This window comes from Protomyctophum bolini (assembly GCF_963924005.1).
Source record: "Protomyctophum bolini genome assembly, chromosome: 16".
Taxonomy (NCBI): domain Eukaryota; kingdom Metazoa; phylum Chordata; class Actinopteri; order Myctophiformes; family Myctophidae; genus Protomyctophum; species Protomyctophum bolini.
Window position 1 is genome coordinate 23,257,748 of NC_137877.1, and position 233,703 is coordinate 23,491,450.

At 43.1% G+C, this 233,703-nt stretch overlaps 6 protein-coding genes across 11 annotated transcripts; 5 read left to right on the plus strand and 1 right to left on the minus strand.

Annotated features, from left to right (window-relative positions):
• The first annotated feature begins 213 nt into the window (after positions 1 to 213).
• On the plus strand, positions 214 to 76,805 carry acvr2aa (activin A receptor type 2Aa). Of its 2 annotated transcripts, none has more exons than XM_080785781.1 (11): positions 214 to 1,701; positions 22,879 to 23,104; positions 37,223 to 37,335; positions 42,055 to 42,209; positions 52,095 to 52,238; positions 53,009 to 53,152; positions 54,691 to 54,836; positions 55,060 to 55,174; positions 67,549 to 67,717; positions 69,364 to 69,494; positions 71,056 to 76,805. In XM_080785781.1, the coding sequence occupies exons 1-11, from the start codon at positions 1,647 to 1,649 to the stop codon at positions 71,248 to 71,250; spliced, it is 1,593 nt and encodes a 530-aa protein (XP_080641907.1). In that variant the 5' UTR covers positions 214 to 1,646; the 3' UTR covers positions 71,251 to 76,805. The 2 variants fall into 2 exon arrangements, with proteins under 2 accessions (XP_080641907.1, XP_080641908.1); XM_080785782.1 differs by having other exon boundaries at positions 67,579 to 67,717.
• Positions 76,806 to 79,870: 3,065 nt separating this feature from the next.
• Positions 79,871 to 101,354, plus strand: LOC308330771 (methyl-CpG-binding domain protein 5-like). 3 transcript variants are annotated; one of them, XM_080785777.1, is made up of 12 exons: positions 79,878 to 79,955; positions 80,373 to 80,687; positions 85,336 to 85,732; positions 86,249 to 86,736; positions 90,045 to 90,147; positions 90,779 to 90,938; positions 91,859 to 94,006; positions 96,710 to 96,906; positions 97,287 to 98,288; positions 99,358 to 99,434; positions 99,605 to 99,680; positions 100,690 to 101,354. In XM_080785777.1, exons 4-12 carry the CDS (start codon positions 86,624 to 86,626, stop codon positions 100,741 to 100,743), a joined length of 3,930 nt encoding a protein of 1,309 aa, XP_080641903.1. In that variant the 5' UTR covers positions 79,878 to 79,955; positions 80,373 to 80,687; positions 85,336 to 85,732; positions 86,249 to 86,623; the 3' UTR covers positions 100,744 to 101,354. The 3 variants fall into 3 exon arrangements, with proteins under 3 accessions (XP_080641904.1, XP_080641903.1, XP_080641905.1); XM_080785779.1 differs by lacking the exon at positions 80,373 to 80,687 and adding an exon at positions 85,125 to 85,235 and having other exon boundaries at positions 79,889 to 79,955; XM_080785778.1 differs by lacking the exon at positions 80,373 to 80,687 and having other exon boundaries at positions 79,871 to 79,955.
• Positions 101,355 to 105,606: 4,252 nt separating this feature from the next.
• epc2 (enhancer of polycomb homolog 2) lies at positions 105,607 to 128,273 on the plus strand. Its single transcript, XM_080785780.1, has 14 exons — positions 105,607 to 105,999; positions 109,583 to 109,742; positions 113,159 to 113,304; positions 115,449 to 115,655; positions 115,893 to 116,041; positions 117,499 to 117,628; positions 118,189 to 118,398; positions 121,891 to 121,974; positions 122,668 to 122,816; positions 123,474 to 123,811; positions 125,048 to 125,187; positions 125,606 to 125,759; positions 125,915 to 126,248; positions 126,639 to 128,273. Exons 1-14 carry the CDS (start codon positions 105,847 to 105,849, stop codon positions 126,703 to 126,705), a joined length of 2,421 nt encoding a protein of 806 aa, XP_080641906.1. The 5' UTR covers positions 105,607 to 105,846; the 3' UTR covers positions 126,706 to 128,273.
• A 2,065-nt stretch (positions 128,274 to 130,338) lies between these two features.
• Positions 130,339 to 171,806, plus strand: kif5c (kinesin family member 5C; the record flags this gene model as incomplete). Its single annotated transcript, XM_080785691.1, has 26 exons — positions 130,339 to 130,464; positions 140,873 to 140,960; positions 141,563 to 141,636; positions 143,127 to 143,231; positions 144,265 to 144,313; positions 144,434 to 144,489; positions 144,986 to 145,073; positions 145,493 to 145,617; positions 146,792 to 146,896; positions 147,149 to 147,297; positions 148,444 to 148,592; positions 153,933 to 154,108; positions 155,766 to 155,834; positions 158,278 to 158,484; positions 159,209 to 159,355; positions 161,753 to 161,941; positions 162,807 to 162,924; positions 163,196 to 163,272; positions 163,506 to 163,615; positions 163,762 to 163,863; positions 164,746 to 164,806; positions 165,044 to 165,115; positions 165,908 to 166,012; positions 166,292 to 166,499; positions 166,635 to 166,851; positions 171,711 to 171,806. The coding sequence occupies 26 exons, from the start codon at positions 130,339 to 130,341 to the stop codon at positions 171,712 to 171,714; spliced, it is 2,976 nt and encodes a 991-aa protein (XP_080641817.1). The 3' UTR covers positions 171,715 to 171,806.
• Positions 171,807 to 176,450: 4,644 nt separating this feature from the next.
• On the plus strand, positions 176,451 to 213,685 carry lypd6b (LY6/PLAUR domain containing 6B). Of its 3 annotated transcripts, XR_013965486.1 has the most exons (7): positions 176,451 to 176,544; positions 199,000 to 199,061; positions 209,905 to 210,034; positions 210,699 to 210,797; positions 211,459 to 211,589; positions 212,722 to 213,278; positions 213,310 to 213,685. XR_013965486.1 is itself a non-coding variant. In XM_080785393.1 (6 exons), exons 3-6 carry the CDS (start codon positions 209,935 to 209,937, stop codon positions 212,905 to 212,907), a joined length of 516 nt encoding a protein of 171 aa, XP_080641519.1. In that variant the 5' UTR covers positions 176,451 to 176,544; positions 199,000 to 199,061; positions 209,905 to 209,934; the 3' UTR covers positions 212,908 to 213,685. The 3 variants fall into 3 exon arrangements, 2 of the variants coding, with proteins under 2 accessions (XP_080641519.1, XP_080641520.1); XM_080785393.1 differs by having other exon boundaries at positions 212,722 to 213,685; XM_080785394.1 differs by lacking the exons at positions 176,451 to 176,544; positions 199,000 to 199,061 and adding an exon at positions 206,094 to 206,213 and having other exon boundaries at positions 212,722 to 213,685.
• A 5,013-nt stretch (positions 213,686 to 218,698) lies between these two features.
• LOC308330869 (signal recognition particle 19 kDa protein-like) lies at positions 218,699 to 219,112 on the minus strand (the record flags this gene model as incomplete). Its single annotated transcript, XM_080785943.1, has 1 exon — positions 218,699 to 219,112. The coding sequence occupies one exon, from the start codon at positions 219,110 to 219,112 to the stop codon at positions 218,699 to 218,701; it is 414 nt and encodes a 137-aa protein (XP_080642069.1).
• Positions 219,113 to 233,703: the final 14,591 nt, after the last annotated feature.

The window sequence follows — 233,703 nt, forward strand, 5'->3', positions numbered from 1 at the left end:
TTTCAAATAGCCAATGTAGGTTAAAAGTGCTCATGTGGTCTATTAATAGATTAATAGTCACTTCTTTAGGGCTTGTTTTATAGCTCATTGCTTATTTCTCTCGGAATACTGGCAACACTGGTGTGGTGGTGGTGGTGGTGGTGGTGGTGGGGGCGGCGATGAGAAAAAAAACAAAAACAATCTCACTGTGCTAGTAGCAGCCATCTTGCGTCCACTCCACTCGCACAGGGGAGGAGAGAGATAGAGGGGAATGTGCATACCGACGTGAAACGGAGAAGGGAAGGAAGCCTTCCAACAACGTTATATTAAAAAGGATAATAAATCGACGGGGGACCGGTAATTTGGCCTTTCGACTCACCTTTATACGGCCGCGCCGACCAACCGCACATCCCGTTTTTTACCCGAGGAGGGGAGAAGAATCGGCTCGAACCGAACCAGGCGTTCGGGAGAGGAGGACGGGCTAGCGTCGGAGTTAGCCGGGGATAGCTAAGCTAAAAGCTAAAGCTAGGTCCCCGTTCGTTCGATCCGTCCGAGGTGGTTGAGGAGGTTCTGCCTGGAAAGAAGACACCAGCAAACGGCTTGTTGGACACTTTCTTCAAAGAAAGGTGGACTATTGCGAATTTGGCATGAGGCCGGGCGCAGTGGTGGACTCTGATTTGTTACATTAACAATTACATGCGTTTTAATCGCACCGCCAGCCAGCAAATAGTAGACTGATTTTTCCCTCTCCCTCCCCTCAGCTATCCCTCTCTCTCCATGTAGAGAAAACGCTGTGATTAACTGACAGTATATACTATGGCGACGAGGGCCTCCTCTTAGGTTTTAGGTTGTGCTTCGGTGTCAACTGTTCCATTCGCTCGGACCCGAAGCCGTGGCGTGGTGCGTGATTGTCGGGGAGAGAGAGAGAGGGGGAAAAGTGAAATGTTTTCCACACGGGAAGGGGGGGTTGTTGGAGCCATTACGGCAGTAGTAGGCAAGGTTTGACCGCTATCATCGAGAGGCGTAGTAGTAATTGTGAATGTTCCTCTTTTCTTCTAAAGCCCTTTTGGACATACGAATCTATGCACATTAAAATGACATCTTTGATGCTGTTGATGATGTCCCCTCGGACAAGAAGACTGTTTTGAAACGGAAAAGAAAGGGGGCTGTCGTCACATTATTTTTCACCCCACAACAATCTGACCGACCTCGATTGTCATATGCAATTAATTGCATAACTGGACAATGTCATTGTGTACTTTATTGCCGTGGTGTTTGATCTTGAGCGGCCTGAAACAACCGAAATGCACATAATGTCACACTGTTGTCGTGTTATCATCAGTCCTCCCAGCAAGTACACGTGTATATTCCCCCTCCTGATCTGAGCCCTGGATGTCATTTTTTTTTAAACAAACTGTTTCAAATGCTGATTAATTGAACTTATTTCTCTGAACAAACTGTTGTTCATGCCAAGAAGAACTCTTCGACTGGATGTTTGTTATTTACAACAACAACGCAGCCCGTCGCAGCTCCAGTCACTTATAAAAACACATACGTTGTGATTGATTTGGTTGGAGGGGGGCAGGACGCAAATCCTTGGAGGGAGTCAATAGTCATCATCAATTCGGGATTTAATCGAAAATAAAGGATTTGTCATTTGATCGAAGATGGGATCAGCGACCAAACTGGCGTTCGGCGTATTTCTCATCTCCTGTTCCTCAGGTGGGTTGTGTGTGTTTTGTGTGGTTGGAAGAAAAACAAAAAAACTGTCTGTACACGCTACTGCTGCAACTCACAATTCACAATAAATAATGAAATCGAATATTCCAAGTGGGAACCACATGCATTTGATACAGTTACAGATACAACTTGACTGAATCAAATGCATGAATATGAGATCGACACAGTATCCCCAGTGTTGCCATCGCCTTGCCTCGGGTCCTCTGACACTGTCACGCTGGGGAGAAAGAAATCCAATGCAGAGCTGGAAATCAAGCAGCTCTTTCCCTCTAGCCCTCGGCGATCCTAAACATTAGGCCTACATTTGGACAGAGAGAGAGGGATATCTCTCTACCATTGCTATCGAACGCCAGCAGAGCATGTCCGACCAAACCTAAAGCAGGGCCGTTCAAGTGTAATGCATTCCTGGGCCTCTATCATGCGCAAAACGGAAACGGGTAACGTGTGTGCATGTGGGTTTAGAGCGGGCAGTTGTATAATGCATACAGTGCAACTGCAATGATTAATGCATTGTGCGCTTGCTTTGCATGCCACCATGTCAAAATTCCTGCATCTTTAATCAAGCCGCTTCCGCATGCAAATCCTCCGGATTATGTGCTGATGTATGAATAAATATCAAGGATAAAACAAGTCCACGGTTCTAAAGGGGTCAAAGAGCAAAAGCGCCACAATCGGGTCCTAGTGGGACCATGCTTGTAAGGTCTCCCAATGCCAAACAAGCAAGCCATTTAACAGTATATCACGTTGTCAGTGATAAGCTAATATAACCCATCTATGTGAGCTTGTAGATCGGCTATTTGGCCATTTCTGAATAAAATATGCCAACAACAAGGACACCAAGTTGAAAGTTATTAACAACCAAAACTCCTATTGCTTGTGTGAGGCAAAGTGACTGAGTAAATTCGGTTGCAATCCACCAAGCAGATTCGATCAATCCGCACTTTACCTGGTGTGGACTCTGACCTGGATCGGAAGATTGTCACATTCCTCAGTCCTGTGTTACTTGCACTCAAATGACCATGGCATGGCGCACACAGCAGGCATTTTGAGGCAGATTTCCCCCTAAAATAATACCCAAGCAAAGCATAGATTTGTATGATATTGTGCAATATCTTAATTATTTTTATTGTCATGTATGTTTGCACATACAGGGACTTTGTGCGGGTGACTGCCTTGCTGGTGCATTACACTGAAGCAACATACAGTCAATGTGACATTTTCAACTATTTACTCAAGATACCATTCAGCCTGGTAAAACAGCATAGGTAGATGCACATGTTGACTGGTGTTACGTACACAATATAATAAGCCAGTGGCCATTGTCTTTGCTCATTCCTTTCTTGGCGATGGCAGTAAAGTTGGAGGACCAAGGACAGGATGTAGGCTTGTCACAATCGTTGATTCGTTATATAATGGCATAGTCGCATTATTTGAGATAATAGCAATTATTTTGCATAATCATCATAATAGTTTCCATGTTGAGAAAAGTGTTTTGAAACTTTCATCTAGTGGATTTAAGCTAAAAACACAATGTGACGTATTGTGAGCTTGTAGATTGGCTATTGCCACTACTTTGTTACAAATTGAGTAAAATTATAATCTCTCTCCATCTATCTATCTATCTATCTATCTATCTATCTATCTATCTATCTATCTATAGGCCTATATAAAATTGTCAGTCGTTTCTTTGTGTATTTGAGGCCTAAAAGCCACACAATAAAATTGTTAATCGCAACTATTTGTACGACAATAAATCGTCAATTAAATTTCATAATCGGGAGAGCCCTACAAAGATGCACCATATTTTTCATCTGTTTCTGTCAGAGAAGCAAACAACACTCCCTTTCCTGTGTGAATGTCAGTGGTTTGAAGGCAGGTCATGCCACGCTGTGTGTGTGTGTGTGTGTGTGTGTGTGTGTGTGTGTGTGTGTGTGTGTGTTGATGGATCACGTGTGTGCATTCTTTCTTACCAAAGGGATGATGGAAACTAAGGCTAGCCAACACCTGCTCAATTCATTGTGCCAAAAGCAGATAAGGAAAACAAAGTACCTTGTGTAAAACCGTTTAAGCATATCAGTTTTTGTTGATGTATTCACTGATTGGCGATACCCTGGGCCACTTTGTTTGTTCGCTCACGGAAGCTCCTCTAAAGAATTAAGAATTGCCCTCTAACCCCACATGTCCATTTTACGATGATGCAGGGTAAGGTGCAGCGTCTATCATTCCAACATCCCTGTGTCCTGGATAGGATATGAGAACTATAACATGGAATTTTCATCTCAGCCGTAACAACTCCCCCAGGGGTCTATGCTAGGCCTGTCCTTTTTTGCCTCTACCAAATCTCTGTTTGACGAAAATACGTGATATGCTCTTTTTGCTGAATGTCTGCTCTAGAATAGGAACGTGTGTATAGTTAATGGACTCCAGGTGGACTCCTGTGCAGGGACCTGTGCTGTATGTTGTCTCTCGCAAGAGATGGATGAAGAATAAATAATCTTGTAAAAATGCTTCTAGGCATAGTTCTAAGATATGTCCACTACAGTCAGTGCACCCAAAATACAGCAAGACGGCATAGCATGGCTGCCTGGCCTAATATTACAGAAAGTCACAGCTGGACCAGGAGGTGTCTCAGGTGTTCTATCATCACTTCTACAGCCCAGCAGGAGGTCATTAGACAATAACACCACTTGTGTCACAATCTCCCCCCTAAAACAAAGATTTCTCTCCCCCCCCTTTTAAGATTGTTTTTGGGCTTTTCAGCCTTTATTGATAGGACATAGTGGAGATAGACAGGGAGAGCGAGAGACTGGGAATGACATGCAGCAAAGGTGGTCGGGGATTGAGATTCGAACCCGCAACAGGATGTCAGGCATGCACCTATATGTGGTACGCGTCTGGACTGCTAGGCACCCCAGATTTGTCTTTTTTGTGTTTGTGATGCGTTTGTTGAAAATTGAAATACAGTAGAAGAGCAGTGACGTTGAACCATTTTCAGTTTAGTGAGTACCAAGACCTACAGTTATCTTTCAACTGGGTTCTGTGGTAACGGTGTTAGTTTAACTCATATTTGATGATCTTATATGCTTATTAAAATGCTATATTCATGTGGGTGAACTGAAATAATAGGTCACTCTTAGACCTTTGTCCACCTGTCACTTAAACTCTAACAGTTTATACTTTATAGTTGTCCATCTGTCAAAAGTCTGTTAAACTCTGCAATTGTTTACAGTTGTCCACCTGTCAAAAGTCAGTTAAACGCTGCAATAGTTCATAGTTAACCACCTCTCCAAATTGCTGATGCTTTGATGATTTTCTTTGACATTGTTTTATATGGTTAATTTACACTGACTGTACTAAGTCAGTGTCGTTTGAATCGTGCAAAACGCGCTTCTGTTTTTCAGTCATGTTATGTACGTAGAATACGTTTTTGTTAAAGATGGAGTGGGGATGCACAGTTGCACACACAGATCCGACGCACCAAAGGTCCGACATGCGCTGTTCCGTGCTTGTGGTTGTGGTTAGGTTAGGGGTTTGGGTTAGGTTGAACTAAAGCCTGTACCTGATGGAGTGCCGTGACTTTAAATTTTTTTCCAGTTTCTCACATGTTTATGAGATGACAGTTAATCAGAAGATAATCAACTGTTGCATCCTTATTTTGAGATCTTGTAAGATCTTGTAAGATTCAGTTGTAATGGAATTCTTTTATAAGCCTGGCCTTGCGTATTTGTTCTCGTGTGGCACATACGTACATTTAAATTCTTACTTTACACCTATCACTATCAGTCTTTCCAGCAGTGGGGGTGGCCCAATACTTTCAAGTTAATGCAAAGGGAGCACCGGGAGGCAGACCCTATCAACCAAGAGATGAGCCAAAATAGTTCAAACCAGGCCATGGAAAATGGGACAGGTTGTTTTATACTGAAAGGCCATGACCACCTGGGTTTCTTTAACCCAAAATCCAATTTCACTTGCTGGCCCCCTTGCTGCTTCTCACATGTTAATTTCCCTCCCAAACTGTGCAACAAATGACCACAATCCCGCCCTTGTCGGTACCCTCTCAGGGCTCGAAATTAACTTTTTTACTTGGTAGCACTGGTGCTCCCAAATTCAGAATGAAGGAGCACCAGAAAAAAATTAGGAGCACCCACCAAAATTTTACGAGCACCAATATGTAATCGATTTTTTACATTCATTATTATTACACTTGTAGCCTACAGCAGTGGTTCCCAACATTTTTCATGTCAAGCACCCTCAAATTGACACTCATTAGCCCACGGACCCCCATTTGAAAATATATGCCAGGGACCCCCATATGAGAAGATTTTTACGGCTCTAGCAGTGATTTTCAGTTATTTACATTTCAAGGACCCCCAGTTTGACCTGAATTAGGCTACCGTTCCCCATTTCTATCTCTGGGACCCATAAAATCAAAGTTAATTTAACTGAGTGTACAAATGTACAGTGAAATTGGTTTACCCATAGTATGTAGTACACTCTCAGAGTTTCAGACCCATAAGGGTCCATTTGGTTCCTAACTATCATTTAACCGAGGACCCCTAGGGATCCCCGGACCCCACTTTGGGAACCACTGGCCTACAAGCCAGTTGGTATGAGATGCTATTTTTGTGGCAATAAACCAGTTGAAAATATAATTAAATTCTAAATACTGTCTCTGCTATAATTTCTGAATTTGTAAATGGCTACAAAACCCTTTGTTTTATGTAGGCCTGCTTTTTGATTGAAGTAAAAAAAAATATATATATATATATATATATATATATATATAGGCCTACTGTATATATTTATGAGAAGTTATTTTCATAACGTCATAAATGTGTGTGTGTGTGACTCCACACATTCCATTCAATTGAGCCCTTTTGTTGTCTCTCACAGCTGAGGACCTCAGGTCCAGCTGATGTTGATCACCCAATCAGTCCACGGACTGACGGGAGGTTAGAGGAAGTAGAAGAAGCCAAGGAGATATTTCTTTAAACAATCATAACTCTGGACAGGAATGGACTAGGAACTTACTTTTTTTTTTACATGCTCAGATCTTTATGCTCTACAAGTTTAAATCATCTCGCGGGAGGGAACCGGCCCGCGACACTTTCGGTCGCGATCGTTTTGGTCGCACTACAGTAATTATATGCAGTAGCACTGGTGCGCCCAGTTATATTTTGAGATCGCACAGATTAAAATTCAGGCGCATTTGCGACCAAAATGGTCGCTATTTCGAGCCCTGCCTCTGCATTTTAAGCAGGCTCTATACAAACAATTATCACATTACCTCTAGTGGCTCTCACAAGAGGAACCCTCAGAAGAGCACAATTAGAATGTGTATTCCTCATTACCACGGGTGCCGTGTTCAAATTAGGTGATAAATAGCATCCTTCGTGATGGTGTACCCCTGACTTGCAAAAGAAACCTCTTTAATATCAAACCTGTTAAAAGGAAAATCACCCAGAGGCCCCCTTAACGATGAATCTTTTTGCTATATTAGGCACGATCTCCCCTCTCCCTCATTCACCTTTACTCAACCTACCCCTTGCCAGGTGTATGTGGACCACTGCGCATCACATTGTTTACATAGAGTTCCTGCTCCAAGCATGCTGCCAAATATAATCCTACCTGCCTGGACATGATTCATTAATGGCCCTGTGATGGACATTTGACTGCCTCTCAGTATCGCATACCACCAAACACGCAGCCCTCATCTCTCGGTCACAGAGTTTCCTGAGAGTTGTTTTTGTGCAGCAGTGGTCCCCTACCCCTATCTGTCAGGTTACGGGTTATGTTGTTCAAATGTGCCGCTTGACCGGCAGCGGACCTGGGCCTTCCTGTCAACAGTACCGCAATCCCAGTTACTTCCCAGCATGCTCAAGAGTTGCCACAACAAATATGCCAGAGCCTCGCAGTAGTTCAGAAGAAGTTGTTGTCTGGTTGGTTTTTTGTGTGATCGTTATCACGTTTCTAGAATATGTGCTTTGAAAGTGGCTTGCTCAGTATTAACCGCTTCAAAGAGATTTGTTTATGTTTTTAGTTTACTTATGAGTTTACCATTCCTTCCTAACTATTCGAATACATTGACTTTAAGTCAAAGAATCACATATCCCCCCCCCTATTGTTTTGGCATCTTCCCCCCCTTTCTGTTTTGCAGTGCAGAGGTGGATTTCAGCCACCAAGATAGTGTTGCAGGGCCATAGCACCATGATTGCATGAATAATTTATGTCAAACGGTTGGAGCTGACATTGCTCACTGTTTTAAAGGCATCGCATTTAAAAATCACATATGCACCGTTGTTTATTTCCATCTTGTTCCCCGGTTTGCCTTGCACTCACCCCCACCCACCTGAGAACATTGTGTTCATCTGTGTAGTAGAGTGCTGAGTAGTTAAGGCACTACGGTCTTGGTCAAGACTACAGTTGGATGCCCATGGAAGTGCAATATGTATTGAGTTTCCCTGTTCAATTCACAAGGGAGTCGAGAGGTGAACTGTTAAGGCCTATTCATAGTCTGGATTTTCGGTGGTGAGGTGACCACCACTCCGGTGGTGAGTGGACTACCGGAGCTGAAATAACGTTGAGCGGTGTTGAGTAAAAACAGAGAGAAGGGCTGGAGCGGTGGCGGTGGTTTGCTCTTCACCGCGGCTCGTGACGTCATGTTGTAGTTCGGTGGTCACCTAACCACCGAAAATCCAGACTATGTATGAGCCTTTAAGAAAGGGGACGGAGGACATTTAACTGAATGACCATACTGGACTATGTGAACTTCTCTAGCATTGGAGGGGCAACCCACAAGGGCTTGTAACTGGTCCACCCCCACTAGTCAAAAATTAGGGAAATATTTACAATATCCTGATAGTTGAAGTGAAGATGGACAGGAAAGAGAGGGGGAGACACGCAGCAAAGGTCGTCATGGACATGAACGGAACTCGAGCACGTGACGCACTGTCATGCCAGAGCTTATATGTGCATGCGCCTGGACCGCTAGGTTAGCGGGCGCCCCCATTTGGAATAGTTTTGAGAAGCCTGAGTGAGTTCTCTAATTTGCAATAAAGCCAAATAAATTTATATTAGTAAATTGAAACAATGTTCTTGTGCAATCAAATGTTTAATGTGTGTTTCAGAGAGATTGTCCTCATGTCACACGCACACACGCGCGCGCACACACAGTACACACACACACACACACACACACACACACACACACACACACTATCCTCAATGTATCATCTCAGAGTTGGATTCATTGATACAACCTTGTTGGGCTTAAACTGTCTCACTTTCACTTGCTAACAACGGTACCCATTCTTGACCTTGTGTTTTTAATGCTCGCTGTGCGGACACAAAGACTGCAGGCCTATTCATTCTGTAAAGAGATGAAGTCAGAACTCCTAATCCTGGCTGGAATGTCCAGCAGGGTCTCGCTCTGCTCCAGTTATGCAGCTTTATCGCTCCGGCCCTCCTCCCTGCCCCAACAATGATGTGGAGGAATAACGCCAAGGCTCTCTTTACCCAGAAAGAGCTCTTTTATGTAACATTTTATGTAGACTACAAGCTGGACTGGGTTTTCCACAGTCATCGTCCCCAGAGGTACAATTCAAAGCTCCCAATCACAGCAAACCAACGCCACATGCAAATGTCTGATAACGGGAACGAGCCTGTATTTGCAGTTGCACTACTAGATAACCTAACTAGGCAGTCCTTTTTGCATGCATGCTAATGTGGCTGCTACACTACAGGGGCAAGCATTGCTTTCGGACTGAGGCCAACTCTAAATACTGAACTAAGTTTTCTGAACATTTTCCAATATTAATTCAAAAATAGCCTGGCCCAGCCAGAGTGCTTTCTGGTCTATAGGGGTGGGCATGCTTGGAGCAAGCACTGGAGAAATATTGGTTCACAAATCAGAGCCGTAGCTAACGGAAATAAAAGCCTGGGTACAGAGGCTAATTTAAAAATGACAAATGTTATGCTGCTAATATACTACATGGCAACAAGAACCCCATAAGGGGTTCCCGTCCTGAAGGAGTAAAACACCAAAAGTGGTTCCCGTCCTGAATGGCATAAGTTGAGCCATATTATTGAACAGGTTATTGAACCCTGATTGCTGGAACCTGAAATTAAGACAAACATTTAATTTATACCCATTCACTTTTTTATAGCTAGTTTGTTGTGCTTGTGCTGAAATCTGCTTTGGCTAGTTAGATTTAGGACAAAAAGAAGGTTATTTGTGGCCTGCCTCTCTTCATTTCTCTTGTTATGTCAGCATAGGGTTGCGTTGTGCTTGCAACTCTTGCTTTAGTCTCCACTGGCCCTGGCCTGGCCTGGCCTGTAGTATGGGTTTTCATTCTCACTGTACCAAACACACCTCTGCAGGGTATTAAGAGGTCACCCGATGTTACCCAAGGCCATTAGATGCTTCACATGCAGGAATTTGATATGTGGCTGAAGTTATACACCAGGGGCCTTCAGTAAACAAATGTGGGATATATTTAAGTGTTCTCTTCTCATGTCCTTTGGGGAGTGCCCATTCCACCCCTGCAGGGGTAGTATACAGGAGAAAGTGTCATGCTCCCTTTTTGGCATTTTCACAAAGTCTCCCCCCCCCCCCCTCCCCCTCACACACACACTTAATCCCCTTGCTGCACTATCACACGGGATACTCAGAGGAGTCTACACTCAACAGGCTTGATGAGCTGGCAAAACCTGCAAGTATGTACAGGTTTTTTAAACGGCTGCAAATATGTATCGGCGATTGACTCCTTACCCCTTTCCAGTAGACGTCGTACGGTTGGGTACCGGATCTCGGTGCCAGGATGTTACCAGTTCCTATAGGTCCAGACCAATCACAACACAGATTTCAGCACTGTCAGTTAGTTCCAAGTCGGATGTTTCTGGTAACGGAAGCTTCACAATGATGCAGCCACTAGTAATCAACAGTTCCCTTGCTCTAACAGCAGCATGTAGGTAGGCTACCGTGTAGGCTGGTTAGATTAAACGTGGTTAAAATGATATCATCATCATACTGCTAATGGTCTAAACTCTGTGGCTGCATTTCATTTGAAGGACTTCCAGCACAGAGGAAGTCTTTCAAGTAGAACACGTCAAATTTAACAAAGCATCTGTACAAAGTCAAACCATGGCCATTTCACATATTTCCCTCAATTACGATTAATTAAAGATTATGTTTCCATAATGAAAATAGCAGATCTACAGGCTCACAACGTGTCGTGCTGGTTTAGTGATTATTCAGATAATTATTAAAATATTATTAGAATTGATATAAGAAAAAAATATATATTAGAAAAAAGTTGTATTTGATTATAAGTCAGTTATTGGTTCTAAATATCGGTTTCTATTTATTTTTGATTGCCTAGGCCTACTGGCTGGCAATACTCTGTATGATCGTCAGATGGTGTCGCTTGCAAAGAGTAGCAAATCTATGTGACAACGAGTCACAATGTGTGAATGTTGGAGACAGTAAAGAGGTGCAAATCCAGTACAGTGTTACTTTATGGAGTTTCCCCAGTAGTCCAACATTGTGCATCATGCCAAAGATTCTTTGTCGTCCTGCCTATACTACTATTTTATTTGTCAGTGTAAAGTTACTTGAAAATCTTGCATTTATTCCGTCGTTTTGTTAGTACACACTGATGACACAACAGAGTCCACCCTTTTCAATTGATAACATTTACAGACTTACAAATACACACTTCTATGCAACAACAACAGGAAATCATGTAAGGAGGTAAAAAGGGAAAAGAAACATAAGGGCGAAGGGGGTGGGGGGGATTCCGAAATTACAGGGGCCAGTTTCGAATTGCAGCCGTCCGTAGGTGCCCTTTGAGAGTGGTTTTGAAGGAGTCAAGGTATTCACATGTCTTCATGGCCTTCCACATTTTGGTGGCATAGGAGCAAAATTAATTTAGTTTAGTTTTGTTTGTGGGTGTAAACCTCGTTGACATTAAGGACATATTTAGACGGGTACATGGGTATCTTGGTGGTGTAGCGAAATATTGTGGACCATTGTAAGATGCTGAACACTGTCGTCAACCCTAAGCCTGTCAAAATGGGCAGGGGTAAGGTGGGTTTGGGGAGTAAGGCCAAGTAGTAGCCTGACCAGTTTGGTAGGTAGGCAATACCTTTCTGTTTTTTGGTACAAACCCTAGTGATTCTTGCCGACAACTGTTATAGGATTGATTGATTTTGGGAATCACAGAGTTAGATGATTGCAGTTAATGGATTGGTTGATCGTGGGGGCCACAGAGGGGGACCAGAGTTGCAGGATTAGTCGGCCCAGATTAGCCAATCACAGAAAACCCATCCCTCTAGGCTATGCAATGTTAATTGTCAGGCTATGGGATGAGAGAGATGATGGATTGGTTGAGTGGTTGGCACCTAGCAATGGACTAGCCAGTCACAGAGCACTTGTCCCTCCAGGCTAACGTTGCATTGAACTTTGTGCAAACATTACTAGGCTTCAGTCATCACACGCACTCCTGGGGGGGTCAAGTGGCACAGTAAAAATAAAAGTAAATTACCCAGTATGACCTGATCTTTCGACCTAAACTGAATCCTAAACCTGAAAATACAAATAGCAGATATACACATACATAGCGATACATGTGGTGAGCTTGTAGATCTGCTATTTTCGATGCAATACACATTGTCATATGAGTATACATTAACTATACCATTCTTTCATAACCGGTATGTCTGAGTCATAGTGTCGGGGGGGGCTTTGTCAGAGTACCCGTTGTACATTGTACTTGTCTTTCGGTGTCACTTTTGTGCCCATATATGGTGATCTCTGTATCTGAACTCTAGATGTGAGGTAGCGTCGCGTAGCCATACTAATCTCACTGCGTGGATATTAGTCTGGGCCCCTCAGTGTTTTGATTTGATCCAAGGGGCGGTTACAAAAAGATTCAAACAGACTCTATTGGTACATTAGACCTACAACCACGTCACACACATGGGCCCTGGTTGGTTATAGCCTGGTAAGCCTATATTTGCATACTGGGCCCTGGTTGGTCCTTCACTACTGCTGGTCTGCGAAATATGCCCACAATTTAGCGACACCGGACTCAATCTGCCTGGCACAATATGCATTTCAAAGGCTGGCTATGCGAGGCTAGATGTGAAGGCCGCTAGCCCAAACCCTGAGTTGCCTACTGACTGTTGTTGTGCACGTGTTAACACCGGTAATGTATTTTTGTTTTGCATTTGTATTTTTAGACCTATTATTTGATTAGGCTTCACCCAACTCATAGCTGCCCAAGTGATCAGACTTGAGCATAGGGTCGGAGCAGCTATTAGGTTTTGCTCAGGGACACCTCGACGCAGATAACTGCCAGAAGGCAGAAGGGTAATATAACAGTGGTTTGCAACCCTTTTCATATCAAGCCAAATTAAATTGAGACCAAATGGAGTGGACCTGCACTGGCCTTATTTCACTATATTATATTATATATATTCATTATTATTATTATTTCATATTTTTAACTGGTGGTAGTTTGGCCTACTATTGTTGAATGAATGAACACAAGGGAAATGCCACCTCAGCACTTTTCACCTCCAAGTCAACTGTCACCCCACTGACCCCAGCCCAGGTCAGTACTCAGTACAGTGATTAAAGCTGGGTGGGGTCATGATCTGTGTGATGCACCCGGGACGGGTCAATTTGTCCAACTTAATTCACTGCCCCAGATCTATGTAATCATACAGTAGCTCAGAGACCTGGCTTGATGCGCATCTTCTTCTGGTTTCTCCTCCTCCTCCTCATCTCCTATGCGTGGATGTGACAGTAATTCCGGCAGATTCTGTGTAATCCTGATAATGGCGACTTGTGTCTCTGGAACTAATCCCCCGGATTTATCCGCACCGAGGGGCAATTAGTAAATTAATTCCTCCCTAAAATAATTTTCTTCATCCAAAGCTTCCGTGCAGTGGAGCAGTTACTTTTCTTTTTAGAATAGACAATTGAATGGACTCCACAGCGTATGCCGTTCCAGTGCTATTTCAGTGCATGTTAGACACTACTAGTACTATAGCTTTTTGTGCTGCCTAAAAAAGGAATAATAATAATCTTTATTGTCCCAGAAGGATATTCATCTTCACAGGTCTGTTCAACACCAACAACAAAAACAACACATAGTACAGAAAAACACAACACCAAGACAAACGAAAACATGAGTGTACAGAACCATCCTATTGGCGGGGCAGTTTGTTTAATGCCGTGATGGCTGAGGGGACAAAACTCTGAAAACACTGAAACAAACCGTTTTCCAGGGTAAGGTTCTGTATCTTTGTCCTGATGGCATGAGGTTGAAGAAGCGATACAGGGGATGATCAGTGTCACGTGATATTGAGAGTGCTAGCCGTGTGATGGCATTATTGTTCATATCAGAAAGTGTTGGTGTGGGAAGTCCGATAATCTTGGAAGCAATACAGGTAATACTGAAAAGTTTGTTTCTGTTGGGCATGGGCAGTATGTTGTAAAAACATGCGGAACAGTACAACAGAACAGGTTGAATAATGCTTTTGTACAATAATAATAGAAGATGAGGAGCAACAGATAATGATCTTAGCTTGCGGATTACATGAAGTCTTTGCTGAAAACATGACTGGATAGATATAATATGTTGATCAAACCTAAGTCTATTGTCCAGTGTGAGTCCAAGATATGTGAAACTGGCAACCTGTTCTACTGTCTCACCATTAATGAGGAGTGGGTTAAGTCCAGTGTGGGTTGTTTCAATGACCAGTCCTTTTGTTTTGTCCACATTCAACTCTAAATAGTTTTCAGTGCACCACTGTGTAAAATGAGAGATGGTGTTCTGATAGACCGTAATAAAGTTATTGTCATGGAGCAGTCCGAGAATAGCAGTATCATCAGAGTATTTAAAGTATGTGATGTTGTTGGGTGAGGTGCTAATACAGTCATTTCTGTATAGTGTGTAGAGGAAAGGACTGAGGACACAGCCTTGGGGGGGGCCCTGTGTTGGTGATAACAGTTGATGAGAATGATGTACCTACTTTAACTGCTTGTGGTCTGTTACTCAGGAAGTTGTGAGTCCAGTGTATGAGGAGTGGAGGGATGTTGAGGAGGTGCAGTTTCTTGATCATGTGATGGCGTTGAATAGTGTTGAAAGCAGAACTGAAATCAATAAAAAGAATAGTGGCAAAATTGTCCGAAGATGAGTCCAGATGTTGGAGAAGGGAATGAAGGAGGCATGCCACAGCATCCTCTGTCCCCCTCTTTGCCCTATAGGCAAACTGGAAAGGGTCCAGTCAGACGTTTCATGTCCAAATTACTTACAAGGAAATGTTTAAATATATCCATGTAATTATTATTTGGTCACAAGGTCTTTATGGTAGTGTTAATACTTTAGTTGTTTAAATATTTATGAAACCTACTACATACTTAACCACTGTCGTCACTGTTTTGGGCATGTCAATCATTATAGGCAAAACTTTAGATTTTCTTTTCTTTTTAAATGCGCTAAGCTGACCATCATTCACACCAAGCACTAACTGTACTATAAAGATATTAGGGACTTTAAGCAAAGACTGTTTCAGGACGGCAACGCTATGCGGAAGTACGGCTGCTCTGACGCCGTCGCAGTCAAAATCGCCTTCGGCGACATTGGTTCCCATGGTGACGCGTCTATGCAGCATGTGTCAAACTTCATTTTTTTTTTAAAACACCACGTCGCGCGTCAGCTAACTTGCCGATATTGCTTAATTCTTACATGCGCTGGACATGATCAGCAGTGGAAAGAGGAAGGTGCTGGAGCAATCTGTTATTCTAAAACCGTTTTAATAAACATGGTTAATATGACATAATAATAATATGGTAGTGTTATTTCTTCATTCAGAGCATGCCAACACATTACACAGCATAAGAGAGGTGATGGAGCAATCGGTGTAAATGTATGACAGCTATCATTTCAATAAACATGGTTTATGTATCGAGCACTGATCCATTTACGGTTGCTGTATCCGACAGCCGTAGCCATCGTTGCTTAAAGTCGATATTGTCTTAAGTCTTAAGGTACTGAGGGCGGACAAGCAGTTGTCATTCATGGTAGTTACAATCTCGGCATGGTTGTAATTGTATTATTATCAAATCTTTAAATAAATCGTACATTCACAAGTAGTTGCAACATATTGTGCTAACTTGTGGATCGGATATTTCCATTGCTTTTGCACAACATGAATTTTAATTTCGACAAAGGGCATTGCATTTATGAGCATACAAAAATGAAATATGGTTTCTGCCCGACAGCGACAAAGTGGTTATTTTAGACCAGAGAGACTTGCTGGGCCGCTGTAGAAAAATGAATGTAGGAGAGAGATTTAAATGAGCTCCAAACAAGCGGTTTAGCCATGGGCACAACTGCTATTCTTTTACCTGTGGTGTACATTGCTATGCCTTTTAGGTGGTTTTATAGTGGGGCTTTCGTTAGCCTCTAAGATAAAAAACAAACAAAACAAAGATGGTTTACTGGTGTGATTCCTGTACGTACCGTAATCTTATTCCGGGTATTTTCTGTCACTGCATTAATCTAATTAACTGTACAGTATCTCCTCAGTAGTGCACTACTGGGAATCTCCTAGGACCAGCTCAACTTATTAATAGCACAAGTTCAAAGGCACCATGTGGTGATGTGAAACTTCATTGAAGCTGACAAAAGGGGAACAGGGAGAGAAAAGGAACTTCTGTGACCTGAGTCACAGAAGTTGGAAAGGCCCATGCTACTGAAAAGCCCCCTACTGCCCCATCTTTTTCACCCCCCATGGGTCAAATCAGACTGTGGCAACATGGCATAGATGGATAGAATGTGAGCATCTCCTGAAGCACTGGCATTCTTGGTTGGCACGTGAACAAGCATTGTTAGTATGTTGCAGCAGCTGCCCCCCCCTCCCCATCTTGGCGCCAGCTCCTCACTCGACCTGCGTGACCAGTTTCCACATCTCTGGCCCCGAGGCTCACAGCGTTCCATGTTTGGCTGGCACTTTTGACTCATTCATAATTGATTGTCAGCACAAATGTCACTGTACGTCCCCTGTACAACCCTGGCCCCTTGTTAGACATGGGAGGAATGAAAACCTGGTGTTTCTTCTTCTAATCTGGCTGTCTGCCTATTTGCCTGCTGCTAACCTAAGGCAGGTGGTTCTATTTTCTCCCTCCTGTGTGTGCTCTCAAAATATCTCCTTGTACTATTCCAAACAATGACTTGAAGTAGCCTCGGATGAAGAATATAAGGTTTATTTCAAAAAGTGCTTAGTTTGGACATCAGGCACAGTTAATGGCTGTTTTCTCTGAAATGCAAGTTCAAGGCTCCAAACTAAATGTTTCGCTTTAGCTCCAGTTAGAAGTCTATTCTTCCACCTATTTAAACCAAATAGAGATGGTGATTGTTCTGTTTTGTAGTGTTGTCTGGTCCGGTCTGTATACCCTACAGCAGCGGTCAGGAACCTCTACTATACTATAGACCAGGCTGTGCAGGTAGATCACAACATGCCCCTAAAGAATATTTAAATATAATAATAAAAACTATTTTTGGCATATGCCACTTGAATTAAGGTGACTTGATTGACATCAATAAGGGCCTGTCTAGCTCAAACCCACAATGCAATATTTAGTCGGTAGCATCGGTAGCATTACAAATTAAATACAAAAAAACCCCTATACATTCCATTTCTCCCCCTCTATTTCCCATTTCGAGTGCATTTGTCTTATTTATGTAATGCCAGTGCCGCTATTCCAAAGCCCTCTCAATATTCTTTTCGGTGGGTAGATCTTGTTGAGCTGGTCATTTTGAATTCAGCTCTCAAGTAAAAAAGTGTGTGCACGCCTGTTATAGACTATAGATGGCTTCATTTCATAGACTATCTTGTGTAAATTTTCACTCTGTACTTGGTCTGCTCTTTTTTTCCCCCTCTACCCCAAACTTTACAGAAAATAATCTACAGGCTTGCACCTTGCATGCGTAGTGTGTGTGTGTGTGTGTGTGTGTGTGTGTGTGTGTGAGAGACACAGTTGGTACATCGACTCACGGCTTCTTTGCAGAAGCGTTATTGTCAAACCACACCCGCCACATCCTTTGACTGAATGAGTCTGTTTTTGTCGGTCAGAGGAACCACTTGAGGTTTTGTTGGGGCTAACCACAAAAAACAGCTTATATTGTTGTTTCTTCAAAACCCATACGGTGCCTGCAGGCGAGGGTTTCGTACTTTATATTCAAGATCCCTCTCCTTGGTGTTTATATAAGCCTAGGATTAGCCCGTTTAAAAAAAGAGAGAAATGATTTTGTTTGTTCTGTTGTTTTTTTCCGTGTTTGAGAGTTGAGGACTTTGCTCCAGTGTGAAGTTTCCTATGTTGCTGTAGTCACGTGATGTGTGGTTTAGATGACTGGGCTGAAGATGAGGCGATCTGAGTCATGACACCTGCTCATTGAGCCTCCCCAGCTTTAGATGATGTCGGCCTCTAGCCTTTATACCCAGTGGAACCATACAATCCCATTTAACAATGCCGTTTGCTGTGGAGAAGTGGCCAAACTACATGCACAACAGGAGAAGGAAAAGCATCACACACTTTGACTTATTACTGCTGTCTTCTTGCATGTCACAGTATCGCTACAATTCAGCACAACTTCACCCAGTAACTCGAGTGCAGCAGTGAGCCCAACATGTCGTCATAGCATTGACGTCTCATCCATTTTAGGACGAATTTGGCTCAAAGGGCTGTGCTGCAGTATAGTGTAGCTAACTTCACAGTAAAGGACCCTACAGAACCCCAACCCCCCCCCGCCTTCCCATGCTGTGATTATGCTGAGTAGGAGATTCAGCGGGCTGAATGGGACCGCTATCCCATTACCCTCTTATCAGACACAAGAGCCAATAAATCACAGTGCCGACCGATGCAGTGGGTTCCTCTGCAGCCCTGCAATGTATGTGAAAGAATATATCAACATCTTCAGAACCTATATTATGATTAACTATATATTATATATATATATATTTTTTTTGGGGGGGGGGTATAACTACAGCATTGTATCCACAGCATTCTATCCACAATGCAGGTTCAATATCATCATTATGATTATTAGGGGCATCCGGGTGGGCCTCCGGCATGGCTGGCTGCTCCAACGATCACAGTTGGCTGGGTTTGAGGGTGGGAAGCTAGCAGGGGAGGTTGTTCTCGGTCAGTCAGTATTTTTGTCTATCTGAATAAGATAGTTAGTGGTAAATGATACATTTATATAGCGCGCTTTTATCCAAAGCCCTTTACATAGTGTGTATTGCATTCATCACCCAGACGCACGCACGTGTCTCTCACACACACACACACACACACACACACACACACACACACACACACACACACAATGGTGGAGGAAACCAAGCAAGGCACCAACCTGCACATCTGTAACAATTAGGGGTTCAGAGTCTTGCTCTAGGACACTTCGACACTAACTCTAGGGGAGCCTGGGAAGGAGCCCGTGATCGAACTGGGAACCTCGCGGTTCCCATCCGGCCACCGACCACTCTACCCCCACTGCCGCCCTAGTGCTGCCCATGAATAAGATAGTTAGTGCTTCCCGTGTCTATCTGAATTGGATTGTTAGTGCTTCATGTCTATCTGAACAAGATAATACTGCCCCATGTCTATCTGAATAAAATAGTTGGTGCTGCCCATGTCTATCTGAATAAGAAAGTACCTGAATGCAATTTCCAACAGTGCTGGGCTGCTGACATTTCCTGTTTTTAATGAGCTGAACATTCACCATAAAGGGACATCAAAAGCACTAATGCTGCGTTTACATGGGCAGATGCAAAAGCAGCTACTGTACAAGCGTCAGATGCATCTTTGTATCTTCATGTTGCTGGCTTCCATTGGAAATTAATTAATTAAGTATCTTTGCATCTTCCCGTATGAACGCAGCTGTAGTTAACAATAAGGATATTTTCAGGGTGGACCAACAGTTGTCATTTAGTCACAATCTCAGTATGGTTGTATTATATATTATTATACTTGTAAATAATTTGTAATATTATCATTATAGTTATATTGACTACTAGTCTGTCTATTATTCTGCTGCTCACAGCACAAGTCACAACGGAGTCATTTGACTTACTATGTAATGACAGTAGAGGTAGAAAGAAGGCTCTTAATGTTTACTTGACAACAGCTTTTTTGTACGAGCAGGAGTATGTTTGCTTTATTTACTTAACAACCAGCTGCAGTAGATGAGATTACACGATTTACTCTCAACCAACTTGCTGTTTATTTCCTGTTTCTTACATCATGGCTGCTTAGGGTAATAGGGCTGTGATTGGCTATATTTTTGTCTACTTGTATAACCCAATGGTAGTGTTGGAGTGTTGAGTAGGACACCTACTTGTTCACAACGTTGGTTAAGTTAATATGGCTTTATTCATTGATCTGGAAAATCTTCACACCACCGCAACCCTAAATCTCAACCACTCCTAATAGTTCAAAAAAGCAATATTTTTCTAAGTAAAATAACTGTTTTGATTTGTATTTCCATGGGCCCATAGTACATTTAATTAAAAGGGGAGTGTAGTAGTGTACTACCACATAAGTATTTTTTTGGTAGATAACGTACCATGCTGTGGAATGTCATACGATTACGTCCCTACTCTCCGCCCCCTCTAAGACCCAACAAGTAGGGCTTGGCAGTGAAGCAGACTTTTATAGGCCATATGGGGGGAATTGGCAATGACTTAAATGGGGAGAGAATGAAAGAAAAACATTATCAAATAGAGTTTTATTGATACCAGTATCGGAAAAGCTGCCAATACTGCCTAGGATGCTGGTAATAGCAAGTATGCCATATGTGCCAATCCGATACCATGTCATTTATTTATGACACAATGTTTTCATTTACAGTAATAGTTTTGAATGGTTCAGTTTCACCGTTGCATGACTATTTTATACTGTTACTTTACTTTTCACATTATTATTTTACTAACGTATAGCTTCACTTTAACAATTAGTTATGGCATTTTTTGTTTATTCCTAGATCAGTGGTTTGCAAACCTTTTTTAAATTAGAGGAGCTGAGAGTCCCTCGTCCTCACTTTGAAAACCACTGTCCTAGATGTGTTTAAATTACACACTGGAATCGGATCAATACCCAAGTTGTGGGTATCAGAATCGGGGTTGGGAAGAACAAAAATGGTATCGGTACGTCTCTCTATCATCAACAGTAAATATACAAACACTGAGTGCTGGGGGGAAACAGATGGTCTTAGAAGATTACCAAAAAAAAGTTGTCATCCTTCATCTCTTCCAGGCAGCAGTAGGCCACGCCACGTGAATTGACTTTCTCTCTCTTGAGGCGTTCATCAGCGCTGGTTAATTACAGAGCCACAGTTGGCGGGCCCTGCACTGGAGCCTGGTGGTGACAGATGTCCCCCTTAGCAGCATGTGTAACGGTTCCCTGCGACGGTGTGGCTAACGCTTCGCGCTACAGACTGCAGGCAAGCGTTCGAGAGGGCCGGCAGGAGGGCCCCGCATCTTGGCAATGGTCACATTGTACACTGCTGCCATGACGGCACGACTAATGGGGTTGGTCGTAAAAATAGTAAACTACAAAACCGTCGTACACACGCTTCTGTTCTGCATGGTATACTTGCCTGTTGAACTTCTCACGCATTGCAATCACATCGGTTCCGCCCGATCGTCGGCTAGCGCGCAGTGTCTTAAGTGAAGCGAGTGGTGATCTCTCTGAAGTTAATTGATGTCATACTGCCTTGGGAGCCTTTACAAGTATGGCAGTGCAAGTGTAGATCAATCGTGAGTCGTGACACTTTCTTGGAAGACTGCTTTCTGACATTCTGTGGCAGGTCAACAAGGATGGATCGTGGTGCCTAATACCTAATAGGCATGCAAGGGTTCAGTTAACCCACGGTTCGTACGTTGGTTTTTTGGTCATGGTTTCAGTTCGGTTTCAGTACAGTTTCATGTTTTTAAAGGTTTTTCCATTTAGACATATTTCCAGTATGACAAAATTTGCATTTAGTTATTATTTCAAGGGAGAAAACAAAACCTTGTCACTGACATCACCATGCAGGAGGGAAAGAACAATATCAGTTTAGAGAAATAAAATTAGTTTTGTGCTTTTTTAAAATCTCTGTAAGGATAAATGACAGAACATGTGCTTTTACAAGTGTTGTCCCACTCTGCTGTCATGGAGTACTTTGTTTGATCTGTTGTGTTGGAGAAACACAACTTTGACCGAGGCAACAAGCTCACGCTATTGCGAGTGCAGCGGCAAGACGTCATGTCAAAGCAATAGGCTAATTTATATACACATGGTGTTTGCCGGGGAATAGATGATCTACAAGCTCACAACGTGTCATTATGCTTGTAGATCAGCTTTTTCTGTTTCTGTTGGATTCACTTGCAGCAGTGAGACATGTGTAAAGTAGTAAAGTGGAATGTAATTGCAAAACCTAAGATCTGCAATTCACAGGGGTGTATTGAACCATGGATGTGAAGTTGTGAACTTCAGCATTTAACAGAGAACCGTTGCATCCCTAATATCTAGTGGGTCTTCATATGCCAAGAGTGTTCACATTAACGTTTGCCTGACCCATGGCAAGTACGGTAAATAAATGTTTGGGCAAGTGGAATTTACTTTCAGGCAACTGCATTCGGTCTTCATTAAATATAAGCTATTCATGAATGACAATGCTGGCTTTCTACAACTAACGGCACAACAGAGTGTAGTGGGGATTTCAGTTATTTGGATTCTGTAGGATTAGCACGTCTTCTATGGAAGCATGGCGTGCATAGGAAATAGCTGATCTACAAGTTCACAACATGTCACAATGCGACGTGTTGTGAGCTTGTAGATCAGCTATTTTCAGTTATTTTGAGGTGGTCAAACAAGCGGTAGAATACACTTTCAGAAGCATCTTCCACAAGCATGAATGGTCTCAGTCAGAACATTCGAGGTTAAAGCCTCAATCTGTGATTTCTTCCTTCTGGTTGGCTATATGTAGAATTTATAGTAAACATATATTTACAATGGTAATAATAATAACTAAACACAGTAATTACATTTTCAGTCGTGTGATAAAGCCTGTGCTTCATTCCATGCGCTTATCTCCACCTTAGGTGCCATCCTGGGTCGCTCGGAGACGCAGGAGTGTGTCCACTACAACTACAACCCGTCGGGGGTGTCGGACAGCCGGGCCAACCGCAGCGGCATCGAGACGTGCAACTCCCAAGGTCAAGAGAAGGACAAGAGGCGGCACTGCTTCGCTACGTGGAGGAACGTGTCGGGCGCCGTGGAGGTGGTCAAACAGGGCTGCTGGCTGGACGATGTCAACTGTTACGACAGGTAGCGTCTTTTATTTACTTGTTGAACATATGCTTTATTGGACAGTACATTTAAGACAAAAGACATTTGCAAGTTCAAGATCACTGGTCCCAACATTGTAGCTACTGGCCCAGGAACATTCTTTCCTGGGCCAGTAGCTATCTTTAAGATCACTGGTCCCAACATTGTAGCTACTGGCCCAGGAACATTCTTTCCTGGGCCAGTAGCTATCTTTTCAAATCCCGATACCAGTGTTTTTGTGTTAGCCGATACCGAATACCGATACCAGTGTTGTGGTTAACCCCTTCAACCCCTTACCCCTGTGTGAGATCGGTGGTTAGACTGGCATATTCGCAGATACCGATATGACCCGATATGACAAATAAGGGCCGATACTTTTCAGATAGCGATACAGTATCGGAACATTTCTACTAGTAACTAAAGCTCTCAAATAATTGGAGTGTTTATCTGAGATGTAGTGGAGTAAACGTATAAAAAATTGGAAATACTTCAGTAAAGTAAAAGTACCTCAAAATTGTACTAATGTACAGTACTTGAGTAAACATACTTAATTACGTTCCACCCTTGGCCAGCCCCACAGCAGGTATCGTTATTGCACGTGTTGTTTGCACACACACACACACACACACACACACACACACACACACACACACACACGTGCATGTCATGTTTGTGTTCTGCGCTCAAGTAACAACTCACAGACAAACGCGTATAAGCCACAAAATCTTCTGCATATACTGTATACAAAACTATAATTAAAGAAATACGTTTAATACAAATTCGGTTTAACAAACTAATTATGAATAAAGTAATAAATTCAGTGTAAACAACATACTGGATATGACATTTCACGTTCACAAATTGTGTGTGCAATGTTAAATGAGTTTTCAGTTAGTTTGGAGAAAGCTGTGTGCACAATGTTGGCACGAGCCAAAGTACTTTTGGCTGCTGACCTATAACTTCATCCACATTATTCTATACTAAGGAAACAAACTAGGGGATTGCATAACGGAAAGGAAAATACATTATAGGGCAAAAAATGAAAATAAATTCCATCAGAGTCCCGTTTAAACGGGTTTGTTGAGCTGGCACATTTTCATGACGGATCCACTCATTTACAAGGGAAGATAACTATTATTAGCCCACTGACTAATGTCAGTAGCACATAGGCCTAAAGTACAAAGTGACACCCCAGAGTCAAGTGCTCATTGTAATGTGTAAGCGGTGCAGCTTGAATATGCTGCCTGTCTGTACGCTCTACATTGGCCTGCCACATGCTTCAGGCTCTCCAGGCTATGCAGATTGCATTTGCTGATTGAATAAGATTAGAGAGGATACACAGCATGCGTAAAAAACCCATTCCGGGCATTCCATAGCGTCAGCACGGCACATAGTTCAACACATTGCGCACACATAGCTCAATATATCTTTGATTGAAATAACCTTTTTTCCCCTCCATTCCAATTGTATGCAGCTGTTGTTGCCCGTTTGTCTTACTAAAGATTCTAATGATAGAATTAACCAGAGGCTTTAGCCCTCACAATGTTTTCCTTTTGTCTTCTCTCACTGTCCTGCATCCCAGCAAATTAGGGATTCAGAATATAAACTTAGGCTGCGGTCCAGTACATTTGGTTCACACCCTTCGTTGCTCAAAACCGGTTCGTAGTATTAATGTTCACTGTTGCACTGGCAAATGTTGCCTGCCAATGTGCAGACAGCTAGGCTAGGATTTTTTTTGCCTTTTTAACGACGACATACGTACGTATTATTTCAATATTTACACTTGGAGCAACAGCATACCATAAAAGGAATGCTTAGACATTACCACAACACGGCATATCATCCAGAACACGCTAGCGCAGTGGTTCTCAAAGTTGGGGGTTCCTCCAGGGGACCCCAGCTAAAATATGTAATATAATTTGAACCCATTTATCCATATTTTATACGTTGGCTATTAAAAAATAGCAGATATACAAGCTCACTGCTACACCTTGCGCGGTGGCCGAGTGGATTGCGGAGCGGTCTAGATACCGGAAGGTCGCCAGTTCGAATCAGCGATCCGACACGTTAAAATTACCACCGTTGAAGTGCCCTTGGACAAGGCATTGAACCTCTACCATGAAATGCTCCATGTGGGCCTGGCTGTAAACAAGTATCTGATGCTTAGTCCAGTTACCCTTGGTAAACTTGATTTACCAGAACGCATTTCTTCTTCTCCACTGAGAGCTTGTACATCTGCTTTAAAAAAAAACTTCTCTTCTGGCGGTCCCTGGCACAACACATATTCAGATGGGGGGGGGGGGGGGGGGGGGGGTCCTCGGCAAAATACATATCAATTTGGGGTACCTTGATCAGAATATGTTTAAGAACCTTAACGGCTTCAAGGCTTCTGATGCACCTAAACAGGGTTCTGATTGGTGTGCAGATACTGTCGTGAACAGGTGATGTCAGCCTCAAATAAGGAGGACATTGAATTCAGAAATTCAGTCCGTTGGAATGATTGACTTTGTGTCCATATATTAAAGCGGCGCCATGTCACTTTTATTTTTAATTAATACAAATCATACCTGTGTGAAGTTGTGAACTGAACGGTGCAACTATACTTTACTTATAGTTACTGTACTGTGCTCTGTATACTGTATAGTAGTGTACTTTGCTCTCAACTGTACTTTGATTATTTTTGGAAAAAAATCTTTGAGAAATTACAGTTACCCTGTGGGGGTCCCCGGAAAAACATAGTGCACACACAGCTGCTCTGTGCCACTTTACTCTGTACTGTACTGGCCACTTTAGATGTGGTAGCTGTCCGTGCTTGGACACGGAGACAGACACACACACACACGCACACGCACACACACACACACACACACACACACACACACACACACACACACACACACACACATACATGCATACCTAGGGACACGCATAGCTGCGTATTGGAGCGGAGGCACCGCTCAAAATGTAATTTGTCCAATCTGTATGGTGGAGTATGTATATAACCCATTTTGGGCAGGAACCCCTTTTGGTGTTTTAAACATGTTATAATTTAGCTATTGAAAAATAGCAGATCTACAAGCTCGTAGCGTTGCCACCGAGTGGCGCGCTACGAGCTTGTAGATCTGCTATTTTTGAAAAATCGTGAAAATATTTATTTAGATTTAGAAGATTCTTCTTTTTTTTTCGACGTCAGGCCTAAATGGGATAATATACAGGTAACGTATACAATTGGAGCGTTTGAAATTTGTCTATCTGCTCTTCTATCGAGACATTTACAGTAGGTCAAAGGTCATGTCTCACCGAGACACAGGCTTTTACACACCTGAACCCATGCCTGAGCTCAATGGTAGTATTAAAGTAATGGCAGCACTTGCTCAGGAAAAAACGTGTTCAGGATAGATGGCCTATCTACTATAATAGCAGATCCACAAGCTCACAACGTGTCGCATTGTGATGCATTGTGAGCTTGTAGATCTTTTTATTATTATTATTATTATTTTTTTAGCATTTTTTTGTCTTCGCCGATTATTAAACATGCCCAAAATAGGGACAGCAGGTTGACAGTGGTTAATGTATGTACGCCGATCCACAGTGCGGGGCAGGGGAACAGCCCTAATTTTAGCTGCTTCCTTCCACAGCAGCTGCTTATCGGCTGGACCCCCCTCCCCCCCAAAGATGTGGAAAATGTTGCATCACTGGGTTCATTTTCGAACACCAACATATTCATCCATAAACAGCACAGTGGTCATTGTTTAGTCTATCTATGATACAAGTGATCTCTATGTATTGTGGAGGTTACGCTTATTATCCTGCCATGACCCATGATACAATTTACAATTTACAATTCAGGCATTTAGCAGACGCTCTTAATCCAGAGCGACTTGTAACATTAAGCGAGAACAAAAAAGCATGGGAATACATCACATAAAAACATTTTTCATGAAACATGCGTAAGCTAAGAAAGTAACAGTGGATTATCTATATAATGAAACTATACATATAAACTATACATCTATACTACTATGCTATACATATGTACTATGACGTGCTATGACTACATACTATGACACTTATGCTGTCTACATAACATGCTATAAGTCTGTATCAAGTCTGCTATCTAAGTCTACAGAAATGCTATCTAAGGGGGTGGGGTAAGTGCTATGGGCCATGATGGAGTCTGAAAAGGTGGGTTTTCAGACTACGGCGGAAGATTGGGAGTGATGCTGCAGTTCTGACTGCAATGGGAAGTGCATTCCACAGTTTTGGAGCCAGAAGGGAGAAGAGTTTGGGACGTGTGGAGCGTTGTCCCGGCGTTTTTAGTGAGGGTACTTCCAGCTTCCCTGCGTTGGCTGATCTGAGTGAGCGGGAGGGTTTGTAGGGTTCGATCATACTTGCAAGATATGGGGGAGCCATACCTTTGGTTGCTTTGAATGCCAGCATCAGAGTTTTGTATTCTGTGCGGGCAGTGACCGGATGATGAGGACTATTGGGGTATTGGCAAGGAACGTTACTTTATATTTTCTTTAAAAATATATATGTATATAGCACATTTCTGTCGGGCATAGACAGTAGGGTGTTTGGGATTTATTTAGGGTTCCTTAACGCAACGGTTCCATCTAACAATTTATATGTATTCATATATCCTATTGTTCTGAATATAATAATAATATAAGTTTTTTTCCAATGGAAATATCCTGAAAATGTGGTTATATTATAATCGGGCACTAGACTATTTGACATTCAATGTTTTTTCCCACAAATTAGTCTTTGGAAAAATGGGGGTCGTCTTATAATAATAATCTTTATTTATATAGCACCTTTCATACATAAAATGCAACCCAAAGTGCTTCACATAAAACAGAGTTATAATCTGAGATATTCGGCCCAATACGGGTATATATTATATATACTACACTGGTCCTTAAAGTGAGGGAACCAAAGAGACCCTCACAGGTCCATTTGGTTACATTTTTACACAAAAAAATGGCAGACGTGAAGTTCACATACCAGCTCTGACAGTTTGAATGTGATAGAACCCATTCCGGTTTGTTGTTTGATCCGGTTCCTCCCGATTCATCTTGTTCCGGATTCCAACCCTAATAGCCGGATTATCAAAGCATGGGCTGGAACAGTGGAGAAAACCAACGTTAATAAACCTATGCCCACTGCGTTGAATAAACAATACGGATACCATCCCAATATGAAAGAGCACCTTGTATTGGTACAGCAATGTTGTTTTAACACCCAGTTCTAGCCCCCGCATTGAATTGAGATGATATAAACGAATGGTCACCAGAGGATCTCTGATCGTCTCTGGCTATGCAACACTAAGCACATCTCAACAACAAGGCAATTTGAAAGTGCTTTACACGAAACATTAAACATTAAGACACAGAGCATTAAAGAAACGCATTATAAAAAGGACATTTGAATACAATTAAGAATAACAAGCAGTTAAAATAAAACCGAAAGATGAGACAATGAAATTACAGTGCATAATAATGGTGAGTGGTGATTGTTTATTTGACAAGTGCAATGTGTTACCTATTTAAAAAACTCGCATTAGGCGATGGGAAGTTGGAAATGACAAACGTTGCTGATGGTGGAGGTTCATACCAAGTATTATTTGTTGATGGGGAGTGTGAACAGGATAGCTTTACAAATCATCTAGATTTATTCTCATTAGATATACAGCTCCATCTCACTGAATTAGAATATTTTGTAAAAGTTCATTTTCTTCTGTAATATAATTCAAAAAGTGAAACTTTCATATATTCTCAATTCATTGTGCATAAAGTGAAGTATTTAAATTTTGTTTTAATCTTATTATGGCGTACAGCTCATGAAAATCAAAAAATCCTATCTCAATGAATTAGAATATTTTACAAGTTTTTTTTAAACGAGAAATGTCGACCATCTGAAAAGTATATTAATGTATGCAGCATTGCAGTTAATACTTGGTCTGGGCTACTTTTGAATTATTTAATTATTTCATCAATGGGCATGGCATGGAGGTGATCAGCCTGTGGCACTGTTGAGGTGTTATGGAAGCCCAGGTTTGCTTTGATAACAGCCATAAATGAATTTGTATTCTTCAGTCTTATGTCTCACACCTTCCTCTTGACAATACAACCTAGATTCTCTGTGGGATTCAGGTCAGGCCAGTTGGCTGGTCAGTTAAGCACAGTAATACCATGGTCAGTACACCAGTTACTAGTAGTTTTGGCACTGTGGGCAGGTGCCAAACCGAGCTGGAAAGTAAAATGCTTTTTTGCTTCTCCATGAAGCTTGTCAACATACTGATTACTGAAGCACAATGTACTCTAAAAAGATGGCTGTGTTGAAACCATTGTTAAATTTTCAGTCATGAGTCAGTCAGTGGATCAACACCAGCAGGTAACATAGCCTAAATCATCACTGTGTTTTGTCATGTCCAGAGTCTCAACACAACCATCTATTACGATATTTTACAGCACTGTGTGCTTCAGTATGTTGACAATGACAAGCTTCATACAGATGCTAATTTTCCTTTCCAGCTCGGTTTGGCACCTGCCCACAGTGCCAAAACTACTAGTAACTGGTGTACTGTTCATGGTATTACTGTGCTTAACTGACCAGCCAACTGGCCTGACCTGAACCCCACAGAGAATCTAGGTTGTATTGTCAAGAGGAAGGTGTGAGACATGAGACTGAACAATACAAATTAATTTACGGCTGTTACCAAAGCAAACCTGGGCTTCCATAACACCTAAACAGTACCACATGTTGATCACCTCCATGCCACGCCCCATTGATGAAATCATTTCTTCAAAAGTAGCCCAGACCAAGTATTAACTGCATAGATTAATATACTTTTCAGATGGTCGATATCTCTCGTTTAATTCTTTTTTTAGTGGTCTCGTAAAATATTCCAATTCATTGAGATAGGATTTTTTTATTTTCATGAGCTGTACGCCATAATCATCTAGATTCTAGATTAAAATAAAAAAAGGTTTTAAATACTTTATGCACAATGAATTGAGAATATATGAAAGTTTCACTTTTTGAATTATATTACAGAAATTTAACTTTTACAGGATACGTCCCAGGTGCATCCATGCGATGTATTTTTGTTTTAGTTATTCTATTTATAGTGACTCATAGGAATAGACAACCAGGAATAGTCTGGTGACCACCGGAGAGACGGCTGGCAGCCGGAATGTAGACGGCACCCGGGAGCAGTATGGGTTGGCGCTCCAGCCTGTGTCTTCCGTGAGGAAGAAGCCCAACAAACCCACGGTGAGGCCTTTAGGAGGGCCATTCAAGCCTCAAGCGGAGCCTGCGGCACCACCAAAGGCAAGGTGGAGCCTGCGGAACCATTGCGGCTTGAGAATCCACCATTCTTGAATAAAGTGCCTGGTGCTGGGAGTCTGGTGCAACGCACAGGGGCTGGACCTGGTGAGAGCAGGAGTGGACCTGGTGAGACGTAGGAGGGGCCCGGACAGGAGTCAACCCACAGAGCCTAGTCCTTCCACGCTCCAGAATGGTACCTCCCAGTCCCGGCAGAGTAGTTCAGGAGGAATGGATTGTGTGGCCCTGGTTTTTCCCTAATGGGACTGATCGAGGGTAGCTACTGGGACGTAAGTCGGGACTTGATCACCCCGGCTGGGTCACCTGAGTGAGGGGTATGATGTTGGGAGACCCGAAAGCCCGATGACCTTGGGATACATCACTGAGGATACGTCCCAGGTGCATCCATGCAATGTATTTTTGTTTTTTTTATATACTTGGTCGACATTTCTCGTTTTCAAAAATTCAATTTCAATTCATTGAGATAGGATGTTTTGATTTCCATGAGCTGTAAGCCATAAGCATCAAGATTAAAACAAAAGGTTTTAAATACTTCACTTTATGCACAATGAATGGAAAATATATGAAAGTTTCACTTTTTGAATTATATTACAGAAGAAAATGAACTTTTACAAAATACTCTAATTCAGTGAGAAGGAGCTGTGTATATAGTGTGTGTGTGTGTGTGTGTGTGTGTGTGTGTATATATATATACACATATATATATATATATATATATATAAATAGGGGTAGGGGCTCCTGAAAGATGGCATTCGTGTGGATGATTCGTCTGGAGCTAGCGTGTGTCACTGCCTATCCGTGTGTGTCTCCAAGTAGCTTATTTCACCTAATTGCACACATAAAAAAGGCATGAGAGCAGAAGAAAGGATAAGCCTATTTATTGGGGACACTTTACTTGGATTGATATCAGCTTTCCGAGTCATGTGAAAGGTGTTGAGTGCAGGGAAGCGTGGAGCTTGGTAGAAAAGGCATTGTGTGGATGGATGCTTGCCAGCAGCAGACAGAGTGGAACAGCGGCCTCAACTTGTTCAAACAGCCTCAGAACTGATATAAAACAAGTCACGTTTTGCACTCAAGTGATTTTTGTTAAGGGTTTTAAATAAACTAGGTCAGTGTGGAACTCCTCCATTCTTCCATTTCCTATTAGCCGCTGTCCAGTGTCCACAACCTTAACCGAAGCTTTCAGAGTCAGACTAGACATCACCTGACTCTTTTAAGTGTTACACTTGACTCCTCTCCTGTTGTGTAAACATGTTTTGCTTTTTGAGCCTCATCCATTCACCCCCTTCCTCCCATTCTCCCAAATAAGATGTTATCTCGGCCCCCACCGCTCCGTCTCTGTCCAACTCGCCTGCCAGCAAACATTTCACTCTCCTAGCGTGACAGCGAGGAAAAGACAGACAACCAGAGGAGAGCGAGAGCACGAGGACCTGAAAAGGCTTGAGTTACCTGGCGGCTCTTGTCTTAGCATGCTGCTGAACCCGTTTACCTCCCACTTGTAGTAACCAGATAAATCTTTTTTTTCCCCAGGCATGGCCTGCTTCCATGTTATTACCCAACAAATACAGCAGATAGTTTGAGTTTATACCGACATGTAAACAGCCAGCGAAATAGACCACCACCCTCCACCCCCCACTAGGCCTATTATATAATTGCAATTATTTTAGATAATTGCAATTATTTTGCATAATCATACTCATTGATATGTTGAAAATAGTTCATATATTTTCAAACACTTACAAAAATGGTGGAAATGGCATATCTACAAGCTCAAAACGTTTTTACCTTTTGAAGATTGTTTATCTTTGAACTATTCATGTCTTAGTATATTTTAGTTTTAGTACGTTATTATATATATATATATATATATTATCATATTTGCTCCACCTAAAAAGCTTTTTTTTTTTTTGCTCCAGCCTAAAAGCCAAACGAAAATGTATATCTAAATGATCTATTCATAATGTTCCAATGTTCAACAACAGACACAAATAAAATAAAACAAGACTAATTTGGTCATGAAGTGTGACTACCTTTTTTGTTTTAAGCAGAGGTGTAAATGAGCTCATTGTTTATCTCTGCCTGTCCAGTGAGCGAATCTTTGATCTGCGTCAACCGCCGTGGAAGCAAACCATGTTAATTAACTACAGCGCGCCACACGCACAATCCTCCCCCTTTCTTCCCACTTTTAACTTTTTTTTGTCTGCCCGCCAAAGGTCCCGTGAATGAAAATGCAGCCTTGGAGTTTGGAGTTTTTTTGGTTTACACCACGACGGGTCCAAAACAAAGGATCTGTCTCAGTAGTAGGGTTGGGATCCTTTACGATCGTAACGATTTCTGTTCCTCAACGATTCCCTCTTAACGGTTCCCTTTTATATATTCCTATATATATTCCTCACTGGTTTTTAAAGTCAGGTAAAGGGACCCTCTGGGTTACATGCAGGGGTTCCAAATGAACCCTTAAATCAACCAAATGGACCCTTACGGGTTCCATTTGCACTCTGTCATGGTGGTCCTTTAATTTACCGTAAAGCGTTTGAGAACCCCCAGGTACTATAATTGTGTATAGCAGACGTGAAGTCCACATAACAGCTCTGACAGTGTTTGTTTTTTTAATCGGTTCTTGAAACTGTTCCAAATGTGATTCTGGTTCCTTGTTGTTTGATCAGATTCCTCTGGTTCCAGAACCCAACCCTACTTGGTACTGGTAATATAGCAGAGTGAGGTGTGGGACCAAAAAGCGCATCAAGTGGACCTTGTGCCTGCATGGGTGTCGCACACCAGGAAAAGCATCACAATGGTTCCCTTTGGCTCGAGGCCCAAGAGGATCTAGTGAAAATCTTTCATAATGAAGGCGCTGTTTGTGGAAAAATTATTAGATTTCTTTGATTTTATTCATCAAATACTTATATAATATATTTGTTTAAAAAAAAAAAAATTTACTCACAGGCCACGGCCCATAAAGATTGGTCCGTGACCCAAAAAATGTCCCGACTCACTGTTTGGGAAACGGTGATCTATAAAATAGATAGCATCACCCAATAGGTTAGGTCATACGTTTAGTATTTGTAGTGCACCCGGGGCGCAGTCCGGAGAAAGAGAGACGAAAGAGAAAAGCATAGGACAAGACAAAGAAGACTAGACTAGGACAACAAGAACTCAGTCACACTGTCAAAGTCAGTCACAACAGGAGAGAGAGTATTAGATTTGCAAGCCTTTGGATCAGCTCTCGTTCCCACTGTATTTATATTTTCTTTACACAACTTGCACACGGTGTGAGTTTTATTGAGTTCCCATGTCTTTTTTGTATGCTGGTACAGAATTCATTATTTTTTAAAGACTGGCTTAATGAAAATAAAACTGCTTAATGTTTCTAAGAGTTTGATGGGGAGGATTGTTTGTTTATTGCTGTTCTGTATTTTGCCACGAACTCCCATCTGACAATATTTCGTTTCCAGAAGCAAAGATTTGAGTTTAAAACGTTCACTGTGAAAGAATATAATATTCAATAGATAGCACTTTGTTTATTATTTACACAGTGACTGAGTGATTAACAGTGAGTGATTAATCAGGATTAATCAAATCGTGGCCTAATTAATTGTGATTCTCTGAATCGATATGTAATCGCAATGCCAGGTACCTAGCGATTTCCGCCCCTATTAAATTACCTAAGCAGATCAGTGCTGGTGAGTGTAGTGGCATCAGTGAAAGAGAGATATGAAAATGGGGAAATGTCATCTAGCACAGCAAATATATTCTAGTAGCATATCGGTTAAATAACCTTAGAGCACACTAATGTTAACCTGGTTTACTAGTCTCACATGGTCAGGCCCATCATTTTACATAGTCAATTTCAGCGACAGGGTTTGAATTGTATATGTTTTGCCCGAGAAAACACTCGGGTAAGCTTCTTATTGTCTAGGCTGTGATGGAAATCCTCTCGGGGGGCCAGTCCTTCACCCCTTTACAATAGTTGTTCCTCATACGTTAGATATCTTATCTAATCATCTGGCTAATACCAGACTACTAGTTCACTAAGGTTTCTGTAGTTGTTATTGACCCATATATAAAAACGCTAATCATTCCTCTACTGTGTGCTGAGGTCGGTGTGTAACGTAATTCCAGATTCCTTTTTGTCTTTGTGGTCCTTTTTAGTAAACAATTGAGCCCTGCTCAGGCAACAAAAATCATATTTCTGCTCATGGGTGTCGGTTTAAACCATCTGCCAGATAAAATGGCGAATGGTTATTTGTGATTGAGTGAAAAAAAAATTGGCTTTCGCCTTTATTATATATATATATATATATATATATATATAATTGAGGGACAGACAGTAGGCTGACAAAGTCCGTCTGGATCGGGAGTCGAACCCACAGCACACTGCTAGACTAGAGTCTAGTCACTAGACTACAAGCCAGGGTGCCTAGACCGCTGAGCCACGGCTCAGGCCTTGAAACCTTTATTTTAACAGGAGAGACACACTTGAGACCTGGGTCTAAGTTACAGAATGACCTTGTAAATACATACAAATGAAATGACACAACAAAATGCATACAATAAATATATTAAGCCCAAACCGCACCAATGCAACTAGTCGCAAATCCTTGCAATAAAACCGTTTTTTTAAGGTCAACCACACCAATGCAACTCTTTGCAACTGCCATTGGGTAATGGTTGCAAGTTGTTGCATTTTGCCAGGAGTTGCATGGCAAATCATTGGTGGGTTTGGGCTTTTGATGTAGACGGCTATTTAACACATTTACATATTAATTTTCCATGAATGTCCAATATGAGTTACTTTATGAGTCTATAGAGGTTGCCAGCATGGAACGCTTGAGTGCCTCCCGAAACTCATTCCAGATCAGAGGACCCCCTAACACCCATGAAAGCTAAGCTGCTTGCCCATCATCGATGATGCAATGACAAATCTAATGTGCTATATCTGTGAGCCCAGCCTTCAATCCTGAGCAGCTGTGTGAAGGCATTCACCGTGAACCCAGCCTGACTGAGGACATTGGGTCCACTGCAGCAGTCCTATAAGGGCATAGTACATTTTGAATTTTAAGGGCTTCGGCTGCTTTGAACGTATCCCCCACTTTAGCCACAGACCCAGCGATGCCTTAAATCAGTAGTTCTCAACCAATTGCCTTAAAGGAGAACTGACACGCCCCTCGGGAGCTAATAACTGCTATCAAACAATGCTATCATGATTCTGACGTCAGGGTGGCGAAAGCTTTCCCCAACGACTTCTATGCGGGCTCGCCGGGCTTGGTGGCCGTGGTAGCATAGCAACTTATGCTACTATTTTGGTGTCACATTTAGCTTGAATACTGGGTGAAAGTCTCATTCAAAAAATTAATTTTTCGCAACATTGTTCAGGTGAACTGTGTGTTTATGCTTGTTCATTGTAATAATCAATATCGCTATGATTATTTTATTTATCGCCGCGTCGCTCCGCATGACAACATACAGTCTAGCCCGTCTCAGATGCAGGCTGCACACACACGGACGGACGGACGTATAGTCTCTGGTCAGGTCTCCGCATTGAACTGGGCATGTGTGTACGCACACACACACACACACGGCTATAGTGCATGACAGCGGGGAAGAGAGCTACAGACGCCCGAGGCAGATTCCGTGCCATTGCGTGTGTGTGTGTGCGTACACACATGCCCAGTTCAATGCGGAGACCTGACCAGAGACTATACGTCCGTCCGTCCGTCCGTGTGTGTGCAGCCTGCATCTGAGACGGGCTAGACTGTATGTTGTCATGCGGAGCGACGCGGCGATAAATAAAATAATCATAGCGATATTGATTATTACAATGAACAAGCATAAACACACAGTTCACCTGAACAATGTTGCGAAAAATTATTTTTTTGAATGAGACTTTCACCCAGTATTCAAGCTAAATGTGACACCAAAATAGTAGCATAAGTTGCTATGCTGTGTGTGTACACACATGCCCAGTCCCCCGTAGAGGCTCATGATCTCGTCCGCAAGACTATGCCTCGGCATAGCGATATTTATTATTACAATGAATACAAACATAAACACACTATAGTTCACTTGAACAATGTTGTGGTAACTAACTACGGTATTACAGAGTGAGAGCGAGGGTGTACATGTCAGCCTGCGGCTGAGAGGGGAAAAGAACAGTAGTCGCGCTGCTCTCACAGCGGCCAGACAACAGCAGACCGTCCGTAGTCGCGACTGTCGCGCTGCGGGGCTGAGAGGTCTCAGAGCGGGCAGACAGGGGTGTTGGCGACCGGGGGAACATGGGACTCCAGTCCAAAATTTGCGCTTGTGCTGCAGTTCCCCTAAAAAACCCCACGCCAACCTCAATTGCATTCAAACTAAGCATTTCTGGCGAAAAAATAATTTTTTTCAATTACATTTATAGCCAATATGACGCTAAATGTACCGTCAAAAACGCTAGCCTGACCTATAGCCACTTGTTGCTAGCGCCGTAGCCCCGTTTCAAACTGTTTCAAACTGTTTTCAGTCAGACCACGTGATGTGCTGTACCACCCATATTAATTTCGGGGCATGTCAGCGGACCTTTAAACAAATTCAAAGGAAGCTCATGATACAACATCATATACCCTCCTTCGGTTTTATGCTGTCACGCTCTATTGTACTGTCCAATTAAGCTGAAAGGCTATAAAAATCATCTTTACACATGTCATGCTTTCTGGCAGCAGCCCTAGCGGGACCGGCCCTCTGTATCGTGCACTGTCGTGACCTCGTCATCCCTTCTCTCCTTCACAGAGGCGAATGCGTGGAGAGGAAGGACGCACCCGACGTGTTCTTCTGCTGCTGCGAGGGCAGCATGTGCAATGAGAAGTTCTACCACAGCCCGGAAACGCAGGCGCAGATTCAGAGTAAGTTCCCCCTGTTTGTTTGTCCATGGTGTTGTTTTTGTGTGTGCACATTGCACAGCTCTATCCCATTGTCAGAAAAGATAAATGGGCTAGTTTTCCAGCATGTCAAGTTGTCCTCCTTTTTTGGGCAGAAAGACAGGCAGCAACATTACTCAAATACCCTTTTTTCAACCCCGTACATAAACGCCATTGGCATTGTAGTTCCACAACTCTAGGAACCTGTGCTGTGGTCCAAACTGCAAGCAGCACTGGCCAATGAGAGCACTAACTTAGTACTAGTATTACTGCTGCTGCTGGTGGTGGCAGTGCCATGTGTGTGCCGTGCTGTACTTATGCCTAAGGGACTGCTGTGCCTTTCAGATTACAGGGACTGATCACACCCCCCCCCAACACCATCCTCTTAACAACCTCAAGAACGCGATGGTATCTGATGGCTATGTGAGGGTCACTGAGTCAGTTCAGAGTTCAGACTATCTGCCCTTCCTGAGCCCCCAAACCTGTCTGTGTGTGTGTGTGTTTTGTTCAATAATAATTTTGTTCCTTTGTAGTTTGTGTCACCTCACATTTTTGTTGTCATTGATGAAAGGGTAGGGCTGTCAAAGCAGGATTGTGAATTTGTCAGTGACTTAAAACAGTTCTTTCTTAAAAGCCAGTAAAGGCTTACACAAAAGAGTGTAGAGTGTTGTGTGTGTGTGTGTGTGTGTGTGTGTGTGTGTGTGTGTGTGTGTGTGTGTGTGTGTGTGTGTGTGTGTGTGTGTGTGTGTGTGTGTGTGTGTGTGTGTGTGTGTGGTGTGTCAGCTCTCTCTCGTGATGCTTATGCAACCAAACATAGCTTTATTTTTGGGCTGCGACTAACTAGATGTGGAATGCCCTGGATATTTGGGAATAAAAAAAGGGCACAGGAAGCCTCATTGCCCCCGCTGACTGTGGTAGCGACCGGAGGGTAGGGGGCAGGGAGGCGCGGGGGCAGCACACACAGCTGCTGCTTTTTTTAACCTAGCAACAGGGCCTATCTGGGGACCAGGTCGGAGAGAGAGAGAGGTTTAGACTTAGAGGATATAGAGGAGAGAGAGAGAGCGTGACCCGCTGACCAGGAGATCTTTGAGTGGCGTGCGGGTGATCTTAATGCCCCGCGGTCGGTCAAGGGGGGGAGGGGCTGCCAGGCGTGCGCAGCACGCAGAGAGAAGCCTGGAGGAGAGGCAGGCAGGGTGGTAGGGGTTTAGCTGCTGCTGCTCAGTGTTGCCATGTCAGCTTATTATAAGCGACTCTGGGCTTGTTATGTATTTTGTAAATTTTGGTTGCTTTTTAGGGGGTCTTGTTTATAATGTATAGTTGCTTATTTGGGCTTGCTTTGAAAACACTTTATAGGCATAAAAGGGACACAGACAGACAGACTGTTACAACGGGTACACTATATATATATATATATATATATATATATATATATATATATTCACTATACTATACTGCAATATGTGGAACGGGTGTTGCTTCGTTCCTATCTTGCATTCCAGAATAGGCCGGTGACCGACTGCGACGGGTACAGGTCTAGTTGTTTAAACTTTACACCAGTAGTTCTAAAACATGTCATGCACCCCCAAATGTATGTATTCCCCCCCCAATCTGAAAATTGTGTTTGAAAATAGCACATCAACAAGCTCACAACATTCTCAGACAGCCGTAGCCCCTCTCGGAACCCTCCATAAAGCTTTTATGAAATTTGGACTTTAAGCTTTAGGTAGGGTTGCTGGACATTACTACATTTTCGAATGTTGGAACGCGGACATAAACAAACTCCGCGTTAAGTCGATCTGCGCACTATGACGACGTTTTTTCTTGTGATGGCTTCTGAATGTACGAACTATAAGTACCTATACATACCTCTGAGAATATCTCCTGTGTCGCGGAAGCCGTTAAGTATTTTTAATCCATGTTTGATTAAAAATGTCGCTTTGATTCTTCTTGTTTATTTACCGTTTATTGTACCGCCTCCCGATGTGCGGTTGGCTTTGCTGGCTACGTCCCTGCCTCTGATCTGCTCCGTCATAGCTATAGCGCCACTAGCTAGCCAGATAGGCGCTACAATGAGGTGTCAATAAACAAGGTAGGAAGAAGCGACATTTTTAATCAAACATAGATTAAAAATACTTAACGGCTTCCGCGACACAGGAGATATTCTCAGAGGTATGTATAGGTACTTATAGTTCGCACATTCAGAAGCCATCACAGGAAAAAACTCTGTTTCCTAGACCATGTTGCTTATTTCTCTCACGGAACCTGGCAATGGTGCTGCTTTGCTGCTGCCGCTGTGTTTTCCAGCTCAAAGAGGCTAATCCAGGCTCTCATCCTCTGCTCACAGCTAAAATTGCGCGCTGTGGGGGGGGGCACGGCGAGGTCGAGTGCTGTTGCGCTGCTGTCAGCATCATGAAACAGTGCCCCACTGTAACCATGTAAAGGCACTACTGAATACCAGTTCAGCTCAGGTCGCCTGCCTACCACCCACCCACCCACGCTCGCTTGCTCTTTGATGACACAATCTGAGAGGCACATGTACTTTGTGTGCCCTGGGCGGGGCGGGGGTGGTGGTGGGGGGGGCTGACATAGTTTGCATGCGAGTGTGTTTTTGATAGCAACATGGCCACTGCTTTGGTTCAGCAGCACACAATCAAATTATTTCCGCTCTCTTGCACTCACCTTTCCCTCAGTAAAGCCCTCGCACACATACTCCACACCACCACACCCAACACCACTTACGACAACATCTATCTTCGCACCTTTGTAAAAAGACTATTAAAATCCCATTTAGAATGTTTGAATGTATTTTCAATAACAAGCATTCCGTTGCATGTCGGGCAGAAGCCTCTTATGTCCGTATTTTAACTTTTTTTGTAAATGAACACTACTTGATCATACAACAGTGTCACTCAAAAGCATCAAACGTAGGTGCGAAGTGAAGCACTTTTGAGCACTTTGAATCCCGAAAAGTAACTGTCCCCGACAGGGACGATTTGTACTCCCTGCTGGAAGCTGGACCTTGAGTTTGCCATTAAAGTATCATTTGAATAATGATAAGCGATGCCCTTCCAAAATAGGATAGAAGATTGGATAAAAAAAGAAAACGCATTATACAAAAATGCAGTCAATTTACCAGTCTGTTTTAGCAATAAGTTGATAGAGGTTTAACCATATCAGGCCTTTCATAAATTATCATTACCAACAAAAACAATGTTGCAATACATTGTGAGCTTGTCAATTAAGCTATTTTTGGAAACGAAAAAAAAAAAAAAAATCTAAATGTTTTGCCTATAATGACATGCCCAAAAATAGGATGCCAGGTAAAAGCTACTTTATGTCTGTCTGTTATGTTGTGTTAATTTAGATAATTCTGTCCCCAATAAACCTTCTGTGTGCATGAGCTAGTGCTTGCAATTGTGTGAGAAAAAGCAGGAGTAGTTTGTCGACGAGCGTGAGATCAACTTGATTTAACCATCGTACTCTGTAGCACTAAGCCCCTGTGGATTTGGCAGCTCTCTATCCAGAGCCAGCGAGGTATTTACTCCAAAGAGGAGAGAAAAAAGGAGAGGTATTCCAGCCCACACTAGCCTCCCTGCAGCGAACGTTGACAGGCACAAAGGGAGCGCTCACATTCTTGGCCCGAGCTGTCGTAGGGTGACGTCATGTTGAAATCCTTCTCTCAGCGCCGCTCGATACGAGGCCGCAACAGTAGTCTTTTGTGTATATGGGTTTTCTTCCTTCAAGGTATTTCCACCTCGTTCAAAAAACCGCAAAGGATCTGGAACGAGAAAGTTCAGAGGCAGGTGACAACATTCGTGAGCCAAATCGGAATCCGTTGCTATTGGCTAGGTGTATGCCTCTCATTGCAGTTTACTATGAAAACCTGCATTTCATGTCAGTCAGTCCGTCAGTCTCCTCTCGTGACTGGCTCCATATGTGGAGCAGATCAACATGGTGTCCGTAAGTTTGGCTCCATATGTGGAGCAGATCAACATGGTGTTCGTAAGGTCAGATGTAGAGCTGCTGGATGTCTCCATAAATGCAGATCTAGCTGATGATCCAGTCTTCTCCATGTACTGTATGGATATCCAGGGTTTGATGAGGTCAGTGTCGTGATCTTCACATTCCATATGTTGATCTGACCACATCAAACCCTGTACACTCAACACACGCTCCATATATGACCAGACCTAATCAAACCCTGTACACTCAACACACGCTCCATATATGACCAGACCTAATCAAACCCTGTACACTCAACACACGCTCCATATATGACCAGACCTAATCAAACCCTGTACACTCAACACACGCTCCATATATGACCAGACCTAATCAAACCCTGTACACTCAACACACGCTCCATATATGACCAGACCTAATCAAACCCTGTACACTCAACACACGCTCCATATATGACCAGACCTAATCAAACCCTGTACACTCAACACACGCTCCATATATGACCAGACCTAATCAAACCCTGTACACTCAACACACGCTCCATATATGGCCAGACCTAATCAAACCCTGTACACTCAACACACGCTCCATATATGGCCAGTACAGAATTCATTCCATATGTTTATCTGACCCCCCCCCCCATGCCAAAGCGCCAGCGCTCGCCCAGCAGTAATATTTAAGTCATATTTAAGTCTCTCTCTCTCTCTCTCACTCTTCCTGTGTTCTCTGTCTCGCTCCTAGCTCCATCCAACCAGGTGCCTCCTAAGCCGTCGGTGTTGACCACGCTGATGTACTCGCTGGTGCCCATCATGGGCATCACGGCCATCATGCTGTTCTCCTTCTGGATGTACCGTCACCACAAGCTGGCCTACCCGCCCGTCCTAGTGCCCACCCAGGTAAGAACCAACACACACACACACACACACACACACACACAAACAGCTGTCAGATGCCACCAGTCGTTTTTCTTTTCTGTTTTTCCTTGTTTTTCTTTCCATCATCCGGCCCAGTAGCTTTGCCATTGCTGCACATATGAACAAATCCATGTCAGACCCCGTCTCCAGGCTTTTCCTTAGTGCTGCCCGTGCAGGGGGAAGTGGCGGTATGTATCGTTGTGCATTGTGTCAGAAAGCCGTTTCGTGGCTTATCTGAGCGCTGTGCTCATGCCAACTCGGCTCCGCCTCTGCAATGACATCTCTGCGGGATGAAACCAGGTGAATTCCTTTGGATTAGCTCCATAACTTTGTGTCGGTCTCGGCTGTCATTCATGAGAGCCAGAGGCACATGCAGGTTCCATACACATGGAACCAACCCAATCTCATGGATTTATTTTTCTTTGACTCAAAAACTGCCTGTTTTTGTCTTTCCTGCTCTCCTCCTGTCATGTTGTTCCCCTGCTTGAAAATGTCCTGAAAGCGTCTTCTTTACTGAGGAAATGTGCCCGTGTCACGCACATGTCAACTCATCCTGCCACCCATCGGCCGATGAGTTGAATGCCTTACCAAACGCAACACTTAAAAATCTCCATGCAACTCTGTGCCAGGGCTAAAGTTAGTGGCCCTGCTTGTGCTCACTTTGGCCCGCTGGAGATGGCACAACTTGGCAGTGACAAGATGGCCAACCTTGGAAGAGCATTTGCAGGCTTCGACTTGTCACCCGCGTCGAGTGTGAGGCTCTGTAACGAAGGGAGGATAGGTTCAAAATTCGAGGGGAGGAAGAGAAAGATCCATTTCAAGAAGGCGACGTGTAGAATGTCTTCAATGTTGTCAGGGTGGCATGTCTCATTTAGACCAAGCCGGGCAGCATAGACATGACAGCCCATTGCTAGGCCTTTCACAATTATTACATTAATGCCTAATCGCAATTATTTGAGATAATGGCAATGTTTTTTCGCATAATCGTTTCCACGTTGAAATGTTTTCCTACATTTAGATTTTTTTTAAATAGTGGAACTAGCAGGTCCACAAAGCCTGTAGATCTATTTCCATACAGATTTTGAGTATAAAATATGAAATATGCTGTATTTTGGCCATAATACCAGGCATTATTGATTTTTCCTACATTATTGATTTTGTTTATTTGTATCTTGGTCTTTGTCAGTCATTTATTTGTGTATTTAAGTTGTTTTGTCATGTCTGGCCTAAAGGCCACACAATTAAATCATTAATCACAATTATTTGTGACAATTAATCGTCATGTGTGTCACAGCCCTATACACGCAAATGCCACTGACTTAAGTGATGAAGCTACAGCATTGGTCGGCTGGCCGGCCTGACGACGAACTAGGCAGTTTGCAGAGCAATCGTCCCTCCGGGCTATGGGATATAATCTTTACTCTGTTTGGTTGGCCTAACAACAACAACAAGCTTAGCCAATCATCCTCCAGGTTTATGGATGTAGTACTAGCAGTGTGGGCTTTGGCTCGTGAAGATGTGAACACGCACAATGATTGTCTGCCTCGGGTACAGCTTTGTTTTAGGTTTGTCACGGTTAGCTCTTGTCTTGGTGCCGATCACAACAGAACTTGGAGATAATTAGCATTGACAAGAAAATTGCCACGAAATATATTGTTGTTCAGATAATGCCAAAGTTTGGCATCGTGTATTTCAAATGATTTATCCACTGAAATTCCTTATAAATTCCTCCTAAAACAATCTAAAAGTTCAGTATGCCAGGGGAGCTCTTAGCTGAGAGGGAAATGAAGCTCGTACACTACTACTGTACATATTGGATTCATGTTGATGTGTCTTTTCAGACATTTAACGGCTTAAACCCTCAATACTTATCACCCAAAGATATGGCGCCCCCCCTGCAGTATCTCTGAGGACCCCCTGTTGAAGACCCCTGGTATATGCATCTCATGAGGGTGCAGGGAGTGCGCCAAAACTGGACTTGTACATGCCCCCTGTGTGTGTGTTCAGTGCTTTCTCCCACTCATCAGCCACTGCACAGTACAGTGAGCGCAGTAAAGTGTTCTGACTGAGTGGGGGAGGGGGTGGATTAATAATGCATGCTCTTTCCCTCTCTCTCGCTCTGTTTTCTCTCTCTCTCTCTCTCTCTCTCTCTCTCTCTCTCTCTCTCTCTCTCTCTCTCTTGCTCTTAGCGAGCTCTCTCTATCTCCCCTCCCCCCTGGGCCTAGTAGTTATAAAAAGGCAGGCTTGCACGCAGTAGGTCAGAGATATGCCAGCCAGGGGTTGATCAATAACAAACAGTTATTCTTTTTGTGTTGTAATTGCTAGCTAGGCTTTATAGTGCACTATGATTTACACACGAGGAGCACATGTATGAAGGGCACACTTTCCTTTACATATATGAAGGGCACACTTTGCACATTTCCCGCTCGACCAATACAAGACAACATAGGCATGTGCGGTATGCATATTGTATTACCGAAGCACATTAGCATAGATATTGCTCCTATTGTCGCTAGTGTGGGTGACACAAGCGGTACAAAAGGGGGGGGGGGGGATATAACTGCCGTACATATACGGGTGCGGCCACTTGCAGTTTCCTTTGCACGTGTGCTTTTTCCTTGGCACACTTTATTGCACACACACACACACACACACACACACACACACACACACAGTACAGAACAGAGAGAGAGGTACATATACAGAGTGGGGAGAAGCTGAGAGCACAGAGCAGAGGCCCCCGCTGGTCAGTGTGTGGAGCCAGGCTGCCGCTGGGCAGGGCCTCACCCTGCCCCTGAACTCCATTCCCGGTGTGCAATGTGATCTGAGAGGGAGGGAAGAGCTTCTTCATTATTCATCAGCTTCCTATGGGCACCCTCTGAGTAAGCATGTCCTCCTCAGCACATGCAGAGCGGGGGTGGGGTGGGCATGGTCTTTTAAGCCTCCTTAAAAATGTACCACTCTCTCTCTCTCTCTGCCTACCTTGACATGTGTAGGGTTGTCACGATTTACATTTTACCTGACGATTGATTTAATTGTCTTTCTGTCGTTGGAACATTATCAATAAAATTAAAAAAAATTGGCTTGATTTGTTGTTGCACAGGGCCAATATGACAAATAACATGAGCATGTAGGTCTACTATTTTAATTTCTTTATTTTGAACATGGAAATGATTATGACGATTATCAAATAACTGTGATTATGTAATAATCATTGGGACAGGCCTGGCCGCCTGTACCCTCACCCCGCCATGTGAGTCTCTCTCTCTCTCTGAGGCCAGAGGCGAGCGGAGTGCGTGTCTCTCTGCGGTGCTTGTGTTCACTGCCACCTTGGTGCCCACGCTCTAAATCCTCGGTCAGCCTTGTGAATAAGAGCCCTGTGTGCTGCTTCTTCTGCTTGAATTTAATTTCCACCGCCTGCCTGAGCAAAACAAGGACACTCACTAGCTCTCGCTCACTTGCCCACTTCTCTCGCTCTCTCTCCAGCAGGCTTTTGCATGCTCTCTGATCTGATGTTCCTTCTCCCATGTGCAAATGAACATGGGCTAAAGCAACATATTTTCCATGCCTCAGCTGCATGAGACAGCAACTTCAGTGTTTTTTTGCGTCTTAAGGGTTTTTGATTGTATCTTGCTCTGCCTCTTGTGCGTGAAACAGGGGGAGGGGTACTAGCGCAGGTGTGTGTTTGAGTGGTGCGTTTCTGTGTGTGTGTGTGTGTGTGTGTGTGTGTGTGTGTGCGCACATGTATTATGGAGAAGTGTGCTGACTCGTAACCAGTGAAGGGACGGGACAGAGAAGCTAACAGCCATTGCGAAATTCTGGGGGCGTTGTTGGCAGCTGCTGAAACGCTTACCGTCAGCTTGTCATTTTTATAGCATCCCCAGGCTGAACAAACTTGTACTATACAACACGGAAGAGGTGTGTGTGTGTGGGTGCGCTGCGGACCACATATTCCTCAGCCAGTCTAAGAAGCCCTTTTAACACACCAAAGACAGTGTGTGCGCAACACACATGTAAGTGAGAGAAAGGAGAGCAAACACACTAGCAAGGAATGACACACTTCAACACTATTGTAGGGAGTTGCTCACCCGGTTTGCTCAGAACGGCAACAGAAATGAATTGGTGCTCACACTTGAGCACCATTGTTTGCAATGAGAGGGTTTGGAGAGCAGCAGCTCTGTGCATTATAGAGCGATGATTGCTTCTCGGCTTTCAGCATTTTCCCATCCAGCGCTAATGGACAGGAGGAGGAGAGTGCTGTCTTGACTTGAAATCTTGGCTGCAGGTGAGCGGAGCTCTCGCAGTCAGGCTCGACTGATCTCCAGATGTTGCCCTGTAAATGTCGACAGGCCTGGTTGGTGGGGTCGCTGCTAGCCCTCTACCAAGCCAAAGGTTCTCATCGGCTTCACTGTGGTGTCAGTCTGTCTCGGCCCGGCCCACAGAACCCGAACCACCAAACAGTCCGCCTTGGTTCTAAAAAGTGATGGCAGAAAGCCCGCCCTTCTTCCGCCATTGGTTCACGGAAATCTTCACTTTTTGGTCATTTTGTTGCTACTCTTTCTACTACTACTGCCTTTTCCGTCCCATGTTTCTCATGCTGGAAACCTGTTTCTTCTATGCCTCCTCTTTCCCTTCGACTAGCACGCCTTTCATATTATGATAGAGGTAAGACAAGTCTGGTCTAGCTATTTGAGTTCACGCTCACCATGAGATTGTTTTTGTTTTTTTCATTTCCACGTTGTTTCTTTTGTCTCTTCCCGACCCCCCCATTTTCATTTCTTTTTTGCATCTTTGCCTTGGTTAGCACCCCCCTCTCTCCAAGCTTGGGCCTGTGCCGCCACCATTTTATTTTCAAAATGCACAAATATTCTCTTTTTGTATTTGTGTCCTGTGCTCTTGTACCTTTCATTTTGCCATGCGCCCCCTACGATGGATTTATGTCATGATGCACGGATGGCGTTTATGTCGTGAGCCTATACTGTCCTGATTGGGGGGAGGTGTGTGTGTGTGTGCGCGCCCTCACCACCACCACCCCCAGAATCAGCTGCTGAATGATGTGCATGGGCTGATGATGATTATGTGGATGAGTCAATTATCTGAAGTCTTATCAGGTTGAGCATGCAGTGAATGAACTGATGCAATGTGTCGATTCAGAGGGTGGGAATGGGGAACTCATCTCACACACACACACACACACACACACAGGGTCATTTTTACTAGTTGCCTAGTTTACTAATCGACTAGTCGACTAGTTGTTTAACTACCTATTATGTATTTATTTATTTTGGAAATACATATTTGTACATTTAAAAACTGTGTACATTGGTGACTATATCTATAATCTACCTGATCATGAGGCCTACAAAATCGGGGACAACTAGTCGACTAGTTGCTTAAAGCTCTAACACACACACACACACACACACACACACACGCACACACTTGTGTTACTATTTCGTGGGGACAAACATTTAGGATGCAAATTTTATGAACAGCATTCTTATATTTATATTATTTCATACATTGCTGCTGTCAGGTAGAAGCCTCTTATCTCCAAATTATAACGTGTTGTTTTTCGTAATTTAACACCCTACTTAATAATACTACAGCGTCACACAAAATCCACAAGCTGGAACCACGCATATTGAGCTTGTAGATCTGCTACTTTTGCTATATATTTTTTTACATTTAAATCCTGAAAAGTAAAAGTGACCCTATGTCCACTTGTCCAGCTTTGAGGCTTTGTGTAAATACAAACATTGAAGACAAAAGTGAGGACACAAATTGTGATTGGCCAGAATGAGATGATGTATGATGATAAGCGTGCCACTCACTTCACGCAGGTGTGATTTTTGAGGGGCCCCTCCTATATACAGCTTTTGTCCCCACACTTCTCAATATTTGTCATTGACAATGAAAGGAGAAATTAGGTCAAATGTCTGCCAAATATGACATAAATTTAACCAACCAATCACGTAAATTCAGTTGTTCATAAGATAAGAGCGCCCCTCACTTCACACGGGTGTGACTATTTTATATATTCTCAACCATAAAGCCTGAGTTACACTGTATTTAGTTGCATACGGGTGTTGTTCACCGAAAATAGCAGATACCCTACAAGGTTGAGAGCTCGTAGATGTATAGATAGTATGTTTTTTGAGCTATGCCATACCGCTCCAATGAGTGACCGAGGCGAGCATGGTTCCTTCCTCGGGTTGAGTACAGAGTGACGTAGAGGGTGCGCTGTGACTGGCCAGTCGCTGTGATTGACAGCCTACACCTAAACCTAACCTTAACCTCAGTAAAACTATACCTAAACCTAACCTCAGTAAACTATACCTTAACCTAACCTCAGTAAAACTAAACGCAGTGGCTGGGGGCGTTTCCAAGAACCCGGAAGAACGACGGAATCGACAGCGACCGAGTGTTTATGTCTGTCTCTAGGACGACCCATTGACCCCTGCAGCTGATTGGGGTCACATTCGGGTCACACTGTTGAGCAGTCTAAAGGGCCATTCACACTGAGGACTATAACTACAGCCAGCCAGCGGTGTTGTTGAGTAGCCTGCACCGCTCAGTTCACACAGGTGCAACTAAGTAGAAATAAGGCAGAACTCCAACCAACCCCAAACCTTTGATGGCAAATCCTAACCCAAGAAGAATATTTTCCTAAATGGCTCTTGGTGCATTATAGTCCCAGGTTTCCAGAAGGTGGTATATAGTATACAGTACCCGTTTCCTGTTCTAGTTCAGTTTCCCATACGTGGCTTCGTTCGATTGGCTCAGCGGCAAATCTAAATTCAAACCACATGCACAAGGTGTCTGTCATGTGTTTTCGGTTCAATCCTGCCACACAGCCAATCGAACGAAGCCATGGGAAATGAACCGGCACAGGAAAACGGTATGTCTCCTTGTGGAAGCCCAATTCAAAACCATGACCTGGAAAATTGTCCCCACAATGTGTTGTGTATTTTTTAAATTCTACTATACTTACAAGTATAGTCACATGCACACACACACACACACACACACACACACACACACACACACACACACACACACACACACACACACACACACACACTCCTGCTCAATCATCTCTTAGTGTCCCTCTCTGTCCTCTCACTCTTTCACCCTAGCTGCGTCTCTTTCTCTCCCTCCGTCTCTCAGTACCAATCTCAGTCCACATATACCGGACATTTCCTCCCCCCTCTGAAGGCAAGGTCAGCTGGTTCTTTTTCCGCCCTATAGTCAGCGGCAGCATAAACCGCTCTCGGTTGCCTGTAAACAATAGTATCGATTTTCCTCTTTTGAGGACAAAGCACGGCTTATAAATTTGATAAAATGCCTGTGGGGGCCTTTTCCAGCCCAACCTGTCCCTCCGGGACGACCGTACCATAAAAAATGAAACAAGATTGTTTTCATTAGTTGTCTTTTTGGTTGTTGCTGTATTATTTTTTTATTCCAATGATTGACACCGATGGGAATGGCAGTATCAACATGACCTTGTACACCCGGGCTGGTGTGAGGTTCTCGGCAGTCAGAGCCCCAGGGGCCCAGGCATGTACTGGTATCCCTTTGCTTTAGCCAGGGCTCTACTAAATAGGACTCTGCCTCCCAGCCTATGTAACCTATATATGTCGCCTCGTCTCATTTGGTATTTTCCCCTCCACCCTTTACCCTCTCTCATGCCGGCACCTAGCTCCTTCCCCACCAACAACAACCACCCCCCCCTTTCATTTGATGATTCATCTCCCTACGGCGGAGGGAGGGAGGCCGTGCACGGAGCCGTGTCCCTGTCCAGGAGGTTCCTCAGGGCTTGTTGTCCGGCCCATAGGAGTCAAAAAGACAAACAAACGCCTCATATGTTACACAGGGGGCCCCGGTGGTGTCCTATTTTTCTTTTTATTTATTTACTTTTTGCGCAGTGCACACTGAAGGCTCAATAACAACCCCCCCCTCCCCGATAAAAAAAGAAGAAGTTGAAGGCTCTTGAAATTCGACCCTTAAACCGAATCACTGGTTCCTCCCGCAATAAGGCTCAGCAGCGAGCGAAGAGGCCCCCTGTGTGTGACTACAGATCCCTTTCCTACCTCTCAAACACACACACACACACACACAGGGCGCGGAGTTTATAGAGGAAGCGTCCCATTTATTTTGCTGACAAAGGGCCCATCTGATGCAGAAGGTCATTGTAGGTGGTGAACAGTCACTGACCAACACGGCTCCGCGCCGCTCTCCTCTGCCTCCTGGACAGGAAGCTACCCCCTCACCACCACCTCCCCACATACAATGGAGCCCCCTCTCTGTCTCTAGCCATATAAAACAGGCAGAAAGGTCACCTTTTAGACTCTGTCTTATCAGTGGGCCCATCACCAGCACTATCATCCTGCCTTTGTAGTTCTCTTCCTTGATTGAACTGAGGCAAAGGTCACTCTTTAGTACCCTATTAGGGATATAAAGCGTCAATGCAGGGACTCTCCACTGCGGTGCCTGTTTGGAGACGGCTACACGTGCTTACCCCTCTAAAGGCCTTGTTCTCAAACATTTTCGTGCCAAGGACCCCCGAATTGTATAATAAATGTATTTTGCCGCGGACCTCAATCTGATAATGTTTTGTGCCAGGGAGTCGGGACCCCAGAAGAGAGAGACATAGAAGAGATATATATATATTATTTTTTTTCCCTCACATTGTTCAATTTCCTTTTAGATGTTCGATATTTTTCAAGAATGTTAGCATATGTACAAGTTCGCAGCATGAAGGTGCAAGCACAATGATTGTGATTCTATTCTACGTTAATGGTGCTGTGGCATTGTAACGACAGCGCATTGTTCCGACAGCACATTGTTTCCGACAGCGCTTTGTTTCCCGACAGCGCATTTTTCCGACAGCGCATTGTTTCCGACAGCGCATTGTTCCGATGTTGCGTTGGTCCGACTCGCCCCATTATTAACACTGTCTCTAACACTAACCACACGCGAAGCAAGAAGCTATATTCAACTGCCAATAACTAAAGAACGGAACATTGTGGTGACACTTCCTGTTTACATTTTTGCCTTACTGATATACAATAACATATTAGAGAATGTACCTCAATATTTAACATTAGCTTTATTCACTTCATTTGTGGATTGTGGATGCTCAGAATGCAGCAATTTATGAAAAAAGTTAATTATCTATATTTAGCAACCTAAAACTCCAGTTAAATGCCAGCGGAAATCGGCAAGAAATATCCACTGCATACAATTAATGTACACCAAATTGGTGGAAGATGGTGTCAATCTCTGGTAATGGCTAGAAGTCAACATTGGACTGCTATAGGGTCCTTTAAGAGCAGAATGTGTTCACGGGACGTTGCAGCTATAGTGTGTCCCAGGCTGCTGTCGAAAAACTAGGTCACCCTGGGCCTCATCCATCCGCCCATCCATCCATGCATGCATGCACGCACCCACCCACTCACCCATCTATCTATCTATCGAGCCCTCCATCCTCCAGTAGTCCAAAGACAGAGGTTTGTGATTAAGTTTAACAAGCTCAGGACATCCCTCGGCCTCTGTAAGCCCCTGCTGTCAAAGCTTCATTGCAGCTGCTGTTGCTGCTGTTGAGTTTCCCTTTCCCCTACATCGGGGGCCCTCATCTCAGAGGCCTCAGGCGCACGCGCACACACACACACACACACACACACACACACGCACACACACACGCACGCACACACACACACACACACACACACACACACACACACACACACACACACACACACACAGAGTGAGTCAGGCTGATGAATGTTAAGCTCTGAGTGATGGATGACTCAACCGGTGTTGTGTGTGTGTGTGTGTGTGTGTTTGTTTTGCGACACTCAACAGGACCCAGGGCCTATGCCCCCCTCTCCCATCCTGGGCCAGAAACCCCTGCAGTTGATTGAGATCAAGGCCAGGGGTCGCTTCGGCTGCGTGTGGAAAGCTCAGCTCCTCAATGAACACGTGGCGGTCAAAATCTTCCCCATCCAGGTAAGTGTGTGTGCGTGCGTGCGTTTTGTTCCCCGTGTCTTTGCCCAGAACCGTTTCTCTTCGTAAAGGAGAGGAGAGCTTCAGCCTTAAAGCTCCCAAGTCCTAATCCGCGGAGCCTGACCGGGTCCCTTAGCTTAGGCCAATCACTGTTCACTAAGCCCTCCGTGGCCTCGATTGACCACAGCACGTACTGATAGGACTGCAGCCACCCCCCCACCTCACAGCGTGCGCCGTGTGAGCGATTGTGAGCTGAACACTTAGCGTCTATATTAATCCCTATTTTAAAGCCTATTTTACCCCTCAATGTGGAGCTATGTATTTATAAAGTTAATGTATATTTCTGGCACATTGCCACCTATGACTCAACAGGGAGAAATGGACACCTTTTTCTTTTCTTGGCTAGAGCAGTGGTTCCCAAACTGGGGACCCCAAATTATTTGCTCACTCAACAGTAAACAAACCAACACACAGTATACGTGTATACAGGCTGTCAGCACATTTCTAACTAGCGTTAGAAATGATCTTTAAGACCTTTTTTAATACGAAATGGTCAAATATTGTGTAAGAAAAACGTTGTGAAAATAGCCTAACTGCAAGCTCACAACGAGGTGACACAATATTAAATGTAATGCCTACAATTCCAAATGATTGTCAGGGTGGGACAGTTCAACTATGATTATTTTCGGCGGTCAAACGGCCCGATATGTTTTGGAACCCCTGGCCTAGAGAATGCAGCTCTAACTCTTGTCTGAACTCTTGTTGGTCCTCAGGACAAGCAGTCGTGGCAGAACGAATATGAGATCTATACCCTGAGCGGGATGCGACACGAGAACCTGCTGCACTTCATCGGCGCCGAGAAGCGGGGCGCCAACATGGACATTGAGCTGTGGCTCATCACGGCCTATCATGAGAAGGTAACGCTCCATCTCAGCATCTACAACCATATTTATTGTATTATATTTTTGTGCCTTCATTTGGAAAGTACAGTTAAGAGTGACAGGAAGAGAGTGACACGCAGCTCAGGAATCGCTCCCGCAACCGTAAACCTAACCCTTAAGCACTAGGCCATCGGCGCCCCTTCAACCCCCAAATGAAACAACACCACAGTCTCTTACTTGCAGGTTAAACTTCTACAGTGTATTTCAATTCAGTGGTCAATACTTTTGTTTTTACTGTTTACTAAATGTTACTAAAATATTTTTATTTTACTTATTTTTGTCTTGGTTTGTATCCGTTCATTTCACTAAGCAGCTGAATTTGAATCAAAAGCTAATTTAATTGGCAAATTAAATACATTTCCCTTCTCATAGTCACAGACATGTGTCTGACTTGAATTCATTGGCAGATCTCTGTGTTGCATGTCCACAAATTCTAAAGTAGCAGATCTACAAGCTTGTGGATCAGCTAACTGTTGATGTTTGTGTGTGACACTGTAGGGTGATCAAGTAGGACATTAATACATCATATAACCACTTATATCAGGATACAAGACATGTAATACCGGTATGTACATTTAAGCTGACACCCCGTCTTCACAGTACAGACTGCACACACGCATTTAACCATAATTTCAAAAGAAGCCTGGGACATGTTCCCAGCAGAACTTATCCCGGCCTTCCTCATGAGAATAGGGTAATGTACAGTAGAAGCAGATTTCTGTGCAGCTTCTGTACTGGCATAGCCTGCCCCCTAGTGGTCAGATGCTGCAACTAGAAAACTGCCTCTTTGTGCTTTGTTGATCCAATACACTATATATATTGTTATTATATATATATATATATATTGTTTATTTCTAGAGCACATTTAAAACAACAGTTGAACCATTGAACCAAAGTGCTGTACACTCGGTAAACAACTATAAACTAAGAGGAAACGAGAGGAAAACACACATAAGAGGATCATTATCTGGATCATTGAAAGCCAAGGAGTGAATTTTCAAGTGTGATTTTAAACTTTGCGTGGTCCCACGCTTTGGAAAATCTAAATTTCTTTGTCCAGCATCTTGTAGAAAGGTGCTGGAGCAAGTATTTTATTGCAGACAGTGGTCCCCTTTTAGCTCGAGACCCAAAAGAGAAATTATTTTGATATCTCCCTGGGACCCAAACAAGTGAAAATAACAGATCTACAAGCTCACAGCACATTGCTCAGCACAGCGGTGTGACCTTTTTGCTCACAAGTTCACTTTCTCTTAAAGGTTCATTTCAAAAGACATTTATGAAATTATTTTTGAAATATGTTAGAATTGTTTTTCATCTATGACTTTTCTTTCTTTCTTTTTTTTCTTTTTCTTTTTTACTTCTTTTAAATTTTAATATTTAAAAAAATGGCATATTTACTTGCGACCGGTCGCAAACACTCGTCTACCCACAAACACTGTTTGGGAAACAGCGTTAACGTTTTATTGGACTACCCTAGCGACTGACCCGGCTGCTTCCTCCCTCCTCCCTGACAGGGCTCTCTGACGGACTACCTGAAGGCCAACGTGTTGTCGTGGAACGAGCTGTGTCACATGGCCCAGACCATGGCCCGTGGCCTGGCCTACCTCCACGAGGACATCCCAGGCCTGAAGGACGGACACAAACCTGCCATCGCTCACAGGTACACACAGACCCATTCCCCAATGCAGATGAACCACAACGAGGCCTGACCAGACCACTGACTACCAATGTATTGTTGAATGTTTTAATTGGATCAAAGATCGGGACATATCGGCTGCGTGCCAATGATGTATCAAAGGCCACTTTTGGAGCTTGCCCCTTATGCTCAGGCTTGCCCTCAATCCATGTTTAAAGTTACTGAGTGAAGGTTTCTGTCCGAACAGGGACATCAAGAGTAAGAACATCCTGCTGAAATCCAACCTGAGCGCCTGCATCGCTGACTTTGGACTGGCTCTGAGGTTCGAGTCCGGGAAGTCTGCTGGAGACACGCACGGACAGGTGAGTTTTTTGCCTTGTGGAGATGGGGTTTAAGTGGCCCGGCAATAATATGTTTATATAGATTAATGTTCTATCTTCCATAGAGGCCTACGGTACAGTCCTCTTCGTCTGTGCCTCAATCTCAAAATGACATTGATGGGTACCTATGGGTATTTATGTTAGACACACCCACAGACACACCCCCAGATTCTCAGCCACACCCACAGGTTTATTTTAATATGTGGAGTGGCTATTCAACCACCAGGTGGCGTCGGCCCATGATGAGCAGAGCTGCATGCACTGAGTCTTAATATGTAGCTTCTAGCAATATGCAGTAAATTTGTACTGTAAACTAAAGTATCAATACTGTAATATTGAAATACATTGAAATACATACTGTTACAAGTCATATTTATTTGAATAAGCGGTTAGGGTCCATTTGGTTCCATTTCTACACTCTAAAGTTAAATTATCATTGATGTTACAATATAAATATTGGGGGTCCCAGAGATATAAATGCCATTAAATGGGGGTCCATACTCCATAGACTAATGCATGTCAAACTGGGGGTCCTTGAAATTAAACGGGTTGAGAGTCACTGCTATAGCTGTAAAAACCTTCTCTTATGGGGGTCCCTGGCATATCTTTTCAAATGGGGGTCCCTGGCATATCTTTTTCAAATGGGGGTCCCTGGCATATCTCTTCAAATGGGGGTCCCTGGCATATCTTTTCAAATGGGGGTCCCTGGCATATCTCTTCAAATGGGGGATTGGGGGTCCCTGGCATATCTCTTCAAATGGGGGTCCCTGGCATATCTCTTCAAATGGGGGGGTCCCTGGCATATATCCCCAAACGGGGGTCCCTGGCACACCCCCCCAAATGGGGGGTCCCCGGCACATCCCCCCCAAATGGGGGTCCCCGGCACACCTCCCCAAATGGGGGTCCCCGTCACATCTCCCTCGCTCTCTTCCCCCCCCCACCCCCCCTCTCTCTCTCTCTAAATTCAATTCAAATTTAAAGTTCAAATTCCTTGGTTACCTTTCAATTTGCAATACTTTTTTCCTTTTACACAAGCCTGCCTGCCTGCCTGCCTGTCTGTCTGTGGCCTGCCATGCCCTGCAGCTCACGCACAGGGCTACTGTAGAACGCAGTGGTATAAATATATATATATATATATATATATATTAAATATATAGTAAAACGTAAAAGTAAATATACCTTTAAAAACACACATGACAGCACTCATCAAATAACTTTAAAGAGAAAGAAAAGGACAGAGACAGAGCCTCATTTAAAAACAAAATGCTCATTATGCAATGTGAAATGCCACCTAATCCTTTTCCTTGTCTTTATTATGGGCCAACTTGTGAACGCTGCATGCTTTTATTGTGAAGGGTCTCAGTTCTCACAGCCTGCTTATTTCCACGTGCTGAAAAAAAATCGACAAGCTCACAACGCGTTGCGTCCGCAACGCGTTGTGAGCTTGTAGATCAGCCATTTTCAGCATGCAAGCATAACACGTGTACGACGAAGAATAAATCACGCATCACTGCGCTTCTGTGAAGGGAGGGAGATATATTTTGTTGGCTGAACGAGGTGATCATGTTTGGACATCTATGGACAGCTATTTTTCGTGGCACATTATGTTTAATCACAACAACGTCACGTTTAGCCTACTTTACCTCCTGGTCGGGACTGTATGTGTCTGCTGTCTACGTGCATATGTGCTCTGCGCGCTCCAGTCTTTCTGGAGGGAGCGAAATGTAGCGTCTTCTGGATGCATCTAAGCATTAACATTTCAATGGCCGAGGGTCGTTAGAGTCTATTGTTCCGTGTTGTAGTTATCGCACGTCTAATGGTTAGACGTGTGACAACAATGACGCAACAATAATAAGCCTGCAGCCCAGTAGCTATAATATTGCTTAAGGGGGAGAGTTAGTGTGCCGCCTGATTTGACAGAAAGTAACACTATAACTTAATTTCAGTCAAATTACGGGGAGCACTTGGACACATCAAGCGGAGCACCAAAGCTCCGCGACACACAGGTTGGGAAACACTGGCATAGATAGTCAGGGTCTGTCTGCCTGCCTGCCAAATTACAATATTTGCCTCTGAGATGTGGAGTAGAAGCAAAAGCACTGGAAATCGGCAATACTTTAGGCTCTTTGGATGCAAGAGAGTATTTTAATTTGTATTTAATTTTACAGTTCATATTACCCCACCCCCCACGGCGCATTCAACACCTTTAGCTGTGTCCCAAACAATGGTGCCTGTTATTCACTTCAAACTGTGCTCTCCTGTGTTTTTTTTCCTGTGTGTTCACTGAGTCTATATCGAGTTAAAGTTTTCCTTAGTTTTGGGTCAGTTACTGTGCTCAAGTATTCTACTAATGTGTATTCCCTGTTTAGAGCTAAATAGCATTCCATTTTGCTCTGGTTTTGAGTAGATCTGTTCCAGTGTGTGAGATAGCTTTCTTTTTGTTTTCTTATGATTTGGTGTAGCAAATTCAGATTTAAGCTCAGTCTTTGAACAATCTGTTCTGAGGACCCCCTGTTTTTTTCATATGCCATCTGAATTAATTAAAAGCAGGCTCTGTACAGCTTTTAGCAGTATTTGACTATCTCTCCCCAGAGTCCCCACAATGTCTAGCCAAACAGGTTATGTTAATTGTATACAGTAGTCAGCCTACTACAGAGGCTACTGAGAGAGAGAGAGAGAGAGAGAGTAATTTTTTTTAGGGTTTTCAGGAAGGAAAAAAACTGATAGGCCTAAATAGGATTAAACCTTATACTTGTTTTATTACTCTTAAACAGATACAGGCTTTGAGAAAGCATATTCAAAGAGCCTAGTGACAATCAGGGGTAAATATAAACTGTTACTGACTTACTCCTGATGACATCACAAAACCATTGAAAAAATCCTATTTTGGCATGCATGGTAAACCTATTAATTTAAGTTTTTATATTTAAATGATATTAAGAAAGTCACTCACCATTCCACAGTGGTGGAAAGTAAGTGCATTTACTTAAGTACTGTACAATTTTGAGGCATTTGTACTTTACTTTAGTATTCATGAATTCCAATACTTCTACTTCTACTCCACTACATCTCAGAGGCAAATACTGTACTTGTACGCCAAAAAAATGCATTAACCACTTCCTCAGTATAGTAGACTATTTGAAAATAGCGGATCTACAAGCTCACAATATGTCGTCATTTGCCACATTATGAGCTTGTAGATCATGCAAAGTAGCCAGTGAGGGATATGGTGTGAAGCTCTTTCCAACACGTGGTGATGATGACAGTAACTCAGGTCGTCTCGTTGAGTGCATTTAAAAATGTTTTATTTTGCTTGCAGGGGTGGATAAGGCATGACATAAACCGGGTACTTAAACTTTAACTTAAACAATACCTCGTGATGCAAAATAAACAAAGGATAACTCAAAACAACTGAAAACAAACAAAACACGCACGTTTTAAAAACGGTGTGGCTTCCCTGTGACGTTTCCCAAAATCCCTCCTGCCGTGCACCTGTGACGCATACAAGTAGGCTGTGCCTGTGATTGACTGAGCCCGCCTCTGCCCAGGTTGTCATAGCAACTTCACAAGAAATTAACCACAAATAAAATCATCAAATTGGCTACAACATAGCCTATAGTGCTGGTTTGCAATAGTAACTAAAGTTTTAAAATCTGTGTTTTGTACTATACAATTGTATGTATAAGTACAGAACAAAGAAGGTTAGTTTTATCTTTGTTGAAGAGGCTGAGAAATTATGTTTTAGTTTATTTTAAGCCAGTGTAAAATTTTTGTTGTCTAAGACTAGATAGTTTAATTGCCTAGGCAGGCCTAAAGTTCAATGGATTGTTGTGAATTTGCTACTAAAAGTAACACTAAGAGGTGCCTGCATGGTGGGGGTGGGGAAATGTTTTCACACCTCACAGACCGGGCATATAGGGGGGGGGGGGGTTGAGAGAGTGACTGTGAGACCCCAAAGCAGTAACACACACACACACACACACACACACACACACACACACACACACACACACACACACACACACATAATGTGTGTTGTGGAAATGTAGATCTGCTGTTGACAATAAAGGATAAAAAAACTTCCTCTGTCTCTCAGAATCAGAAGCTGTTACATCAGTTTTACAAGTAAAAAAAAAGGAAGGAGATTAAGGCAGGAAATAGAGTTTGAGTGCAATGTAAACGTACATTTTCTCATGCTGATAAAGCTCCTTTGAATTTAATTTAATTTAGATTTTCTGTCTCATTTCAAGTTTTCAAATATATAAAAATATTTTGAAAATAGCAGATCCACAAGCTCACACGCTATTTGGCCAAATTGTGTATAGTTGTTAATGTGTATTTTATTTACTTCTACTCCACTACATCTCAGAGGCAAATATTGTATTTGTACGCCACTACATTTATTTGCAAACTTTAGTTAATGTACAGTTAATGTACAGTTAACCCCCAGTCCACAGAACAGGGGGTCCTCAGAACAGGGGGTATGATGTAACTAAATATATAATTATATAAAAAAAGTGGGCAGAAGCGTGTTTACCAAAAGTACAAAAAGTGTTTCATTGCAAACATTTCATCAATAATCATCAACACAATATTCAGATTAAAGAGATATGCCAGGGACCCCCACCCGAAGAGACACGCAGGGACCCCCACCCGAAGAGACACGCCAGGGACCCCCCACCCGAAGAGACACGCCAGGGACCCCCACCCGAAGAGACACGCAGGGATCCCCCACCCGAAGAGACACGCCAGGGACCCCCACCCGAAGAGACACGACAGGGACCCCCACCCGAAGAGACACACCAAGGACCCCCACCCGAAGAGACACGCCAAGGACCCCCCACCCGAAGAGACACGACAGGGACCCCCACCCGAAGAGACACGACAGGGACCCCCACCCGAAGAGACACGCCAAGGACCCCCCACCCGAAGAGACACGACAGGGACCCCCACCCGAAGAGACACGACAGGGACCCCCACCCGAAGAGACACGCCAAGGACCCCCCACCCGAAGAGACACGACAGGGACCCCCACCCGAAGAGACACGCCAGGGACCCCCCCTCCATAGACTAATGGCTATAGCTGTAAAAACCTTCTCTTATGGGGGTCCCTGGCATATCCTCTCAAATGGGGGTCCCTGGCACATCCCCCCAAATGGGGGTCCCCGGCACATCCCCCCAAACGAGGGTCCCTGGCACATCCCTTCAAATTTTCATTAAATTTGCAAGCTGTATAGTTGGGTGGGGGGGGTACCCCCCACCCGAAGAGACACGACAGGGACCCCCACCCGAAGAGACACGCCAGGGACCCCCCCTCCACTAATGCATGTCAAACTGGGGGTCCTTGAAATTAAACGGGTTGAGAGTCACTGCTATAGCTGTAAAAACCTTCTCTTATGGGGTCCCTGGCATATCCTCTCAAATGGGGGGTCCCTGGCACATCCCTTCAAATTTTCATTAAATTTGCAAGCTGAATACTGCACTGGCCTCTGTCCTACTACCCTACTGCCACCTACTGTCTGTTTATTATATTACACAGTAGGTGAAAAGAAAACTCCCCTTAAGACTAAACCACACCCATAAGAGGTGTGACTTCCATAGGTACCCAGGTACTTTTAAATACCTAGAGGTAACTATGGGTACTGGGCTGGCATAAACGAATGGAACCCCACTGTAGCATGTCAACACTGTAGGGCTGGTAAAGTCTACAGTAATAATAGATATCATTGCTGTCGGGCAGAAACTTCATCTGCATATTTTAAACTTAAAAAAAATAATATATATATATATATATATATATATATATATATATTATATATATTTTGTAAATTAATTTGAATCCTGAAAAGTAACAGTTTTGGACATAATATGAGGTTTCCACCCGGTAGACAATATTTTATTTTATTTTAAGATTAAACAGCTTTTGAATTGGTCAAACTAGCAACTAGAATAGTTGTTCTTCCCTAACTGGTTGGTTGTATGCATGTAGAACAGCCAACCAGTTTCATTACTTTTGGTGGATTAATGGTCTTTTCTTTTTTTTTCTTTTTTTTCTCTTTCTTTAAAAGCCCTTGAATTGTCACTTCACTGTCAAATCATGCAGAGACCCCCCTGGGGGTTGCGAGCCGCAGGTTGAGACACACTGGTTTATATCACAAAGGCCCGCATCGACTTAGTAGCTCACGCTGCCTATAGTCCTTATCGAAAGGAAAGCACGGCTCGTATGTCATTCAGTTTATCTCAGTCTGCCCAGTACAGGGACTGTATGGAACATATACCATTTGATCCATGTGAAGGTCAAACCTTTTCGGAACCTTGTTTAGTCGTGTGTGTGCGTGTGTGTGTGTGTGTGTGTGTGTGTGTTGAGCAGATTTACATAAATGAAATGTGTCTGTAACAACATTTTTGACTTAAGATAATGAATGTTATAGGAAAAATAAAATAAAAAAGTAACTCATACATACACCTGCAACCTTGTTCTTTCCTTTAACCACATGAACTCTATTCTGGGCATGTCATAATAGGCAGACATTCAGTGAAAATAGCAGAACTACAAGCCCACGACACATTGTGTTATACACATTGTGTCAGCAAAGCGATTCGGTGTAGAGAGAAAAGAAACCCGGCCCAAGGATAGCGCCTGCCTTGGGGGACCCTGGTCACGTTTATAGGGTAGTTAACCCTGACCTGTGGATATTTCTCTAAATCCCATTACACTATCAGGGGATTTTACAACATAAGTACACTCACTGCAAAGTCGAAAATAAAATTTAAATTAAACTTTTCCAGCTACAATGAGGTGCCTTCTTCCTAACCTCCAACATAACCTGTCTTGCCCGATTCATCCCAAAAGCTTCCATAGATATACACTATGTATTAAAGACTAAATCCGCTGACCAATGGATAGCATGTCTTGGTTTATAAAGCGTCACTCATGTATGAATTATTAAGCACGTTTGCATAGAACCCTTGAACAGTTTGACGTTTGTGAAATGAGTTCTAGCCGGTCTTCGGGGAGTGGGATATTTTCTTGCAACCCATACAAATTGGCCCGCGACCCAAACATGGGTACCAAAACTGTTTAGGGAAAACGGTGCGCTAGGGTTCATGTGGTTACGTACAGTGAATTCTCTACCGGGTGTGCAGAAGTCATCTCTCTATGATTATTATTATTTCAAAACATACATTCTAAAACGGTTAGTCCAAATAGTAAATACTTGATTGTGATTGGCTCATTTCCGCTGAAAATCTCAAAATAATCCACACCATTAATCACTTTATATCATTCCCAGCTGTGTTACATTGATCCCACAACTCTGTAGCTGAACTGGGGAAGGGGAGCGCTTGATTGCCTTACAAACCCAGGCCGTGCGGGTGTCTTAAGCATCGCCCGCGCTCATATGACTGTCAATGTGTGGCTCCGGGCGGCCTCGTAAAGAGGCGCCTCCTATTCCCCCATCACAGAGAATGGCAGAGTAGAAACAAGGAATTGTGTAGCTACTTTTGTGAATTTGATAGTTTTATGAGGTTAATATTGCTATATGTTTGTAACCGTTTTAGAAAAGCAATAAGCCACGCGAGGTCCCAGTTTACTGTATATTTTATAATGGCTGAGTAGGGTTGGAGACACTCCGCTACGCGTCGTGTCTCACCACGCCTCTCAGCCATTATAAAATACACGGTAACCTGAGACCTCTTTGTGAGCTTGGAGATCGGCTATTTTGAAATGGCCAAAATGTGATATAGGCTGAAATGGTTAATAAAGCAATAAGCCACAAGAGGCTTATTGCTTTATTAACCACTTCAGCCTATATAATATTTTGATATATTTCAAAACAGCCGATCTCCAAGCTCACAATGCGTTGCGACTTGCGACGCATTGTGAGCTTGTATTTTTTTTATACATCTATTTATACAAGTGAGAAGTGGTACCCATACTCATTCTTTGTGCTCTATCTCCGACCGAACCACACTTTTACCACACATCTCTATATGCAAAATAAATTCGCCACGCTCCCCGAACTGACATAGGCTATTTTTTTGCCGTTCAAGTGTCTTATTTACTCTGCAAATATTACTTTTATGAAACACGCTGTTATTGCTCAACGTCAACAGCCTACGTCACAATCGTCATGTTGGCGTCTACCAAAATCGTCATGTTGGCGTCTACTACGCCAACTACGTTCACTTAATGGGGCCAGTCTTTCACAGTGACACACATGTTACATGAACCACGCGCCCGGGATGGTTTCTACCCCTCAATGTCGTATTTGCTGCGCCCTTCTAATGCTGCGCCCTTGCCACAACACGCGAGAAACAAGGAATTTAACCACGCCACTTGCATACACTGCAACTCGCTTACAATTCGCAAACCTGGCAACACTGCCCTCTCTTACCAGCCCCGCCCCCACACTAGCTTGACTATGTCATCTCGCGCAGCACAGAATCTGATCTCGCGCAGGACATTGATGAGAGACAGAAGGAACAGGAGAGATTATACGATCGCTATTTCGCTTATTCCATCTAAATCTCTTTATTTACAACATAAATGACTCGACGATTCCCTTAGTTACATCAACATTGTTCTTTGGCATTAATCGGATTGTGCCAAAATATCACCCTTACACCGATCACTTTGCCTATTTTCGCCACACAGCCAATTTACTTCCGCGAGCGGCCGGGCCATTCCGCCCATGCGAATGCATGGAGAAAAAAAAGAGACGAAAATCCAGCTGTATCGGAGCAGTGCCACACACACACACACAGTCAGTCACACACACACACACACACAGAGAGGAGTTGACAAGTGAGAGAACGAGACGGCTGTTGCGTTTCACCATGGCCAGTGCTGTTGTAGACAGCGACGACGATGATACACGGAAATAAGTGTGGAAAAGAAAACGAGTGCCGTATCCCAAAGGCAACACGTCAAATATGGGCCAGCTTCTTAGCAGACATCACAAAGACATCGATCTGTCCAACGACGATGGTACAAAGACAACAACACAGCCAACTATATTCTTATAGAGAAAAGCTCTCAGCTAATTCGCCCCGTGCAAAACAATTAACGCACGGAGTTGCGGTCTGCATAGCTGCAGACATGCGACCACTATCAGTGGTGGAAAACGCTGGCTTTCAATATTTAATGAGAGTTGCAGAACAGCAGAACCACGTTACAAAATGCCATGCAGGTCACACATGTTTTCACTCCTAAAATGTATAAAACTAATAATACATGTGAAACGTTGCCCGTTAAAATCGTTTTGTGTAAAAGATCGTCAAATATATGGCCGTTAGTACTGTTAATTCAACATCCGGTGAGGGGAGGATACGGATTGTGTATGGAAATCAACGCATACAGTGGGTGGGCTTTAGACCGGATGTAAGCCACATCCACTAAATGTACACTAAATAGAAATAGTATAAAATACTGCATAAAATGGTGTAGCCTACTGCAGCTATTTATAAACAGGTAGTGTATAAGTGAAATTGAACACTTACATTAGTATTTAATACTTGATTTACTCTGCAAATATTACTTTTATGAGGTTTTCCTACACGGAACACGGAATCACTGCTGCCCCAACACGGTCACAAACAAGCCCAACAAGCCCACAAACAAGCCCTTTAAACCACGCTACTTACATACACTACAACTCGCTTACAATTCGCAAACCTGGCAACACCCTGCCTCTTACGTCACCAGCTCTGTTCTGTCCGTCGAGCTCACACTCTGTCGCAGCCATCTTGCTTTTCTTTTGGATGGGCGAGTGGACATTTAATGCAAATAAATTAATTATAGGTCCAGCAAGCAAATCATGATGGTCTGTTTGTGCTCTATAGGTCACAATAACATTCCGAAATTAGGTGTTGTGTTTTGTATGACATTTTCCCCAGTAGTAGTTGCATATCTATCTCAGCTTTTGCCTGATAGCACACATGCTAACGTCAGCAGCATTTCATGACAGGTTGCCATAGCAACATACAGTGTGCGCAGACCTAACATGAGTTGCTTACAACAGAAACACACGGCCTTTTAACCACGCTACTTACACACAACAGGTCGGGAGTTATTAAACCGAACGTGGACGCTGTTTCAGTGTTACACTTGCTGCGCATATCGGATTAATTGTAACGCCATGCATGATCAATGTAACAACGCTAAAAAACAACATTAAACATATCGTTTTCAGCTTAAAGCAATTATATTTCATTGAAGCAACTCCTTAGCATTGTTTTCATACCATGGATGTGATACGAAAATGTATCAAACATAAGGGAAATATTAAATAGTATCGGGTGTACCAGTTTGGCCATTTCTTTTTTTTCAATGGGGCAATACATTGATTAAACAAACGTTTGATTGATTGAGTTGTACAATGTTATACAACCCTAAACAAATTTTAGAATACACTACACAATACAATACAATTTTAGAACATATTTTGCACGTTTCATTTTTTTACTCAGAGATCCGTTTAGCTACACATGTAATATTTTCAGGCAACGGACCTACACATGTCAGCTACCATAAACCACTTCAAGTCATTAGGACGAAATAACTGACAGGAGTGACGGTGCTGTGCTGTGAGTAAACTAATAGGGGAGAGCCGCCAAGGATGTAACATTTTGCACGTTTCATTTTTTTACTCAGAGATCCGTTTAGCTACACATGTAATATTTTCAGGCAACGGACCTACACATGTCAGCTACCATAAACCACTTCAAGTTATTTTTTTGATAAAACAGGTCGGGAGTTATTAAACCGAACGTGGACGCTGTTTCAGTGTTACATTTGCTGCGCATATCGGATTAATTGTAACGGCATGCATGATAAATGTAACAACGCTAAAAAACACTATTAAACATATCGTTTTCAGCTTAAAGCAATTATATTTCATTGAAGCAACTCCTTAGCATTGTTTTCATACCATGGATGTGATAAGAAAATGTATCAAACATAAGGGAAATATGAAATAGTATCGGGTGTACCAGTTTGGGCTTTTCTTTTTTTTCAATGGGGCAATACATTGATTAAACAAAAGTTTGATTGATTGAGTTGTACAATGTTATACAACCCTAAACTAATTTTAGAATACACTACACAATACAATACAAATTTAGAACATATAATATAGGCCAATATGTCAAATATGTAAATATTACATACAATGGCATTGAATGGAAGCGGACCATTTGTAACACATGTTACAAATGACCCGCTTTTGCACGTTTTCTTTGCCGTTGCTTACAGACCAGAATGAACGTGAATTCCGTCTAAACACGATGCAAACTAATGAAGAACATAAGCATGAAGACATCCATGTGGATTTTTATTCACCAAAACCAAAGAAAAAAAATGCAGCACACATATACTCCAGGTGTAAAATTATACGCATTTTGAAAAAAGTCAGATTTTCGCCAATAACTCCCCGTAGGACACAGGTAAACACTTCAAACTTCCTGGCCATGTAGAGTACGTTGCTGCACACATACTGACGCGATGGCGTCATGGTGGCGTTGACCAATCAAGAGATAACGTCCATGTTACAACCGTGAAGCGTTACAACCTTGGCGGCTCTCCCCTACATTTGTTACTAACATTAGGTTGTGGCAACGTAGAAACGTGGCGAGCAGATAGTGTGTTTTGGACAAACAGGCTAGGTATTGGTGTTGATTTGAGTCAACTGGACAAACAGCGTGGTGTTGTTTTGTGTCTGTGTTTGTGTTGGAGCGCCTCAGTGTGGCCGTACAGGTCATGTGCAACCTCTTCCACAGAGAGATGGAGACACTAAATCTCAGCTGGACAAACATGTTTGCATGCATGCATCGCTGCCTTGCATGCTGTGTGCTAGGCCTACTGTTGAGTCTGTCACTTACTTTGACTGATTTATGGCATTGTCTTTCTGTTAAAATCCAACTATGTTAATTTAAGAACTCTGGGCATATAGGTCATTGTTTATTCACTGTGCACACGTGTAGCCTATTGTATGTCAGACTGTATGTGTGTCCCACAGTCACAATCCTTTAGTAATTAGGCTGTGGAAATATTCAGGACAAAACAATGGTACATTTCCAATAACCCATCCGTTACTACATGTGGAGTCAACTCCCGCCATTTATTTCTTCCCATAGTGCGTGGCGAAGTAGCTCTGGGATGAGTGCGCGCGTAGCGCGCACGAAATTCTAGTTTCATACATTTAAAAACTTGTGTTAAATTCTGCCTAGCGAATGCTTTTACTTTTGGTACTAAAAAAATTATTCCAGACTTTAACTTGTAACAGAGTATTTCTACATTGCAGTACTGATACTTTAACTTAAGTAAAACATGTGAGTACTTTTTCCGCCACTGGTAGGTTTCTAAAACGTCCCTCCCTCTGCGCCAGGTGGGGACCAGGAGGTACATGGCCCCCGAGGTCCTGGAGGGAGCCATCAACTTCCAGCGGGACGCCTTCCTGAGGATAGACATGTACGCCCTCGGCCTGGTGCTGTGGGAGCTGGCCTCGCGCTGCAAGGCTGCAGATGGTACGTGAAGTGAAAGGAGAAAGGAGTTAGGTGTGGTCTGATGACAAAAGGGGACACACACAGTGCCAGTCAGTCACACCAGCCGGGGGGGAGCAAGGCACAGGAAATTGCCTTCTGGTAATATGCGTAACGTTGGCTTCGTTCCAGCGCGTGTTAACCGGTAGTGCAATAGTACAATCAATGGGCTGACGGTACATTACAGTACATGTACTGTATGCGACAGACCGACAAAGGAAGCCATGAGTGAGCACTGAGCAGTGTACTATAGTTAACAGTGGCTTTATTTATTAATATCGTTGCTGACGGGAAGAAACCTCTTATCTCCATATTTTAACTTTTTGAGATTTTTGGTAAAAGAACGTCCTGCTTGATCATACTACAGTGTCACACAAAAGAACGTCCTGCTTGATCATACTACAGTGTCACACAAAAGAACGTCCTGCTTGATGATACTACAGTGTCACACAAAAGAACGTCCTGCTTGATCATACTACAGTGTCACACAAAAGCAGCAGATCCGCAAGGTCGAAATTCGGCTTGTCGATCTGCTACTTTTTCTACTAGAATTTGAATCCTGAAAAGTAACCTGACAGACGATATAGTAATCACAGAGCTTATTTGTATATTTATATAAAATTAGCCACACAGAGGAGAGGTCATGAAATGAAATATATTGCGTTCATTCCATATCAATAGTGGGTGTCTGTGCATAGTCTGCATACTGTACATGTGATGTGTGCGCTTTGTGTCCTGCATGTTCTAGTCTGGGATGCAAGAAAAAAAAACATGCTTTTTTCCATTATTCTGATCACAGAGCGCAGCACTGCCCTGCATTGATCCAATCTGTCTGGATCTATTCAGCAGTATTGAGCGGACCTGGCTTTGGGACTGCCCCACCAGCTCTTTTGCCTTTAGCACAGAACACGCCTGCCCATACTTAACAGCATAGGGGTGGGTTACATGCCAGCATGGCCCTGCCCGTATCTGCCAGACCAAATCATCTGAATGTAAAATGTACATTCTATACTTTAATTTCTATGCCCCTGCCTGACCTGTGTCAGTACATTGGAGCAGTTCAGTGACAGAACCATCAGTGGTGTGATATCATTTATGTTTCCTAAAACAGCTGTTCCTTATATTGCTACTGTCGGGGGCAGTGGCAATATATATATATATATATATATATATATATATATATATATATATATATATATATATATACTTTATAGCCTTACTTTTCAGGAACTGTAAAAAAAGAACCTGTGTTCCAACGCATGAATTATTTAGTCAGAAGCTCTTGTTAAAGCTGTGCCATGTAACTTTCCTCTTCTACCCCGGATTTGAACCCGGTTTCCTGCGACATTTTAACCATTGAGCTAATTAATAGAGCCTGCCTGCTTTCGTGTCAGATCCTGTGTCTACAGTAGGTGACGTAGGTATGAAAAAAGTGTGGTTCTGATTCTGGTTAAATATTCTTGGCAGTGAATGAGTTTTAATGATATGGCCAAAATATCAATTGATCGTGAACAGATAATTGTATAACATTATCAATGATTGATACTGTAGATAGATGGATAGATGGATAATTGATTTAATCTGTTGGTTTGATTTAACTGTTGGACATGTGTGTTTAACATCTCCTCCAGGCCCATTGGATGAGTACATGCTGCCGTTTGAGGAGGAGGTTGGCCAGCATCCCTCCCTGGAGGACATGCAGGAGGTGGTGGTGCACAAGAAGCTGAGGCCCATACTCAGGGAGTGCTGGCAGAAACACTCGGTGAGTCCCCACCGCCGTGTCAAGCACTGATAGTCAGATTTTATGTCAATGACCTCCAAATGTGTGTATGTGGCCGGGGACCCCCCCCCCATCTAGATAAATAGGTTTGTGCCATGCACCTCCAGAAACAACGATTTGGGTGAGAAATGTTTTAATGTATAAGAAATCTATTATGAATCTATATCTACTATTTTTGAATAGCCAAATGATAAAATCCTGGGGGTCCCCGGACCCCATCCAACAACACGTTGTCCACTACGAAAAAGGAGGTAAAAATAGCGCTTGAGAACCACTGATATATATAGTGGTTTAAAAGAAGAACACGGAAAACACCCTGAAACGTATCATACAGCCACGCTGAACTGTTGGCCTACAATGCGTCGTATCAAATTAGTGTCCCTCTCACTGTCTCTCTCTCACTCGTCTCCCTCTCTGTCTCTCAAATGTGGCATTCCCGTTGCTTCCCTTTACTGTCATGTTGTTTGTGTTCTCCTGACCAGGGGTCTAAAATACTGGTCTGAATCTGTCTTGTCTGTAGAGCATCCTATTCCTAACTGACCAGGGGTCTTAAGTAGTAGTCTGAACCTGTCTGTCTAACTGCAACAAGCCCCCAAGCAGCAGACCGCTATCGATCGTAGACTGATACCGTCTCGTGCGGCCAGTTCCCCCACAGCCCCCACCCAGTCGAAGAAGATAGCAGGCATTTCTGTCTGAAATTGGTGCTGAGTGGCCTTCTTCGCACTGTTTTTGCACTATCAGTGTCTCCATCGTATCTGTTTTCCAGGCCGCATTGAGCCACTTCCTCCCCTGCGGTGTCTGTAACGGCGGATTATCTTTGCTAATGGTGTCTGCTCTCTGGCCCCGTCACTGTGCCCTGTGGAGGAGGCCATGCACCGTCATGTCCTTGTTAAATTAACATTTTATGAAATGATTAGAAAATCTTTTTTCATTTTTTTGTGTGGGTTTTTTCCATTAAAAAAAGTTTATAAAATAACCATGGCCATTTATGCCGTAGTGGACATGGTACTCAAGCCCACAGTACTTGAGTCAAAGTATAGATACTCCTGGTCAAGTATTACTCAACAAAAATTTGTACTGTTTAGAAAGTAGTGGAGTGCTACTTAAAATAAATAAATATATAATAGTATTCAAAAGTACAAATTACATTTTCGGATTGATATCGATGGATTGCTGTATTAAAATGTAGACATCCCCCCCCCCCCCCCCCCCCCCAAAAAAATATGAAAAGGTTTAACAGTAAGGTAAGAAAGAAATCTATAATAGCTCATGACAAGCTACTACTCATACTATGTTGTGCTGTACTGTCTGTGAAAGTTATGATGTTCGCTGCTGTTCGCAGCGCTATGAACTGGTTTAACAGGAGCTATGTATCCAGCCGTACAATGCAAGGCAGTTTGATTTGTACAGGCAGTGGCAAACGGAAAGGTCTTTAGTTGTGTTTTAAAATAAATTAAGAGTGGCAGCAGACCTGCAGTTTTCTGGGACTTTGTTCCAGATACGGTATGTGGTGCATAGAACCTTAATTATTTTACTCCCCCAGGGCCTGGCCATGCTGTGCGAGACCATCGAGGAGTGCTGGGACCATGAGGCGGAGGCACGCCTGTCGGCGGGCTGCGTAGAGGAGCGCGTGGTGCAGATGCAACGCCTGGGCAACGTCACGGCGCCCGAGGAGATAGTCACCGTGGTCACCATGGTCACCAACGTGGACTACCCGCCCAAAGAGTCCAGCCTATGACTAGGCTGAGAACCAAAATCACAACGAGACGGACGGGATGCCTCAACAGACTCACTCGTTATCCCCAACCCCCACCCCACCCCTCCACCCTGAGCCACCTCCTCTCCCACACCCCCACCTCCCCTCGAACCCCGTGAGCGGACAGAGCTGAGACTTCGTCCCGTTCGTTGTGTTTTTAATTTTGGTTTTACGTTGTTGTTGTTTTTTCTACCACGTATACCGCCATCCCATTGTACACAAGGTGTACCTGGTGGCGGATCAGGCTGAATCCCGGGGCCCGGATTGGCTGGAAGCTCCCATTGTTCTGGTCCCCTGTAACTGTATGGCTACACGTGTTGTAACTGATGGCTACACGTGTTGTAGCGTATTGCTAGTGTAGCTTATGGCTACACGTGTTGTAGCTTATGGCTACACGTGTTGTAGCGTAGTGCTACTGTAGCGTATGGCTACACGTGTTGTAGCGTATGGCTACACGTGTTGTAGCGTATTGCTACTGTAGCGTATGGCTACACGTGTTGTAGCGTATTGCTAGTGTAGCTTATGGCTACATGTGTGCCTACAAGACATTCAGGAGCCCAAATCCTTGTTTTCCAATCATGGAGGAGAAAACTCTTTTAACGGCACAGAGAAACGACCTCTTTCAAGGTGGACCACGGCTAAGCTAAGCGCCATGACAATGAACTCTGCCCTTTTTAAGGTTGACCCTTAACCCTAAACTAGTTTGCTCCGTTTTTTGTCGAAAGACTTCCTGGAAAGACTACGTCAGACTGTTGGGTTCTTTTCTAAGAAAAAGGAGCCGTGGAGAGAACATACACACTTTCATTTCATTTCAGTATAAACACAAAAAAGGGCAACTCGGTTTTTAGACACATTTGCTGTTTGTTTTTTTTGTCTTTCTATGAATGACTATGTAATGCCAATAAGAAACAGCTTCTGAATGTCTGTGTATCGCTGCTGTATATATATATATATACATATATATACATATATATCAACCGAGAGAGAGAGAGAGAGAGACTAAGAGTGTAATCAAGTTTATTTATCCAGACCTGCCTCGCAGCATTTCTTTCGAAAACTACCATTTATGGGTAAATTCTGTTTGTTTTTTAAAAATAATAATTTTCATTTCATGTTGTGGTTCTGGGGTTCTTTAGCGCAAAGAGTCGAGAGCTGAGTGAGAATGTAATGCATGGTTTTTATTTTGTGAGTAAAACATTTTGGCATAGCTAATGCTAAATGAGCAGGGCTTTCATAGGCAATCTTGGCATGTTTGTATTTATAGTTTTTTAGAAAGATCCTCCCCACACCGCGGTGTCACTGACTTCAAGGTGATACGAGAACTATGCAACATGTCCGCTATTGCCCTCTGATCCTCATTGTTCATTTATCATTGCTGGCGGCGAGTGGAACCATGCGTTCCAGTTTTGCTCATTGACTCCTCTTAAGGTCCTTAACACATCCAGAGTCAGAAGATATTTCACATCAAACTATTAATGTTGGCCCTGCCTCCTTCATAACAGGTCGATGCTCTTATTTTCGTTCTGAAAACCATTGTCAATTCATCATGGTTTACAGTTGCGCTTGTGTCGGGACTACATCTGGTTCCAATTACGCCAAGCAATTACTTCCAATGTGTAAAGGACCTTAAGACCAAAAAGAACCACCTCGAGCAGCGCATCATGGCAAAAAAAAACAAAACCGGAAACGTGTATCCTTCTAACCTCTCTCAACCAGGTATACCTCAGTGTCACATTCTACCAGTAGAGGACTTCCTCGGTATATAACACTAAAACGACCACTACGGAACATTCAGATGACCTGTTTGGTATTGAAGCTTTTTCAAATCACACGGTGTAGGTAGGGGGCGTTGGATGGGGTGACTTTATGAGTATGCCAACATAAAGAAGAAAAGAGAAAAAAGGCCATTCACAAAACAGTGTTTCTGCCTTCTTAGTACAGTAGTTTTCTGTGTTTCCTCGTTGACCCCCTCCCCCATGCTACTTTTAATGTGATTGTGACTGTTGTCGTCCTGAAATTTAGACCCTTTATAATTAAGACAAATCCCTGAGAATATGAATTTCAGAGAGAGAGCGTGAAAAAGAAATTAATGAAAGCACTTCCCCCTTTTTAGGTTTGCGGTGTCCACTGAATATTTACAATGCATGCCTGTTTTTTTTGTTTTATTTTGGGAGGAATTCTTTCCATTTTTGAGCCTCTATTAATACAGGTGGGTCAGTTGTAGAACCCCACCCCCCCCCCCCTTTTTTTAATTCGTTAGGTCTCCCCCCTCTCTGTATGTTCGTATTTAGTTTATTTTTCTTTTGAGGTGTTTCTACCCACACCAGATTTCAAAGACATCTCAGGAAAACGTTCATCCGCTACGGTCCAACTGACTTTGCGACTCGTGCCATAATTTTTTTGACACCTATTACAGTATGTCAAAAAGGGGTGTACGGACATGAAGTTGCTACAGTCAGCGTTGTTTTTTTTTCTGCTGTTGGGTTCAGGGGTTGGAAACGGGCGGATCATGCGTTTGTTTGCCTCTTCAACCACTCTGGGGGACCCTCTTAACCAATCAACCCAATAGAATTGTTCCCCTCTCTTTGGCGTTGTGTCATTTTTACAACTACTACTTAAAAAAAAAAAAAGTATTCAAAAGTCAAGTCTCAGTATCTTTGATAAAGTAGAAAGGTCAAATGCAAGCCAGCCCTCGCATAACTTGAGGGGCTGTAGCATTGTAAAACAAGAAACAACCTGTCAATGACATCTTTTTGGGCTACAGGTCCATCTTGCAAAACGGTTTCCACAACAGTGGCTTCAAACTTCTGTGTGCTTCTCTACCCAGCAAAACTTTATTTTTGTTCTCCTCCACAAAACAGACATTCAGGGATGGAACGCTATGTTTTCTATACTCCGTTTTTAACAGTATGCAATTAAAAGTTGGAGCAAACACTAGACCTGCCAACTTTTTTTTTTACTTCTCTGTAGCGTTTTGTTGCTGCTGCTGTTCAGCTCTTTTGAAAGAAAAAAAGGTTAAATGAACCAGAGCATCCTCTGGCCTTTGGTGCTAATATACCACATGGCCGGTTTGTCAAGCTCTCTGTGTGTGTGTGTGTGTGTGTGTGTGTGTGTGTATGTGTGTGTGTGTGTGTGTGTGTGTGCGCGCACGCTTTTTTAGCACTGATTCTCAACCTGTTGGCCGGCAGGGATATTGAAAGTGGGCCTCAAACCCTCAAATAATTAGCAAAATACTTAAAGATTTTAATGATAGTATAAAAATTAATTATATGTAAAAAAAAAACGTTTTACAGCCTTGAATGAGTTTTCATTGCAATACCGATTGATCCAAGCCAGAACACAATTGATTGGTCATTAAAATATACATGCTCTGAAAATGCACATGGCCTATCTGACAACTTACAAATGGGGCCCTAATCCAGAAAAGGTTGAGAACCACTGAATTAATTAGCAGCACAAGTTTCCGGTTAGAAAATGGCCACAACACCACAGAGTCCTCTGCTTTCCTTTGTTTAGTGTTTTATATTTTTTAAAGAGCTATAGGTTGCTCAGCACAACAACAAAAAGACAGATAATCCTCAGAGCTCTCCCAGTGGAGGTGTGGTGATGAGCAATCGTGTTCAATCCACTGATGCTGTTGTTGGCTCACGTTGCTGTCTGTCCAGAACATTTGTGGACTTGGACGTGAGGCCAAAGATCGTTGTATCTGAGACGCAGGGAGGAGTTAAAACATTATTGCAAACCCGCTGCCATTTTGATATAACTCAGACTTTGTTATCTGTAGCACTACTAACGCTAAAAGAGGACGGTCAACATTATAGGCATTGCTATCCACCTTTTGCTCAACTTTTTTTTTTATGCTGCTGTTGTGCTCTGCAAAAACGCTGTTTCTTCAACCAATCCTCTCCAGAAAATGAAAATATGTCTCGCCATACGAGCGAAAGTTGTCCGTTTGTCACGTAAAAAAATGTGTTCTTTGAAATGGTTTTATGAAAACGCAGCCCAGATTATGTTCTTTCTTTGTTTTCATTGTTTTTTTGTTGTCCTTTTTAATCAATGCCAAACCCCCCCACCACCGCACCTCTCCTCAAGAACATTAGATAACTGGATGGCAAAATGCACAGTATGTACATATGAATGTTGTTTTAGATTGTGATTTTAGCATGAGGTTGTTTTTTATGGTCTTGAGGCAAAAAAAATATCCTTTATAATGTTAATATTAAAAGAAAAAGATTTATGTTGTTTATTTTATGACAATGGTATTTTAAGAAACAAACAAAAACAAAACAAATTGTTTTATTAATTTATGTCCAATAAGGCTCAAAAATGACACTAATTTCCCCTTGTGGAGGAATCAGTGTGGTGTATATATCTGTTTTCCCCCCACACTGGTGAAGTCTTTATTTGTATTTTTGGATGGGTTCATTAGATACCTCAGACATCCGCCTACTGGTGCTCCACCATTCTAATGACATCATCACCCTGGTGCTCCACCATTCTAATGACATCATCACCCCACGTCAATCAGTGTTGAGAGCAGCAGTGTTTTGAACACAACACACACCACCACATCTGACCTGGAAACTCTCACTTATTTCTTTCTTTCTCACATATGCTGACATTATTTGGCTCTTTTCCAGTACAAGAACTTAAGTGAACCATGCCAGTACTGTGAAACACCCACACTACAACTAGGTTTCCAGATAAGGTTCTCAGAACTTTTAATTTGGTCCCCTGCCTGTCCAACACTTTCAAGATTTTTCAAAAATGTTCAATGTACAAGTGGCACGAAGTGATGTGCTGTGAGCTTGTACATCTGCTATTTTTGAATATCCAACGTATACAATATAGATAAAGGCTTTTAAATGATTGTGACGCTGTATTAACAAATTTAGCTGGGGTCCACGTGGAACACCCTCAAGGACCGCTGTGTGTCCCTGGACCACTATTGAGAACCATGCCTGAGTTCTGTGAAACCCAGAACTTGTTCTAAAATAGCAAAAATAGCCAATCTACAAGCTCATAAGGTCTCAGGATATGTTGCCTTGTGAGCTTGTACATATACACATTTTTTCTATTTATTTTTTAATGATGTACCTACCTCCCCAATTCAGGGGGGGGTTTCTGGTTAGAACGGAAATGTAAACGACAACAAACTAAAAACTCACTGAACTATTACGGTTTGAATGGAAGGTTCTGGGTTGTACTTGTAACCCAGGCTTCATAGTGGAAAAGAGCCTGGGAAAAGTAGTTCAGGATGAGACCATTAATACGCCCTGAGGTGTGTGTGTCTGTGTTCTTTCAAAAAGCTGCCCTAACTTTCCCATCAGCAGACCATCAGGCCATCCCCACCAATAGGATAAAGAATGACATCTTTTCCTTTTTTGTTTTTGTTTTGATTATTATTTTCATTTTTTTCAAGTATTTAACAAACTGTTTCAGGGCTTGGTTGGAAGTGATTGTTGAATATTGTACAGAAGACAAAATGTATGCTATCCTCCCCCTCCCCTAAAATAAAGTATAGTGACTGCTCTGCACCGGCGTGATGTTGTCTCTTGGATCTTGTTGGAAGGCCTTGGTTGAATTGTTTGCTGTTCATTAATTTAGCTGACAAGTTAACTCCTGTATCAACTAAACATCAACAGACGTTCTCCAAGTGGTGTCTGGGGACCCCCTGTGAGATGATTGATATTTAGGAACCAACTATGATTGATTACTATGATTGACAGTTAGGAGCCCTAACCACACCAGAGGGTCGCCATGCAACTCCTTGCATCATGCAACTACTTGCAACCATTATTCCCAATGGGAGTTGCATTGGTGTGGTTTGTTTTGTTGCAAGGAGTTACAGCTGGTGTGGTTTGGGCCTTAGAGTTAATTTAATACTAATGATGCTAGTGTCGATTTGGGATCCCAGAGATCAAAATGGTATCAAATGGAGGGTTTGTGGCCTAATGCATATATAGTAGAGTTGTGGGTCCTTGAAGTTAAAATGATTGAGAATCCCTGCCATGGCTGTAACAAATCTTATCTTATCATCTTTTCAAATGGCTAATTTCAGGCTAATATGTGTCAATTTGGGGGTCCTTGACATGAGAAAATGTAAGAACCACTGAAAGGTTTATGTGGAGATGACTTGAACTGGAAAGAGGGGTGAAGGGGATGAAGGGGTTTTGGGTCAAGGGGACGATGAGATGACGGTGAGGGTTAGAGGATGGGATGGGCAACTTTGAAGATGGAGAGGGCCACTATAGTTCCACACTCACTCCAGAGGGCCACATTGCAAATATCAGATCTACAAGGATGTGTCCTGCACTGGTACTGGACCACGATTCGAAGGCAGGGTGTGGTGGAGCGGAACACAATCTTTGGCTTGGGAATCTAATAGCCGATCTGCAAGCTCGTGCAATGCTTCGTGAGCTTGTAAATCGGCTATTATTATTCAAAAATGTACATTCTGGAGGTGTGGTTTTGCCGTTTTGGATGGCTTTATTGATAGGACAGTAGGCTGCCAGGACATGTGGAGAGAGAGAGTGAGATGGGGAGTGACACACAGCAAAGGTCGTCGGGGATCGGGATTCGAACCTGCGACACGCTGTCAGGCTAGGTGCCCGGGCCATTCCATTAGCTGCCCGGGCCTGGATGCCTGCGTTGGCAGAGGAATGGATGCAGCACCTACGCGGAATGAAAGGACTAGAAATGTTCTCAGCAGCACATCATAGCCTGCCTTGAACTTGGCAAAGAGATGATGGAACCAGTAGCGGGTGCAATATAGCGAGGTGGCAATGTGAGAACTATTTAGTATAAAGCATGTAGGCATACTTTAAAGGCCTATTCATAGTCTGGATTTTAGGTGGTGAGGTGACCACCGCTCCGGTGGTGAGCTACTGAGCTGACCACCGGAGCTGAAATAACGTTGAGCAGTGGTGAGTAAATACAGAGAGAAGGGCTGGAGCGGTGGCGGTGGTTTGCTCTTCACCGCGGCTCGTGACGTCATGTTGTAGTTCGGTGGTCACCCCACCACCATAAATCCAGACTATGTATGAGCCTTAACACACCTTATAGACATTTTTACACGTCACAAGAACCATTTTAGCAATGTTTTTGTGAATATCAGTAAGCTAAGAGCAACGCTATCAGTTTATTAATGTAATTAATTATTTTTATTACCACAGTCACTAGTGTCTACCTCCTTCTCCTGCTTGTGTCCTACTTCAGAAAACGGACACATTCCATGATATCATATGAAAGGTGTGGCCTTTCTATTTTCAGAAATGTTCAGAACAGAAGTATAACTGTGAGGCTTCAGCTGTTCAGCTTCCACTGCAGGCCCATTGGTGTGATAAGGTACTATGCATATGCTGTGCAGCTGTGCTCCCTGCAGCTTCCTGTAGATGGTGCATTTAAGCAAGTGTTCGCAAAATCTCAGAATCAGAATCAGCCAAGTGATGGCTAAGTAAAAGTACTGCAATGTATAGACACACACTGTTAGTAAAAGTCTGGTATATCAAAATGTGGTAGGCCTATTCCAAAATTTACTTAAAGTACAAACGTATTGGCATCAAAATATACTTAAAGTCCCAAAAGTAAACATACTCATTATGCACAATGTCCCATTTCACAAGTTATCATAATTATGTCTAAAATCTATAGCCAAAGTTTAAGGCTGAAGTGGTTAATGCAGGTTTTGTAATAATAATCAAAAATATCAAAAGTATCTATATTATAGGCTACTATACTACTACATGATGATGACTATTATTATTATTATTATTATTATTATTATTATTATTATTATTATTATTATTATTATTATTATTATTATTAGTAGTAGTAGTAGTAGTAGTAGTAGTAGTATAGTAGCCTATAGTAGACAAACTTTATTTCCATTTGGTGAGCTTCCTTATAATTGCCACTAGAGTGCACTGTAAGAATTCTATAGATAAAATGAATAACGACTACTGCTAGTCAGAGCCATATATCTAAGGCTCTGCTACTAGTGTATACCTCTTTTTAATGATTGTGGGCTCGCCACAGCGAGCACACACTAGTTATTGCCAGTTTATATTTATTTATTCTTTATTTATTCCGCCACTCCGGCACCTAACTACTTCCACATATTTTATGCTATAGTTCAAACTTCAAACTGTTCAGCTCTTTGCAGTTATTTATGCTTGTATTTGTATTTTTACATTTTACATTTTTATACTTTTTAACTTTTTAACTTTTTTTTTACATTCTTTATAATGAGAGTCGATGGAAGAAAGGTCCCATTTTTCACAGTTACCTTTTTTGAGCTCTTATTACTCCGTCATACTTTCTTTTTTGTATTATTATATTTTTTTATTAAATCAAAGGCTAAAACTAAAAATATCTGCATGGACACTGGTATGATATCCCACCTATTTTGTCTGGATCATGACATACGCTTTTATTTTGAAGTAGTCGTTGTGGTATTTTATGCCTATGCTCCGTAGCCGATCTCCAAGCTCACAACTCGTGGCGCCAGCGACACGTTGTGAGCTTGTAGATCGGCTATTTTCGGAGCGCGCTTCACCGTCGTACGCCGAAGTATGACTTGGGTTTCCCCCCCCCCCCCTCAGCCACCAAGGCAGGCAGGAGAAGGAGGCTTTGGGAAGAGAGAAGCCACACAACCAACCCTGGTACGGGTTTATCCTTTAATACTGGTTAGTATCCCAAAAAATACATCTTTAACACACATTTATCTTCCTCGTTTGGAAGTTAAATCAAGATCAGAAGCATGATTTTATCTGACAGGGGTTGATTTGTCTTGTTATATCTGCCAGACAGCCACTGCAGCTGAGCTGGGTTGGTTGGTTGGTTGGTGGTGTTAGCTAAGCTTTTAGCCTGGGCTTGCTATAATGTTAGCTGCAACAAAACTAGCTTCGGGTTTGGACTATGCCTAGAGTCGAAATGCTTTACAAATTAAACGAGTTATTGTGTTTTAAGGGCGTTTAACAACATGTATTTGTTTACATTAATCGATTCCAGCGTTGTGTTATCTTGTCAAATAGCTTTCTGCCAAAACGCAAATAAGGCGTTGTTGATGTATTGTATTTTCCTTTCCCTGTTTGCTACTATAGTCCTGTAGAAACTGAGGAGCCAGCCAGGCAGCCAGCCTCCTAGCCTAGGAGAGGGCTATTTGCTGGAGCACCACAGCTCATATTATATGGATTGTGTTGGAATGAAATTGACTGAGCTGTATGTGATGGGGGGACAAAGGCACATTTCTGCACAATATGTCCATAAACGGACAATTGTGTCTGTGGCAAGACATGTCCTTGTCCATGGCAATTTTTAGATTTTGTTTTTACATGACACCATAATGTTCTTATTTTGATCATAAGACACAAATGCTGATAATGTCAGTCTCCAGGTTTTCTTCAGGATATGTACCGGTATGACGAATGACACTATGCACTGGTACAGTGGTTCTCAAACTTGTTATTTTCAAGAACCCCCATAACACTTGAGTGTGTGTACAGGTCTATTTGGTTCCATTTGTACACTCAGACCTGGCAATAATGGACCACCCTCAAGCAACCCTGAAGGTCCCTCAACCCACTTCGAGGACCACAGCACTAGTAGTATACATTTAGTGTACTGTACTGTAGCCCTGTTTCTGCTAATATTTGTATGTCCATGGCAAAGAAAATCCACCACAAGCTGGCATGACGATGAACCCTGTTTCTGCTTTCTGCACCATGTGTTTTGTTGCAGATGTTACCAACTTACCATGGCAAAATTTCCTCCCCTACCTACACAGTACACACAGCCACACAATCTTGTAATAATATTATATTATATGTTGTTCATTATCTATCATGGTGTTTCCCCACAGACTGTTCTTGGGCTCATGGCAGTTTCATTTATGTACAATTTGAACAGAAATTTGAATTATTTATATACAGTATGTGCAAGCTCATGCAATGTATTAATGTTATTAGTGTCAGACTAGGGCAGTTGTTTTCAACCAGTGGTCCTTCCACGTGGTCCCCAGATAAATTATGGAATGTTGATAACCAAATGGACCCTTTAACTCTTGAGGGTCCATTTGGTTTCATTTTACACTCTCAAGAGTAAAATTATTGTTAAACATCTTTATAACTTCTAGTTACACAATTTGTCTACACAATCAGACAATGTAAAATCATTGTTGTTTTGATGCCTATTGTCTCTCCTATCATGGTACCACAATACCCAGTGAAATTGTGGACAAAATCGTATCCAACGACAACAAAATATTCTTTAGTTTTGGGTACGGAAAGTCTCATCAAATGGTGGTACGACCGTGAAAAATGTCAAATACATAAATGGACCTGTCCTTGATATGAAAAGGTTTGAGAACCACTAGTCTAGGGAAACCGATTATGATTTCTCATCTTGATGTTGTGCAGTGGTGATGGGCGTCCCTGTGTGTCACATATAAAGACCTCATCTGAAAGAATGGTCTTTTAGTTTGTCTGGGCTAAGGCGTGTGCTGTGGCTGTGTGGCCGACGTGCAGCCCACCCACCTCCCACCATGGGCATACATAACTTGCGACAGCACATGAAATATAAGCCGAGATTTACGAGTCTGGGAGAGAACAGAATCTGTGCTGCACTGGCTGGCTGCTCCCTCAAATAGAAAAAAAAAAACGTGGTGACTTGTGTGTTGATATTCTGAGTGTTCCCATTCTAGGCAATTATGTTTTCTAATCTAGCTGAAAGGTTTTTTTTCAGTATTACCTCACCTTTTTCTTTTCTTGGCATCAAAAAGGCACAGCTAATACCTATGCTGACTAAGCAACAGACTTTGTATCAATATGTAAAGTTAATTTAGCTTTTATAAGATTGTATGACGGGTGTTTGCCAAGGCGTACCGATACCATTTTCTTTCCTTCCCGATACTGATTCCGATTCCCATAACTTGCTAATTGGTTGATACTGAGTACTGATCCGATACCAGTATGTAATTTCAACAAATCTAGGGACAGTGGTTCTCAAAGAGAAGTGGGGTCTAGGGAACATCTGGGTTCCTTGAGGGTGTACTTGTACATTGTCTTGTACATTTACATTTGGTTCCATTTGTACAGAGTTATGGGGTTCCTTCAAATGAAAATGTTTGAGAACCACTAGTAGGATTACATTTATTTATTTTATAATTGTTCATGTGCAGCTAGAAGTTAGTAAAGTGATAATGTAAATAATTGTGTATAAAACACTGAAGCAATCATCTGTAAATTAAAGAGTGGTATCGGACGACTGTTATACTTGCCGATTGGCATCTTTTCGATACTGCTATCGTGTAGAATTGTCCATGAGCAAGACGCTTAACCCTTAACACCCCTCAGAACTAATCTGTGTAGGGTTGGGATCCGGAACTGGATCCACTCATTGAGGAACCGGAATCGGTTCCATCACACTTTGGAATCAGTTTTATCACACTACTGTCAGAGCTGGTATGTGGACTTCACATCTGCTATGCAATTTCAGTACCAGAGGTTCTCAAACGATTTTCCGTAATTTCAAAGAGTCATAGTCAGTGTAGAAATGTACACTCAGAGTTAACAGACCTGTAAATGTCCATTTGGAACCCCTGGCCACTTGAAAGTATAATTCAAATAAATATATATAAAAAAATAAGTAGTGGGAAAATCACAGCCCTCTCAACCCTTTAACCCATTTTGATATCCCTTTAAAGGGGCATTCCACTCATTTTCAACATTTTACTATGTCATTAATATACCTTAAGAGCTGAAACAGTCACCCATTCTGTGTTTCCTAGAACTGTAATTATGAAAATCAATAACATGGTGAAACACATCTTGATGACATCAATATGTGATTCACCATGTTAATGTGTTAATGTTTTTCAGACCTCTAGTTCTAGGAAACACAGAATTATTTCCACACTACAGCTCTAAGGTATATTAATGACATAGTAAAATGTTGAAAATGAGTGGAATGCCCCTTTTAAGAGGGAATCCTAAAGGATCCTAACACTACATCTGAGCAGCCATCAGCTGGTTGAAGCTGAAACTTTACCGGCCCTCTCACAGGATTAATAAAGGCGTACCTTTTTGTGGCCTGCTTTGTCACTTTGTGGCCGTTATTGTGGCATTTCTGGACATTTTCTGTCTTTGTCCGCATTTATTTTGTCTCATTTCTCGCCTCTGGCATGAAAGTCATTATGTGCTCAGTGTCACACAAACGGAGACGCCCTCATTGTATCTCGAAACCATATTCATTTACAAAATATTTGGTGCTGGCTGTTGAATCTACTACCTATCCTCTCACCCCCTTTGGGACCGCTACCTTGCATCCAAGACAGCCTGTCCTATTTTTCAACTCAGTCAGTTTTGCTCCAGGCATGGTGCACTGGTGAAAGGGCTGGAGAGCTCTCCCTGCTCTTTTGTGGCTGATATATTGTGTTATGGTAGCAGTGTTGCGTCATACAAAATGTGCCTTCCCTTGGCTTAGCCATATAAACTGGAATGACAGGGGAATAATCACTGTTACGTATTGGTAATGGAAAAGGATGTAAAAAATAAACCGATAACCTAATATTATTGTAATGTATTTATTTATATTGCATTTTTGGTGTTACTGTATGCATTCGTCGTTGATTTAATGATTTGTGATCATCTCTTGTCACCTTTTTAGCAATATTCAGCGATGGCCTGTTAATTCCAATGAAGAATTATCCATTTAGCAAACGTCAGTCGATCAAGCACAATGAGCATAGGTCGGTTGAAAGACAATCCCTGGTGTATTTTTATATTGTGTCACATTTAGCTGTGTATGACTCATCCTTTATAATACTAGAGGAAATGCACAGTGTGAGTATGATTCACACTGTAATGCTATAATGCAATAGCAAGAGTGCCACACTGCCTTCTGCAGACCAGTATACTGTAGTAGGTAGACAATAGATCAGTGGTTCTCTCAGACAGACCAGTATAGGTAGCCGATAGATCATTGGTTCTCGACTTTTCTCAAACATTTCAGACCAGGGACCCTCTGTGATGGAATTGGTTCCATCACATTTGGAACCGTTTCTGGTTCCAAGTCTCTGTCAGAGCTGCCATGTTGTGGACCTCTCGAAATAACAATACCGGTGGTTCTCAAAATGACCAAAAGACCACCGTAACTCTTGAGTGTAGAAATGGAACCAGATGGACCCGTAATGGTCCATTTATTTGATTCCATTTGTGCATGTTCAGTTTTGAGCTTGTCGATCTGCTACTTGGTACTTTGTTTTTTATCTGACCCCTGAAAAGTAAGGCCTAAAAGTTAAAGCTTTATATTGTGTTCCAGTAGATTTTTTATTTCAATTTCTGATTTCACCATTTTTTTTGTATTAATTTCTTTATTGTTTTCTTGATTAAGCCTACAGCTTGAAAACAATTGTTTAACCTAGGTCTTAAAGGTCAGGTTTTGGGTGGGAATCTTCACGCAGGTGGTGATCACATACACCTCTCTCTCAGACCTCATCTGTAGCTTACATATTTTTCATTTCTCCTGTGTGCCACTATTTTGTAGTCACGATGGCACCAGCAGCACTCAAAGGAATGGTCGTAGCTTATTGTGAATGAAGACTGCTCTGGGCTTAGTCATACCTTAGTCACCGCCACAGCAAAAAGAAGGCCTGTCTATCATCCCCCATCCCCCATTTTAATCTAGCATTTGGCTTGGCCAGTGCCTTATGATGAGATCACCAGTGGCAACTGGCAACAAGATGATAATATTCTGCTGTGTATTCTTTGTTGCATGTCTGTCAGCCACTACAATTTTAGAGCCGGCATCTTTGGAGCACCTGCTGTATGATAATTTTTTTCCCCCTTCTCTTTTAGCTTCTTTTGCTTTATCAGTCAGGCTCAAATCTACTATTTCATGTCCATTATACTGATGGAAATGTACTAAAAAACATCTATGCTGGTGGTCTGACATAGAGATGGAAAGAGGTGACGATTATTTGAACATTTGAACACGCATTCTCTCCTAGGATTGAAATGTTAAAATTAGAATTAATATTAATTTGTTTCTCCCTGACTTATTTCACAGAAGCAAACTTGAGAACGGGATGCGATGGTTTCCTTCCTTATCATCTAGAAGACCACTGTGGGGGTGATGTCATGCCAAAGCCTGAATCAGAGATGACGTCGCCAAACTGAAGAGCGACGGTTGATGCCTCCTGTCATGTAGTCCCATTTCATTAGTGACGACGAGATCCATCAGCAGATTTCTGACTCGGCATAATATCTGACCAGTGACCACTATAATTGGACTGGTCAGCAGCCTGTCGTGGTCTGCACCTGCCCTGCCCTGCCCTGTCCTAGGCACTGGAAAGACAACGCTGTCTCCAACATGAAAACTTCAAATGTCTGCAGGATGGCCATGATGGTGGAAATCACTACACTGTGAGGCTGTCTCCTCCTGTGGACGGCGGAGCAGATAAGAGGTACATGGATTCACGTTCTCAGTCGCCACAAATGATTTCAGTCATTTGGATTACACAGAGACCAAAATAGCAGATCTACAAGTTCGCTCTGAGACGTGTTGTGATCAGCTATTTTCGGTTATTTTAAAGATTAGGTTATTCGTTATTTAAGATGACATTTGAAGAATTTTAGGTGATCAGTACTATCAAAGAATCCCCCACCCTTCAAACCCACTTTCAAAACCCACCTCTTCAATATGGCTTTCCCCAGCTAACTCCAAACCCCCTGTTTCTCCAAAGATTTTATATATTTCATTCCTTAGTCTTAGAGTTTTATTTTCTTCTAATACAGTTGTTTTAAATTATTTTGTTGTTCCCCCCCATGTAAAGCGTACTTAGAAAAGTTATATGAATTTGAAAACTAGTAATAGAATAAATGATTAGAGAAGCAACATGGGTACAGAATGATAATGACAGAATAACAATCATTGATAAACTTTCAGTCATGAGATTAAAATGTTGCTTTATTCCATGCAGGTGCAGAATGGTCGGGGTCGGAAACATATTCATTTAACACAAGCTGTTACAACAAGCACCTCCCAACCAACCCACCCACGTGACCCTCCCCTGTGTTACCAATGGATTTTAGGATATAAGCCACAGTAAAAACGTAAACGACTATTTCAGGCTGTGCCATGCCTGAAGTTCCCGATGGATTTCAGTACACACACGAGAGCGCACAACAATTTACCTACCCAGTACCACCGCCGTCACCCACGCCGTCTCTTGGTTGGTCATTTGTTGGCTGATCGGGGCCAGGATGACATGCAGGCAGAACGGCTGCTAGTGTGACAGACTTGTGGTGATATCTGGCAAGGCAGTGTGTGTCTGGAGTCTGGATCTGAAGGTACAATGGACAGAAGTATGAAGTATACGGGCCAATGTCCAGAGGACATGATGCCACCGGCAGACGTACCGATAGGCTGGCAACGAAGGATCCACCAGGGTGCGGTGTTCTATATCAGGTAAGAGTCTCTCAGAGAAACAGACTTTTGCTCTGGGGGGGCGGGGGCGCAGTGGCGGCGCAGTGGCTCAGAGGTAGAGTGGCAGGTAGAAGAACAGCCGGATGGGAACTGTGAAGTTCCCTGTTTGATCCCGGGCTCCCCCAGTGTTCAGAGTCCAAGTGACCTTGAGCAAGACTCTGAACCTCTAATTGCTCCGTGTGTGTGTGTGTGTGTGTGTGTGTGTGTGTGTGGGTGTGTGGGTGTGTGGGTGTGACTGTGACTGTGCATCTATGTAAAGCACTTTGGATAAAAGAACACAGAGAGACTTTGATGACAGCAAAACTTGAACACATTCAGTGGGTATAGCAAATTTAATCCAAACGCATGCTGTAGTTAAACTACAAATATTTCAATATCATTGTCTCGTTTATCTGAAACCGTGATTGTTAGTTAAAGGACCACTTCACCACTTTTCAACTTCTCTTCCTATAATTGGTCCCAACTAATGTTCATGATAAAATACCACAATTATTTCCTACTCAGTCTGTCTCATAGGAAGGCTGTGGGCAGTTCAGAAACCCGTCCACCAGTGACATCATCGATGGTGAATCCAAGCTAATAGAAACGGCAGGCTTTCTTTTCCTGAAAAGTTGCAATGCAAAAGTTGAAGCCATCGTTCTCACGATAATAAAAATCTAAATATATTTTAAAACAAATTAATTAAAACAAGAATCTGCCTAATGATGATGTCACTGGTGGACTGGTGTCCGAACTGCTCAAAGCCCTCCTATGAGACACAGAGAGTAGGGAAAAATGGTGGTGTTTTATCATGAACATTAGTGAGGACCAATTATATGAAGAGATGTTGAAAAGTGGTGAAGTGGTCCTTTAAATATCGGACATGATGATGATAGATCCAGTAATATGTTTAGTCCAATGCACATTTATGTTATCTCAGGATGATCCAAATTATCTAACGCATCTGTAAATGTGGTATAGCCATTATGGATGTACAGTAGTGACCCTCATGTACCCAAAACCCCACTGAAGCAGTGCTAAGAATGTACCAAGCATAAATCCCATCATCAGTGTTGATGATCAATCTAGACTGAGATCATCAGTTTGGAAGTCACTGTACAAAGAAAATGGGACTATAATTGACTCTCCTCCCAGTATGTATTACCTTAGACATGCCCTGTCTGGCTCAAAGCCAGCAGCATCTTCACTGTCTTCAGAGCGTGGCCAAACCTCGCTGAGCCAGCTGTGTTTCAAGTCATGGCCTGTCCAGACTCTGACTTAAATTATTACTTGTGCAAGCAGAGCATGCAAGTATTGTGATCGGCTGGACCAGAAGTGGTGTGTATGTATGGTAGGCGTGGTGGTACTATATCATCATCATCATCATCATCATCATACTATAATTCGAACAATGTCTGAATGTCAGAAACAGTGCGTTATCTCATCATTGACTGCACCAATCACTCCCAGTTTTCACACAGGCATTGACCATATGAATATAAAGGTCTTTCGATTTGACACATTAATGATTAATAATGAATTTATTAGTGAATAAAAACAGCCGTTTACAGCAGTTTATCTCCGACCGAGCCACACTATTAGCACACATCTCTCCATGGCAAAGAAAATCTGCACGCTCCCAGAATCCGGCTAGGCTACTTTTTACCGACGCAACTGTCATATTTACTGTCCAAATATTGTTTTTACATCACCACACGATCCCACAGGCAATGCGCCCGGGCGCAGTACCCCCCTCAGGCCAGGAGGCGGTGTGTGTGTGTGTGTGTGTGTGTGTGTGTGTGTGTGTGTGCTCGCGCGTGTGTGAGAGGGACGGTAAACACTCAGCAACACGTTCAATTTCTACTTCTACTAAAGAAAGAGGCAGCGATGGAGCCATAAGTCCATATCCATACATTCGGGGACATAAATTGCGCAAAATACTTTTAAACATGACGGCAGCAGCCTGCTGAATCATCCTAGCTGTTGTGTGCTAAGCTACATTAAACCACAACAGTCAACACGGCAATGACCAGGGTTGCCACATTGACTGAGAGGGAAACAAGCAACCAGGTCTATGAAAATGTTAACAGGCCAGATAAAGTCAGAAAATCCAAAAATAAATCTAGAATAAGCAACAATATTGCTGACTGTCAAACATCATTGTCCAATGTTGTTTTAGAGCAGTGGTTCTCAAACATTTTCATGTCATGGACCTATATATATATATATATATATATATATATATTTACTATATATATATTTGCTGTTCATATATTCAGAACGGGTAAGGACTAGTGTTCTATAACTTATAATTGGCTGTTGATCAACTTGATGTTGACGTAATTAAGAAGATTACATACATGTATACATGCATGCATTACCTTTTACCCACCCGACATTGAAACATATCTTAATTACGTCACCATCAACAGCCAGTTCTAGAATACTGTATAACCACCACGCCCACCAAACATACATACCACTTTCGGTCCAGCCGACCACAGTATACTACTTTCAAGTTACATACATGTATACATACATTACCTTTTACTCACCCAACATTGAAACATATCCGTTTAAACATAGATTGGTTACGTCACCGATATACCTTTATAACAATCCATTCGTAGTGTTCATGAGATTTAAACCAGAAGTAGGCAGTATATACTACATTTCAAAGAATATTTTAAAGTTACTTAAAGCGACGAAGACCTTTAATTATCAACAGTACGGGAACAAGAGGAAGGAGCAGAAAGTAAGTTGATGGTGACGTAATTAAGATATGTTTCAATGTTGGGTAGGTAAAGTATGTAATACATGTATGTAATCTGAAACCTATCTTTATATATATATATATATATATATATATATATATATATTCATTCATATAAGTCGTATGATATTTTATATTAATTAAATGTCATATACTGTATATTATCTCTCTAAAGTTTTTTTTTAAACTGTTGTTTATATTATGTCGGATTTCTTTAAAGGTTTATTTGTTTCAGTATTTCATTTTAATATTTTTATAGACGGGGTGATAGTAAGTCGACCGCTACGAACTTACTATCACTCGACAGTCGACAGAGTGCAGTTCTAGTTTATTTTGTATTTATTTTTTCAGGAAATGAAACAAAGCAATATTGCCTCATCAAAGTTTGTATTGTTCCTTCCTTTATTTAAACAAAGAAAAGCTTACAGCATGTTTTCCATTTCGGTCCTTAAAGTTAGTCAGTGTGTGAAAAAGAACATGATGGTTGTGTGGTGCCCCAGTCATCATTGTGTCCCTGTCCTCTGTTCTCTGCCCACAGCCCCAGTGGTTCGGCGCTAGCCTGTCCTGAACAGGCCAAGAGTTACCTGTTAACCGACGGCACCTGCAAGTGTGGCCTGGAGTGTCCTCTCATTCTTCATAAGGTCAGTGTGTCATCTGTCCCGTGCTGCACAGAGTTGTTCCGATGCCAAGCTGACGATACTGCCTAAACTGCTTGTATTGTCGAGTATGCCATGCATGTAATCTTATCACTTGATAATTATGTCAACTACAGTAATCAATTATTTTGAATGCTTCAGTTGATGTTGATGACTCTTAATGTATTACTTTGATTAAAAATGAAGGCATGGTATTAATTTGCTTTTCATGACCAAAAACTACTACTACTATTTATATTACTATTTTACTAACTTGAAAACTTTTTGGGGGTGAATTTTAATTTATTCCTAGTTCAGTGGTTCTCAAACCTCCGTACTACACTCTTAGAGTTACATCAGACCTGTAAGGGTCCATTTGGAACCCCCTCAAGGAACCCTGGGGGTCCCTGGACCACACCTTGAGAACCACCCCTGTCCTAGATAGATTTTGAATTACACACGGTTATCGGATCGGTACGTATGTTATGGGGAATGCTGTGTCTGGAAGGAAAAAAATGGTCACAATGCAAACTCTCCCCGTATACATGGTCATTAACACGTGCGCAGCGGCACACACAAACACAGTCATAACTCGTATACAGTCCTTCATGTCATCGTTCCTCTTGTTCTCCTCCAGGTGTTTAACTTCGACCCCGGGGCTGTAGTCAGACAGAGGACAGCCGAGGATGTCAGAGCTGACGCTGACGTCACCAAGCTGTGCATTCACAGAAGGAAGATCATCGCCGTGGCTACCTTGCACAAGAGCATGGAGTCCCAGCTTCCAGGCGCTGCCACTGGTATGACATTGTGCTTATTTCCTCTCTCCCTCTCCCTCTCTCTCTCTCTCTCTCTCTCTCTCTCTCTCTCTGCCTTTAGAAAGTCACATTGTTTGCGTTTATGCTAAAGCCTACTCTGTAGCAGTGGTTGAAAGTAGTAAATGAGTAAATTCTTTTTTTACCATTTTAGGGTCTCCATTGCCGTTGTAAGCCTACGATACCTATTTAATATTAGTTTTGATTATATTTCCAGCAAGCTGGACATATTCAGAGCATTTCCAATACTGACTTGCCTAGAAGAGTTTGTACTTCTGCCTTCTGGTAGAAGGTACAGCGAACCAAAGTAGATGTACATCATGTTTAAAACATCAGTTGTACCGGCATCAACATGTTGAACGAGGCTCTGAAAAAGCATTGATTGTGACGGGTTAGATTATAGTACGGTACTATTTGTGCACTTGTGTAATGTTGTGTCCCGTCTCTGTTATGTATTTCTGTTATGTTCTTTTGTGTGGCTGAAGCAGGGGTGAAAGCCCAAGCCAAATTTCCCTTGTGGACAATAAAGTGTACCTTGACCTTGATCATTTTTCTATAAGTATTTGTTGTGATCTCTGTTCTAACTCCATATTTTCCGACCTGCTGTTAGACGTCTACTGTGTCTTGTTGACATCTGTTCCTCCGGATTTATTGATTGATATACAAGCACACAGAGATAGATGGATGAAAAGATTAGTACATTGATTGTTAGATTTAATAAAGAAACATTAAATTAATCTGGCGTAACAGATGCCAACAAGTTACTTCCACATTTGGTGTGTGGAACTCACCAAATGTGGAAGTAATGTGATCTTAGGTTTTATTCTGGTCTGTGTATTGTTCCCTCTGTTTGTTTTAGACTTTGTCTCCTGTTTCTGACTTTGAATGTGGTGTTTGTTTTACAGGTCGTGGCCATGGGGCGTCCCTGAATCATAAAGCAATAAGGAATGAAATGCACAACGGTCTATCCAACTCTGTCACTCCGGACAGTAAGAATTCCTACAAAATAACAATGTCTGGTCAACATCACTACCAGCATGATCTGGGCTCACCTCCTCTGAGGGACCCGTACGCAACAGCAGCTCAGAACCGATCGAGGCTTGGCGCCACTGCCAGAAGATCACCGTTTAGTGGCCGACACGGTGGCTTGCTAAGCCCCCCGTCATCCACCTCGTGTGGCTCGCAACATTACGGCGACGGGACCCCATCTCCAAGGCCCGACTCCCTGAGGAGCCCTGACCCCTCTGTGCTGGCTTTTCACGGGGCCCTAAGTCCAGGCTCTAGTCATATGAACGGCGAGCGCTTTACGCCTCTCTCGCCACCCAGGATCATGATCCATGGCTCTAACCCTAACCCACCCAGCATCATGGTCCATGGCTCTCCTCCGGGCATTCAGCCACCTTGTGCCATGACAGCGAGGACTAGCGTCTCCCTATCGCCTTCGCTTAACACCAAAAGCCCCGGCAGACAAATATCTCCCTGCAACTTCAACACACAAATTGTAGACTATCAGCTGAAAGCTTCGTCTGCCTGCCACGCACAGCAGCATCACCCGGCCCTCTCTCAGCTTCCTTCCTGTGTCATGCAGAAGAAGCAGGTCACCTCTTCGGAGAAAGACCCTCTCGGTATCCTCGACCCCATCCCCAGCAAGAGCCGCATTCAGGACCAAATTGTCTCACCGCCGTCTCATCTCCAATTTAATGCCCAGCCTCAGGTGCCATCTATGAATGTAAACATCCCTCCTGCGATCGTCCCGTTGCCTAGCAACCTCCCCTTGCCGACGGTTAAGCCTGGAACGATCGGGCACGGCCTGAGGCTGCAGCACGTTAACCCGCCTGTTTCACCCTCGCCCATCACGTCTCCGGTACACCTGGCTGGCCCTGCTCTCATTAGGGCAGAGGAAAAGTCCCATCATTCACACGCCTCCGTTTCCTTTGCTCAACACGGGAGTTGTACTCTCGCTGCGGGCCCACAGGTCTCCAAGCTGCATTCTCGGTCTCCGCGGCCCTCCGTGCCACTGCATCACCTAAAGGAGCCTACTGTCCACCTGCGAGGCGGGGTGAACACTGGCGTGAGCAGGAACCTGGACTCCATGTGCCCTCCCCCAGGCCCCGGGTCTGACGTTGTTGGTCAGAACAGCCAAGCACGGGGCGCCGACTCTCACCGACTGCTTAATCAGCAAAACCCCTCTTTCCCAGCCAGCAGTCTACTGTCTGCAGCAGCCAAAGCACAGCTAGTCAATCAAAACAAACTGACCGACTCCATGCCAGGAGCAGAAGGTCAGCCGAGTGGTCTGGGGCCTCCGGGGCTGATGGGTGGCGGGGAACAGATGTACATGGACGGTGGGTATGCTGTTTCTGGTCCCGGACTGACTGCACGTGAAGGCCAGAGTGGAAGAGCGGCGCTCCGAGACAAGCTGATGTCCCAGCAGAGGGAGGCTCTCCGAAAAAGAAAACAGGCCGACGAGGCCGGAGGCGACACACCTTTCAGGGGTTCCAACGCCTCCTCTTGCTACCCGGAGCCCATGAAGAGAATTCTGCAGCAGGGGGGAGGACTGCAGAGCAGCACCCCAATGGCCCACCTACTGCAGTCCATGAGCCACCAGAGTGCCCAGAATGGCCTGAACCACACAGGGCACCACCACGCCGCCAGATCGGGCAAATCCCCTTTCTTTGAAGAAAGCGTTGCTCCAATGTCAACGTTGCAGAGCAGCGCGCCGCGATCATCTCATCCGCTCCACAGCAGAGTGGAAGTCCCCACCGGCTTTCAGGACCTCAGCAATAAACGTAATCTGAATCCGGGCGCTCCTCCGCTCGGCATGGATCAGTTCACAGATGCGATGAATCAGATGTACGATCCTAGTTTCGGTGCGAACGCGGGGACCGTGGGCTACGGTGGACATAAGGCCATGGGATCGATGGATAACCTTAACCCTCAGCGGCAGCAGCTGGGACCCTACTCAAAACCATTCCAAGGCAACCCCCCTTTCAGAGAGAGGACAGTGTTGCCTTCAGTGGTGTCCAATGGTGGTTTCCATACATTCTCTGAATCAGGTAATCCACCACCCTACGGAGGTTACTTTTTCTTTTTTATTCTTTTTTGTCATGTCATTTCAGTCGAGCATTTAACGATGGCAAAACGAAACGGATTGTCGTTTTTTTCCTCCACCATGTGGATGCAAATATACTGTAACTATATTCATCTTGGCCAGATGAATGTCAGTATTTTTATTCTTTTGCCAGGTGAATTACAGAATACCGGTACTTGTTTTCATGCCAATATTTTGCATGTAATTTCCATCCTGTTCATGCTTTTTACATGCTTTTTATCGTTGTTTGCTGTCAGGCAGAAACCTTTAACTTTTAGTGTTTTTTAGTAAATGACGCCCTACTTGATCATACTACAGCATTGCACAAAAGATTCTAAATCTACAAGCTGGAAATGCTGCTACTTTTGCTACATTTGCATTTGAATCCTGAAAAGTAACAGTTTTCACCTGACAGATGTTAAATTCTTGAAAACAAAGATGTCTATGTGCAATTTCTTTCAACTTAATTCTCTCATTTATATAATTTAGCTTTTTATTTGAAACATTTTCCAGTACTTATAATGGCCTGCCCTATTCTATCCAATCTCCCATCTTCATTTATTTTTATTTTTTATTAATGACCATATAGTGTAGACTATCTAAACAAAATAGTGTGCTGCTGCTTGATTCAAATAACAAGTTGAGCTACTAGTAACTTCTGTCTTAGTAACTGTAACTGTAATGTAATTATAGAACAGCAATAATGCAAGGCGTTTTTTTTTATTATTTTTTATTTTTTACTATCAGTAATGGTCTTATTGTTGGCCAGCAGAGATTTTAGTTGTTGCAGAAAGTCTTCTCATGGTCCATGCACATACCTACATTTTATCCAAGCGTGACATTCCGTACACAGGGCCAACATAAAAGCAAATGGCCATGTGTCACTAGTGGAGGTGTCAGGTGGCTAAACTCTTTGGCCGACCTGCCCCAAGTGTCCTTGAGCTATCTTTTATTAACCTCCATTCTCAGAGAGTCAGGAAAGACGGGAGTTGAAAGGGAGGTCACACTCTATAAGAGGCCCAACGGCTTTGGTAAACAAGTTGACATGTTTCATTGATCCAAATGTCGGCGCTGGAGGCTTGACTCTAATGTTCTTTAGCTGGTTGGGAGGTTGACTGGAATATTATGTGCTTCGCCAACAGATGATTACAATCATCACTTGTGACAAATAATTTACAATGTAGCAATAACCAGGGTCAGCAAGGTCTTTTTCTGTATTCATAGCAATGCTTTGTGCTTGTAAATCAGTTGGGACTCGTTGTTAATGTATAGAAGAAATCTGATAATTTATATCTCAGGTGTGTTTTTTGTTATGACTGTTTTTGTTTACAACTGTAATGCTAAATGTCAAGTACTTATTGAGAACAGATTGGCTGGCTATCCCGGACAAGCAAAGATCCCTTAAGTTACATTGCCAAGTTTGATTCACACACACATTCCTCCTCAATGTAGGCTGCATTTCTGTCTCAATACAGGAGCGCCACACAAATGATCACATTCACTTCGCGTCCAAGCTCTGGATTCAGCACATGTCGTCCGAAAACCCCAGTTAGCGGATCATGGTGGCTACTTTGTTTGAGGTTTGTCATCTGCTTTTGTAAACGAATCTTTGATAGCAGCAAGCGATCTTCCCCTCTCTTAACTCACACTGCTTGTTGTTGATTGCTAGTCCTCTGTCCTACAATGGCCTAGATGCTGTATTGAAAGGTAAGCTCTGGATATACCTTGTGGATAAGAGTTCCAATAGGCTTGTTTTGAAGTTGCTCCAATGAGCCACTGCTGGGTTTATAATTCTTTAAGAAAATTACATTTGTATTCAGTCTCATATTACATGAGTTTTTACATTTGATTTCTTTACCCATCTTTTCATTCAACTGCATTTGTTTTAGCCTTTAATTTGTTTCTAACTCTTCTACTCCCAAACAATTCTTATAGCTTGTAAATGTAGAATTTCCTGTTTTCTTCAACAGTTAGGATACAAAAGCTCTTGGCTTCCACGTTGTGCAGGTTTGTATTTTGCCAAAGGTCTAGGTAGTCTTCTACTGTTCCTGCTCCCTGCCTTCTATACCGGTGGTTCTCAAACTTTTTCATGCCAAGTGTCAGGTGGAACCCCCAAATTGATTTGGCCGCGGAACCCCATCTCAAACTGTCACTGTGCAGCAGAAACCAGCTAACTCCATTTGACCATCAAACTGTCTGCTAATGCAGCTAACTCCACCCCCTCTCATGTAAGTATCTGACAATATAGAGTCAAAATATCAACTTTGATGATGCAGTATTGCTTTGTTTTTTAAAGATACAAGGTTTTCTTCATTTCCCGAAAAAGGGAAGTTTGGAGTTAGCTGGTTTTTGAGAAAACAAGTTAACAGAAACGGATTAAAGCACAAATTCCACATTTTCACGATTTAAAAGAAAATAGCGAATTACAAGCTCATAGGTGTCACAAAGTGACACTATGAGCTTGTAAATCTGCTATTTTTAAATGGCCAAAGTGGGATAAAGTTTGTTTACAAAACCACAACATTGGACCGTGATTATCATCTCACACACCATTCTTGGGCTTGTCTCCTCTCTTGCATCTCTCTCGCTCTGTCTTTCGTTTGGTAATTCTACACAGCCCTTACTCCCATGTCTCCCTCTATTTTATTTTCCTCTTCCATATCCATAGGTGATGCTTGTTCTCTGAGCTCCAGTCTAAGGCATGCCCAAGAAGAGAGGGTTCTGTCCCTGGTTAAGGCCAGCCACCGGCGGCAGCAGCAGCAGATGTCTGGTCAGGGCCATGGCGGCCAGCCAGCTTGTGGCCCTCATCCTGATATAGTCTCCTCTTCCAACCACCCCATGGATAGACTCCTGCACAACTTCCAGGTCAGAATGTGTGTTTTTAAGTGGCTATGGCTTCCCCTCCCATACAATTTTTTTATCATTCAGGGATTGATTAACACAGCAGATGCACATTTCAGAATAAAGACGTAGAGTAAGCAAAGAAAAAAACACCACAAATTCCCAAAGACGTCCCCAGACGTCTTGGGCACCACATGGGGTGATTATAAAATCTGGAGACGTCCTGGGCACAAAATGTGTTAATATATTGCAGTACAATAGCCACATTTTCAAACTTGCATTCCCTACCTAATCCCCCCTGTTTTTTAAATCTTTTATAGTTTTGAATTTTTTTTATCTAGTTTTTTACCAATAAAGTTGTTTTTAGTTTTTCCTACTCTTTTAATCCTGCCTGTCCCTTAAAGGTGGGCTTCCCTGAGAGAGTACTGCATCCTCCCGGGACATCCTCCTTTGGTCGACCAGACGAAATGTCCCACCCTGGAGTCCCCCCTGGGTTCCGGGACGGCCAGTGGGAATATTCTGCCGTCCACTGTCTTAGGAACGGCAGAGAAGCAACTGATGCCAGCCAATGGGCAGAGGCAGCGGGCATGAGCAGGGAAACCATGCCCTGTGTTATAACGCCCAACAACAACAGCAGCGACGCGTTTTCAGCGTCCGCTGCAGAAATGCCCAAAAAACTCTCTCACTCCGTCATCCACGGCCCGCTTCGCTCCTACTCCGAAGAGTCGACAGCACGACCCCGACCCAGAGCCGGCCGGCCCCGCAAAAAGCCAGAACGACCGAACAACGGCGTCTCCTCGGGTGCTACGCCGGGAACGCCCGTCCGTTCGCGTTCTCCCAGACGCTGCAACCCGAAGAAACAGTGGATCAAAGACGCAGAGGGTCCAGAACATGATCCGTGGCAACAAGTAGACAGATTCCTGCAGTCTCCTGCAGGACCTCCGGAGCTCAACGGAAACTACGCAGAGATGCTCAGAAGGCGTGGTTTCTTGTCCCACCAGGAGTGCGCCGCCCCCCCTCAGCTCAATGGAATAGACTCAAACAGCTTGTTCGCCCACATGAACGGAGGAAACACACTGTCTGCCGTGCCTTCTTCCGCAGGCCCCGAGGTCAGAGGAGCCGGGTTTGCCGCTGACTACAGTCACTACAACGGGCATTTGAATGGTCAGCTCAACGGGAACTACAATGTGCAATGTAAAGTGAACCTCGGTGCACCCGACATGGCCGACAAGAAGGTGACGGAGGAGAAGCTGCGATCTCCTGAGTTGCTCCAGTACAAGCCTAGATCACAACATGCCAGAGAACTGCTCTGGGCTCAGGCTCTAAGCTTGCACTCTTGGCCTAGCAAGCTGAAGGAGGAGGGACAGATGTACCTCCCTGCTGTGTCCCACAGTGATCAAGGCAAGGTGAGATGATGCTTAATTCTTCTTTCTGACACAGGTCCCATCCTACGTCCCCCCCCCCCCATCCATACAAATACTTTGTAACATTGAAACATGTTGCAGACACGCAACACTAAATGGTCTTGGCTTGTGTGGCTACAAAACATATTTATGATATTATGCAAAGAAATTAAAGAATGATGGAACAAATGGATATTTTCCATTCATATCATCTTTTCATTCAAACACAAGTTCTCTGCAGGAGGATTACTGTGCATGTCAATTCTTGTTGTGTTGCTCTGTCTGAAATGGGTATATTAAAACAAGATGGCATGTTCTGGAGAGGAATTGAGAAGGCACAATAAATGATGACAGACAAAAGCAAATCATTTACAGCATTCTGGTCTATGCAAAAGCTCCCTGTTGTGTCCTTTGGCACGCTGGTTGTTTAAGATGCGAAAGAGTCATAATGGAGTCCCAGAGGTCACTGCAACATACAGTACTGCTTAGAGTTATTATTATTATTGAATTGATTGAATACTTTATTACGGTAGTCAGAAATGTAAACGGCTCGTAATACAGTCATGGGTTTGGTATTTGTAGTGAGCTCCCATCCAGTTATTACACTGACCCGGGGCACAGTCTGAAGAAAGAGAAACGAAAAGACGACTAGACTAGGACAACAAGAACTCAGTTACAACAGGAGGGAGTAAAGGCTGCACAGTGCGCACACACACACACACACACACACACACACACACACACACACACACACACACACACACCAAGTGAACCTAGGAGATTTTGTTGTGTGCATGAGGATTGACTATGTCAATTATCTTATTTTAAGTGTTGCTCTCTCTGAAAAGGGTATATTAAAACAGGACTGCAAGGAATTGAGAAGATTTGTCCACAATGAATGATGACAGACAAACTAATAATTTGCATCATCCTGGTCTGTTCCAAAGCTCCAGTTGTGGAGGGGGGGGCGATGTTGGGGAACCCTTGGCCTAGGTGAATTTCAATGCTTATTGCACTATGCCCCAGGCAATGTAATCATTTTGTATTGAATGGTGTGTTTCCTGATTTGCAGGTAGAGCCCGAGAGATTCCACAAAACAATTAAAGATGACCTGGAGTCACTACACAGAGCAAACAGAATTCACCAAAAGTAAGCGTGGGCTATGCATCTCTTTAATGCCGTTTGTTGAGGTAGGATTTGTTAATCCTATCTTGTTTTTCTTTCTCTTTTGAAGAAGCAATATGCTTCTAGATGTGCTTAATGATGAACCAGGTTGTAGTGATGATGATTTGCTAAGATAATCTTGTTTATCTTGACAGTGGTGGAGAGTTTAATAACTACCTTGAGGCTGCTATAGAGAATGCAATGAGTGAGCTGAACAAATTGACGGGCAACGTAAGTATTAAATGCATATTTTAATTTAAAGAATTGTGTGTAAGCCGGGCATCAGGGTGACTTAAGAGGTGTAAAACATCTGTGGTCAACATTGGTCACTGCGGAAGAGTGTGCACCTCCATGTCAAATTTAGAAAGTAGAAATATTAGGCCTTATTGTCAAATGTTCAATCATGTATACTTTACATTACTTTCCAAATATTTGGACCAAATAGCCAATTTTACATTGAGGTGCCCACTCTTCCCGTTACCAAACGGCACACCACCAAAGATAGCTGGGTTCAATTCCCGGCCCAAGGACTCAATTGGCAGTCTTTAGCGGGTGGTGAGTCCGTGCTGGACCATGTCCTTGTCGCCTCAAAGGCGACCCCTGCTGGTCTGTTGAGCTGTGTAGTTGTCACCCAGCTGAACTGCAGTTGGATGATTAAAACCAGTGAAACCCCATCGCTACCAGGTGAAATGAAGAAGCTGGCGTCTCCATGTTTATTGCTCAGTGATGGAAGAAGTGCTCACATTTTTTATTTGAGTAAAATAACCAATACCACAATATGGAATTACATTTACAAGACTATTTCCTTTTGTAAAGCACATTTCAACAACGGGCAAGTCAATGTGCTTTACACAAAATTAAATTATAAGATTAATGATATTAGGATGCAATTAAAAAAAGAAGAAATCTAATCGGATGCCTCAATACTACATATGATGTTATAATGATATTGACTTTTTCAATATGCATACAGTATGCACCTGCGAAATAGCAAGTATAATATTACCGTGACGTTATGAATTTTAGTTATTCACTAACTATGGTAGATATCTTGTGGCATGCTGTTCCTATCCATTGAAGGACAAATCTTAACAAGCTCTTTTAGGGGAAACATTGGGATGATGCTAGTTAAGAGGTTTTTATGTATGCATGGGTGTGCAATCAATGCAAATGTTATCCCCTAAAATAGGCTACATTTGACTAGGATTTCAACATTCTTCATGACTTTTCTCTGTTACAGAGAGATGGACAAATCGATGGACCGAAGTCCAAACGGAAGAAGATTCCCAGATGACAGTGAATGTTAGGAGGGGGGGGGGGGGGGGGGGTGTTCATAGCCTATTGTAGTTTTCTGGTGCTTCAAAAAGAATCAATGAACACTTCCTCTTCATCACAAGCCCTGCTGAGACCCTGATGAAGATCAAATTTAGCACATATACACAGATTTAAATCAGGTGCCTATCACACACGTATACACTATACGTCAATGAATTGGACAAATATTAAGTCAATTACTTACCAACTCCCCAAACTGTAATATACATGAAATGCAAAAAAAAAAAGATATTGTATATTTCTCTTCTGGATCACTCAAAACTGTATTTACTTGTATTATCATAACTACAGTACATGTTATATTCATATTAGTGTGGTTCTTGTAATAAATATTCTTATTTATATTTACATTACCTTATGTTTTCTATAGATGGGTTACACGGCAATATGTCCTACATCTAATAATAATTTCCATTTTTCAATATTATTTTGGAATGTATATTGTTGGAGTTATGGGATGTAAAATGTTCAATTTAATTATTTGTATTTCAAAATTAATATTTATTTTTCTTTAATTATTTTTGATAAAAACAGATTTCACATCTGCAAAACTGAGTGTTTGAGTTTATTCTGTTGAACCTATATGTGGACAGATACATTTGGCGAGGATGGGTTATTGAACATAAAAGTTAATAATGCTATGGCTATGACACTTTCACACATAGATTAAATTAATTAGAATACTGCAGAAAATCAGCCAGCTCTCCCCCCACACACTCACACATCCTGACAAGCACTTGGATTTGTAGGAGTTGAGGCATTACATTTAGTTTGATTCCACAGATACAAGCTCACAATGGCATTTCGTGCTTTCTATCGTCTATTTTTTTTTTAAAGTTTGCCTCCGTTATATTTCACAATTCAGTCTATATAGTATAGTGTGTTGATTACTTTTGATGCATAATAGACATTTTAATTTCATTTCATTTGAGTGGTGCAACCACTCCTAGACAGCTTTGTGGGTCCCTGGCGGACTGGGTCAGTCTGTCAGAGCACGAAAATAGCGTTGTTTGGTTTTCACCACCAAGTGTCACTGTTGCGCAGCCTAACACACAAAAACTGGGGGGTGCCCCAAAATCATGTGCGAACATGACCCACGTCCACGGGTTGAGAACAGATGCTCCTAAGTGTTTAGTTGAGCCAACGTTGGTTTAGGAGTGAATAGATGAAGCTAATTGCATCAGAATGCCATTGTCCACCTTTCAAATCCAGACATAATAATGTGCACAGTAAAATCCTCATGAGGGGCTATTTGGTTCCATTTCTGCACTCTTGAGTTAAATGAACACTGAGGATTTTACTGTTGGTTTTGGCAAGAATACAATCCAATCTTCTATCGTCTATCCGGTACCTACTGTAAAATGTCAAGGCATAAAATTACCATCTTTAAGATCCTGGGTTGGGATGTTGTGCTTGCTATTAGTCCAAGCAAACTAGCGTTTCACGTGAAATTAATTGTAACATAATTTTTTTCTTCACAGACCATTTCTATGAGGTCTCCAGAACAACATATTAAAAGTCCCAAGAAATCCCACTTACGGAAATATGTTTAATTGCATTAACCAAAATGGCCGGGATTATCAGTCAAATGGCCAATCTTGGAATAAATTCCTGACCATCAGGTAATAGTTTTTTCTGCACAGACCATTTCTATGAAGTCTCCAGAACACCATACTAAGTCCTAAGAAATCCTAGTTGTGGAAATGTTTAATTGGCATCAATCCAAAATATATTATATTAAAGACTGGAGGAGTTACGTTTGTCTCAGACAGGTTTGAGCCGTACTGTGTTGTTTTCTAATGGACATTTATTTAAACGATAAAATCATCCATTTCTCAGGAATGAAGGGATGGGACAGCACTTTCCCCTGAGATTTGGATCCCATGTCCAAATGTATGTTAACAAGGATAGAAATATTTTCCTCAAATACAGGGCATGACAAAGACAATTAAAGGCACAATCAACATTTAAATATTACTTTGACCAATGATTTTTAGCACAATAGTGTGCTTTAATTTTCTCTGAACTGAACCTTCACTTTATTCAACCCTGATACAACAATGTTATAACTGTTAGCTGTCTAAGCTGTTCTATAGGTTTAACATATTTAATTAAATATGGTCATTCTTGTGTAGTCATGCTTGGTTTATCAGTTTTGAGCAGACTCTTTGCACCAGGCTGCTACTGTATAAAAAAGATTTCTAGAATATTACCTCAAAACTGCAAAATTGCTACCATTTGATGGAATTGCGGTGCAAATGTTTACATTTATCTGAAACTATCTGCACTGCACCGGTACTGGGTTATTGTTGTAAACAACTATGAAAGAAGAAGGACATTCCACAGGCTTCGCATTTTTTATCAAATTGTGTATTTTCTGTGTTTTGGGTTGGTAAAGCCACAATTCCAGATAGGCTACCTTAAAGTCTAAGATAGTTGGCAAAACATTAAATATCTCAAAGTCCATAGACAAATATACACTAATAAATGACAGTCTAATGTTTCATCCATTTCCTTGGCAAGAATGGCAATGGTGCATAAAATAAATACATTTAGTTTTTTATTTTAGATGATGGCAGCCTGCTAAGGATTAGGATAATGATTAGCAATAAGAAGAGTTATACATTCTAAAAAGCCTTAGAGAAGAAGAAGAAAAAGATATATATATAATTTTGAGAAAACCAGTGGCCTTAAAGTAATTACCGACTCCGCCGGTCATCACATTATTGACTTAAAATAAATCGCCATGAATTGAATTCAAGGCTTCATGGGGTGTGTATTGATTTTTTTGGGTGAACTAAATAATACTGGTACTACCACCTATAACTTCACCCATTGTGAAGGCTGTTAAGAAGGTGGCTGTCAGTTTGTGAATAAAACCCAAAGTTACATTTTATTGTTTTCTTGTGAAATTGCCAGTGGGGGTAGCAAAGGCAGTCATATTGTACAATTTATTTTGTGGCCAGTTCAGCTTAACCTGGCTCTTGTCCATGTATGTGTTTTTTCTGAGTGTGTACAAAGTAGTCTGGATGTTGCCTCATAACCTGGCTAAGGTCTAATTAAAGCTGTGTATATGGATCCTCTTATCCTATTTAAAATATACAGTAAAAAGTATATTCTAAGTATTACTATGTAAAATAACGTACACAGACCTCAATAAACAACAATAAAAGGAATCAGTAGGCCTGACCAGGATTGGCTGTGATGCTGTTATGCTAATGCTATCTGTCTTTGCAAGGTCACATCAAACTCAGACATGGCATTCTAATGGGATTTGGGGGATAACTTTTTGCCAAAATGTGTATGAAGAAAGTGATGCCGTGTTCTGAATTGAAGACTGAGCCCTATACCATTCAGATAAAGAGTTAAGTAATAAGGATATGCTTAAACAGTTAATTAACAAAGTGAGTACTTGAATAAATCATCATATAATAATGAAATATGGATGCGCATGGAAACACTGAATGACTTCCACTGAATTGTAGTGTCTGCTCTCTTCGCAGTTATGAGTTTAAATGAATATTAAATAAATATTTTTGCTATATGTTCAAATGAATGTTATAAGTTAACTAATGTTGTGTGGCAGGTGGTGCTGTGTAAAAACAATATTTATATTGTAAATAATTTCTTCTACCTAAGTGGCTATAATGTACAACATTTATGAAATGTTCTGTGATTTATTCTTTCTTTCTCATGTCATTTTAATGGAACAGCATCCGTAAATATAAAAATTCTTCACATTTCAAGTATCACCAAATGTTTTAAACATGTGAAAACTGCCTGATCTTACAGGACAAGAACAGTGGCTGTTATGCCTATATTTTGTTAAAGAAAAATGTTCCTGTGGAATCGGTTCCCAAATCTGTTTTATGAATCGACAACAAAAATGTATTCTTTTTTATTTTATAATAAAAAAGTATCACTCATGTAATGCTATTTTGTCTTTATTATTACACTAACATACCCATTCTCACTCGTGAAATCTTTTCAATTTGCCTGTAAATAAACTTGCAGCCAGATATAGACTACAATGTAGTAATGTAGTAATGTACAACATTTATGAAATGTTCTGTGATTTATTCTTTCTTTCTCATGTCATTTTAATGTTCATGTATTTAATGATAAATGTATCATTAAACATAAATAATAAAGACTCCCCGTAGTCTATAACTACTACTACACCCAAGATCTGGCCTACTATTATAACACATTAATACAAATTGAACATAGATTGACCTTATTATTCTTGTCTGAACTGCACTGTTGAGTAGCCTACTATACTAGGCTATTCAATTTATTTCACCACTTGATGTGCACTGAAGTCAGATTAGCTATATCACTATCAGAAGCACAATGTGTAATTTGTAACAATTATAAGGGCCTCTGTAATTGACCTCAAGTAGCTAAATTTATGATTTATCCCAATACCGTTTTGATCTAATGAGCAGTATAATTGCATGACTGCTTCTTTTTATTTCTTACTTTATAAATCAATGTTCTCCAAAGATGAATTAATTAAAAGCAATGTAAATGTATTTTAGACAGGTGCATAAGCAGCAGGGTTTACTGGGTGTGATAAGGCAGTGAGTGAAGCCAGAGTTTGGAATTGCAGCAAAGCAAATACATAAAATGTGTATTATCAGGATGTTCAGTAATAAATAATACACAGACATAACTTTAGTATAACATGAGTGCCATCATCATCATTGTGTTCATACATGTTGTATGAAGCTGCGCACGCAGCTCACAACGGCCCCATGTTTTTCAGACGCGTCGCACTGGCTGACGGGATTGCTCCGCCGCTACAGTGTGGACATGTCCGCCATGTTTTCCATGGCGCAGAGAGCAGACCGGCCGAGGAAAATAGCCAATACGTCGAGCTAAACCTCACCAGAAATGGCTTTTCGCACGCAATTTCGAGGGAGGGGAAACCGATGAGCTCTGATTTCGTGGAAACGGCCGTTTCCGCGGTGGATTTATACTGCTATTTTGATCTCAACTCCGGCTGGGGGGATTCATGTTTCCTCGGTATTCTGTGTGATTAGACGATAGGGCGCAAACAATGAGTAAATTATCGTTCCGAGCGCGAGCGCTAGACGCCGCCAAACCTCTCCCCGTTTACCGCAACAGAGACCTTCCAGATCTCAATGACTGCGTCTCTATCAACCGGGCGGTGCCGCAAATGCCAACGGGGATGGAAAAAGAAGAGGAATTGGTATGTTTAATGCTTTAAAATAAATATAATCTGGGGATGATCCGGGCGCCTGAGTGGGCCAACGGTATGCACGTACCGTTTACGCACTGTTTCCGACGTACGTTGTGTGCTAGCGACGATCGGGCCCTCTGATTTTGCTCTATGTGCGTAGCGTAATAACGTCAACGGTACTCCATTGGCGTAACGCCACGGAGACTTGGGTGCTTCCTTGTGTCTGTGACGTAGATGTTTTTGCGTAGTTCTCTTGGCGACTGGCGACGCAGACAGCTGAACAAGGCGTGCTTCGCACTGGTTGCACCGGCATTGTTTACTTATAAAATTGTGTGGCGAAAGAGGTCGCTGTTATTTTTTTAAATAAAATAAATTAGACTGCCATGGTTTGTTGTGGCACAAAGGTGGGATGATTAGATGATAGTAGCCCCTCTCGGAACCCTCCGTAAAGCTTTTCTGAAATTTGGATGCTCAAAAATGTCAGAAACTTCAGTAGCATTGGGTTCTGCTTGTAGGGCTAGGATGATAGTAGCAGGTCACACAACAATTGTGGGGGTTATTTGCTGTAGTTTAGAGTCTGGTCTGGTGAGGTCACAACCGTCACATATTGTGAGCCTAATAAAGTAATCAATGGGCTGTTATCGAATATTGTGAAAAAGGATTACAGTTCTCGCCCTTGAGCTTCCACACAGTCCTGCCACATTCCACAGGGTACCATTTTCGTTGTAACACCGATATACACCGTTCCTACTGATTATATTAACTGGGCTGCCGTTTAGCTCTGCTAGACGTTAGCCAAATGCTAGTCAGTTATGTCTGTCAACTGTCTGTGGCTGACGGGATCTGTCAGTCAACAAACCGCATTGGCGGGCAAAACACATTATCAATACTTTGCTAGCTGATAAATGAACATATCAGCAGCTCAAATGTAGAAGTTTCATTTCCCATTCATCGCCAGATATAATCTAGCTAGCAAGCTGCATAGTGTCTCATAATGTCAACTTTTTGATGTCACAACACAACTTTGTCAAACCTGAACTTCTTGGCTGTCCCACCACGTTTTCTAAAAGGAGTGATCATTCAGTTTCAACAAAGCAGTGTTGATTGAATATAGCATACAGATTGGAGTCTTGGCAATATATATACGATAACATTTACTAACAGATTTTTTTGAGCAGACGTGTGTTGTTCTCAAAGTGGTGTGTGTGTGTGTGTGTGTGTGTGTGTGTGTGTGTTTGTCTGGGGAGCCCCACTCACACAGTGGGAAAGACCACTCTTGTCTCCCCTTTACATAGTCACGTTGTACCACTTTGGTGCTGCTGATATGCTCTTGAACACAGCAATTTATTCTACAATAAAATGTGTAGTCACATCTGTAATTAAAGTGTTCTATAAGATGAAAGCTTTACATAGGTCACTGACTATGTTTTGAGATGAGGAGCCAGAGCAAAACATCATATTATTTTAATTCAAGCAGACTGTCTGTAATGAATTTCTGCCCTTTAAAAAAACATATGAACAATATTTACAGCAACAGTCCTGTAAACTAATGGTGAATAAAGAAAAACAAGTGGCCATGTTCTAATAGCTATGTATGGTATGCACCGGTACTATTTATGTCTGTTGGGGGGGGTTCCATGTGTCCCCCCAGAAAGAATTGTTCTTGGCATCAAAATTGGTTATATCAGCCATGTGAAAATAGCAGATCTACAAGCTAAGATATATATTTTAAAAAGTCACAAATCTGGTATTGGGGTCGTAAAATATTTTTCAGATGGGCGTCTTGGCTGTGGCCAAATACATATCAATTTGGGGGTCATTGACATGAAAAAGTTTGAAAACCACTGGCCTACAGAGATAAGTAATTAAAAAAGGTAACAGCGATTCTTATATTGGTTTGACTGAGGTTGGGAATAGGCATTGCCTTAGATATAGACAAAGTTACGCAAACTGTGTTCACTTCATGGGGCCAGTCCAATGGCGGCTCTCCTACATACTGTAGACTTCTATTGAGAATGGGGACAACCAACTGGGACAAGTCCTGGACCGGAAGTAGGCAGAAATGCATTGGACTCAGGCAACAGCGCAGCCTTAATTCCTTTTTATTTTAGATTGTTTTGTAGTAATCGTACAACATAAACATTAAAGAGACTTTAGTTGTTACTGTACAATACTTTAAAACGGTGATTAAAATAGCTCTAATTTACACCGCCCTCGTTGAAAACAATGTATTTCCAACTCCATCTTGTCTCAGTTCAGGCTGCATGAACAGCGCTCGGGCACTTGGTTTCTGCCCCCTCAACATCGTAACTGGCTCTGGGAATAGGTAAAGTGTTAGGCATTGTTGAGGTTACGCCGACGGTTTGGTTTTACTGAGGGAAAAAAAAGTTTTACATTTCATTTGACCTATCATCTCAGAGGGCAAGTGCCTCTGAGACCTTAGTGTCAACACCTGCGGTTATAAGGTTACTTTACTTACTAGGCATAATTTTGAAGTTACGTATTGGAATAAGATTAGGTACTTTAGGCATAGTTTTACTGAAGTTACGGTAAAGAATACGTTTAGAGTTGGGCATAGTTTTACTGAGGTTGCGTTTAGGAATAAGGTTAGGTTTAAGAATCATTTTACTAAGCTTATGTTTAGGAATAAGGTTAAGTATTCACAAATCACTGTGCTCAGTATTTAATACTCCAATACCTTTCAACTTCACAACCCTGTACCTGGGCCACATTGAATGTCTTAACCAGTCGAGATACACAAAGCTACTGCAGGTGCTCTTGGCAGCCAGCAAAAAGTCAATAACAAGAAGATGGCTATCCCCAATCACACCCACAATGGACGATTGGCATGGAATAGTCCTAGATATGTTCACAATGGAAAAATTAACATACATGTTAAGAACTAGATTAGACAATTTCTACCAAATTTGGAACAACTGGATAGTGCACATTGCCCCCCTGAGAGCGGACTTCGTGTGATCTCACTGGTTCATTGCCTGCTGTATGATTGTATAAAATGTATAAGACACCTCTCCTCCTCTCGTGGTCGAAGACCAAAGCTATATTGTTTTTGTCCCCCTCAGCATAAATGTATATACTTTCGTTTTTTTTTTCTTTTTCGGTTGTTGTTGTCTTTTTGTTTCCTTTGTCTGTCTTTTTCCGCCCACTCTTTTATTTTTGTCCTCCTGAAATGTACAACCTGAAGTGATATTGCCTTGTCTGTCCCTGTTTGAGTGTGGACTTGATGTCATATGTAGAAAAAGGACTATACAGAGACATTGGAGTTGGTGCCACATGGAGGGGGGATGAGGGAGGGAAGAGGGGTGAAAAAAAAGAAGAAATCTTGGGAACTGCTCTTGTGTCATATGTAAAAATGCTATATGTATTGTATTGCACTTTCCAAATAAAACAAATATTATTAAAAAAAAAAAGGAATAAGGTTAGGTTTAGGCATAGTTTTACAGAGGTTACCGGTAGGAATACCTGGTGGCGACTGTTCCGAAGTCGCCAGATTTGACCGGGTGGTCCGACTAGGTTGTACACACCTTTCTTGTATCACGGCTAACGGTGGGTATTCCGTTGTCTTCCCCAGGAGCACCACCTCCAGAGGGCCATGTCTGCCCAGCAGGTGTACAGGGAGAAGAAGGAGCATATGGTCATCCCGGTGCCAGAGGCCGAGAGCAACATCACCTACTATGACCGCCTGTACAAAGGCGAGCTGAAGGTTCCCAAGCAGCTCATGCACATACAGCGTAAGTTCAGTTTTCTCAGATGTCTTGTCCACTGGTAGTCTTGTGAGCCAACCAAAATAAGTTACACAAGATGTAACAAAGTACAACCTTGAGCCAGTCTGTTGCCTCCCACAATTGTCAAATGCTTCCATGAGTCGGAAGTCTTTACAGTCGCGCAAATCTGGCCTAATGTATAAATCTAAATAATCAAAGCATATATAGGCTCCTGCTTATCGGAAATCCAAATTCCAAAATATGTAAAGATATTTAAAAATATATTTCTGTGAACGGAAATGACGACAGTTTACGTTCTCTGCTTTCGGGAGGTGTAGTTCCAGACTATATAGCATTCGGAGATCGTGGAATAGTTGTCTGGCTACACAAGACTATTCCACTGGTAACGCCATGGCAGTGTGCTTCAGTTTTGTCAGTCAGTGGCCAGGATACTGACACTGGCAGGATTGTAGGTTTGTTCACAGAGAAGATTGTGTGCACATCTCAATGCCTATATTCGGGCCATGTGCTGGATGTCAGGCATCAAGGCAAACATCAAAGAAGAGGAAGAACATCCGCACCAGTTTGTAGAGATTACTTTATTTAACGAATATATATATATATATATATATATATATATATTCGTTGTCATAAAATAAAGTAGGTCTCGGAGCTCTACAAACTGGTGTGTGGATGTTCTTCCTCTTCTTTGAGGATTGTAGGTTTGACCATTGTCAACCTGGTATCCATATTTTTGTGGGCTTGCACATCGTCTACTATTGAATGGCAAAGTATTTAAATAAAGCTTAAGTGGTTAATAAAAAATATATAATGCACAAAACTTACTAGATCATAGACAGTGCATCCGGAAAGTATTCACACTCCTTCACTTTTACCACATGTTTTGTTGTTACAGCCTCATTTCAAAATTAATTAAATTAGTTTTTTTCCTCATCAATCTACACACAATACCCCATAATGATGAAGTTAAAAAAGGTTTTTCAAATATTTTGTTAATTTATTAAAAATAAGAAACTGGAAAAACACATGTACATAAGTATTCACACTCTTTGGCACCTTTGGCAGCAATTACAGCCTTAAGCCTTTTTGGGAATGATCCTACAAGCTTGGCACACTTGAATTTGGGGTATTTTCCCCCTTCTCTGCAGATCCTCTCAAGCTCTGTCAGGTTAGACGGGGAGCGTCGCTGCACAGCTATTTTCAGGTCCTTCCAGAGATGCTCAATGGGGTTCAAGTCTGGGCTCTGGCTGGGCCAATCAATGACTTTCACAGAGTTGTCCTTAAACCAATCCTTTGTTATCTTAGCTGTGTGCTTGGGGTCGTTGTCCTGTTGGTAGGTGAAATGTTGACCAAGTCGGAGGTCCTGAGCACTGTGGAGCAGGTTTTCAACCAGGATGTCTCTATACACTGCTCCATTCATCTTTCCCTCTATCCTGACAAGTCTCCCTGTTCCCTTCCGTTGAAAAACATCCCCACAGCACGATGCTGCCACCACCATGCTTCAACGTAGGGATGGTATTTGCCAGGTGATGAGCGGTGCCTGGTTTCCTCCAGATGTAACGCTTGGCATTCAGGCCAAAAAGCTCTATTTTGGTTTCATCAGACCAGAGAATCTTGTTAATGGTCTGAGAGTCGTTTAGGTGCCTTCTGCGCGCTGTGACGCCCGGCTGTCATGTGCCTTTTATTGAGGAGAGGCTTAGGTCTGGAGGAAACCAGGCACCGCTCATCACCTGGCAAATACCATCCCTACGGTGAAGCATGGTGGTGGCATCATGCTGTGGGGATGATTTTCAACCGCAGGAACTGGGAGACTTGTCAGGATAGAGGGAAAGATGAATGGAGCAGTGTATAGAGACATCCTGGTTGAAAACCTGCTCCACAGTGCTCAGGACCTCCGACTTGGTCAACATTTCACCTTCCAACAGGACAACGACCCCAAGCACACAGCTAAGATAACGAAGGATTGGTTTTAGGACAACTCTGTGAAAGTCCTTGAGTGGTCCAGCCAGTGCCCAGACTTGAACCCCATTGAGCATCTCTGGAAGGACCTGAAAATAGCTGTGCAGCGACGCTCCCCGTCTAACCTGACAGAGCTTGAGAGGATCTGCAGAGAAGAAGGGGGAAAATACCCCAAATTCAAGTGTGCCAAGCTTGTAGCATCATTCCCAAAAAGGCGTAAGGCTGTAATTGCTGCCAAAGGTGCCTCAACTTAGTACCAAGTCAAGAGTGTGAATACTTATGTACATGTGTTTTTCCAGTTTTTTATTTTTAATAAATTAACAAAATATTTGGGGTATGGGGCATTGTGTTTAGATTGATGTGGGAAAAAAAACGAATTTAACCCATTTTGAAATGAGGCTGTAACAAAGCAGAATGTGGTAAAAGTGAAGGAGTGTGAATACTTTCCGGGTGCACTGTATATTGCTAAGATATAATTTTTATACCAAGAATATATGGCAAATACTTAAGTATAATAATAATGTGACACCATTATGACATAAATGACTCATATGAATGTGCTAAATGTGGTGGACCTGTAGGTACACTGTGCCTGTGGGAGTTGATATAACACACTGTAGTACTGTGTTCCGCTGTTCCCACAGTATGCTACAGTGGCCTTGTAATGGATTTGGTGATGATTGCTTGAGGTGGTTGAATGAATTCAATTAATGAATGGTCCATGTTATGGCACGGTGCATCAAATCCACCAAGGTCAAGTTTGTTTTGATTTGTTGTCGCATATTATGTCAGTTGTAATTAAAATCTAAACTAATGCCACGTCGGGCGACTCGGGCTACTTTGTAATTAAAACAAGAGTTTGCACAGAATGTCAGATTTGCCTATTATTTGGGGCTGCCTGTTGCTACTCAAGGTGTGGACTGTGAACATTTGATCTGTAGTTAGTTACCCTGACCTGAAGTGCTCTTTGTTAAGGTACTACTCAACAATGTAGTGGCTATGGGAAAGGGTGGGTTTTAATGGAGGATAGCGCAGGGGTGCCAGGTGGCTGCAGGCAAACCATAGCTAATGCTCCTTGTGACCCAGGCTCGAATCCGACCCCCGTTTTGTCTCATATTAATTTATGTCCTCCAGCTTGGTTTCCTTTCTCTCCAGTAAACGGAAGTAAATTAAATGCACCATACAAAGGCAACAACAAATAAGAATATAGGATTGTGCATACTGTAGTTTTTTTCTCTAAGGAGCTGTGATTCATTGATCTCTGCATTTATTGTGAATGGCCAAGAAACAAGTATTCTTGATGCGAGAAAGCCAACTTTGTCAGTTATCCACTAGATAACAAGTTTCAATACAATTTACACTAGTAAACCAAATGGACCCTTTAGGGTTCTCCTGATGATCAGTAGTTGTCTATATGCTGCTGGTCACTCCTCCTGACTCTTCTTGTGTTGCTCCCCCTAAAGCTCTGGGTCTGGACAATGAGCAGCCGGACTATGACATGGACTCGGAGGACGAGACACTCCTCAACCGGCTCAACCGCAAGATGGAGATCAAACCACTGCAGTTTGAGGTCATGGTGGACAGGTTGGAAAAGGCCAGCACCAACCAGGTATGCCATCTATCCATGTAAACAAACAAGCAGTGCCATGCCAATATATGACTTTATAACATGATGTCACAATATATTTAAATTGATCACATCCCAATGTTGTTTCTATCTTCTCTACCTCTTCTCGTTCAGTTACAAAATTCAGCAATATACCTCCATATTTTTATCTTAATTTACTGGTGAATTGCCAACCTAAGCTAGGAGCAGGAATAAGTCAAAATTACTGGTGAATAACAAATTAAAGGAGGAAGCGTAGAAGGGTTATTGAAATATATACAGTAATGAAAATAATAAGTTGTTGAATTCCCTAGCAAAAGTAGTTAACATTACATCACAATCCGTTTATTTGTTGTGCAGATTTACAATATGTAGCAGATCTGCTACTTTTAAAGCTTTTGTGTGACTAGTATGTTACTAAAGAAACACAAAAACATAGACTATGGAGATAGGAGGTTTCTGCCCGTCAGTACCGATGTGTTCAATCTTTATATTGTGGGGTTGGACGGTCCTTGAGAATTGTTTGAAATGTGCTCGTGGTTCAGAGCCCCAGAGAAGTGGAGGACCACTCTAGTGTGCAGTGGTTCTCAAAGTGGATTCCAGTGAGTCTGTGGGTTCCTTTAGGGCTGCCTAAATTGACATGCAAGTCTGTAACTCTGGACAGTATACAAAGGGAACCAAATTAACCTAATGGGTCAATTCGGTTACATTTGTACACCTTCAGATTTAAGGGGAGACCTTGAAAGGTCAAAGTTTGAGAAACACTACTCTAGTGACTAGGGATGGGTATCGTTAGGATTTTTGTGAATCCGGTTCCGGTTCTGCTTATCGATTCCGGTTCTTAATGGTTCCCTATTTCGGTTCCAAAATGGTATAAAATAACTTAAATAAGAGGTCAAATGATTATTTAACAAAATAACTCAATGTCAATTTAAGACATAATACGTATAATGAATAGTGTAACATCCTCTCCTATAGTGATTATTTTAAATATAATAGCGTAAGATCTATTCTGTATTTACCCAGGGCAGTGTTGCAGGCTACTTCTCTTACTACTAACTACTGACAATAACAAATAAAAGCAAGTCTGAGATTTGAGAGCAACACACACACACACACACACACACCAATTAGCATCGCGTACACCAATTAGCATCTCACGCATCTCCGGCCGATAGGTGAGAACGGATTTGCCGACGTGCGAATGGAGGGATCATTGAAAACAAAGGCGGCTTGCATGCTGTGGTTTGCATGCACATGGGCTGCCAGCCTGCCAGAATAGGCTATAATTTGTTGTTTTTCTTGTTTTTTCGCCACCTCTCTTCGAACTTATGCAACTGATGCAACGTGGTGTAGGCTTGTAGATCAGCTCTGTTCCCTGCGCTTCTATTAAAACTGTAGAAAATAAATAAATAACGTGTGACAGCGTGTGGGAACCAATAGAGAGAACCAAAATGTAATTATTGTAATGGGTACCCGCCCGGTAGCCAAGCACGTTCGGTTCGGTACATACTTGGTCCCGAGGTTCGGGACCCACCCCTACTAGTGACTCCCCCTTCTCCACTCCCTCCATTGGCTCTCGGTCACTGCTCGCACAGAGCACAAAACTCATGCTGACCTTCAAAGCAAACAAAGGTATGGCACCCCCATATCTTGCAAGTCTGATCGGACCCTACAAACCTCCCGCTCGCTCAGATCAGCCAATGCAGGGAAGCTGGAAGTACATTAACTAAAAACGCAGGGACAACACTCCAGTCCACACGTCCTAAACTCTTTTCCCTTCTGGCTTCAAAACTATGGAATGCACTTCCCATTGCAATCAGAACTGCAGACTCACTCCCAAGTCCCAATCTTCCGCCGTAGTCTGAAAACCTACCTCTTCAGACTCCATCTTAGCCTGTAGCACTTGCCCTAGCCTCGATGACCTTACAGGCGTATGCAAAGGCTCAACTTATGTAACTTAGATAGCATTTTATGTAGATATTCCACTGTTGGGTTCTTAGCTTACGTATGATTCTTGATGACTATTTATTTATTTATTTATTTGATGTATTACCATGTTTTGTTGCTTACTGTAAATCGCTCTGGATTAAGAGCGTCTGCAAAATGCCTAAATTGTAACATACTGTCCTGTTCCCATCCTGCAGCTGGTGTCTCTCCCCGAGGCCAAGCTGCTGCTGAACGAGGACGACTACTTGCTCAAGTCGGTGTACGACTACTGGGTGAGGAAGAGGAAAAACTGCCGGGGCCCATCGCTCATTCCCCTCATCAAGCAGGAGAAGAGGGACGGCTCCACCAATAGTGACGCCTATGTGGCCTTCAGGCGCCGCACAGAGAAGATGCAGACCAGGAAGGTGAGTGCCGCCTAGAGATGTGCCGATATGAAGTTTTTCCTTCCCGATTCCGATACCCAGAAGTTGTTTAGCTGTCGAGACAGAGTAGTGATCTGATAGCATTGTGTAATTAAAAAAGATTATAGGACAAAGTGGAGTCCTTGAGGGGCTTACAGACCCTTACAGCTCTGTAACTCTGAGAGTGTAAAATGTAACAAACATTTTAACCACACAATCTAAATTGTCTCTTGTGTCCAGAACCGTAAAAATGACGAAGCATCTTATGAGAAGATGTTGAAGCTGAGGAGGGAGTTCAGCCGGACGGTCACTATACTGGAGATGATCAAGAGGAGAGAGAAGTCCAAGAGGGAGCTGTTGCATCTCACCCTGGAGCTGGTGGAGAAGAGGTACACATTCACAACCACTTGGGGGGGGGGGGGGGGCAAGACTAGCCCACAGTATTGGTCGTCACACTGTAGTGTGGTGGGGGGGCTGCAATTTATGGTTGCCCAGGATCTCTTCTACTTTGGTATTTCGGGCATTTGACTGGCACTGTCCTCACCATCCCGCCTAGTGTAACGGGAGGGAATGAGCGACGTCACTGTTATGCAACAATTTAGCTGTTTGAAATCATGCCGTTATGTTTGCTGCGCACTGTGCGAAGCGATGTTTCATAAAAGGCGAGACATAAAAGACAATGGAACAAAAGGTTGTTTTAATGTTTAAACTACTTATTCACAGGAGGAAAATGGGGACTAGATATTGTCTGGGATTTTGGATAATATGGTAATATTATACTTGTATAGGGCTAAGGATTGTATATCAAGTGATGCAAATTTCCTGCCTTGTTCTAGCTGTTCCATTCTTCAACCGCTTATTTGGCGTTCCTTTGTCTGTCCACGCCTCCATATTCGATCAAACATATTTGTGATATTGGATGTAGATCGCAAGAAAATGCATTCTCGATTAATCAGAAATAGTAATCATTTGATCAATCAATGGATTAATTTCAAGACCCTGTTGAGTGGTGTTCTTCTGCTTGGTGTCCTGTGGTGTTGTGTGTTGTAACGCAGCTGGACGTCCTGGTCCAGTGGAGAAGTGACCAGATGTCACACTGGCAAATTTATTACTGCAGCTCTCACTGAGCCGCTAACAGCTTGTCCTTTAAGCACACTCACTCGCCAGTACATGTTCATTAAAGGGATGCCTTGACATGGTACAATTTCACTCCACTGTCCTATTTTGTCTTTGCCTTACGTTGGCACGTTGTCGTGAAAGGCTAAGCAAATTTACCACTTTTGTGTTTATCCCTGATTCCCTGGGTTATTGGCACAGTCTGCATTTGTAGCTGAAACCAAAGGTTAGAGGTGAAGAAACAAGTGTAAGCTGGAACGGGTAGACAAAAGTGTCGGGTGTGATAAGAAGGGATGGTGTACAAGGCGGTGGTGAGATCAGCTATGTTGTATTTAGAGACAGACGCACTGAGGTCAAAGACAGGAAGCAGAGCTGGAGGTAGCAGAGACTAAAAGGTTGAGGTTCTCTCTGGGAGTAACGGGGATGTATAGGATCAGGAATGAGTAGATCAGAGGGAAAACACATGTTGGATGTTCTGGAGATAAAGCCACAGAGGTCAGACCGAGATGGTTTGGTTTGGTTGAAACTGTCAGGCAGGAGACCTTACAGAGGAAGATCAAAGAGGAGATTTATCAATAATTAAGGAGAACATGAAGTTAGTTGGTGTGAGAGAAGAGGAGGCAGAGAACAGGGTCAGATGGAGGCAGATGATTCACTGTGGCAACCCCTGAAGCCGAAAGGAATGGATTAGTTTGCTAAACTGTTGTGCCCTACCTGTGTGCTCCTGTAGGTATCAGATGGGAGACTATACCGGAGAGGTTCTCAGCGAGGTGACGGTGCCTCTGGCTGAGAAGCCTGTCTACACTGCACCTGTCACGCTCACCAACGGCAACCGGCACAAAGCTGACATCAAAATCAAGGTAAAAATCAATGGGTATTAACCTAACCACTTAAACCCTATATACAGGTGTGTATATACTGTATAGGGCTGTCACAATTATGAAAATGTACTTGATGATTGTCTATCAAATAATTGCGATTAATTGAGTTTGAACATTGGAACATTATGAATTTAAATTACATTTCTGTTAGGCTTCGTAAACAAAAGGTCAGGCCAGATATGACAAATAACTTAACATAATTTAATAACTAATAATAATCGGAAATAGCCGATCTACAAGCTCAAAACATGTCGTCACACAAATGTTTGAATATATGTGAACATTTCTTCAACATGGAAATGATTATGACGATTGTGGTAAAATATTGTGATTATCTAAAATAATTACGATTAGGCGATTATTTAATAATTTTGACAGGCCTGTCTATATACCATGGTTGTATCTCCTGCCTCTTTCTCCTCTACACCGAATATCTTTGTTAGAAAATTGCCGATCTACAGATACTCAGTTATTGAGGTATTGTCAATATTGTAACCACCCTCACTGAAATGCCAATATTCTCTTCCTGCCCTCCCCAGACGCACAAGTCGGGCCTGCCTCACCAGGTGATCGTGAAGGACGAGCTTCCCTTTGACTTTGTCCGGCCAAAGAAGAAGTACACCAAACGGGACAAGCTGTACCCTCCCCGCCGGCCCGGCCGGCCGCCCAGCCAGTACACCGTCAACAAGGCGGACATCAAACAGTACGACTTCCATAGCTCAGGAGAGGACGACTACCCCGCACCACTGGTTAGTGGAAGTCGGACCGCATTTGTCTGGATGGTCGGAATTAGAGCCGATGTGTCATTATTTGATTTCTCTTTTTTTTCTCATTCCATTTTTATTGTTTTTTATTTTTTTTATTTTTTTTACAATAAATCAAATATACATCTCAAGCAGTGCAAAATCAACATAATTGAACTCCAGACAGTATGCCCCGATCTTTCCCCTTTACCTATCTTCCGTCATCCCATCCCATAGAAGCTCCCCCCCCCCCCTTTTAATATTTTGAACGAAAGGCTGATGAGGAGCAGAAATGAAGCGCTAGTATATCCATCAGATCAAAACCACGGAGAGCGCCCTAGATGAGCAGATACGAGGCATTCTTTCTGCCGTGCTAACAGGCTAGTGAACGGTAAGCTAATATGACTGAAGAGCAAAGCGTACGGTGGCCAAGAGTCCGACTGAAAAATTAAAAAAAGGAAAGAATTCAGAATTTTCCTCTCTCGTCTGATAACATTGAGGATGCTCTAGGACGTGTACACACGTCCTATGGATTCCCTATGACGTGTGGACACGTCGTCAGATGGACGGAAACACATCCATTGCATTATTAAGTCAGATGATCTTTCAGCTCTGATATTAGATGTTTCCATAGTGAAATTGTGCCTAAAGGCCTATTCATGATGAGGTGACCACCGCTATCACCGAAAACTACAACATGACGTCACTGAGCGGCGGTGAAGAGGAAACCACTGCTCTCCCCAGCCCTTCTCTCTGTTATTACTCACAGAGACTCGCTCCGGGCAATGTGATTGGGCTAGAAACTGTTGTTGTGCTGGCTATAGTATACTTTATAATAGTTCCAATGAGAGCTCAGCTCCCAAAACACCACGGAGGTAGGTTTGTGTGTGTGTGTGTGTTTGTGTGTGTGTGGGGGGGTGGGTGGAACGGGGAGGTGGGGTTTGCCGGCTCGCAGTATAGTCAGAACCACGTGAGTAGCTCCCCCTGTTCACCCACCTCCCCGTTCATCTGTAGGAATAGAATAGTAGAGGCAGATGGGCAGTAGAGAGAAAGCGGAGGGAAAACAATGGACAAATTTGAGTGTTGGCCATGGAGGGTGGGAGATATGAGCACCTTCATCAAAACCACCGTTCTGACTGGTGGTCACCTCTTCACCGAAAACTCAACTATGAATAGGCCTTAATTCTAGCTGAAGACGGTTCCAGTTCTAGATGAGCAACGTCCAAAATGCTCTGTAGTGTTTTGGACATGTCCTGTGGAGATTTACAGCATTGGACTGTTGTCTTTTTGGCTACTGCAAGTCCTGCCAGCCAAACTTTCCATGACTTTTCAGCAAGGGACAATTCTGACTCAGTCATCATTTAAAGGGTTCGATTGGCAGTCGTACTTCCATTAGGTCTGTTAAAGTCCCTATAGCCTTTCCCCAGGACACATAAATCCCTGGACATTTGCCATACAGCATGGATAGATGAGCCCAAGGTTCCCTGGGTACAGACTGTGCAGTACAGGTCAGGTGACAATCCCATTCGAGGCCTAATTTGGGGTATTACATAATGTATGTATAATGTACATATATTATATGAGCATATTAATAATGCTCTATGACAAAACTTCAAATGAATTGATTGATTTGGATTTTTCAATGCACCAGATGCATTGTCCCAAATGGCATCCCAGTCCAATTCTAGCCCCAAATACGTTGTATCCCTATTACATGCTGTCATTCCTGCCGAGGGCATGTATTTCAAGTATGCCACTATTCATCGAACTGAAAAAAATACTTTTTTGATTACATTGCTGATGCAGCCACTTTCAAAACCGTGCTTGTCAAAATATATTTCAGAATAGCTGATCTCACTTGTATTGTGATCAGCTATTTTCAACATTGTTTGAATAGGGTAAAATATTTAGTTCAATTCATGTGTATTTTATTGTTTGCTTGTTAATCTTAATTAGTTAATTGTGTACCATAATTAAACTTAATGTTCTTTTAATATAATGATTTAATATACTGTATATACTTGATTTAAAAAAAAGTCATTTGTCAAACAGTTATTTGTGTGTAGTTTTATTTACTTGCTTACAAATTAAATGTAATTTATTTTATAAGAAAGTGTTTGTGGTCTAATGACTCCAACATCTGGATTGGTAATGGACCCAAAACCTGGCATGGGTCGGGCTCTAGTTGGAGTGATTGATTAATTTGAATACTTTATTAACAGTTTGCAAATGTACAAAGGTACGGTTATATAATACTAAAAGGATAACACAAAAAGTCCTGAGGGCTTGTTTCCATTGTGGTCCTTTGTATTCAATTCATCCAATGATCCAAGACATAATACAGGAATACGATACAAGAAATCAATACTAGGAGCGGTTAAAGTATATTTACTGAAAAACGGTAGTGGGGCAAGCTTGAAATCTAGAATGAATTCATCCCCATGTTGGTGCCGGATCTGGGACCAATGGGATCCATAGAGCTCCCCCTGGTGGTGTCCCCTGGGCATTTCTCACTATGTGGCTGCATACCTATCAGCAGTGCTTCATGTCACGTTTTCAAATAATAATGACCTTTAAAGTTCAGGTTTGCTGAGTTGGAGGAGCAACAACAACAAATCTTTTTTTATATATATATATCGCGTTCAAACCTGAGGCAAAGGGATAGAGACAAGAGATGGCTAACTATTGGTTTGTAATTGGGATTAAAATGAACTCATTCTGATTAGCTGGGCTCCCTGGTCAGACTTGCCAGTCCAGAAACATCTCTTAACAGTAGGATCATCTATTCACTGACACATTGCACAGTACACACACTGCACTGCTACCGTCACAGCTAGAGTTTCGTTTATACTCTTATCGTTTGCAAAAAGAATAGATCTACAAGAGAGCGTAAGCTGCATCACCATGCCACATGTTGGCTTTAGACTATTAGATCAATTTTTTCGTACTTTCTACTCGCATCCTTTGTGTGTCCACGGCACAAAACCTACATGGACTGGACTGCACATCCGCAAGCTTGTAGATACAATATTGATACAATACATGCTAATATTGTGTTCCACTATAATGGGATGCCCCATATGTGAGAATGTGTTGGGGTTTATAAACCCTTTGCTGTACTGTATGCATGTAGTCTTTAACTGTGGTCTGTCACTTGGATCCACAGTCTGCTGTACTGTATGCATGTAGTCTTTAACTGTGGTCTGTCACTTGGATCCACAGTCTGTTGTACTGTATGCATGTAGTCTTTAACCCATTTTGGGCGGGATCTACAAGCTCGTAGCGCGCCACCGAGTGGCGCGCTACGAGCTTGTAGGTCTGCTATTTTTGAAAAATCGAAGAACGACTGACATAGAAACATAGCTTTTTCAGAAAACTGTCAGGATGTAGAAGACATTTTTAGGTCAAAATGGGTTAACTGTGGTCTGCCTCTTGGACCCACAGTCTGCTGTACTGTATGCATGTAGTCTAACCTTGGTCTGCCTCTTGGACCCACAGTCTCCCCCATCGGAGCCGGATGAGGAGAACGACCCTGACGGAGTGTTTGCCTTCAGGAGGAAAGCCGGGTGTCACTACCTCGCTGTAAGTCCCTTCACCTCAACACGCTTTGTTCATCCAGCTCAATCTGAGCCTTAATTCCGAGATAAAGGGCAATATATGCCGGCAGCTCCCACCTTTGTGTGCGGGCCTCCATCTGGCTGCAGGCAAAACGCATCGAGCACAGATCTGCCGAACGACTGAGAGCCCTGCTTTACGGTTCATATGATCGAGACGAGTATTAATTAATAGAAAGCTCAATTACAGGTTAAACACATTCTTGGCCATGGGGGATTTCATGAAATACACGTTAATTAAGTCCTTGGTCCTGAGTGAGTTTAACGATTCCTGTAGGGGGTTCCAAAATGGCACCTTATAAGGTATGTAACTCTGAGAGTACAAATGGAACCAAATGGACCCTTACAAGACCATTTTGTTGCATTTGTACACTATTGTAATAGCAGCAGGTGTGAAGTACAGTGTGATAAAACCGGATCCGGAACCAGTTCCAACTGTAACGGAACCGATTCCGGTTCCTCAATGTTGGATCCGGTTCCAGACCGTAACCGCAGTTGCATGAATGTCTTTATCTTCACATAGTGGACACCGGTTCATCATCATCACCACCACCATCATCCATCGGGAGGGCATGCCAAATGTTTTGAGCACGAATCTTAGATCTTCAGAACTTTTGTGTGCATTATTTTTAACCCCTTCCTCTGTGCTGGTTGTTATCAGCCCCACGTGGACCAGAAGGCAGGGGTGCTATGGGAGCATCCCGAGCTGGCAGGCCAGGACGCCCTGCGCTACCGGCACTCTGTCACTGCCCTGTCGGTGCCACGCCGCTGTGTGGGCCTCGCCCGCCGCCGGATGGGCCGAGGCGGCAGGTCAGTACCTTAACAGCGTTGACTGTTGGATACCATTCTGGCATATCGGTCGACGGAAGCTGACAGCTGAATTTAAGCATATTAAAGCTGGGGAGAATAAACTAACAAGGATTCCCTTTTTAGGTGCAGCTGTCACAAGGTTTTTATACAACCCTTTCGACAAAAGGTTTATTATAGCTTGGCTTCTAAAATAAACTAAAGGCTGTGACAAACCGCCACAAGGCGGTGAGAAACATTTTCCAGAATGACAAATGACCGGTTAATTTCATCAGAACACTTGCTTTCCTGTAGGTTCTATGGCCATACCGAGATGGCTGGCATTCAAGCATTAACGTCTGTTGGCAATACATACAACTCAAAGGGCATTATTGACAATAATATACACAACGAAAGAACGCACTCTCTGAAAAGGTTTAGGAGTCTTTAATGATCTGCAGAAATGGGCACGTTGACCTTCTTCAGCGTTTTATTTCATTCATTTGTTTGACCTCATGTTGGTTAACAGCGGCTAACCGGCAACATAAACACTAGGTTGGGCTTTTTTTCCTGCTCGAAATACAGTCTAAGTGTGTATAGGATTTAACTAAATTAACCAATCTCAGCTATCCTAAATATTCTCTCTCTCTCTCTCGCTCCCTCTCTGTCTGTCCCTCTCAGGGTGGTTCTGGACCGGGCGTCATCTGGTCTGGACGTAGTTCTAAAGCAGCTTGACCCAGAGGTCCTGTCCTCCTCCCCTTGTCCTGTGTCCTCCCGCACCGGAGCCACTGACCTGCCAGACTCCTCCCCGCTCCCTCAAAGCTCCTCGTCGTCCTCCAGTGCGGCTGCCGCATCTTCCCTGGCAGACATCCTCAGCAACATCCAGGCGTTGAGGTGGCGCTGCTTCAGACCGCGGCCGCCTCAGAGTCAGGCCGTCGGAGACAGTAGGACAGGAAGACCCCCGTTGGACGGCAGGCCGACCGGGGGTCCTTTGCCAAACGTCAAGAACAGCAGCTCAGGTGACTACTTCTTTCAATCAATAAGAATACAGAGGGGACCAAGTAAGTACTTCAATTATATAGGTTTTCTGGACCTACTGAAAAATCTGCCATTCATTTTTCCCTTTGAGATTCACAAAACTATACTATTATTTTATGCCTAGAATCTCTATGGGAATAATTAATGGCCGATTTTTCAATGGGTCCAGAAAATCACGCCCACTGCTATGCTCTATAGAACTGGTACAAATGGATAGACTTCAAATGCAATACTTTTGATTCTTGCATGTCTGTTCTTCTGTTTTTCATATCTTAGAAAACGTGGTCTTTCGCTTGGCTTTGACCTGCACATCTCTTTTCAAAACTATAGCAAATACTTAACTGCTGATTCAGAAGTGCAAACAATTTGTCAAGCACTGTACCACACTGCAAAAGACAGCAATTTCATGCTTACAATATCTACTTATGTACATGGAGATGTTCTGCATTCTGTGGCCTCGGTCAGAGACAAGAAGTTAGTCGAGGTCAGGCGTTTGTCTGTGGTTTTCCTGTTCGTATCCTTCCAGTCAACCATTCAGGTTCAGAGCTGTCGTGGCAATTCCATGCACTGAAACTTCTCACATATGTCAGCCTTGGTCAATTCACAACTCCTAGACCAGACGGGTGCAGGTCTTTTTTCCGACAGCATATTGATCCGAAACCTCAATCCTAACCTAACCCTAACCGCAAGCACGGGAGCAGCGCATGTCGGACCATCGCTTTTTCGCATCGCAGCGAATGTCCCCCCGCTGCGGATCGGATCGTTGCCCCGTCGGCTAGAATGCTGTCGGGGGGGGGGAAAAAGGCCGCCTCCTGTTCAAAATGCAAGAATACATTATTGAAATGCAGTCTTGGTGTGTCCGACCCATTACCGTTATTTATTTGATAAGATTCAGTGGCTCGAAACACTCACAAAACAAAATCTTTAATTTGTATCTCTATTAACTATACTGCATAGCAGCGGCACGGATTGAGTTAAGTTACAAAATGTTGGGCAGTTGTATGGCTTGTGACGATCGGGTCCAATATTTAGTACTGTGACCACGGAGCGAAAGAATCATTCAGAAGCCGAGTTCACGTTCACTTCTCCCATTCTAATTAATGGTATCCATTCCAACCTGATTCCAGTGTCATTCCGGAAGTGTCATGTTTTAGCTTTTCTTTTTTTGCCTTGGCTAAAACCTTATTGAGCATGTTCTCTCACTGTGCCACCACCAGGGGGCATCACAGAGGAGCAGTACCACAACCATCAACAGCAGCTGGCTCAGATGCAGAAACAACAGCTGGCACAGCTGCAGCAGCAGGCTACCGCTCCGCCCTCCAAGCATTCCTCCCTGCAACAACGCCACAACACACAGGTACACACACAGACGCTCTTGTGTGGGTGCAACATGTTATATATATATATATATGAAGACAGATTTTTAAAATGGCAACTAGCAGATTTCCAAGCTCAGAGCATGTTGCACATGTTTTGCTACTTTTGTATGAAACTATTGTACGTTATTAATTTCACGTTAATTTCACAATCTTATTCTTATTTATTGTTTTCACGTTTCAAAAAAGAGAGAAAAGTGCTTCTCGATTAATCAAAAAACAAAAGGTAATAAAAAAGAATGGATTGTTGCTCACGCCCTAGTTAATTGGCTGGATCGAATGGCTTTAGTTGGTACATGTCTGCTTTCTGTGGATGTGATTAGTATTACTATAGACGACAAGTGGAGTGTAAAGTATGTCTAATGTTCTTCACTTGTTTGTCTTCTCTTTTCTGGTCAGACCGCCAGCTCCAACGATGGCACGTCCAAGACCCTGGACTCGGCCAGCGCCCACTTCGCTGCGTCGGCCGTGATCAACGCTTCGCCCCTGGGCCACGTCAACAACGAGAACAAACCCCACAAAACCAGTGTCAACGGTGTCCTCTATCCTTCAGGTCCGCTCGGTGACGCCAACTAATGCTCTTTACGCCTCACCTACCGTGGTTGATTTTGAAAATATCCAATCTACAAGCTCACTATGTGTCGCAATGCAATCTTGAAAATGTTGAAAACCACTGTTTTCTAACATGAGCTCCTTGGTGTCCCACAGGGACCCCCAGACCGCCTCACTCCACCAGCACCACTCAGTCTCAGATGGGCACAGCGGTGGGCGGCCGGCCGTCTTCCTCCAGCGGCGCTGGTCCGCTGCTGCCCGCTCACCCCTCCTCCTCCTCCTCGTCCGCCCCGCCGCAGTCTCTGCCCAACCACCGGGGGTCCCACGTGAGCGCCGTGTCGCCGGCCACCCACCACCACCACCACCACCACAGCGCCCGGCCCTCCGCTCCCCTGCCGTCTGCCTTAAAGCTGGCCACCGTGGCCACCACCACCTTGGACCGCGTGCCCAAGGTCACGCCAGCCAGCGCCGTCGCCACCACCCTCGCCAGGTATAAACGCATGGACATTGAATTAGGGCTGTCACCATTACAAATTTAAGTTGACGATTAATTGTCACACAAATGATTGCGATTGACTATTTGTTTTTGGCATTGAACATTGGAACAAATGAATAAAGAATGTATTTCTCTTTGCCTGTTAACCAAAAAATGCAACAACAATATACAAAGATTACTGACATATGTCATTTTATACTTTAAAAAATTGCGGAAATAGCTGATTTACAGTTTACAACGCACGAATGTTGCATTCCTAAGCCAATAATTTGATGACCGGTGGAGTGCTTTGATGTCCGACTGTACTATGTGCCGTTTACATTTCTGACTAATGAAGTATTCAATCGGAATCAATCACTCAATTTATCCTTTTTCATTTTCCAGGGAAAACCATGAGCCAGAGAGACTTTTGAATGGAATATCAGAGACGTTGGCAATGGAGGTTACATAGCAAACACCTCCCTCCCTCCCTCTCTCTCCTTCCCCCTCTATCTCTCTCTCTCTCTCTCTCTGTGTCCCCCCCCACTCCATCTGCCTCTGCTCAGACCGGTGAATGTGACAAGCGGAGACCTCCAAGAGGACGAATGCAAAGCCCCCCACAGTCCCCTGCCACTGTAAAGGGGACACAATACAAGGACCTATACAAGAATCGAGCATATCAAAAAAATATTTTAACCCATTTGTCAATATTATACATGTACATTTTGTAAATTGGGAATATCACTACCTTGTAAGATAGTATATTTGTATCATTAGTATGTTTTTTTTTTTTTTTTCTGTTACTTGAATCCAAGCAAATTCTTTTTGTCATTATGCTTTTGCACTTGAAAAGAAAAAAAATGCAAACAAAATTGTGTACACAAACACACACACACACACAAACACACAAACACACAAGAAAAACACACACACACACACACACACACACACACACACACACATGCACACACACACACAATTGCAGCAGCTTAGTGTTGGAGTCATGAGCATGAGCATGGGTCCTGCATCACTCAAGTTTCACTATTTATTTTGCAATGTTTACATTTTGTATTTCACAGAAAACAAATCAGCAAAAGTATGTGTTGCCCAAGACTCGGCCAGGCCTGTCTTGCTAGCATATTCGGTTTTGTGTGCTTCTGTTTTTTTTCCAAAGACAGGGAAAATCGAGCCTGATGATATGATTTGGTTTCACAAATTGAATCGATATTGAACCTTTTTTGTAATTAGACTAGTGCATTTCTTTTTCCATTTCAGACAAGTATTTTTGTTGCTTTGTTTGGTGTAACAGGAATATGTCTTTGTTGTTTATTTTTTTTAATTTTTAATAATTTGTTTTGCTTTTCATTTGATGTAGAATTTTTCAAAAAAAAGAAATGAAAAAAGGTGACTAAATCTAGCCTTTTTTTGTCTCCATAGGAACCTATTTATTTAAATCCCCATCGAAACAAATATATGCATCCTTTGAAAAAAAAGAGAAAAGCAAAACTGCAAATAAATAAAACAGGAAAACCATTTTTTTTATAATATATTTGCCTTTTTAAACGGGTAGGGACTTTAAGCCAATGAACACAGGACTAGAACATTCTGTATTGTGTGTTGAACTTTCAGATAATTAATTGGTAAAAAATAAATAAAAAAAAGCGAGTGACTGACTAACCCTTGAGACTTGAGGGGTAGCCAAGCCATTGATATTTTTTGGTATCCTTGTTTTGTTTTCCTCTCCCCCACCCCCCTTCCCCAGGTCAAAGGGGCAAGTAACATGTTGAAACGATGTCTGATGGTCAAGTGCTCGGCCCTCTCTCCCATAGTGTTCGGTGTAGTTAAAAAGTAGTGAATTCTGTACAGATATTAGCAAAAAGAAGAAAAAAAATGTTGAAACCACATTTAGAATAATTGCGTCATGCCTCCTAGTGTTCTCGCACTATTTCTTCAGACATTTTCCCCTGTTACTTGTTCTTGGAGTCTTTCAGAAAAAAAGAAAAAAAAATGCTGGGAAATAAAAAAAATACATCTATAAAATTTTAATGTTTTTATGTATTTTCTCTATCCTTAACTCTATGACAAACTAACACATCCGATTTACATCCTCACACTATTTGTGGCGTCATTTCATCCAGCTATGCTGTCCAACCGTACTAAACAGACATTCACATACCGGTAATAGACATGGCATTACATGTATTTACATGTAATGCCATGTCCATATTCTGTGACATGTACCGGTAGATAGGCAACATTAACATTGACAGTGTCAACGTAATGATGCCTATGCGTGCTAGAACGGTGGATGCAAGTGCACTTTGTGATTGCAGGCTCGTAGCAGCAGGTGGCGTATTATACTGTTCTACCATACAACACAGATCTGTATTGAGGCCATGGCCAAGGTTTTGACAGACTTTTTTTTTTTTTAAACATTCATCTTATTCCAGATTCTCAACTTTCTAGATCTCAAATAAATTATTGGGGATTTTGGAGAGATTCTAGTGCTTAATGAGGTATAACCTCTAGAAAGTAAGGGTGGATATTTGTCAGTCTGTCCTCTTAGTCTCAATTGTGAGTTATTCTTCACCTTATGCTATGGTACAGATGTTGTCTTGCATAGACATACAATGAGGTTTCCACCTACTGAAGTCTGATATGGATTGTGAAATGTAAGTTCAGTGAATGGGCTAAAATGGAAAACATCTCTCATATTGGGTATCATGATTGGTTTTCTTACAAGTACTAAGGGAAGTAATATCCTCTGCCGTCCATTAGATAAGGCTTTGAAACAATTAATCCAATTTGCAACTGGGAATCAACACGCCTCTATTCTTTGAATGATCTTGTTTAGCAACTCTATTCCCGTCTCAGACAGAAATCCATCTACCATGTGTAGTTAATGCAAAATATAGCAGTCATCTTGGAATTGGAGCTAAACCGTATAGATGGTAGATGGTATATGGTACATGGTATATCATAATGATGAATGGTATAATGATCAATCAATTGATTGTGTTGTGCTTGGATCAATGGAGCTCAAAAAAAGTTAAAATAAGTTCCTACGTTTGATAATGATGACAACTTTTTTTCAAGGTTTTATTAAGAAAAAAATCAAAATGTGAAGTGAGGGGCGCTCTCCTAAATTCCCCATTCATTGTCAATTTAATGTCTGTTTAATGTTGTTTGTCAATTTAATGTTTGTGTAGGACAAGAATAGCCGATTTGCTATAAGACACATATGTGTCTGAGCTACTATTATGACGTAAATTCAAAAGAATAACATGACATTTAAAAAAAAGAAGTTAATTAATGATGTATGTCACTGCTAGATTTCTGAAGTGTCCACAGCCTTCCTCTGAGACCTTAGAGTAGTCTGAGACACAAAATGACAGATTCTGGTGAGTTAATGATGACTATAATGTGAAGACCAATCTGAAAATCGCTGAAGTGGCCCTTAAAGCTAAATAGTATCCATCCACTGACTGACAATGTCCAAACCAAAAAACTAGTTCTGTGTTATCATGATATCCAGACGCAGAGTGGAGCAGAGATTTGACCATAGGATTTGAACGTGAATATATACGTACGTCATCCAGAAACACGTGGTTCTTCTGGTTCTATCTAGCCAATCGCAGCGCGACTGCGCGTCCCTCCCAGTAATGGGATGTGCTGCTGGACCTGCAGCATCCTTGGCAGCATCAGCTGCGCATCATCATCATCATCATCATCATCCTCATCATCGTCATCAGTGCTGGGAAACCAAGTGGTCCTAGAGGTGGTGCTGAGGAAGAATGCCAGCGCGCTGCGGAGAAGAGAAACGCCGAAGCTAAATCCGCACGGACCAGTCTACTTTCTAAGCTAACCCTTTGATCAGCGCGTTAACGTAGTAGCCTATTTTCTTTTATCTCAGCTCCCAATTTAATTAATTGCGTGCAGCCGCTTGGGAATTCCAATATCCTCTTCGAGCATATCGACAGACAGACATGGATCCGCGCAAGAGTTAATTCTACTGCTGCTGGAAGTCAGAAAACACGCGAAGTGAGAGCAGAAGTAAAGAGAAGAAAGTTGACCTGCTGGTTTCTTCTGTTTGCAACCTGACACCATGGTGGATGCTGCGGAGTGCGGCGTGAAAGTGATGTGCAGGTTCAGGCCCCTCAACGAGTCGGAGCTCAACAGGGGAGACAAATATATACCCAAATTCAAGGGCGAAGACACCGTGGTTGTAACGGTGAGTAAGGAGAAAACAAACGTCTTATTTGTTTTTTATACATAGCCTGTGTTTGTTGTTTTATGTATCTCTTATGTAGGCCACACAGTATCGGTTTGCATAACTCTACTACGGATCTATCCATTCATCCATGATCCATCACACAATAGGTTGTTACCTGTCTGAGATGATGAAACAACTATATCACAATGTGAATGTATTTGAGAGTTTGCACATATTTTGTAGACCTTATTTGTGTATAGTCAATTTAGTCAATTCTTAAGTAGCCTATACAAAGCTTAAGCTACCTAACTATTTATGCCCCACACTTGATGTTTAGAAACATTTCTATGGTTGTAGTGTTGGACTATACATGGACACAATGTGAATAGATTTGAACATATTTTAGGCCTTGTTTTATGTAGTGAATAGGTTTTATAAATGTATTTAAGTCTGTAAGCTTATAGTTCATGACTATAGTAGGTCTATAGCCATTTTCATTTTGAGTATTTGAGTATAGTCACTAAATATAATAAAATACTCAAAATGTAAAAGACCACAGACGGTTTAAAGCTATCATGATTGTCAGAGGAGGCTCCCCTCAGTCTCATTTCATTTCCTGTGTTCTGATAAGGAACAGGCTTCTGTGAATCATCAGTGTCAACAGGCCTTCACTGCTAATGATTTAGCTAATTATCACATTATGATTCTTTTTGTCTTCCTATCCTTTATCTTCCAGTAGGCTAGTACGCTAGCGCTTAAGGCTTAATCCTGCAAATGACTACCTTGGGAATTACTGCCAAAGAAACGAGTCATATCATGGGGATTTCAGATATTGTGTTTCCCTTTATTTTTTTGTCTTCACTTACAAGAGAATAGCATAATTATTTATGCAAACAGGAGGATGGTGTTCATACTGTAGTAGTTTATATGCCTCTGCTCCTCCCGTCTGGTCATTCATTTTTATGACCGGTGGGAACTGGGGATATGTCTTATGTTATGCTTGCTTCTCTGGTCAGACTGCATGCATTTCATTTCTTATCCCTTGACACAAACAGGTAGGTAGTCTACAACATTTAATAAACATCTGACTGACTACTAGCATTGTGTCGTGGAATTCGGGATCAATCTGCAATTGATGAGGCAATAGGAGTTGAGACAACATTATTGTTGATGTTTATGCTCTAATGTGCAGGATATCATGGGGAGAAATACGTTAGACACACAGTCTGACACAGATCGGTGGTGGGGTAGTTATAACAAGCTCAAGGATCTGAACCAATTTAACAATTAAAACAATTTAGCTATCATGCCTAGTAGAGACCTACAGGCTACCAAGCTGTCATATCATAATGTATTATATTAACTGAAAATATAAAGGTTAGATATAAACAACCATATAGTATAATGTATAATTCTTCCTCAATTGTGAGGTCTTGGCACATGAAGGCCAGTAGGTATAAGATCAGCTCTGCTCAGCCTAAATGGAAGCATTTACGCCTCTGACTTTGTTCTCATTGAAAGATGGCCCCCCAAATCCACTGGGCTGTAATAGTAATTCATGTGGAAATCGCAGGATCTGGTTTTAAGAGAAGAAGAAAGTGCAGCTGGCTGAGGTTGTTTCAGCTAGCGTAAATAAGCGTCGTTTCTCATCGGTAATGGGGAAAAAGGGGGGCATGTGTGTGTGTGTGTGGGGGGGGGGGATTTTACAAAGACATCATGTCTACGCATTTGTAGACATTGACAGCATGTCAGTGATGTCAGTGTCAGTGATCACATGGTAAACTATAGGGCTCCAATCGTGGATTATTGTCTTCTTTCTTAGCTATTGTTCTCTTGATGACATTTTTTATATCAATGAATCGATTAACGCAATTAACAGAATGCCATCGTGCAACAACAGTTAAAATAGCTGATCAACAAAGGGATCAATGGATGCCAGCTGCATCCCTATGGTAAATCTGTGGTTTCTGCACCCACATGAATGAAATACCACGAGTGGCCCTTCCTAGTACTGCACTGTATATCTGACGATTAACCCTATTTTATAGTATCGTTTGGCGTATCGTCACACTGCTAAAACAGACGATCTACAAGCTCACAACTTGTAGATGATCTGCTATTTTCAGGGGACACCAGGAAAGTGCAAATCATAACTATTAATCGTGATTAGTACGAGTACAGATGACTTTCAGTGTGAAGACATGTTGCTCATTGGGCTTATCTGTGGTATTGACCTGTGTGATGTCACTGTGCACTGTGTGTGGAGGGATGGGGAGATGGCCTGTACAATGTTCTGCCTGTTAACCCCATGTGTAATGGTGCAGGACGGAGACCAGGGCAAGGTGCAAAAGCTGCTGAGATAAGATGAACTTGAATTTGTTTCTCAGATTTACATAATAGTGAAACATAAAAATCGTGATGTTTCAATTACTTTTGCTTCATTGTACAGCCCTATTGCGTTAACTTATAATTACATAGAAAGCAGGACATGTATTGTTACGAGTGATGCCATGATGGCATCTCTATTTTGGACAGGCGGGAACAAAATTAAGCAAATGTGTCTATTTCCGCTATATTTGAACAATGAAATCTATAGGGCGTAAGTGGTCAACATATGCAGGGGATCCCATAGTGCTGAAAGTATCCCTGAGCTCTGCCCCTAGCCTTCCTCCTCCATTTGCAGCAGCCCTTCCTTCCCTAAAGGCGCTATGCTGCTTGAGAGCAGCCTGGGCTGTTCACACATTATGTGCATAATATATATCTGTGCCTCATGAAGTCTATAGGCCTCCATGTGGCCGTTCTCTAGCTGTCTGACGGAAATAGTTCACCCGCAAAAATGCAAGCGCTTCAAATTATTGAAACACCCTGAAATCCGCGATGCGTTGTGAGCTTGTAGGTCACCTATTTGTGCCTAATTTTGGCTAGTGTTCAGGGGATTCAGCTGTGATTTGGCTGCACTGTGTGTCATCCTACATGTCTATCTGTTCGCTCTGCAGGACGTGTGGAGAACAGAACACAGAACAGTGCTTGGACAGTAATATGGTCACAATCTGTAACCCATACTGTTAGAATTTTGTTTTCATGCAAATAGAATATATGTCTTGAATGATTAGATAGAGAGCATTCTGTGTGTGTGTGTGTGTGTGTGTGTGTGTGTGTGTGTGTGTGTGTGTGTGTGTGTGTGTGTGTGTGTGTGTGTGTGTGTGTGTGTGTGTGTGTGCGCGTGTGCGTGTGTGTGTGTGTGTGTGTGTGTGTGTGTGTGTGTGTGTGTGTATGCATGCACGTGTGGTTATGTACAGCAAAACAGAACAAGATAAATTGATTATGCCATACATGTCTTGTGTGCGCGCTCCACATTACCTCCTAGATGCCACACCATTATGCATTGTACAGTTCTCTGGCACGGTCTTGATGGCAGACCACTTAAAACAGAATAATCTACTAGTCTCCATTCATTCAATAATTGCTGTTATTCTACTAAACACCCTGTGGTATTGTTCCGAGCCTATTGACTGAACCCCCATCCCCATCCCAGCCCATGCGTTTGGAGGAGGCCACAGGGCAAATCTGTCTAGTACTCCGGTGTTTTATTAAGTATGCACATGTATTATCATGTGCAGCGTCATTTAAACGGAATTCTGCTCATTATGGAACTGTTGAATAATGAATGAGGTCGCGACCCGTGGAAACCTGGTCTTTGTGAGGTCTGTGAAGGGTGTTGAGGGTGGAGGGGCAGTGAAACAGCAGCATTGCCAAATATTAACCTGGCTCCAGACCATATAGAGTATAGACTCCACTGACAGTCTGATAATTACTGATGATCAGGCTATATTGGTACACGTAGTTGCTGGTTGTGTTTTTTGTTTCTAAAGTGTATAGTTGCTTATTTTGGGATTGTTTCCTAATATAAAAACTAGTGATGCACGATATAATCAGTATTCAGTAGCATATCGAAATCGGCCATAAAAATGCCATATCGGTATCGGATCGGTCTCAACATAATCCAGATTATTTTCACAGATATTGATGACGCAATAATAATGTGACCGCCAATGGCTCTGTTGCTTTTGTTTTGTGTATTTCTAATGTTTGAAGGCAGCACAATCCATATAATATCAGAATCGGTCAGAATCAGTATCTGCAGATATGAAATAATCGGGATCGGATATCGGTCTCGGTCATCATTTTTATAATTGTGCACACCTATTAAAAACCAGTGCATGGTTCTCAAACATTTTCATGTCAAGGACCCTCAAGTTAATTATGTATTTGTATGTGGACTCGCATCTGAAAATATTTTGTGAACCCCATTCAAGATGTTTTTGAAAGTAGCTGATGTATAAACTGCTCATAATGTTCTCATATAGTCGCTTCTTTTGGGCTTGTTTTCACAAACCTGGTTTTCTTACAGTGGTGATCAGTGCTTACATCCACACAGACCAAATGATGTGCGTAATCTTTCTGTCATGTAAGGGAGGTGGTGCGAGAGTCTTTTAAACAAAATGCATTCCCTTCCCAGTGCAGTAACTACTGTATACTACTACTGTAAGTGATTGTACTTCAGTACATTGCTTGTGCCATCAGGTCGGATGGAGGTCAGGTTGGATTTCAGTGGGTGACGACGTGCTATTCTTTGCTGTGTATGTAATGCAAATCCTCTACGTTCCGGACGCTTGGCTTTTATGCTAGCTTTTATTGATTTGCCAGCACGAGTGACATTTTAAAGCCAGTCACCAATCCACAAAGAGGCTCATTACATGCGCATACATTTTAAAGGCCCCACAACAGTATTACCAAGCATTGGCGACTGGCCAGTGGAAATTCTTCAGACAAAAATGGGGAATATATGTAACGCAACAAGGCAAGGCTGTTTTATCTGTAACAAGTCAATTCCATGTGCTTCAGAACATCAAGCAAAGCGAAGGAAACACAATTATACAGTGACATTAGGATTACGGATGGGTCCGAATAAATTAATCAAATATTTGATGAATCGTAAATAGGATAAAAATCTAATATGAAAAATAGAAAATAAAGAGAAAAAAAAACAGGGTTGTTGATTATTTGAATAATCGTTATTAATATAATAGGGTAATCAATTGTAATAATAGGGTGGTCACTTTTACACATTCCTACAGCATAAAACAAAAGCAGTGAAAAATAAACAGATACAACAATTACAGTGCAGAAGAGAAAGAAAAAGAAAAAAGAAAAGAAAAGTTAACTCAATCAAAGGCAGCGTCTTTCTGGGAGTTTGTTCCAGTCAGATTTGTGGTGCACTAAATGAATGAATGTGAATGTAAACAATTCCACAGGTTACTGGGGGTTCAGCTGCAGTGCGAAATTGATTTTCAGCATTCAGGAAAAAAATAGAAGAAGGGGGGATTAAATAAATACATTATCTGTGAAATATTTAACAGCAGACATTCCATATCAAAGCCTGAGCCATTACGGTGTTGTCCGATCTCTATCACATCGCTGTGCTGTGTAGCTGTTCTGTGTAGCTGTCGCCCCTGCTTTATGTCAACACGTAGACCTTATTCCACACCAACACCACAGATGGGATGTGATTAGGTTTTGTCACCATGAAGAGAGGGATGACATATGGGTGGGGGGTGGGTAGGTTTTAGAACCCCCTCCCAATCCAGAAAACCAGACACGTCCTCTAAATTGCCTTTAAATTGTCTCCAGAACTAATTGATTCTAATTGTCGACTCTACAGCGGTCAGAAACTGGCAGGTGATTTCTCCACAATTGTTTTTGGGATCATTTTGCAAAAGCTTTATCGTCACTGTCGACCGGAAACCTTGTATGTCCAGAGCTGTTTGTGTGACACAACACCGTAGTATGATCAAGTAGGGCGTTAATTTACGGAGGAAAAAACAACAACACAAACAAAATATGGAGAATGGAGTTAGGTTTCTGCCTGACAGCAATGTCAGCTGACAGCAATATGAGTTGTTATTTGGAGAGTAGCACGAATGTAATGATTCAGGCATGAATAGCAGATCATTAAATATAGACACAGTGTTGTTGTTCTTGGGGAGAAGATCATTTTAGTTTGTTTTACATTCAACAAGTGCAGTTTCATGGTGTTGCACTGTGAGAGTATTTTGTTAGGTGTGTGTGTGTGTGTGTGTGTGTGTGTGTGTGTGTGTGTGTGTGTGTGTGTGTGTGTGTGTGTGTGTGTGTGTGTGTGTGTGTGTGTGCATGCGTAAATGGGTGATTTCATTGAACGTTCACTTGCTTCGAGGGGGCAGAACGGAGCCAAGCTGCAGGGTCTCCTGGGTAATTCAGTCTCCATGACGATGCAAGCTGAAGGCTGTTGACACATGATTGGTGGGAGCATCAGACAGACACATGATTGGTGGGGAGCAGCAGACAGACAGACAGACAGACAGGCAGACAGACAGACAGACAGACAGACAGACAGACAGACAGACAGACAGACAGACAGACAGACAGACAGACAGACAGGGAACGGCAGCTATTCGAAATACCATAGACACATGCACCCATGCATGCACACAGAAGAGAGGGGGAAAATGCAGATGTTGCACATAGATATGTGGGTAAACATAATGGTCTCTGTCGAGTGGATATCTCATATGTCCTCATACATCTTATGTACTGTTTTCAGGATTCAAATTCCAAAACAGCAAAAAATAGCAGATCTACAGTACAAGCTCGAACCGCTTCACGGTCCATGCCTCTGCTTTTGCTATCCCTCTGTGGCTATTATAAGCCATTGGAATGGCCTATCTTTATGCCCCCCCTTTTCAAATCAAACCCTTGTGGTATTGGAACAGCGGATGTGCAGAAGACAGGCCTACGGTGGTGTACTGTAGTTGTTTTCCTCCACCAGGCTGGTGTGTGTGTGCGTGTGGTGAGGATGTGTTGATGTAATCATGCCTGCATCTTTCCACAGGGTTGGGGAACATCAGGCACTCTACCACAGGCCATGGCTGTCCCAAGGGACACTGCATCAATTATTGAGAGGACATACATGGCATTTAGACTGTCTGTGCGTGCGTGTGTTATGTATTGGATTGGTTAGATGTTGCATTGTGAAGTTACACACACATGAGTACAGCTGAGGTCATGTCCATATAACTGTGGACCTCTCATTAGCATGATTTGAACACAGACCCCCATACAAGTTTTGTGTTTTTAAATTGTTCCAAAAAATAGTTGCTCTACAAGCTCACAACGCATCATCTGCTATTTTCAAATGGCCAGTGTAGATAGGGGTTAAAGTGGTTAACTCATTTTGCTGAGGAACCCCTTCAAGGACCCCTGGGGGACCCCACTTTGAGACCCACTGGTAGAACGTGTGAGAGAGAGAAAGATAAAGGGGCTTAAATCAGCAGCAATCATTTTTCTATCGCCTTTTGATTTGCCAACGGACACCTGAAGGCTACCGACAGCCAATCAGTGCAGGCCTCACCCAGCAGGATGCTGTTTCCGTGGTGACTTGACTATAATATAGTCTGTAAAAAAATAAAAACATTTCTCTCTCTGCTGACACTCAAGCTTGATTATCCTTCGTCAAGCGCCGCATCACACATTGAAAAAAATAGCCGATCTACAAGCTACAGTTACAGTAGCAATTTTTCACTATTTTTGCCGAAAGTGCCCTTTTTTATAAATGCCATTCTCTGCACGTCCCTGCTCTGCCCGCTAATCTCTCACCTACACATGTCCCCGTTTGGAATCCTTGACCCCCTCTCTCCTCTCATGCTATAAAAGCTTCTGGCAGAGACGTCCCTTCCCCATGCTGTCAGTCAGAGAGCTGTCCACAACAGAACAAAGACATGCAGAGCTGGAGGATGAAGCCCTCCACCCCCTTTCCGTTTACACTAATACTTGTATAGCAGACTGGATGCAAGGCCTTTGTTTTTTGCTGCCCCAATAATGTGGTTTCTCTTTTGTTATTGATTGGTAATCATTATAAAGGGCTGTCACTAATTAAATCCGTTTCACTTCACACACAAATGATTCAATGGCATCTTTGCCATTGGACATTGGAACACATAAATAAGAAAATAAATGTGCATAGAGCAGGTATGACAAATAACGGAAATGTACAAATAAATGATTAAAAAATAATTAATGTACGATTTTTTTCATCGTACATTTTTCATACTTAACTGTGACATGTCTACAAATTATCTTTTTTTGTATGAAACCAACATCACAGTAGGAGAACAAAGGCTTGTGGAGAATTGTTTGGGAAGCGAGAGATATGTATCATACATGTTTTATGGTGCTGTGTTAAGTTTGTATACATGCAGAAGGGATGGGTACCATGTACGTAATGGTCTGGGAATGTTATTCAACGCCTCAGTGTGCACATGCACATGCACATGCACATGCACATGCACATGCACATGCACATGCACATGCACATGCACATGCACATGGAAGCTATACTGTAGAAGTGCTGCAGTAAGCATTACCACCACAACCACCTACTGCTTCCTCGATCTATGCACGTGTGTTTGTGTGTGCACGTTGTGTATATACACTTAGATTGTAATGAGATTAATAGAATACAGAACCTCTATCACTAGGTTTTGAATATTGGAGAAAATTTGATGATTATTGAAGTTCAAGAGCGTCTGTCTGTCTGTCTGTCTGTCTGTCTGTCTGTCTGTCTGTCTGTCTGTCTGTCTGTCTGTCTGTCTGTCTGATTAAGGGGAATTCAGCCTCATAAGACAATTCCAAAGCAGTAATTTATGACAGATGAGTGAAAACAAATGACACAGTTCATTCAATGAACTGTGTCTCCCTTAATATATTCAGCCACTTCTACAGTATGTATTATGTACTGACACATGATATTGTGTGTGTGTGTGTGTGTGTGTGTCCTTCTGTGCGTGCAAGGTAGGCTACTATAAAGTCGTTGCTGTCCGGCAGAATCCTAGTTTCTCCATAATTAAACTCCATAATGAAACATTTTTCCCCTTTTTTTTCATAAATGAATGCCCCTACTTAGTCGTGTCGCATAAAAAGTATTGAAAATGTCAGATAAATAAGCTCACGAGATTTCCACCCGACAGCGGCAAAATAAAATTGACTATGATGATTATCATTAGATCACAGCTTGACACGGTGTAGGACTGCGCATCTTCAAACTATCCGCTGGTGTGTTGCATTGTGTCACACTCACACAGCGGTTGGTCCACGGGGGACTGGTGGTGAGGGAAACACATGCCACAGCAGAGTCCCATGACGGGCAGCGGTGGCCGGGCACTGCCACCCTGTGCGCTGCGTGGTTCCTTTGGGCTGTTAGCTCATGTGTCATGCTTTTGACACCTTTCATCTGTTTAAACATTCTAAAATCCCCCCTCCCCCCTTCTCACCAACACCCAGGGGAAGGCAGACGTTTTTGTTTATTTTTTTGCACCATGCAGCGACCAGTGCATGTGCACAGCATACCTCTTTTAACATGGTTTAGCTGAGAATCATTGTGCATTCTGTCCGGAGTGTCCTCTGCTTCATGCTGCTGGATGTGGTGGTGTGAATCAAATTGAGGGGTGGTGCATTTGAACAGGGAATTTCATTTATTTGTATTTGTTCCACTTATGGTAATGCAGCTACAGGGTGTGTTTGTGTCACAATTATTCCTGAATCTGAAATGAAATAGCATGCACTCTGCACACGAAGGCTCATTCACCCACAATACAATAAGAGACAGTTTCTTGGGGAAAATGCATGCAGTCAGCAGTCAACACTCCATTAACCCATTCTGGGCGGGAACCCCTTTTGGTGTTTTACCCCCTCAGGCTGGGAACCCATTTTTGGGTTCTGTACAGTATGTACAGTATTAAAAAAAATATATATTTGAAGCTGCTATATCAATATTTGAAGTTTTTCATAAAACTTAAGTCAGGATTTAGAGGTGTTTTTTGGTCTCAGGCCTAAATATTCAATAATACTCAATACTAAATAATACTCTGACTAGAAGATTTAACCCCCCCCCCCCCCCCAATCCTGAAAAATGTCTCTCACGAATTAATAATTGTGTAGCTCATACTTTGTCAGTTAAAGCAGTGGTTCTCAACCTAGTGGTCCCGCGTGTCCACTGGTGGGCCTCAAGGATATTACAATGAGCCCAAACACTAAGATTTTAATGATAATATAACATTAGCAATTTAGCATTTGTGACGCATTATGAGATTGTAGGTCTGCTATTCTCGGCTGTTTTACACCATCGCGCAACGGCACATAAATTAATCTTGGGTTGAATTGTTATAATGTCAGCCTTTCCTGCAGACCTTGTCTGTAAGTATACAAGAGCGTTTGGCCCTGTCCTACATGAAACCACTGCCATTTGAGCTGTTAGTTAGGTGGGGAGTGTGTTCCAGAGCCTGAGGACCGCATTGATGAGTGACCAATGACCATGTGTTTTTGTTGTGTGCAGGGAAAGCCCTACGTGTTCGACCGGGTCCTGCCTCCCAACACAGAACAGGAGCAGGTCTACGATGCCTGTGCTAAGCCCATCGTCAAAGGTAAGAACAACTTACTGTATATACTGCCTCTGCATCTGAGGGGTTCTCAAGGGTCCATTTGGTTCCACTTGTACACTCTCAGGGTTACAGTACTTGACAAGAACCACTGGGTTAATAATACACAAGAACAATAAGGTCATTGTCAAGTTTATTTTTATTTTTTTTAACTCTAATGATTCGATCAACTTGATGGATTAAACAAAATGAACAATTAGGTAGTAGCTTGTCATGACCAGACTAATATCACTGCGTAGATATTAGTCTGGAACTTCGTGTGGAAGATTTATTTCCAAGGTGGTTATAAACAGATTCATCAAAAAAGTCTCACTTTGAATAGTGGGCTCTGATTGGTCACTCACAACTCTGGGGTATTACAATGTAATTCATACTGATGAGTGTCAGACCAATCTCCCCAGGGATTTATTTTTCTGTCGCAGATTTGTCTGATTGCCAGGCTAAGGCTAGGTAGTAAAGTCATGAGATGAGATTACTTGAATGTGGATTGTGTGTGTGTGTGTGTGTGTGTGTGTGTGTGTGTGTGTGTGTGTGTGTGTGTGTGCGTGTGTGTGTGTGTGTGCGTGCGTGCGTGCACGTGTTCCTAGATGTTCTGGGAGGATACAACGGGACCATCTTTGCCTACGGTCAGACCGCGTCAGGAAAGACCCACACCATGGAGGTCAGTATGGAGACCCTCCCTCTTTTTAAACACATAAACCCTAGCATCCCTTTTCTGGGGCTAAAACAATGCCAGATATAGCTGATCTACAAGCTCACAACTGGATGCAAAGTGACACATTGCCATTAATTTCAGTGCAGAGATGAGGGGGAAAAAAGAGAGGACCAAGTAGAGAGTAGAAATATAGAGGGTTTGAGTGTGAAACAGGAAATAGGAATGCATTTCCACTGAGAATGCAGCTTTCTCGACAATTGATCTTACAATAAATGCAAATAATCGTCTGCATTCCACATATCTCAAGAAGCGTTCTACCGCCCACATCACAGACGCCCCGAGGGCGCCGAGTCGGTTGGATAGGTGGTTGTCCAGAACCGCCAGAAAAGACTCTGACCGTGGCTCAATATGAGACAATTGATTGCCATGGCATGGTGGCAACCCCAGCCTGTAAGCTTGATTTTCCATGCTTCCCCAGACTGAACGTGACTCTGCCTTCTCGCTAATAGCTGGGGGAAGTGACACCTCAGCCCACAGGCTGTGATAGTCTATAACACTTTTATTGGCCAGTCAATAATGTTTTATTGCATTTTTGTAGCTTTGGGGACTCCCCCAGACTGGGTCTGGGGGAATCCTGCACTGAATTAATAATATATATGAGCTGAAAATGAAATACCCTTGAGGGGCCGTTTTATATTTGTTTGTTACTTATTTATACTGGAGTTAGTTATAGAAGAAAGGATAATGTTCTAATGTTTGAGTGGGTATTTGAGTGGGTAGAAAAAGGAAATGTCATGATGATTTAAGTAAAAACACCAATCACCTTAAAAATCAATCACATTTAATGCATCACCATCATGCTATTACATTCCATACATGTCATGTATTACATTCCATACATGTAATGTTTGCATTATACCGGTATGCAAAGTCATGTGTACAGTTTGTATTTTATTACATCTTCTGTCCTCCAAGCAAGTGTTTTTCATTCAGCTACTTTAGAAAGGCGCGATCTACAGTACAAGCCTCACAATGCGTCACAACTATGTACTAATGTTTCCCCAGAATACATTACGTATGCTGGGGTTCTAGTGGTTAATTTAATACAAACACAACAGACCATTATACACAACATAGCTTTGCGTGTTGAACATGAAGTGTTGTGCTTGCGTGTTGAACATGAAGTGTTGTGCTTGCGTGTTGAACATGAAGTGTTGTGCTTGCGTGTTGAACATGAAGTGTTGTGCTTGCGTGTTGAACATGAAGTGTTGTGCTTGCGTGTTGAACATGAAGTGTTGTGTTTGCGTGTTGAACATGAAGTGTTGTGCTTGCGTGTTGAACATGAAGTGTTGTGCTTGCGTGTTGAACATGAAGTGTTGTGCTTGCGTGTTGAACATGAAGTGTTGTGTTTGCGTGTTGAACATGAAGTGTTGTGCTTGCGTGTTGAACATGAAGTGTTGTGTTTGCGTGTGACCATAATGATTTACTCCACGCAGGGGAAGCTGCATGACGAGCAGCAGATGGGCATCATTCCTCGCATCGCCAGGGACATCTTTGACCACATCTACTCCATGGACGAGAACCTGGAGTTTCACATCAAGGTAACAACGGGCCTCTGTATGTGCAAAAAACTGAAGATAAACCTTTTTTAAACCCATTTAGACCTGAGGCCACATCTGTGTCGCTTTATACCTTTTAACCACTATTAGTATTATAGCCATTATTTTAAACTTTAGCTGTTGAAAAATAGCAGATCTACAAGCTTGAGCTTGTAGATCCATCCTTAATGGGTTAAAAAAAGGTCATGATAACTACTGCCCTCTGTAAGGCTGCAACTATGCATTATTTTCAATGATGCATACATTGTATCAATACATTTTTCAATTAAACTAATTATAATCGTGTTTCACAGTTGTAGCACAAAAACAGCAAAAATAGCCAGTCTACAATGCGGTGCGATGCACCGTGTTGTAAGCTTATAGATTTGCTACTGTCACTATTTTAAAACAGATTGGGGGGGAAGAAAAGCTACATTTTGAATTCTTCCCCAAAATCATTTGAGTACAGTATTACACCTATAGAGATCAGTCTATATGTCCTGACCTGAATGTACTGGAGTCTATTCACACACAGTCATATTCAGCATGATGTAACTTCCCTCATTGTGTTGTGCCTCATTAAAGTGAGGTCACTTTACAGTCAACTGGACACAGATGAGTGTAACACACAGGAAGTATGTAAATAGAATCAGTCCTGTAATGATGACACATCCCACTGATACTGTACCTCTGTGGGCCATATGTCCACTAGCATCCAGCTGGTGTGTCACGTGTGTGTGTGTGTGTGTGTGTGTGTGTGTGTGTGTGTGTGTGTGTGTGTGTGTGTGTGTGTGTGTGTGTGTGTGTGTGTGTGTGTGTGTGTGTGTGTGTGTGTGTGTGTGTGTGTGTGTGTGTGTGTGTGTGTGCGTGCGTGCGTGCGTGCGTGCGTGCGTGCGTGCGTGCGTGCGTGCGTGCGCATTCAATTGAACAAATTACTCAATATTTGAGTCAACATTGTCAAATCATGGATTAATCAACTGATCAATCACTGATAACGCTATTAGAGATGATGATTCAGTCTTCCCTTTTTCTGTAGGTCTCCTATTTTGAAATCTACTTGGATAAGATCAGAGACCTGTTGGATGGTAGGTGAATTATTTCAACGTCGTCGTCCCCCCAATTAATATTTTTGTAGAGTTAGTAGAGTAGAAAATCTGCTTCAGCACAGAATCAGGACTTAAGAGGTGTTTGTTTCTTTATTTTAGTGTCAAAGACCAACCTGGCCGTGCACGAGGATAAGAACAGAGTCCCGTTTGTTAAGGTTGGTGTTGGTGCTATCATCACCACTTATTATATACACTTTATTACATTACACTATACTGTTAGCAGAGGTGGACAGACATATACTGTATGATAACATATTGTTCATAATTTTGGTCGGTCCAAAACACAAAATAAAATAAAAACCCGCAAAAGTAGCAGATCTACAAGCTCAAAACGCATCGATTCGGACCTTGTTTCGAGCTTGCTTATCTGCTTACTTTTTATGCTTTTGTGGGATGATGTAATATGAACAAGTATGACGTTAAAAACAACAACAAAAAACACGAAAAGTAAAATATGGAGAGAAGAGTTTTTTGTCTGACAGTGACGATATACAGTAGCCTATATACTTTATATGCATACTTTATATGTACAAATTTGGCACGACTCTTCATTCCCCCTCTGATTATTACGTAGAATTAGGCATTTTCACTCATAATTATACTAGGTATATGTTGTCCAAAGTGTGCTGTGTTGCTGTGCTGTGTTCTCAGGGTTGTACGGAGCGCTTCGTCTCCAGTCCAGAGGAAGTGATGGACGTAATCGATGATGGCAAAGCCAACCGTCACGTGGCCGTCACCAGTCAGTACATTTCTTTTAGACTTCCACTGTTACACAGGTCTGCTTTACATGAGCCTGTAAAACCCTATATCAGGGCTCGGCAACCTCTTTGACGCATGAAGTGCCATACTTTAATTGTCTTGTTAGTCAGTGTGCCATATCAATATTAAATGTACTGTACGGGTCCATTTGGTTCCATTTGTACACTCTCAGAGTTATTGGGGGTCCTTGAAATGTAAAAGTTTGAGAACCACTGTACACTAAATGGAACAAAGACTTAATTAGTATCATCTGTAACACGTCAGAAGTCAGAAGAGGCCCGAAAGTAGGAAGAGTTATTTCCAAATTGGCGTATGTGCATTGGAGATAAGAGGTTTCTGTCCGACAATGCATACTTCTATCATCAGTACTAAATCATGTGCCTCTGTGTTCTCCTGTAGACATGAACGAGCACAGCTCCCGCAGTCACAGCATCTTCCTCATCAACATCAAGCAGGAGAACACGGAGACGGAGATGAAGCTGTCAGGGAAGCTCTATCTGGTGGACCTTGCTGGAAGCGAGAAGGTAGGCGGATCCTCTCTCTACTTTGGTTCCACACGGTGTGTGTGTGTGTGTGTGTGTGTGTGTGTGTGTGTGTGTGTGTGTGTGTGTGTGTGTGTGGGACGGGGACAGGACACAAGATGGTTCATGGGGGGGTTTCTAGAGCACTGGTTCCCCAGTGCTCTGAGCACTGGTACTGGCACTGGTTCCCCATTTGTGGGTCACGGACACATTTATATGGGTCACTTTATTTTTGGTTTCCTAACTTTAGTTTTTATTGTTAATATTATATATATATTAAAAAAAAAACATTGCCAAAAGAAATACATGGATTAAAACAAAGTAAAAAACAAATCTGTCATTTGTGTTTTGAACAAATCTGTCCCAGAGATAAATGGGGGCTGTGGCCTAATAATGCATAAAGTGGGGCTCCTTGAAATGATAGAGACAGAAGAATGTCTCACAAGAACAGCAGTGTGTTTCCGGTCTCACACCCACAGGCAAAGTATATTTGCTCTAAAGATTCATAAAATAAGAGACATGGAGTCATCCTCATTTTAGAACATTCCCCTTAGGAGTGAACCTTTACCCCCGTTATGCTTTATGATTTCTTAAGTTATTATTATTATCCCTCACATCTGTATACCTGGCAATACTACACACATTCTCACAGGAGTCTCCCTATTTTGGACCCATTCTCCCGATGTGTTCCTAAATGTGCAATGTATGCACAAACCTGATTTAAGTTCATTTTTAAATAGTAAAAAATAGGGATTGGAATGAAAGCATATTCTTCATTCCTACTCCTTTTTGTATATTCTTTTATACATATTTTTATGTAGGGCAAGGGCGTGTCTGACTGAGTAGTGTGAAGATCACCAAGACAAAATACTGCATTACTGCTTATTGACCATTAGAACAGTGAAACAAGGAATCATTTTATCCAATGCTTCATCCAAAGTTGACATTTGATCACTTTTTTGGTACATTTTCAAAATTGTATTCATTTTTATCCTGAGTAATGAAAGGTCTTTTACTTTCACATCTTTGTAATATTCCATTAATAATGTGTTTAGGCTGCATTGAAGGTAGTCCATTTGCCAATACCCCATAAAATGTCCCTGTTTTTCATAGCCCTAATGTTGCAGGTATAGATACATGTAAAGCCTTGTGTGTGTTTGTCTTCCACGTTTTCCAGGTCAGTAAAACTGGGGCAGAGGGAGCCGTGCTGGATGAAGCCAAGAACATCAATAAGTCTCTGTCTGCCCTGGGGAACGTCATCTCTGCTCTGGCAGAGGGAACCGTGAGTTGTCTGTCTGTCTGTAAATGGTAAATGGTGCATTTATATAGCGCCTTTTTCCAAGGCGCTTTACAGAGATTGTAAGGACTGTCCTGTCCTATTGGTTAGAAAACACACGACCCATACAGGGACAGCTCATTGGTTTGTCTCTCTCTGTCTTGTCCTGTCCTGTCCTGTCCTATTGGTTAGAAAACACACGTCCCATACAGGGACAGCTCATTGGTTTGTCTCTCTCTGTCTTGTCCTGTCCTATAGAAAACTCATGTCCCCTACAGGGACAGCAAGATGACCCGCATCCTCCAGGACTCTCTGGGGGGGAACTGTCGCACCACCATTGTCATCTGCTGCTCCCCGTCCGTCTACAACGAGGCAGAGATCAAGTCCACTCTCATGTTTGGACAGAGGTGGGTCTGCTAACAGTGCTACGCTGCACTCCACTAGGGCTGAAAAGAAGAAGAAGAGACTTTTCCCACCAAGGAGTATAGAGCGCCGCAGTCCCCGCCCCCTTTCAGAAAAGCGAGTGGCCCAGGAAGTGGAAGCCCCATGCATTCTCCCATCGGCACTTTTAATCTAATTTATTTAAAGACGGTTACGCCGCGGACAAAGCCAATTCGGATCGTGACGAATCATGACAATGAACACAATATTTTGGGACGATCAAATCATTAGAAAGAAGAAAAGAAAGTCAGGAGACAACACTATTTGTTTTATTTTTCGTCTTATAAATTATTTGATCGGCCCAAAATATTGTGTTCATTGTCATGATTCGTCACGATCCGAATTGGCTTTGTCCGCGGCGTAACCGTCTTTAAATAAATTATATTAAAAGTGCCGATGGGAGAATGCATGGGGCTTCCACTTCCTGGGCCACTCGCTTTTCTGAAAGGGGGCGGGACTGCGGCGCTCTATAGTCTTTAGTTTCAACATCAATATAAAACTGCCCTTGATGCGGTGAGTCTCGAAATAGTTGTCCTTATTTTGACTACAGTTGGAGACCGCTCCAGAACCACTGTTACCCTAACAGCGAGCGAGGTGGTCCCCCTAAAAATAACTTACTTCTTATTGATTTGTGTAGGCTTGGGTTTTACAGACCCAGTCTGTTTCAGAGGCCAATAATCAAGATGATTGACTTGGGAGCCACCAGCATTGGGTGGTACTGTAGTGCAGGGTTTCTCAAAGGGGGTGTAGTGTGAGTGCATCATGCCAGAGTGACAGGGTCATGCATGGTTAGCGTGGTGGAGGAGCTGTGTGTCAGCAGGTGAATGCTAGTTAGATCTGCTACTTTTTATGCTTTTGTGTGATGCTGTAGTATGATCATCCATCCATCCATCCATCCATCCATCCATCATCCAAACCGTCTGTGATCAACAAAGATGATGACTGGACCATTCACCTGTCATGTACTGGTGTATTAATGTCCTCCTCCATCCACCTGTCATGTACTGGTGTATTAATGTCCTCCTCCATCCACCTGTCATGTACTGGTGTATTAATGTCCTCCTCCATCCACCTGTCAACTGGTGTATAACTCTCCTCACTGGGCTCTGCAGGGCCAAGACCATCAAGAACACGGTGTCCGTGAACCTGGAGCTGACGGCGGAGGAGTGGAAGAAGAAATACGAGAAGGAGAAAGACAAGACGAGAACTCTGAAGATCATGATCCAGAAACTGGAGAACGAACTGAAGCGCTGGAGGAAAGGTGAGAGGACCAAAGAGAGAGAGAGAGAGAGAGAGAGAGAGAGAGAGAGAGAGAGAGAGAGAGAGAGAGAGAGAAAGCGGAGGGGTGCTGGCGTGCTCAACCCTAGGCCAGTCTTGAGGTTAAATCCAGTGAAGATTCTTGACAATGTACTCAACAAAAGACTCACTTGTAATTTAGAGATTAATATTCCACTTCAGCAGTCATAATAAACGCACCTGGCAAAGCTAGACTACAATATTTTTCATTCTTGTGACTTACTTAACTTAACACTTACAGCGCTAGCATTTATTGAAAAATTAGGATCTAATTCACGCCAGCATTTTTCCCATTTGAGCTCTTATTTTGAAAAGCCACATTTCCAGTCTACAGGAAGTAGTATTATCCTAGTAAGCTCAACGGAGCCTGGACAGGCCTTGTTTACAATATGAATCCAAACCAGGGCACTGGAGAGCTCCACATCGTCGGCTCTGTGCCGTCAAAGAAACGTTGTTTTGACCAAAAATGCCATCTGGGACAAGGAATAGGAGATACAGGCGATTGAAAGAAACAGATAGAATGCATTATTAAGATTAAGATGGTCGATCCAGTGCTGTGACAACAACATAGCTAGCTAACCGGCTAATGTAAGTAGCATTATGGCTCGATCAATCGAATGCACTATAAAAGTGCAATTGCCATTAATCAACGGCAATGGCGGTAAGCGTAGTATAAAAAAATAGGCTTCAATTGACCTACATCTACGGCAATGGCCATGAATCCTCTACCCCGTTGAGGAACATTATGGTGTTCTCTCCGTTGGGAGACCATGGTCAATGATGTACAGTATATAGGGTTTTTAATAAGACCATGGTCAATGATGTACAGTATATAGGGTTTATATAGACCATGGTCAATGATGTACAGTATATAGGGTTTATATAGACCATGGTCAATGATGTACAGTATATAGGGTTTATATAGACCATGGTCAATGATGTACAGTATATAGGGTTTATATAGACCATGGTCAATGATGTACAGTATATAGGGTTTATATAGACCATGGTCAATGATGTACAGTATATAGGGTTTATATAGACCATGGTCAATGATGTACAGTATATAGGGTTTATATAGACCATGGTCAATGATGTACAGTATATAGGGTTTATATAGACCATGGTCAATGATGTACAGTATATAGGGTTTATATAGACCATGGTCAATGATGTACAGTATATAGGGTTTTTAATAAGACCATGGTCAATGATGTACAGTATATAGGGCTTTTAATAAGACCATGGTCAATGATGTACAGTATATAGGGCTTTTAATTTGACAAAAATGTGTGAGCGATATATTGTCTATTTACTGTATATATATTTAGGAACGTTTCTGAAGTGAACACCTCCCATTTGAAGCGTTTTTTTTTTAACATTGTCTCAAATATCTCTTGAGATGTTTTATGGAGAGAAAAACACAATGGTACAACAAGGAATTGGACCAGTGTGATGATGGAGAGAGAAGTGGCAGAGAGACAGATGCAAAGTAATATGCGAACGATAATAGAGCGACAGGCAGAGAGAGTGAACGGCAGCAATTGTGGTGAGACGTGACTTGAATGCCCAGTGAGTGTGAGTCTGATCAGCATGTTGATGAGTACATCAGAGGCAAAACCCTCCTGTCATCTACAGGGTTCCCATACCATACCATATTTGTGGGTCACAGACCAATTTCTATGGGTCATGACTCTTTTCCTACATTAAAAATATATACCAGTATATACATTATTTAATAATGTAAAATAATTTTATACATTTTAAAACAAACAAATCTAAGAAATCCATGAATAAAAAGAGTGAAAATACACTGCACATTTCCAAAGTGACAAGTTAAGGACTTTTAAGACCTTTTTAATACCTTTAAAATGAAATGGAAAGAAATAGGATAATAATAAGACTATTACTACGTCAAATGTAACCAACAAACTGTGCTATAAAAGAAAATTCAAACATTAGCCAAATTGTGAAATATTACCTAAGAAAGAGGTAAAAGTGTATGCTTATGTGTGACACTGTAGTATGATCAAGTAGGTCATGGATTCATCAAAAAACACAAAAAAAACGTTTTAATGGAGATGAGAGCTTTCTGCCCCAACAGCGACCATGGGGGTCCTTGAAATGAAAAAGTTTGCTCTACAGTATGTTAGACCCCTACTGCCTTGTCAGGGACAGAAGCCTTTGCAGGAGGAATGTGGAACGTTGTTTATCCAAGTCTCATTTAACAAGCTCATTAACCGTATGGGTACAATATTCTGTTACCATTACACTCATGTTCTCTGTCTCTCTCTGACATGATTGTTCTAATGAAAGTCAAGAAGGGAAACAATTAACACACATAGGGCAGTGTGCCCTATGTTTTTCCCCTATTCTAGTTTTACCTTACCATAATAACCCTGGTTCCATTGATGACAGCATTCTGAGCAGCAGGCAAATTGCCATCTCAATGTAATAATATCCCAGGCTGACCGGAATGATTTCTTTTCAAACTAATAATCTTATTATTTGCTCTGACTTCATGTCATGTGGTTCACTTAGACTTCAACTGGAGCAGAATGTCTGTTGGACTGCGCTGCAACATTCCACTGATCCTGAGCCCACTTATAAGGATGTGTGCTGAAATTGAATGCTACAGTGCAATATTAGTGCAAGCCACTATGCCTGAACCTCTGGATGAAACCATGTTTTCATAATAATTGCTTTGTGTCTCTTTCCCCATTTCCTTTCAATTTCACTGCTCTATCAATTCTCATTGCATGGCAATGAGAATTGGACATAATGAGACAATGTATTTATCTGTGATACGTAAATGTACTTATTAGTGGGTTGTCACTGCAGTGTGTTGTAGTAAATGTTGAGAGAGATGGAAGCGTGTGTCGTCACACTCGCCACTATTACTATGGATACTGATACATATTTGGGGAGGCTGTGGCTCAGGATGTAGTAGAGCAGGTCGTCCAATGATCCGTGGGTCGGCGGTTCGAATCCCGGCTCCTCCTGTCCACATGTTGAAGTGTCCTTCGGCAAGACACTGAACCCTACATTACCTCCAATGAGTCGGTCGGTGCTAGCTTGACACCATTGGTGTGTGAATACGGTATGAGAAGTGAGGACGCTGGGATTGACTGTTTGCCGCTTCACCTCCCAATGTATGAATGAATGGACCATTGTACTGCGCTTTGAGCACTTGGAAAAGCGCTATAAAAATGCAATACATTATATTCTAAATTATACTGTCTCATGGACGGATCAGTTGTTTGCTGTGTACTCCTTCCTCCTCCTCCTCTCTGCTCTCTCAGGTGTGATAACACATTCAAAAACATGCACGGCAGCTTAGCGACAGATATAAAGAGCCACCTCACGCTCGGAAATGCCAGCGTGCCGTCTGGCATCTCACAATGCCCCTTTTTACTCTGCATGATTAAACCCGACACTTCCACCAACATGCAAGAAGCAAGAAAGTGCACCCATGTGTTAATACAGTAAAGGCACGCACGCACGGCGTCGCACGCACGCACACACACACACACACACACACACACACACACACACACACACACTCATTCAGCCTCTAATTGTTCTCTCTAAAGGGTCACTCAGACAGCTGTGACTTTTCTCCACATTGTTCTAATGCCTAAATCTGTGTTCGCAACATGCCGTACAACAAAGTATAAAATGGGTAAAACGGTTAAATAGTCTTGTCACAAATAGCTAGGCCTAACAGTGCAGCCAGAAGGAAGTTTTGATCACTGGTGACCTTACTTGCATATTATTTATATTTATATTTTCTGATTTCTGATGTATACATCTTTAACATCCAACAGTCAAAAGGAATGCATTGGCACGCAAATAAATCGTGGCCCATCTGGCTGTCCTTTAAGTTTGAAAAACCACCCATCTTTCTTGGCCAAATGGTTCCCATCCTGGCTCCATGTGTTGAAGCCGGATTACGTGTACACCTCTAGCCGTGTTCTGGGATGCTGTGCTCTATAGGGGAGGCCCAGACGCCGCCAGCGGGTACCAGGCTCCTCAGCTGTCAAATTATTCATAGCTCAGTGCAATATTTCTCCTGCACAAATGGTCCTGGCAGGTCTGTCTGTCTGTCTCTCAGCTCTCATATTTCTCTACCTCCCTGATTCTCTCTGTCTGTCATTATTACCTCTGTCTGTCTGTCTGTCTGTCTGTCTGTGGATATGAAATCTTCCAATATCTTAGCTGTGCCAGTTTATATTTTCCTGCTTATTACATGGCTACTTAATAAAGACATGACAGTATGAATTGACCCAAAAGTAACAACAAAACAGCTTACGGTAATGATAGTAGTCCATTAAGTTTTGCCAGGTGCGTCCAGTGCAATGCAAAAAAACATTCTTGTTTATCTGTATATTATATTATTGTCTTTTTTTCATTGGATATGGAAACATCAAGCTGCACATATTGATATGAGCCACATTCTCTGAGTCTTTGATTAAGAGGTCTGTTATTGAGTTCAGCAGTCAGTATAAAAAAAGAACAGACCTATAAATGGGCTCTATATGCACATTAGCCATATTGGAAAGAAATTGGGCCCCTTCCTTGCTTCCTTCACAGGTGTTACCAATGATTATAATGAAGGCTCTGTTCCATTTAGTGTACAGTGCACAGTGGCCTCAAACATTTTCATTTCAAGGACCACCATAAAGGTGTGACTGGCGCCTGAGAGTGTACACCAGGGGTGCCCACACCTTTTTGACTTGAGAGCAGAGTGTACTGTACACAATACAAAATGTACTCTTACAGGTCAATTTGGTTCCATTTGTACACTCTCAGAGTTACAAACCCGGAGGGGGCCACTCGGAAACCCCTCAAGGAACAATGAGGGTCTCTGGACCCCATGTTTCCAGTGAGCCAACATGCACAATATGAGCACCCTGACTCTGTTTGGCCAGAACAGAATACAACCTTAATTAGCATACCGTAATTGGTACAACCTGTGAAGAAAGTAAGGAAGCAGCTCAATTTCTTTCTAATAGAGGGTATGCGCATGACATCATCATCAAACCAGGAAGTTATGCGGGAACGCCTACTGAGTGGCAAAAGACAACTTTATGGCATCGACAGCCCATACATCCAATCAGAAAAGTCCAATATGATTGCATTAACAACATTAAGCAATGTTAAACTCACTTTGCCGCTCGATTTGCCATTCACTTTATGCATGCGCATACCCTCTATATGGTTGCTATGCATATAGCCGCCCTATTCAGTGATTGACCATGTAATAAACTCCCTGCTTTGTGTAATATCTATGTCTGGCCTGCAGGGGAGGCTGTTCCAGTGGAGGAGCAGCTGAGTAGCAAAGAGAAGAAGGCTGCTGGTGGCAGCGAGGCCACGCCCATCATCGAGGCATTGGCCCCGCCCCCAGCACCTCTGGCCAATGAGGAGAAAAGCCAGTATGAGACCCTCATCACAGACCTCTACCAGCAGCTGGACGACAAGGTTTGTTTGATGTGTGTGTCGCCTAGCAACAGGACTACCCCTTTCTTTGGTGCCTTGCCTAGGTGGAACGTGGTCATATGCCTATCCCTAGCCTAAAAGAACCTTGTGCTTTTCTTGGCATAGAGAGGGGCGGATCAAACTAGCAACGGACGCTGCCTCCCTATTGGTTCATTGGAGAACACTGACTACCTGTCAGTGGGGAGTGTTGGCTGGTTCAACATCCTAATACATCCTAATACTGGGGGGTCAAATTATGACAGGCGATTCCTGCTGTCAAAATATGAACCTCCAGTCAAAAAACACTTTTTTTTAAATAGAGCTGCAATGTGGTGCATACAAACTAAAAGCTGCTTCCACACATTTATTTTTGGTCATACGGTCAAAAAGCAGACCTTTCCCAGATAACCTGAGAGGTCTGGAATGGATGGTTCATCATATCGCACAAGATCAGAGATGTATTTGGGCCCTAAACCGTTTAAAGCTTTATAGACCAAGAGTTATATTTTGAAATCAACTCTAGGACACACAGGGAGCCAGTGTAAGGATTAAAGAACTGCAGTGATATGCTCCACTTTCTTGTGGAGCATGTTGCGTCACGCAATCACACAATATTTATCTCTGAGATGTAGTGGAGTAAAAGTATAGAACATTTGAAATACTCCAGTAAAGTAAAAATACCTGAACTGTACAATACATGAATAATTTACTTTCGACCACTAACAATAGCACAAGTATCAAATCACACACATCCACACAGCTGGGAGCTGCCAAGTGCATATAGAAAGAGAAGAGAGCTGCCAAGTGCAGCCATAATGATTTCATTAGCCTGAAGCACCCTATGTAATATTTTATATTAATATACAGATGAGTACAAATCTTCTTGTGTAAGCAGGGGTCTTCTATATTATTTCTCTATTATGATTTCATAATAGGTCTATAATGAGATTTATGTTAATGCTGTAATAACAAATAAATGATACTGAGATGGCCAAGAATCTGTCTATTCATATGGGATATTATACATGTGGGACATAGTGTATAATTGGTGGTAATATCATTTTCATTAGGCAGGCTAATTGGCCCCAAAATCCCTCTTCAGTTAGTGGTAAACATAAACATTGGCCTGCATCCCAAAGCCTTCCTTCAAAACACAATTAGGTAGGTGTACCGTTTACATAAATAGAGGAATGACACAGGGTTCGTGGTGCTATGGTTGAAAGTGTGCCCTGTATAATCCATAGACTGTAAACAAATGTGGTTAATTCTTCTGTACGTAGTCCATGGCCAGACTGTTGCCTCCCACAATTTTCAAATGCTTCCGGTAATATGTAAAGATATATTTTGTCATGAACGGAAATGATGAACAGATGGCCAGCTTTGTGTAGGTATAGTTCCAGACTCCATATAGCATTCTGAGATTGTGGAACAGTCGTCTGGGTAAGCAAGACAAATTCTTCTGCAACCAGCAGGAGGGGAAATAGCGCCACCCTCTCTCTCTAGGCCGGCCATTAATGAGAACTGCAGCGTTTGAATTACTTCCTCATTGGCTTGTTCAAAAGCGGATCCTTGCCACCTGGGCCCATCATGACTCATGGATCTATTTCGTGTAAGTCATGCAGACCTTGCTGAGTCATGGTGTCTCTCCTTGTGTTCCCAGGATGATGAGATCAACCAACACAGCCAGATGGCGGAGAAGTTCAGAGAGCAGACCATTGACCAGGATGAGGTGAGCTCACCTGTCTGATGTCATCACACCTGTCTGATATGATCACACCTGTCTGATGTCATCACACCTGTCATCACACCTGTCTGATATGATCACACCTGTCTGATGTCATCACACCTGTCTGATATGATCACACCTGTCTGATGTCATCACACCTGTCTGATGTCATCACACCTGTCTGATATGATCACACCTGTCTGATGTCATCACACCTGTCTGATGTCATCACACCTGTCTGATATGATCACACCTGTCTGATATGATCACACCTGTCTGAAGTCATCACACCTGTCTGATATGATCACACCTGTCTGATGTCAACACACCTGTCTGATATGATCACACCTGTCTGATATGATCACACTTGTCTGATGTCAACACACCTGTCTGATATGATCACACCTGTCTGATATGATCACACCTGTCTGATGTCAACACACCTGTCTGATATAAGCACAACTTCCTTTATCGCTAAAAAGGTCCACAAGGATTTGTATATTTATTGTTTGTTGTTTGTTTGTTTGTTTGTTTATTTCACACAACATAATTCACAAAATAATTCAAAGGTGATACACAAGGACTTAAAAATCAGACGAGCTAGAGAAGTAGTATTCTCTAATTTTTTTACATTAATTGCTGGATATAATTAATTACATCAGTGTGGAATATACACATCTATTACTAATAAAACATTAATATAATTAATTACATCAGTGTGGAATATACACATCTATTACTAATAAAACATTAATCGCCAGGTGTCATACAGCCTATATAATGTGACCTCAGTTATGTTAGTGCTGGGCGCTATCTAGTGGCAGAGTATAGCATTAGCATTTGACTACAGGCTCATGTCCATAAGAGAATAAAATAGAACGAACATACAGGTAAAGTACTGCTATATTTGTTCAGTGGTCAACAAAGTATATATAAGTATATAAGTATTCAAATGTACAAAATATGACTTTTGAAAGTGCATTTTGAAATCTAGAACATTTCCCCAAAAATGTAAATAGAATATTCTGACATTTTCAGAATAGTGAAAATAGCCGATTTGTGAGCTTGCTGTTTTCACTATTGGAGAAAAACTAAAATAGGGCTTGAGGCTAGTTAATTGCTGATATATTTTCTGATATATCTTTCAAGTCAAAAGTAAAAGATTTCTATTAGAAATGTTGGTAAAAATCATATGAGAATACTCATAATATGAATACTCGTAAAATGTACTTAAAACACATTTAGACCGGCTGCCGAGAGAGCGTTACTTTATCTCTGAAGCCGGGAATGCGTGCACGGCTCCTTGTAGGTCCTTTTCACATTCAATTCTGTGAAGTTTCTCAGAAAAACCTCGGGTTTCAGGTTGTCTTTCATAAAGCTGCCTTAGGTTTTAGAAGGCCATTTCAAAATCAGCCTCAGGTCTAAATGGGTGCAGTACTCAAGTAAATGTACTTAATTACTGTCCACCAATTACTGTCCACCTTAAATAAAAACTGCTTTTGTCCCCACACGTCTCAAGCGACGATATTACATAGTATTTTCATGGTATAACAGTATGACAATAGCCTACTCTACTGTACTGCAGTCCCTACACAGAATGATGCATTGCTTCACTAATGGACTCTACTTACAGCAGTAGGGATGCCATTTCAATGAGAGCTGCATTGCCATGGTAACGCTGCTATTATGGAGCCGTGAGCGTTGTGAAGTGGTTTGAACAGCGTTTTGAACAAGGGTGAACGGAGTCGGAGACAGTCGCTGTTCTATCACTTTAGTCCCTCAGAGTCAAGTGCTCATTTGGATGAGGCTTCAACAGAGTAGTGTTTTGTTCTGCTGCTCATTAGGCCTGTCACGATTACAACATTTAAGTTGACCATTAATCATTTGTGATTAACGTTTCTATTGTGTTTCTGAAATCCAGCCTTTTTAGGCTTCGTAATCACAAATTGCACAATCAAAAAATAAAATGTAATGTAAATGTAATTGTAATGTAAATGTAATTGCTAGTTGCTACTTCCAACTATTTCTTGAAAATGTTTTTCAACCTGGAATCAATTATGACGATTATCAAAAATAATTGTGATTATCTAAAAAGTTTGTGATTGGACAATTATAAAACCTGCTCCCTATTACTGCTATAAGACAAGCTTGTAGATCTGCTATTTTTGAAGAATCGTGAAAATGTGGCGTAAATCTTTGAATATATATTCTTTCAGAGCAAACGTTTTTTAACTCAAAGCTTTGCTTCTGGGGGAGGTCCCTGGAACAACATGTTTTCAGATGGGGGTCCGCAGCCAAATGCAGATAATTCTGGGGGTCCTTGACATGAAAAAGGTTGAGCACCACTGACATAGAAACATAGGTTTTTCAGAAAACTGTCAGAATCTAGAAGACATTTGTAGATTTCAGTCCTAAATGGGTTAAACCTGTGATTGATGTGTTCCAGATGCTGGCCTCTAGCCGCAGGGACTACGAGCGCCTCCAGGAGGAGCTGTCTCGCCTCCAGAGGGAGAACGGCTCCTCCAAGGAGGAGGTGAAGGAGGTGCTGCAGGCGCTGGAGGAGCTGGCCGTCAACTATGACCACAAGAGCCAGGAGGTGGAGAACAGGAACCGCCACAACGAGCAGCTCAACGACGAGCTCAACACCAAGACGGTGAGATATTATATACCTCCCTCTGCTGGTCAAATAGTGATTGGCTGCCCCTTGCCCCTGCTTGAGGAGGGCTTTGAGGAGTAGGGCTTTGAGGAGGGCCAGGAAGACCCTAAAGACTGTGAAGGCCCGACATTCAAACCTCCTATCCTGCTCCTCAATGCTGCTGATGTCCCCCCCTGACCCCCTTCTATCCTCCCTCCACCCCCACTCAGAGTCATATGGTCTTGACTTGTGCTCTGACTGACCTGAACACTCTCTGCAGTTTATATTTATTAATTATTCATTGTACTATGTTGTTTTTGTTTTTGCTTGTGTTGTCCTGTTTTGCACTTGTCCTAATGTTGTAACTGCACTCTGCTGTCCCACCAAACTAAATTCCTAACATGAATTTGCGCATAATTTGCACAAGCGGTTGCACTCATCTGCCCTCCTGACAGACTTCTTCAGTTATTTTTGGCAAACGACACATGCACTGATCTGCAAACACGCATGTGACGATTCATTTGTTCTCTGGCCAGAAAAAATGTAATCTTGCCGGTCATGGTGACTGGCCCCAAAATTGCCTAGAGGAAACCCTGGTGTTCATGTGCGTGTGTGTGTGTGTGTGTGTGTGTGTGTGGGTGGGTGGGTGGGTGGGTGTGGGTGTGGGTGTGGGTGTGGGTGTGGGTGTGTGTGTGTGTGTGTGTGTGTGCGTGTGTGCGTGTGTGTGCTTGTGTGCTTCCAGAGCACTCTGGAGGAGGTGCAGAGGGAGCTGTCTAGCCTCCAGGACCTCAGCAGTCACCACAGGAAGAGAGCAGCAGAGATCCTCAACCTGCTGCTCAGGGACCTCAGTGAGATCGGAGGAGTGCTGGGAACCAGCGACCTGAAAGCTGTAAGCACCATCACTTATATACCCTGTACTCTACCACCCTACTGTAGCACCATCACTTATACACCCTGTACTCTACCACCCTACTGTAGCACCATCACTTATATACCCTGTACTCTACCACCCTACTGTAGCACCATCACTTATACACCCTGTACTCTACCATCCTACTGTAGCACCATCACTTATATACCCTGTACTCTACCACCCTACTGTAGCACCATCACTTATATACCCTGTACTCTACCACCCTACTGTAGCACCATCACTTATACACCCTGTACTCTACCACCCTACTGTAGCACCATCACTTATACACCCTGTACTCTACCACCCTACTGTAGCACCATCACTTATACACCCTGTACTCTACCACCCTACTGTAGCACCATCACTTATACACCCTGTACTCTACCACCCTACTGTAGCACCATCACTTATACACCCTGTACTCTACCACCCTACTGTAGCACCATCACTTATACACCCTGTACTCTACCACCCTACTGTAGCACCATCACTTATACACCCTGTACTCTACCACCCTACTGTAGCACCATCACTTATACACCCTGTACTCTACCACCCTACTGTAGCACCATCACTTATACACCCTGTACTCTACCACCCTACTGTAGCACCATCACTTATATACCCTGTACTCTACCATCCTACTGTAGCACCATCACTTATATACCCTGTACTCTACCACCCTACTGTAGCACCATCACTTATACACCCTGTACTCTACCACCCTACTGTAGCACCATCACTTATACACCCTGTACTCTACCACCCTACTGTAGCACCATCACTTATACACCCTGTACTCTACCACCCTACTGTAGCACCATCACTTATATACCCTGTACTCTACCACCCTACTGTAGCACCATCACTTATACACCCTGTACTCTACCACCCTACTGTAGCACCATCACTTATACACCCTGTACTCTACCACCCTACTGTAGCACCATCACTTATACACCCTGTACTCTACCACCCTACTGTAGCACCATCACTTATATACCCTGTACTCTACCACCCTACTGTAGCACCATCACTTATACACCCTGTACTCTACCACCCTACTGTAGCACCATCACTTATATACCCTGTACTCTACCACCCTACTGTAGCACCATCACTTATACACCCTGTACTCTACCACCCTACTGTAGCACCATCACTTATATACCCTGTACTCTACCACCCTACTGTAGCACCATCACTTATACACCCTGTACTCTACCACCCTACTGTAGCACCATCACTTATACACCCTGTACTCTACCACCCTACTGTAGCACCATCACTTATACACCCTGTACTCTACCACCCTACTGTAGCACCATCACTTATACACCCTGTACTCTACCACCCTACTGTAGCACCATCACTTATACACCCTGTACTCTACCACCCTACTGTAGCACCATCACTTATACACCCTGTACTCTACCACCCTACTGTAGCACCATCACTTATATACCCTGTACTCTACCACCCTACTGTAGCACCATCACTTATACACCCTGTACTCTACCACCCTACTGTAGCACCATCACTTATACACCCTGTACTCTACCACCCTACTGTAGCACCATCACTTATATACCCTGTACTCTACCACCCTACTGTAGCACCATCACTTATACACCCTGTACTCTACCACCCTACTGTAGCACCATCACTTATACACCCTGTACTCTACCACCCTACTGTAGCACCATCACTTATACACCCTGTACTCTACCACCCTACTGTAGCACCATCACTTATACACCCTGTACTCTACCACCCTACTGTAGCACCATCACTTATATACCCTGTACTCTACCACCCTACTGTAGCACCATCACTTATATACCCTGTACTCTACCACCCTACTGTAAGCACCCACACAAATACCTACCCCTAAACACATGACTCGTTTACACTGTGAAATCATAGAGCTATAATATAATCTAGAGAACGGATTGAGGAGCGATAGCCCTCAATAGTGAAAACCTCTCAACATAGCACCACCTGTCCATTGAACTCCCTCGAACCATTCCTCAAGCTACAGTATAGCAGATCTACAAGCTCAACGCGTGTCACATTGCTCCTTATTGTGAGCTTGTAGATCTGCTATTTTCACAAATGTTGTGTGACACTCTTGTATGATAAAGTAGGCCATTCATTTATTTATTTTTGTATTATTTATTATTTAATGGATCCACAGAGTTACAGATGGATTGGCATTGGTGATTATGCATTTCATGCACACACACACACACACAACACACACACACACACACACACACACACACAGAGACGGACGGATGGATACGGCCCCTGACTGACCCTGTGTGTGTGTGTGTGTGTGTGTGTGTGTGTGCGGTGGTCCCTCCTCAGATGGCGGAGAGCAGCAGCGTGATGGAGGAGGAGTTCACCATGGCTCGTCTCTACATCAGCAAGATGAAGTCAGAGGTGAAGTCCCTGGTGACGCGCAGCAAGACGCTGGAGAGCACTCTGCAGGACACCAGCCGCAGGATGCAGGCCAACGAGAGGGAGCTGTCCTCCTGTCAGCTCCTCATGTCCCAGGTTAGAAGTGTCCTCCTGTCAGCTCCTCATGTCCCAGGTTAGAACTGTCCTCCTGTCAGCTCCTCATGTCCCAGGTTAGAACTGTCCTCCTGTCAGCTCCTCATGTCCCAGGTTAGAAGTGTCCTCCTGTCAGCTCCTCATGTCCCAGGTTAGAACTGTCCTCCTGTCAGCTCCTCATGTCCCAGGTTAGAACTGTCCTCCTGTCAGCTCCTCATGTCCCAGGTTAGAACTGTCCTCCTGTCAGCTCCTCATGTCCCAGGTTAGAAGTGTCCTCCTGTCAGCTCCTCATGTCCCAGGTTAGAAGTGTCCTCCTGTCAGCTCCTCATGTCCCAGGTTAGAACTGTCCTCCTGTCAGCTCCTCATGTCCCAGGTTAGAAGTGTCCTCCTGTCAGCTCCTCATGTCCCAGGTTAGAAGTGTCCTCCTGTCAGCTCCTCATGTCCCAGGTTAGAAGTGTCCTCCTGTCAGCTCCTCATGTCCCAGGTTAGAAGTGTCCTCCTGTCAGCTCCTCATGTCCCAGGTTAGAACTGTCCTCCTGTCAGCTCCTCATGTCCCAGGTTAGAACTGTCCTCCTGTCAGCTCCTCATGTCCCAGGTTAGAACTGTCCTCCTGTCAGCTCACACATACGCACAGTGAGTACGATCGATAACATGCCATGGTTTCATATTTATGCGTGTTGCGTGTCTGTCTGTCCATGACAAAATCATAAAATATTACGGGTGATAGACAACAACAATTGCTCAAGTAATGTCGAGTCCTGCATCATGACATGACAAAAAGGATAATGTGTACAGTACATACAGTATGTGTACACAGACATAACCCCTCCTCCTGCCTAATTGTTGTGTCTCATTGTATGATCCGCAGCACCAGGCAAAGATCAAGTCCCTGACGGACTACATGCAGAACGTAGAGCAGAAGAAGAGACAGCTGGAGGAGAGCCACGATGCTCTGATGGAGGAGATGGCCAAACTGAAGGCTCAGGGTCAGTGAAGGGAAGACACTGGTTCCCTCTGGACTGTTTTGTATTTGTTGATGTGTTATTTTGTTTGTTTTGTTTTGTTGATGAATTGAATTACCTACTGTAGGGCCACAATGGAAACGGGTCCCCAGGACTTTTTTTGTGTTATCCCTTTTAGCTTGAATTAATGTATTACTGTACCTCGTGCTGTTTAAATGTTGTATTCAATGAATCAATCCAATCGATCAATCAATCAAGCAATCAATCAATCAGTCTTTCTTCTTGGCGTCTTCAGGGAAGATGCAGGAGGGGTCAGTGATGGACAAGGAGAAGGAGACTATGATCAGACTGCAGGATGCTGTGGAGATGAAGGTACAACAAACTAGCAATATGTGCAGAAGCATCTTCCATAAGTATCCTAACAATCCGGGATTAAAAGCCTCAATCTGGGATGTGTGTGTGTGTGTGTGTGTGTGTGTGTGTGTGTGTGTGTGTGTGTGTGTGTGTGTGTGTGTGTGTGTGTGTGTGTGTGTGTGTGTGTGTGTGTGTGTGTGTGTGTGTGTGTGTGTGTGTGTGTGTGTGTGTGTGTGTGTGTGCGTGTGTAGAAGACCCTGGAGGAGCAGATGGAGAACCACAGAGAGGTGCACCAGAGACAGCTGTCCCGCCTGAGAGACGAGATCGAGCAGAAGCAGAGGCTGCTGGACGAACTCAAAGAGTGAGCACTATGAGCCCAGACCGAGAGGGGCTGACATGTGGTCATGTGACGGGAACATATATGACCTTAACGTGTTGATGTGACAGGAACATACATGAACCATACATAACATGACCTTAACGTGTTGCTGTCTCTGTCTGTGCCAGTCTGAACCAGGCTCTCCAGCTGCAGCAGAGCAGGCTGCAGTCAGACTATGACAAGCTGAAGGCTGAGGAACAGGAGAAAGACCTGAAACTGCAGAGACTGGTGTAAGCACTTTGCCCCTAGCTAGCCTTGACGTCCAGGCAGTCTTAAGGTTAAAATTAAATTTAGATAGCATGTTATGTAGAGATACCGGGCGCATTTGTTGACCCGACATCCGATGGTTTTTACAGGTGCATTTGTTGACCTGACATCCCATAGTCTTTAAAGTTTAGTTTTGTGTACAGATTTTTATTTATTTATGTTATATACTATTTATTTTAGACTGATGATTTGGATTGTTCTTAGTTTACCTAAGATCTTGGATTACTATCTATGCATTTAATGTATTACCTCGTGTTCACCTACGTCTGCTAAATGCCTAAATTGTAAATTCTAAGTTTGAGCCACTCTGCCCACCTCATTATCCCTGCATCGCCTGAGAGAAAAAACCTGTGGGTCGGTCCCTGGCCCACAGGTTGAGAATCACTGGTTTAAAAAGTGGCAGCCCCCGGGCCACAGGTTGAGAATCACTGGTTTAAAAAGTGGCGGTCCCCCGCCCACAGGTTGAGAATCACTGGTTTAAAAAGTGGCAGTCCCCGGGCCACAGGTTGAGAATCACTGGTTTAAAAAGTGGCGGTCCCCCGCCCACAGGTTGAGAATCACTGGTTTAAAAAGTGGCAGTCCCCGGGCCACAGGTTGAGAATCACTGGTTTAAAAAGTGGCAGTCCCCGGGCCACAGGTTGAGAATCACTGGTTTAAAAAGTGGCGGTCCCCGGCCCACAGGTTTAAAAAGTGGCAGTCCCCGGGCCACAGGTTGAGAATCACTGGTTTAAAAAGTGGCAGTCCCCGGGCCCACAGGTTGAGAATCACAGGTTTAAATTGAAGGTACAGCAGTAGCAGAGTATAAATGTTCTATAAGCAAAGCTAAAGTTTCCTCTGTCCACCAGGTTCATGAACGACAAACGAGAACAGGCCAAGGAAGACCTGAAGGGTTTGGAGGAGACCGTGGTACGTTTCGTAGTTTAATACCATACACTCTGATTTTATTATTATTTCAGGGTCAACATCTACTCTGACTCTTGTGAACACAGATTGAGCTTGCGGATCTGTTACTTTTGATACTTTTGTGTGACGCTGCATGTGGTATGATCAAGTAGGGTGTTAATTTAAGAAAAAACATAAAAAGTTAGAAGAGAGGTTTCTGACATGATGATGAGTCAGGTCCATGTCCTTCCATCCCTTCAGGCTAAGGAGCTCCAGACTCTACTGAACCTCCGCAAGGTCTTCATCCAAGATCTGCATCTGCGGGTGAAGAACGTAAGGACACTTAGAGAACAGCACTCATTGTACATCTGCTTACATAGGCCACTGGTTCTCAAGCTTTTTCATGTCAAGTTACAAACTTTCACGATTTTTCAAAAATGTGAAATATTCAAACTCGTAGCACGGAACAAAGTGACATGCTATGAACTTGTTATATCTGCTATTTTTAATAGCCAAAGAGTATAAAATATTGGTTTGAAAAACACTGATTTGTTTTTCAAGATTTTGTATAAAGCAGGTACTGTATAGGCTTGAAGTTGTTGTTGTCCCCGGACACCACTTTGAGAACCACTGACATAAGACTACCTAAAGAGAAATGTACATCTGTTCTTATGCATTTTCAGCAAGCATCTATTTTATTACTGTAGTTTTGTACACAATTGCATTTGAACAACTTTAAGCAAAGAATGGCTCATTCTGTTTAGTAGTATCAATAAATACTGAGTTATTCTGTTGAGTATATACATGTATTAGTTATTGTCTAGAGTAACTATATTTCTCTACCCTTGCCTCTTGCTCTGTCTTATCTCAAATGGCAGGATTCATGTCTTTTGTCTCCGGTGGGTTGTTGTGTGTTTCCAGTGATCTCCACATGAGGTCACTGTTGCACCATCTCATGGCTCCTTTTGTGGGAAAAGGACCTTTGTCACATCAAGTCAGCCAACACTCAAGCCAGCCCAACAGTTGTCATGTTGTCTGTAGTGAACTGGGCCAACATGTTCTGGTCTTTGTCCCACTGTGTTTTATGAATTACAATTTTATATCCTGTGACCTCTGACCTTTCAGAGTGCAGAGAATGACAGTGATGAGGCTGGAGGAAGCCAGGCTCAGAAACAGAGGATCATCTTCTTGGAAAACAACTTGGAGCAACTTACCAAGGTCCACAAACAGGTCAGTTAGGACCGGGTACGCGCGCACACACACAAAACACACACTATCTTTGAGTTGAATTTGCTGGTCATCAAATTATTGGCTCTGGAACGCAACAAAAATCAATCAATCCATCAATCAATAAATTATAGAAAATAAGTATTTTTTGGGGGTTAAACTATTGCGTTAAGTGGTTGATTCATGATGTATTTTTGTAAGTCTGGGTTTTCCGGGGAGACACCAAATGTATCTTTTGGCTCTCAAGCTGAAACGTTTGCGGCATCCTCTGTTGTTCTACAGCTGGTGCGGGACAACGCAGACCTGCGCTGTGAGCTGCCCAAGCTGGAGAAGCGCCTGCGGGCCACGGCAGAGCGGGTGAAGGCCCTGGAAAAAACCTTGAGGGACGCCAAGGAGGGCGCCATGAGGGACCGCAAGCGCTACCAGCAGGAGGTGGACCGCATCAAGGAGGCTGTGCGCTCCAAGAACATGTCCAGGAGAGCACAGATAGGTACCGTAATCGCCTCGCAACCCGTCAGATGACGGGTTAAGATTTAAAGTCACTTATAAATGACCTAATACTGTAGATTGGCTATTTTCTGTGAATCTCCCCCTCAGAATATGGATGCTCCTGTTTGTTTTCTAGCCAAGCCCATCCGCGCCGGTCATCAGCACCAACCTCAGCACCCCTCCTCGTCTTCATCAATGGGACATTCCATCCGGGGCGGTGTCCAGCGGTGCCCAGCCCCCGTCAGCCCCCGTCACCACCACACCTCCCGCCAACCCCAACCGTCGCAGCCCCGCCACCACCCTCAGCAGACCCACTCCAACCCCCATCCTCAGCACCCCCAGCACCAGAGCAAGTAGGTCCCAGCGCTGTACTAAACACATGCAGTTGTGTTGTGTGTTGCCTGTGAGTTACATTGAGGTTACATTTGTTTTAACATCTAACTAATTAAGCTCTATATACGTTTGTTGTAAGATGAATAGATAAAATAGACGTTCACAATGCGTCACATTGTGACTTTCCAGGCCATCCGCAATTCCGCATCTCCCCAGATAAGGGTCTCAAGAGCAGTGGTTCTCAATGTTTTTCATGTCAAAGGATCCCCAAATGAATCTGTATTTGGCTGCAGACCAACATCTGAAAAGATTTTGTGCCAGTGAGTCAGTTGTTTCTACTATAAGTACAAAGTTCCCAACGCGTTGCGATGCAACACGTTGGCAGCTTATAGATCGTCTATTTTCGAATAGCCGATCTACAATAGGGTTAAAGTTATTAAACTTCCTTTGGGGACACTGCACCCCCACCCCGGGAACCCCCTTAAGGACCCTTGAGTGGGAGACCACTGCTCAAGAGAACACATTGCCCCCGACTAAATTAAACACAGTAAAATAATCTTGCTGTCGAGTGCAATGCCATTCTTCTGGACAGTGGGAACAGTGGTAGCCATGACAACGGGTCACGTCAAGGCTTTGTCTGGGGATTTGCAAAAACGTTGTGACAAGTAGGATTTGGCCACCTAGAAACTCGAATCTGAATGTGCGCTATTTCTTTTTCAAGTTGTTTTCCCACAGAGCTCTGTTTTGAAGTCTTTGCAGAAGTTCCTTATTTCCTCTTTTAAGACAATGTGTTGCGCTGAATGCTCAATTCAAAGGCAAATTGCATTTTAGAGCGCATGTCCATGGTCAGTCTATTCTTCTTTTGTCTGGCACTTTGAAAATGAATTAATCAGATTGGCTCTAATTGATGTTTGTGCACTCCATGTCCATTGGCCCTTGTGAAGATTAATGTCCCCAGTCAGAGTATGCACATTAACTGATTTAGTTTCAAAGAACTCCAGCATCTAATCGGTTCTTAGAAGACCCCAGACCCTGGGAATGGCCTGTGTGTGTGTGTGTGTGTGTGTGTGTGTGTGTTTTTTAAGGCTGTACCCTAGCCCTTATTTTAGGACTCGAACTTCGGCAGGAATTTGAGTGAACATTCGGACCAATCATGACAAACACAATTTTTCGGGCCAAACAAAGAATTAGAAAGTAGATAAAACGGCAGGTTACAACACGTTTTGTTCTTCTTTGTAATTATTTGGTCCAAAATAGTGTGTGTTGTCATGATTTGTCACGAGAAGAGTTGGCTTCGTACAACGCTTAAAGGTCTTTAAATAAATAAGTTTGGAAATGCCTATGGAGAAAATGAAATGGAGAATAATTTCCTCGGCCAATCGTCGTTCTGAAAGGGGGAGGGACTGCGACGCTCTATTGTGCAAAAGGATGCCTGTTTAACAGATTAAATGTAATCAGCAGGGCGCAGCAGGGAATCGAACCCCATCCCAGTAAACCAGGAGCTCCATGCCTGTGCCAAAGTGCTTAGTTTGCGACGCAACGCAAAAACCTACCCTAGTAGTAGGAGCCCTACCCTACCAGCCCTACCCTACCAGCAGCAAAGAATACAAAAACAGATACTTACCGTGAACCATCACGTTCTTCTGCAAATGACAGGCAGTGTCCACAAGTTAGGTGAAATTAGGTGAAATGACAGAACCGGACGAAATTGTGGCAGTCGACGCAAAAGACGCAACGCAAACGAGTGCAACAGCAGGCAGCCCGACGCGACGCAACCGCAGGAAGCCGGAACGCAAACGCAAACGAGAGCAACACCATCAGTACCCTGCAGAACCACACCAGCGACAGCAAAGGACAATAAACAAGATTTGTACTCACTGCGCAGCAAGCAGCTCTTCCCAGCAGCAGCTATAGCGTACAGTTCCTACCTCAATGTCTTGTGCAGGGAGGGGGGCATCGGTCTGGGACACTTCACATGGGCTCCAGGGTGGGGGTCCTCGGAAGCCTAAATTGGTGGGGCTGTGGGGCCCACGGACATGGCTCGTCTCAGGGTCCAGGGCTTGGTGCTGCCTATACACCACTGGTGCAGTGATTCTTCATATTCTGGAATTACATGAAGAGAAAAGATAAGTGTCATTAGTGTTATATAGGCCTACATCACATTAGAAACACATGTGGCTGTATAGCCTTGTCAGCCCCCACAACCCATATTGTACAACTTAACATCCCTCCCCCATTTTTAATATATACATTTTCCCCCCAACTTTTGAAATACGTTTTCCCTTCAGCTTTGAATGAAGTTTAAGCCCAACATTGTATTGTACCAATTTTATATTGAAGATGAAGTGTTAGCATGTTTAACCAAATGGACCCTTACAGCTCTCGGTGTACAAATGGAACCAAATGGACCCTTTCCACTGTCAAGAGTTTGAATGCCAGTCAAAAAGACACCATGAGCCATATTGGAACAGTTACCTTAACTCTTGTTATAAAACATAAACTCACATCTCAGTGGCATTCATTTACAGATCAAGTTCCCCAAACTGAATAATTTAAAACAGAGCTAAAGGTTTAAGTTTAACATTTAGTTACCTTCTTGCTACGTACAGCCAGACGGTGTGTAACTTCTTGCTACGGACAGACCAAACACACACCAGGAAGAATACATCAGAATGCTGCTTCCACTTCCGCTTTATATAGTTGAGGCCATCACAGGAGCCAATCAGCAGCTTGGCTCCTCCTAAACGTTAGCCAATCACACACACACACACACACACACACACACACACACACACACAGACAGACAGACAGACGCAACAACGACGCAACGAATGGTTCAAACCCATTAATTAAGAGTACAGCTACACGACTCTGGGTGTTTTTTGAAACGCACATTTCTATGTGCGTTTGGGCCTTTCAGCCAGACGCAAACGGCGTTTTCGGCCACTCAAACGGAGGTTTTTGGCAACGGATAAATAAGTGGAGATTTTCGAAAAGATCCGGATGGTGGAGCTGTGTAGTCATGCAAAACGGAGTTTTTGAGGAAGGATGACGTCACCTCCCTAGTCGCGCATGTTCGTTTTGTTGCTTTTAACACTGAGCATGCGCATCAGTTCATGGGTTGAAAAACGAACAACTTCCGGGGTGAACGCGAGGTTACAATAGAAACGACAACAAACACGATGGCAGCTAGCGCCACCCACCGTCCTAACCATCTAATACATCTAACTCAAACCCGATTCTGCCAGCTGCCTCGCTAGCCTAGTGGACTACTACGCAGACTTGAAATGTTTGCTTTTCTTCGCTTCGCTGGTTCGCGCCCCGCTGCCTCCGTTGTTTTTACAACCGCAGACTTTTTAATAGTTTTTGGATTAAGGTTGGTGAAGGATGCGTTGCTCCCCTGCTTGCGGTTATGTATGCAAGCAGGGGAGCAACACATCCTTCACCAACCTTAATCCAGTCTTTTTAATGCAACCTTAATCCAAAAACTATTAAAAAGTCTGCAGCTGTAAAATCAGTGGCGGCAGTGGGGCGCGAACCAGCAAAGCAAAGCATATATTACAAGTGTGCGTAGTAGTCCAGTAGGCTAGCAAGGCAGCTGGGAAAACTGGGTATGTGTTTATATTAGAACGTGAGTTATAAAGTTGCTCACTAGACGGAGCCCTGTCTGCACGTACTACCGGGTTACGTGGGGGATTTCTCCAAGAAAACCAGCTCACCGCGCATGCTCAGAACATTTTTCTATTGCGTTACATATTTCTTATCGCCACCTACTGGCATGGCATGCTTGTTGGAGTAAAAAATGATCGTTTTGGGTTGTATGTGTGGACACAGATATCTTTGTCATATGGGCCCCTGCCCATACGACAACGGAGTACGAAAATATCCGTTTTATTAAAGATTGAGTACGTATAGCCCAGGCCTAAGATTCGAGTGCCAACCCTAACGAGCGAACATTCAAACCTTGAATGTTTGGGGACAGCCTTAGTGTGTGTGTGTGTGTGTGTGTGTGTGTGTGTGTGTGTGTGTGTGTGTGTGTGTGTGTGTGTGTGTGTGTGTGTGTGTGTGTGTGCATGTGCATGTGTATGCGTGCGTGCTCGGGTGATTGTGTCCGTGCGTGTGTGCATGTGTGTGCCATCAGCTAAGCAGCATATCCATTCAGTTTTGTAAAAGAAAATCTAGTTTATGTCAAATATATCTCTGTGGGTCTTAATGGAAGCTGCAGGCTCTCATTCATGTTATATTAATTAACTTCAGATCATGCCTGCCATTATTATGAGCGTTCTCCCACTCCCAATCTTCCGCTGTAGTCTGAAAACCCACCTTTTCAGACTCCATCATGGCCCGTAGCCCTTACCCTACCCCCTTAGATAGCACTTTTTGTAGACTTAGATAGCATTCGATACAGACTTATAGCATGTTATGTAGACAGCACTAGAATTGCATTGTATGTAGTCATAGCACGTACATATGTATAGCATAGTATAGTATATATGTATAGTTTATATGTATAGTTTAGTTTCATTATATAGATATTCCACTGTTACGTTCTTAGCTTGTTCTTAGCATGTTTCATGATAACTACTTTGTATGTATGTGATGTATTGCCATGCTTTTTTTCCCTTGCTTAATGTAAGACACTCTGGATTAAGAGCGTCTGCTAAATGCCTAAATATTTAATTGTAAATTGTTCTGTTTTATCACACTTTTTCAAAAGATGCCGGTACATGTTTCAGTCTACCACCAGGTGGCGGCACATACCTGTATATGTATTAGTACTTAGTAGCTCATAAACACACAGATTGAAATTGCATGCCTACATGCCTTTCACACCGATAAAAACTGACCACTCTGCTTTCCTTCTCACATTATTTTATAGGTAAAGGACAGACTCTGAACTCTCTCCTGTATATTATTGGACCTCTTCTTCAACAATAGACAATACTGGACATTCCTTTCTCGTTGGGTTTCTAGAACATCACCATTCTGCCTTTACTGAGACCACAGTACTCAAAACATTCTGTATCCTTAAGATGGCCGAGAAGTGCTTTCCTCTTTCAACCTCTGCTACTATGTATGTATGGCATTGGCCCCAACTCTATCTGTCTTTCTTTCTGTCTTCACTACATGCCAACTGTATCTGTCTTTCTCCTTCTGTCTTAAAGCGGCACTATGTAATTTTATTTATGAATAAAATGTAATTTTGTCCAAAGAGTATGTTAATAACTTGGGGTGGTTGTATTTAGACTCCCTGCTCTTCTATTGAGACATTTAGCTCGTGTCAAAGGTCATGTCTCACCTAGACACAGGATCTGACATGATGGTCAAGATTCAATTTCTCAGGCGGGCCCTACCTCCTTCCAAGATTCAATTTCTCCCCATGAGCAATCAGGTAGTCTCAACGGTAAAAATGTCAGCACCAGGTTCAAATCTGGTGGAGAAGAGGAAAGTTACATAGTGCGGCTTTAACTGCCTGCCAACTCTACCTGTCTTTCTCTTTCTGTCTAACTACCTGCCCAGCATTAATGCTACTGATGCTTTCTCTTTCTGTCTAACTACCTGCCCAGCATTAATGCTACTGATGCTTTCTCTTTCTGTCTAACTACCTGCCCAGCATTAATGCTACTTATGCTTTCTCTTTCTGTCTAACTACCTGCCCAGCATTAATGCTACTGATGCTTTCTCTTTCTGTCGAACTACCTGCCCAGCATTAATCATCTCTCTCTGTCTGCATACTGCTCACCAATGAAAATGTTAAAAACAAGTGTTGAGTAACTGAGGTTAATGAGCTATATCTTTGTTTACAGGATTACCGGATTTACAGGATTACCGAGATCATGTAAAAACTACGAAACAATTCTTGTAATACCCTAAGGTTTAGCACTGGAACCCACTCTGTTTTAATGAATGTTAAAATGTTTTTATATTGTTTTTATTTATTATTTATTTTTGAGAAGCACTTTGCGTTGCACTGAGAGTTATCTTCTGTGTTTTAATACATTTTATTTATTGAATGTAGTGTTTATATATTTTGTATTTATTTATTGACTTTTTTTCTTTAATTTTGGCCTTTTTTCCACAATAGGCCTATGTGCTAATATTGATTGTTTTTATATTGGTATTTCTATAATTTTTCAATACATTTTAATTATGGGATGTGTTTATATATTTTGTATTCATTTGTTGACTTTTGTTCTTTCATTTTGGTACATTTTTAACAATGTGCTGTCACATTACTGAGGTAATCACTACAGGGACTACAGTAAAGCTCAATGTGTACAGTATATTTATAGTTCTATGTGTACTAGGATGCAAAACAGTGTTGATCCACCATCTCATTGTAAAACCTTTGTAACTTGAACAATCTTGATGTATCGAGGAAATGTATAGTCCATTGGTTCTCAAACTGGGGGAACCACAGGGGTCAGATGGGGTTCCGTGGCCAAATACATATTATGTCCTTGATGTGAAAAGGTTTGAGAACCATTGGTATAGTCGCTCTCGGAGCACAGAGTCCAAAGAGAGCATTTTGTTGCATTACTGTTCAACCACAACCTTTGCATTGTCTGTAAATATCTGGTTTCGTTGGTCGAGTGATGTGGTTGGTTGTTGTGTTGTCTCACTCACAGTCACAGCACAGTCTTATAAGGGTTGGTTGAGTAAGAAGGATGTGAACAATCATTCTGTTGAAATCCCCAAAATGAGCAAGAAATCTCGTGATCCGGCCCCAAACATAATGTGCAGATGAGTCAATGATTGACATACTCAAAAGCCCATGACTATGTTTGGAAAGCGGATACACTTGTGATCCAAAATAAACACTAAATTAGGTTTTTGCTAAAGTTTTAGGCACACAAAAAAACCTATTTCACAGAAAATCTACAAAAATAGAATCAGTCTTGGCCTGGTCAAATGCAGGACTGAGGAAAAGTAGCACAAAAATATTCCCATTTCTGAAGGACTTAATTAGGCTGCTTTGAGTAATGAATGTTTGCTGATGATGGCGCCAGGGGTAGGCCTGGCATTATTTCTGCCAAATGGATGAATGAACTGGTATGTATAACCAGGCTCCTTGTTTTCATGATGCTGCTCAGTTACTCAGCACGTCATGAAACCCACAGAGTATGTTGTTGTTGTTTGAACCATATCCATGACTATAGCGGAGGGCTTTGATGCTGAATAGGGGTGAAAAGTATTTCATGGGGCTTGGAGTAACAGTTGGCAACCCCCAAATATGCCATTGTATATAGATTTCACGGTTTAAACTATTGGGGTTTATCGCGATCCATGATTGAGGATATTCATGTGGGGATATCTTAAATGGTTGTAATAATAAACTGATATTGAAGCTGTGTTCGAGTTTGTGGAGAGAATGAGATTGCAATGCTGACCTATCGTTGCTAGTCAGTACTAGAAGTCACTGATTGTCCAGCTTGGTTCTCTGTGGTCTATACTGCAGTGGTTCTCAACCTGTGGGTCGGGACCCCCGGTGGGGACCCCACATGATTTTGGGGCTTAATTTGCAACATTGTTTTCTCACCCAACAGTTAAACAAAGCAACATACAGTAGGCCTATTACAGTGTAATTACAGGGTATCTGCACATTTCTAAAGTAGACCTTTTTAATATGCCTAAAAACGGGTCAAAATTGGCCAAATTGTCAAATAATATAAGGCATTAAGAAGAAAAAAAGACGGTCTACAAGCCCACTGCCTCGTTGTGAAGCTGTGTGAGTTTGTAGATCTATTTTCACAATATCTATCTGTTGTGGAACCAAGTAACACTAAATGTAATGCCTCAGCTTGTCAGGGTAGTGGGTCTCCAGTTAAATTATGATTCTTCTGGGGGGTTCCGGCCTGAAAAGGTTGAAAACCACTGGTCTACTGTATCTGTCTGTGGCCCAGTTTTGTACGAGTAGTGCTTTCTTAAATTCTGTTTGTGACCTTGCACAACAATGAAATAATGTCAAACATGTGCCACATAACATTTCATGCAATGCCACTTGTGCTGTTGGTTGGTGTGTGTGTGTGTGTGTGTGCGTGTGACGCACATTGAGAGATGATGCGGTTGGTCAGTGTATACCGTCATCATGACGCTTGACATAAAATGAAAGTGAAACCACTATGGCAGGGGTCTTCAACAGGTGGTCCGGGACCCTTAGGGGGGTCCTCAGAGTTACTACAGGGGGGCAAAATAATGTTTGTGTGATATGATTATTGTTTTACATTAACCTCTTGTACCCTCGCATTCTTATTCTGAGGAGAACTTGTAGCAAATCTACAAGCTCACAACGCCTTGCGTTGCGAGTCGCTGTTAGTTTATAGATTGGCTATTTTCTATTAACAAAAATAGCAGACCAAGTATACAGAGTGATCGATCAAGCTCACTAAGACGGTTTAAGTGGTTAAATGTCAGAAAATACATTAAAATGAATCCAACACACACTGGTGATTGTGCTATAGTCTAAAGCTATCTATGAAAAAGTTTAATCTGCAACACAATTTTATACAATAGATGGGTCTCTGCTTCGTCTCTCTCAGCTATAAGGTCCTTGGGCTGAAACATGGTGAAGACCTCTGCTCTCTGGCATGAAGTCCATTTTTCTCTTTGTCTCTTCTCTCTCTGATGATCATGTCATTTGAACAGCAACCTGTTTCTATTTGGCTGTGATGTGGTATAGACCTACTAAGACTTCATTTGAATAAAAGACTAATAAAAGTATGGTTTCTGAAATTTCCCTCAATAAATGATTACATTTTTAACCTGTGTTGACTATAGATTAGACGATGCACATGTCCCATTTCATCACGCTTTAGTAAAACTTCCTTACAGAGAGATAGTGAATACTGTAATATCAGCAGGCAACAAGTGTCTTTCACCTGGACAGAGATTTAATTCACCTGTAGTTATAGGCTGTAGAAAATAGTCTAGGATCCCATAGCTGGTTCTCAATGTGGTGGTCCGGCGTCCGGGAACCCCATGGCGTTCCAGCGCCTTTAATAGCAGGGACCAAATTGACCCTTACAGCGCTGTCTGGACTCTGGAGGCCAACTCTGAGTGTACAAATGGAACCAAATGGATGTATGGGTCCAATTGGTTACACTTTACACCCAAATGAACAGTGTAAAGTGTGAAATGGGGGGTCCATGGGGGCCCTGGTGGTATTAAAACATTTGAAAACCACTGACAGCTATTTATTATATCCGTACGGCAGTGGGTCCGGCCCCTATGCTTGAGGGGGGCCAGAGGTCCCCAGCAAAATGTATCAATATACTGTAGCAATTTAGTAGTAGTTTAAGCACTACAGTATCTAGGCCTACTGACTTTTTAGTAAATCTGCTATTTAAAAGAAAAATCTTGAAAATTTGTGGAAATAATAATATAGAATATTGTCACAAATCTTGTATGGTGGAATTTGTCTTGGCACAAACTCTTTTCAGGTGGGGGTCCGCAGCCAAATACATAATATTCATGTCACCTCTGTGACCTCACCCTCCAAATTAAGTTTGAGTTCGACTCTCCTGAGTCCTGAATCAGGAAGCCTAATATAACTTCACCTTGTTGGCATCCAGGCTCCAGGCTCCGCCTCTCTTCCCCGCCTGCTCCTCGGCTCTCTCCCCGCCTGTCAGTCGCTTCAACCCGGCACGGCACCGTCCCGGAACGATCAACAACATGGCTCATCTTCACTGTCTGTAGACCCAGTCAAGAGACAGGTAAGCCTTTTAACCGATAAGGCCATAACTGAGGTTTAAATTGAAACGCAGATTTAGACGTTACTTTAATATTGACCCCCACAGCAAAGTATTATAGTCTGCACTCATGCGCTAGTCTCAAAAGATTCGAAGACTACTATTATGTTATCTTGAGTCAGTGAGAGCAAAACGGTCGATATTACGGAGACTGAAGATTATCCAGTACAAACAACAAAGTGGTCAATTATATTAGGGATAGGGATAGGTTAGCATACATGCTTGTATAAGGCAAGCAGAAGCATTGTCCTGTGTTGTGCTGTGGACTGTTGGACGCCCACTCTCTCTAAACGTTTTACAAGTTAACAATCATGACTGACCATAACAGGACAGGAGATGCACTTCAACAGAGCTAATTTCAGCAGTAAACCTATAATATCATAACCACACCACCACCAAGCTTAAGTTCTCTGTCATACCACTTTCTTTTTGATACTCAAATGAGTGTGTTCTATGATAGTCAGAACACAATATGCAATGCAACAATATGCAATATAACAAGCCTGTAATGGAAACTAACTGACGTGTCCTGAACTAGCCTTGGATCAAGACTATCATACTGTAGATGTTACTAGTCTACCTATATGTATTTTAGTCAGACTGGATAAAATACATAGTATATAGGCCTAGTCTTAAATTATCTTAATCCAAGGCTAATCCTGAACTGAACATTGTCAACAAATAGCCTATAATATGCTTTTATCATCACAGTAGCAGAGGACAATTTGGAATGAATGTCCGTGCTCTAATTTCAGATTTAAGGACTTCAAAGTTGAGATTTTTTCAGCCATTCTCTGTTTACAACCTCCTCCTGTGGCCCGGGACATGCACTGTGTGTGCTGTGTGCATGCATGCATGCGTGTAGCAGAAGTTCATGTTGTGGACAGATGGTCCACGCAGCATGCTTCTACCCTCAGTATACCAACTGGACCCAGAACTTAAAAACACATCTTAACATCGCATCATTGCTGTCACGCAGAAACCTCTTATCTCCGTATTTTAACGTTTTTTCATAAAATTAACGCCCTATGTCGACGTCATCACACTAAAGTGTCACACAAAAGCATCAACAGTAGCAGATCTACAAGTTTTGAACTTGTACAGTAGATACTACTGCTACCTTTCTATTTTTGCATTTGAATCCTGAAAATTAACAGTTTTTGGTTTCCACCCAGCCGACAGAGACGATGTGGACTGTTGTGTTGGCGTGTGTGGTATTTGTTTTATGATGCCCCCAGGGGACTTGTGGTGTGCAGTTGTGTGTCTGACTGGCAGTAAATGTAGTTTGTTCAACTACATTTGTTCAACCCTTCCTTCGCGAAACGGTTACGTCATCTGGGGGTGGAGTCACAGCAGTGGCTCAGGAGGTAGAGGCACAGCGGTAGTCATGGAATCAGAAGGTTCCTGGTTCGATCCCCAGCTCCTCCTGGCTGCGTGCTGTCCTTGAGCAAGACTGTGTGTGTGTGTGCGTGTGTGCGTGCGTGTGTGTCAAAGTGTCCTTGAGCAAGACACTGACACCTTAAAAGGTTAAAAGCTATAGAAGTAAAGGTAAAAAGAGGGGATTGGGTGCAAGTCTGAAAAGTTTTTTGTGGTGTTTTAAACGTGCCGAGGGCGGGGGCATCTTTGATGTGAGCTGTGAGGGAGTTCCAGAGGGAGAGTCGCCCCAGGTTGGTTTCATTGTCTTGGGGACGTCCAGGAGGTTGGCAACTTGGCATTACCCGACCTGAGGGAACAGGAGGGGGCGTGACGCTGGAGAGAGTTCAGAGAGGTAGCGGGGAGCCTGGTTGTTGAGGGCCTTGTAGGTGGTGATTAGTATGTTAACTCTATTCTATTCTGAAGCCAGTGGAGGTCACGGCGGACGGGTGTGGTGTGGTCCCTCCCTGGATTGGATTCTGGTGAGCAGGCGGCAGAGTTTTGTACGTACTGTAACTGTAGTTTCTTGAGAACCTTGGTGGTGACACCGTATAGGAGAGTCTGGATGGGATGAAGGCATGCATGAGTGTCTTTCTCCAGGACACTTCGACGGTAACACAGGAGGAGCCCGGGTTCGAATCGGTTCCGCTCTACCTCCTGAGGCACTGTGGTGGAGGAAATGTTCCTCCTTTTGATAACCAACCATGTCCTCACAAAACATGCGCTCACACACGACTGTCATTTCTTTATCTCCTCCCCTCTCATCAGACCCTCATTCATATCTCTCCTCCTCAGTCATTTTCCAGGTCAGTGAAGAGAGGAAGCCTGCTCTCCTCAGAATCGGAAGGAATCAGATTTAATGTCACATCACAGATTTACAAAGTAAAAGAGTGGGTGAATATAGTATGGATTTTTTGGAAGGATGTTTTATGTATTTTGTGCATCCTATCAATTTGGCATGACATGAAAAAAAGTTTGAGAAACAAACAGTAAACACCAACACCAGACAGTGAAGTTTGAATAGGCCTCTATTGACATGTACAGTAGTACAACAAGAACATAATTACCTGAATCATCGGCTGCACGGCACAGATGACAAGAAGAACATTTCAAAACTCTCAAGCTTTTCTGGCACAACTATGCTGTAATGTGACACACTACAGTTGTCTGGTGTGTGATTTAATTTATTGGGCACCAGTCCTGGCAGTAACGCATAACAAGCCTGTGTGTGTTTACAGTTTAGGAGGAGAGGCTTAAAAGATGTGAGGGGGCCACCGGCCGCTGGGAGAGTGCCATGGACTAATCATGCTAGATTTCTTTCAGATAACCGCAGGCGCATTATTATTTCACGACGAGAAAAGGAGAACCCATTCTACTATGAAATCACTTCAGCCTTCCCTGCTCTCTGTGATTATTCTTTTCTTTATATGTATTTGGTTGCCGTCTTTGATGTTGTTTCTTTGCCTACACTTTGGAGATTAATTTGCCTGTGCCTTGAGCTAATACGATAAATAAATAAGATTGCTTTATCATCATTCTGGAATAGATTATCAGTTCAGTGAACTCTTGTGTTGTAGTTCTGCAAATATCAGGTTCTGGGATTGAGGCGTTGTGGAGTCTTTACTCCTTGTGATCTGGTGGTTGCTGAGCTGCATTTTGTCTCTGTCGGGTGGAAACCTCATATGTCCATAATGTCCACAGCTGTTACTTTTCAGGTGTCCAATTCAAAGCGTCAAAAAGTAGCAGATCTACAAGCTCAGTGTCGCGTTTAGAGCTTGTGCATCTGCTACGTTTGATGCTTTTGTTTTGTGTGACACTAATATGATCCAGTAGTAGGGCTTTCAATTTATGTATATATATAACGACAACAAAAAATGACACAGACGCTTTCTCGGATTTAAAGGCATTGACCAACGTTAAATTAGTTAACTGGTGAAAGCTGTTCATTACATTTGTGGGTTGTGGTCAAGACAAGAGAGGTTTTGAAGTTGCTTTTGTTGGTTCACCTCATCAAGGCAGTGAGCAGCGTGCAGGGCAGTGACCCAGGAATCTGAGTGGTCACACACTAGCAATTAACTTTTTATCACTCAAAAGAAGGGGGCCTTGTTCCACTCATCTGCTTTGATTCAGGTCATGCCATATATGGACGGAGTGGGCAGGGGGAATAACGGCTGCAGAGCTGGAGAAAGATGGATGGATGTGTCACGACTATGGTCGTGTGTGGTTATGATTAATTATGAGTGTTATGATTTATGAGTGTTATTTTGGATTATAAATATATATATGTTTATTGCTAATAGTATATATATATTTATATGGTGGTATATTGTTATAGTATATATATATGTATGTGGATTATCTTAGGCCTAGATGTCTTCTAATATATATATATATATCTATATCTGTGCAGCAGTTGTTATGAACCTGTATTAGACTAACTCTCCTCCCATGCAGAGGATACTAATGGGTTTTCAGACAGACTGATTGTCATCAGCTGTGTGGCTGGGGTAACCCTGTTGGCCATGACCATGGAGGTCTGATCAACCTCCCTGATTGGCTGACGGTCACGTGAGCGAGCTAGCGGCCGCGGCTCTCTCACTACATAGCCCATTCATGCCCAGCCCAGCGCTGGGGAAACACTTCCAAGGTCTTTCCCCCATCCGTCGTACTACTACTACATGTCGCCAACTGTTTTGTTCCTTTATTTTGTGAAGCTGAACTTTTGTTAGACAAGTTATTCCCTTCGGAAAGGAATAACTTTAGTTTTGTTTTTGGATTCCGTTTATTATGTTCATGCGAGTTAAAGAGCCATTTATTTTGCAAACTATTGTTGATTCTTATAATTTATTCATTATACTATTGAATAAATCCTTGTATTAAGGCCTTGGTTTCCGTTTCTCTCATATATTACATTACCTTTACCCCTAGACATATGGTTTTGTAACATATTTGGGAGCCCGTCCGTTTCAAAAAACAAATTAAGGATTCAGTTGTTCAGTTGGTTATGTTTTTTGTTTTGCTAGTATTGCTTTTGGTGGTAGACGGATTGGGGAGTATTAATGGTGAGTATGTTGCTCGTACCAGTTTGAGTAGCGGATTTTGTATATGGCCTGTATTTGGTATGGCCTCTGATGACCAGGGTGCTAGTACGGATGTCCTGTCGCTTGAGGAGCTACAACAGTGCTCATATTGGGAATTGTACAGTATTGCCAAACAATTTAACGTTCCTTTACCGCACGGTACCAAAAAGAAAGAGGCGATTTTCGCAGCTGTCTCACGGCAGTTGTTTTCACAGGGAGTCATTACGATGCTGTCAGATGAGAGTGAGGGGGGAGACGTATCACTCATTGTCGCAGAACCGAGTTCTAGTGGGGCCAATCAGTCTGACACTACGGGTGTGTTAGAGCAGGGCGAGGATCCCGCGGGGGACCCGTCTGCTCAGGCCCCACATGATTACCCACGGGGCACTGGGGGGAGTCCTCAGGACATAGGGGGGGTTCTGCGCCTCCGGGAGCTTGAGCTGGAAATAGCACTAACAACGCTGAAGAGCGAGGAGTGCAAACTACAGCATCAGAGACATGAGCTCGACATGGCACGCCTGCGAGGCCAGACCTACCCCGACGAGGCGTCCGCAGGGGCGCCCGCCTCCCAGCAGCGACACGGGTCACCCCCAGGTTCCAGAGGAGTGGCAGCGTTCGACATAAGCAAACAAATCGCATTGGTACCTGCGTTCAAGGAGGGTGAGTTGGATAACTACTTTTGTGCTTTTGAACGAATTGCTGGTGCTGTTAAGTGGCCCAGGGAATTCTGGAGTTTGCTACTCCAATGTAAGTTGACAGGTAGAGCACAGGATATCTGTAGCGCACTCACGGTGGATGAGAGCCTATGTTATGATGTCGTAAAGGCGGCTATCCTTAGCGGTTTCGAAATGGTGCCTGAACATTATAGGCAAAAATATAGGGCCGCTCAAAAATCCTCTACTCAAACGTTTGTGGAATTTGGCCGTGAAAAAGCCACATTGTTTAGGAAATGGTGCAACGCGAGCAACGTACACACTTTTGAGCAGCTTACTGAGCTGATAGTGATGGAAGATTTCAAATCATGTATCCCAGATCGTATTGTTGTCTATCTTGAGGAACAAAAGATTAACTCAATTGCTAAAGCCTCTGTGAGGGCCGATGAATATGATCTGACGCACCGTTCGGGTGTTTCTCCGGTGCGTAGCGGGGAGGGTCTGTTCAACATGCAGAAAAAACAGCACAAATTGTCACAACCGAAAAGTCCACCGAGGGGCGCAAGTGCAGCGCCTGACAATCGTGCTTGTTTTTACTGTCATGAAGTGGGCCATTTGGTTTCTCGCTGCCCTAAAGTACAACATAAGCAGCAGAAAGAGAATGGAAATGGAAATGTGTATTCAAAAAAACCAAAGGGTGTGGGGTTTGTGCATACTATTCCTCGGTCTGCTTCCGAGACAGCTATGGCTGTCCGGGCGGAGGTAGAGGAGTGTTTTGATCCCTTTATTTTGCATGGCTCAGTCTCGCTGTCTGATAAGGAAAATGAGCGCGTTCCTATCACCATTTTGCGTGATACAGGCGCCTCACAGTCCCTTATTTTACAGAGTGTACTGCCATTTGCGGAGAATACCTTTTGTGGTTCCGATGCATTGGTTTTGGGCGTGGAAATGATATCCTCTCGCGCTCCATTGCATATGATCCACCTACGCTCTCCACTTGTTTCTGGTCTTGTGCAGATCGGGCTACGTGAAAGTTTACCCATTGAAGGTGTGGGGATGATTCTTGGCAACGACATAGCTGGGGACAAAGTGTTTGCGTCGCTAGAAGTGGTTGAAAAACCTGTGGCTAACGTAGCTATGCCTGCGCTGGGAGCCCCACCCACTGTGTTTCCGGGTTGTGCTGTGACTCGCGCACAATTGAAAAAGTTTGATGACGAGGCTACGTTGTGTGACACTTTCTTGTGTGCCGAGCGACCAGTGGGTGATGCCCCACAGACACCGCGTAAGCGGGCTAGGAAAAGCTTGCTGGCTACTAAAAGTGATTTTGGGTTTGATATCGATAGGGAAACATTTGCGCATGCGCAGAAGCACGATCGCTCTCTCTCTGTGTGCTGGGAGGCAGTTACCAAAGTGGGTGAGGCTGCTGGGCCGAGTGCATATAGTGTAGAGGATGGCCTCCTTGTGCGTAAATGGTTTCCAGCGGCTATCGGTGACTTGAAATGGAATGTGGTGCGTCAGGTTGTGGTACCTCAGGGTTTCCGTTCCCAGATTCTCAGTCTGGCTCACGACAACATTTCTGGCCACCTGGGCATTCGTAAAACTTATGACCGCATCCTACGCTATTTTTTCTGGCCGGGTTTGAATGCGTCTGTTACTGACTTCTGCCGCACTTGTCATGTGTGTCAGATGACGGGGAAGCCAAACCAGACTATTCCGCCCGCGCCGTTGAAACCGATCCCTGCTGTGGGTGAACCATTTGAGCACATCATGATTGACTGTGTCGGTCCATTACCGACCACAAAATCTGGTCACAAATACCTTCTTACTGTAATGTGTAGTGCAACGCGCTACCCAGAAGCGTTCCCATTACGCACACTAAAAGTGAGACCAGTTATTAAAGCGCTTTCTAGCTTTTTCTCTACTTTTGGTTTTTGCCGGTATCTTCAAAGTGACCAGGGCTCAAATTTCATGTCAAAATTATTTGCTCAAGTTGCTTCCACCCTTGGCATAGAACACAGACACTCTAGCGCTTATCATCCTGAGTCCCAGGGCGCGCTTGAGCGGTTTCACCAGACGTTGAAAGCGATGATGAAGAAATACTGTCACGAAACTGGTAAAGCCTGGGACGAGGGCTTGCCTTATCTTATGTTGGCAGTAAGAGAGAGCGTACAGGAGTCGCTGGGGTTTAGCCCAGCGGAGCTGGTGTTTGGCCATACGGTGCGCGGGCCGTTGCGTGCGTTTCGAGAGGGCTTATTAGCCAACGCAAACTCGCCGGTGACTAATGTATTGGATTTTGTTGCGGGGTTTCGCGAGCGATTGCACAAGGCCAGACAGATGGCTAGCAGCTTTCTGAGTAAAGCTCAAGGTAAAATGAAGGCATGGTTTGACAGGAAGGCTGTGCATAGAGTGTTTGCTGTGGGTCAGAGGGTGTTGGTGCTGCTCCCACTGCAAGGCTCAGCCTTCCAGGCCAAATTCAGTGGTCCTTATGTGATTGACAAAAAAATAAGTGAAACGGATTATGTGATTTTGACGCCCGATCGTCGCAAAAAGACAAGGGTTTGTCATGTGAATATGCTCAAGCCGTATCTGGCTCGCACCGAGTCAGATACTCCTGTTATTCCCGCAGTTGTCGCCTCACTTTCTGCAGCAGCGCCGTCACTTTATTCCCCTGAGAGTGATGGGCTGCGTGTAAAAGGTTCGTCTGGGTCACGTCTACAGAACTCTGAAATATTGAATGATTTACCGGGGTATTTAAAACATTTGGGTCCCCAGGCGCAAGCAGACATTATTGATTTGATGGAAAATAATGTGAATCTGTTTTCAGATAACCCATCATGCACATCAGCCCTTTCTCATGACGTAATTGTACAGAAGGATTGCCCTCCTATTAAGCAACATGCCTATCGGGTTAATCCAACCAAGCGTGCTTTACTACGAAAAGAGGTTGACTACTTGTTAGAGAACGGGCTGGCTGTTCATAGCAGCAGTGCGTGGTCTAGCCCCTGCTTGCTGGTGCCTAAGGCTGACGGGAGCCAGCGGTTTTGTACAGATTTTCGTAAGGTTAACAATATAACGCAGGCTGACAGTTATCCGCTCCCGAGGATGTTGGATTGCGTGGATCGGGTGGGGTCTGCTAAATTTGTAACTAAATTGGATTTGCTAAAGGGTTATTGGCAAGTGGCTTTGACACCCCGTGCATCAGAGATCAGTGCATTCGTGACACCAGACGGTTTATACCAATATACAGTGATGCCATTTGGCTTAAGAAATGCACCAGCGACATTTCAAAGATTAATGAATAATGTACTAAGAGGCGTGGACAATACAGAGACTTATTTGGACGATGTTGTGGCATATAATGATACTTGGCTTGAGCATATACACACTTTGAGACAGATTTTTCAGCGGTTAGGAGAGGCTAACCTGACATTAAATTTGTCAAAATGTGAATTTGGTTGTGCGACCGTAACGTATCTTGGGAAGCAGGTTGGTCAGGGCCAGGTACGTGCTATTAATGCAAAAATCCAGGCTATTCTAGAATATCCTGTGCCGAGGACTAGGCGTGAGCTCCGCCGGTTTTTGGGCATGGCAGGTTACTACCGGGGGTTTTGCAAAAATTTTGCTGCCGTCACTGCGCCGCTGACTACGCTGACTAGCGTCAAAAGAGTATTTATCTGGTCGCCTGCCTGTCAGTTAGCGTTCGAATCCTGCAAGGCTCTCCTCTGCAGCACTCCAGTCCTGGCTGCGCCCGACTTCACCAAACCGTTCAAGCTGGAGGTGGATGCCAGCGCCTGTGGCGCCGGTGCTGTCCTGCTCCAGGAGGATCTTCAGGATATCGATCATCCCATCTGTTACTATTCAAAGAAATTTAATTCAGCGCAGGGTAACTATAGTACCGTTGAGAAGGAAGCTCTCGCCCTGTTACTTGCATTACAATTTTTCGAGGTATATGTTGGCTCAAGCCCGTTGCCTATTGTTGTCTATACTGACCATAATCCCCTTGTGTTCCTAAGGCAAATGCAAAATTCAAATCAGAGACTGATGAGATGGTCCTTGATGCTACAGGACTTTGAAGTGGAAATTCGCCACAAGAAGGGGACGGACAATGTCCTTGCGGATGCCCTTTCCCGGGTTTAAGGTGCTCTCTTCTTTGAGAAGAAGTTATTTGGGGATATAACTTCTTTTCGGGAAGGGGGGTGTCACGACTATGGTCGTGTGTGGTTATGATTAATTATGAGTGTTATGATTTATGAGTGTTATTTTGGATTATAAATATATATATGTTTATTGCTAATAGTATATATATATTTATATGGTGGTATATTGTTATAGTATATATATATGTATGTGGATTATCTTAGGCCTAGATGTCTTCTAATATATATATATATATCTATATCTGTGCAGCAGTTGTTATGAACCTGTATTAGACTAACTCTCCTCCCATGCAGAGGATACTAATGGGTTTTCAGACAGACTGATTGTCATCAGCTGTGTGGCTGGGGTAACCCTGTTGGCCATGACCATGGAGGTCTGATCAACCTCCCTGATTGGCTGACGGTCACGTGAGCGAGCTAGCGGCCGCGGCTCTCTCACTACATAGCCCATTCATGCCCAGCCCAGCGCTGGGGAAACACTTCCAAGGTCTTTCCCCCATCCGTCGTACTACTACTACATGTCGCCAACTGTTTTGTTCCTTTATTTTGTGAAGCTGAACTTTTGTTAGACAAGTTATTCCCTTCGGAAAGGAATAACTTTAGTTTTGTTTTTGGATTCCGTTTATTATGTTCATGCGAGTTAAAGAGCCATTTATTTTGCAAACTATTGTTGATTCTTATAATTTATTCATTATACTATTGAATAAATCCTTGTATTAAGGCCTTGGTTTCCGTTTCTCTCATATATTACATTACCTTTACCCCTAGACATATGGTTTTGTAACAGGATGAAAGAATAAAGAAAGTTGATATGCACTATGCAGTGGTGTAAAGTAACTAAGTACATTTACTCAAGTACTGTACTTAAGTACAATTTATTTTTTATTTTTTTAATTAGCTGAAGTATTTCAAAATGTCTGTAGCCTACTTTTACTTTTAGCTCTCAGAGGCAAAATATTGTATTAATAGCTGCCCTCGGTTATGAAAAGATGACGAAGTTGGATGGTCTCAATGGGTGTATTTTATTTCGAAACTTCTCACAGAGATGAAGCTCGTCAACACCGTGAAAACCTTGAATTAATTTTGAGAACTTGTAATGGGACATTTTGCATAATGACTACTTTTGGTACTTTAAGTATATTCTGATGCCAATACTTTCGTACTTTTGCTCAAGTAAATTTTGAATTCCGGACATTTACTTGTGTAGCAGAGTGGCTGGAGAGATGGCCTAAAAGTCTAATATTTCCCCTGAGCTATAGGTAATTCCTTTTGGCTTAGTGGTTGAGATGACCAGAAAGACGATATGGAGACGGGCAAGAAGAAGTAGGCTACATTTCTTTGCTGTTGAATGGTCACACAATCAGACCTTTGTGACAGAAAATGTGACCAAAATTTGTGGTGTTATCCCTCTACAGTATGTGTGGGTGTAAAGTTAGATGGAAGAATGCCCTGAAGCAAGATTCTACATTGAAAGCAAAATATGTTGTCACTCACTTCTGAGAATAATGTGATTACAGCGGAAACACGTGTATATCTTGTACAATTGAATTTGAGCACAGTGACATCAGTGGCTTTGAGTTGGGGTTTTAATTTAGCGGTATGTAGAAGAGAAAAAAAACAGGTCAGCTCCCTAGGCTAAAATGCGTACAAAGTTTACAGTTTAGATGACACTGGTGTCATCTAAACTGTGATTATGTCACGCTGTGGGTGATATCATTGCATATAGTTATGACAGGATGTTTTTAAAGGGTATGTGATTGATGTAGTACTGTTTACCGCCTTCTCAAAGAAGCCCCCAAAATCCTCCTATATGCAAATAATGATTTCCGGCAGTCAATTGTAAGCTCATCTGAAAACCTACGGTAGTGTTTGTTTTCCAGGCCTTTTTTGTTGTGACGTTTGTGTGTGCTTTTTGTTAGATCTGTGGACCCCAAAATGATATGTATTTTGCGGTGGACCCCCATCTGAAAATTATTTGGTGCCAGGGACCTCCAGAGGAGAAGATTTGTGTAAAAAATGTCAAACACTTTAAAGATTTTTAAAAAAATAGCAAGATATACAAGCTCACAACACGACCCAAGGTGATGCACTGTGAGCATATCTCCTGTATTTTTTAATAGCCAACATATACAATATGGATAAAGGGTTAAAATGATTGTGATGTGAGCTTACATATCTGCTAGTTTTGTTATATCTGTTCTAAAATAAATCCTAAGAGTTTTCTGACAAGCTTATGTTGCTACAGTATATACATATTGCTGAAATGACATAGATGCTTTCCCGGTTTTAATGGGTTAAAAAATGAGTGAAAATAGCCACTCTACAATCACATCGCGACTCGTTGTCCACAACATTAAAGATGAGATCTGCAATGAGTTGACATGCCCAAACTAGGGACACCAGGCTGAAAAAAGTGGTTAATGAGTTTTCCCTTTTGGCTACAACAAGAGCAGAAGGTGACTTGTTATAATATAATGTTATAATTTATAATGGTGTCACTGTCACCCTGTTGCACATTGTTTGTTTGTGGCTGGAATGTAAAGGAGAAAGTTACTATTTTACAATTATAACTTAGGTATTTAGCAGACACTCTTAAAGCTTGTGTCGTAAAAAGTGCACGACCGCCCGGAGTATAGAACGAGCCCTAGTCGACCAGCCACAAATGGTCAGATAAATGGAAGGCCATGAAAACCATTGGGTTGTAAGTGCTACATACAAGGTAACGACACCAGGTAATCATCAAACCTAGCATCTGTCTATCTAAAGATCTAAAGTACTGATACAAGGACATAAGGAGGGGATGGGGTGGAGTGGAGTTTGAAGAGGTGTCTTTATTATCCCATTTAGACCTGAGGCAGATTCTAAAAAAACACCTTCTAAATCCTAACTTACATTTTTCCTTTACAGGAAATTGAAAATATAGCCTGAATGAATTTTCGCCTATTATATGTCATAATTATAGGCGGACATTCAATAACAATAGGAGATCTACAAGCTCACCCAGAGTTATGGTCGAAGTGTCCTTGAGCAAGACTCTGTCTGAACCCCTTATTGCTCCTGATGTGCAGGTTGGTGCCTTGCATGGTTTTCTCCGGCATCAGTGTAAATGTAATGTAATGTAATCTATGTAAAGCGTCTTGGATAAAGACGCTATATAAATGCACCAATTACCATTTATCCAAAAAACGACTTATTTCTATCAATTACACACGTTTTTATTATTTATTTATTATTTTATTTTTGCATTCCTACTACTCCTTTTAGTAAACGTGCGGCGCAGCAACAAATAGGGGTTCAAAACATTTCATGAATGTTTTTGGTGCTATACAGAACCCCGAACTAGCTACAAAGTGCAGGGCGTGCATGGAAAAGCAACAAAGACGAGAGCCAACAATACAGAGAAAGGTGGGGTGTCAGGTGTTGCTAGAGGGCTTGGGTCAAGCAAACATTGCTTATCGTGACCTGGCCCGAGGCTGCTGACTGAGAGAGAATGCTTTGACCTGACCCGTAGAGCCGGTCTGGCCAAGAGTCAAATGGTCAATGGTGGAAGAACTACTCAGTCACATTTCTTAAGTAAAAGTATCAATAACACATTATAGAAATACATCAAATTGTACCAAAAGTAAAAGTACTCATTATGCAGAAAGTCCCATTACAAAATGTAATGTACTGTATGTTTCATAATCCAAATCTGTAACTAGTAATATAACTAAAGCTCTCAAATAATTGTAGTGGAGTAAAATGTACAACAGTTACCTCTAAGATGTAGTAGAGTATCGAAAAACAGAAGTAAAGATATCTCAAAATTGTACAAAAATGTTACTTTCCACGACTGCAAAATGCAACTGATTGCCGCTATATTGTTGTCACTATAAACGGAGATGACCACCTGGCTCCCGGGCTGCTGTTGACCTGACCTGTTCTATAGGTATGACAGGTATGACAGTGTCACTGCTCGTGATATATATGATGGTGACCAACATACCTTCTTCTGACACTGCTTCATGAACCCTCATGACCTGGCAAGGCAAATTGCTATTGAATGCTGGAAGTAGAAAGAGTTGGAAACTACTAGACATGTACATGTATATTCACATTTGAGGAGATCACATGGATTCAAGTTGTCAGTACTACCCACTCGCCACGACTGATTTCAGTCATTTGGACTCTATTGAAGCCAGCTAGCATGTCTTCTATGGAAGCATGTTTGCGCAGCGAGAACCGCCGATCTACGAGGTGTCAATGTGTTGTTTTGGGTTATTATTTTAAGCATTTGTTGTGGTCAAAGGCAAACTAGCATTTTTTTCAAAAAATGTTTCTCTAAAATCGCAATGGTCTCTGATATTTCATACTTTTGTGTAAAAGCAAAGACTAAAGCCTCAATCTGTGATTTCTTTACCTGGTTGGCATGCAGTATGGAGCAGGACTAAAACATAATTTCACATATTGGGTTAATTGTTTAGGAATCAGCGCTGGTGTGGAGGGCTCCATTACAATACTGTTTTCACAAACAATTTTACATTTTAATGAGATGAAACGGAGGGCAAATTGAAGCAACAAAAGGGTGACGGAAGAGACATTTTTCAGGCAGCATGTAGCCGGTGGTAGCTGGATAAATACTGGCGTTCATTTTACTGCATTCTTTAATACCAACTCTTCATTGGTCTGCGTTTGAACTTGAGTAAAACGTGATGGAGTCATAGAGTCAGAACAAACGGCTAATTGAAAGCTGATCACCCACGTCTTCGTCTCATTTACAACTACAAGCCTAAATTATGAGGCCAGAGAGAGAGAGAGAAGTGTCATAATGTTGGCAAGTAAGGATTTCATGCTTGCGGTGCAGCACTGTTCTCATTTAACGGGAGCAGCACACATCATTTACCCATCTGGAATGTATTTTTGGATTCTCTCTTCCACGCCAACCATTCACTCTGAAATAGGCTGTAGATAACTGCCCCTTATTGCAAATAACAACTAATTCCATTCAGGATTAATGAAGTATCTATCTATCTAATATAAAATGCCAATTCTGATTCATACTATTGACATAAATCACCAAATACATATTTTGAACTGCTGACCTTAACATAAAACATAGCCAATCTACAAGCTCATGTGTCGTGACACACTGTAAGCTTGTAGATCTGGTATTTGTTTGAAAACCATTGAATATTTTCACCAATAATGACAATGCCTAGAGTATAGGGACGGAAAGGTTGAAAATGGTTTAAAAATCTGTGATGTCAACAAAACGGCCAAATATATCGGCCAGACGAATACACCGGCCGGGCACTAGTTTGATTGAATCGTTTCTGTCATGGGACATCTGTCTCTTGAGCAGAAACTAACCACCATGGAATGCAGATCCTTGCTGTGTCACTTCAACAGTGATTATGTCCCTGGCTGTTCAATACTTTGGTGTTTATTCACCATGGCAACACAAGCCTTTTCAACAGAAGAAGCTGCTCCATTTTGTTTTTGTTTTTATCGGTGACTTTTTTTTCCTGCAACAGTAACACTCTAAAGATTCCCTCTGTTGAGACGATGGAGGAGGATTACGGAGTTCAGAATTGCTGGACAAAATGTGCCGACATCTCTCCCCTCAATTACCTTGGCCCTTTGCCTAGGTGGGAGTCGGGACCGCTTAAGCGGGTTTTATTGAATCTTAACCCTGACAAGGGTAGTGCAGGATAGAACCGAATCTCTCATCATCTCGGGAGATTAGATCTCCAAGGAGCAAGGTCGATGAAAGCGTAAGACCAAGACAATTGCCAGCTTGCCCTGGGTCCATTGATTCCACTGTAAGACTTAGATGGAGCTTTTTGTACCCTTAATTAAATGTGATTGAAGACACTGCTTGTGCTCCTTAAGTAATAGCTCAAAACATAATGAGCATAATCACCAGGTTGAATGGCACAATTACACAGTCTATGATGCAAGCCTTCTCTCTCCACTCACATTCAGAATGTAGCCGCTTGCTTACTTGATACCGCTTAATATGGCTTACACAATATACGCGAAAAAATGTTCCCCCATCATGTCTGGTGCCCAGATTCACAATACCTCTCTTGATGGACAAGACATGTTCCCCGATACAAATCCAACGGGATTACACACAATTATAATATCTATTTTTCATCGTAGCTCTATTTTTAGAGGTGCAGACTAAATGTGAAGAGGGTTGTCTGTCAATATATTATTGTCAGACATTCACATGAATGAATAGGGTCTATAACTATAACAACAGACAGCGTGTTTTCCTTAATCACCTTTTATTGGGCAAAATATTCTGTTGTTGCAAGAGGAAATTCCCTTCTCTCATGAACTTGTCTATCTCTGAACCTTTGCCCAGTTTGCCCTCTTTGTATGTTCACGCTTCACAGCATCTAGCTGGCTGTGTATTGATGGATTATACCTCTTGTACATACTACCGTCACCTCCCCTGCATTGCAGTGTGTTTAAACAATGAGACGCAGCCAGTCAAGAAAGATGCACATTGTACAGCAGCACAGCACCTGAAGTGGGCGGAGTAGCAGATAGCTGGCCATTTGAAACCCAGTCGAAATTGAAGGAGGATAAGCCCTTATTCTCCAAATGACACGGGTCAAGCTGTCGCAGAACAATAAGACATATCGCCACTGGAATTCCTCCGAGGCTTTGCAGAGGTGGTGGTCTGACAACAAACGTATTGAAGTGTCCCGACTGCCACCACTCACACACACACACACACAGTCACACACACACACACACACACACACACACACACACACACCGCCACCACTCCACAGCACTGCTCTAAAAGTCCCACTGTTAGTGACACCAGTGGCATTAACACTGCACCTATCGGAGGGTTCATAGAGGTCAGGTGTATCACACCCAACCACCCAACCAGCTAGTGGGGAATTTTTGGAAATCTGTCTCCTAAAGCATTGGTTCTCAAACGTTTTCGTGCGGGGGACTACCACAATGATATGTATTTGGCCGCAGACTCTCCATCTGAAAAAGGTTTTGTTCCAGGGACCCCCAGGAAGAGACAATTTGTAGACTTTTCAAAAATAACAGATGTGCAAGCTCACAGGGTGTGTTACGCACTGTGAGCTTGTAATTGTATATATGCTATTTTTGAATAGCCAACATGTAAAGTGGTTAAAATGATTATGATGCTATCGACACATTTTGCTGAGGGTCCCCAGACCCCACTTTGACAACCAATATCCTAAAGCAGTGCTTCTCACAGGTGCAGTTTGGGGACCACCAGGGGTCCTTGAGGGGGTTCCAGGACGTCCCACCCAGCAAAACTAGTTAATATAGCATTAAAATCACTAACTACTAAGGATATTTTTGGGCCTTTCTGCCTTAAATGTACACAGCAATATTATAATAATAAACATTATTTATATAGCACCTTTCATGACATAAAATAACATTAGAAAAGCATAAAGTAACATTACAATATCATAGAACATAAAACATTAAAATTACAGCAGAAAAAAGGCAGCGAATCAGGCAGAATCGTACATGAATAACACGAGATTTAAAAATTCAACTAAAAGCAGTGCAGAAATAGGTCTTGAGCTGTGCTTCTGTAGAGCGAGATGGGGAGTGACACCAGCAAAGGTCGTCAGGCTTGGGAATCAAACCCACGACTCGCTGTCAGCCTGCATTAACGCCTATATGTGGTATGTGCTTTAACCACTATGGCTAGACTACTAGACTACTTTAAACCCATATACGTTGGCTATTTGAAAATAGCTGATCTAGAAGCTCACAATGTGTCAGAATCGTAAATAAATCCTTTTTAACACCACAAATCTTGAATGAGATTTCCTGTCACCATATATTTTGTGACACGGGTGTGTGTTGCCAAAAACATATTAATCTGGGGGTCCATGACATGAAAAGGTTTGAGGACCACTTTTCCTAAAGATATTTGTCTGCTGACTTTCTGAATTGCGATGCGACTTCATGAAGTAAACCAGGACAATTTTTGTCAAATCAAATTATCTTACCTTTTTTTCCCCTGCCCACTTTACCTAGTGCACAGAGCTTTGGTCGGACAGTCACCTGAGACTCTCTAGTTGTTGTGGACTGGTCCACCCCTTACAGCTTACAGCCTGAGCAGCAAAAAAAAGAAGAGAAACGTTTTTGATTTCCTCAGTGGAATCGGTGACAACAAAGACGAGCCTTGTTCCCCGTGTCCCTCCACTCCTCTGGGCCTGCTGGGTTGGAAAGAGCCGTGCAGGCCAGCCACAGGGCGGTAAGGGGAAGCGGTGCTACGTAATCAGACGGTCAATTTAACTGACCCGGGGTTTCTCGCCCCTGTGTAATGACCAGGCATTAAACCTGGATTGAGAGATCTCTCCAGAGGGGAACCACTGACTTGAGAGCGGAGAGAGGAGGGACAAAGGTGACCTGGTCAAATGGCTGCCCAACAGCAGGTGTACTGTTCCATATGACATTTAACTGAGAGAACGGAGGTGGTACTCTGGTAGCACTCTTTAATTTGTTCACTATGGATCATCATTCATTAACCCATTAAGGCCCATTCTACAATGCCTTCTAAATCAGTAGTTCTCAATCTCATTCGTGCCAAAGACCCCAAAATTACCTGTATTTGGCCACGGGCGTGGACCCCCATCTGAAAATGTTTTTGCCAGGGACCCTCCCCAGAAGAGATGTTTTTTTTTTAAAGCCCCTCTTATGCAATGTTTTGTGTGTTTGTTTGAGCACGGAATGTGCTCAGCTGATTGGCTGAGCACGGAATGTGTTGTATGATAATAAGAGCGCACCTCACTTGACGAGAGTGTGATCTTTTTTGAATAGCAGATGTGCAAGCTCACAACGCGTCACTTCATGCCGTGCTGCAAGCTTGTACATCTGCTATTTTTGAGAACCACTGCTGAAAAACCACTGTTCTAAATCTTAGGTTTTCTGAAAATGTACTACTGTATTTCTAAAATTTTAAATGATACAGGTTTTAATGGATTAATAATCAAACATTATATTTTTTTGCATCTCCATGCAGGACATGTACACATGCGAGCATTCATGTTGTAATATTGATGGGTTATATGGCATACAGTACACACCTGACTGGAAAACCCTTGTTTGGCCAATTTGGCCAAGTGCAAACAACGTCTTTGTGACTGAGAACAAGAGAGATGGAGGTGAAAAAACGATTTTAAGTTTACTGCATAAACTGTGATGAAAGGCTTGACTAATAGAGCATAGCAGTGGGCGTAATAATAAATTAAATAATTGATATAAATATTTTTTTGTAAATCTCTGGGGAAAAATTAATGGCAGATTATTCAGTGGGTCCAGAAAGCTACGCCCACTCTATTGGTAAAACCTATGCTCAGTGACTTCAAAGATTTGAATGGTACGTTAGTAACTGTAAATATGTAATAAACACGAAAAGTTAAAATAGGAGTTTTCTACCCGACGGCAAAGAAATAATAAGTACAAGTTCAGTGGCCGATTCAGAGAATGGAATGAAAAGTGAGAAGGTACAAAGGTTGGAGTAATTTGTCTGTGGAACTTTTCATGTTTAATGGACTTAAACTTATTTCTCTCTCTAAAAAAGGTAAAGCATTTTCAGATTACTTTTACTGGACAATGCAGGGCATACTGTAGCAGCCAGAACTAACACAATCTCCAATATCTTGCATTTCAAATTTTAAGTAGGTATGAACACGTTATTCCAACCATATTACTGCATGTATTTTGTTTTCCCTACTGCTCAGGAATTCCACATCCACGGCTCTTACATGCGATGGTTGCAACAAGATGACCTGATGGGTGCTTTATTTTAGAGGGAAACTTCTAAAATGCAGTTATATAGAGTGGTATTGTAGTAGCGAAGCCTGCAGTCATTGCTCAATTAGTACATCTGCGGGATGTGTGGGTGTGCGTGCTAGCTAGCCCAGGCCCATTCGTTGGCTGTGACATCATGCTCACTTAGAGGGTGCTGTTATTCTGTCATTTCCTTGTCATGTTTGTTCGGAGCATAATTCAGGTTGACCTCAGACCATAATATTTACCAGGAGCAAACTGTCGGAATCCTCAAAACCCCACACCTTGCACCGGGAGCAGAAACAGGACGAGATCGCATAACAACCGCACATTACGCACTCCAATTTATTACCCCAATACATCACCACCTCCTATACCTGGACTTGAAATGGCCATGGGGGAAACCTTAAGTGCTGGATTTATGCTGCAGTACCAACAGACCGATCACCCTTGGGCATCAAATGCAAAGAAAGGGGTGGCTCTCTGACATGCCACTGGGCCATTTTCAGCATTCAATGAATGGACCCAGAACAAATTTAGTGCAAAAAGGTGTTTCCGCTGCCTTTTCATTTGAGTGATGTCATTTGGGTTGTCATCGCGAAACAATGCAGATAATGATGTAGCAGAAGGGTTGCATGTGGGACAGTGGGAGTGAAGCCTGCTTATTACTTCTGGGTGGCAATAGAGTCTGTATGTGTTCACATTACGGTACGCAATCTGTAAAAGATGCGTTTCACCGGCACGCCAAAAGGCAGCTTACCCGAGCACCGAAATATGACATGTCGCGCATGAGAAGGACGTGTTTAAAGGACTACATTAAAGCCCCGAGTATCAGAGCCCGAAGTGAAGGATCTTGTCATCCACTTAGAAAACAAACGGTACACACACGGTATGTCACAACGCTTGAGGAGCATCTGACTTCACACACACACACCTGTCCCGAAGTAAAGCAACAACAACACCTAGTAGTACGGTAGTACCAGTGGTTCTCAACCTTTATAGGCCCAACAACAACACCTAGTAGTACGGTAGTACCAGTGGTTCTCAACCTTTATCGTAGTACGGTAGTACCAGTGGTTCTCAACCTTTACAGGCTGCGGCCCTCCAAAATAATCCTATTTGAAATGCATGGCCACGCCCACCCTGATTACATGCACTTGGAATTAGGAGTTGAGCCAGTTTGACTCGGTTCCACAGATACATATTGTGAAAATAGCAGATCTACAAGCTCATCACAACGCCTCATGTTGCAATGCGATGTGAGACGTATTTTCACAATTTTTGCCTCAATCAATGTGTACATTGCAACTATATATCCATTATGTCATCTATATGTTAGTAACAGTCGTAGAAAGTTAATGACCATACATTCTGGGAGGACGGTCTTGTATGTGTTTATTGAGTCTTCATTCACGGTCATACCAATGGCAAGCTGCTATGGTGACTGATTACAATACATTATTGTATTGTATTTTGGTGATTGTTTTTAAATGAGTTATTAACTTGTTTCCTTCAATATATTCGATATTTTGGGGGGCTTTTCCGCCTTTATGTATGGTACAGTACATAGAGACAGGAAATGGGGCTTTGCTTTTTTGCTGCCCAACTGAAACATTTGAGTAATGACTACCTTTAGATCCCATTTGAGCTCTTAATTTCGTTTTATTTTCTATGCTCAATGCTACAGTAGACTTTAAAAGAATGACACATGGATTGATTTAAATCCTGTTTGCTTAATTAGCATTTCAAAGCCTCCAGGAAGAGCAATAGATGCAATATTTAGTGACTTAATCTGACTTGGAGAGAAGTAAAAAAGATGAAAGATAAGTGCTCTTGCTGTGGGCAAATGGAAATGACCAAAGACATACCTTGGATTTCTGAAAAGCTTCAGAAAAGATACTAGCCCTTCTGCACAGAACTCATTTGTCACACTTCATTTGCTGTGTTTACCTCTGAATCTCTCACGTGCAGGGCACTTTAACTTTGTAGTAGGCCTCTGAGCTACGCGCCTTCTGGCCAGCATTCAAGTGGGTGAACGAATGAATGAAAGAAAATGGCAAACGCCATTACGCACAGTTTATTTTGTATACTGTAGCTACAGTACACTGAACTTTCACAGAACTGGGTCTGACTCTGAAAACAAAATGTTTTACTTGTGTATTAATTCATACCTTGGAAATGCACATATTGTACGTCAGGGGTGCCTAAAAGGTAGATCGCGATCTACCAGTAGATCAGATAGGTTGTGCAAGTAGACCACATGACATGCTCCTAAATATATAATAAAAAAATATATATATATTTTTTTTGGCATCTGCCACTTGAATTAAGGTGACTTGATTGATACATGACATAAAAAAGGACCCGTCAGCTCAAACCCACAAAGCAATACATTGTTTTCAAGAGTGTTGCAGACAAACATTACAAAGTTATAATATTATATATTTAAAAGAAACCTATACCAATTCCTATTTTGCCCTTCAATATCCCATTTTAAGTGTGTTTGTCTTATATCCAACGCCTCAGGTAACCGTTTAAAACTATTTTCAGCAATGGGATAATATTTTTGGGTGTGTAGATCTTGCTGAGCTGGTCGAAGTAGTTCTCGAGTCAAAAAAGTGTGGGCACCCGTGCTGTACGTAGACCATAAGCAGATGTTATTGCCTTCTTGAATACACAGGAGTCAGGACCACAATGGAAACGAGCCCTTAGGGCTTTTTGTGTTATCCTTTTAGCACCGCTGTATAATCGTACGGTACCACTGTACTATTTGCATACTGTTAATAAAGTATTCAATCAATCAATTGCTCTCACTGAGCTACTGTGTATTCAAGAAGCATCATCACAGTCTAGACATCTTGTACCATGCAGCCCCTGAGTACATCATTCTACCCCCCCCCCCCCCACACACACACACACACCCAGCATTATCTTATTATCTCGCTTGTTGGTCAATGGATGTCCTCAGTGCTTTACGACCTGCGTGTTCTGTGTTGCTCTGACTGAGAGCCATTGTCCAATAACAGAACAACTCACTCTCTCACAAAAAGAGCCATAAAGGCTCCAAAAAGGGCCCTGGGTTTATACTTGTAGGACCAAAGGGTTTATGATGGGCCTAGCCCACCGGCCCCCCTACCCCCCTCCTCCCCCAAGGCCATTTCCTGCTCTGGGCTCGTCCAGTCAGCAGAGAGAGGATGAGTTGGTTAAAGAGCACATCAGCAGAGGGAGCGGGAAGAAGGCCTCGTCGTTTGGTAAGGAGGTTTTTTACAGTTGGCTGGGATACTTTTCTCATCATCGTCGCCTTCTTCTTTTTGTATGTAGAAAGAGAGGACTGAAGACCCAGTCAGACAGACAGCTGTAGGATCCCTCCAGGAACTCTTAAGGTACGTTATTGCAAGTGATTCTGGTTCTCACGTTTTCATGTCAATGACATGAAAAAGTGGCCACACATCAAGTTGTGATGTGTGGCCGCGGACCTCCATGTAGGGACCAAATGTAGGGACCCCTAACGTTTTTGAGAATTTGCAGGAAAATTCTAAAATAGTATATGTACATTGTACAAGCATGCAGCACGAGCTTGTATATCTGCTATTTTTTAATAGCCAACTTATACAATATGGATGAAGTGTTAAAAATGATTGTGATGCTGTATTAACACATTTAGCTAGGGACCCCCTGAATCTTTCGAGGAAAGGTGCTATTTCAAACACCTGGACCAGGGTGACTGACACTAAAGACACTATTTAAAACACCTGGACCAGGGTGACTGACACCACTTTGATGAGCCCAGGTGAGACAACATCTTTTGGATGTTTGGTGCTCGGTGGCACATCAGCATGACGGAGAACATCCTCTCAGCACCCTGGCACACACACACACACACACACACACACACACACACACACACACACACACACACACACACACAGCCCTTAAGGCAGAAGAGGTAGTAGTCACCCCTATCGGAACTCGTGGTGGGGACCAAGTGATCACGGCCCACAGGAAGGAATGCGCTGGCTGGCTATTAGGATGGTCCATTAGGACGAGGAGGGCAGCTGATCGGGTTACAGTGTTTGTGTGTGGAGCCCCGGCAGGGCAGCTGACTGGAGAGATGGGACTCAAAGGGATGCCATGGAGGCCCTCCACTCAAATAAAACTCCCACCGGAGGCCCAACTTCAAACAAACAAGAGGAGCTCTGGAAAATTAAACGATCTGTTGCCTCTCTGAACGAACGTGGTGCTTAGCGCTGTACCACTTAAACTGGGAAGGCATCTGACTAATTAAGCGTGTGTCGTTTGTTCCATGTCATGTCCCCGGGAGCAAGAGCAAACATGTACAGTAACTTAAGCAGCAACACACAGAAAGTAAAGTACACACACTGGATAGGAACGTGGAGGCGAGCTACAGTATAGGGTATTGGCCCACGTCAAATACAAGAGACACTCATCTGAAAAAGACACTTACCTTTGGGTGACAACTGATATTTTCAAACATACAAACTGGGGCTCTTAACCCCTTAAGCCCTGTAGTATTTAAAAAGATTTACATGCTCATTCAGCATGGCAATGCAATGAGTTGTGAGCTTGATTGTACTTTTCTTGTGTTTCTCGTGTTTTCATTAGAGCACCTAGACTGGAACTTTCAACAGAAGAGAACAAACATGGTAATGTCATCGCTCAAAACCTGTGATGAAATCTGGTAGTACATTTTGTAAACATGGACACTTTACAGATATTTAATTGTCTGGAGAAATATTGCATAGCTCAAAACTTGGCATAAACTGGCACATAGTTTTTCAGTTGGGCGAACCAACTATCAAGTGACCTTTGGAAACGGCACTAGAGAATTCCTAAAAACCCAGTTTTATTTCCCTGCTTTTATAGGCTTCCGCATACTAAATGTGTGACTTATGCATCATGCAAGCTAAGGCTGGATTTGTGCACAGTCAGCTCTGCCGCCTGCGCTCTATTGTTCGAACGAGATCACTCATCTACGTTCACTCTCCCCTGGGGACAAACTCCCGCCAGCATCCTGTGAAGCCTATAAAAACTGACTTAAAATGTTTCACCTACTTCACAATTAGCCACAGCTAAGAATAGACATGTGGGGTATGTGGTGCTGTAAAGGTATAGCTCTCCACCAAACAGACTATATAGATTACTACAGAATGGCAGTCGAATGAAGCCAGGAGATCAGTTGGTTGGAAGATGTGAAAAAAGTTGTTGAATGCACCTGAGAGCAAACACTGACTGCTATTATGGTGCTAAAAATACCCAATGGTTTGATGTATTTTTTTCAACAACAAGCGCAGGCTTCGTACACATGTGCAAGTTGTATGGAAGCGCTGCGGAGCGCTTCCATACAACTTGCGAACCGTAGCGACAGTGTACCCACCCCCCAGTCAACGGCAGATTATCGGCAACAGACGCTTTCCCACACTTACCGATGACTGTGCAGTGGAGAACTGTGTCTTTTAGACATTCAGGTACCTGCCAGCAATCAAGGCGTTGCCACCACCGATCAACCACACACAAGCTGTGCTGCTGATGCCAGTAGCCTAATACAGTAGTTAAAACTTGTTTATGCCAAGGACCCCCAAACTTGCGAACCAACCATTTGAAAATATATGCCATAGACCCCCATATAAGAAGTTTTGATGGTATAGCAGTCATACTCAACCTTTTTCATTTCAAGGACCCTCAGTCTGATATGCATTATTAGACCACACCCCTTTTTGATACCATTTTAAATCTCTGGACAGTGAGACCCTGACAATTCTCAGTGTTACTTTAACTCTGAGAGTACATACAAATGAGTAAATTTGGTTTCATTTGTACACTCAGAGTTACAGGCCCTCAAGAGCCCATTTGATTCTCTGCTTCTGTGCCATTTCTGCTTCTGTGCCTTTTGCATCTCCTCTCTCACCTACAGTCTGATGACAGCTCTCTTACCCAGAAAACAAGCCATAAATCTGTCATTTATATCGCCCACAGCACACAAAACTGGTAGATGTTTCTAATCACCCATCTCTCTTCGTCTTACTCTGTTGTTCGTACACATGTGCAAGTGTCTAAATATGAATGCCGGCCGTCGCCAAAGCAAGCGCAATAAGGACGTTTTGAGTAGGAGAAAAACGCCACAAACGCCTTATACTGTCTGGTTCCTTAACTGATTGAGCCGCCATAAACTGTAATTAAGCTATCATTGAACTCAAACCCCACAGGCAGCGTAATGATGGATACAGTTAGGTGACACTGACATACAAATAAGGCTCAGTCAGTTTAATTACCATACTGTAGCAATGATAGGAATCGTTCCAATCAAAATAAAAGCAGGAATGAGTTGTATGCTGGTTGGTCAGTGGCCACATCCCTTCAGATTAGGCTTGCTCCCCTCTTGTGAAGTTGCTGAATTGGAACTGTGTGTGAGAATGCTGCTTGCCCCTGGGTATGGGGGTGTGTGTGTGGGGGAAGGAGGGGGGGGGGGGGGGGGGCGTTCATGTGGTGAGTTTGCATTCCCAGTTTCTCCGTGGATACCACTGAGCTACTCATTATCATACTGTGTAACATTTACCACCCCAGAGTCAGTTTATCTATAGCAGTTTGCTGCTCTCTCAACCATTCCTTATTGGTTCTGTGTATTTGTTATCGTGGCATGGTTGAACGACTCAGGGTGTGGACTTGATAAGAAAAGAAAGTGTCAATGTGCGGTGAGACCAAGGTTGTTGTTTTTCTTTTTCCTGTTTATGTTTTTCATTCCATAAACTCTACACTGGTAAAACTGTGCAAACTGGCTGTGAGTTTTGACAGTTGCGAATGCCTGCAGGCCTGTGTGTGTGTGTGTGTGTGTGTGTGTGTGTGTGTGTGTGTGTGTGTGTGTGTGTGTGTGTGTGTGTGTGTGCTCGTGTGTGCACATGACAAAAAAAAAAGTGAAATCTAATAAGTTTGTTGAGGTTTTCAAAGTGGTAAGTTTCTTGTCATTATCTAAAGAAAAAAATAATGTGTGATTGAGTGATGAGTGATTTATGAGGGTGTTCTTGGATTTGATGCTAGGTGGGCCTTTATTGCAGGTTTAGAATTGTGCCTCAGCGTGTACTGCAGCAGGTAGTACATTCTGCAGGTGATGCTGTAAATTCTCACAGCTTTGGTGTTTAAACTACGTGCGTGTGCTCTTTGGTTTACTGTGTGAGCCCCGAGGGAGCTGTGGGAACAATGGGAGAGTATTTGACTTAGATGGAGGGCTCTGGGCTCTTCCTTTTTCTGATTACAGCCCTTTGCTTCCATTCGACTCACTATTAGTTACTCAAAATGATTAATTGTGGCCATTACTGTAAGCATTTTTCTGATTTACTGTTTCTGTTCATGTCTCACAGAAAGCCTAATGGGTCACTCCTCTTTACTATGGTGAATAAGGCTGACAAGCTGCATACACTCTATATATACACTAACTGCAACATTCCACAATCCATTGATGGATGCATATTAGTGGGGGGGGGGGGGAGCAAAGGTATCAATACTGCAATGTAGAAACACTGTTACAAGTAAAACTCTGGTAATCAAAATTTACTTTAGTAAAAGTATAAAGGTAATGGCATCAACATATACTTATTAAGTAAATAGTGAAAGTAAAAGTAATACAGAATGTCCAGTTTCACAAGGTATCATAATGTATGAAATCTTTTGAAAATAGCATTTTGTTCAATAGCAAGCTTGTTCATTTTCAAATTGGCCAGAGTTTAAATAGTGCTCAACTGGTTAATGTATGTTTTGTATTTAAATCTACAAAGTAAGTATAGTAACTACTACGCAATTAGTCAAGTAAAAAGGTTCACGAGACAAGTAGCGTTCTCCACTTTTGTTAACTCCACAAACGAAGCATCCACAGGCAGGCCTACAGCTGTGTGAAGAAGCACGGGGCAATTTGCAACCAGGACCAGCTAGCAGAGCAGGAAGCTAAAGACAGCCTTAAATTAAAAGCTGAAGAAACATCAGCCCTGGTTTAAATCCCCCCCCCACATGCCGGGGGTTTGTTATCGGGCCCAGGTGCTGCGTGAACCGAGCCGAACGGGCGGGCGGGCAGGTGGTCAGGTGCTCCGGCTGGAATGTGTTTTTCCAGACATGGCATCAGAGTCTCTGTGGAACTTCCACACCGAGAGCTTGGAGTGCATTAAAACCTCTACAAAATCCAATGAGTGCAGCGCGCTTGTTGGAGCCCCGCTGTTAGGCCACATGAAAGTGATTCCATCTCTTCCCAATCCACTCCACGGCCCTTCCTTCCTCCGCTGCCTGATGCGTGGGAACTGGAGCCTGATGCCTTCGTCCCAGTGCACCGTTTCCAGATTTCGTGAGGGAAAATAAACAACCAGGTCTAGGAAAACAAGACCAAAAGAAGTGACTATTTTGCCAGGCCACATGAGCACTTTAAACCTACCGGTATATACTGTATACATCAGCTATTTGAAAATAGCCGATCTACAAGCTCACAACGCGATCAGCTATAAAAAAAACTTTCATATTTGGACGATTTTTAAAGCATTCTAACAACATATCTGGTACGGGGTTCCCTGGCACTAAACATGATCAAATTGGGGGCAAATGCATATTAATTTGGGGGACCGTGACATGAACATTTTTGAGAACCACTTGCTTAAACAACCTTTAGGAAGCAAGCTCAAATAAGAAACTACACTTTAGAAACCAGCCCCCCCCCCCCCCCCCCCTCCAAAAAACACAACCTGCAACTACTGTACCAATTTTTCCAAGCGTGTCAAGCGGCTTTACAGAAAAATAAGCCCAAAATCACTTCTAATAAGCAGACATGGCAACACTGTCCCAGTTGCCTACAGGAGGAAAGCCCTGCTGGTTCAGGAGATGAAAGGGAACGGCGTTCTAAAAATATGCAGTGTTGATGTTGCAGGCAGCGAAAACGTGTTATTTCCAGAGAGATAAAATTGGAGCTTGACATTTACAGTATGTTCTGGCCTAACTGAAGTCACGTTTAAAATATTTTTTTGAAAAGGAAAGCTATTGGTAATTTGCCAACTAGTAGGGAGATGTAGGGTTGTCCTAAAAAGAATACCGGTAGCTATATCAGGCACGTGGTGTTTGTATTTAATTTAAAAGAATACCGGTAGCTATATCAGGCACGTGGTGTTTGTATTTAATTTCAGCTTGATTTATACTTTGTTGGGTGCCGGTTGTCCTGTGCAGATTTACAAGCTGGAGATGTTGTGATGATGGTGACATGTTCGGTACATGTCTTTACCTCAGGTGTTGTGATGATGGTGACATGTTCGGTACATGTCTTTACCTCAGATGTTGTGATGATGGTGACATGTTCGGTACATGTCTTTACCTCAGGTACTTACTTACCATACCGGATAGATGTAATCCGGTACTACCACATATCTGTGTATATATTCCGCCTTGCTCCCCCCCCTTCTTCTTCCCTTTCTCTTATGGAAATCACAAACATTGTTTTACACCCTGTGATGTCAGATGTGACAATAAAGCTGATTCTGTTGTGAGCTTGTAGATTGACAATCTTTGTGGGGGGGACACCATCGTACGACAAGTATAAATCGGGCTTTATTCATGGTTTTAACGCAGCGGTGTGGAACTGGCGTGGTGTGTGAATTTCCCAGGTCCACCTGAGTTTGAGGTCAGAGAAGCCCTGCCTATCGTATCGCTGTGATTTTATTTTAGTGTAACCAGGTGTGCACAAAGCAACAGCTAATGTGTTTAGTGGTGGATTTTTAAGTGTTTGTCGACAGATTTCTTCATACTCTAAATGAACTGATACGGCTGCCGGTGGGTGTCCCTACGTGACCCGTAGTTCATGTGACTAGAGTCAATATTGCAGATAGGAGACACAGAGAGATAAAAGCTGCAGTTTGTTTCCCAGGGCCTGCTGCGGCCTATACCTGCCCTCGGCACAGTTAAGAAGGGGCAAAAGTCTTGTGTCATATCCTGACAGACCAAGAAATCTCCATGAAACATGTTTAGTCTGTGTTTTTTTTGGCAATATCCGCCTTAAGAGCTCTGCACCAAGGAAGTCGGGTGGGAGGGACACTGTGTCGTTGTGTTTGAGAATGTTAATGAGGTTAGTCGCGAATTGGCTTGCACCACCTTGTTAAAAAGTGGCTGTTCCCACACAGTAGCCCCCATCTGTTGACCAATAACGTCGCTGCTCCATGAGCAGGAAGTTGGGGGTGGTGGTGGTGGTGATGAGAGGGACAGAGAGGAGGTCTTTGGGAAATCACCTCTTCTTGGTTCTTCTGTTTCTTACCCAGGAATCTGTCAGACAGTCCACACCACACAATTGGCCTCACTCACGGATGTTGAGGAACTTGGGGGGACTCAAAAAAAAGATCTACATTTTAAGTCAAAGGCATGCCTTGGCTAAACATTCTGCAAATGAATGTGACTTTTAAAGAATCATTGTGTTGCAAAGTTTAAAGAGCTTTTAAGCCCTGCTTTAGGATTTCCTGTCATCATCCACTTCAGGACATGACATAGGCTACTGTACAATACTGGTAAGTCATTGAAAGGGGAAGTTGGTTATTTTAATAGGGGAAAATACGATACCTAACTGTGATATCCATGCTTAATTACCACTTTTTGACCATTTTTATTAATGTAAAAAATGTTGTGGCAAATTTAGGTTATTTTGTGTACAGATTAGTTGTTTGAGTATGCATATCTTATTTTTGCAGTATTCCAAAGATTGTACTTTAACCAACTGCTATGGTTTTCTTGGCATACTTAAGCTGTTTTGTCTTGATTTAATCATGGAATATATTCTTTGTGGCATTGCGCCACAAATAATATATGTGCGCGTGTACGTGGGGTGGGGTGTAGTGATTAACCTTGCTAAAACGTGCAATTGTTTCATTGAAAAGTAACAGTTTTGGACATTTCTTTGGACGCGGTTTCCACCCAACAGAGACGATTTAGGATGAATTTGAGGTCTCAAACAGGGACCAAAGCAGCCAGGAAAGAGCCTGGTCACATCAACAAAAAACGTAATTGGTTGTAAAGGTCATTACTGACATTTCGACAGCACAGTGTGTCCTTCAGAGTGAAAGTGTTAATAGTGTGTTTGTAGTGGAGGTGCTAGACCAGACAGAGGAAGCGGTGGACTCGACACCCGCATGGCACCAGAGGATGACTTGTCTCATGTGAATCCCTGTCTCCATGTTCTCGTGGCTTACCGTCTTATCTTTTACAGTCTTTTACAGTCTTCACATCGTCTCCACACACACTGCTTTGCAGTTTGAAACCCATTAAAGACTTGAGGTCGATTCTACAAATGCCTTCTAAATCAAACCGTCCCAAAATGATATGTATTTGGCCACGGACCCACATCTCAAAACTGTTTGTGCCAGGGACCCCCCTAATAGCCCCTAGCAGATAAGATTTGTCTAAATCATTACACTTTAAAGATTTCCTCAAGCTCTGTGCTATTTCTTTTTATCGATAACACTGTTCTAAATCCTAAGAGTTTTCAGAAAAACGTATGTTCCTATATATTATATACCGGTATACCGGCTAAAATGCCTCGGATGCTCTCCCGATTTTAACGGGTTAAGATGCCATTCTTTGAAGTGGCGCCTCCATTCCGTATAGTATCGTCATTGTTTTCAATTAGTCCCCGGCGGTAGTCTGAGGGACAGTTGCGGCAGCTAAACATAGCTCGACACAACAAGCACATTGCATGTTGACACAACAAGCACATGCATGCCCCGGCGCATACCTCCAGCCACCAGGTCGGTGAACCCAAAGCCCACTGAACACGCCATGAATTCAAGCCCCTCAAGGATGTCGTAGAGGTGTCAAATGTTTATTTGCTCAAAAGGCTGAGGGGTTTGACCGGCCCTCCCCCTCACATAGGCCTGTGAGAAGTGTGGCCGGTTTTGTTGTGACTGACGATGGATGGCTCCGGTTTACTTAGCGGTTGGGGTTTTGTAGAAAAGGAGAGATAAAGAGTTTGGAGACACTGATTCGGGGTCAGTCACGGCATTCTGTGGTTTCCGTGACCCTCAGCGGTGGTTTATCTGAGGCGGAACAGGTGACTGTTGACTCGGCAAACAATGTAAAGACATGGTCATTTTGTGTCCTCCGCACACATACTGAGCTCATTAGTATCCGCACTGTTGTTGTGTAGTCACATCTACGTTAAACCACTTAAACACTATACTTTAGTTGACTCTTTAGAAGGGCTCTAATGCTCCTGTTTTCACTCTGTGGTCAATATCTCCACTGCAATTCCCAGAATATAGGGACGCTAGTTCCAGTGGTTAAAGAAGTAGTTCACTCAAAATAAATATTTATTTTCTATCAATTACACACTCCATGAAGCCTTGAATTCATGGATATTTGTTTGTTTTTGTCGCATTCCTTAGCCAATAATTTGATAACCGGTTCATCAGGAGACTCAGTAGGAAACATGGACAGAATGAATGGCTGTGCATTCAGGTCATATAATATAATTATTGGCCAAAAAAACTCCCCATCTCCATGAATTCAAGGCTTCATGGAATGTGCAATTAATAGAAAATATGTCATTCTTTAGGGGTGCTCCTTTAAAAGCACACCACATCTCAATGCCAAAGCATGGGTGTCTTGGATACCTGCTGTTTATCTGCCTGTGCCTGACACGCAAGAGGATGGCATGACAACGCAGATTCGTCACACACCTTGTTGATTCGGTCACCCCGCTGCATATTTGAGTCGTCCCACCACAGGGCATGGCTGTCTGGAACTGAAGGCCCCATACACACACACACCTCAAAAATACTTTTCTTTATGTGAGCTGACAAATTGGAGCCATTTAAGTTTAATTTAATCTGAAAAATAATTATGTACCGTGTTTCTGCTCTCATCGCCAAATACTCTTGTGACTCGTGATGGTGTGGAGTCTCTCTGTTTTCTGTGAATCTGATGCCAAAGTCTGAAACACTTCTCTGAAAATCTGCCGTTTGACTTGTGATACTCAATTAGAGATGACTTAGTTAGTTTTACATCAGCGCTAACCACTTTTCTTCTTTCATTCCCCTCTGTGTTGGAGAGTTGAGGGGGAGATGGGTCTAAATTAAGCCTAATGCTACAACGGTGTCTCTTGTCTAAAATAATTGATTTTTGTCAGGAGACACCGTTTTGCGATGGAGTAATTATTTCAGAAGAAATGCAGAAAGCCCTGAGGGGCTATTTTCAAGTGTGTTCAGAGAGCAAAACTGCCCCCCTTGTGAATATCTCGAGCTCTTCGGTTTCGTTCATTTGCACGAGCCGTCGTGTCTCCCGAATTCTGCAATTACCCTCACTTACCTGCCCACCCGGTAACCTGACCCTCACTTACCTGCCCACCCGGTAACCTGTCCCTCACTTTTACCTGCCCACCCGCTCACCTGACCCTCACTTACCTGCCCAACCGCTCACCTGACCCTCACTTACCTGCCCACCCGCTCACCTGATGTTAAAGGTAAAATGCCCCTCAAAGAAAGTCAAAGTTCAGACTGAGGTCCAGTCAAAGCTCCAGTGAGACCTGATCCTCTTTGGAACTTCTAGAGGTCATGACCCCACGCCCCCAGCGCCATATGACCCTTAGAAGCGGCTAAAGGTGATTAGGTCAGGCAATTTGAATACTGTGCTGCTATTTAATACTACACTGTTACTGGAGCTGATTTCGGGTTGTGGTAACGGGAGCCTAAATTATAAACCGTTTAATGAACACCCTTAACTACTTTCAACGTGGTTCAACCTGGTGAAATCGCAAAGATAGCATACAAGCTCACAATGTACAACAATGTGTTGTAAATCAGCAATTTTCATTCTACAATTGAAGTATATCGTCTCTGTCGGGTGGAAACCCCATTTTGTCCAAAACTGTTTACTTTTCAGGAAGTATCAAAAGAACGTATCTTCGCACCATGTTTCGAGCTTCCGGATCAAGTGGGATATTAACTTATAAAAACAATATAACAATATAGTGGTTTCTGCCCGACAGCAACACTATTAGTTAAAAGACTCAAATGTTGGTTCCCGTCCCCTTTCATCAATTCTAGAGCCTAACTAATGCCAGATTTTTGGGTTCGATCCTGATTTTGGAGAGTCCTATTATCCGTGGTGAGTGGTGACAGATATTTTGTCTTTCTTACAGCATCATCACAGCTAACAGGGATAGGGGTGTGTGCTGTCTCTGATGTGTTTTATCCCTGTGTGTTTCAGGTCTGTTGATGGTTGCGTCCATGACTGAAGATGCACGTGGCTGCTGTTCATCTCCTGGCTCTGGTGGCCATATGGGACACTGTGAAGAGCGACCGCATCAACTTCTACAACGTTAGACCGCCAGTGGATGGTATGGCGGACTTTCTTAACAGTTTGATGCAGCATAAATAGATATGTCATGCAGCCAATGTGTCTTGATTTTAACACTAGGTAGATGTATTGATAGTACACAGTAGAGAGACAGGAACCAGGTAGAGAGACCAGAGTGACACACGGGAATTGAACCTGCAATTTGCTGTCAGGCTACATTCGAGCATGTGGTATGCACCTTAACCGCTAGGCCATCATGATTCGGCGCGCTCAAACTTTAATCAAATCTAAGTTAAGAGATTTTTTCCCCATTTTTATCCAGTTTTGTATGTGTCTAGTATGGAGAATCTAACAGACCCCCAGGTGTGGTTAGAATATTAAATAGTATATTCACTGTGTATTTTTGGTTTTTCCTTTGAGTCAAAAGGCCCAATCGAAATACACATGATATTGTGACATCACAATATCAACCCCTCCTCCTTTATCATACGTTGACATACAACAACAGCTGTGGGTGTGGCTTCAGTTCAGGTGGATCACCACCCACCTGAATACCAGGCATACTTAGGTCAAATATAAGATGGTCTAGGACTCCAAAATCAGGCTCTAATCATGATGCGATAACATTGAGTACTGTTGTCTGACATTATAGAAATACTTACTGTCTTAGAGATGTCATGGTTGCCTTGCTTTGCTCTCCACAGCCACTCCTTTCCCAAAGAGTTTCAAGTGCTTCACCTGTGAGCGAGCTCACGATAACTACAACTGTAACCGCTGGGCTGAGGACAAATGGTGTCCGCAAGGTGAGGGAGTGCTTTCTGTCACGCACACACGCAGGCAGGCACACACACACACACACACACACACACACACACACGCGCACACGCACACGCACACGCACACGCACACACACACACACACACACACATGTCACACACACACACACACACACACACACACACACACAGAGTCAGATATGTGCTAGCTACTCTATATAGCATGGGAATGGGCAGTAATGTTTTAGATTTTTAAAGGCTCCCATCCAACCAAATGGGCACAAACGTAGCCTGTGGGTACACAGCAAATACAACAACAACAGATATTGCATTAACTTGCAGTGCGAGGCGTTGTGAGCTTGTAAATCGGCTAGATGTTTATCTGTGGAACCGAGTCAAACTAAATGTAATGCCTACAATCACTGCCTGAATAAAGTTTGGGAACCCTTGGAACTACATATGTAACATACATGCTGAAGGTTAGAACTGAACACAGACAAAATATAGCACAGCTGATTCTTTTAAACCGTATTGTCCTGCTAACCCCCTAAACAGGCACTGATGATGACCGTGAAGAATATTTATGAAAAAATGGAGACAAAACCTGTATCCAGTGATTCCAGTCAGTACAGAAATGAGAGAGATGTTTAAAAGTATCCCACCCCCACTTTTTGTTCCTTTTACATAGATACTCGGTTCTGTATGACGATCCATCACTTCAACAATCATGGAAAAACCAAGTTTGTAACTAAAAGATGTGCCGTCCCTGACGACTGCCAGATGTCAGGCTGCAGACACCACAGGGACAGTGGACACACAGTAAGTCTGAGCCTGTACAAATAAATATTACAGTTTGACTGATATATCCACTTAGAAAGCCTGTATCACTCCAATACAGGGACACAGGTCATACGTATAATAATAATATTGTTTGAGTCATCCCACCACAGGGCATGGCTGAGGACTCCTAGGTTCACATGTTGTTTTGTTGGTTTGTGTGTGTTTAGCCTCTAATCCCTCCTGTTGTGACTGATTCACAGTGTGACTTGTTGTCCTAGTCTAGTCTTCTTTGTCTTGTCATTATGTTTTTCTCTTTTTCTCCTCCTCGTCTCTTTCTTCAGACTGTGCCCCAGGGCAGTGTAATAACTGGATGGGGGGGGGGCGCACGCGCACTACAAATACCAAACCTATGACCTATGGTTTTTTGTCACTGTATATTTGCGCATACGTGACATTTGTCCTCTGCATTTACCCTTCTTATAACTACTAGGAGCAGTGGGCAGCCATTAGTATGGCCCTTAGGGACCAGTTAGGGGTTAAGTATCTTGCTCAGGGACACATTTCTGAGGCATTGCCCACATTATCCACATTGCTGTGGCCTGGGTTTATAAACACATTTATTGTAGAGATGCTGTCTTGACAGAGGAAGCTGAGTGTTTGAGTTAGGTGTGACTGGTCCGCACACCTGTTGTAATTATCCATTCCCCACAGAGGCCAGATAGTTTAGTTTGGATTCAGGACGGGGGCGTGACTTCTTAAATCGACCATCACCCACACACCCATGTGGCCATTATTTGACTTTAGTTTTTTGATGACATCGGTATCTGTAATTTTGCAGCTGCAGTGTCTCGGTTTGTAACCACTTTCAACCTTGTGTATACGGCTATACGTGAAAATGTTCAAAGGTTTTCGAAATGTTCTAAAAATGTTCAAAGATAGCGGATCTACAATCTCCCAGCACCTGAGCTTACATCAGTGATTGGTGGTTTAGTATTCTCTGAAATCGGCATTGATTGGACTCACAAATCTGCCATCAGACGGGCTTTAATAAAATATGCACAATGCACAGCCATTCATTCTGTTGCTCTCTTCTCTTCTCTTCTCTTCTCTTCTCTTCTCTTCTCTTCTCTTCTCTTCTCTTCTCTTCCCTCCCCTATCCTCTCCTCTCCAGGAGTGTGTGTCTTGCTGTGAGGGGATGATCTGCAACGTGGAGGTCCCCACCAATCAGACAAACGCAGTGTTTGCACAGACACAAGCATTATCCAGTAGCTCGACCTCCACCGTACAGCAGAGGAGGAATCGGGCCTGGTTGACCCTAGTGACTCTGGGACTGAGCCGATGGCTCCTGTTGGTGTGACTCAACCAGGGGAAGAAGGTTGCTGGCAAACCTTTTAGCGAGATGCCTCACTGGGGGAAACAACCCCACAAACACAAAGGTGTTGGCAAATCACGGGTGTCTCCCAATAGATGCGAATGACCAAGCACAGTAGACATTCAGACGGTTGCTACCTTGTTCCACTTGGACATTACGCTATTTTCCTGAACACAACAGTATTATGAAGACAAGACGGATTTGACTGGAATACGTACAGCATGACAATGTCAACTCCAATGGAGTTATTACAGTGTGACTCACTGTGTTGATGGTGCATGGAGCTCCCCGTGTTGACGGTGTAAAGGAGTGTTTCTCAACCTGTGGGTAAGGATAAAAACTGGTCAGACACTGGGGTTTAGAACCACTGGTGTAAAGTAGTGCAAGGAAAATGTTCCCAAAACCGTGCGGTATAACCACAAACCCTTCCAAGCATGTGGTTGGAGGAGCCGTCCGTACTCCGGCGTATACATGCTTTTACGCGTCCCTAAAACATTCTGTAGGATTATTAATGGACTGGGGAATGTTAATAATGTGTTTCTCTTTTTGGGATCACACACACCCTATAGCGAAAACGTCAATTATGGCAGAAATGATAACATAAACACACATACTGGACAAGATATGTAAGTGATGAGTCAGGCTTTCAAATTGTGTTGTGACAGAAATAATATGGCACTTACTGTGCAGTATGATGATGATATTGCCATTATTATATCCTAATATACCTTATGTAATAGATGTTTTGCACTTGAATGCCTTCTACCCCTTTTTATGTAAGATTATTTGATTTTAAACATTTCAATAAATTTGAAAAAAATGATTTGATTGTTCTTGTATATTATTTTGTGTATTTTGAGTGTAAAAGAGGGAGTCAAAAGTGTTTATGACTGGTGATGTTTGTAAGCAGTCTTTCTTTAACCCTTTAAGACCTGGGACCGATTCTACAAATATTTTCTAAACGTTTTCTGAAAAACATAGCATTATGTTACTATAAATCAGTGGTGCTTAAACGTTTTAATGTTTCAATGATCTTGGAAAGCAACATCTACAAACATAGATGTAGAAGTTGAAGGAGAATATAGTCTGACTTGATGTGAGCGGACTGCATCAGAGTGTGGCAATGCTCCGCTGAGCTTGTTCTGCGTATGTTTGTCAGATAGTACTGCACTTAAATACAATGTTAGGTATTTGCACTTTGCTTGAGCATTTCCAATTTCCAGTACTTTTACTCCACTACATCTCAGAGTTACTTTGTAGATTTTCATTATTGACAAAACATTCACTAACCACTTCAGCCCTATATACTGTATATTTCGGCCATTTGAAAATAGCTGATCTACAAGCTCACAATGTGTCGCATTGCGACACATTGTCAAGCTTGTAGATCTGCCATTTTCAAAATATTTGTATACATATGAAAACTTCAAATGACACATTCTGCATAACGAGTACTTTTACTATTGGTACTCTCAAGTACACTGTGATGCCAAAACTTTTGTACTTTTACTCACATTTTCAATTTAGTGTTTCTAAAAGACAGTATTTACAGTATGCTTTTACTTAAGTAAAACATTTGAGTACTTTTTCCACCACTAAGCCTAGACAAGCCGAGCCTAGTTAGTTTTTCTGGTATCTCTTGACTAGGCATGCCACAGTATGAGATTTTACAGTACGGTACGGTGCCGGTATTGATAATCTATACCTCGGTATTCCACGGTATTTATATATTAAACCCCCCACCTATGTCTAGACTACTACCCCCACCTCCTTATAAGCCCTTCTTTGTTCCCCAACCTGCAGGCCTACATATCTTATTTTTTTATTTGTACCTTTTATGATCATTTGGATTTTGTTATTTGTCATGATTATGAATTGATTGAAAGTCCTTGCTGTCTTGTTTCCATTCGGTCCTGGGCCAGGGACGAATGGAACAAGACAGCAAGGACTTTTTTCAGTGATCCCTTTGTATTTGTACCCTATACTGATTACATTTCTGCCAATAAAGTATTCAATCAATGAATCAATAGATACTCCCCACTGTATTTCACTGTACTATGTCTATGGCTCCCCCTAATGGCCGTTTTAATGGCGTACCCTGTACGCTGTAGCAGCTGGTAGTGCAATCTGCGCATGCTCACAACTGTCACTGTGTGCCTCCATGTTTGTTGACACTATAGTTCACTCTTATAGTACATATGGAAATATGGAATATACAATTGGATCTGGGTGTCTTTCAGCAACACTAACTCAAAGGTAGGAAGCAACTTTTCAATCTACTGCAGCTGTGTGGTGAAAATAAATGTTTTGCCTTAGTGTGCGAGTGGAGTTGCTTTGCATATGCGCAGCAAGCGCTGCCCACCGACGCTGTATTAAAATACCGTATGCTCGGAAATCTCACGGTATCAACACCGTGGCTGTTCCTGCGGTATTACCGAAATTCGGTAAACCGCGGCATGCCTACTCTTGACAACTGAATCGATTGACATGCGAGGAGTGTATGAGAACCAAATATGAGAAATATGCTCCCATGCAGTTGGCATAAGCCAGACTAGGAAATCTAAACCTCATGACTTTTATGAATGAATGTGTCATGTGACAAATTATGGAGTTGTTCGACAGCTCCTATGACAAATGTAATGGAAAATCATGGTGACTTGACTTTATTAGGATATGGGCAGTTGGGCACCCTGTGCCTTTCATCAGCCTCATTACCATTGGTTGGTTGCCTGATTGGCTCCAATAGGCTGGTTGTCTTCTTAAAGCAACATGGATAAACTGTCATGGCTGATCAACACTCCTTTTCCCTTCTTTCCATCTGTTCATTTCATTTCACTGTCAGGAAGGAACCTTTTATTCTAACTTTTTGTGTTACTTTTTTCATGAATGAATGCCCTACTTTATCATACTTCAGCTTCTTACTTCAGTAGACAGATGTTTTGTAAATAAATATGTATTTTTGCATTCTAAGAGCCATAACCCTTTCTGTCAGTGTACAAGCCAAGTTTTTTTTTTTTTTTTGACGTTTTCAAAGTCAAAGTCATATGATTAGTCACACACACACACACACACACACACACACACACACACACACACACGTTACCGCAGTGAGATTTGTTCTCCTCATTTGACCCATCTCTCTGAGCGGTGAGCCGCAGTGTGCGCCGCCCTCGGGGATCATTAGTTGTTGGTCATTAGTTTCCTTCTCAGTCCTGGCTTTAGCCTTGGTAAGTCAAGTCAAGACACTATAGTCAAGATAAACCATTTATTTCAATAATATTGCATTAAAATTGGCAGTGTGACTCTGCTCCAGTGATACCACAGATTTATCTGCGCGAGCAAGCATAACACAGAATTTGAAATGACAAATCCTCTGCAGCACAGCCTAAGATACAAAAATTAAATTACATGGACATAACATTGAACCCTTAAAGGTCATACTCTGTTTGAAAATGACAGTTTTCTGAAAAAGCTATGTTTCTATGTCAGTCGTTCTTCGATTTTTCAAGAATAGCACTCGGTGCCGTGCTATGAGCTTGTAGATCTGCTATTTTTCAATAGCTAAAGCATAACATAATGCTAACACCAAAAGGGGTTCCCGCCCACACAGATAGAATGCCAGCCACGCCACAGACTTCCATACAACACACTGAAGAGCTAAATGCCACAGGGATGGAGGCTGGGCAGGTGGAGGGAGCTTGATCACTGACAAGCAGAACAGTGCTCTAAGCAAACTTCGTTCTACTTAGAAATCACACCTGTGTATCATCATACATCATCTGGCCAATCACAATTTGCGTCCTCACTTTTGTCTTCAATGTTTGTATTTACACACTTTTGTCTTCAATGTTTGCGTTTACACAAACACTCAAAGCTGGGCATAGGAGGGTCTAGCGGCCCTCAAAAATATATAATATTGGTGATTTAAGCCCCAACACAGTCCTCGCGATGAAAGTATTTTGTCTGCATAATTATTTTACAGTAGCTGCATGCTTGCTCATGTACATTTTTGTGTGGCTCTCATTCGCACACCAGAAAATGGAGGAATATAGGCCTGTAGTGCAAGCGTAATGTGTGTAGCCTACTTTATCGGCTGCCTGTGAGACTCAAAATTGAAACCACAAAACCTTAGAATATCACCCGTTGCTTTCGCGGTGGTTGCTCATTCTCTTACAAAGTTATGGAACAATGGATAACATGTTATCAATTGAAATGAAATTAGGGTGATTATGATGATGAAAGATAACTGTATTACCGTACTTCAAGGAGTGCAAGGGTCATGCCATCGGGCAATTTCTAATCATTCTAGTAGGTGCCCGTTGTTGGCTTCGGCCTATTAGGGAACGATGCAAGTAGGAAACACATGGCCCACCCATGTCGGCAACTCTCGTTAAGTGTAGTTTGTTGTTAGTAGGGAAAAAAATCACACCTGTGTGAAGTGAGGGGCGCTAATATATTAAAGTCTAACTCATGTTGATTGTGATCAACATGAGTTAGATGATGTAAAGGTGATGTAAAACAAACGGTGCCAACACAAACATTAAACACCATTAACATATAGAGACAATATGACGGAATGAGGCACATTATGACGTACATTTTCCCTTCATTGTCAATGGCGTTTACAAGACAAACATTAAACTTGCGCCCCTCAAAAACAAAGACACACGACCGGAAGAGGACGGCTGAAGGCTAGAGTAAACCACCCAGAGTAAACGCCCTCATGTCAGGCATGTCCAATTGTCTAGAAGAGTTGATGACTTCAGAGTATTATATTGACATAAATGGGATTTGTGGTTTTATCTAGGCTATATGTTTAGATCTGATCCTACCGACTTCATCAGTGGCGTAACTAGACATCAGTAGGCCCTCACGCAGGCTTGTCAGCGCAGGCCCCCGACAATACCCATATATGGGTATACCCATATATGGGCACATCTCTCAGATTGGCAGTTCTGGACAACCGGATCTTCATAATGCCTAATCTAATCTATGGGCATTTCGATCGGATCGGCTGATCTGGACAACAGCTGATCCGACCGGCGTCGACCCTCAGGTCCTCGGCGGCGCTCTCGGCGAGTATGAAGATGGTTCTTAAGATCTTTTTTGATGTCCAGCTTTGAGGGTGTGTGTAAACACAAACATTGTCCTAACACAAACATTACATGCCATTGAAAATGAATGGCCAGTGTAGCATAAAACAGAAACACAAAAGTTAGGACGCAAATTGTGATTGGCCGGAATGAGATTGATTGATTGATTGAATGAAATATTTATTAACAGTTTGCAGAATTACTCCCCTCACTTCACACGCCCCGGGTGTGATTTTATTTTTTACAGGATTTGTGTTTGCCATTTGATATGCTCAATTAAATTAAATGTTCTATTCTTCCAGTAATGTCCTGCTTGGAGCCTTTAACCACTTAAGCCCCAGCATCCATATTGTGTTTACCATTGTGAGCTTGTCGATTGGCTATTTAGTATTAAAAGTATAGAGACTGAACTGGCGCGAAGCTCCGCCCCTCCGCTATTCATGTCAGTGGAAGTTGCTCAGTGGCGTTTTGAAGCCGCCGGAGGGACCGTCTATTTCCGCCTTTTTGGGCGCACTTCCGCACAACCGAGCGCTCAATGTGAAAGCTCAGCCGCACGGGGTTTCCTCGCCATGAATCCACGGGTCCGCCTGCAGTCCTTCCTCTTACCACTAGGGCCCAGCGCTTCAACATTGGAGTGCCTAGCTGGCCCCGTGGGCTCCACTCAACCGGTGGTTAAAACATTTCTACTTCCTCTTCTTCTTCCCGGCCTTCCCCGCCACCGCCGCCACCGCTCCTTGCTCGCTGCCCTTGTGGTGGGCTCTGCTCTTTGGGATCCTCTCCGCCACGTGGAACATCAGGTCGTCCCGCGAGGAGAACCTGTCCTGACACAGGCTGCCGTCCTCCCGCTTCAGTTGAACACGGACCCTGCCCCTGAACTGGGCATCCTGCTCCCTCGGGTGCATCTTGTCCTTCTCCACGTAGATGTTCATCCCGGCGGCCGACAACACGTCGCTGATTTCAGCGCACGATGGATTCTCCACGGCCCGCTCCGTGGCGATCCGGCGACCCTGCGCTCGCTTCTTCTTGCTGTTGATGTACACCGGGTAGATGCAGACGAACCTGTCTTTATCGGCGGCGTTTGTAGTTAAATGTGCCATTGTTATTATTATTATTCAGTAGGCCAGTAGGCCTAGTAGAATGTACGTGCTTGTCGTCGAGCAGGAAATTATATTTCTGTGATGTTTATCTGGATCACTCTGGAATTATATACGCTAGAACTGCTCTGACGTGTTATGACGTAATATTGATGACATGCAGCGTTTTGCTCTAGTGCGGATGTAACTGACGTGTCTGTGTACACTGTACAGTATGTGTTGCCATGACCACATGATCAGACGTCAGGCCTATCTCACAGCCATTCCCTGCCCCCTTTCCACGCCCCCTTTCCAGACCTAGTGGTGTTGACGTGATGTCACTCCTTAGACATTAAAAGACTGTTAAAAAAAGACTGTTAAAAGACCTACATTCAAAAGCCATAAACAACGCTTTTTCTGAAGGTAAACTTTATTCTATTTGTTTTAGCTGTCTTACCATCTTGTTTTCTTCATAATAATATTGGTCTTTTACATTTTAACATTTGGAAAAGGCCTTAAATGGTGCAGAGAAAACAGGTAGGGATGTAACCCGCTCTGGTCCATAGCCTTAGCCTACTCAGTTAGTGTCGAACACATTCATCCATTACTACTGTTATACAGGCTTGTAGCGTGGATTAAATTATTGACGGGGGGGTTGGAGTGCATCTCCGGCCGATAGGTGTGAACGATTTTGCCGACGTTCAAAGCATTGCATGTAGTCTGAATTTAGTGGCTGTGCAAAATTAATAAATGATGCATCAAAGTGTGCCTGCAGTGGCACACTTATTGTTATCCTTCATGTCGGCTGGCGCAACTAAGCACTCCCCCCCCCCCCCCCCCCCTTTCACCATTTCGTATTTTCTTCAAGGCACACTTTTTGCCATACAGATTTTGTCCAAATGACGATAACCTTGTTACCTGGCCTGGCGGAGAGTGGAGACCAGTGCTACGAGGAGCACCTTTTTTTCTCATTTACTTTCTTTTCTCTTCAGTGTGTTTTGGAACCCGGCTCACAAGTGGAGAGCTTGCGTGATAGATTAGCATGGCTAGTTGTGATGGATGGGACCCGGACCACTTCCGTTGCCGGCTACCATAACACACCCGTATCCAGTGAGAGTTAGAGCCAGCAGGGGCTCACCTGCACCCAGGGGCCCTTGCGTGTAGCGTGAAGCAGGTGTTGACGGAGCTGTCAAAACAACAGCCACTCATATCCTGAAATAAGGTCCCCGAGGGCCCTGCGTCAGTCATCCCACCACCTCTCTCTTTCAACCCTAATGTTCGCTAACTACTGGTTAGTGTGCATTCATAGTGACACCCTAGATAATGTAGCAACACTGTAAAGTATAGTAGCTACAGACAATACCAGGGAAGAGGGAGGAAGTCATGGTTCCATTAACCTGATCCCTGGTATCTCTATTCTGGGCATATGTCAAAATAGGCAAAACGTTTGCATAAACAATTGGATGTATAGTGCAGTGGTTCCCAAACTTTTTTGCTCAATACCCAAAAGAGAAATTAGACGTTTGCCTCGGATCCAAAGTAGTGAAAATAGCAGATCTACAAGCTGTGATCTGCTTTTTTAGTTTTTCTTCTTTTTGAGCAGTGCCTCGACCGCTTCGGACACGGGAAGGCTTGGGTAGGTGCACACATTGTGCACCTACAGTATGCACAGCTATGTGTGTCCAGAGGTATGACCGTATTTTTTTTGGCGAACATTCTATTAAGTCAAAACTGAGCTTGAGCCACTGCTCACTTCACATTTCTATATATAGAAAAGGCATGTTGTGCATGTGCGTGTGTGTCTGCTCTTCATTCTTTTTTTACTTTGTTAGGAATCTGCCCTCATAAAGACCCAGTTGGACAACCCCATGTCTGTCTGCTTTCTGCTCCTGCTGCCAGTTACTCACTAGCTCCATTTCCTTCCAAACATTTCTAGGAGAAAGAGGAGGATGTGTCGCTTTGAAGATGTTGAATAGCTTTGACATTTTACAGTAAGGCAATGGTCTTCAAGTATACACTGGAATTGCATGCTGTTTAACCACTTGAAGCTCAGCATCCCTATGCAGATCTAGATTTTGACAAAGATTTGTTGTGTAGCCTACTGTACTGACTCAAGTCCGTTTCAGAGTGGTTATTATGGTCAAGGGAAGAAGATGCCAATGCATAGATTTCAGTCTGGACTCCTGTCAACAAATAGGCTATATAGGGTTTAAGTGGTTAAATATCAGGGAGTGTATAGACAGGAAAGTGAGAGCAGACATGAGGGGAGGCATGTCCAAACTCAAACCCATGGTCAGAGAGCATTAACTGGCTGCAGCACCAGCCAGCAGGTTGGGTTTGAATCGTCCACGGAGTCTCCGGCTTGACCCGGGCACCCCCAACGGACACAAGTAGGCGTGTTGGAGGGTGGAAAGCCGGGCGGGGAGGTCGATCTCTTAATAGTTGCTGCCACTAGCCACTCATACCGATTGGTCAGGGCACCTGCAGGGAGAGGAACTATAGGTTACTTTAGTAACCCCAGTTATTTAAACGACTGAGCGAGGTGAATCGCCCTATGGGGGAGTGCCATCTCTGGCATGAACACACAGAATTAAACCATATACTTCACGAACAATTTCATTGGTCGGGACTTCTACCCGCCCATGGCATGATCACCCCTCCCACCGGGGTGATGACGTTCCTCTCATGCCACACGGGTCATTCCATGTTAACCAGATTGGCTTCTGCTTAGTTAAGTCAGAAGGGTAGTCTTTCGGGCGATTCACCTCGCTCAGTCGTTTAAATAACTGGGGTTACTAAAGTAACCTATAGTTATTTTAAACTCCTTCACTCAGTGAATCGCCCTATGGGGAAATATAAACTCCCGTATAGCTACCTACCAGTTGAACAAGTCCCAACCAACGTCACAGGCTTTTTACCCGTGACGGCCAACCCAGGAAGCGACGTCTAAAACGGCATGAGCCATTGCAGACGGCACCACATCCAAGTTATTCGGCGAAAGTCGAGGGGGGCGACCAGCTCGCCGCCGTACAAACATCCTGAATGGGGACACCCTTAGTGAGCGCCCAGGATGCAGACATACCCCTAGTAGAGTGAGCCCTCAAGCCCCCTGGGGGCTCCACTCCTCTCTCTGCATATGCCAAACGAATGGCTTCCACAATCCACTGTGAAAGTCTTACCTTCGTTATCGGTTTTCCCTTACTTTGGGAACCCCATGACACGAACAATTGATCCCCATTCCTGAAAGGAGCAGTTCTGTCCACATAGTGTCTCAGCGCTCTGACCGGGCATAGGCAATTCAACCTCCTCTCCTCCACAGAGGAGAAAGGTGGCGGGTGAAATGCCATCAGATCGACCGGCCTAATAGAGACTCTAGAGTCGTTCCCGCTGAATCTCATGCAGCTCGGGTTGACCGAAAGCGCATGTATGTCGCTGGCTCGCTTCGCAGTCGTCAAAGCGACCAGCAGAGCAGTCTTTAGTGTGAGGAACTTCAAGTCCACTGTCCCCAGTGGCTCGAAGGGGCCCTGTGAGAGGGCGTCCAGTACCAGAGTCAGGTCCCATGATGGGACCAGAGATCTGGAAACTGGAAAGGCTCGCCTAACGCCCGCCATGAAACGACGGACTAGCAGGTTCTCACCTACTGTCTTGCCGTCTACCCCCACGTGGCACGCCGAAATGGCCGCCAGGTTGACCTCCACAGAGGATTGGCCTAGACCTCTGTCCAGGAATTCCTGCAAGAAGGTCAGAATGTGCCTCACCGAAGCCTGAAACGGGATAACCCGTACAGGTCTGGCCGCACACCAACGTTCGAACACGGTCCAGGCCGTGTTGTATCGTTGTCTAGTAGACGGGGCTCTCGCCCCTAGAATCGTCGTGATGACGTTCGGGGGCAGGCCTTCGGCATCCAGGTTCAGCCCCTCACGGGCCAGACCCAGAGGTCCAGGTCCTGTGGACGTGGATGGAAGATATCCTGCCCCGCTTGGGTGAGCAGGTCCCTCCGCAGCGGGAGCTGCCAGGGCTGGTCGTACAGGAGTGGGACTATGTCCGACCTCCAAGACCCCCAAGCCGGGGCCACCAGTAGCATGCATAGGCCCTGAGTCCTCACCCTGGCCAGGGCGGGGGGGGATCAGGGGCAGAGGAGGGAATGCATAAAGCAGGCCCCTCGGCCAAGGGTGCGCCAACGCATCCATGCCCAGAGACGGGGACCCTGTCAGGGAGAAGAAGTACTGACACTTCGTGTTCTCTTCCGACGCGAACAGGTCCGCCACCGGCGTGCCGTATCTGGCCCATATCTGAGCTGCTACTTCCTTGTGCAGCGACCACTCGTGGTAGCGGAGTGGGCCTCTGGACAACAGGTCGGCTCCTGTGTTCAGGAGTCCTGGGACATGGCAGGCCGTGATCGACAGCAGATGCTCGTGGCACCATGTCAGTAGCCTGTGTGCCAACGTGTGCAGGCGCAGGGATTTGAGCCCTCCCTGCTTGTTGATATAGCACATTGTCATGGTGTTGTCGGTTCGAACCAGAACGTGACACCCCTGGATAAACGGTTTGAAGTGCCGCAGGGCAAGGAAGACCGCCAGGAGCTCCAGATAGTTGATGTGTGCACGCCTCATGGCTCCGTGCCACACTCCTCTGGCCGTCCTGCCGTCGTGGGTGGCCCCCCACCCCGACATGCTGGCGTCCGTGGTGACGATCTTCCTGGTAAGGGTCTGTCCCAGGGGAACACCCTCCACCAGGACAACTCTGTTCGACCACCACTTCAGGGCGAGTACACAGCCTGCAGATACCGTCACTCGCCGTGACAGGCACCTGGTGGGCACACCTAGGGACCTTATCCATCTCTGGAAAGGTCTCATGTATAGCCTGCCCAGCCGTACTAGGGAGATGGCCAACGCCATGAGCCCGGCCATCCTTAGGCAGGTTCGGAAGGGGACCCTCTGTCCCGTCCTGAACAGCGTCACGCACTGTAGGAAAGCGTCCATCCTCGCTTGGCTCAGTCGAGCCGTGTAGGAGACTGAATCCAGTGCTATGCCTATGAAGTCTATCGACCTTGTGGGTACCAGAACACTCTTCTCGTGATTGATGGTGAACCCCAGGGAGGTCATGTGGAGCACCACTTGAGTGGTGTTCCGCATCGCCTCTCATGCAGAGTCCGCGCTTAATAGCCAATCGTCGATGTAGCTCGCTACGCGGAGACCCAGACGCCGCAGCGGGGCAATCGCTGCCTCGTGCATTTCACAAAGACCCTGGGGCTCAGGGACATCCCAAAGGGGAGGACAGTGTACTCGTACACTCTCCCCTTGAAACCGAACCTCAGGAATTTCCTGTGAGGTGGGTAAATGGGAATATGAAAATAGGCGTCTTTCAGGTCTATCGACGTGAACCAGTCGTTTGGACGTATGGAACGTACGAGGGACTTGGCCGTCAGCATTTTGAAGTTGAAGGTCTTGAGGTACCGATTGAGAGCCCGTAGGTCCAGTATCGGACGTAGCCCCCCCCCTTTTTTCTTGACCAGGAAGTAGCGGGAGTAAAAACCGCTGCGACTCTGAGTCAATGGTACCTCTCTGACGGCCTTCTTCTCCAGCAGGGACTGAATCTCTGTCTGGAGCACTTCTGCCGCTTGCCCACGAGCTTCGGAGAAGAGGACTTCTGCGAAAGCGGGTGGTCTCATAGCAAACTGGAGCCTGTAGCCCTTCGCTATGGTGCGTAGGACCCAGGGGGATGCTCCGCACAGTTCCCACTGCGGTCGGCATCGAGCCAGAGGGTTCTCTGTGGCCATGGGAGCCTCCACTGTGGCAGTGGAGCTCCCTGGACGAGAGAAAAATTGGGCATGACCCGTCCGGCTCGTGACGAGTGTGCCCGTCGAAACGGGTGCACTCGGCACCGGAAATAGGTCCAGTCTCATTGTGTCGGGAAACCCAGGGGTTTCCCTCCACAGCGAGCTCATGCCCCCCCGATATTGTTGTTGTTTCTGTTTTTTGGGCAAAGCCTTCATTACAGAAACAGGACAGAGTTGATCTCCTGCTGGAGAATCTGACCCGCTTCGCCGTGTGCCTCGGAGTAGAGGGCTTCTCCGAATGCAGGGGGCCTCATAGCGAACCGGAGCCTGTAACCTCTCGCTATGGAGCGGAGAACCCAAGAAGACGCTCCGCACAGTTCCCACTGTGTCAGGCGACGTGCAAGGGGGTTCTCCATCGCCAGGGGAGCGCGTGGTCGCACAGGGCCATGGGCCCGGACATGGCGGGAACCCGTGCCATGAGCCTCAACCTCTTGTGGGGCGGCTTGGGAGTGCAGTCCGAGACTACTACGCCCAGCGCAAGCCCTGAGGCGGGTTTGATGGGGGAAGACGTCAGGGTGCGTCTCCCCCGTGGAGGGCGGCGGCGCGGCTGCTGGAGGGCGGCGGGGTTTGTCAGCGGGGCATGGGGGACGTTTGTCCCTCACGTCCACGGAGGGAGCTCTTGGAGGAGCTCGTTGTCCGTCATCCACCTTGAAAACAGCCTATCTAGAATGCTAAGCAGCTAGGGTGGCATCGGCCATCCGACGAGGTTGCTACTCCCGACCTCGAAAAAGTTAGCTAAAAGCTAAACAAACCTAGCTTCACAATGTACATACCTGTAATGTTGAGGGAAGCAGTCGGTAGTCGAGGGTCGCTGGGGAACCACGTCGAGTGAGACTCGTGCCTTTGGCCGCTGCGTGAGGTAGTAGTAGCGGTAGTCGTCGGTGGAGGCCTAGGACTGCATCCGACATCCCGTTGTCGCAACCACCCGGCTCGAAGGAGCCTCGTTGGTGGGCTGACGAGATCCCGCTGGAGGGAGAGCAGCACCAAGAGCCAGCCGGCGAGGCCTGGCTGATGTCTTGGGTCTGGCTCCACAGGTCTGTTTACCAGTGTGGTGAAGAGCGTGTGGAGCTTGTTGTTGGCGGTCCGAGCCGCCTTCTTGGCAGGGGAGGAGCCCAGGAAGGACTCGTCATGGTGTCTCCGAGACGCGTCAAGGTTGAGGGGTCTGGAGAGAGAGGACGAGGCGGTGGGGGCTGGGTTCTTGTTAGTATCCATGCCAACTAGAGTGGAGTTTTCACAAACACTCAAGATAGCAGAGAAAACAAACCACCCGCAGGCTCTTGCTAGTTAGAGTGGAGTTTACACAGAGCACTCAAAAATAGCAGAGAAATTACTAGAACCTGGTTACGAACCTTTCGTAACCTAGCAGGGAGAGTACTAGAACTAGAGTTACTTTCGTAACTACTAGGACCGTAGTCACTGTCTGCGTGTTGTCACGTAGGTTATTGTTTACACTAATAAGCCCAGTGGTGAGGCCTCGTCTCTTGGCGATGGCCTGGCAAATTGCGCTCCGTTTTTTTACTGCGGGAGCGTGTAAAAGGCCGGAGGCGGAGAGTAGCTTCGGCGGCGAGTCAACTAGAGCTGTCGTCACCCCTGCAGGCCATCTTGGGTGTTGGTGTAGCTTGAAGAAGGAACCCGCAGTCCAAGATATTGTAGAAGCACTTCTCTTTTAAGTTATAAGGTTGGAGCCCGTTTTTTCAGCGGGCTTAGGTACCTTCTTAGCCGGAGCGTAGTTGTGCCCATCCCCCTGGCTCCAGGTGCAGGCTGCTGCCTGTCCGGTGGCGGTGGATGTAGGCTTAGGACGAGCCCCTGTATTGGGGCGCTGGGTCAGAGTGGAGAATGTGTTCTCAGATCAAAACCCGGGTCGTCCAAGTTGGCATCGCCGTGGGCGATGCGGACCTCAACCCGCTGAAGACGCCTCTGCTTCCGCCGGAAGGAAAGGGGAAGACAGCATGGACAGAAGCCAGGAGCAGGGATGGCCTGGCGAAGAAGTCCAGGCAAAGGCACAGCTTGTGTGGAGGTCATCTACAGCCAGAAGGTTGGAGCATGACCTGTGGAGACAGACCCTCTGTGGAGTAGCTGCTAAGCTACTAGCCTTGGCGCTAGTGGATGCTGGGTTCTTGTCAGTATCCATGTTAACTAGAGTGGAGTTTTCACAAACACTCAAGATAGCAGAGAAAACAAACCAACCACAGGCTCTTGCTAGTTAGAGTGGAGTTTACACAGAGCACTCAAAAATAGCAGAGAAATTACTAGAACCTGGGTTACTTTCGTAACCTAGCAGTATCCATGTTAACTAGAGTGGAGTTTACACAAACACTCAAGATAGCAGAGAAAACCAATTTTTTTGAAAATTTCCCAAAAAAATTCAAATTACTAGAACCCGGGTTACTTTCGTAACTTTCGGGGAAAGTAAACAACCAGAGTTACTTCAGTGACTACTAGAAAGTGGTCACTATCCGCGGGTCGTCACGTGGGTCAAGTGGGTTATTGTTTACACTAATAAACCCAGTGGTGAGGCCTCGTCTTTCGGCGATGGCCTGGAAGATGCACTCCGGTCTTTACCGCGGGAGCGTGTAAAATGTCGGAGGCGGAGAGTAGCCTCGGCGGCGAGTAAACTAACGTCTTTCGGCGGCAAGTAAACAAGGTCGGGCGCGTCGGCGATGTGTATCCAGCGGCGCGGAGCGTAGCGGCGAGTTAGCTAGTGTCTTTCGGCGTCAAGCTAACAAGGCAGGGCCGCGTCTAAGGCTCGTTGTGTATGCGAGTGCAAGCTAGCAGACAGCCCGGTCTTACGGCGCGGGAGGAGGCTAACGTTGTGTACTAGCGAGGCTAAGTGGCGTCTCTCGGCGCTGCACCACCGAGCTAAGGCTAGCCGAGGAGGGCCGCTAGCTAGAGCTAACGACCGGAGGAGGCAGCTGGCTAGCAGGCTAACAACTCTACACTGCACAAGACCTTTGTTACGCTTCTCAGCGGCCGGTAAACACTTACGTGGTCTTTTGCAAGAGACGTGTCGTCGTGAAGAGGGCTACCGGAGGGTTTGCAGAACACTGTGAATCTCTTGGTACAAGCCGATGGCCCGTCTTGGTGAGATACGGTTTCAACAGGTAAATACAAACAGGTAGCGTGGCTTAACGTGCGTTCAGCAAGCAGAAGACAATCGGAATGACCCGTGTGGCATGAGAGGAACGTCATCACCCCGGTGGGAGGGGTGATCATGCCATGGGCGGGTAGAAGTCCCGACCAATGAAATTGTTCGTGAAGTATATGGTTTAATTCTGTGTGTTCATGCCAGAGATGGCACTCCCCCATAGGGCGATTCACTGAGTGAAGGAGTTTAAAATAACTGGGAGGGCTAGCGTGTGCCTCCACATGCGTAAAGCGCAATACATAGGCTACTCCTTCTGATGTCGGGGTTCGGACGGGCGTTTCCAAACTATAGTTCTGAGAATCAGGACATCTGGAGGTGCACGAATAAATTAATCAGAAACGGAAGAGTGCACCAGAGTAATTGCACTTAGGTTTCCTGTAGCCATCATGGCTCATTGTCCAGTATTGACATAGCAACATTCAATCAAGGATAAACATTCCAGTTTGAGGTCAGAGTTCAAACATGCTAATTGGCCGCACTGTTTCAGAGAGAGCTCCCAACGCTGTAGCATGTAAAAGGGGATCTTAGCCCTCGAGTTGTTAAGCTTCTGCTTCAAAGAAAGGCCAATCCCCAAACGGAAGCCCTAACAAAGAAGAGACAGGGTAAAAAAGGTCTAAACTAAACTAAGCCATGATGTTTGGTGTAGCTGTTTTAGACTATCAGATGAACACATAGTTGTGTCAAAGCTTGATGCTCACTTGTTTTTGTTGAAAGCCCTATATTATACTTGGCTACGATTCTACAAACTCGCAACAACGTGGCTCTTCGTGATTGTAGATCGGCAGCTTTTAGCGGACTGACCTCATGCTAACTTCTATGCATGAGGAGTCCAAGCTGCTTCTTTTCACCTGACAGGGGAGAGTTTCCCCGGCCGGACGTAGCGCGTGGAAGGAACACGTTATTCCGACCAGTTCCTTTCCCATCCATCAGGTGCCCCGGCTGGCCAGGGGGAGATAGTTTAGAGACGATGATTACGGCATGTTCTAATAGCCGGATATTGCTCAGTGGGATAGTTGAAAATTATGAAAAACGAGAATTAAAAATAAAATAAAATAAATCTAAAAATTATGGGCTATAACCATTTTTTTTTAAATCCTCAAAAATGATGAAAAACGGCGTGCTATAATATGCCGTACGGTATGGGCTATAGCCCATGGTCAAAAATGATGAAAAACCAGGATAAAGAAAAAAATTCAAAAAACGATGGGCTATAACCCATTCATTAATTTAATGCTGCGCATACAGTTGGATCCATGTCTGTATAAAATGCATGTCTTCTGTGTAGAGTGCAGGCCCACTACATGCATGACTGGTTATAACTAAACTGTACTGGTCTGAATATGAATATTCTGTACCTCCTTCATGCATTATTGATGATAATGGCATAGGTCAGTGCTCTTTCATTTTAATGTTGGCCTAGCTCCTGCTCCTGCTCCTGATTTTTTAGCAAAGTATAGAAAAGTATTCACAGCTCAACACCAAAGCCTGATTCAAAACATTATATAGCCTAAGCGATTTTACAAAATATCTCTAATGTATAAAATTCCATTTGTGGCAGGCAGGTGTTGTCTTTCAAACCATGCAAACTTAAACCGTCTGATTGACGTGTTGTTGCAAAAGCAATGTGTTGTGTTGCCAGGCAACCTGATGTTTTCTGCTTGTTTATGATATATAAACAACTAATGTATTGTTTATAAACCTAGACTACAGCACTGGATAATGGTATATTTTATGATGCGTTGATTCTTGGCTCTGTAGTGTGATCTATTATAGGGTGAACGTGTGAATGTGGTATCCTGTTGCAGCCAGGGCTGTATACTGTAACTATGCATATCCTTGCTCTTTCGGGGTGCATGACTAACACATATGAGTTTTCCTGTGAAATATAGGCAGGAAGAATTCAACTCACATGTTGTCAGAGCTTTACAGCTGAACATCAGTCAACGTCAACGGGACTAGCATGTTTGATCAAGTTTTACAGGTCTTCCCTATACTGTCCGTGCATGGCCGCTCTGCCTTTGCCAGGTGTGAACACATGGTGTCTGGATTAGTCATCAGGGGTGATCCTTTGATCTCAGGCCTTTGGAGAAGAATGGAGACCAGAAGGGTTCCAGTATAGAGGGGTCAAGGCCCGTCGGCACCTCTTCCCCAAGGAAGGCTTTCATTTCTGGGGGGGGCGCTGGTGGTGTCCTTTATGCTTGGGGACGGCTGGGGACGAAAGGAAAACACTTCTTCATCTCTCCAGGCCTGCATGTGGCAGACGTCAGCCTGTTAGGCCCTGTCAAGTCAACCTGCTTAGCTGTCCTGTCATTGTGGCAGGTCTTCTTCTGGAAGGCCATGCTGTTATCTTAAAGCAGGCCATCAAAAAACCTGTACATTGGCTATTTGAAAATAGCTGATCTACACGTTCACAACGCGTCACATCTTGTACATCAGCTCTTGAAATAAAATGTGGAATATTTGGAAGACATTTTTAAACATTAACCCAAACACAAATTTGGTACGGGTCTCACTGGCACAAAATATTTTAGATGGTGGTCGGTGGACAAACGCATATTAATTTGGGGGTCCTTGACATGAAACAATCAGCCAAGACGCCCTAAAGGGCGAAGTCGCGTGCACGCATCCGCCTGGGTGACGGCAGACTGCTGGTCCCGCACCTCCCAATCTAAATTAGATATCGCAGCGATTCAATTCCCAACCTGCGGGCAGTTGCTAGTGGGCCCCAAATAATTGGCAAAACACTAAGATTTTAATGATAATAATGACATAAATAAATAAATGTTGTCATTGTGATACCGATAAATAGGAATGTATTAACAATATTGTATGTTAGTTCCATTGATCCAAGCCGTAACACAATCGATCCTTAAATCAATGCCAAGTGGCCCACCCATCTGACCGCTTAACACGACAGCCGCCAGTGGTTGGACCGTGAATTTTTGATGATTTCAAGAAAAGTTTCTGAACCACATTCCATTCGGATGTTGATTAACTGAATACATAGGACCACAATGGAAACAAGTCCCCAGGACTTTTCTTTGTTATCCTTATGTCTGCCACATGCTGTTTACATTTTCCGACTAATAAAGTATTGAATCGGTCCAAAAGTCTGAGTAGTAATGAACGTGGGATGTTGCTGCTGTTGGTGTGAGAAAACGGTAACAGGATGACATGAGGGGCAGAGAAAACATAGCGTCTCTGTCGGGCGAAACCTCTTATGTCCAAAACTGCTACTTTCCAGGTTTCAAATTCAAAAACAGCAAAAGTATATCCAGAAGCTCAAAAGATGCCACTTCACGCCACGTTTCAAGCTTGTACTGATGCTTTGTGTGACGCTGTTGGTAGGGTGTTAATTTACGAAAAAACTAAAAGTTAAAATATGGAGATGAGGGGTTACTGCCTGACAGTGACGATAGGTAGGGTGGGTGTGGCATCGGCCTCTTCTAAGACTCAGAGGGTACATTTTGTCCCTCTTCAAGCTTTTGATGTTCAGGAACGCTGGACTAGAGGACGGATTTGCAGCGTGTCCTCATTTTTACAGATGATTGAAAAATGAAGGAGGGAGTGTGTTGTGTTGAGGGATTAAGGATGAGTTGCCATCTGCGTTTCTAATGGCAGGATGAGGCAGTCCATCTCTTTTATAGGAGTTGGAATTCAGGCGAAGTGATAGTATTGTAGGTAGGGCTCATTTTTCTACTAATGATTGCTGATAGATAAAGTGCACCCTGCAGCAGAATTACTTCAATCTTTTCCGTTTCCAGTATGTTTTTCCACATGCGTGCGACGTGTGTGCATGTAGGATTAGGATTTGGGTTGGTTGTCATAAGGTTTCATATAAATACCCATACAATAGCCATCACAATTGCCTATTTGCCCAAAAACCGCAAAGGATACCCATGTCACTGCTGTGCTCTAATCAAACCCTTAGTGGTTGACTCCTGATGACCTCTGAGATGACCTCTGAGTTGATACACAGCCATTTATCAGGACTGGATCTTGTGGCAAATGGGAGATATTGTTCCAGGTCACAAATCTCCTCACATGATTTCTATAAACATAATCTTGAGTGTTAGGTAAACCCTGTATTTGTCTATTTACTTTGATCATTGATGATTCAATGGGTGATATCATCCTTATATCTGTGTGTGTGTGTGTGTGTGTGTGTGTGTGTGTGTGTGTGTGTGTGTGTGTGTGTGTGTGTGTGTGTGTGTGTGTGTGTGCATGTGTGAGACGTGCGTGCGTGCCTTTCTCTACCTCTCATCATGCGTCGCCCAAAAATCCCTTTGATGTCCCCTACATGGGCATAAATTCCCGGCCACAGACTAAGCTCCCCCCGTTGGGGACCAAAGGGTGGCATGAACCTTACTTCTGATCTTGGTCATGAGACAGGTGGCTCGTACCAATCACAGTTTGGGAGGGGTGTGGGGCTGGGGGTCATTATTTGTTTGGCCTCTTCAGCTCTTGATCTCCGACAGACAACTCTCCCATGATGTTCCTGAGGTCTGGCAAGCTCATTAAGACATGAAAGTGCAACTCTCTCCATGATGATGAGAGGAGAGTTCAACTTGCTCCTGTTTTAAGATTATGTTTGGAATTTCGGCTTTATTTAAGACTGCAGTCTGTCTGAAAACGTTGGGGGTGATTGGGTCAGGGGGAGGGGCATGTGGCTTGTGGTGGAATAAGTACTTTTTACTTAAGTAAAAGTATGAATACTGCAATGTAGAAACAAAAGTCTGGTAATCAAAATTTACTTGAGTAAAAGTACAAACGGCATCTAAATATGCGCAAAGTATCAAAAGTAGCCTTAAAGTAGTGCGGAATGTCCCATTTCACAAGTTATCATTATGTATATATTTTCAAATAGTCAAAGTTGATACATAGGGCTGAAGTTGTTTAATTATGTTATAATGACACAAATCTACAAAGTATAATTACAGTTTTCAAATAATTGGAGCAAGAAAGTACATTATTGTAGGTGTAGGTTTGTGGGGAGGTGTTTTTTTATGTATATCTCTTGAATGTATTACTGGTCAAATAACAATAATATGTATACGTTTGATTCTACAAAAATGAGGAAATTCTCTGCCTCTAGGCTTCTAAACTCCTGCACAATACGTTAGATTTGCTTTTATGTGCTAAAAAATATATTTATCTCTTAGATGAAGTGGAGTAGAAGTAGAAATATAGATTTTTTTAATTAATTGATTGATTGATTGATTTATTAACAGTTTGCAGAATTACAGTACATTTCAAGTACAACAACAATAGAACAGTGAAGAAAAAGAAATAGCTCAAAATTGTACAGTACTTGGCTACTTATGTACGTAGGTATACTTTCCACCACTGCATGTGACTCAGACAGAATGCATACTACTAGCAGAGGCCAATACTTCTTGTAACTGTCAGGGCTGCTGAGCTACAGCAAAACCCTGTCTTTGAACATAATACAACAGGACGTCCTTTTTGCACTGCATTGTCATCCTAATAATTTACACACACTTTTTGACATGAAATGTCATTCTTTTCTGGATAGTCAGTGTGCCATATCAACATGACACCATGACAGATCCAACCTTTATATTTTATTATTTAATGATTCATTAATGCTTTCTTTCACATCAGGACATT

Coding starts and splice junctions, on each gene's coding strand:
- lypd6b (XM_080785393.1), top strand. CDS start 209,935: ATGCACGTGGCTGCTGTTCATCTCCTGGCTCTGGTGGCCATATGGGAC. Junction 210,035..210,698: donor CGTTAGACCGCCAGTGGATG/GTATGGCGGACT, acceptor TGCTCTCCACAG/CCACTCCTTTCCCAAAGAGT. Junction 210,798..211,458: donor GGACAAATGGTGTCCGCAAG/GTGAGGGAGTGC, acceptor CCTTTTACATAG/ATACTCGGTTCTGTATGACG.
- LOC308330771 (XM_080785778.1), top strand. CDS start 86,624: ATGGACAGAAGTATGAAGTATACGGGCCAATGTCCAGAGGACATGATG. Junction 96,907..97,286: donor GACTCCTGCACAACTTCCAG/GTCAGAATGTGT, acceptor TGTCCCTTAAAG/GTGGGCTTCCCTGAGAGAGT. Junction 98,289..99,357: donor CCCACAGTGATCAAGGCAAG/GTGAGATGATGC, acceptor CCTGATTTGCAG/GTAGAGCCCGAGAGATTCCA.
- epc2 (XM_080785780.1), top strand. CDS start 105,847: ATGAGTAAATTATCGTTCCGAGCGCGAGCGCTAGACGCCGCCAAACCT. Junction 121,975..122,667: donor CCGGGTGTCACTACCTCGCT/GTAAGTCCCTTC, acceptor GGTTGTTATCAG/CCCCACGTGGACCAGAAGGC. Junction 123,812..125,047: donor CGTCAAGAACAGCAGCTCAG/GTGACTACTTCT, acceptor TGCCACCACCAG/GGGGCATCACAGAGGAGCAG.
- acvr2aa (XM_080785781.1), top strand. CDS start 1,647: ATGGGATCAGCGACCAAACTGGCGTTCGGCGTATTTCTCATCTCCTGT. Junction 55,175..67,548: donor CTGGAGACACGCACGGACAG/GTGAGTTTTTTG, acceptor CGCCACTGGTAG/GTTTCTAAAACGTCCCTCCC. Junction 69,495..71,055: donor AGTGCTGGCAGAAACACTCG/GTGAGTCCCCAC, acceptor TTACTCCCCCAG/GGCCTGGCCATGCTGTGCGA.